Genomic DNA, 273,804 nt, shown 5'->3' on the forward strand with positions numbered 1-273,804 from the left:
ATAGTTATAACTAACGATATAGGGGTCTTACCCGACGAGTAGAGCTTTTCGAGTATATTAGACGGACAGAGTTTGTCATTACTTTTTCCGATATACTTCACTTCACGTTTGTTAAGCTTATACGAAGGAAACGTCAAATATACTAGCAGTAAACGGCAAACACAATCTTCACAGGCTGCTTTTCTTTCGAGAAAATTAGGTTTAATAGCAAGGGAAATTGTTCCCACGTTATTTTTCGTATCATAGGCGATACAGGGCGAAGCATAGCAGCATAGAATTATAGGATCCAAGCAATCAATAAGAACTTTCTTCGTGAAAATTTTTCCGCTTAGCGATCGCGGAGTGGTCATCCTATAAGTATACCGTGTTTCCAATCAAGTATAAACAAGATGCCTCCACGAACTAAGTATTCCTCCCTCGCAGGCTTCGAAATCGATAAAAACGGCCGTGGCTCGTGGAATAGATATCAAGAACAAGAGGAAGACAGAGGCAAGACTATATGAGCTTCTACGGTCGGGTCACACGTATGTATCCAATCCGAGGTCTCTCAAATAAGTAAGATCGGAGAGCCCTATAAAATCACAGGGATAACAGAACGAGCGGCGCGAACAGTAAAGAGCACACAGGTCTTCCGAATGGTGGTGGTGTAACGTCAATAGGAAGGATTCTCATAAAGGAGAAGAGAAAAGGGAAGTATAAGGGGAAGGAAATCTGGACACGGACCAGCATTAGGTTAGCAAGTAATAGGCGAAAGGCTAGGAGCAGTATACCACCCGGACCTAAGTTACCATCTTCTGGAGGCGTCCAATCCAAACCCGGCAGCCCCATAGACACTCCACTCCGGGGCGCCTACGAGAGACTTTGATCTCCACGAATCAGTATCGAGATCTGGAGCCCTTACGGCGCTAGTATCACGGTCAGTTCCATAAATGATCCGAAGTGGGCGGTAGTCGAACACTATAAGCATTATAATTAGTATTTCCTGGTTTTTCCTTACATACAGAGAAAAGCACACCGCCCAGTGTAACTCAGGCAGCACCGCCACTAGCTACACTTCGAAAAGTCCTAGGTTAGCAGAATTTTGTTCAGGGCTATATAGGATCGGCAGAGAGGTCCACAGTCTTCAGCAGAGGTTGACGGAGGCTTAGCCTCACTACGCAGGGAAGCAAAGGAGAGGAAACGATCATATTGGTGGACTGCGCGGAAAACAGAAGACAGGCATACCGAGAGAAAGAAGAGGAAGAAGGGAAAACCTACCCACGCAGGGGAAAACCTCCAAACCTCTCACCACACTAGACCAGACTAGGCAACAGCCTGACCACACAAACCACACTAGCTAGTCCTACACTCTAGGCACACCAGGATCCTCTATTAGAGGTGGGCCTCGCTATCCCGTTTCCCGCCCCGTCGGGGAGATTAGTAGACATTCTGACGACAGCTAGATGGTCTATATCTTATGTCCAGTGCTGGGCAACACTCTGGCTATTTAATACCAACTACTCAGTGCATAATTCTCGCAGGATCGATCGACATCAAGTCCGGTCGCCGCTTTATAGCTCGCTAACGGGAGACCGGTCGCCTCGAGGGCGTTCATCGGTGTTATATACCATATCATTATCACGACGAATCAAAGGATCCTCAGAAGCTGCTCTTTAGAGCAACAAAGCCCAACGCGTAATTAGTTAGTTCAAAAGCCTTAATTCTAAATATATAACCAGGAATGCCAAATACATTGAAAATAACCATGGCCTCAAAGCGTCCTTGAATGGGATTACTCGACGGCCTCGGGCTATCAGTTAATTAGCCAATCATTAACCCGGAGACCCAAAATCAGCTAACCTTTTCGTGTTATTTCACTAAGACGACTATAATAATCGCGTGAATCAAAGTGACTTCGGCATTTAATCCGAGCCAGAGAATAATTTGCTCCCTAACTAGTGAATTCTTAGGAGTTAAGTATAACGGCCCAGAGCCCGGTGATTAACCATATACCATGGTCTTCCGGATATCGTCTTAGCAGAAGGATTCCGAGCGAGATTCTAGTAGATTCTATCCGAGACGGGATCGACACTATTAAGTACCGCGACCGACTCCTATCTCTTCTTCCTTCTTTTCTCAATATTATTGTAAACAGTATATTAGCCTAGTACAATTAAATCAGTTCCGCTACAGCCCTTAACACTGAGAGTGTTTGTGGTGAGGCCTGCCATACTGCCTGGCACACATATAGGCTACGCCCTCACCACCTAGGACCACCAACCTCAGTAGTCTAGCTTAGCTTCCTTCTTCCTCCTCTCCCAAAAAAAACATTAAGTATTTTCACCTTCAAGGGTTTTCCTTCGTAAGATCCTCAGTCAAATATCCGGAAGGTTCTAGGCAATACTTCCTTACTATAGATTTAAATAGCACATTCTATAGTCGAGGCAACGCAGATAAATTCAATCAGCTTATATACCAATAATCGTAATCTCAATAATTGTGGCCCAAGCCAGAATCAATAAGACGCCTCGACGCAAAAGACTTCTCCCCTTTTACGCAGTATATAGCAAATCAGACCTTAGCGTAAGAAATACAACTATTACTTCCCATAGGTCCGATTATCCAAGGTTGATCTAGATCGTCATCAAAAGGGCTATAGGTCATCGCGAATATATCAAGAGGAAGGGTAGCCTAGAGCTGTTCTCCGGGAAAGGTTAGCCAGGAATACCTAATACCCAATGGACATCCGCAATCCGCCGTATAGCGATAAGCAATAGTAATCACGAAACAAAACAAATCGTACTATCAAGTCTTACCTACCAACTTAACCAGAGATAGACACTAAAGGTAGCATTAAACCCTCTGTAGTGAGGCAGCTAAGGGATAAGAGAGTGAGAGACCTACAACGGTCCAAAGGCACAGGAAGCAGCACGAGATCTGAACGGGTTAGGGAGAGAAGGAGAGGAAGAAGAGGAAACCTGCCCACGCAGGGGAAAACCTCCAAACCTCTCACCACACTAGACTAGGCAGCAGCCTAACCACGCAGACCACACAAGCTGGTCCTGGCCACGCAGACCACGCAGCACCGAGGGAGGAAACTCCATCAGAGAGGAAAGTTGCTGGATTGCTAACGGTCGCCGGTTTATTTAGTTTACATAGAACCTTCTAGTCGTCTCCTACCTACAGCGACTTATATCGGTATAAGTAGGGGTACAAAATCAGGTAACAGTACTACGTATAGTCATAACGCGTAATTTACGCGATTCCATATTAGGTTTATCCCATCACGTGTTTAGGGTTTGAAAGAGCATCTTATTATCTCTAGATATAGAAGGCAATAACGGGCGGCACTATAAACCAAACCTTCGAATTAGAGACACTTAATTTCCTGCCCTCTTCGACGTAATCTCAGTCAGCCAATCAGATCAATATAGAGATTCACAAGCGCCTATCTATACAGTAAGTTCGACTGGGGAACGAGGAGTATTTAAAGACTCATCATTAGCCTTCTGACGCCCAGAAAAGCTGTCCGTTGAGCTACAATCTCCTCGCTCTATACATAATATTTACCAGTATTCCACCGTTGCGTTATCGGCGCCGTAATTAAGATCGAGGAGGGGGCAAGGGTGTCTTGAAATTAAATTTTACTTCATTTTATTCCTATCATCCTCGCTAAATAAATCGCTTTACAATAACCTCGGACTCCACGGAAAGTACACAAATCGGTAGAGGGAATTAGTCGTTTTCACGTAATCTAGTCTCGGAACTTCGGAAGCGTAATATTTCAGGATAGGCCAGCCCCCTACCGCGCTATCTCATGAAATAGATTTTTATGAATTCAATCATAGCTAGTATTCAAAAATACTATAACCGAAGTCAGGCTTGTCTGATTTCGTCACTAAGCTAGCCCCGTCGACGTTCCAACAACGAAGAATGGTAGAGATAAGAAACCCCTTTCAGATTAATGTTAACCGTGGCGGGATTTGCTCAATTTAGACAGCGTCTCGTACGTCTCAACTTCAAGTGTACAATTAAATCTTTATCTAGTCCTCTGTCTTGGATTGGTTTCTGCGCCCTTTCGCCGATCGTTTCTGTCTAGAAAGCTATATCGATATGCTATCCGAACTTTTCTTTCCTATATCGCGCCACCTTGGTAAGTAAGGGCCAAGGAAACTAATTGGTAGTCTGCTCCTATTCAGCATTACTTTATATAGCCCCATAGTACCCAGCACTACAAATTATGATATAGGGGCTCCGTATCTCACCTATCCTTCCATTCACTTTCCGCTATACCAGCCTGCATGAATTCGACCAAGTCCATACCACCACTCCTGAAGCAGAAGCGGATGCTCAACCTCGATATAAAAAGCCTGTTATTCTAGATCAAGCAGGTCGCAAGGGCAGAAAGGACACATCCAGAGGGCTCCTGCCCTTTCTGGACACCGGAATAGACCATCGGGCTAACTATACAGCGTTGGCCTCGGGTCTACATCAATAGCGCGGTAGCAGTTAGAACACATCGTGAATCGTATGACTCTATGGTCGCTCGGTGTGATAGAAGTACGGGTTGAGGTGGATCTAGGAAACAGATTAACAGAAGATAACCGTCCGTTTATATAGCGTAGGATAAATCGTTTATATATCAGAAATGACCACTCGTCTTTAGGGCAATTCCTCACACGAGTCATAGTAACGGTAGCGCTAGCAGAGTGTGCGAGGGTATTCTGACAACCCCCCAGTCAGTAATTAATACAAATCAAAACCGTATCCACCCGCCACTACCTCAGCAGTCATCGAGCATTGTTATATAGTATTACGTCAGGTTTCGATAATTCTTATTCTTATTTAGTGATCCGTGGTCAATAGAAAATACTTTAAGAGCCTTCAAAGTAGAAGAGATCATATAGTTAGTACAGCATTCGGTGAGGTATAGTAATAAGGTATAGTAGTATAGTATTTAGAAAAGAGATATAATTCTTTAGATAGTACTCGGCAGTATAGACAAATTCTTTCACCCTTACCATCTAGAACCCATTACAAGCCGCCTATCTTCCTCTACCGCCAATCAACTTACATTTCAACCCCTTTTATTTTCAATATAGAGCTAAAGGTATTCTTTTGTGCCGTACAGTATATCAGTCCCTTCGATAAGCGTGCTCATCCCCCCTTCCTCTCTTTCCAAATTCGAATCCATTTATTTTTCTCCCAGTTCTTCTATACACTATAACGACTTTTTAGCTTCGAAATTCTGGAACGGGGTCTACCGTCTACCCAAGACCATTATTTAATATTCATTTTCGTACGAAGCCTCCCAGTACAAGCCCTTCCGTAACAATTTTCGTCCATCTAGGGTTTCAAAGATCGTTAGGGTCATAAGAGGTTCACATACGGTGCAGCATTAAGTTACTAACAATAGCACTTCGCATATAACGAAATATTTAAGTTCTCACCCTCACGGCCTACTAAAGTTACCCAATTCGAAGAAAAAGATCGCGGGTTATAAGCTTGCGTTGAGGATAAACAATGATAGTGGGTAACACATTTATTCGATTATACCAATTTTCGAGATAAATTTATAAATTAATGGCTACTTAATACGTTTTATTTGCTTGATAGCTTACATAGGTTTTATAGATATAACTTGAAAAATAAATCTGTCAATCTGTATTCCTATCCGCTACTGCAGGAGAAGAGAACGCTTCGAATATGCCAATTCGGTAGCGTTAAGCATTATTTAGAAGCAAAAATTATCACACGCTATCAGGTTACGTACATCCTCCTCAATCGTATACGTAGGAGATATAGGCCATCAAATATTACAGGGGTGACAGGATACTCGTCAGAAGAAGCATAGTAATCGTTGACCCGGGCATCACGCTAAAGCTCCGCTATATCTTCGGACGGCTTCTGGATGCTCCCAATAACATTTTCTGGGTTAAAAGGCCGAGGTATACTCTTTAACTGTCCTGAAAGAATATTTTAACGTGTAAAGCTTCATTACGAGCACGGCTATAGAATAATTAAAAGTCGTTTTCTAATACTACCAGCACATCCACGATTCAACGATTCCACCTAGTCAATATTCGGTTTTCAATAATAAGAACATAACACACCAACGTCACATATTCGGAGCCTATTAGAGGAATTATACGATAACGATAGCAGCCGATAGGAAAATCTCTTATTTTTCAAACAGAAATCTAATATCTCCATCGATTCATAATTACAAAATCCATCACTATAATAAGGCGTGGCTTGCTGCCGGCCTAAGCTATAGTCTACGGGTCAAACACGTATTTGATCCAATAGAAACTAATTGTACTATCAGTATAGCCAGATTTTGAGCAACTAAATTACCAGCCTAGAATCGGATAAATACTTTATACGCTACGATAGATAGTAGCGGGCCAGATAGATAATCACCGGGAATAGGATTCGGCCATCGGCTACAACACATTGAATGGAAATAATTACTTTCCGCTTCACTCTTACCCCTCTAGACCCACTACAGTCTTTACAAACCAAGACTTTTTTAGAATTCGGGCCACTTAGCATAACTACTGTCTCATCTCTCATCGATATTATCCACGTTAGCTAGGTCGATAGCGGGATAATAGAGTTTCGATCCTATTATAGACAACTATTCTTCAACTTTGCTGTGAATATTATAGTCGTATCGCTTCTAGTCGATAAGTTTAGATCTCCGATATTGAGAAATATACTCTTGCTTTCCTTCCCTATCTAGAGGAGTTATAGCTTTCTGTTCTCCGCCGCAGAGCACTTTACTGCAAGGAATAGTCTTTTCTGCGCCTGGAGAGCAACTTTCCAGATTAAAGCTCGTACCAGCTACAGAGCCAAATAACCGAGCAGGAAGTTGCTATAACCATACAGCAGATAAATATCTAGCTTTAATTTACAGGTAACAATTAGAAAGGACCGTAACAAATATAGTAGTTGATTTGGGTCATCAATAGGCATTTCCCTTATCGAAAAAGTGCTCGTTCAATATTCGTAAGACGTAATTTGCTACTTCATTCCACAGTATATTTTTGATACGGGCTAATAACTCTGGCTCTTTCTGGGCACCCACCTTCGCTCCCTCTAATCATAGTCCGCCGCATTTAGTTATATTTCAAATCAATTTAGTTAGATATTATCTTCGGAATACCATTCTTACTATATTTAGCACATAGGATAGTGTTTAAATAGATCATCGCTCACTTCCATATCGGTTAAGAGCAGCCGTAGTTATATCTTTATAAAACTACATTTCATCATCGACAGGCCGTAAGTCTCGCTTATAGGCTATACAAGACTCATTATTGTAGCTCCTCACCATACCCTTCCCATTGCGTTTTATTATCTCGCTATTTACATTCCCATTAAACCCAGGCATACGGGTCCTGTGTACGTCACTCGAACAAGACTTACACCTTTACGCGGTATTCGGGATAAGTAGCCTCCATAGCGAAACCAAGCAAGTCTCCCTAATATCATAGTACCGTTATCTTTACAACACTCATTAGCAAAGCTTTTCTACATTTTAGGTCTCGCACATCATCCAGCTTGAAACCCTGAGCACTTCCCTATAATATAGATCTTTTTTTTCTGATCGGGCATAATTGGGTAGAGACCACCTCCCCAGTCACACACACTTATAGATTAAATATACAGTAAGTCTGTCAACGAAGTTTGACCTACTAAAGAAATTCAAATTGATAGTAGGGACAAGGGACTTCAAGCTCTTCCGCAGTAATACCAAACAAATTAGCACCTAATCTCGGCCGATTTAGCGGCTAGGCCTCCAAAATCACGCCATAGCCCTTAATAATTTACGGTAATTACAACAGAAATCCAACTCAACAGGACCATATTATCCAGAAGTTCGTCAATTTCTCAACTTGACGGCTTATCAGTATCAGTCAAGGCTTGTAGGCTCTTTCAGTATCTCTAAGGCTCCAAAGTTAAAACCCCATACTGAACAAACAACGGCCAGAAGGCCCCCGGGAGAAAGATCATACGCAACCAAATTATAGGTCAGAGACTTAATATCTATCCTCGGGGTACCATCAAGGTCGTCTGTTACAGATTTTACTACGAGTAATTTAGCCGTATAAATCAATTTCGCCGGACCATCACCAAATATCTTAGAAGTATCAGATACAGATGCAGCATATTAAGACTTTGCTATCGTTTATACAAATATCAAAGACTTAGGAGATTAATAGACGAATCTAGTTCCCGCTTTCCAGCATATTGTCTAGGAGAGCCCGGGCCAAAGACAATTAACGTAGTTCCCAGCCGTTCCGTACACCCTCTCCAAATTCGCGTGTCCATATCACAGCGCGAGTCACATACGGTGACTCAAGACGATTCACGATCGAATCGACCCCGCGTCGCCTTAGGGTAATAACCCTCGAGACATCATGTGGGGTTATAGGGACTCAGTACACGGGAACCCCATGTATATATTGTGGGAACTAGTGGAGTCTACCCGGACTCCAAGATTCAGTCTTTGAAATCCGACCCCATAGACTTAGACTCTCTGCCTAGCCAACAGGTTCTCTGTCCTACAATACAGACCCCTTAACAGTCCATATCTACATATCAACTTCAACTACCTACCATGCCACCAAAACGCTCTGATTCCTGGTTAAAATCGGCCGATCAGGAGGGCAAGATCTCATTAGCACTTAACGATATCAAAAACGGCCGAATTCAATCTATACGCGCAGCCGCGAGGCTATATAATCTCCCTTATATAACCTTAGCCGATCGCGCGAAAGGCGTGCTTACACGCGTCGATAGACGCCTAACTAGCCATAAATTAACTCAACTAGAGGAGGATTCGCTAGTAGAATAGATCATCTCTCTAGATAAACGTAGACTAGCGCCTAGGCTAGCTAATATACAAGAGATAGCTAATATTCTACTAGCCGCCCGCGGTAGCCAGCCTCGACCTACTGTTAGTAAGAATTAGCTATCAACCTTTATTTATCGACGCGAAGAGATTCGATCGCGTTTCTCTAGGTAATAAGACTACTAAGGCACCCTAAACGAAGATCCAAATCGCTACGAGTATAGTTTACGACCGTATAACGCGTGATCGATAAGAACGGTATTTAACTGCGGGATATCTATAACTTCGATAAGACAGGGTTTATAACAGGCCTTATATTAACACAAAAGATTATTACGCGAGCTAAATACTACAGTCGGCGATCGATATTATAGCTAGGAAATCGCGAATAGATTACTACTATCGAAGTAATTTACGCCGATAGCTATTCGCTACCGCTATATATAATTTTTAAAGGCAAAGTTATAATCGCTAGTTAGTTTAATAATCTACCACAAGATTAGTGATTTAAGGTCTCGAATAATAGCTAGACTACCGATAAGATTAGCCTACGTTAGCTATAAAAGCTATTTATCCTCTTAATATATTCGCGTGTATAAGGTCGATTTCGACTACTAGTTCTTAATAGCTACGGTAGCTATCTTACGCCTTAATTCGATCGAACTTACGCCAAAAACGATATTATATTACTCTATATACCTACGTATTTATCGTATCTACTATAACTACTAGATATTAGCTATTTTATAGTATTAAAATACTCGTACGGTCGCTTTATAAGTAATCTTACGCGTAGGGGCTATAACTATATCGATAAGTTTGATTTCCTCGATAACTACTAATACGCGCGGCTCGAGGCTTTTTAACTAATAATTATCTAAACTAGCTTCGTAGCTAGTAGGCTAGTACTAATTAATACTAAAAGAGTACTTTAGAAGCTTAATATCTCTCTACGAACGCCTATACTACTAATTAGCCGACTAAGCAGTAGATCTAGCTAATTTACCTCGAAAATACCTAGAACGGTAATTTAGCTATAAAAGTAAGTATCGATACTTAAAGATCTACTAAAATAGCGGTCGAATAGCCCTACAACCCCATCGAAAACGATACTAGATCAGATTATTAAGGGCTACTATATCGCGTTATACTATACAGCGCTATTAGCGCAAGAAAACGCTAATCTACGCGCCGTAAATAAGAAGGTTATTAAGACACACAAACGATTAACTAGGCAGATACCCTACAATCAAGGTCTAACCGTTCAAGAGGGCCTATAACTAGCTCAGTAGGCAAATCAGCCAGTTAAGGTAGCTAAGGTAGTATCGTATACGCAGGGCGAAACGCCTAATCAGCCAGATCAGCCAACCACCAGGGCTCCGCCTAGGTATAGTAGGTATAGGGAGATTAGCCACAGGATTAATATATATAAAAATCGCAAGATCTAGTTAAATCAAAGGGTGTTAGTTAAGATGATTGATTTTGAAATTTCGTAATAGAAGTTAGTATACGGAACGGCCGGGAACTACGTTAGTCTATATATCAATTACATCATCACCGGTAACCAAAAGAATGATATACCTCCCCGGGCCCAATTCTTTAGCTATCTCCATCACCTTAATTACTGCATAACTGCAATTTAAGCCGGCTTTAACGTTCTCATAACCAGATAAGATACCTAATCCTCTGCGCGCATCTTCGTTTATTACGGTGTATATCTCGACTCGACCACTGATTTTCCAGTAGGCGACTTCTGGACCGACACAGAAATATTTAGATCGGGGGAAATACAATAAGAGTCGAGAATTTAGCCTTCGTCATTCTGTAGCGCTAGCGTTTTTGTACCACGAAGGATACCTACTTAGCCGTTAGTTAGTAATAATACTCCCGTATTTTCGACCCCGACCAGTCTTACTCCTGCGCTATCGATAAACGGTCGAAAGAGGCCGACAACACCAGTACCAGTACTAATCGCGGCCACCAGTACATCTAGCTGATTTTTTGACTTAGCTTAGAATTATTTCGTAACTTCTGCACCAAGACGCTATTAGAAAGTCGCCGTCATTCCAGGAATAGGATAGGGGCCTAAAGACCCCCCCCCCCTCTATCAAGTAGTACGCCGTATTATAGTACAGAGCCGTATACCGAAAAGGCCTAGCGATTACAGTGCGTAGCGTAGCAGCACTATATAGATATCGCGCCCTTAGGACTATAGCGCCGAGCTTTTCTATTTTATAAACGCCATTCTTCTGTTTTTCAGCGTCATCGGTACCCATAATCACAACGCACTTCAAATTAAGATACGGGCACATCACCGCGGTGAATTTCCCATATTTAGTCGAGGCACAGTCCGTCACGACTTCCTTACAGCCCATTCTCGTGGCGAGAGAGAGCTGCCCGATAATATTCCGGGCTTTATAGGAATCAAAATACTCCAGGTCTTCACGCTTCATCCACAGTATAGCCCTACCTATGTGATCCGTAAGTTTTTTAGCTTAATATACCGGGGAACTATAGGGAGAGATTAATCGTAACAGTTCGTTAATTTATTTCCAGAACACATTATCACTAATTACGCTCTCAAAAGCTATCGTGATCTTTTCCAAGAACCCAAAAATCAGTTCTAGTACAAAGCGACCGCCTAATAGAGGACTACCCAAAGATACATAATACATCAGGAGCACAGGTAACATATTTAGGTAAGGCTTCGTGAATTTAGTCCCGCATTTTTTATATCGCACGCTAGAGATAATCTTGCGTTACTACTTGTGAAACTGTCGTTCATGTTATATTTACTAACTTACACTATCTTAGTAAGGATAGCAGGACCATCGACAACCCGAAAAGGCATCTTTAACCGCGAAGCGCATATTATACCTATTCGAATATAGTAAGGGCTAGAGAGTGCCGTATATAGTTAAGAATCTTTCTATTTCATATAGCCTATAGAACCAAAACTTTCAAATATCATAATTTTAACGTTAGCGAGTAGACAGTTCGGAGAGCACAATTCTCTTTACCGCTATAACATACTTCTCATAGGTTAGGTCATATTCGCGGGCGGTGTATACTTCGCGAGGATCCGAGCAAACGTATTTCTAGGGCTGTTATCTTTTTAAGGGCTATAGTACAAAGCACAGGTATTACATCTGAATATCCTTAGTCCTCTCTTAGTTATTATTATACACAGTGATTCAAACACCAACCTATAACATCTATATCCCTACTCTTCACTAGACGAAGCGCGAATCGACTCTTACGTATCTAGTTCGAAGGGAGCGCCATATATCAAAAAATACGCTGGTTCTCTTACATAACACAAGAGCCTCTCAGCCGCTTTACGGGCCAACGAGATATCCTATAGGCCTAAGCGGTCCTTAGTAAGCCGATACTACAATTATAGGTATCGTCTGCGGTAGCCGCTTCTTAAATTCCAGAAGAGAAGACACAGTATATATTAGGAGGTCTATATCGCAGGACAGAGAACCTATTAGCTAGGCAGAGAGTCCAAGTCTATAGTTATAATTTTCAAAGACTAAATCTTAGGATATAGTAGACTTCACCAGTTCACACAATATATATATAGGGGTTCCGTATACCGAGTCCCCACAGCCCCACACAGAGCCTTTAGGGTTATTACCCTAAGGCGACGCGGGGTCGATTCGATCGTAAATCGTCCTAAGTCACCACGCATAACTACGCTATAATAACTATTACCCCCTTCTATACTAGTCGTCCCGACTAGGGATATTCTTATCTAGGGGATACTATAGTCCGGACTTTATCGTAGTACTAAGGGAAGGAATCGTAGGTATATTATATACAGAACGCTATATTCTTAAATTTAGGAGATATAGATATAAATAAAGGATTACTATATTATATAGCTATAACCTTCTACTACTATCGGCGATACTATTTAAAAGAAATCGCGGTAGGACGCTTAATCCCTATTTACCTAATTAACGTCGGTCGGGGAGCTAGGAATCTATCCGCGATAGGGTATTTCATTAACGATTTATCCCCGAAGATTTATAGAATCGATTTTCCCTATAGATAAGGAGATTTTTAATTTTAATCTACTTCCCTTATTTAAGCTTAGTTCTAGAATACCCTATCGTTATCGGAATTATCGTCGCTACAAGGCTACTAGCGGAATAGACTATATATCTCCTATACTAAACTTCGTAATCGTAAGCCCCGATTTTCTCTAGTATCTAAAGTATTTCGGTAGGGCTAAGGTAGAGTATAACTATCTAGTTATAATAGTCTCTTTCGCTATAGAGTATAAGTTTAATCGCTTAGGATCGGTACTCTATAATAGCTATAAGAATAACTATAATATATACGAGACTATAAGTTTTCTACTCTTTTCCGAAATACTTCCGAATTACTAATAGGTTATAAGACTCCTATATTAATAATCTAGGATATATAGGTATTTTATTTTCTTTTAAAGATTTACTAGGTAATCTTTAATAGTACCTAGGAGATTACTATAGCGCCTAGGCTATCGTATATTCCGGTTTAGCCGGTCGGTATTTATTCCGATCTATTCTAGATAAGTAAGAACCTTACTATAACTTTCTTAAGGATCGTATAGGCCTATAAGAAAGAGTATATATTTAAAGATCCGAAGTATATATAAAAGATATAGATCGCCTATAATTTCTTAATAATTCGTTCTAATAAATTCTCTTTATAGAGATACTATTATTTCTATTTAGAAAAGATAGCGTTACGTCGCTAGAACCTAATTATAGCTTTCGGTCCTCTCTTAATATATATAGACTAGTATCTCGGTTTTAAAGAAGAGGATACTAGATTTATATTATAGTAGACTAGACTAGTTAACTTTACCGAGTATTTAGAGACTATAATAACTACGAATAGTATACTTAGGATAGAAGTAACCGCGATAAAGAATATAGTATTAGAGTTTATAGAGTATTTCTAAGGTAAATTATAGTAGGTTCGGTCTAGTTTTATCTTATATATTTCTATATATTTTTAAACTTCGCGATAGATTATTTTATATTTTATATATTCTTTTTAGGTACCTATTTATTATATTTAGAGGGCTAGTCCTTCTATTTAACTAGGAAATAAAGTTATCTGTTAATCTTCGCCTTTCCTTTAACTTCTTTAACTTTATATTCTTAGTTATCTTCGATAAGATTAGGAAGTAGGAGTATTTTAGGAGCGCTTCGCGATAGATTATTATACTATTTTTCTAGAAGAGAGATATAGAAAACGTTATAGAGATATATATACTTTTAGGATAGTACTAGTCTATACGCCTAAGTTCCGATTACTTATAGGATTCGGAATAGGCTAATTCTTCTAGGAGTAAGCTTCCTAGACTCTTTAATTTATAAGTTTTACGTAGAAAATATTATAAGATTATTATACTTAAATATAATAGAGGTTCTTTTTATATTATAGTATTTTATTATTAATTCGTTAGTCTTTCGCTAGTAAGTCGTTAACTTCTTATATAAACTTTATAGTTTCTCGATCCTAGCTTATACTCCTAGTAGTCTTTCTTTTTCTATAGTAGCCTTATTATATATATAGAAGGATATATTATATCCGAATAGTACTTCGTAAGGACTAAATTTTATTATATTATTTTAGTATAGATTATAATAGAATTCTACTATTTATAGTAAATTTAGCTATATAGTTTATTCTTTCCCTATAAAGTATCTTAGGTAATATTCGAGGGTTTAGTTTATTCGTTCCGTTTAGCTATCGGTTTATAGATAAAATATAGTTAAAAACCTAAGCTTTATTTTTAAGATATTAAATAGCGAGAGCTAGAATTTACTAGTAAATACTAGACCCTAGTTAGATATAATTCCTTCTTATAGTCCGTAGACTAATTCGATCTTATTATAATATAGCTTAGCTAGTTATACGGTATTAATTATTATATATACTAGGAAAAATTTCACGAATTTAGTAAATCTATCTACGATAACTAGGATCGAGTCGACCTTATTTCCCTTATAAATCGTAGGTAGAAGGCCTATAATAAAGTCTATCGAGGTTTCTTACTATAGTCAGGTTAGAATTAGAAGAGGCTTTAATAAGCCGTACTTCTTATACCTCGGTAGTATAGCTCTTTAGTATATAGGATAGAACTTTACGTATTCGTCTACTCGTTCGTAGAGATTTTTCTAGTAGAATTTTCGACTAATCGATTTAATCGTTCGTAACTAGCTAAAATAGCCCCCTATTACTAGATTATTATAATATAGCTTTATTAGCTCTTACTTTAGTTTCTTATTAGTTAGAATATATAGTTATCCTTTAAACTATACTAATTTATTAGGATCGACTAACTAGTACCCTAATATCGGGATATTCTAGTTAATTAATAAACGAATCTTCCCTATATTAGGGTCGTCTCGCTAGGCCTTAAGGATTATACTTTATAGGTTACTAGTTATATTCGAGATATAGATATATTACCTAAGATAATAAGCTACTACTTTTTTATAGTAGGAGTAATAGATACGATCTAGCTCTTATCTCTAGGTATCTAAGATACTATCTAGCTCTTAAATCCCTAAATCCGGTAATAATTCCTTTTTAAATTAATATAGATCGGTTAGTACTAACTATACTACTATCTAGCTCTATTCTAGTATCTCTTCGGTTACTATTTAGGCCTATAATAGATTTAATAGAGTAGTATTTAAGATATCCCTCGAAGCTAGCTCTATTATCCTTAAGGATATATCCGCTAGGTTTTTCTTCCTTATATAGTATAAAATTATAAAATTAAATATAGAGAGGATTATATACTATTATACTTAATATCCTTATAATTATAGGTTTTATATAAAGGATCTTAAGTTATTATAGTCCGAAAAGACTTCGATTCGGTACTAAGACCCTTTAAGATAATACCGCTAAATCTTAAAACTATATATAATCGTATATAGCTCTTAATCTCTAGTAGTATAGTAGGATTCGGTATTAGAGAACTTATAAGACTAAAATATAACTAGATACTAGATTTCTTCGTCGTCGGATTAGGATAGTATCCTAGCTATTCCCTATTATAAGATATCTGTTTCTAGTCGGATAGTACGATCGGGATCGAAATATTATAGAATCGATACCGACTCGAAAGTATAGAGTAAATTATAAAAAGCCTAGGTTATATAGGTACTAAGTTTAATCCTACCTAGTTATTTTCCTTTTTCGAGGCCTTTCGTAAGATCTATAAGAGGTTTTACGATAGTCGAGTAGTTATAGATAAAGTAGCGGTAGAAGTTATAAAATCTAAGAAAGGATTAGATCTCCTTAATCGTAGATAGTAGTAGCTATTCTCGGATTAACTTAACCTATAAAGGATCTATCGATATTCTAGTAGTAGTAATAATATAGCTAAGGAATTCTATCTAGTCTTAGTAGAAGAAGTATTTATCGGGGTTAATATAGAGTTTATATTACCGGAGTCTTTCGAGGATAAGTCGAACGTATTTCGTATATAATTTAATATCCTCCGAGAAGATTAGAATATTATCTAGATAGGCTACGTAGAAAAGATCTAGGTATCCTTATAGTATAATATAGATATAGTTCTAGAATATAGCTAGGATATTAGTAAGACTAAAAGATATAACTATATACTTATAGTAGCTATATTACGTTCGGAATATAGTCTTCTATTTATTATCCTCCTTAATACCGATATAGTAATAAGCCTCTCGGATATTAATCTTAGAGAACTTCTTAGTATATAAAAGGCGATCGAGGATTTCGGAGATAAGTAGAAAAGGATAGCGATTCTTTACCGAAATATAATTAAGTCCTCGGTAGTCTATATAGAGTCGTAACCCGCTATCCTTTTTAGATATAAAAAGAATAGATATACCTATAGGACTCTTCGATAGATAGATTCGGCTATTCTCTATATTTACGCGAATATACTTCCTAAGTTCCTAAAGCTTAGTATAAGAGAGAGGATAGATAGGCCTATAGGATAGAGTAGTCCCTAGGATAAGATCGATTATATAATTAGTCTTCTTACGCTAGAATAAGATCCTTACCTTCTCTACTAAGTATAAATCTTCGAAGTTATAAAGTTCTTTAGACTAACTAGCGATTCCGGTATAATTCGTAGTCCTTTCGGGATTTCTTCGGATATTAGTAGATAGAAGCGAACTATCGAAGAGTAGATTATCGAGAATATTAAGATCTATTTCTAGATTAATCTAATAGGATACTACTATAAAGATATATATCTTATTATATATATATTTCGCGAATTAATAGGAGATAAGTAGATCGAGATTTCGATAGTTAACCCTAAAGTACTAATAATATATACCTATATTAATAATAATTCCTTATATATATAACCTAGGTATCCCTAGTAGTATAAGGGGTCCTATCTTCCGGTTAATAGTATAGTACTCTACTATCTAGATCTTTCTAATTCCTTATTAATTAGTTACTATAATTAGGATACAGAAAGTGTCCTTAGTATTACTATATTAATCCTAGAAATTATAGAGCTCGGGTATTTAGAGAGTAGCTTATTATAGTTTATAAGACCTTACGAGTTCGTAGTCGATAATACTTATACTTATATCTATATCTAGGCTAATTTTAATAGTAGTATTCTTAATATATATAACGGTTTTAATTATCGGAAGGATCTCTATAAGTAGCTACTAAGTCGGGGCTATAGAGTTTACTCCGACTCGCTAGTATTTCTCTATTCTTTTATAGCTTTATTATCGGCGATAATTTCGTTAATACACGTATTTAGGCGTCCTTAGCTAGGTCTTACCTAGGAATAGTCAGAAGTATAATATCCCTTTTTTCTATATATATAATAGATAACCGAAGATAGGTCCTTATTTCCGTAGAACTAATAATAGGATAAGATAGGAGTATTTCGATTAGGGTTCGTAGTCTCTTATCTATAGAAAGAGGATCGGTATTTCTTAGTATTTTCCTATTATCCCTTTTAGTCCTAGTCTTCCTAGTATCGCTTCTTCGGATTTATTCTAGATAGAGGGGGATTCCGATATCCTATATCTCGACTATCCTATATATAGATCGCGGCTAAAACTATATCGGTACGATTCTCCGGGAGGTTATTCTAGTATAGTACTTTAAGTTTATTTTTAAGGACTAGACGTAGTTTTACGTAGTAGCTAAGAGTACGCTCTTTCTCCTAAATATTTATATAGTTTTCGATAGATTAGAGGTAGTTATAAAATATACGTAGGTCTTAGTCCTCGAGCTAGTAAGCGCTATAGTATTTTTCCGTAATATTAGCCTTCGTAAATCGACTTCCTCGGATAAATTCGAGTATCTAGTTAATAAAATTATCCTAGATAGGCCGTTAGGCTATAAACTCGGTCTTTTTATAATTTATCTACTAGGCCCGTTAGGTCGGTTCTAATATAAAGAATCTAATAGGAATCTTATATAAATTACTTATATATTAGTTAGGACTAGCTTTAAAGATATATTCTAATTTATCGAGCTACTAGATATATTACTCTAGGATTAAGATAGAGCTTAAGTAGTATAAGATATTATTAATTTTAATCTCTACGTCTTAGGATCGATAGAGAAGAGGAGATATAGATTAAGGTTCGGAGATATCTTATTACCGAATTATAGCTTTATATTCGAGTTACTAGATCTATACTAGGAGGCGATCGAGGGTATTTTATTTATTTAACTCGGCCTATTCGGGAGATCGTATCTCGAAACTAGACCTATCTTCTAGGTTCCGAGGGGTTAGGCTAAATTTACTTAAGGGTTACCTAAGCCCCTTACTAACTCGTCGGGATCGTTCCGCTACCGTAAGATAGGCGGATCGTTAATAGGTCGTCGGTATAGATATTTCTTCTCTAGGTAGCTAAATAGGAAGATTTAGTAATTATTAGGGGGTCTATATCGTAGGACAGAGAACCTATTAGCTAGGCAGAGAGTCTAAGTCTATAGTTATAATTTTCAAAGACTAAATCTTAGGGTATAGTAGACTTCACTAGTTCACATAATATATACATAGGGGTTCCGTATACCGAGTCCCCACAGCCCCACACAGAGCCTTTAGGGTTATTACCCTAAGGCGACGCGGGGTCGATTCGATCGTGAATCGTCCTAAGTCACCACGTATAACTACGCCGTAACAGTATAAGCAGACGGAAAAGAGGAGATAGAAAGAGATAGCGAGATCGAGCACTACATATACAGACAGATAAGAGCTCTAACACTACCCTCGCTTATAGAAATTACTCTAGCCCGAAGACTACTATAGATAGGCTATAACGATAGGAGATATTAACTTACATAGTATTTATAGGGTATCGTTCAGTCACCCACCGCAGTCCACAGCCTAGTAAGGACCTCTCCTCCATAGCGATCCCACAGCTCGTCCCTCTCTCGCATCAGGTAACTACAACCGCCGTAGCTATATCTCATTACCAGGATACTTTAGATCACGATACAAGGGCAGTAGTAGCAATACCGAATCAACGCTCCGTAAGGCTTTACTAAGTAATACAGGTATTCCATATCGTGGCCTAGCCAATAATCTGAGTAATCCATATAATCAATATTATTATATCCCTAATACTTCCTTTCTCTTCCGAAGCTCATAAAAACCCATTAACTATCTTACTATTTTCATCGTCGATTTTCGTTTTTCTCTTTCTCCTACATTCAGCCATCTTCTCGTTCCCGACCGATATTATCAATTTACTATTACCTAGGTTCCGAGGCCATATTCTCCAAGCAGAGTCAACCGTGAGGTAAGTATACATCAGAGGCGAGGTCTTTCCTTCCTTTAGCTCACGATATCCAGAACGATAAGTCAAAGACATTCCTTATTACCTACCCTTCACGTATCAAACCGGATTCTTGCGGCATACCGGGAAACGGACTAACTATAATAAGTACTATTAGCTCCGTTCAAGTAGCAAACGTCGACAGCCACGGGCGGTAAGTAATGAGCCGTTATCGATAATTATTCAGGTACGGCCTAACATCGGTACTACAGAACAGCAAGCATCTCTTTCCTACAATATTAAATCACTCTGCGCATTCTGTTATATAACATACAGTATTATCAACGCTCAAGGTACACTCACATCTAAAGATTTTAATTAGATACAAGTACCTATTATCACACCTTTAACGTCGGAGACCTTAAAGGGGCTACGCAGAAGTCAAAGACACATTTTCCGGGCCCGACAACACAAGGGCCCTCGTCCTGTCTTGCAGTTCCCACCACAAGTTAGCAGAGACCGAAGATAGTGAGTTCCGAGGCTAAAACGCCAGAATATTAGATCTAATAGCTAATACTAGTTTTTTCCTTATTCGCTTTTTGTATATTTAAGAAAGACTAAATATAACTTAAGGGCTGGCTCGGTAGGTAACTACTCAAAACAGTAGAGTATAGGATTTACTACCCGTCGAGGTTACAGAATATATTAGCAAGGACAACAGAGACAATTAGATAATATAATTAAACGTAGCGGCGTAGGCACACTCCATCAACTTAGTCCACTAGAGATACTCGCCACGAATAACCTCACTCACATAACACTTTTGCTCTGTTCTCCAATTTTGATCATACTCAATCCTTCTACGATTTTACATCTAAAGTCAGTAAGCTATACCTATCCTAAGCCCAACCTATTTAGCTAGAATTTACAGCATTACTCTATCTAAATTACGAATAACGTTAGACATAGTTATATTCTCTAACATATACAGACTATATTTAACTATAGGATCTTACGAAGGAAAACTCTGGAAGGTAAAAAACACTCGACGTTAACTAGGAGAGGAGGAAGAAGGAAGCTAAGCTAGACTACTAAGGTTAGCAGTCCCAGGTAGTAAGGGCGTAGCCCAGGCAGTATAGCAGGCCTCACCATCAAACAGACTACAGCGAGCGCGGAGTAACCGTGCCAAACCAAAACATCAACGAAATACCTTAAACGGCATCTATCAAATATTAATCGCAAGTAGCTTTTGTCTGTAACTATTTAATTATAAGGCCTACTATACTACCTAGGCTACGCCCTCACCACCTAGGACCACCAACCTCAATAGTCTAGCTTAGCTTCCTTCTTCTTCCTCTCCTCTTCTTCTATCAACATCGAGTATTTTCACCTTTAAGGTTTTTCCTTCGTAAGATCCTACAGTCAAAAAGTCACAACTATATTAGGCATAGAGTTAATCATTCACACTCTATCAATTCGTAAGTTCTATAAGAAATACTCTTAATAAAAGGGATATAACGTCGACAGAACTTAGGCCGGTAAAACATTATCAAACACTAAATCGATTCTACATAAGTTATAGCCATCTCACCTTTCTATTCACTCTGTGAATAATAAGAATTAAGTTTGTCATAATTATCCCAGTCGTCCATTTACTCATTATCATACAAAGTATCCGGGAATATTCTTCCGATAAGTTCGCACTAATACTTCTTATAGTTTATATTGAGAGTGTGCAGAACGAGACATAACTTACAATATATTAATACTATACAATACAATCTAATACACAATTTCAAAATTTAGCGACATACTCCTATCTCGGAAATAAGATCACGTGAAATACGAAACTAAACGCATGATATCCCCTTTTCCCTTCCTCGCTTTAGGAAACCTCTTGACGTCTGGTATTAAGAACATAAGAGAGCTATAGACTTAGATTTCTTCTGCAGAAGAAATCAGCAGCGGAAGGAAGCGACCATGATCACGTGACCGAGTGCGGACTAGATTTCTCTACAGAAGAAATCAGTATCGGAGGAGAGATACCGTAAACCATACGCACCAAGCAAGATACCGTTAACCACGCGCACCACATTAAAAACCTAGGATATACTATAACTTCTTCTTCTTTCTCTTTTTCCCCTCCAGCTCTTAAGATCCTCGAATACCACACAGACAGTTAAATAAGAGTTTATAAGTCCTTCTAAAACTTTCCTAGCTAGCGTACAACATCTAGCATAGAACGCGCACGCGCTACTTCGACTTTTTTTACATACACTACCGTTCCAGAGTCAAACAGTCTCCTTTCTGACCCCGACACCACTTCTGCGCCTGAAAAGCATTTCCATATAGATCTTCGTCTGTCCGTCCATTTTATAGGAAGGAAAGATATTTTAATCAAGAAGGGCATTCTATTTATAGAAAATCGTCTTCGTCAAATCACCCACAATTTTCCCGCTTATGTTTCGTTTATCGACATCTATAACATATCTTGGGGTGACGCGAAGTGTCGAATTTTATTCCAGCTACGGGCAGATAACCATGATAAGATCGACATTATTAGAAGTTTTCTTAAAGTTTTACTAATCGATAACTCAATAAAATCATTTCAGATATAGATATTATCAATTATCTATACTACTTAGTGAATCGTGATTAGGAGAAAGAGTTCACCTAAATTATAAGCTTATATCATAGTAAAGGGTTAGTCAGGAACCAGGGAACCTTAGCACGATTTATTTTGCGGGAAATATTTCTAGGCGGAAGACTAACCAACAAGATCGTAAAAATACACAGCTATCCGCGGTTACCGATACTACCCAGAGTCCGGTATATATAGTATAATATCGCAATAGTACCTCGTTAATCGGCCACACCGTAACAATTTACCCCAGGCACCTTATTAAGGAAGAGAAGGCAATTTACGATAAATTCTGCCAACAAATCAACGTGACTCTATAAGAGTCGAACAATATATACTAGAGATCTTTAAAAAAAATTGACAATTAAGCTAAGTAGACTGACGCCAGTTATTCCATTATACTAGCGTTATCTATGACTCTCAGGCAGAATAGCTACTACCATCTCCACCAACTCGCCAGCCAACCCACCAGTTAACCACATCTCGCCAGTCGACCGACCAACTAGTCAGTGAACTCACCAGTTCACGGTGAATAACCAGTTAACTCTTCCACCCAACCTCCACGAACTAGTCAACAAACCCGCCAGTTAGCTATTAGCCTTTACCCATACGTCACATTATCTTCCAAGATGCCTTAATCTTGAGCGGGTCCGAGGGGACACGGTTACGGTAGGACGCACGTTATAGTAGTTCCCGCGGGTAGAGTAATACAAATACCCGCGGAATGATATGTACCATTATAGCCAATAGCTATTCCGTGCCACATTATAAGGACACGAGAGCAATATTAGAACTTTCACCTCGCCTCAGTCCATTCTCTCTTTTATAAGTATCTTCACCCCATTTTCTCACTAATTATCTAAAACTATCAGCCAATGACTCAATACTTACATCAATTTAAAACGCCGTTCTTAGATACAGTACGGGTTATGACCGCTATTGCAGCTTAAACTTAGGGCACAAGTAGCTCGTAGGGTCCCTATACTATTAATACACTACTCAATCACACTACCATTGAAATTTCAGACATTATCTATACAAATAGTATAAGATATAGCGCTCGCGGAAGTTGCGGGCAGTATTTTCGTGACTGTGAGTAATCCGCTCTGGGTTAGATCTTAGACAGCAAGTATACTTAGATAGCTAGCAGAAGAGATCGTCTTCTTAGTGACCGAAACTATAGATCTATTCATCGAGGATTTTAATAGGGACAGCAATAAGGCCATCTCGGTAAGCAGTTTCGTTAGAACCCGAAATTTAGTCGAGTATTAAATATACCTCATCTACACAAACCTTTTTTTTGTGTTGTATATCTAATTAACTACTTTCTGATGGACTATAAGTACATCTTTCGCAGCCATCAGTAACAAAGAGTTGATATTCAGACTCTTACCCATTTAGCGTAAGAACCACCCGCTTCCCATAATAGCGACATGGATCGGTCCGTATAAGTTCACGGTCGATAGCCACCCCAAGATTGGTTTTTAGTTAGTCTAAGGTAATAAGGTTGTACCCACCATATATAACACCGCCCTGATTTTGTCATTGGAATAATATATAACAGGCATCGATTGTCTTCACATCGTAATAGTAGCTAGCGAACCCCTCACAACTATATACTATATTATTAGCCGGAGAGTTAAATATCTAAGAGTAGCTAACCCCGGGTGTAAGATATAGAGACATCTTGTATTTTGTCTGCAATCTGATATATTATTGTTCAACAGCATAGCACGTTCGGAGCACGCGCCGCTCAGATATATATATATTTGTAATCTACATTAGTAGTGTTGAGAGGGATAATCAACATTAAAGTAATAAAGAATTCGAGCTTTTTAACAGGGTGTAAATCGGGCTCTTCGATCGCGGTAGACGAAAAACAGGGCACTTTGACATCATATTCTAACCGCGCTTAGAGTCAAGAACACGAATTCTAGATCTGAGCCACATTATATACTTAAAATGTCCAAATTCTTAGCTTCCGTGTATTAAAGGAATTATGTGATAAACTCTACGTCTATTCTTGTCATTCCTCTTACCTTTTTGGATCTATACGGTACTGAGAAGGTATTGGTGCAGTGTTCAAGTCAAAAACAGTACTTAAGGGACAATTATAGCTAACGCAGAGTAGCAAAGTGCGGTCTGGAGCGACAGTCTTTCGATGAACTCTGGATATATTGAAGTGGATATGAAAACAACAGAATCAAAATGTTCACTCACTCGATAACGCTTTAGTCTCATGTTTTTCTTTGTGTTCAGTCAAAAATCAAACTAATAGTCTACTGCCTACGGTATTCGGCCGAATTCCGAAGGTTCTGCAAACTCGACCTAGTTACTGAAGAGATACCTAGAGTAGCGGATTACTACGAAAGTAGCGTTATATCACAATTCTTAGCGTTAAAGCATCCGTGAGGCGTCGCGGTATTCAAGCACTATAGGCGGCCGTTACGGTATTCAGGTATCTTATAAGTTCTATTAAAATTATATATCGCTAGATTCTGCTGCTAGGTAAATTCTCATACAAGAAGTACTAAATAAAGATCAAATTTAATTCATATTTATATATAACTTTTTATTATCAGTAATTCTGTCAATTCGGACATTTCTAATAATATATTAATTCTTATCACTCACAATATCAGCTTACCAAAACAGGTGTAAAATTAAACAATATCAGACTACGTCGAGATCATAATATTGCATAACGATTAAAATATATAGCGATAGCAAAATAGAGAGCAGTATCGACTATCGAATTATGTAAGCTAATAAGCTTTTTGCCACAGAGGCTATACTAGCTCGCTATACGAAGGTAATAGACTAGCTAAATAGGAAAACCTAATATCCTTTATTACTTGACGGGGCTAGATAGCGTTACATATAACAAAATAGTACGGTAGGATATCAAAAAAGAAAGAACTAGATAGTAGTAGGTCCAGCTTAAAGATACGTAGGACAAGGGATCTCAATATCCTAATCAGGGCACGTGTCTCTTTACCGACGTTAAACCGCACACCGGGTCATATTATTTAATAGTATAGACGAACGCCCGAGAAGGCACATCGCTGTCTCCTTTTGAGTGTAAATACACCGAACGAGAATAGTAGTAAGGAAGGTTTCCCTCGAGACTCTCATCGAGCATAGAATATATAGTAGGTCAACACATACACAGATTTAGTTTAGCTTTGACTATGATACTATAATCAGATTTTATCGGCGCCATCAAATTTTTACACGACTTTAAACGCTGGTCCTACGTCAAGATATACAGTGAAGACTAGCGGTCTTGTAAAGCACTATAGAGTGTATCACAATCGAGAACCTTAGGCGATGCTTTGAAAGCCCGACAACGACTCTACAAGGCTCTACGACTAGCTATACGTTCTCAGAAAGACCGAGATAATAAAACGGTCTCCGAAGAGCTAGCATAGGCAATAAATAAAGTGGAATACTAGACTAGTACGAAGAGCTTACAAATTTGACACTTCTATTACTGACTATATATAGTATACAGATTCCTGGCCCCGTTACCTTTGTAAGGGGATAAGACTCGGCTGATATTAACAAACAATACGCTTTTTTATATATCCACTCATTCCTGTCTATAAGCACAAAGGAGAGAGTATTTTTATAAATTTCAGGAAATTTCACTTAAATATAGTAAAAGAGTCTTGTCATATAAACCTTACTACCTGGTTAGCCATAGAATTCAATAGCTAACAGGTTTTGTGTATGAAAACAGTGATAATCTATGTCTTTCGGGACATAATAGCAAATCAGCATAATATAATAAACTAGCTATAGCAATCAACATAGCAACTTATAGGAGTCACTAATACTATTAAAGTTAGCGGTAATAGAAGAGACATACGCGCCACTCAGTCCTATATATATCAGTCAAGTTTTGGCCACGACTCTAATCATAGAATCATAATAAAAGAGTCACAAATACATTCTAGATACGTAGAATTCTGAGTAAATATATAGTTTAGTTTCAATTCACCTCTCACAGACTCACAGACGAATACAATCACGACCCCAACCTACCTTATCAATTTATTAGGGCATATAAGGCTTATATACACTATAGTAGTCATCGTACAGATTAGTTCGATATTCTATGCTATACTAATATACTATATATAGAAAGCTTTTCTATAGGTGAATCATAATATCGCCGGTTTAACACTATAACCCATAGCCTTTAAAACTTTATATCAATTTCGGTTTACACTTCGGGAATTATACCTCTACCTTGGAGAAAATAGAGTAACCGCTCCCATTTAAGAACGAGTTAGTATTAAAATCACATCGACAATAAAAGCATATATCCGCCTAGGCAAAACTTTGACATCGGCGCGATAGTAGTCCGCCCTCTTCCACTAGCTTATCGAAATATTATTTTAATCGCTATATACCGGATAGTTCACCGAGTAAATCATAAGATACTGTAAGTTATCGCGATAATCACCCCTACTGATTGTCTGAGCTTGTGTTCCTACGACGAAGTGAATCGAGGCGGGACTAAAGGTATCATCGTTTAGGCAGCAAATACCTACGGTAAAGTATTATCCTTTATAAAGGAATCCTTCAGTAATCGACTCAAACCCGATAATAGTCAAAAATATTATATTGTTATTACAGACGTCAAAGAGCAGATTATCAAGACCCTCAGCCCTATTAAGTTATCGGTCTTTAAGGGTCGTAGTAAGCTACGGTTGCACAGAAACAATTCTCCATTGAATAAGCGTAGGCATCCTACAAGTATACCAGTGTTCTCTCGCAAGTACTAACTATAATCTCGATAGAGAGACTTTACGCCTATAGTGTACGTAGAAATTGTGCCGCCTAGGGTTCAATTAACCTTCCAAAACCTACTACTCCTCTCCTCCGTCGATCTGAGCGTCTTCGGGCTCAAGCTTTGCTACGCAGCCATTAAATATTTATTCTTCGCGTAGAGTCATCCCACGGATTAAAGGAATTAAGTAGCGCTACGGCTTCAAAAGAAAGTTTCGTGTAATTTATTCAGGCCGTTTAATTAAAATGTCCGGAGTCCTTTATAGTTCTATCCTTAGAATTTACCACCATTACAATTCTCAATAAGTATATAATTTACCTAAGTTTTTATGAAGTACCGGGGCTAAGGAATGAAGGGCATTATCATCTTAGATATTCTTAACCTATAAGCGCTAAAAGGTCGTTCTGGATATTCCACGGATTACTGTTTCCGTGGCTAATTAGCCCCGGAGAGTCCTTCAAGAGCTTCCTATATCGAAAGCCCCAATCCTGAATATTATACCGTACAACCGTTATTAAAAATAAATATTACGAAAGAGAATAAAATAACAAAAATTTTGACGAGTGCCATATTATAAGTAGGCATCCACAGCCGTAGGACAAATATAAGGCTCGGGGCAGCTAGGAACCAATACATTAACGGAAATTTCTCATCTCGTCGGTAGGCTAGAGTTTCCTTACATATCTTTGCGGATATTCAGGCGCCATTCAGGTTACTAGCTTTGCTACTTACTTGATTGCCGAAATACCGACGATAATTACTTTATCATTTTCGGGCAACATTTAACTAACGGTCGGAGATTAGGGGAACAACTTCCAGAGATCTCTATATACGTAGGTTTTCGATACGTGCGTCATAGATATTTTGTATCAAACATTAGGAAGGTAAGTATAAAAAACGAGCCATACAGGAGAAACCCTTCAACTATTAGTCGATACGCCGGAAGAGCCTCAAGGGGCGAGGGACCAGACGACAATCGAGGGTAAAATAAAAATTAAGTAAGGGAGATAACTCTTATCACTAGGGTATTACCTTAAAAACGTCATACTTCCACTACTACTTAACGACAGACTTTATCTCATAAAATAGGAGAACTTTGGACAACACTTCGCTATCATATTAGACGCCGACTCACTTAAAGTTCGTTAGCCGGATTTGAGGTTGTTTACATAAGTAAGCACCACAGATCCCTCGCGGGCAAGGTTTAGTAGTTATTTTTATCCCTATATAGTCTATACGTGTTATCGGCTCCTCTCAAAGTCAACTTAGGTTATAAACGTAGGTCTTATTATCCAAGATTAACCACATATAAATATCTGCAGCCAGGTTCGCCAGGAATAAATAAATAAAATACTCGAAAATACACACCGCCCCCCACTTCTTCAGGTTCATCGCCCAGGAAGTGCCCATTGAGGTTCTGATGCTCTAAACTAAAATATATTTCCGACGATTAGGCAATTTTTCTACGACAAAAAAGAGACCAAAAATACTTTATCCGCTCCTTAAACAACTACAGGACCTTCTAGAATCATCGATTTACCTATCGACCCCGAAGAGTCATTTTCATTTTATACGTCAACTTTATCTTATCTTACATAACGTGAATTTTCTCATTAGGCTTTACGAAAACGCTGAGAATCTCAGTCCCTCTTCTCTTTCCGTAATAATTCAAACCCAATCAGAGGGGAATAAATATAGTTCTAAGCGACACAAATCGTTAACGTCAAGATTTAATTTCCGGTTAGGCTAGTTCAACGTTCCGGCGATTATTAAGTATACGCTTGAATATAACCTAGGCGTATTATACCAACATCTTCAAACGGCGGAGCTAATAAAGGTAACTGATACATACTCCCATCAAGAATTTTTCAATACTACTCATAAAATCCCCTACCAATTAATATAGAAAAGCAACGGATACACTAGTGCGCAACCCCCGAAGTCATATCTATAGAACGCCTAGCTCTCGAATTTTACTAGAAATCCGGTCGTCTCTGCATTAGAGAGATATCTTCTAGTGAAAAATTACCAGTATTCAATCTTTGATATTATTTTCTGGGTTTAGTTTTCTAAATTTGTACAATTAATCAGGTATAATAAGAATTAATATAGATACCGTGCCGCTCTTTTCATTTTATTTAACATAGAGATTTCCGAGGTCCTATCAAATTCAAATTAGAACACATTTTCGTAATTCGTAAATTCGAAGGCGATCGTTTTACTATATAAAACAAGTTCTATTACCACAGCCTAATCGCTTTCCCATACAGTAAACGGATAATCGACATTTGAGGGAGGCTTCGCACTATACTAACGCGTAGCACTTTCTCGTTTAAGGCGAGGTATCGGACCTCCTTTACATTCCCCGTAATATATACGCTGCTACGTCGTGGTTGCTCGGCACTATACAAAGACATTAAATTATTTTTCAGTGTTTACGGAGATTACTCCCTCTTTTCATATTAGCTTAGCACCTATCATGTGAAAGAATAGAAGGGTATTTTCTGTGCCATATCCTGCACGATTCCTTCTTTCTCTTTCTTTGTATCTTCTGAATATAATTCTTTTCTATTATCTCGTCTCTCTCTGTCTCTCTCTCTCTCTCTCTCCCTCTCCCTCTTTTGCCTATACGAAGGCCTAGCCTCCTATCCCCCGCCGGTCAGAGTAAAGCCTTACATCAAGCTTTAATTCACCCTTGCTATCCATAAGCCAAAGAGCAGTAGACTGCTTATACACGTACTTCAAGATGTATAATCGTGCATATAGCTTTATTTCAACCTCCATCGTAAAGGCTCATTTATAATACTATATATTAATTCTCCCTATACATCGATCGACTAGGAATACCTTACACCTAAGATACAGGAAGGAATCAGTCGAATGGGCAGAACGATCAATGACCATGCCTCATATAAAAGTCTAGGTATTAGTCAGCCGATCACTAAGCTAGTGTTACCAAATCACTTATTAGTAGCATTAAGCGTAAATACATCAAGCAATTAGAAGGAAAAGATCATAACGATATAAATTAACATACCTACACAATTAACTACCTATATACATCCTACTAGGCAAAAGACATACACTTAGCCTACATTTCAACACAAGCAGATAGTAAGAGGGAAGGAAGAGGTTCCTGCTGACTCCCTACGCAGGGAAAACACCCTAGGCCTATATTAGTCATACGTTACAGGGATATATCGGGAGACAGGCTATATTACTATATAATAGATAACGTAATCCACAGCCGAGCGGATCACTTACCCTTTTCAAGGATTTTCAAAACAGGCTATCTCAACCAAAGCCTATCGATTCAACTAAATATAGCAGTTATTACATAAATTAATCCTATAGCCAATCTCCCTACACCCACTACACCTAGGCGGAGCCCTAGCAGCCGGTTAATCTGCCTAATTAGGCGTTTCGCTCTGCGTATACAATACTACCTTATCCACTTCAACTAGCTAATTCGACTGCTAAACAAGCTATAGGCCCTCTTGAACAGTCAATACCTTATCGCAGGGTATCTGCCTAGTTAACCGTTTACGTTTCTTAACAACCTTCTTATTTGCTACGCGTAGATCAGCGTTTTTTTGCGCTAGTATCGCGGCGTTATACATCGAGAGATAGGCACTCTTAATAATCTGATTAACAGCTATTTTTGATAGTAACGGAGGGCTATTCGACCGCTGTTTAAGTAGATCTTTAAGTATCGATACTTACTTTTATAGCTAGATCACTATTTTAGGTATTTTTAGTATAAACTAGCTATATCTACTACTTAGTTAGCTAGTTAGTAGTATAGGCGTTCGTAGAGAGATATTAAGCTTCGAAAGTACTCTTTCTATATCGATTAGTACTAGCCTACTAGCTACGAAGCTATTTTGAATAGTACTTGATTAGTAGGCTTCTTATCGCGCACGTTAATAGTTATACAGGAAATCAAACTTATCGATATGATTATAGCCCCTACGCGTAAGATCACTAATAAATCGACTATATACGCGTTTTAATACTATAAAATAGCTAATATCTAGTAGCTATAGTAGATACGATAAGTACGTAGGTATATAAAGTAGTATAATATCGTTTTTAGCGTAGATTCGGTCGAATTAAGGCGTAAGATAGCTACCGTGACTAACAAGGATCAGTAGCCGAAATCGGCTACGTACGCGCGAATTTATTAATAGGATAAATAGCTTTTGTAGCTATTATAGGCCAATCTTATCGGTAGTCTATCCGTTATTCGAGACCTCGAATCGCTAATCTTATAGTAGGTTATTTAAACTAACTAGCGATTGTAACCTTACCTTTAAAAATTATATATAGCGGTAGCGAATAGCTATCAGCGTAAATTGCTTCGATTATAGTAACCTATTCGCGATTTCTAGGTTATAATATCGATCGCCGACCGTAGTATTCAGCTCGCGTAACTACCTTCTATATAGAAATAAGACCTATTATAAATCCTATCTTATTAAAGTTATAGATATCCTTAGGTTTCATACCGTTCTTATCGATTACGCGTTATATAGTCGCGAACCACGCTCGTAGCGATTTTAGGTCTTCGTTTAGTACGTACTAATAATCGTAACGTCTCGAGAAATGTATACGAAGCTCACTTCGCCGTTCAACAAATATTAATGCCTAATTAATACTAACAGTTAATAGAGGGGTCGTTCCACGCGCTACGAGAAGGATATTAGCCATCTCTCGTACAGTAGAGGGCCGGGGGGCTACTCTACGTATATCTATAGATATAATCTATTCAGAGAGCGAATCCTCTTCGTATTAGGTCAATTTATAACCATTTAGGCGTATATCGCCGCGTGAGATTCGGCTATTAGCACGCGCATATAATATAGAGTAGGGTATATCATATAGCTTTGCTGCTACGCGAAGAGAGGCAATCCGGTTAGCTTTAATATCGGAAAGGGCTAATATTATCCTGCCCTCTTAGTTAACCGATTTCTTCGAGGATTCAGTGCGAATTAGTGGCATAGTAGGTGGTTGAATTAGGTATATTAGCTAGAGTACGCGATTTTAGATAGGGTGATCCGCTTAGCCGTGGATTACGTTAAGTATTATCTTGTTATGAAATCCAGAGTCCTATTATTATACTCATGATATTTCGGTACTTAGAAACAGGAGAAGGGGTGGTCACTATGCCAGCCCCACCAAGCGAACGCGGGTTAGAGCTTTCGATCTAGGGAAAAAGCGGTCGCCCTTGCATTACCGCCGCAGGCACACTTCGGGAACAGGACGTACTACAATAGTAACAAACCGTGTGTAGCATAACTAGCTCATACCAGCCCATATCAGCTTATACCTAGTTACTCATGCACTCGATCAAGCAAGAAGAAGTGATTATGAGAGTCGCCCCTTTCATACTCTCATCCTCAGAAACCCTCTGTAATTCAAAGGCGGGCTCATCCCTATAACCGAAGAATTAGGAATCTGAGAAAAGGTCTCGACCGATCGAAATTTAACGCCCCACCGGATAGGCGAAGAAAAGCAAATAATAACACAAATAAGACTGGGCGCTAAACCGCTTCAGGCGTATTTGGAAATAGGATTCTGGTCCGCGGACCGCGATAGACTAAAACTAAGAGATAATAGAGATCACTGTAGGATAGAAATTTCAGAATAATACCGTAGTACACAAGACTCACAGGACTTCGATACCAATAAAGTAGCATCACAACATCACCAGTCTCTCAAGTAGTATACTATTCATTGGGCGGATTCTGGGTTGTGATGACCGATCACTCTTATTAGATAATATACAGCAGTTTAGTGTCGAAGATGTGGAAATTATGTTGTAAAAAGGACTAGATTTGAAACTCTACGTGGTATAGCGGTATGACTACAGGCGTACGAACGTCAATATTACACTCCGACCTCCACCTAGGTCCCAGGTACACGCCCTAAAGCCGCCACCGTAGATAGTCATATCCGAGCCAGAAAAGATCCTAGTCACCTCTGCCCGTTATCGGTCTTTCGGCCATTACCGCTACCGAGTCATTCGGTCGATAGTCCGTATAGGGTTTAAGACTAGCGCCTCAAGCTACCAGTCGGATACTAAATGAATTGTGTCGATCCGACAGCTGCGTTTCGTAGAGTCAGGGTCACTAAAATCTCGCGAATACACTCTTGCGTCTATATACAATTTCAGACGACATTAAACGCCCGAAGCCGAGAACGCGGATTCGATTTTCGATTTGCTAGCATAGTGAGCTGGCTATGTCGACACGACTGCTAGCTGCTCGAAATTTGGGACCCCGTCAATTGAAAGCGATCAGGATCCGGGTTATCCATGATATGAAAAGTTGCGAGCATCCACCACAAAGCTTTCAGATTCAAATGCCATTATATATTGGACTACTACTTGGCTGAATCCTGGCTTGAGCGATAATTTGACATTCTCACCTATGCAATCACTCTTCCATTCGATATTTTTGCAGTAGTTTTGAGCATCTTTAGACAAATGACCAAGTTTCACGTATTGCTTTATACAATCGAGATATCACTACTACATTACGTAATGTCTAAATGAATCATCATACCATACTTCGGGGTGCATCCATAGAGATATGTTCTCGAACGAATGTAGTGTGATTACAAAGTATCACCTGATATTTAGTTAGGACGCAGACACTCAATAGACTAAGATATTCAAGAGCTTAGGATGTGTTTTTGGTTTCTTTCGCCCCTAACCGAAAGGAGGTCGACCGCCACCACATATATCTATGAACACTACTCCGAGTCGATAGTGCAGTCGAATATTCTCACCCATATGAATGTGCATGAATGTTCTCTGCTGCCAATCATGTACATTATACCAACGAAATTATCATCATTCAGGTTCATCACACCTACTGCACTGATGAATAGTTTTCTGATTTTGAGATTTGAGTAAGACTATACATGCTCAGTTTGAGCTTCCAAGATGTTCGTGAGTCTCAGCATCCCTCATCTCTCTTCATCTATATCCGCCCAGAACTACTTTGTTTCTTCGACGTATCTTGTTGCTTCAAGAAGCGGCTCCCACTCAGCGACATAGCTCTCTGCAATTTCCAGATAAGGCGATAATGTTTAATCCAAGTAATCGCTTAGAGTTCCTAGAAAATGTACCAGCAAGTCTCCGGGATGAACCTAGAGAGACTCCGGCGAATCTAGATTCGGCTATAGTCCGTCCGGTGGCCTCATATAAGCATTAAACCATCGGAGAGGGCAAAAGACTTTATGGTTTCTAAAATATTCGTGCTCATCAAGAAGCTTGCTAATAGCAGACTGATCTTGCCAAGGGAGTAGCTCGTCCGGTTTTAATACTAGGTACGATATCGTCGCAGAGAGCAGTCTCACCGACCACTCATTAACTCGAATAAAGAAGACACCATTATTAAGTCCGTTCCAATCTTTAGTAAGTAGAATATATATACTTTTCAGTCTTGGCGGAGGAAGAAAGACTTCGAGAGGCATATTTACATTCATTAGGACTAAATCGCTATCAAACCAGCTAGAATACGAGGAAAGGGTAGATTAGTCCATAGAAGGCAGAAGGTGATATAAATAGTAATAAGCACTCACAACAGCCATTCAAGCCTCAAACTCAAAGGTTTCTTCAATTCTTATAGGATTTCAGATAGCAGGAACGCACATTTACTATACATACCACTCATAAAAGATTCCCGAAGAACGGAAACCGGGTATCCAAATCAGCGACCGTACTCCTGATATATTCTCAACCCTCTCTCATATATTAAACGGTTTCCATACACCATAGTAACTTTGCCGACTGCAGGCGGCTAAATATATAGTCTGGGTACCATAGGCAATACTATAGCGAACTATCAGCTCTCGCTATCTCTCACATAAGGTTTACCGTAACACTTATAAGACGTACCAACGCTAGAGCAAAATATATAGAGACCCAGCACTCCGAACAGCCCCATAATAGTAGTTTAAACCATCCTCATTCTCATTTTATCTCGGGTTGACGTGTTTAAAGAGGGTATTATCAATTTCGAGAGGTAGTGATAAGGTATTTTGAGCGACTAAAGACAATCAAAGATTAGGAAACGAGGATCTTAAGGCACTTCACTTTATCACCCCTTCAGCTTAGATAGCTAGACTTGACAGACCTAGGACCAGATTTAGCGCCGCAGATAATACCTAGGCAGGTGACTAGTAACATCCATGTTAGAGCAGAGCTATTAGACGCGCCGTCTTAGTTAATCGAAGATAGGTAGTTAACTCCCGTCCTTCACTTTAGCCACATAGAAACCTTCAGGGCTGTCACTACTCCTAAAACTCGCCTTTCTATACTATATCGCGCCATTTGCCCATGATTTTGAGAATTCGTGTGAAGATACATAACCTGTGGGTCTCGACAGAATAATTGTCAAACATACATGCATGCAGCGATTTAACTCTGGAACCGGGTCGGGTCGCGCTGACTGGGCGAGGATCGGGAGTGATATTGTATAGTATGGGACTGAAATCATTCATCGTCCCTACGTACTCAATGTTTATTTTCGATACCCTACGTGAATAGCTTCGGACTTACTTAAAGTAGGAAAATAGAGATTGAGCTGTAATAAAACCTTTGCATCGCGCGATACTATTGAGTCTTGGCCAGAATGGGAGAAGGTAGGCTAGGCCATGGGTAGCTCTTCAAGACTAGGCTTCAGTTCCTCAGCGATATGATCAGAATTCACCACCATCGCCTAAATATACCATCAGACCTGTTCCTTTTCGAAGCCAAAGTAGCCGTAAATTTGGGTAATATCATTTCAGCAAATACATATTGGACTTTTTTGGGCGAGACCCGGCCCATCCGAGATTTACGTTCATATCGGAAATAATAGACAAATAATGAAGTCCTATCTCCAGTAGTCACGTCTATATATAGAGTATCGATTCTATTCTTGTACCAATTTTGTTCCAGTGTCCAAGCCAGGTCAGCGATAGAACTCCGGAAATTTTTGTATACAATAGCAAAATTACATCTCGGTCCGAGTGACAATAGCCGCCAGGTGAGTCCCCAAACTTGCTGGGTATTACCGCTAGTGCCATATTTGAGTGTTAAATAGAACAAGACTTATGGACAGGACTATCTACGAATTAACCTCTCCAAAAACTTCGGAATGACGAAACGCACGGGAATTACTTATATAAATCTAGACTACTTATCTAAAAGAGATACGGAAACTCTTTAGTATATATAGCGTCGAGCCTACTAACTTAACTTCGCCCTATTTAACGTCTGCGGTATCCGCTTTAGCTAGGGCAGTATTATTAGTATTATACTAATATACGTTAATTATCTACTACTTTCAAAATATATAAAAGAGAAAAATTAGTCTAATACCCGGACCTAATACTTATTAATAATCTTAGAATTAGTAATACTATTAACGCTATACTCGCGTTACTGCTTATTTAGAAATACGGGGATATCGACGAGGGACTCCCACGCACTCGACGTATAAAGATAGTGATGAATATGATTTTCGATTTCACCATTAGCTTAATACTGTTAATCGGCGATCTGGGAGATACGGTATTTAAATGTAATACTCGTAATATAGCCAGCTTAGAGCAATATCTATGCCAAAGGCCTTCGGGTCGCCAAGATAGGTTTCACCTTGATTCTTGTTGAAGAGTTACGAGGTAAACCAATACGTGTAAAATGTATACTCGGTCGCATCACATTAATGTCAACGTGAATACAATGAAGAAAGACTATGAACCTACAATAGGAATATTCACTCTCTCCTATATCACGTCCTGGGTCAAGGGAGCTATAAGTTAGACGGTAGATTATGCAAAATCATCTGTAGTAACCGCTTATAGGTAGTAGAGGAAATGCCTAAATCCCCATAGTGACTTTTTTCTCCCGGTGATACAAACTCATCGTCACCGTACTTAGCGACCAGATTCAATACTTTTTGCGTGGGAAGATGTCCAGACCGTTAAGCGGCACTGGTAGCAGACTTGTTTTATCAAATCCTTCGTCCATCATTTGAGGATAACTGTTACAGTAGTTTTCGAAATCAGTTAAAACCTCTCCCACTCTTGCGATTTCATTCCCGCAAATTGATTTCGAAACATACGAACCTATTCTGGTCCACCGCTCTATAATAATGGCAGAAGAGTACGCGTGATAGCAGTACAAAGACGGATGAGTCATCTTGATAATACCGTAATGTTTCGTAGCACTGCGTACGGAGTTCAATTCTCGAGTTCAGGCGATCTAGCATGATCGTCTGGCCTATCCACATCCCTTCCTGCCTGCCCCCGTTCGTTCTTCCCGTATCCGTCGCAGCCCACATTGACCACTTTTTGAAGCGGGATACGGTGCTTCTTAACACCAATAATATGGATCACAACCATGAAGCTCTTACACAGCGTCAGTGACTGGTCAAGCAAGACACATTCACTATCCATAATATCTTGTGACAGTCCTCGAAAAATTGATCAAGTTAAATAATTCAATAAGCTAAGGCTAATCGAGTTCTGATTACAATCACGTAGTTAAGATGACTAGGCGCGATGTCTCCATGACTTGCAGGGGTTTGGGCCTCTTCCTTCGCAGAGTGTGTATAGCGTGCGCCACAGATAAATGCCCGTAAATCTCTTTTTGATGCTCGATGAGGAAAATGACAGTCATCTGTTGGTCTCATTTAGCTAGCAGTGGTCGATTCAATCGATTTTACGCACAGGCATATCTCATTGCATTTGTTTCACCTCCAAGGCGCTTGGGATGCAAGATGTTGTAAGAATTGATGATAAAAATAGCAAGAGGTCTGCCGAGGCACCCTGTTGAGAGTATAAATATCCACCCAGAGAAGATTTGGAGTTACCAGTTCAAGTCCACGAGATCACTACAACTACTTCAGCCATGTCGTACAATGTCTATCGAGTTTCTTATGCCGGTCTTCCCCGGGATCATCATGCTATCTTCGTCGAGATGAACAAGGACCAGTCTGGTCATATATTTCAGGTCACTGGTGACATACAAAACGGCATGAGACATGACGACAAACCTGCCAAAAAGCCGGAGGAGTCAGGGACCTACCAAGGCAAAGCACACATTGGAAAGGTTGCCGCAGGGGATTTTGATAGCATCAAGCGAATTTGCGAAAGTATTCCTCCGCCCAAAAAACAATTTGAGGGACCTCGGAAAATATATCCAAATGAACCTCTTCGCCGCTGCCAGGAGTGGACGCAAGAAGCCATAAGTGCTTTGGTTACTAAAGGAATTCTCAAGAATTAAATAATTGATGCCGATCGCTTTTCGATATCAATTTCGGCGCTATTGTCTTGGAAAAGCTTCCTAGACGCTACTCAGCGGACAGTACATGTCGTGGAGAATGGACCCCTTCTACCCCTGCACTGACGTTTTCGCCGTGTGTCCACTTCTGTATGCTGTTTTGATGTTATTTTTGACACGAGGGGCACTCGGCCATTGTAACACCGGGTCTGCAAGTTTTTTGGCGAGGACAATTCAACTTGTCCTCGCAGAGTTCTAATATTACGATTCTTGATCAATGAATTCGTCGAGTTTGGTTGATTTCACCTGATACACCTGTCAGATTGAGTCCAGTAGAACGTTTTCACTACGTCTAGTAAATCCTATTGAAACCTATATTCGATGCACGTGGAGCCTTAGCGAAAGTCGTTTACTTCGGAAATTTTGGTGCTTCGTAGCTTTGCGTCAGTGAGGGTAATTTGACTGCTAGGCTACGCCATCATCCTGACTCAGATTTCAGCACTCAGGCAGGTGGTTCGAACTGACTTTATGGTGGCTCGACCCAAAAGTTTGGCACCGAGCTGAACGGTTCAGAATCGTTAGTTAGCATGCTAGGGTGCACTGCCATAAGCACTGGCTTTGATTGGTGGAGACCGCATATTCAAACAAGGGTCTCGCCACCATGCCCGTACGACGTTTCTTACCCTCTGAAATTTAACGTATCACGTGACTGCTACGGACTTCATAAGGGACTCGCTCGGCAATGATTACATTGCACCCGTCAGATTATCCCCCGACCGAACTTGAATCACTATGGAGACACCCTTCGAAATTCCATTCTATGCAGATGATTTGCCTTGCCCTCTTCCCAGTAGCGCCGAAATTGAGAATGCTCCGGATATCTCTCTGCAATATGGAGGGCGAAGAATCGTTGCAGTGGGTCAGAATTTCGTCGTGAAATTTGGACTAGGCGTCAATCTCATCGAGGGGGAGAACATGTTGTTTGTTCGGAAGAATACAAATGTTCCTGTCCCACGAGTATACGCTCTCTATTCGGACACAAATACCGGGAACAATTACATTGTCATGGAGCGGATTATCGGCCAATCGCTACTTTCCGCATGGCCACAGCTCACAACGCTGGAGAAAAAACGCATTCTGAGCGACCTACAAAGATCGTTTGAGGAGTTGCGCGACCTTTCATCTCCAGATTACTTTGGCAGCTTCGGCAATCGGCCACTTTTGGACGAGATATTTTGGACCCAAAAACCTGATCCGCTAGTGAATGGTCCCTTTGCCTCAGAAATGCACCTCAACGAGGCAATGATACGAAAGTACAAATACAATGGAGGGCCCCCATACAGAGCGGAATACCTTAGGAAATGTTTACCTCTCGTCTTTAAGGGCCACGAAGCGGTGTTCACTCACGGTGATCTTCAGCGGAAAAATATCATGGTCTGCGAGAAAAAGAATCAAGCCGGGGAAGAAGCAAGCTTGGTCATAATTGACTGGGAAAAGTCTGGGTGGTATCCGCGGTATTGGGAATACTGTTTGGCTGTTTGTGCTTTACGATGGGATGACGATTGGGCGCTCTGGGTTGATAGTATTTTGACGCCATTTGTCCATGAGTCTGCATGGTTACAAACACTTCGCCTGGAGCTGTGGTCATAGTCATGCAATACACGGCGATATTTGTGACCATATCGCGCCAAGGGCACGTAAATATTCCAATGCTATGGAGTGGTAGCCGAGACGTCAAGGGTTTCGCGACGGAATTTGTTCTTCCCACTATAATTGTGATCTATATGCTGCTTCGCGATGCTCCTGCTGATTTGAATTGTGTTTCATACGTTGCTTGTCTACTGTATAAACCGACATTATGGATTTTGAAAGATATTGCCGATGATTCCCAATTCCCGCAAAGGAATAATGCCGCATGCCAGTGTAAGTTTTTTTCAAAATCAAAAACACAGTACATGAAATATCTGGAATAAAGGAATAGTTTTGGCGAGTCGCTTCTTTGCGTCGTTCAACCCAAAGGTCGATGTCACGAACGAACCGCCGGGCGGCAACTACTTTTACGCCATGCTTGACAAAGAAACCTTGGTCTTGATCCTCGTCAATTTGCAATAGGTCCGGATAATTTTCCAAGGGTCACATCGCGTGCTTTGTTGATGTTCTCCGTGAAAGTCTCGTTGCTGACCCGCGATTGCTGCCATTGAGGTTTTTCCTTGACGGCGACATCCAGCAGGCCATCACCCAGATTGATCCAGTATAGCTGGGCCCAGTGGGTATGGTGTCATGAGGAGGATGTATCGGCTGCTGAGATGATCTTGCCGGGAGAATATTAGTATGGATTGGAGGGTATATTGAACATATCATAGCTGTTAGAGGGTCTGTATCGCAGGTCAGATAACCTGTTGGCTGGGCAGAGGGTCCAAGTCTATAGGGTCTGATTTCAAAGACCGAATCTTGAAGTCTAGTAGGGACTCCACTAGTTTCCACAATATATACATTTAGAATCCGCCTACCCAAGCCCCCACATCTCCACATGGTGCCCTTAGGGTTCTTGCCCTTGGACGACGCGGGGACGATTCGACCGTGCATCGTATCCCATCACCCTATATGGCTGGCGCCGTGACAATAGCGTCCTCCGCGGGTTCCACTTTTCTTATCTAGTCAGTACTTCTCCTCGGCCTCGGTATGGAGCTGCTCGCAAATACCGTTAGGGATATTGGCGTAGGTCTCGAGAACTCTACCTTGCTCTATTTATTTGATCAGGGCCTATAGATGGTGTATTTGTAACCGATAGCGCCCTTTTCTGTGATATTGTTCTTCGTGGCGATATAGTGATCCGGCATATTGTATAACACGGTATGTATCACGCTAAATGAAATGTTGGTCGGAGCTCTGCTGTCACGGCGCAATGTGTGTGATATGGCGGGACACAATTCATGGCCGAATCGCCCCGCGTCGTCTTAAGGGTAAGAAAAATCAGGGAGGGCACCGTGTGGAGTTATGGAGGCTCGGTAAGCGGAATCTTAATGTATATATTGTGGAAATTAGTGGAGTCTCTAAGACCCAAGATTCGGTTGTTGAAAATCAGACCCTATACAGAGTAGACTTAGACTCTCTGTCTAGCCAACGGTTATCTGACCAGCGATACAGACCCCATAACACATTGCCTCGGGTTGGGGCGCCTTGCGTGACTCATCAATTGGCCAAATTCTAAAATTAGATGCGCTTGTTATGGTACATGGCCGTTACATTCAGCTTGTAACATAATGATGACTTATAGACTTGAACTCATTAGCGAGGGAAATACTCGCAGGAAATGACAATGAACGAGGATAGAGTAATCCTTGCAAGCAGTAGAGAGGGAAGACGGTCAGCTTTTGACCCAAACTGTGTTCAGAGATACGAATTTGAGGAGATTCTGATGTCTTCATTCCGAATATCTGGGTTCGCTATGGACTATAGTTGAATAACAGAACTGCCACGGAAACCTTGATTCCGAGGAAAAGGGTTCCTATGGTGAGATATACCCAAAGCTTAAGGTACTTTCTGATCAAATGGGAATACATATATAGAACGAATATCGCTTAGTTTTGACGATTTCTCGGCGGCTTTTTGAGGCATGATCTCGAATTTTTCCTACGTGTTTCTCAAAGTATTCTAGATACAATCAGTGAGAGCGACAAGCGGTTGTGGACGAATGTACGTTGGGTCATCTTCCTGGCTTCAAATCTTATTTTCTTTCGGCGACTCTCCCCTCACAATAAGCTTATATCTGGGACGAGATGTATCTCAAACATTTCACTCTCAGCCACGCTGAGACACTGGGTAGCCGAGACCTACTACACGACTCCGTCATACATACCGTCCCTTCGATAAGGAATGTCTGGTCATACATCCCAGACTGGGTCCACGATAGCTGGAAACCTCCGCTTATCTCTGGTGTAAGAAATCCGCACAGTGCGTCCGACTCGGTCACGACTAAAATTTTGATCAAGCATTTTCTCGAGGTGAACGACGTCTATACATCTTATTTCGGAGCTTAGCGAGGCCCTGATTTGATACACGATTTGACTGATCTTTCGCAGATCATGAGGTATATCGGAAGAGGATTGAATATCATCAGGAGCACACAACTGGAAATCAAGGTCATTAGTTTCAACTCAGACCTATCTCCTATCTGGGTACTTTCCGAACGGTTTCAGGGCTCAGCATACCCCGTTGCAAAATACCATAAGCCTATTCAATTATTGCGCGAGCAAATTATTGAGCAGTATCGCAGTGACGGTATACCGTTCATTCAGATTCATTTTCGCATTTGCACCTATAAAGCATACTAAAGTGAACAGCTACCACGCCTAAGACTGCTCCAATCCTTTCTGGAGCTGACTCTATAGGAGACTAGCGAATATATAATGCGTTTACTCAGTAATCACCAAGCTAAGAGAGTGTCAGATGGAATACTCACGCTAATAATGGGAGATATCCATACGAAGGTTTTCGCACTTAACAATAGAGCCGATAGCGGACTAGGAAAGAAAACTTTCCTTTGGATACATCGGCTAAGCGCGTAACTCCCTACCCTGATTTTACCTTACAATATACAGTAGACTTAGATACCTAACCCAACAAGCCGGAATTCAGATACGTCCAAGTCTAGGTTGGATTCCTGTCATATTAGGAGTCTCCCATAAAGAGAAACTACACTTCCTGTATTCTTGACTATACAAGTTTTCAACCGACGTCCTAAACTTTCCTGATTCGACACCCTAGTCGATTGAGTCAACTAACCTATTCTATATTTCTAATATAAGAAGATTCAACCACGACATAGTAACTGTGAAGGGAATCGCTAGAAGCCCGAAAGACAGTTACGGAGGCTTAGCATTCCTAAGGGTCAGACCGCGCCCGGCTTTAAGCGGAAAGCTACCGTCAGAGTTCCCGTCTAAGTAAGAATCTTACAAAGTGCTGAAAATTTCACTTACTCGTTCATCACATCTACGTGAATGTCTGGCCAGGTCAAGGGCACCGCGCGTGATCATCGGAGGCAAGTGTCGCCCAAACGCTCTACAATCGGATACAGAACCATAATACTTTAACATAGTCACGCAGGCTTTTGGCATTCTCAGTGAAAAAAGATATTATCAAGTAAGACGGAGTAGGTCAAGTCATCTATACACTAAAAGACATTCTGTCGCGATCATCACTAATTAGCCTTCCGTATTCCAGCATCAGTCTCCACCAGACCAGTTTCATATCTTCATTACGCAGCACCCGGCGAGACCACTCGTAACTATTCTGAGCGACGCGTTTCCCCAAATCTTAACCTTCACGCTCTTGCGTCAGGTACCGTACAATCTCAGGAAAATCACGTAGATCCAGGCTGATCGGTATATAATAAACCCAAGGAATTAGCCAGTCGTTATACCACTCCTAGTTTAGCGTTTACTTAAGAACGGCCGATTTCGACATCAAGAGACGGTAAAAGCGACTACTAAGACCGTTACCGTCTAGATCGAGGCTATAGCGAAATTTGTATCCCTCGGAGATATCGTCTCTTTAGCCCTCTTTGATCTGAAATTCATTTACTTATTCTTCACATACGGTATCGTTATATTAGACGGCTGCTATTATTTGTATACGGGTAAAGTTAGACAGAGCCGCTATAGTTGACTTTATCTAGACCCAGTCGGAGTTATATAGGGTTATTCACTTATATCGACTTAGTAGGTTCACTAATAAGCTTTTATTCAAGGTTATAAGAACTAGACGTTAGCGCTAAAAGTCTCGCTAGTTATTAGAGTTAGATTAACCTCCTATATTAGATCTAGCCTAATAGACGATATTCTGTTTCTATTCCTAATCACCGTCTAGTTCTCCTTTATAATCCCCTATTCGTAATCGCTCGGTATAAAAAGGACTAGGGTAAAGCAGATTATTAAAACAAGATAGTTTAGATTACGAAAACACTAGAACTAGGGAGTATACGATAGTTATCGATACTAGATAGCAGAGCCCGGTATAAAGGTTATAGAGTTCGGGAAATTAACAGATATCCTTACTAAGTATAATATTTTCAAGGAATCCTATTTCTGTAAGGAACGGAGAACCTATAGCGGATAGAGAGAGATCCCGTACTAGCGTATTAGGGGCGTAAGACACAGAAAGTATATCCTAGGTATTTTATTTACTAATATCTAACAGATCGATATATTAAGCGAGACTAGGTCGGTCAGACAGTCGTAGCGGAGTAGTATATAGAGCCTAAGCTACGTGTAAGGTACAAGATAGTATATTATAGGGGGTAACAATCTTCGCTTTATCTATAGTATTTATCGCTAGTATTATATTCGGTAGGGTTTACAAAATCTCGGTATTAAGCTAGGAAGCAAAAGTAAAACTTATCTAATAGTTAGGATTAATATATAAAGCCTAATCGCTATAAGATATAGTCAAAGTAAATAGTTCGTTTCCCGGACTAATAGTAGCGAGATTCTTAACACGCGCTTAAATATCTAAGGGAGCTATACCCTATAGCGGCTACATAGCTATTATTATAGTATTAAACTTATCGATTAACAAGAGATTTTGTTTTTTTACCGTATAGAACTATTTATCATAATATATAGGCGGTTTCCGTCTGTATTTTCTCTCGTACTTCTTATAGCTAGCCTCCAAAGTTTAAGACTAGTCTTTAATTAACTAATTAAGATCATTCTCTGCTTTTCTAGTAAGATAATAAATTAGATAAGTAGAAGGCTCTAACTAGACTTACGGGTACGACTACAGTAACTCGCCCTCCTAGGTTTCTAGGGCTAACGACGAGGGAATAGCATTACTAAAGATTAAAAATTAGCCTAAGAGAGCGAAAGAGGGCAATAGGAGAAGACCTATCAGTTTTCGATATACCGCGGATAGGGATAAACCGTCGAATCCGATTTTCAATAATAAGGCTAAGACCAGCGGCGAGATAAGGCTCTTATACGATTTTTATTCTTTTAATAGCCTATACAGGACGGTCGCTAAGTAAGATTCGATAGTCAAGGCGGATAGAGTATTACTAGTTATAATCTATAGGAAGAGACTATTAGTTAATTAACTCAGACGATTTAGACTAGAAGCGTATCGTCCTCGTATATACTAGATAGATAGTACAGGCTAGCTTTCCGGTATTCACAAAAGCTATAAAAACTACCTACCACGGTATCACTATCGAGGGAGGCCATATACAGAGTACTATCATAAGGATAATTAGTACCCGGAGAATAAGGGTCTCTGCTACCTTAACATACAATAGCCGTTCGATCTAATCGCGGCATATATCGAGTAAGAAAAACCCCAAAGATTTCAACAGGGCAAAACTCGCCGGAAACGCTATATTAAAAGTATTAAAGTCTCCAGGAAGAAGAAAAATAGAGTATATCACTAACAAGCTCCAGACGACATTTTATATCGTCAATTAAAGTTTCGGGCAGGTTCGATATAGCCGTTAGTAACCGGCTAGGCCGGGGAGCGTAGGTAATATCCGTTCTCGATATAAAATTGCGCAGAAGCTAAACACTAAGGCCTAAGGCTATAAAGAAAATATAAATAAGCGTTCCGAGTTTCATTAGCTCCCTAAGCAGACGCGTCAAGACTCGATAGCTTACCGTAGCTATAGTACTAGTGTGATTAACGTTGATAAGCCGGCTAAATACTACCGAAAGCGAAGCTCCCTATAGATTTATATTAACCTCGGGAGGGATTTCCGTCGCCGAAGACTCCTCTTTAGTAACGTTAACTAGGGGTCTTAGCAGCGTCTTCTATCTCAGAGCGAAAAGTAAGACCGCCCAAGAAATACATTCGACGCGGATATCGTGATTCGTAGACTAAAACCTGTTCGTATATTCGTTATAAGCCGCGCTAACGGCAGACACGAGGTACGCGGTACTTCTATCTATACTGAGTATATGTTAGATTTGTGAAGATAAAGGGCCAGCAGAAAGAGACCACTCTGTCCTTAGGGAGAGGGTCCACGATAAAAGACCATTACTTCGTTAACGGTCTCGATCCTCCTCTGGACTACTTAAGCGGCCTGAAAATCGTTTAGAGGAGTTAATACACGCTGTTTGTATTGCGGACGAGTAATATGTCTTAGAATAGGAGAGGTGTCCTGATACCTGGAATTCCTGGGAGAAAGAATTACGAGGTCGCGGAGTAGTGGCTGTCACGATGGCCCCCGGCGTCTGTTAGCACGGGCTGACTTTCATGCCCTCTAGCGTGACTGTCGACTGTCTGTGGGTTCGTATGGACAAGAAATGCGAGACTGTGGGGGCGATGCAAGCGCCACGCATACTTATTTTGTCTATGGTGTTGGGGGTCCACGAGTGCAGAAGCAGATATATTTCAGGTCATATCCACCACTTTACATCAGTCAACGAGGGAGGTGCTCTTATGTGATTAAATTCAAACAACGATTACTCCCTGACAGTGTCTAGTATGGATAAATTGCTACTTAAGTATCTAACTCCCATAAAATAACTATGCAGTGATTCGGTTTAGTTCAATGATCATGATCAGCCCCTCCTGCGAGACTTGACCGCTTTCTCCTGATGTACTGAGACAATTGTGACTGCGTATATATAAGTCCAGCTAAGCAAATGTCAACCGGCGAACCGCTTCCTTGGTGGACAAGTATGTCTTTTCCTGAAAAATTTCATAGGTACATTGGTAGAAATTGAACAATAACAACCCAGCAAGTGGGCGAGCCAGCAACCTTTGAACAATTCAAGGCCCATCTCCTTGTCTCTGAAGATCAAACCTTGCATTTATCCATACCAGAATCATTCATACGGTACCTTGAAATCTAGTTCCCCATACTTCAGAGACTCTAAAATCGCGGTCTGTGAACGTGAAGAGTCAATTTTTGATCATAGTCCGAGGCTTCTAGAATAGTCTCTCCGAAGACCCATTCCACTTAGTTCAGTGTCTGGAGAAGCACTATGTTTTACTCACCGCAAAGATTACTCCTCAACAGATGCCCCCGAGAGGAGCGGTTCATCGAATATGCTCTTGTGATTACTTCCACGAGACTCTTGCATTTGAGCAACCTTGGACACCGCGGTGACTAGCTACCTCGGTCGGAACTGTGAAAGGTCTGGATTGATCTTCTCTACGGCACTTGTATTTCGACACACGTGCAATGTGAAAGGTCCAAGCTGCTGAATTTCAGTAATGGACGGCAAAACATAAAATGTGGCCCCGGCGCTTGGAGCATGACGTGATCAACGGTTTATACCGCGGCATTTGTCGCCTTTCACTTTGATTGTTCGCAAACCTCATTTTCGATATCGAATGCGGGGTACATGATATTGTGCCTCTGCTATGGGACTGCGGTAGATTTGATGTGATTCGAATCGTCAGGGACCGTAGTGGATACGGATATTTGACTTTTCGATCTGTAAATACTGCACTGATTTGCTCTATACTTTCCGGGGTCTCTTCAGAGTAATGTGGGATGGCAGGCCCCCTTGTGGTAGGTGCCAGCACCACCATATCTACTTCCCGACCTCCTCAGGATTGAAGTAATGTTTAGCGAGATAGACTCGGCCTCATGTGCTTAGATGCACATAACCTTGAACAACACGAGTTAAACTGCACATAAGAAGATGTTGAGTAGTCCTCTCTCCAAGTCACCAGACTGTCAGTTCGGAACGTCGAGTACGACAGCCCCTTCAAGTATATCAGACTCGTCTATATATCTCCACCGACCAACAATGCAACTTCTAGTATCACGAAGCTTATGATAAGGTCCATTAATCGCCGGAGAGACTGCGCACGATCTAACAATAGGTATTTGATATTTCGACCTGTCGGTATCTCTTCCCAAAACAGACACGTCTCAATGCTGATATGAAGCTTGCCAAAGTCAGGGATAGAATTCCATAGTGCGTGTTCCGAACTCGAAAAACTAAATTCCACATGTGCCTCTATAACCTTCACGCCGCCAATATCATTTCAGTCTCACAATATGCACGCGCTTCACGGAAGGCTAATAAAATCTCAATCATTGTCTCCTCGTACTGGCAAATGGGCGGAGATGGAAATAGCCGGGTAGTCAGGTGCGATAACATTTAAGATCTATTTATTGCAGGCCTGAGCGCAAATCGCGCAAGAGTCATAGATTTTGTTGTCTCTGCTCATTCTGATCTATAAGACCTCCTGTGAAAAAGCTTCGATAAGTGCCCCGAATCAATCAACTCAGCTGCAAACTCGCTTCGGCATGTACAAAGTGCTGGCCATTTTATCTTTGGCCGACCTAGTTGTCTGTCACGGTCACATCCCCAATATCGTAATCAATGGAGTGTTCTATCAGGGCTGGAATATTGGCTCGTTCCCGTACCTGTCCAACCTTCCACTTGTTGGTCCATAGGAAACCTCTAATATAGGCAACGGATTCATTAGTCCGTGTGGGTTGTGGTTCTTATTTCATAGATCCTCAGAATGGAGAAGCCATGACAATGCGGTTTCTTCTACTACCCGAGCACTATCCCACGCACATGCAACTGATGCTTTGTCTGCCACTATCGAAAGGTTTACCGGATATCATTTGCCACATGCATGTATACTACTATAAACGCCAAGGGCTATATTGTCGTTGCCTCCGCGGATAAAATCAACGTTCAGTAGACCACCTAGCCGGACACTCACCATGGATCTGTGATCACTTACCTCGCAGACTGCGGTGTTTTTCGTGGGACGGTCGACAGAACGATCTTGAAGTACTTCAATATCGACGCTATGGGTCTCGTTGACGACAGCACTCCTCCAGTTACCTGCGATGACGACCAGGTGACTGCCAACGGCAATAGTTGGAAGGTCGAGACCCCCCCCCCCCCAAAAGCTGGCACGTGGCAATTATGTCCTGCGTAAGGAGACCATCGCCCTACACAGTGCAAAAGGAGGACAGTGCTCAAAACTATCCCCAATGCATCAAATGCATCAAGTTGCAAGTCACTGGACCAGGGTTGGACAAGTCTGCGGGTATTTTGGCAATGTATCTGTATAGCCCAACGGACACCGGTAACATCTACCAGTCCCTGGCGAGCTACGCCATCCCCGGACTCGCTCCGTACACGGGTGCTGTCTTCACCGCTCGAGCAACCTCGGTCATCACAGCCTCTTGGAACCCCATTGCGGAAAGTGGTTGTGCCCTTACCACAACCACCGCTGGATCCGGACCATCGACTAAGAAGCCATCAACAACTACGCCGGTCACCAAGACAACCACGATCTTCGGCAACCCTACCGTTGACATGGCTATCTCTTTACTCGTCAAATCCTTTGTACAGTGTGAATGTGAAATTAAAATTAGATGAACTTTACCGACTAGACTAGATCCTCAGATAAAACGCTCCTGAACAAACCACCCCTTCTGCGTGCGACTAACTTTGTAGACCTAAAATTTACGGGAGCACCAGGGGGAACGTGGATGGAGTTTCCAAAAGAAAGTCAGGGCCCACAGTATCTTGAAACCCATCCAGTCCGAGCAAACGGCCCTGTCTGTCCTCTAGTGTTCGATCGTCAAAGTCTTTCCCATCAAGTAGACAATTCCATGATTTCAGGGCTTTTGTAGGACCATGTAGACTTCACAAATGGAACACTTTCAAGCCATCAGTGGCGGAGAATTTGAATCCCAATTTTTCACCCATCGAAGCCAAGATCGACCGCTAGTCGCACGGGGCCGGGCGTCAAGGCTCCTCCAATCCCGTCTATGTCCGCTACTGAGCTGGTATAGGCATTATCTGTGATTCTAGCATCCCAAGTCGTAGAAGAGCAAATTGTCTCCCTGACAACCGAGCAAATCTTCATTCCCTATATCTGGAGCTGTGCCCTTTGTGCTTGTATTACGGAGACATCAAAACCCGACCAGCCTCGATTTTTGGACGATCCAAAATCAAATTCACCCCAAGTAGAAGCGTAACCGCCGTACTGATCTTTTAGAATAGTGTTCGTGTTAGAAGCGGCCCAGCCACCTTGAGAGTCTGCCGCGAATGCTATATACTGGATTGCTCCCGGCGCCAGAGTGAAAGAATGACAAGCATTTCCATACCATCCAGTCAACTGTCCGTCCGGACCAATTTTGTTCCAAATTGCGACATACCAGGTCTTTGCAGAGGCCTAGCTGAATCTAACGACGTACTGATACTTGGAAACCTCTGTAGGGGAGACGGAAATGATGTTACTTCCATATGGGCGACCGACGTTCCCTATATAAGAAATACCAAAGCCACTTGACTGTGTCGGACTACCAAATCCTTCGTTAGAAAACACTGCATCCGCCGGGTAAGCAGACCATGGTTGTGGAGTATGGGAAGTCAAAGAGATGTCTCGAGGTTTGCTTATCGTAGATCCATATCCCCTAGCCCGAACGTTTGTTAAGTGAAGCAGACAACAGATCAAGCTTCGCAAGTCTATCATTATGAGTACCGCTCGATGTGCGAAATCCGCAACTGAGGTCAGAAACCGCCTCTTATCTTAAAACACCCAGGATTTCACCGCTTCGTTCCACTCGCATAAGTACTGGGAGGGATACTGTCGCGTTTCAGGGATTCATCAGCAGGTCCAGTGATCGAATTTGCAGGTTTGAGTGTCCCACAAAAGGAATTTTCATATTCAGAGTGAATTTCAGCATGACCAAAATAATGCAATATCAAGACCAGTAATACCCGGCAGTGAAATAGGTGGTCGCGGCCAGCAGGAGAACAAATGTTCGGGATGTGTCTCTTGAGACTTCCCTCTTTCACTGAAATGGGATTGTTTCCGCATAAGTTGGGCCATCCGAACGCTGGCCAAATCCATTCCCTTAATTAACTCGGGATCTAATTATATCAAATCTGGAGATTACTGCCGTGAATTTGGTAAATCTTCGAAGCTGTGGGAGGGTCTATAATCGGCTAATTGAGAAGACATAGCTTGCAGTGTGTGAGAATGGACCAAGAATTGATTTCCTGAATAACCATCGAAGAGAGAAACACACGAACTAACTTTGTCTTGACTTATGTCTCAAACAAGGCCTACCCTAGCCCCTCGAAATTGAAGTGCTCTCTTATTTCTCAATCTATGTGTGACAAACCCTGACCTCATCGCGCTATCAATCCAGTCGGCTAGGCTTATGACCGTCACCACGGAATACCTCCCAGATCAGATAAATTACTCCTAGGAGTTGTGTTCTGGCCATCGGAATGGCTTTTCAGACGCCTCGGTGTTAGCTCGTTCAAGTTCTTTGGGTGTACGGAGATTCGTACAAACTGGATGTTTCCAATTCAAGCAGTTTCTTCATGTTTTTGCTGACTTGGGAGAGTATGTTCATCATCTTCTTCATCTCATTTCGCAAATCTTCTATGTCCTTCTCCGTCTTTTCAACACAAAATGATAGTCTCTGTATCTCCTTCTTCGCCTTTGTAGGGTCGCTCACTGGTAACGCGGCCGCATCGGTCTCCTTTTGAGAATTTGCAGAACCTAAACCAGGCATATAATTCCAAGAAGGGTAAGAAGGGTAATCCGTCCCAGGTCTCTGTACCTGGCATTTCCACGATTTGGGGAGAGGGTATGTAGAGAAAGTAGTCATTTCAGGCATTGCTGGATATCAACTTTGAGTAGATTCTTCTTCTGGGCTATTTAACTAGGCAATCGGCGCAATACTTGAGCTAAAAATAGGTGTTGAAAAGTTTGGTTGAGTTAATTCTGGAAGGGTCGGCAACTCCTATTCATGATAGTATAACAAGTATCCAGCGATCATATAGATGAATCATTGGCGATGCACCTTTGACCATTTTCTGTCATAGTCTGCTGCTGGGTCGATTATCCTCTTACTGCGACGCTTTGTGTAATGCAATGAATAGCAATATCCTGATTATTCTTATTATTCTTATTATTCTTATTATTCTTATCATTCTGATGCTTGTCATTATTATTGTTGTTATTATTATATATCACACTCGGATCTGTCAGGTCTTGGATCCGATTTGCCGGAGGCCCGCTCTCCTTCCAACTCCTGCTTTCAGGGATCCCCCCGCGCTTATCCCATTTAGGTTTGCCAGAGTTTGGATCTTTACAGTATCATTTTATTTTTGAGGTCCTCAGGACACTGTCAAGCAGTCGCGGGACGGAGCTGCCGCGTAGTTCTCCGTGTGCCCGAGGAGCTTCGTGAGCTTCATAAATTCAACCGCCTTTACTGCATCGACTGCGTTCCAGGTAATGAACAGTATGGCCTATGTAAATGTACCATAGAAATGTCTGATTTCGGCCAGCATGAAGAAAGAATTTCAAACACACGAGGCTCAATTTGATGATGGTCGTATTCGGGCACAATGACCATTCTGTTTCAAACAGAAACACATAGCTTCTACTGGCAAGAATGGAGATCTGAAAACCTTCGGATTCCGAGCAAGGCTTGTCATGGTAAATCGAGCTTCTGTCGCGGACTGATGAAAACTCGAAAGCTACTATTGCGGCGAGGAGTCGATTTCCGTCACCCCGTTTTGGGACCAACACAGCAAGCTACTGGTCCACCATAAATCTCTTCGTGGAAATTCCAACGCAAGCATTACTGATTGTACTGCTCTCGTCATCGCGCCCCTTTTAAGCTCTTAGAGAACCCTCTATATACTGTGCGCCATTAGCATTTCTAGAAGTGACTTGTGAGCCTCAGACGTTTATCATAGCTGATATGACAAGAACGGTAAGAACAGTGCACCGCATAAGTTTGATGAAGAGACGGGGCAGTATGTCTATATTAGAAGCTGGAATATATCGAACCACACGTTATTATTGTACTACATATGACCTCAGCAATCGCCCGCGAATTAAAAAGCAAATTTCTCGAACTCGGTATCGACGATATTCGCGGCGGCAATCTGTGTATACACTTATACCGCCAGATATTCATGCACATTTACCGCCACAAACGCCGTCCCTTCGATCCCTCCTGGCCACCATCGTACGGCAGGCTGCTTTCATCGGACTTGGCCAGTTTCAAGAGACCATACGACGAGAGTTGCAAAGCACTCTTAACATTAGATCAATGAAAGGTATCGGAACGACTTTGGGACAAACTCACTAGGAGATTAAATTACTAAGCATTCATGAAAGATAAGTTATGTCCTTTGTCCCGGGTTTTGATAGAACCTTCTTCGGTAAAACGCGCCTGATGAATGTCTTGCACCGGCGACTATCCTCTGTCCTTCATCGCTAGTAAAAATTAAGTATGCCTTTCGAATACCCGTCTGATTACCCATTCCAAACCACCAGGGGACTGTCAAGAAAAATTTGCGCTGATACATCGTTATTCAGCTGACTCCGTATGCCCGAAGAATTATGTGCTACTTTCAATGCCGGCATCTCTAATCTACAGGAAGCTCTCATGATGGATATCCGCTCTGAATATTTCCTTTGTACTACCTTCGGCCGAAAGCTAGGATACCTAATCCGCTCTCTTCGTCCTCCGGTCATTTGAGCTTTAATGAAGGGTGGCATCCTTGTAAGTCATACCGACTTCGAGTACTTTCAACCTCGCTGCAGATAGATAGAACTTTGAAGAGCCGAAAATAGGTGTGGACATTGGTATTTTGAGAATGGTCAGTTGCGGGCAAGCTGAATTGTGCCTACTAATACCTCAATCAAATTAGCTTAGAGGAGAATCATCGAGACTGTCATGGAGTACTGTCGTGTTCACGAGGTCCCGAAACATTTGTGTCACAAATGAAGATTCGCCATACATAGCCTATCCTATGCTCTAACTTTTCCTTGAATGATATCTACTCTTTCGTCAATGAGACATGGAACTGATTAGCAGTAATTGCGCCAACCGCGGTTGACCCGACGGCGGCAATATATTCATTCCTCGCCCCAGCGCCGCAGAGGATCAGAATGTCTATTGCGGAGTCGATGTATGATTTAAAGTAAATTTTCGATTCTTACTACAAATGCTAATGTAGGTCCACTGAGTTCTGTGAGAATCTTGTCTATAAAATTCGGTTTTGGGTTCTTCATGCGACGGCGCTAGTAACAGGTCGTACGACAGTTTTCATTGACTAATTTCTATGTTAGATAACTAACTTTCAGAATGATTACCGGGTGGCAATCCCGTATCGCGAATATTCTCTAACTCCCATTCAAATTTAGGCTCCTACACTTCTCAAGTCACGGTGTGGTGTACACGGTTAGTCTTCACAAAGTAAATGTTTCTGTTAAGACCCCTTTTCTGTTACCATTTCATATCTGTTACGCTCTCACGTAAAAAAATACAATTGCAGGGTGGCAATGGCTGGAGCTGGGTCAAGATGTCTTATTTCAGCTATTGGCGTGTGTAGCTATGCACAGAGAACGTAACTTACTATAATGAGTATGCATTAGCTTACCCCGATATCAACTTGGGTCATTATCAATGACATCGCTGACGTCATCCCTTTTGTGATGCGATACACAATATGTTCCGCAAATTTGATAAACATCACGACTCCAACCAAAGAGCTCGTTAAGTGTCAGTCGGAGGGCGACGAGATAAGTTTAGTACTTATAGATGACTAGTCGGGATAATGATCATCGGCCCCTATTTAAAGCTTTGTCAAGTTTCTTATGGAAAAACCGAGACCCTCTAGCTAGAAGCTTGATTTATCGAAAACGTCAAAGCCTTATAGAATGCTACTCGATTGTGTCATGGATGTCTGTGCGACACTTCGGCACGTCCCCTGATTTCGGTCCCTCATATACCCCTCACTCAAGTGAATTTCAGGACTCGTGAATTTGTGTGCCTGAAGGATCAATGAACATTGTGCATACAATCAAGACTTTAAGGTATGAGGTGGGAGAACAAAGGAGAGGAAAGACGACTCGAATCGATCGATATCACAAGGAAGCAATGTTTCTCAATTTGAAGTCATTCCTTTTCTAATGGCGCGTGTCTTATCACTGAGATCACTCTTTCCATCGTGCTTCCTCTCAATTTCTCCCAAGTCTCCAATTTCTCCCCAGTCTCCAATACTTCAATATGCTCTCCCTGATGTTCTATCATAGTGGACCGATCAGACCTAGTATCATACAATGTTTGATTCTGACGACATTTGTGTCCATCGTATACATTAATCTAGTGAGTCAATACGACACTAGGTTCCCCGAAGAGAAGCCTTGACTCTGTGTATTGCACATTGAAGTTAAGTATACGCGCAATCGGAGTGGCCAGAATTTACATGAGACTGGTAAGTCCAGAAGGCCCCGGAAATCACTGAAAATAACATTAGATTCCTTTGAGCATGATCTGCCTGGACACATCGCAGATTTAGGTCGATACCCTAAGGCAAGCTCTTAATTCCACAAAAGAACGTTTTTTTAGTTTGTATGTCTTTTAGCTTTGAGGCTTGGTTTCCTTGAGGCGGTATTCTGAACTCCATATACCAACCCTGTCTTTAATCCCTAGATTTACATGATAAGAATGGGCCGTCACGGAGATATTTCATTGGCGAAAGAGACCGATTTCGGCAGCCTCTGAATAGCCGTTCTTACCTGCGAGTGGTTCCTACTATATCACTGATTCCTGATGAACTTATTGGATCGAGCGTGCCAGAACGCGTCAAATTGTGTTAAAATGATTGAATGTCAAAGTCTGTTCAAGGACACATCATTTTCAATCTACAGCGATGAATCCCTTCGAATCGCCAAAAATATGTGATCATGCGTATACTTCATCTGCGATGCAAGCAGTCCTTGATGTTCCTGTCAGCATAGAGTAGACCTTAGAGACTCAGGTCGTCATTCTACCGCCTCATTTGGAAGGTGGTGTCACAGGCCCCTCGCTTGGAGGATGTTCGCTGACTTCGCCGCATCGATGAGCCCGCTTCGTGAATCCTTGCGTATTTCGAGACAGCTCAGAGTCTGGCGGGAGGCCCTGTGGTGGTGCATTGGCAGTGTCTGTGACTGGCTGAGGTGAAGCTGGAGTTTCTGGTACAACCGAGAGTTTCGGCTCGAAAGAAGTTGGTTTTGTGTATGGCCAAAGCACGTCGTTCTTCCTGTATACCATGGTCACCGTCCGAGGAGAAAGGTGATCGACCGACCCTTGTGAAAACACAATATCTTGTCGCTTGGTATAGGGTGCTCCCTCAAATCATAGTGAAGGATATAAGAAGAAGAACAGTCTTGGGCAGCAGACTGCTTCCGGTCAGTCAGATGTAGGCGCATTTAAATCAGCATTGCCTGGATAGTGGGAGCAGATGCGACATAGCAGATACTCCTAATTTAGACCAGTTGCATAACTGTTGGTCAATACTGCGCATTCTCCAGCGGGGAATGACCTTTTATTTTCATATTTGAAAGTCTCAATTTCCTATTCGAGGTGTGGGACCCAATTGCGGTCTCATAGATCAAGCGTTGGGTATTTTATATATTCTTCATACTACACCCTCCTTCTGAGTTGCACAAACTTCTTAGCGCGTTGTTTGGTTTGGCTTGGTGTAGAAGAATAAATGTTACAAGGCCACTCACTGCCTAAATTTGACGTATTTGCATGGTTACCTTGAGGTCATGGAAATGCCACACCAAAGCACAGACAAAAATCGATCATCTCAAATACATTTTGATTTCACCGAGCTCCATCAAGTTAGGTTAGCTGGTCTTACGGGTATCTTGGACCATAGAACAAAAAACCACAAAAGACTTGATGACTGCTTCGCAGGAGCATCAAACCTTAAGGTGGTGTCAACCGAAGAATCTATGCACTATTTATAACTTCTCGATACGGGAATTATCATACGATCTCCTCTCACATATTTGATATACATCCTTCATTATTCCTATTTCAGGCACCGACAAAATTAAACTGCGCCCCTTACCTTCGACCAACCATGCATCGGGTTAAAAATCGACGAAGCTTCATACCGAGAGTCCCGAGAACAGAGCCTTCAATGTCAATCTAGAAACGAGCATCAAAAGGTCTCTCACCACCCAAGTGAGTTCCCCGATTCTAGTGGTGCACTGATTTTCTGTCTGGGATAAAGAGGTCTTGTACTACGACCAATCTCGGAATTAGGTGGTTTGATAGCGGTACCAAAGTTTCCCTCACCAGAAGTCAAAATGCCGTGCCTACGCAGCCTTCTTCTTCTGCGGTAATGGCGAGCGATCCAGAACATCCCGGCACCGTAGGCTATGGCGCCGACAACAACGCCAACACCGATGCCAGCAGAACTTCCATTGGCACCAGCAGTGTTTGCAGAACCATCTGTATTACCGAGACCGCCCGTGCCGTCAGGATGATCGTCATCCTTACTGTTTCCAGTAGAGGTACTGGGGTTTGCAGGGCTTTGGGATGTTGAGACTATGAATTTCGATACTGTAATCGTAGTGTATTTTCCAGACAGCATAGGTGATACAGTAGAAGCGGTGGCAGCGGGAAAGGACGAAGCAGTGTCGCTGGCGATTGTGGTGTGGGCGATGGGCACTGAATCTAAAACAGTGGACACGTGTGCCGTCTTCGAGGTTGGTGTGGCAATGTCCAAAGACAAGGAATCTGTTGATGTGAATCCACTTGTTGTAGTTATATTCGTGGCAGAGATATGCAACATCATGTTCCTAGAACCTGAAGTGGTCACTGGAGGTACAGAGGACGTTTTCTCGACACCTGTGGCGGCTAAGCTCGTAGGAATTGTCGCCGGACCTTCAATAGCTGACGGTCTGCTGCTGAGAACAGACGGCTTGGTAGCCGGTCTCCCTGTGGAGTTATGCATAGAGATCGTGGGAACGTGTTCTGATTCATAAGCTCCAATCACGAGTAATGAAGTAGCATCACCGACGCTGTTGGTGACTTCGTTGGTAGGAGTCAGAATTGCAATAAATACCGAGTAAGAGCTCTGTGTCGGGATTGTGCTAGCCAGTATAGCCGAGATGGGTGATTTGACGAAGGTAGTCATTGGATACTCGGATATTCTTGCAGTCGGGCTAAATGGTCTCGAAGTTCTGATAGTCGGCCTGAGCAAGATCCCTATAGCTTCTTCTTCTTTCTCTTTTTCCCCTCCAGCTCTTGAGATCCTCGAATACCGCGCAGACAGTTAAATAAGAGTTTATGAGTCCTTCTAAAACTTTCCTAACTGGCGTACAACATTTACGATAAAGTATACCCAAAGCTGAAGGTGATTGCCGTTCAAATGGGAATTACTAGCCATCCGAGGACCAACGTGGTCTTAGGACTGAAAAATTATCTCGTCAGAGGCCACAACAACATTGTAAATCCGATTCCTAACTTACCTATAATTACACCGAGCCAGCATTATAGCCAGATTTGCACCAGGTTTATACCAGATCCGCAGCCAGTATCGTAGCCAGATCCGCAGTCAGTATCGCAGCCAGATCCGCAGTCAGTATCGCAGCTAGTAACGCAGCCAGTAATATAGCCAGTAACGTAGCCAATGACGTAGCCGTCGTACCCAGGAACGCAGCCAGCGTCGCAGCTAATAAAGCAGTCAGATCCGCAGCCAGTATCGTGCTAGATCCGTCGAGTCTAGCTAATTACAGGCTAGCGTCACTGCCACAGAACCAAGGTTCGGTCTGTGGGTCACATGATTTGTACTTCGCAGACCGCTATGGCAGAACCCCTTCCCCTAGGGAAAAAAAAATACTATTTTATGCCCCCCCTCCTTTAAGCGTATATCCTAGAAGTAAAGAAGTTAGCCTAAACTATTGTTGTTATGTCTCTGAAGAGACACAATTAAATAAAACCTTAGCTTGACCGTTTTTGAGGAGCTTTTTGACGCATGATCTTGAATTTTCTCCCCCGTGTCTTCCAAAGTATCCTAAACACAAGCAGTGAGGGGCCTGAGGGCGGCAAGCTGTTGTGGACGGATGCACGTTAGGTCATCTTCGTGATTTGATTGCAAATTGGACGGATGCACGTTAGGTCATCTTCGTGATTTGATTGCAAATTGGAGCGGAATGAGAAATTGCTTTCCATGTAAGTGCCTGGAATTTGATTCCTGCGCTCTGATTAGCTGGCTGTGGCAGAATTGACCGCCCCTAAAGTTATATCACGTGATGTCTTCCAGATGTTTGCTTTGTGATTCTGTGATCAGTCTTAATCTCCTCTCGCATCACGTGGTCCTTATGTCTCGGCTCTCGGGTGACTTATCACGTGACTATTGTCTATATAATATCAACAGTTGATATCATATGTAGAGGTGGGAATACGGGCCCCCATCGGCAAAGCCGCAAAACGACCCTACCCATGGATACCCATGAATCTTCGGCACTTAGTTATAGTTACTTGATTACATGACTATTGGAGTTCAACCTTAGTTGAACCTGCGGGAAAGGGTTCAACTACTTCTTGATACAAAGATTACAGAGTGTAAGAGAGACGTTATATACCTCTATATAGCCGACGTGTTTGTATTAGAACTGTGAGATTTTTAACATTCAGAGTTAACTAATATACTGAAAGATTATAAGTAATTATACTAAGTTTCATAATTATACTAAGTTTCAGTGTGGTAACTTATTTCTTGAGTGTGGCGGTCGGCTGGTGGCAGTGGTGGACTAGAGGTATACATGTCTTTGCGATCGGAGTCAAAGTCTCTCAATGTACCCGAAAGTCTCTAGGTGATAGGGTAAGCGTGGATTTCAAGCTTCATCTTTAACACCTTCATAGAATTAGTATCTAGTTAATCTTATTCAATACATAGTATATATATACTATAACTAGATATAATTGCTATCTAAAACTAGATTTTACCTAGAGATATTAGAGGCGGTATGAGTCTATGACTAGATAACTAAATACCCCAAAAACACCTTCCGTTTTGGGAACTTGAGTTATTCTGTTATAGGAATCAGCCGGGCTTATTAACCAAACAAGCCGATATAGTTAGTTAACTAAGTATCGCGACGTCATGGCTTGCGGCTGGCTACGGCCCCGCACAGCCACCAAGCCCGCAATCCGTCGTAACATACGCATGGGCCCTATGGCAAAAATATAATACCCACAGGAATAACCGTAGGCGGTAGGCCCCATAGTCAAAACCTAAATTCTGACCCAAACCCAGGTACCCATATGGGCTCTATGGGTATTCCCGCAAGTTGATAATCGTCTTTACTTGCGTTATAGTCTTAAAGATTTATGATTTAATTTGCGTTAGCCGTTGGCCCGTTGATGGGGGTCTACGGGGGTCTCCCCCGTATATAGAGTTGAGAATGTTGATATAATCGGTAGATATCAGAGTACCCTACAACAATTTGCACTTCTTGCTCCTCGCATTCGAAGGGAGGGGCGGCACATTTATAATCTTATATTCTTTTAGCGACTCTGCCGCTCACGATAAGCTTATATCGGGGACGAGATGTATCTCAAAGATTTCACTACCAGCCACGCTATTACAAGGAGTAGCCGATACCTACTGCACGACTCCGCCATACATACCGTGCCTTCGACAAGGAATGTCTGGTCATACATCCCGGACTGGGTCCACGAGAGCTGGGAACCTCCTCTTGTTTCTGGTGTAAGAAGCCCGCCCAGTACGTCCGACTCGGTGACGACTAAAATTCTGATCAAGCATTTCCTCGAGGTGAACGACGTCTATACATCTTATTTCGGAGCTTGGCGAGGCCCTGATTTGATACACGATTCCACTGATCTTTCGCAGATCATGAGATATATCGGACGGCGGTTAAATGTCATATGCAGGACACAACTAGAGATCAAGGTCACTGCTTTCAACTCGGACCTCTCTCCAACCTGGGTACTTTCCGAACGGATTCAAGGCTCAGCATACCCCGTTGCAGTCTGCCATGAGCCAGTTCGGTTCTTGCGCGAGTAAGTTATTGAGAAATGTCGTGGAGACGGTTTACCGTTCATTCAGGTTGTTTTTTGTTTGCATGGCATGTGATTCTGCCACTCACAACAGTCTATAGCTTAGGTAGAATACACGTCTTCCACCCCTTCTTGTAGGCTGGTCCATCGCACCCTCATCGGCATTTGGTAGATATAAACTTGTGGGAAATGCAAGAACTTCTCAAGCTCGGTGAAGAGTAGTCTACAATACTATAGGAATTTGATACATCTCGCTACCTCTTTGGAATTGCGAGGCGTCGATTAAATTTCAATACGAAGGTGGTCGTATTCGCAAACGAGGGCGGGGTGTCCCGATCGGCGGATCACTGCTGACGCCTTCTGTGGCCAGCAGTATCTCAATTACCCCCTGTTGTTCTTCTGCCATAGCCCAAGCTAACGGTGTCATTTGTTTGTGGTGAGGCCCGCCATACTGCCTGGCACACACATGGGCTACGCCCTCAGCACCTGGGATCACCAACCTCAGTAGTCTAGCTTAGCTTCCTTATTCCTTCTCTCTTTCTCTCTTCAACGTCGAGTGTTTTCACCTTTTAGGTTTTCCTTCGTAGGATCCTGCAGTCAAATATCATTCCTTCAAGATCTTCAGAGTCTAGATGAACCCCTATCACCGCGAGTAGCAACTTGACCGTATCTGTAAATCCCCTCTCTGCTGCTAGCGATAATGCTGTTCGTCCATCACCATCCCTTGATTCTGGGTCAGACCCGTTCGTCAGCAGCAGCTTAACTACCGCCTCGTGGCCGTTGCCTGCGGCCCAGCATATTGGAGTTTCCCCTCGTGAGTTCTTGACATTCGGATCAATGCTCTCAAGGTCCAGTAATAGTTTGACCACGCGCTCTTGACCGTTCCCAGCCGCTAGTGACAGTGGTGTTTCTCCTGTGAGAGTCCTCGCGGATGGGTCAACGCCGGCAGTTGCGAGCAGCCGCTCAACTACATCCTCATGCCCTCTGTATGCTGCTAAACAAAGAGGTGTCTCTTCCCTTGAGGTTGGAGAGTCTGGGTTGATTCCCTTCGTTGTGAGAAGTAGCTTTACTATCTCATCATGGCCGTTCCATGCTGCCAGAGATAGCGGAGTCTTTCCATCTGAGGTTCGAGACTCTGGATCAATGCCAACCGTCGCGAGAAGCAACTCGACTGCCGTCTCGTGGCCGTTAAAAGCTGCCCATGAAATGGGTGTCCACTGAAGTTGAGATCGAATGTGGACATCGGCTCCTTCGGCTATGGATTTCTTGGCTGTTGCCTCTTGTCCATGTTTTGCAGCCCACAGAAGAGAGGAACTTCCATTTTGTCCCACATCGTACCTATAAAGATAGGTATTGAGAAGGTTGTACAGGCGAGCGTTGGTTTGAGCGAAAAAATTCAGGTCTCTTTGAAGTACCAAGTAACTGGTAACAAAGAGTAGCAGCTCGTCAGGTAAACGAAGAAGCGCCATTTGAATGTTGCAGTTTGCTTAAATATAAACAGAACGTTTATTTTATTGTACAAGAACAAAAATCAATTTAGAAGGAATCATGTAAGACAAATTGAGGAAGAATGACCTCCCAAGCTTCATGTACCAAATCACACTGGTTGCGTGGATCACCATACAGTCAAGTACGAATGCAGGAACATTGATGCTCCGGAGCTATTCCGTGTATGAACCGGCTAGACTTGGCATTCCGGATGAGGAAGCAACCGAAAGATGTAGACGATTATGCGAGGTCGTCATAGCTCCTGAAGCTTCCACGTAGTCCCAAGCGACATTACAGTATTACGGTGACTCATGTACGATGCAAAGCCTTTACTATCAATGTTTTGCCAGACATATAGAGCGGCAAGCTAAAGAAGATTAGCGTGTGTCGAATTTATTTTCCGGGAATGAAGTCGCAAGAGTGTGGAGGTATAACTGATTTCGAAAACCACTGTATCTGCCAACGGAGATTACTCCTCTTTGTGAGCCTTACAGTAATGTGATATAGTATAGGTCTTTCTCCTTACCGTCTTTTGTAGGTTATCCACTTTCTCTTTTTCTCTATGCGTGGAAAGTATCTGTCTTATCTACTCGCAGATCACTAATCTAAGCTTCCCCACTCTCTTTGATTTCTATACGTGGATCTAGCTTATCAATATACATCATAAGGCCGGGACCGCTGCTTTAGGACTAAGGTCAGTTAGTAACTATTCCTTACTTTTGAATGTATAGAGACTGTTGTACCACAGAAAAACAAACTAGGCATTCTTAATAGACACATAGAAAGGGAAAATCCTATACCCAGCCTTTTGCAATCCGCCACGCGAGAGGCATGTGTATCCTAAAATTTGATGACAATACCTCATACTCCGGGAAAAGTGAAGAGTTATTTTCATGATCCTCTTCTCGGCCAACTTGAGAGGATATAGGGTCGTCAGCGCGGCAACCTACGGTTATGTCCGCACGGAGTGACGCGAGCTTGGGTTGAGTGCCGTCAGTTCGTCGACGACATAATAATACTTGGCTTTGAGACCCACATTTTGGTCTACATGACTGCGTTAAGACAAGGTAACTCAGTGACGATAGCCTTGTCACGCCGAATATGCGGTTTGCTAGAAGATGGAAATCCTGTATGTCTGCATGGGTAGCCTCACGCGGCAGGCGAAGATCCAGTACACGAAGCGGGGATTCAGCCAATAATTCCATATACTAGGAATTCTGCACTATGTTAGAGAGAGATACGTACTTTGAAAATACAGTATCACTTACTAGAACAAAAGTTAACACATCTAGGGCTAATGCTTCGATTACCCCGTACGTCCAAAGTTCTTATAACTTAAACGGTATAGCGTGGAGTATATCTTCGCTTATATAGCCTATAGGATATAGGAAACCATCAACCATAGAATATAAGCAATCAATATAGGCGAGGAACGTTAGAGTCTGCGCATATTAGTAGATGCCTTTGAATAGGTCTTCAAAAATCTCCCCGGTAAAGCTCGCTAGCTAAATTTCCAGATATCGTAGTCCTTGAAAAGACACCAAAAATCGCCGCAGCAAGTCTGCTTACTGCCTTAAGTCTTAACGAGATTTTGAGCGTATACGATAAAGTTCAAATCCACTAAGTCTCCATTAATGCTTTTGCTTAGTCAAAGACTCCAGTAACGTCAACTCGGTCGAGCAACATCCCAGAGATAGATAACGAAGGGATTAAACCATTAAAATATAACAATCAGTCGGGTCGGCAAAGTATAGTCCGCTAATATTTTCATCCGTAGAAATTGTATTAAGAGGATCAAAACTATTCGCATTAGCAGACATCCGACAACGCTCTATGATAGTCAAGATCTTATCATAGATTAGCTAAGGAATTTCGCAATTTACCCTCCAGCTATAGGTCTATTAGCCAATAACCAACAGCTATAAAGTTCAACTACATTATAATAGCATACCTGATTAATCGGATTCTTGTGTCTCTGAGTCTCAGAAGAATTCCCAGGAGAGCTTCGACATGGCTTTTATCTAAGACACTAGATATAGCCACGACCTCTAGATATCTAAGTCGCCGAAGGTATTATACGAGGTATAGACTGCTCGAAAGCATTCGAAGGATAGCAGTATAATCCTTGCTGATATCTGCTATAATACTATCAAAGAGACAGGGAAACCCCATATAGCGTAACTGCATACAGGATCCCAGAAGTCTGATATGATCCCATGGTGGCAACTAGAAGTCCATCAGTAGAAATCTTCACATGATCGTACTTTCGGTTCGCATACACATTGACAAATATACTCGATCAACTCCAGAGGGAGAGCCAGGAGATACATCGCCAGTCGTCAAATAACGTAATATACTTCAACCCCGGCCTGTCACTGTTGATTGAACGCTTGTGAAAAAGAAGATAGCTAAAGTAACTTCACAAAGGCAAAATCAGATTCACTCTTATATAGCATTTCGCGTGATTTATAGCATTAATAGATAAAGTAAAACTGCGATTACAAGTGTTACGATATAATATCAACGGCAGCAAAGAATAGGCTCATAGTAACTAAGAGAGTAGATAGATATAGGAAACTAAGAGAAACATCATCTATCATTACGGTTATAAATCGCTTACATAGTATGAAAATTCTTGAACGTTCGTTTTTTCCTCCCTTACAGACGCCCCCTCAAGTAAGGATAGGGTACATTATATATTATATATTATATTGAATGGTTTTACCGAGCTATATACGGTTATCACTTACTTCAGTGTCTATACGCACAATATTAGTGTACTTATCCTTTTCCCGGGTGACCACTACATGGATATACTTTCCAGCGCCCGCAATAACCGCGGACGTTAGTTATGATAGCGAGGAGGAGTTAGCTTCTGGCGATTGGTAGTACTAAGAATTTGAGAGCAAGCGGAGGTTTGACTCATAGGTAATTAGCTAAAGATTCACGAAGTCATCCTCAATTCTTTACAGGAGGTCTAGGACCCTAGGATCAAGCGGAACATCACCGTCGAAGTACCAGTCCTATCGTAGCCCAATAAACCGGCCGAAGTAAGATCTTCTGGACTTGATGTTCTGAGATACACTATCACTATAGTCGAGCCATGTCGGTGCATAAACCATATAGGAAAATGTCTCGATAGTAGGTGGATAAACTTAGTAGAAATGGTATACAAGACTATTTAGTTAGTCGGAAGTGAGAAGACAGTAGCCGAGGATATTCGTAGGGAAGTCATCATGATACTTACCCGTATCGCAAGATACTAACGGATATAGCGGCGATCGAAGAAAGTGTAATAGGTAAACAAAGTCATTATAAACTTCCAGATGATTTAAAGCTAGTGAAGGACTTAGACGGATTAAACCCTCTGCTAAGGTCCCTCGTATCTGCTCAGGGCCTTAACTAACTCTACGTTATTACATAGCAAGACCTATACGAGATACTATTTTACCCTCGAAGGCTAAAGGCATAAAGTTAATATATTACCACAAGCTTAGCTAGAATACTGATTTTCGTTCCGTTCGATCGGTCGTGTTAATTCCAGAACAGGAAGCGTATACTACTTATAACTAGATAGAGTAGCGTTACGTATTTAGATACGCATAACTTTTAGTTAGCGCTCGCCTAACGGCTATTCGATTAAGGCTATATAGTTTATACAGCTAGATATAGTATTAATAAACTCCTTTAGTCTTTTTCTCTGTCTCTCACTCACATTCTCTACCATAATACAGCCTATTAAGACATACAGTCAATAGACTAATCTTACGCCTAACCCATACCTCTTGAACAATTATACTCGCATACTTTAGCACGAGAGTAAATACTAGACATTTCACCTTCTCTACTATATTACGCGACCTTCATAGACAAATCAAGCTAGAACGATAGACCAGGCTTCACGTATTTATCTCTTGCAAATTTAGTCCAAGTCTAAATTTAGCACAATCCTCATCTAAATTCAGGTATTAATAGTCCGTAATCCTCGACTTAACAGGGGCTAACATTAATCATAAAAAAAGGGAAACGCATCATTACTAAGATTAAAGACCCTCGCAAAAAAGAAATCACGTTTAAAAAAAGAGGGGACAGTCTTTATAAAAAATACTCGGAATTAGCCGTTCTCTGCGGCCAAGAGGTACATCTCTTTCTGCGAGACAGAGCAACCGGAAGACTACGGTCATTCTCGTCTTCAGGCAATAAGAGTTTTCAGCCAGATTAGGCAAAGATCAGACCGGAAGATCGGAAGAGTTACCGAGATATTAAACGTCACTATAGTAATTCAAATCCGATCAACCTAGATAGGAAATCCAAAGATCCAGCGGCAACGCAACCACAGACATATAGAAGGGAAATCACTTCGAAATCGATTCCTCACGATGACTCCTTGTCTCACCTGCCCTATCCGCCTAGCGCGGTCTTCTTCAAGCTTCTTCGCGATTCTATTACGCTAATAGATACATTAAAATCTCGTACCAAACCTCCCAGTTTCACAGAAGCGACCGTGAATCCCTTCGACCTAGAGCTAAGTCGATTTTGATCACAGAAACCAACAAGTAGATAGTGTACGTTTCACTGCAACCATATCCCTTCGAACCTGCTCACGCAAATTGTGCTAAGCTCCCATAGTCCCTAACCAACCGCTATTTACGTAAATCAACTCCAGAATTTAGTAGACATATCCCTCTGGTCCATATACCCAGAATTCATATACTCTATACACTATTCAAACTAGGAATGATGTCTTATTTTTGTTCTTGCGGAAAGCTCTGATGGTATTCTGTATGCTAATCAAAGATTTTCTCGTACCGCCTATTATATACTAAGCGTATCAAGGACGTAATATAAGATTCTACTCTAGAAATTCCTCACGGGGGCCTAGCTTGTAAGAAGAGAAATCAGTTAGATGCTGATGAGTGTTGAAGACCAAGTAGGGTTCGGACCGAGGCTTGGCAAGTTGCGGCAAGTGCCATGCGGAAGGAGTCACGTGGGCCTGAACGGCCGCGAGTCGAGAACGTCATGACTCAACGAAGGACTCGCAGATTCCCCAGAAGATAAATTACTAGGTGAAGCCGGCCTGGAGGGAATCAAGAGTCAGAGTTGTCATCCACGCACAGAAGTTCAAGTACTCTGTAACTCGTAGCTATCGTCTCTGTACCTTATTCCTATGGTTCCCTGATCGCTCCACTCCGAGTAACTTGCATACGACCCAGTCCCCCCTCGGGTCAAGTCCTATTTGGGATTTGTCCTTACATAGCTCGTAGGGTGGTCATAAACCGGATAAACTGGAATTTACCGGTTTCTCTTGATTTTAAAAGACCTCAAACCTCATAGGGTGGAGGTCATGCGGTGGCGAGATCGATTTAACTTGTTTACGATTGAAAAATACTTGACTAACTATACTATAACAGTTTAGTTCGGTACTTTCACCCTATGATCCGTAACCCTATAAAATCAATATAGAGATTGTATGAGGTGGTAAAGGTGGTATTAAGTTATATCAGGCTATAATAGGTTATATGATTCTAAGTTGTCGTATTACTTAAATTTAGTAGTAAGTGATTTAATACTTCTGAATTCGTTATAGGATCTACTAGATAATCTTAGTAGACTTCGGTGATTATTCTGAATTTTATTAAAGATTTATTAATTTATCATATTACGAATAATATAATAGAATTATAAGAAGAAAAATCAGTACCGTCTTATTAAGTATTGGGAGCTCGGGTAAGCTTGGTTGGGAGCTTGGAAAACGGGACCTAAGGATACCTAGGATGGGTCACGTGTTCCGCGGTAGCCGCAGCCGGCCGCAAATCAAGGACGTCACGACTGAACGAAGGACTCGCAGATTCCCAAAGGATCAAATATCGGACGAAGACAGTCTATAGGGTGTTGAACATAACAAGAGGACTTGGGTTGCGGTCTTGGATTTCTTCTGCAGAAGAAATCAGTCCCGGAGGGCAGGGGCACACCCACCACGTGTGCCACGCGTACTGTTACGAGTTGACGGGAGTTAGCGGACTTGGACTGCGAACTTGGATTTCTGCTACAGAAGAATTCAGTATCGGAGGGGAGATACCGTTACCCACGCGCACACCTTAAAAACCTGGGATGTACTGTAGCTTCTTCTTCTTTCTCTTTTTCCCCTCTAGCTCTTGAGATCCTTAACTATCACGCAGACAGTTCGAATGAAAGTTTATGAGTCCTTCTGAAGCTTTTCTTAAACTGGCGTACAACACCAGCCATAGCGACGTGAAGCGGTTGCGACGGCGGGGGATATACTTTACTCTCGCTTATGGTAGGTGGATCAGATGTCAGAGTAAAGCTAGGAGTATAAGTAAAATACGGTTCGAGTTACCTCTTACATATTTCTTCAATCTTTTCATGCGAACGAGGATCCCCAGACTCTAGAAGAACGGTCCTTTCATTCTTCTATTCTTAAATCCTCCCACTCGAGGCACAATTCTCTGATAACCATCAAGGAATTCCCTCGTTGATCAGTTATATGTTTCTTTAGAGATATATTCATATTTAAATACCTAAGAATATACGATGCGATAAGTCCTCTTTGATTACAGTTGAAATTCTGGCGTACTCACCTCGGCTTCGAAGTTATCCCTCAACCTTTTCAATACTGTCCATGTTTGAAGTATATACTCTGCGTCAATAGCGGAGAGACGCCGATTCTGTCTAAGTCGTCATATACCACCCCGTGTATTACCTTGCGAATGATTTCAAACATGCCTAGAACCAATGAAGCTGAAGTGATAGGGATGTGAAGCTATCATAAGTATGTAGAAAGTCTCACAAAAGCCCGAACTCTCGATTCACTCCGTAAAGGTCGAGATATTGATCATGCCAAAAGACGAGTACCTCCAGTCTGAATTCGTCGAAATCTAGTTCTTTAATAGAGCTAACAATAAAATTCTTTAGCACGAGGCAGCAATCGAGAGAACGGTCAAATTCACCGGGCCAAGCGAGATCTTCGGTAATAAGATATTTTAGTCGCTGGAAGAATGATGGACCTCGAAGGGGGTCAAGTCTTTGCTCGCGGTCAAACCCGAAAAATATTAACAGCAATCTGCTTTTCAATAACACTCTTATCCTCACTATTATATTAGACGGTCTCGTTTCTGTGAGGCCTATACTATCATCACCTTTAGTATTACTTTGAACAGCGACTGGTCGCCAGCACGGCACAGATAGCTACATAGTACTTAAGCCAAAACTGGGAGATAACAAAGGGGAAGTGTTAACGGCGTGCTTATTGAGGCTGAGCTCCAAACGTAATAGCCTATTCTTTCTTTCGTTATCTATAAACGGGCAAGGTAGCTATTGATTCAGCTCGGCCTCGCCGCCCTCGCGTATATTTAACTATAAGAATTCATTAGCTTTTTTGATATAGAGGTAATTAGGGCAGTAGCTTTTCGTTATATAGAACTCCATTAATGGCTATGTTTTTAACTTTCCGTGAGGCAAAGATTATTGTTAACTAAATAGCGCTCTGTGTAAAGAATCAACAAAATCAATATATCATAAGTAAACTAATAGGTCTGGAGCTCTTAGGCGTTGAATTTTCTAAATAAAGACATTAGCGAGAACGCTCCGAAATCACTACTCAACAACTGAAATAAAAGACCAATCCGACTCGTGTAGTACACCACCGACCGATATATCTTACAGAACTGCGGAAGAGCACTAATATAAACAGTGACGAAACAGCTCACGATAAGATAGAGGAAGAGACGCATTTCTACCAACGTCCAGAATATTCTAAGAGCGATAATAAAAGGATTAAGCACGACAGATCTCAGGATCTTACATATTTAAATTCTATAATCCTACTTTATTTACAAAAGCTCAGAGAGCTATAAATAGTATAAGCATATAGAGTGATACCGTATAGCCTTATTTCTATATAGCCCAGGCTAGTCTTCAAGAATCCTCTTATTAAAATAATAGAGGGTATTAGATTAACGTCTACAGTGTTCCTACGTACGCGTTCGAGTTATAGATTCCATCTAGGCACACATCTGAAATATCTCGCGAGGCTATACCGGACAAGATAACCCCTCCGTCACGTAAAACAGTAAAACGCTAACGACCTACGCCCATCGGGCATCTGTGGGCACTAATTCCTGATGGTACGCTAAGCGTGGTTGATCGCTCCCCTGATTGAACGATAATTTATGCGGGTGACTAAAGGAAAGTAACAATAAAGACCTCGTCTTTCAAAGTCTCGTAACCGGCTGGTACATTAATACTCAGTCCAGTAGATACGCTAGTCATAGCACATTCTGCGCTCTTTTTTGTAGTTCGATACCAGTAAACGATGCTATCCTTTTCAACTAAGTAATTAGGAATTTCTAAGGATCCAGCTTTATACGCGCTAATAAATGGCTTTATCATATTTAGCCACCCGTCGTGCGGCCTATCCTTTATCAGTTCGGGAAACCAGAATTATATTACAGCGGCGGAGCCTTACATACCTACAGTCCATCGCGAAGAACCGTCATCTGTATGAAGCGATGAAAGAGGTCCAATATAATACGATTCGCCATAGTCATTCCAGCTAATTATCTCGACAAACTGGGGCCGCAGGTGTAAAATCTCGACCCAGCGATCATACCACAAGAGATCGGACGGAAAAACCCAGTTCTTATTTAGGGGACTATCTGAAAACTAAGTAGAAAACCAAGGTGAAGCCGCTACGTTAAATCATTAGCAGTCGCACTACAAAGCTCTCTTAAATTAGCTTACGTACGATATATAGCTTCCCGTTCAACTCTTGATTATACATTGTGTCTCCTTCGCGAACGGTAATATTATAAGTAGGGGTTAGGGCTTAGTTATCACCATTACTAGGCCAGGCCATCCAATTAAATACACCGTCTATTATATTAAAATCTCCGACATCAGTATAGAAGTTTAGGGCGAAAAATATATCCAGACCTACGGCTAATCGAATAGACTCAACATTGACGCCATCACCTACAAAGGAAGACACGAAGACCTTCCCATCAAGTCGGAGCTATACAGGCTGATTAGCGTACTATCTTACCTTAGCACCTATTTCATTTCCTTGTCCTATCCCCCAGTAATTAAAATCGAACGATAAGAATAATTTCATCTCATTATTAGCAGCAGACTCATACGCAAATCCAAGTTGCTTATCAGTAAAAGAATCTGTGCCAATATTCATAGCGAATACATCTATACCTGCCTCTCTCGCTCGTCTCATATCGCCGTCGTAGTCACTAACGCTTTAGCGATTACTCGTGATCCCGGTCTCGTATATTTATGTCAGCATCATGCTACCGCCTAATCACTCCAACTCACCATAAAATAACAGAACACGAGCTTATCCATCACGCCTCCGCCACTAGCTATCGTTATTTCCTCGCGACTTATCAACATCGGGATATTGTGAGAGATTGCGTTCAGATACATAGGTTTCCTAGCTATTCGAATAACCCGCAGGCACGTTCTGTTATCGGCAAAGGGAAACTTAGTAAAATAAGTACTAGTCTACCAAGAAGAAAGAAATTTTTTTCAAAAATAGGAAATCTACCCCGACTCTATATCTGTTGGGTAGGAGTCCATCCAAAACGGGTAAACTACTTAATTAGCACTTCGTGTAAGAACCATAATCAGCACGCTCTAGATCGTGAAACAGCCTTTATCTAACAGCTTTTGGCCTCCTACCACTTATGTCAAAAATACCTATCAAGTCAGGAGAATACGATCATCTAAGATTCAATAGTTTCAAACACAGGAAGAGTTCAACCAAGGACGTCTTCTACAGATAACTAATAAATTACAATACCCTCGCTACGATAAATGTTTTGGGATTCTCTGGCCTTCGGACAGAGTAGCAGTACTCGATCGCCTGTGTTCGCGTGATATTTAGTAGTACTTCAGGTAAATTTTACAGTCTCGTTCTGGCCACTGTTATACGCTAGTTAGGAAAGTTTTAGAAGGACTCATAAACTCTTATTTAACTATCTACGTGGTAATCGAGAATCTTAAGAGCTAGAAGGGAAAAAAAGAAAGAAGAAGAAGCTACAGTACATTCAATATAGTACGCGTGGTTAACGGCATCTTCCTTGGTGCGCGTAGTTCACGGTATCTCCCCTCCGATACTAATTTCTTCTGCAGAAGAAATCCAAGTCCGTTACTCTCTCATATTCTCAACAGCCACAACATACGTACCGCCGCCACCATATATATCCCTTCGAACCCGCCCAAAATTGAGGTACTTTAGAAGACGACGCCAGCATAGTCGACCAGCAGCTCTCAGTTTTTTAATTTCAGTAAGAAGTAAAATTAATCAATCTCTAACTCTATACTATTTTCCCTCTACCCATGTTTATATAGTATATGATTCTGCCACTCACCACAGTCCATAGCTTAGGTAAAACCTCTCCCCCTCAGCAATCTCACTCCTCATCCATCTCACACATCAGTCCTGCTATACCTACATTAGCCGTATCTCATCATTATCCATATAACGCATAGTCAAAGCTAAATTACGAGTATACAAATTTACTTTAGCTAAGAATTATACCGATTATCCCCAAGTAAGTAGGTTACTATACCTCCATATCCAATATCTCGTTATTGTGAATCATTAAGCTCGGCAAGACTTTACTTAGTAATGATTTTGCTACAAATATCTCAACTTGTTATCAGTATATAGCACCTCTTGCATATATTATCCAGGGACTGCGGGTATACACGGAGAGGTAGGCGTTTAGCAAGACTTAGCACCACGTCGACTACATAAATATAAACACTGATATACTGTAATTTCTGCTCTACAAACAGCCTAACAATCTAGAGCTACTCTGTTCAATAATCGATATTAGAAGCCCGAACGCCGTAATGCTTCATCAACCCCAGTCAGCCATCATATTCCGCATTATAGTTTAGTCATCGAGCTGCAGATAGCCCAGGGATCAACCGGAGTAAAGGCGGGCCCAGCTTCGCGATAAGTCGTAATATAAGGTACGAGAATTAGGAGGGAGGTCCGCCCCCTCACAGCCACGCACTCGCGCTATCCGGCCGCACAGGATCATCGAACACGCTCCGATAGACACTTTCGATCTCACCAAGGTAGTCCCCCACGCTAAACTTCTTCAGCCCCTTACGCTATAGAAGAATCTCTTCCTCATCCGTAACATAAGTAGCGCCAAATTCTTCGGCTACCTTATCAATTTAAGCTAGCTCTTTACTAAATAGATAGTTATCCGCAAAAGGAACATCCTGTGAGGCACGGATAGTCGGGTCACTACACGGGGCTACTAATAGCGGGGGCGACATCCCGTACTACGAGCGCTAGCGAGCCAACTCTTGGTACGACCGCTTCGTATAAGACAAGGCCCGCTAAGAAATCAAAGGGGCGTCGTTAGACGAACGAGACTAGCTAGTTACGGTCGCGGAGCGCTTAGGGAAATAGGATCCAGCATTATTATTCACGGGGAAAGGGTTACTTAGCGACTCATCAGGAGTAGTGATCGAGGAGTAGCTCTAAGGGGATCCCGTGTCAAAATCGTCTCCCGATCACAGCGGGGAAGATAAGGAAGAGGTATAGGATAGGATATCGGGTACATCGTATACTAATATATCGGTCGTGGAGATCAGCTATATAGGGCCTAAGATATTACTACGCTTAATAGAGCCGGACTTAAACCGCATATACCCTTCCTTACGATAGGGCATAGGGGCGGACACCTCCGGTCGCTTACTCCGTTTAGTAGAGGCGCGAGTCAGAGTCGACACGTTAACACGTTAACTTAGGTCAATTAGTTAGTAAACATTTTAAATTAGTTCTAAATGGGGGCAAACAACTTGACGGCGACCCTATGACTTAACAGTTTACATCCTTTTAGGCTACCTACCTTATACTAAAGATCTAGTACCGCGGTTCGCGGGGGTATAGTACTAAGCCCACTTTGACTCGCGGAGTAACACCTACCTACCTTCCGCCAGGAACATAATATAACGGACATTCCTTCTACTGTTAAAATATCTCTCCTTCTACATACATTAAAGCTTCCCATTCTACCACAGCCAGCTAATTAGAGCATAGCAATAAAATTCCAAGCACTTATATAAGAAGCAACTTCTCGTTCTACTCGAATTTGCAATTACTTAAATAGCTTTAGTAGACTAAGAGGGATACCGATTAAGTCTTCACTAATTTACAAATACTAAGTTACTAGACTATCCAATATATCTATTAGTTATAATAGAATATCGGAACGCATACACTTATTCTTCGGATCCACGTCGGATCGGGAAAGAGTCTTATAAGGACCAACGCAACGACCACAGGGGGAAACTAAACAATAACCGCCCTCCTCGATACATTAGTATAAACGGTTCCTGGTGATAGATATCTTTGAAAATACGCTTACAGCAGTAGTATCGCGAAGAGACGACGGTATAAATAAAAGACTAGCATCCAGAGGGCTAATACTAGATACGGACTTTCGTAGTCAAGTCTGGGCTCCTCAGACTCTCGACTAACCTAACCGGTATTAAACACCCGTCAATACAGTAGTTAGCTCAGATCTTTAGTCCTACATAATATAAGGAGCCTAATACCTAGTAGGTAGAAAGATCCACCGGACTCCTCTCGGTTTAAGTAATACACTGAAACGCTCACCGTCAGGCATTATCAAGTCTCCCCTATCATTATATTATCTCTAAATCTTTTTTGCGAATTTAAACTAAATACCGAGTCAAAAATAACACTCATATTCATCTGGGAGGGTGCTAACGCAGGCCAAACTTTTGAGGTTAGAGTCTGGGTCAATCATTATAGAATATCAGGTCGCGATCATGATACACTGGTCCACATATATATCGAGCACCAGGTATAATATAGTACCACCATCACTTCTTGAAGGCTTTCATTGTACCCTCGAGTCAAATGGACGAGTAAGGTAATCCGTAAACGATATAAAGTAGAACACAAATCTATTCTCTTTTCTCGTGATCAGAGGGATACTTAACGCGAGGTTCAAATCTATCGTAAATTTCTTACTTTCAGGGGTTAATAGACCTTCATACCGGCACTATCGCGCGCGCTACGATATAGTTCTAGAAATACACTTTTGGTTTTTGCCGACGGTATAGCAAGACCTTAGCGTCTCATTCAGATATCCTCTTATTTTTAAGTCCTTTGTCTCACAGGAGAGAGGTTTTCGCTTAGACGACGCTACCTTAGTAAAATAACCCTCGTAGTAGCCACCCCTTCCGATATTAATTCTAAGAATTTACTAGTCGAAGCAAAAACTCTACTAAATTTTCAAAAAGGAACCTATAATCACATAATTTAATAAATTACTTATATATCTAGAATTATATAATTATACGAGTAACGAGAGAAAAGTTAGTAGCAGAGACCGCTTATATCTTAAAACTAACTAAGATCTATTCTAGTACTTATAAGCTCGGTTCGTAAGTACTACTATTTTATTATTACCGTATATAGTACTATATAGATTAAGTCACGCTTATAACACGATTATTATCCGGTATAAATAGTATACGCTTACCTAATACCTATATCTTCGCCTATATAGTAGGAATAACCTAGCTAGAGAGAGCGGTAAATTATCCTACGATAAGAATACTAGACTACCGTAAATACTATAGTATAAAGATTAAGTAAGTTCTATTAGCTAAGTTTCTCTAGCTATATAAACTAATAATTAAATAATAGTTTCTACTAAAAGTAATAATTAGATAATCCGAGGAGCTTATCGAACGTTACTTCCGCTATTATACTTACTCGGTCGTTTACTCCGCGAAGATCTAAGTTATTAGGAGGAAGTAGAAAAAATACAAAACCTCTACTACTATAAAGAGGATAATTTCTATATATTCGGTCTTAATAGTTTTAGTTATCCAAAAAACCGTAATACCGAGTTTCGCTTCTTAGTTAAGTTTATTAATAGAGTTAGAGTTATCGTCGAAAGAAGAAGCGTAAGATTTATATAGTAATAAGAATCGATTAAATACGTAGTCTAATAAGCCTAGATCTCCTATTATCTAGTTTAGACTTCCTTATCCGGATTTTAATAGATATAGTTCTCGTTATACCCTAGCTATCTATACTAGGAAGCGGTACTAAGGCTTATATAAGAAGTAAATAATTCCGCTTCCTAGTCTAGTAGACTTAAATTTTAAGTAAGCTTATTCTGAATATAAGAAACTATATTATTTTACCCGCCCTTTTAGCCCTTCGGCTTAGGTATAAATAAAAAAAGGTAAGCAGAGTCCTATATAAAGTAGTAACTCGAGTATAGTTAGATAGCTTTTACTACGCTCTACGAAATCTTATATCTATATAAGATAAATATAGCCTTACTATCCTAACCTAGCTCTTACCTTCCGTACCTATAAGCTAATAAGAACAGAAGATATCCGTGTACTATATAAGAATAAATCATAATTTTATACTTCGGTATATAATTATCTTTAAAGTAGCGTAGGGATATATATAACAGAGTACTCTATTTATATTAATAGAAAATTAAATAGTCTAGGGAAACTACCGATAGTCCTAAGGGACTTAGGCGTACCTAAGGTAGGTAAGCGAGACGCTAATATTCTATCTTATTAAGATCTTAAGTAGCCCTTCTAACTATAGATAACCCCTATATAATAAGATTTAAAAGTATTCTTTTCTTTTCTTCGTATAGATAGATATAATATTTTATAAACTACTAGAATAAGAAGGGACGAAGAGGATAAATTATCCTATAGGATTATTATTATATATAATATATAACGATTATATAGAGCTATACTAGATCTATAATCTAAAGATATATATACTTAGCGTCTTCTCTCTTTAATTTACTCTATTAGTACCTCTTAGTATCTCCTTTCCCTACCCTTTCTCTTAGTATCTTATACCGGAATTAGAGTTCAGTCTCTAATTTAATCTCTACTTTTTTTCTCTACTACTCTAAATATACTCTCTTAAAGATTTTATCCTCTTCTATATATTTTCTATCTTAAAAATAATACTTATATCGGGAATTCTCACCGGCTAAATATAACTATATCTCTCTTATCCTATATTTTATAACTTAATTAACTATTTAATAAATTATACTAATTTTAATATTATACTCGTAAGACTTGATTAACTATATAACTAGATAATAGATAAGTAGAGTCTATAGAGCTCTCTAAATATAAAGTATATACCTAGTATCGTTAGATAATAGGTCGCGTTTCTATTATATATAGTAAGAAAATAAGATATAGTAAGTACTTTATAGCCCGTATACCTTAAACTAACAGAATTAGTTATTAGGATATTTAGTAGTTCTAAGTTAGTCTAAAAAATCCTATAAGAGGCCGAAGCCTCGATTAGTATATCCGTAGGGAAAATCTTATATAGTTTATAGTAATATTCCTCGAGATCGATCTCCGTTAATCTTAACTATCTTAAGTCTATTAATAATATAGTTCCTTAACTATATATAGTAGGATATTCGGATAGAATTATAAAAGATAATTATATCCCGTTTAAGAAGAGTTTTTATACGGACTACCGCTCTATCGGTTAGGGCCTCCCCGTAATTAAAGCTAAAAAATATATAGAGTAGTTATCGCTCTTTAGATTTATTCGTATCGATAGCGATAGATAATCTACTTCGCTTTAAGGCTAAATAAGACTCTTCTAGTAACTTAAACTCTCTATAAGAAAGTCTTCGCAATATATAATCGTTTCTCTTCGAGATTCCCTATAATAATTTTAGTAGTAATAGTAGCTTCCTTAACCCCTAAGATAGCTTTCGAACCCGTAAAGGTTTAGGACCCGTACTTTCGCTTATTTTCGATTATCCCTTAATCAGAATCTAATATTATAGAGAAAATTATATTAGTCGTCCTTACTATATATATATAGTTCTCTAAACCCCCCATTTATCTTATTAATATTAAATTATAAATCATATTCTTTTTTCACTATTATTAGTATAACTACTTTTAGGATTACTAAAGTATATATAAAAAATAGAATATAGTAGTAATATACTTAGCGATACTAGATACTATATATCAAAAATAGGTAGATCTCCTATAACGTCGAGGGCCAATTCTACTTTCCAGATAACTACGCCCGCTATCTAGTAGTCTAAAGTACACACATATTAGTAGGGAAACCTATTTATTTAGATAATATTCGGGGTCTGACCTATTCCGCTATTAACCCACTCTTACCACTAAGGCTCTCCAGCCAGAGCTCTCTACTCGGCGTCTCCTTCGGATCTTTCTTTTAGCTTAGAATCGAGTCTATAAGCGCTACCGCCATTTATTTATCTCCCAAGATAGATAAAAGTACTAGTACAATATTTTATTCGAAAGGGTGCCCTATCAAGTACTACTGCTCATGCAGAATCACCTAGATATAGATATTCAGGTATTACGGGGAAAGTAGATAGGTAAAGATAATAGCAGACTTACTTAGGCTTTTATTTACTTATTCCTCTTCCTTTTTACTACATCAGCCGGTATAAAATCCTAGACACTTATTATATTTCCGAAGAAGTAGGCCCCCAGGGAACAGTAACAATTTCTATTTATCCTACTATTTATTGACTAATATACTATAAGCCGTTAGAGCACATAGAGTATAGTACTATAATAATTTACGGTATTTACCAGATAAAAGTAATATTTACCGAAAAAACATAGACACTGTGTTATATATATAATATATCTATAGCCCATACTTCTTTCTAGAATAGTCTTGAGTACGAAATTACCTAAATTTACATAGGCTATGATTATATATTAAAAGCTTTACCCTAAGAACCGGTAGTAATTAGTTTGAAATAAGCTATATCCGTCAAGATCAAATTTCAAATTCTCTAGAAGAAAGACTTTAGTTTATTTTAGCAACTATTTTACTTTGAATTTAATCATTTTATTATTTCAAGCTGATTTAGGCTCTTACAGATCCCCGGGAAGGTGATAGGGTGAAGGTCATGGAGTGAAAATTTCATATAGCTTAACTCAAGACGTATCCAGTCGTATCGAGTCGGCGCGAGTCGGCGCGAGTCGGCCGCCCCGTAACCTCCACCCCCTAAGTCCACCACCTCCGATATAACTAGGTTTAACTAGTACTAATCCAGTTCATCCGGGTTAGGACCACCCCGTCACCCCGTCACCCAGGGCCGGATTTTACGAAGCAGCGCACGCCCTTCCTCAATATTCCTATTCGGTATCAAATCTACTCAGAATAACAGAAACGTGGTATTATTCGTGCCGCGTACGTGATTGAATCCAGCTATTTTAGGTATTCTAACTATCCGTCTTTATATTCTTCTATAGACTATCCCTTTAATTAATTAAAACGATACAAATATAACCGAGCCTATAAACCCTCTTTCGTAAATAAGGAAAGGAGTCAAAAAAGACAAACTAAATCGGAAAACCTAACGTAGTATTGAAATTTATACACGTGAATACTATCAGACGCTGAGTAGGAGGTTACGGAAGGAAAGATTATCAGAGACGTTCCAACGCCGCCCCTAAGGTTGCTCGGGTCGATCTATAGATACTCCCACTAGGCTCGCCCTGTTCTTCAGTCATTCATTACCTAAGTTTAGATTCCCTCCTCACGCATAACACAAAGCAAGTACCGCCGTCGCCCAGTCCACAACCTCTAAACCATAAGCACATAATAGGTAAGAAGAGAAAAATTATAAAGCACTTAGATCCTTATATAAATAACTATTCTTTTATCGATAACATAAGCGCCTCGCCATACTAGCAGTCGAAATATCGCAGGGTATAGTGAGGAAAATACGAGCATTAACCCCCCGTATAAGTCGGTTATATTTGGATTCGCTCTGTAGTCTAAGAGGAGCTTAACAATCCTAGTATATCCACCCTGGATTACCTAAAATAAGGGCCCTATCTTCGCTCTGCACCCGGGCGGGGGATTCGGGCTTACATCCCAACTTTAGAAGGAATTATACAACTCGATTATAACCGTTTACGGCTACTCTGTATAAAGAAGCCACTCGTTTCGATAGCCATAATATAGCTTCATCTTCCGCGATCAAATCCACTGCGCATTCAATCATCCGGAGTCTTTGTATAAGGTCCTCCTGACCGTAAGTAGCAGCTATGGAAAGAAGTAATGCGCGGACCTTTCCGCATTCCACCTTCCCGAAGAAACATAGCCACTTGGTAATACATACCACTTACGGCCGCCTGTATCTGTGGCCTACGTAATCTTAGTACTTCGACCCACCTACACCTTTCAGTGTAGGTGGGCTACGCCCATTTTCTCTTTTTTACCCACTTTTCTTAAGCTTCCGAAATTCGCATCATCAACGAATCTACGGCACGGACAAAGACCTGCGTCGAGAGTGGAGCCGAGGGGGGAACAGACCAAGTGTAGAGTGGGAGGGGACGAAAGTGAGGGGGGGGGGAGGGGTAGAAGTGAAAAGTCATCACTAGTCGTGAATCATTCATGTCCAACTAGTCGGACTAGCAAGTAGGAAGTACGTGGCTGATGTGCTCAGGTCCTTCATCATCAATACCCGGGCGCCTGTGAAGTTCGACCTTGGGCCCGAGGAAATGCAAAGGGAATGAGGATTTGGAAGGAGGAGGGTTTGAGCCCTTGGCAATTTGATCATGACCATCATGATCATAAGTGACCTGGTTCATAGTCCTCCGATGCAGATTGGACAAGGTACATCCACCCCGTGCATTCATGCTTCACTGCCACCGCCTGAGGAGGGGAACCGGGAACCCACCAAGCCAGTGTCTTTCCTTGGCAACCAGTCCACCACGTCCGGACGCGTACCTCGGAGCCTCGGGGATTTCACGAGTGGACACAAGACACTGGCCCAACACCAGACTGAGACGGTTTTTCCAAAATCCCGCAGGAGCGGATCTAGATGGATCGCATTTAGGCAGCGATGTTGATCGGTCTATCGGTGTGATGGTGCATTCTTGGCATGGCCCGCTCGAATCGGCAGGTTCAAGCTCGGGAACTCGAAGAAGAGTCATGGCCTGAGGGAGGTCGGTTCAAGTTCACTCCAGGCATGAAGAAATCATACTTGATCCCGGTCCAGTTACTGGCTAGTAGCTACCCAGCCGCATCGACTCTGGGAGTGGACCCGCTCAGATCAAGTTGGCCCGGAAGGCATGGCATGAAGTCATGTGGAATTGATGTACAGACAGTACGGTACATATAATTCACTACTGAGTACGGATCAACCCGACGCTCTTTCGGGGAAGACCTTTCCATAGATCTTTCGGAGATTCTCGTAAGCTATTTGGGGTTTCAAGTAGGTCGACAAGTCAAGAACCTCCTGTCCCGCTACATCTCGCCCGACTGTGATACTGCCCAGGTACCTACATGCAGCGATTCAGTCAAGGCGGTCATGGGCAACTGCTTCCGAGTACTTACTACCTAGTACCTAGTCCTACTACCTACTAGGTACTACCTACTGCTTACCGAGTCATGTGCACAACCACCGCCAAGCACAATGCCCAGAAAGAATTCCGCTCAGACGGCGGAGGATCCCAGACGTGTCAGATCAGGTACATGTGATGGCCTTGATGGCCCATGCATATGATACCTTGCCTATTACCCGATGCCTAGGTGCCTTACTATTATCAAGGTACCAGGTAGCCAAGGTTGACAGATGCCCGGAAAACGGCCATACACACATCCAGTACAGGTGGCGAATGACTATCATCGAGATCCGGGCCGAGATCAATCGGAAATGCTCTGCTCTGCTACTACCACGAAGTCCCGAACGCCGGTGAGACCGCAATATCACATGCCATACGAACATCAACCGTGAAAGAGCCATGGAGTGGACGCTGCTACTATCCCAGTGAAACCTCAGCGAGAGTGGCTAATGTAGGCAGTCTCCCAAGTTTCATGGGACCTCGCCCTTTACATCAGTCTCATCATCGAGGCGACGAGGCCTATATCTGCTACCTCCGAAGTCGCATGCCCAGTCCTTTTTTTCTCGGTACGGTAACGTCCAACAGTCTAAAGCCTTTGTCTATGGCTTCTCCAGCTGCACATTATCATTTTCAATGGTCAGAATGAGAGAACCCGTTGTTTCTCGAGTGCGCCTTGACAGGATGATCTCGAGAGCAAAAGCTCAATAATTCCAACGCTTGCTTTAGCTAAGTATGGGGAACGAATTCGTAGAAGGAACGAAGCATCCAGCCTGGTGATCCAACTTCACACCCGCGTAGATATTGGATAGAGCTGGAGAGGTCGTTGCGTAGTGTCCTAGTCTTCTAGACAGCCGTACAGACTAGGCACTCATTGAAACAAGTATTGGGACAACCTGATCTTGTTGGAGCGGAGAACTTTGGGGCATGTAATTGCGTATAAGCCACCAAGGCTTTTGATAAATGGATGAGGTTCTAGATATAAGTGGTATAATGGATGGCTTTACATCTCCCGCATCTTTTTCAAAATGAAGAAGATTGAACCATACTATATACTCTAATAAGATTTCCAATGCGAGCGAGAACTGTCTAAAAAGATATTCTTCTAACAGCAGGGGTGAAGATAGAATGACCTCACTCCGCAGACATCCCTCATTTGAATGTGCCAAAAGGCGGGGCCATGACTGGTTGGCCCAGCCTGCTGGAGAAAGAATGGGAAGATCAAGGCATGAGTATTACTACTGGTGAAATGTCGAAGTTACCTAAAATTGACCTTGCCATGGCCTGCGCAGCTGCGCGGGTCCGGTAAAATAATTGCGGAGCGAAGCAGCGCTATCATGGCGCTATATTTCACTTTCACTTCCGTCGGGAATGCCACGATCTGATGGGCTGTGTTTTGTGTGATTATCTTCGGGTAATACCGTCTGATCTGGGTCGCGTGTCTCTTCTTTTAAAACGCCTCTTAACTATGTCCCCAGGGGCTAAATGTCACCTCCGGCTGGATCTTCGGCCGCTGATTGATTTCTTCCTTGGTAAAATCATGTGACTTTGGTAAAGCCATGTGATTTAGCCTACTCTCAGTCTCTATCCACTCGATTCTTTCCTGCTGCCCGCTATTGTTACAGTCGGCTAGCAGTCAACGAATTAATTAGAGCAGTGGTTTCACTTCGCAGTCTCTTCCCCAGGGGGAGCAAGTCTCGCCCTATGAATACTCGTATGCTCCTAGAAGGATGAAAGTCAAATCTCTAGTTCTTTTTGGGTCTATTTCCGATGCACATGTAATCATCCGCTATCCAAAATGATACATACTTTGTGTTAAGTAGCTATTTCGCGTCTGGCAAGGTACCCTTCTTACTTATCTATGCTCAGTGACCGAATTTCATGTGATCACGTTGGTGATTATTGAATCAAGGTCGATTGTATCGAGACCTATTCGACTGGAGACCGGAAGAGAATCTCGTTCAATGGACAAGATGAATAAATTGTGAGAGCATTTACCCGATAAAAGAATGCTGTTTGTTTCTCATTGCTTCTTGATCCTTTTACAGAAAGCAATGACGGCTCGAAGGAAATATACAATTTGCCCAGAGTTTTGTCCTAGTGACCTAGTCCTATACCGGCATCCAATGATCTCTCAAGGAATACTAGCTAGAGCCTTCAGGTTCTGGTATATTCCAGCTATCGTCGAATACTGAGTGTGATAAGGTATTCAGCTCGGTCCTCGCATTGATTCTCTTCTTTCCTCACAATTACCCTACCCGCAAACTCTATCCTCTTCTAATTCAATCACGAGAGAAATACAAATTCGTATTAGATGAGTGGGCGGCGAGGCGGCGAGATTGCCTACGGGACTTGAAAAAGCCGTATCAGGGGTTTTGAGAGAATTCAAGCAGATGAAGCTGTATGATAAGTCATCAATTGACGGACTTCTGACTTTTCCTTTTGTCTGGCTAAAACTCCTCAACTTCAAATTGGGCATTTCAGGTAAGTTCAGATGCTGTTCGCTCATACGTGTGGCGAGACTCGGTCGGGCTCTATACGGGTCGCATAGCCAATCTCTTGTTGAATTCAAAGCTTGTATTGATCTGACTTGCGTCTCAGCCGATGCCTCTTTTCAATCAAGTTCGCTGGGGTTAATCATAAGAGTTCACCCAATGTACTAAGTGCGTTAGATGAATGATTACAACAAAGTGGCCCTGACTTATTTACAGCACATGCCATCATCGATTTTTCTGGTGATCTCCCCACTGGTCTAGGCTTGAATATAGGGTGTGGATCGCAAAGCCTCGGCCCGGCATTTACCAGCCGTTTTAGAATTAAGATAATGCTTGGCATTCAATGTTGTCCGGCCCGGCGATTCAAAAAGTGGCAAGGCCAGTAGGCCATCACTCCGCTTTGTAAGGAAAGGTGCCCTTTGAAGGCAGGTTCAGAGGCAGGTTCATGACCCTGATCGACCTGCTGTGTGCTCTACAAGCCCCTGCGATGGATCGAAGAATCTAAAATTAGCATCGCACGTGCCCCGGACAAGCAAGCCAAATGGTTAGGTGAGCCGTGCAACGCGGGTTCTAGAACGTCACATGATCGGACCGAGCAAGCCACGCGAAGGATTGTTCTAGTTGGGCGCAAGAGCGAAGACGGGCACAAGCAACCAACCAAGGAGGTTCTCCGGCGTAACTGCTGAGATTTTCAAGTGCCGCGAATAGTCGCTCTCTATTTTTGGGAAAGTTACAAACTCTTCGCTCTGATCTAGGGCGTGAAATAACTTTGCTCGCGACATTTCCAGTGCGGTCCTTGCTGTGCTGCTAGATACGCGACTCCAGGGCAAAGCCTTGGCTGACACATATTGTTTGCTGGTAATGATTCCAAAGTGACTGGTCTGGATTGATAAAGTGCCAGATCATCTGCAGGCCTGACATCATGCTGATCGCGTACCAGATGTCGTCGGACAGCATTCTGATTGACCCATGTGGAGGGAGCGACATGGGGCGGTACGGGATGACGAAGTAGAATCATCATGATAATGGGAAAGGTCCGCACAACCAGTAGATCCTGTATGAACGCACTGACAGGTGCATTTATTGAGGATGAGTCCAGTGCGCGGCAAAAACGGATACCCTCGATCACTGAGAAAATCTGTATAAAGTTATGTTCCACGCCACATCATTTCTCCGCGGCGTAGATACTAAATAGTGCAGGACTAGCGTCACTTTGACGCCCAGCGATCAATTGACAGAAGCTTGTTTTTATCCAGAGTTCGTTGGATTTGCTGTTGTTGACAGTTTAACTTTTGGGACGCATAACCCAAGTCTTTCTCCGTGGCTTTACCAAGGACACGCATGACGTATCATGTCTACATACGACTGATTCCACCGATGTGCTCGTCCTTTTGGTATAATCCCACAAGGTGGTCGACCCGATGGCTTGGTGTCCCCTTGTTCCAATGCGCCTGTCCCAGTGGCACATCCAGTCTGGTCCGGGTGTATGTAGCCATAGGTTACTATCAGGCTAGTGGGACAACATTTCTAGATAGCTTGTCAACACGACTATGTCTTGAGTAACAGTCGGCTGCAAAAGACTGAAACGATCAGTGATACACACATCGCTCATTCTGAAAATGACTCGGATATCCAAGGCCGACAGGGTACCTCTACATACACTCTTCTCCTCCTCCTCTGACGCGGCCCAGACGTTCTCGGCTCGACGGCAACAAATCCCCCCGACATGACTCGTCGGGGCAATCCACCACGGCCCCTTCGAAATTCCCATTTTCCCCACACGTGGCCAGTCTGAGTGGACAATTTCAATAAATCCCACCCCACTTTCTTTCCTCTACAGGCCCTCTGTCGGCTATCCTCGTTACTTTGCTGCGTACTGTACATACAAAGAAAGCATCGGCTCCGCGTGGCTTTTGCTTCCCCTTTCTTTTTCCCTCCCCAGATTTTCCATCTTCGCCATCATTCTTGACCCTGGGCCTGCAACTTCTTCAAGCAGTCCTGCGCACATCTCTGCCTAATCACGGCCGATTCAACAGAGCCATCGCGGGTTCACCTCCCACTGATACACTCTCCTTTCATATCTCCGCTTGCTTCCGGCAGGATTTGGTTCCTGCCGCCACCGATTCAATCCGAATGTCATATTTTGATGAGAAGAACCCGGAGACGCCTAACCTTCGGTCCAGTCAAGGTTCAGGGTCTCAAACGCCAAGATTGGAGGAAGAGCACCACTCAGAGCATCACTCAGAGCCCAAGCCCAAGCCCGATGCAGGTCAACCAAAGAGTCCCCGTCCTGCCGCAACCGCCAACGCCGAGGACGATGTGATTGAAAAAGACAGCACCAAATCCGCTCCTGACCGGTGGAAGACAGTCAGTCAGCGTATTCGCGAACGGGCGGGCACAATAGCCCAGGCACTCGGTCGACCACATGAACGAGACTCGGACGACCTGGCGGCCAGCATGGGCCCAGAATACTATGGTGCCACCGACGATATCAAAAGCCACGAGGCGCGCATGGCGGCGGATGAAGAACAGCGGTTGATGGGTACTGACCACAACTCACAAGCGCAGCATTTGCTTCGACAATTAGGACTTCGGCATCATCGGCGACAGTCGAGCGGTGTTTTAGGTTCTGATACGGGCGAGGGGCAATCGGGTGCAACCACCCCAGGTGCGATGACGCCGGGCGAGAGCGGTGCATCCACGCCGCTCAATGGGGGCCTCTTGTCACATCTCCTCCGTGTGTATGCCAACAACATGGAATCGGCAAGTCGTATGAGTGTGGCCACCACGGCAGCCGCCTCGGACCCCGAGACGGAGACTCTCCCGTACAGACACTCAGGATCAGGGACGCCGGGCAATGCCACGCCCATGCCGGGCGTAGCTACATGGACGAATACCGGAACGAATACAGGGACTGCGACCCCCGCGGTTGGAACCCCGACGGGAAAGAAAGAAAAGGTCAAATGGTATAAGAGCGCCAACAATAGCAGGGAAAATGTGAGCCAGAAGCCTTCGGGACATCACTACACTTCATCCCTCATCTCAGCATCCATGGGTATGGGTCGAGTCGGCGTTCCAGCCGCTCATGGCCCTCCACCCATGACAGCGAAAGAGAGACGAAAGCGGAAACGCAAGAATGCACAGGAAGTCAAATTGACCGTCCACATTGCTGCCATGCTTGCCCGCCAGCAGTACATCATGCAGTTGTGCCGCGCATTGATGAAGTACGGTGCACCCACTCATCGTCTGGAGGAGTACATGGTGATGACGTCCAATGTTCTCGACGTCAACGCGCAATTCCTCTACATCCCAGGCTGCATGTTCATGTCATTCGACGATCCGTTAACTCGCACCGCCGAGGTGAAGATTATCCGTGTGGTGCAGGGTCTGGATCTTTCACGACTGGCCGAGACTCACAATGTCTACAAGAACGTCGTGCACGATGTGATCAGTGTTGACGAGGCTACCGGCCAACTGGACACAATCATGCAATGTAAACCTCGATACAACCGCTGGATTCTCATTCTTCTCACAGGCCTGGCCAGTGTAGCGGTGGGGCCCTACGCCTTCTCTGCCCGGCCTATCGACCTTCCCATCATCTTCATTCTTGGCTGTCTGGTCGGATTCATGCAACATGTCCTTGCGCCTTCATCTGCCACTTACACCAACGTCCTTGAAGTCTCCGCCGCAATCCTCACCTCCTTTCTCGCCCGCGCCGTTGGAAGTATCAGTCACAACGGCGAGCGAGTGTTTTGTTTCGCCGCCATGGCTCAATCCTCCATCGCTATGATTCTCCCCGGATTTGCCGTTCTTTCATCCTCTCTCGAACTGCAAAGCCACCAGATGAATGCCGGATCCATCCGCATGGTCTTCACCCTCATCTATTCTCTGTTCCTCGGCTACGGTGTCACCGTCGGTACCACCATCTACGGCCTCATGGACAACAACGCCACTGCCGACTCTACCTGCCCCAATCCCACCGGCCCATGGGGCAATGAATACATCCAGCATTTCCCCTTTGTCGCTCTCTTCTGCCTCTTCGCTGCACTCATCAATCAAGCCAAACCTAAACAACTCCCCGTCACCGTCATCATGGGTGTATGCGGATACGTTACAAATTACTTCTCCACCAAGAAGTTGGGCGCAAATCAAGTCGCAAACACCGTTGGTGCATTCACCATTGGCCTGCTGGCGAATCTCTATTCGCGCATCTGGCACGGTCACGCCGCGGCAGCAATCATTCCGGGTATTTTCACCCTCGTCCCATCTGGGCTGGCCAGCAGTGGATCGATCCTCAGTGGATTGCAATACTCCGAGGCTGTCAAGAGCGGCCATGTGAGCAACATCAACAGCAGCACCAGCGGCAGTAACCTACTGGGATTGGGTTACGGCATGATTCAAACGGCTATTGGTATCTCAGTGGGTCTGTTTGTCTCTGCGCTGATTGTGTATCCGCATGGAAAGAAGAGGAGCGGTATCTTCAGTTTATGATTCTGATGGTCATTTGATTGCGGTATCATGTGCTCCTTTCAATGTTCTCGAAAACAAAACATTTTTTTGCATATATTGGCGGACTTACCTGTACATTCATCATATCATTGCATTTGCGCATTTGCAGTCTTTTTCTTTTTCTTTTTCTTTTTCTTTTTTTTTTGGCCCTCGAGCGAGCTTTTCCCGGGGTGATCGTATTTCCGTTGTAACCGCTTCTACTTGTATCCGCATTATGTCTCTGTCATTGCTAAGCCCCGAACTTTGAATCAGCGCAGGTCGGGGCTCTCAAAAATCAGCGAATTTCTGTGTTTCTTGGCATTCTCATTCTCGCCGTCCCGGTGATTCTATCATATCTGAGCCTCGACTCCTCCATGTTTCCTCTTTTTGTCGGGTATTTCTCACTATTTGCGGTTCAACCTCTCACATCGATGCATTTCCAGACACGATAGATCATAAACAGAAATATCTTATGTCCACCACTCGGCTCTTGAAATAGCCTCAGATAGAAGTCAAGGACTTTGCCTCGTAGGTTTGAAGCCTGTCTGGAACGGAATCTCAACGAACACATGATGTGCAGACATGGGAGGAAGACCTTTATCGTAGATGCACTGTATGTGGGTGGAATCCGTGATTGATAGCAGGCTAGCAACTCTACGGACTCGATAGCATCCCGCCGTAAGCACCAAGCGAGTACATTGTACACTGTACATTCACCGGAATTTCAAGCATGCGTTCGATCCGTCCACCGGTCTGGCTTTTCCATCCTAAGAGCTCCCTCTGCCTTCAACCTTGAGCCTTCGGGACTTCAATCTTCCGTACTATCTGTGCTAGTGGAATTCACAAGCCCACCAGATGAATGTCCGCCATTGTCGGAAAATCTACTCACTGGCTGACCTATTCGCCCACCAGACCTGCACAGTGCACACTGCTGACTGCACGGCCCCAAGTCTCCACCTTCTCCAATTCCAAGTTGAAGATATTGTCTGTCCTCTGTACTCCGGACTTGTCGTAATTACAATCCCGCACCGTTGCACTAAAGCTCAACCAGCCTGATCGCCCGCACCGGACATTCACGGAGAATTCAGGTTCCGATCCAAGGAGCGTGTTCGACCTATGTAGATTACCCCGACATCGAGGCTCGTGGCGGCTCGGCTCAGCTCAGCTTGGCTGATTTTCATATTACAGCAGCAGCAGTGGCAGTAGTACTAGTACGGTAGTGTCGCGGGTCGCCAACACCCGTCCGCCATTCAGACTGCAGCACTGTAAGTAGTACGTAGGTAGTAGGTAGTAGGTAGTGTGGCTAATTCAAGGATGATAATGTGATATTTGTCCACTTGCCAAAGTGACGCGTTGATAATGCGGTGAATCACGATGGACTAACAGAGTCTCGAGGTAGCGTGTGAATGGCAAAAGGTGCACAATCACATGTTGAAGCCTGTTGTCTTTATGATTGTTGATTTGACTGCTAAGCTGCTTTCTGTTATGAAATGAATTATTCTGCTTACGGCGAGCGTGGGGTTCCTAGGTTTCCCGTGAGGTGATAAGGCTCAATTCAACTGTTTCCTTTTCTTAATACTGCAGTAGGGTAATGTGGGCCTCAACATCCGACTGATACCAAAGTGAGGCCAAGAACGGTCGGGGTGTGCACGTTTGGTCGGAAAGTGACTTGGTCGGGGTCTGCTTGATTATTCAGTACTCAGTAGGAATCACTAACTTACTCAGTACTCAGTTGAGCCAGTAGTAGTGGATGAAAGTGTCTGGAGGTTGCCATTTACTACTACTACTACTACTACTACTACTACTACTACTACTACTACTACTACTACTACTACTACTACTACTACTACTACTACTACTACTACTACTACTACTACTACTACTACTACTACTACTGTCAGATCGGCAGCATATTCCAGACGGAGACATGGAGCGGTTCCCGAGGTTAGGGTCTGGGGCAAGTGGTTCGGTTGTTTCTCAAACAACCAAGTACTGTAGTGCCTCGAAATTGATCAACGTCAAGACGTGACTAAAGCACGGTGCAATCAACAGTGTACATTCTTTCGCCATTACCATGTCTCATAGACAGTTGTTGTGGTGCAGGTGGCTGATGTTGCTTTTGGACGTTTACATCGCAAGCTACCGTTGCGTGAGGTATCAACATGGTTCTTTGTATTCTGTAATCTCGTCGTCGAACAATATACTAGGCGCCTTGGGCTCTTGTTGCAGCCCGCTTTTTTTCTTCTTCTTTCCCTACCCTTCGACTCTGGGGAATCCCCGCGACTCCGTATTTTTCTCTCACCCACAAAGACGGGGGAGAAGGAGGAAAAATCCAGTGTGGAGGAGGGGTCGGCGTTGGGTTTGACCATGTTGGAGCGGCCCACTCCAGCACAGCAAGTCAGTTACTATGGAATATATGGATCTCTCCACAAATCCACGGAGCCAGGCTCTCGTGGTCATTTTCAGTTGAAAGACCAATTTCACCAGAGTCAATGAAACTTCAAATCCAGTCTTACACTTGCGGCGTTCTCAAGCTGAGAACCAGCATCTCGAGAGCACCCCCGAGTCCGTCCTCCATAGTAAACCGATCTCGGCTTCTCGCCTCTCCAACCCGACGCCTGTTCAACCCCGAAATCGACTCGGGATTCCGAGCTTCTCCCCAAATTGGCCGCCCCCCCCTCCTCCTCACAACCATCCCAATCCCAGTCCATGCCCGACCCGGAACAAACGCCACCGTACTCACTCCGGCCAGAATACCAGATTCTTTCCCCCTCCCCTCCCTTCCAAACCGACCACCTGTTCCGCTTTCCGGCCCGTTCACACCCGTCACTCACCAATCGCACCCCGGGCCTCTCCCTTCGGGGCAGAGGCCATGCAGGCCAGAACCACGCTAGCTGCTAGCCGACAGGCAGACGATCACATTGGAGAATTGGACGGTCAGGGTAAAGTGGTAATAAAGTGAGCAAGTGGAGCGAGCGGATGCTCAGCGCCTGGTTCCTCCCAATTTTCCCGCCTATCCCCGAGCTGCAGATGCAGATGCAGATACAGGTGCAGAAGGGTTGGGCTGTGTTCGAAATGGGCTCGAAGGGGGAGAGGGTCGGGCAAAAGGTAAATTTCGGGGACTTCGTCCAAATGCGGTCTCGGGCCGAGATGGGCTAAGCCGTTCTTGGCGAGTTCAACGTCGGCTTGGTGGTCGCTTTAGGGCCAGTCGGGAATCCGGGCTGTCGATACTCGATAGACTCGTTACTTTGTAGGTGTCTTGTCGTACGGAGCTGGCGGGAAAGGACTTTGAATTTGGTTCTGTACAGTAAAAGTAGGAATTGAATCGTTGCCGAATATGCCGAATATGCTGATGTGATTAGTCCGACATTAGTGTGATTCACTTTCGTCACTGGGTTGATCGAGAAAACATGTGGCGCTTGTTTTCAGGTAGTTAGACGTAGACCTCGCTTGTCCTCTGCAGGTGGTTGTGCTGAATTGCAAGTACACTCCACGATCTTTGAGAGCAGGGAAACTGATAAAATGACATCTTCAGTCACATTTTAGTGGAATTACAGGCTACAGCTGCAAAAGATGGCACTTGGTCTCATGTCCATGACGAATCTCTCCATCGCCGGGTAAATGTGGACGATTAACCGCATGGTGGATTCGAGGAAACTCACAGAAAGAGGTGTTGCCTTGGAAGTCTGGGTGGGTCAAATGGTGGTGACTCGGGTGTGAACAAAATGCCCATGGCCCAATGCCATGGACTGCAGTCGTTTTCTCAGTGTAATCTATGTGCGCCGAGAGTGGTGGGTTTTTGTACTCTCGCGGTATACCGAAACTTGAGAACATTCGTACCCGAACTCAACCCTTGGCCAAGTGTTTGGCTTGGTCCAACGGTGTAGCAACTAGCAACAGATACTGTAGGTGTTGAGTTTTCAACGTACTGTCCTCAGTGTCCTGTCAATATGGTGGATAATCCCTCCGTTCACATGTCACATGGACTGTAATGAACGTAAGACATGTTATGATCATTTTATCTCCACAACTCTCTCTTCTCTCCTCCGCCATCTCAAAGTCGACTCTTATCTCGCTCTGGCCCACACAATCCCCGACTCCCCCGACTTTTGCTTCATTCCCACTTTTCCAACCTTTTTGCGCTTCCCCAGTCGAGGTCTCTCCCCGTGTTCTCTCCCCAGACCCGCTTCACAAGTGGAGATCATGTCCAGGTTCTCCAGTCTCCCCCAGGCTCTCGCCCGCCTTTGCGCAGTGAATGAGACATGATGGGCGGTTGCGTGACCAAGACGAGGGCAGCGTAGCATCGACCTCCGGCTGTATATAAAGACCACAGTACCACCTCGAGGGATCTTCTCTTGAACGACCATTTCTCGTCTTCCTCCATTTTCTTCCTTTTCATCTCATACCCACCACACACTTACGGGCGTGGATTCACTTCGTCCTCTTGTGCCTTGTCTACTAGATCCGGTGTTATAGTTTGTGGTGCCGAGGCTGCGCCTACGCCACCCAATCTCCTCGGCCACTGTTCACAATGTCCGTCTCAAGTCAAGAGACTTCCACGCCAATGGAGAAGCCAATGCATCATGAAGTGGAAAAGGTCGAGGTCGAGCAGACAGAAAAGGTGCTTGGCGATGGCGATTTGCTCAGCGAGGCCGCTGCGGCTGAGAATAAGGAACATGAGATGGGCGTGTGGGAGGCGGCAAAGAAGCATCCCTGGGCGTGTCTGTGGGCCTTTACCATGTGTTTTACAATCGTGAGTCCTTCCAGTGCCCTGCAGATTTTCCGTCGTTGTTGTCGATGCAGACGCGATGAACAGCCGATGTCCCTTCTTTGTGTATCTCGCAGGTGTCTTGCAGAGCAAAGCTATCAGATCTCAAGCTAATCTCCAACCTCTCCTCGATAGGTCATGGAATCCTTCGACATGTTTCTGAATGGAAACTTTGTGGCTCAAAGTGCCTTCCAGAAGAAATATGGTGTGCGCGTCGGTGACGGCTATGTCATTCCCACAAAATGGCAGACTGCCCTCTTCCAATCCGGTCAATGTGGTGCCTTTGTGGGTGTCTTCGTCGCCGGCCCTATCACCAACCGGATTGGTTATCGCTGGACTACCATCCTGGCTCTGATCATGATGAATGCTACAATCTTCATCTCTTTCTTTGTAAGTCCTCCATTGGCATTCGACTCATGGCACAATACAGTCAGCTGACAGGGTTATGTCGTCACGACAGGCGGACTCGCTTGCTCTCTTGGTCGTGGGTCAAGCCCTTGAAGGTGTGCCATGGGGCTTTTTCATCGCCAATGCACCCGCCTATGCTAGTGAAGTCGTTCCTCTTGCGCTGCGAGGTGCTTGCACAGCTACCCTGCAAATGTCCTGGTCCATTGGATCCATTATCGTGGCCGCTGCTACTTATAGCTACAACAAGCGCACGGATGAATGGGCCTGGCGGGCCCCTCTCGCTCTGCAGTGGCTGTTTCCTGTGAGTGTCGATCCAAGAAGTTTGACTTATAAAGTTGACTATCGATCAAACTCTCTGAAACTCATCATACTGACAAATATTGAAAAGACTCCCCTGCTGGTCCTTCTCTTCTTCGCTCCCGAATCCCCCTGGTGGCTCATCCGTCGTGGGCGCAAGGCAGAGGCCCTCCGCAGCATCGAGCGTCTGGGTGATGGAAATCCAGAGAATACGCAACAATCTCTGGCCATGATGGAGCGCACCGTCGAGATCGAGGCCCAAATGGGCGGATCTCCCAACCTTCTCGATCTTTTCAAAGGCGTCGATCTGCGTCGAACCACAATTACCTGTCTGGTGTACGCCTCGCAGAACTTTGCCGGTAACTTGATCGCGAATCAGGCCACTTTCTTCTTTGAGCGTACGTCTATCGTAAACACAACAAGATCCCCTCGATTCTCTCGATCCTCTTGCTTCCCCCTTCCGCTGCCCAAAATCATCATCTCTATCCTGGACTGAGTTCTAACAACCCTCACAGAAGCCGGCATCTCCCACGACATGTCCTTCCAACTCAATCTCGTCAACTCCTGCCTCCAATTCATCGCCAACGCCCTCTCCTGGTTCCTCACCCCTTACTTCGGCCGCCGCACCATCTACCTCTGGGGTACCGCCACCAACATCACCCTCCTCTTCATCCTCGGCATCGTCGCCTCCATCCCCCAAAACCCCGCCACAAACTACGTCCAAGCCGTCCTGGGCATCCTCATCTCCTTCGTCTTCGCCGGCTCCATCGGCCCCATCTCCTACACCATCATCTCCGAGACAAGTTCCGTGCGTCTGCGCGCTCTCAGCACTGGAGTCGGCCGCGCAGCATACTACGTCGCGGAGATCCCCATGATCTATCTCGCTTCGCAGATGCTCAACGCTACGGGCTGGGATCTGGCTGGCAAGTGTGGATATGTCTGGGGTGCAACAGCCGTCGTCTGCTGGGTGTCGGCGTACTTCTTCTTGCCGGAGCTGAAGGACCGGTCGTATCGGGAACTGGATATCTTGTTCAATCGCAAGACGCCGGCGAGAAAGTTCAGGAGTACTGTTATCGATGTTCGGGAGAATCATTAGATGGGATGCGTTTTTTGGGCGTTTGCGCGGTCTTTCTGGTCATGGCGTCTTGTGTCGAGAAGAATATTTGCTGGCCATTTTTTTTCTTCTTCCACTGAGGCTGATACCATTGGCGAATGTGGAGAGTCCCGTCTACTGCGCATGTGATGAGATTATGTATCTGTGATGTATTACGAGATCAAGCAAATCGAGAATAACCTTGACTTATTGAACGATTCGTAACGACTCGCAAATGCAGTAATTAACTTGTGCCTCTATTGGAGTTGCCCTACTCCCCCATCACTTTCGAAATACCACATCCTTCTTATTTCGTGCAAAGCACAATCCAAATCCAAATAACTAGGAAACACTGACATCTGCGCTGAAGCGAAACCCATCGCGCCTACATCAAGTCTTTCACAAGCCAAACTATTGAGGTTCCTCCTTAACCCTAATCTAGCAAGGGCTCGATACCAATCATTGAATACTTCACCCTGATTAACTCGGCAGTATTTCCCAGATTGGTTGAATGACCATATTCACGGTCACAGTTGAAGTCTTAACGGATCATGGCAAAATCCTTGACTGGAATGTAAACGAACAATGTCTGGTACTGTCGGATTCAAGGCACCGTCGCCACGACGCCAGGCTAGATACTTGTGGTATGATGGTATATATATTACTAGATTAGTAGATTTAAGATTCAAAGATTGGACCTTCGTGAATACGAGCGTCTGGACGCCAAGACCTTGAGAAGGCGCGATTGACAGACAAGTACCTAATGAGAGGTCTCTTGCTTCTTGAAGCGACTTTTCTCCTAATTGTTAACAAGTACAATATTGATATAGACAGCTCAAGCGTCGTGAAGATGGAATAGCTCGGCGCTTAAATTGAATCCTGATGGAACGTGGCTACAGTAGGTGCAGCACCACAATATAAGAGAGGGATGAGGGTGAGATTGTCTGGCGAGGTGAGATTCTACCTACAGGTATCTCGGCTACTTACTACGTAGTACGAACTACTTACTGCGATGATACGGCAGTATCACAAGCCATACGAACAGATCCAAGCTTAGTCCTGTTCCAACAGAAGTCTCAAGATAGAGACACAAACGCACGAGTTGTTTTGCATTAGACTTGATAGTCACCTTGAATCTTCTGGGCAGATCATCTTACACCTAGTGACTCTACCTCTCAAAAGCTCTATCAAGCGCACTGCACGGCAGTCAGATACCTTTGACGGCTGGGGGTCAATGATTAGTCTTCGAAGGCTCGTTACTGTAGTCGCAAATCGGATCCTTGCCGAAGCGGTGGAGAAACGATAGACAGGCTGCTTCGTGGGGCCGCGTTATGACGGCCAACTATACTGACCAGGAAGAGCATAGAGATGAGAGACACCCCATAACAAGCCGTGAATCGGCAGTGTTGGTGTGATAGTAGGCCACGCGCGAAACAGATACTAAGATCATAAACTTCCTTTCGAGGTGTTGGCTCAGAATTGTTCCTGGTGACATTATGGCAGTCTGTCCATACGCCCAGTTATTGCATTCTCTCATGCGCAAAAGTCGCCGATCGGCTCTAAATAGAATCCGCTGTCAATCGTGGCCTCGTCTTCGATGCTTGAGCCAGTTCTTATCACTCTCCTCGTGGTCGTTTGTAGGTGCTTTCCTCCCGCATTTGCTTCCCCGCCCAAGACCCACACTGCCAAGCCCTACAATTCAGTAAGCTTTGAAACGACGCTACACGTCGACAGTACATTCCTCCGACCAAGTCACTCGAGAGCTAGGTATAGGAGCGAACTCTACAGATACAGACATTTGAAGCTGTATATCCTCTAGTGAGAGTTCGTCAGAGACATAATAATTGGTGATACGTGTTCGAATCTTGGCTTGTGCTTCGAAGTCTCCGAGTCACTGTCGTTTGTTCGATAACTGGCTGCTCCCAATCATCTCATTTTCATGATGCACCATATCCAGTAGACCGCAAGCAACACCATAGGAAGTGTGTTCATGACTCGTACGACCAGTCAGCAAACCGTGTCAACCCTATGGCCCTTGCGCAATTGCTCATGACACAGACCTTAGTGATCGTACTTACCCCATTGGGTCCCCGACGTCGCAGTGCCTCAGTTTGGGGAGTCCCACCTCAGCCCCCTCCTGCAAGGCGCTAGCCAAGCCTCGCTTATATATCAGGTACCGGTTTCTCTACTGCATCTCACTTCTGCCTCCTATACCTGATTGTCCGTTCAGCCCATCGAGACAAACATCAACAATGGCCTCGTCAGAGTACTCGCAAACGCTGCAAAATATCACTGATGCAAAGCTCGAGGAGCTTTCCCTCAAGCGTCAGATATTCCTGGAGCGCAAAGCGTCTGCCATCGACGCGGCAGAATCGACAGCTTCGCCGATCGCAAAGATCCGTGCTCTCGCAGATGGCGTCAAGTCGTGCTTCAACATTCCTATTAAAGATGGCCGTGTGATAATCCGTTCGGGTAATCACAGACAACTTGAGATCGACCTTGCGAATCTTGACCGGTTCCTTCAACAAGCCGATTATGATCCAGCAATCTCGCCCGATATGATCGAGCGTTGGCATCGGACTTTGCTCCGCTACCTCGACATCCACACGCTCAAATACGAATACGCGACACTCTTCGCACAGCTCACTAAGGAGTGGTTATCGGTCAAGAAGAACCAGAGCTCACAGTCCCATGTCGGATCTCAAGGTGATTTTGAGAAAATCGCGAGTACGACCAAGATGGAAAGTCGACAGTCGTGGGAGGAGACCGTGTTCACTGCTGCAGGCCATGACGCTGAGGTGATCACTGCTTTTCTTACCGAGCTGTTCTCCGGACTTGGGCCCCCTGGACCGGAGGGAGAAACAGGCCAAGCACGAGGTGTGGACAAGACTTTACAAGAACTGCGGGCGAGAGTTGGAAATTGCGGATTACACGTCTCAGCGCCCCTTGTCAAGCCCACAACTCTCACGTGGGTCATTGACGGGCTGCTGAACTCAGATCTGATGTCGGGCAAGCAGCAGACGGCCCTGAGAGAGTTTACAAAGGACGATACCGTCTTGAGTGAGCTATGCGACGTGATCAACATGCGGCTGGCGAGGCTAGATGCGTGGACGTGGGGTCCTGCTGTCCACGTCGAGCAAAGACGCCAGATGAATGGAACATATCATATGCATATGCACGAGGACCTCATACAAGCAATATTCTTGCAATATATCGGCGTCATGTGGTCCAAGTCCTTCAAAACTGCGATTCGTGAATTCCGAGCGAAGCGCGATAACTGGAAATCCCGGCGATCCCAGATTCCGGCCACTGATAAAAAGCGTCTCGAATTCTTTTCCTATGGCAAGTACAATGAGATACCTAGCTTGCAAACCACCAAAGAAACCATTCATCGTGAAGCATACTTCGTATCGCAGCTGCCTGAGAGCGAATACGAAATCCGAAAGCACGACGAGGGTGAGCTGGAGGCTTCCTCTTGTGTTAAGGCGAACAGGCCCAGAGCAAAGCAGACTGCACCTAGACCACGACCGGGAACGAGAGCGATGGCGTATCGCAAGATTGCCCCCTCGGCTGCCGCTGCAGCCGAGGAGACAGAAGAGTCTGATGAAGACATGGGCTTCCGTCTGTACGACGACGACCCCTCTGACGAGCCCGATGCCAATTATACTGACATCTATGGCTCAAGCATGAAGTCACCCGCCAATCAGTCCAAGGCAAAGCAGAACCTTTTACTTCTCTTGAGCGCAGACACAATCATCAACAAACGGCTGCATGGCGAGATTACGTGCTTCCGGGCCCAGTATGAATCGCTCTACCCGAGCCTGCCGCACTCTACGATCCTTGCAGTCCTCCGGTTCTTCGGCGTGTCGGAAAAGTGGCTGAGCTTTTTTGAAAAGTTCTTGGCTGCGCCGCTGAAGTTCATGGATGAGCCCCAGGCCGAGCCGCGAATGCGCCGACGGGGAACACCAGGGTCGCACGCACTGAGTGAGCTCTTTGGCGAGACTACACTCTTCTGCCTTGACTTGATGATCAATAAGGAAACCGACGGCGAGATACTCTGGCGAGTCAACGATGATATGTGGTTCTGGTCCCGCGATCAGGAAACAAGTGTGGCGGCGTGGAAGGCCATTCAGCGCTTCAACGAGAAGATGGGCATTTCCATCGGTGAGGACACCTGTGGGGGTGCTCACATCACCACTGAGAAAAAGAAGCGGGACTCGACCATTCACCCGGTTCTACCCAAGGGCAAGATCAGATGGGGAATGCTGTACCTGAACCCCGAGTCTGGCAATTTCGAGATCGATCAAGATATGGTAGACGAGCATATCAAGGAGTTGCAGCGTCAGCTGGACGACAAGCAAGGAAGCATTTTTGGGTGGATTCAGGCCTGGAATTCATACGCATCCACCTTCTTCAGTTACAATTTCGGCGTGCCGGCGAACTGTTTAGGTCAACGACACGTCGACACGATGCTAAAGACCCACGAGCGGATCCAACGTGAAATATTCTCGTCAGGCCCCGGCGGAAGCCAAGGAGACAGTAGCGTGATCACCCATCTACGTGAGATGATCCAATCACGCTTTGGCACGGTGAATCTTCCCGATGGATACTTTTTCCTCCCGATCGATCTTGGAGGACTCGAGCTGTCAAGCCCATTCATCACTCTCGTCGCCCTCCGGGATTCAGTTGTGACTGACCCCGATTCTCTTCTTGACGATTTTCTTGAAGCAGAAAAGAGAGACTATGCCAACCACAAGCGATGGTTCGACGCAAAGGACAAACTTAGCGCCGAATTCCGAGAACGTTGGCGCCCCGAAGATGCAGACCAATTCATGTCATTCGAGGAATATACTCGTTACCGCGAGTATTTGAACTACCGTGGCCGAACGAACTTGGTGGAGGTCTACGACAAGCTCTTGAAGCTGCCGCAGCTGGAGGATATCAAACAAGATGTGTCCGGACCGGTTACTCTGGCTCTTGGTCAGCTACAGGGCCAGAATAATCTATCAGGAGTCCAGTCAGACTGGTACATGATGTCGTCCTACTGGAGATGGCTGGCGCAGCTGTACGGGCCGGAGATTGTGGAGCGGTTTGGCGGGTTCAATATCGTTGATCCGGGATTGTTGCCCATCGGGCTGGTGAGCCAGTTCCGCAGTGGCAGGGTCAGTTGGGCGGAGGAGTAAAGATGAATTGTGAGGAGGGTCTTGATGGTTTTTACTTTGCGCTTGCTTCCGTAGTCGAGACTGACAGCTCGCGTTGTCTGGAATGCGATGCTTATAGGCCGGTATCATCATGCGTATTTCGCAAAGACCCGTTTTCCCGCTGAAAACGTCGGCGATTGTCAGAAGACTTGGTGATGACCCAGCCTCATACTGAGAGTATCAGCAGATTATCTACTCTATTCGCTTTTATTTCTCTCCACGTCCACGCCGAGTCCATAAAAGAATGTGAAAAGGAATGCATCTTCACCAAAATAAATCCAGTAGCAAATCGAAACTAAAAGAGAACAACAAATGCGTCTGGAAAGCCATTTTCCAAAACCAGCTCAAAGGGCCGTGAAAAACAATCGAACAGTTCGTCTCCTCCGCTCTTCGGTAAAACGCTTTTAAAGTTCATAGGGCTGCTGCATCTATGTTTTGAAATGAGCGATTCAGCGGAGAAATGAATCTCATCCGTAAGTAGTATTAGCCCTGGCAGCATCTCACACGTCGGCCACTTGCAGCACCAACAACCGTTTCTTATTCCGAGTCCCTGACATCCTGAGCTCAGAAAAGCAGAATATTTCTCTCATGGGTCTTACCACGGGCAAAGAGGTAGGAGTGATTTGTATGTCCCTTGCATCGCTGAGTGTCATCGCTCGTGCTGTCTTGGCCCGATATGGAATCTCGTAGTGATCGCTGAGGTAGAAACTGGAGTACGTTCGTCGTTGTGGGTGTTTCGGATGGCTACCCTTCCTCCTGCCTGTCTGCCCTCAAGTCGTTCGTTCCGTGGCCAGTATGTCGCTAATGGAGACGTACACTTGCGCGACCGGTCCCCTACGCTGGGATTCTTGTATGGATAAGGTTGCGCCGGGTGTGGTCGACGGACCTCGACTCGGTACACGCTGGAGGAAGCACACCACGACAGAGAACGTCGTGGTTTGGTACTTTGTCGATGGGAATGTGGTAGGTCGAGAGGTCATCGTGCATTGTCCGTCGGTAGATGGATGCTGGTAGGGATGGTAGATCTTGATACCTGAGATTCAACAGCCTTTGTTTGGGGGCCGTCATACATGTTCCTCTAAGCCTCGGTGTGGTGGAGTAATCTACAAATTTATTATCAACTTCAGTGAGAAATATCAATCGGTCGATAAGGTTATTATACAGGCATTCAAGGAACACTTTGCTGAGCTCAAAGCCTCAACTGGGGGCTGTGTCGTCCCCTCAAACCCAGATCTCGTTCGAAATCGCGTCGAATCTCTGGCCATCTTCATGTTCACTTCGGTGCATCTGAGCCAAGTGCTCCCACAGCTCAGGATACGTCTTGCGAGCCCATTCTTCAACCTGGTCTTTCCAGTACTGGTATGGAATAGCGTTGTAGAAGAGTCCGATACTGTGAACAAAGTCAGTACTTGCAAAGTTTCATCTGGGAGGATGTCCATGTATCCATGAGATTTTTGAACTTCGGATCAATGGGCTTGAACTTACGTTGTACTTGTTGGGGGAACACCAATCTCAGATTGCATGTTATTGATCGCTTCTGTGACTCGGTCGAACTCACACTGTGCGGCCAAGGCTTCGATATACGAGGAGTAAAGTCGTCGATCGACTTCGATTTCCAACTTTTTCACTTTACTCATCATCTTGGTGGCCTCGTGCACACCATTGTGGTGTTTCTCGCAGACTTTAAAGAACAATGCAATCGTCTTGGTCGAGGGACCTTCATCCGACTGTAGGATTTGGCGGAAGATATTCATGCTCTTATCGGCCATTCCGCACGCTGCATACGCCAGCATCAGTCCGTTCAGAATGCGAGTGTTGAGTTCAACTTCAAGATCCAGCTTGAGCATGTTATGCACCAGCTCAAGATTGGTGGCGTCGGCATTTCGCGCAATACCTTGGAAGCATCGAGCGTAAGTGTCGGGCTTTGGACGACGCGAGAGATCGTCGGCCTGACGCATGTGCCCAAAGACCATAACTGCGAGATCGCTGCGTTTCCGCTCAAAGAAGGCACTCATGATCTCTGTCCGCACGCTGACGCCTGTATCAGGGAATGCAAGCTTGAACAGCTCGTATACGTCCCACGCATCCTCGTCTGTCTCTTGGAGGTCGAGGATGAAGTCAGTCACAGCTCTTCGAATTAATGTCTTGCCTTCGCTGTCAAAGTTGGCCAGTCGTGGACGGAGAAGTTCAGAGACTGCTTCGTTGTCGTGCCGGTAAAGCAGCATGCGGGTCAAGGCAGCGATTGTTGAAGCCTCAAGATACACTCCGTCTTGGAACAAGGGGTCCAGAAGAGAAGAGATCTTTTGGAATAGCTCGTCCTTCTCTTCCGACATGCAGAGCATTGTAACAAGCTGGTTGGCAATAGAAGGATCAGCCTTCGAGAGGGAATGAGGGTCCATTTGCTTTTCCAAGATGTGGAGGGAGGCTTCGACATCCGCAGCCTGAATAGCGGACTCCAGCTGTAGAAGATGGGTCTGCTCATCTGGAACGAGCCGCCATCGATTGACCAGGCTAGCAAAGGAGGTGGCCAAATTTGAGTCACCTTGAGCATTTGCATAGCGAAGAAGCATGTTAATATCAGAAATTGTGATTGCGTCCTGAACTCTAGGGTTTTTTGCATTCCACTCAGCAACCTGCTCCTCCAAGGCAGACGCATTGGCGCCCTGAGCTGCTTTCCATAGCAAGGCAGTGCCAATAGTCTCGGAATTCGGCGCCCCGCCTTGGATTAATGAATGGTAAATTGGTTGCGCCCACGCATTTTCACCGTTGAGCAATGCATAGCGAATGACCGCCTCTTTGGCCGCTAGCGAAGGTTCTGCTTTTCCAGCAACGGGACATTCATAGATTGTCTGTGCTGCTTTGAACAAACCCTGCGCGATGAGGATTTCAACTAACTCCTGATGAGAGGCTTGATCGAACGTGACACCGTGTTTGTCCAATTCCTGAACAATCTTGCGCATCTGCCGTTGATCGTCCTTCAAAGCAAAGCCCTTGAGAACAGTGAGCCAGGGAGAAGGCTTTGCTCCACGCAGTTGGCCTCCAAAATTGATAATCACTTGTCGCGCGTCCTCCGGATGACCATTCACAGCTAACAGATTGATATATACCAATAGTGCAGGTCTGCTGATTTTATTCGCTCCAAACCCGTGGTCCGCGCAAAGTTCCAGATACGCATATCGCGCCAGTCTCAGTATCGTTTCGCTAGCCTCGGGGAGACATTGCGCCTCGGAAAAGACAAACAAGACACGTTCCAAACTATCCACTGAAAACACCCTGTGCCAGTCATCGTCATCCAGTTCCTCTTGTCGGCTCTTGAGGTGCTTCCACGTCATGGACAGCAGCCGAGCCTGGAAAGAATTGATCACTCCGGGCGAATCGACTCGAGTCTCAAAGAATAATTTGAAAGCTTCGGCGAGTGTGTGGTCCGGAGGCGCTCTGCTCTTATCTTCCAGGGATCGTTTGAGATCGGTCATCGGCTTCAGACCTTTCTCGGAGGTCAAGGTGGCGGGCAGTACTTCACCCGAGACCTCTTTCGGGTCCAGGCTGAATGCAAAGAGACTGCGCGATTGTACATGCGAGATGCCAGCGATACTTGGCCGTGTTCGAGCTGGAGAGATGCTGTGTAGCAGTCGTGTACGTCGGCATCTTGAGAATGACAGCGGTTCGTTATTGATCAGGGCCCGGAAGACCCGTCGCGAGAGATGGGACTGCATGGCCCGGCGCAAATAAAGCTTCCGCGAAGAGAAAAGAAGCACTCGGTAATCGATTGACAGGGTGCACTACTTGCGCAATCTGCAATTAAAGCTGTAGTGACACAGAGCAATGGTCTTTGGAGATGTTGCGCGACGCGGAGAAGCCGTGGTTGGTGCAGGCGGAGGGCGGTCTTGGCATTTCGAAAAAAGATCCCCATGTTCGGCCGCCCGCGTTACTCCTCCGCTCGACGGTCTCTGCGACTCTGACGGTACAACATCCTAACACTTTCAGGTGCAGATCGTGACTTTCGAGTCTGCATACCCTCACACAATTCTGCAAAGATGTCACAAAGTCTATTCTCATCACCACTGCTTCGTAATGTCGCCAATGTGCTTCCCTCGGCCTGCCGCTGGAGTTCAAGTTCGACCGCAGCGATGAGCGCTTTCGCCTCCCAGCGCGCCTCCCCTTCCCACAATCAGAGTAAGTCGCGGTCAGAAAGACAGAGGGCACTCTCAGTCTTTATTTGGGAATTATTTTTGAGTTTATTGTTTGCTGACCATGTCGATAGCCCCTAGAGCCTCGATCCGACGTCGACTACCCAACCGCCTGCGATTCCTGGAGGAACAAAAAGCCCAGGGCGAGAGTCGAGCTCTTGAGAAGTTTCAGACTCGTGACTGGAAGGCTGGTGATGTCTATGCTCCTCACGATCTCAGCCCGGCCGAGATGAAGAAATGGGGCAAACGCAAGAGCCCTTCGCGTGATGCTTTTGATGCTTTGAACTTGAACCCATTGGAGCTGTACAGGGTGAGTGATTGCTGGATATCAGTTACGTCCGGGATTTGTGTCCATTTATTTGCGTGCGGCCTATGCCAAGCCCACAGTCATATCCCGAGCGTGATTCTGACCGGAGACAATTGAATACTAACAGCCCATTCTACCTGTTTAGAATTTCTCGATCATGTCCGAATACGTGTCTCCCCTCGGCCGGATCAAGTCCCGCGACCAGACTGGTTTACGACCAGTCAACCAGCGCAAGATTGCTAAGGCGATCCGTCGAGCCATGGGCCTCGGTCTCATGCCATCAGTCCACCGACACCCTGAAGTTCTTGCGGCAGACATGAAGGCCAGGTTGGACAACTCGTTCCGGTAGAGGATGCCGCGGGGTCCCGGAATTCCAATTTTACGAGTATTTCATATCGAGAAATGTTGGTTCAACGGTTTTGTGTGTTTGTACTTTGTACAGAGCATAGCCTTCGGCCTGGCTCGCACGGCCTGCTTTTATATGTATTTCTAGTCTGGATGACAAATTTCTATCGTGTTTTACAAGCGCATTGTCCCAGGCCATTGATTATTGAGCGAGATATCCTCACTGATAAAGATTTATCAAGTCATCAAGGCCTGGATACTTATGGGTCTGTGTCGGCCGTGGTCGCGATTCAGATGACTTGTAATCGTCTCTGATCACTCAATGGGAGGATCCTTGATGTTATGTCAAGTGCTATGTCATCCAAGGTTCAAGACGACAACACTTCCTTATTTACACTCTACAGAGCACTGGCGTTGAATGATTCACTGAGGAATATGGCTACGGGATCATGCTCAGTGTCTCCATCGAGCAGGTTATGCATGAGCAGTTTCCAGACCGGAGAATATACCACCCTTCACAGCACTCGCGTTTAGAAGTTTGCCTAGACTTAGGGACGGCTTTGATGAATTTAGACTATATATTCCGTTTGGGAGAATTACCTGGACTTAGTATGTACCTGTTTCCAACTCCGTATAATGGTTATCAGGTTGTGGGGTTGCTTGCAAGACACTTTTCAAGATACCGTTCAACTTGGGTACAGCCCACCTCTCAGTAAAGAAACGTGCCTCGAAGTCGATTAGCATGGCGGAAGAGGAATACTACGTAGTACGTAGTACGTCTCGATAGGCAAAAAAGCAACATCGCATGGCACGAAGTTACAAAAACAAAATGATCTCCGAATAGGGGAATCGAACCCCTGGCTGCCGTGTGAGAGACGGCGATGTTAGCCACTACACCAATTCGGAAAGATGTAGAGAAGATGTTTGGCGCTGCCCGGAATCGAACCGGGGCTGGCACGGCCACAACGTGACGTCATACCACTAGACCACAGCACCTTGATATGTTGAATACCTCCACAAAATATATTATGTACTAAATCGGAAGCTTATATGTCCGGACTACACGGCTGAGATTGCTTGGAACTTTGTAGGCATGCATCGGGTTGCGGACGAGTTGGATTTTGTTTCTTGTCTATCTAGCATGGATCAATTTTTTTGGCGAACTTGGCTCCACTCAACGTAAGATTAATAGATACCCTACTGTTATGTCTGATTTGTCCCTCGTAGGAGATTGAGTATCTGGTCATCGTCACTTTAGGTAGTATGTACTTTGTGAAAGCGCGACGAAGCCATATATCTTAAAGACTCACGGACATCATCAAGTCATTGCTCATTTTTGGATGACGGGCTTTATGTACTCTGATTATACTAATCATTATGTGTAAAGGACTGGTGGACTCATCGACATTCGGACGTAGTGAGGTTTTCCATGAAAATCCCTCCTTAAACACGCGCTGAGAGGTGTTGACTTACGTCTGCGTTCACGGTCAAGCAATCGATCTCAGGTTGTGCTATCTTTGATATTATGTTGGCACTCTATGGAGCTTTGTTGTCTTCTATAGTTCAAGGTACGAAATAGCCACCGTCGAGCTTTGAGGCAGGCGGCAAAGTCTGTTGATTTGTTTGTCTGCCGTGGCCAATGTTCTAAGCCGTCAGCCAAAACAATCAATGGGATATAGCAGCGGTAGCTCGACGTTGCGTGTCCTTGATTTTTGTCACTACTGGCTTCATATTCCAGGCTCACGCAAAGCAGACTGTCAGTCGTACTGCATAGTATATGCGATTGTACGATACTTGGATGCTTAAGAATTGAAGGACACGCTACAATCTGTAAGATGTACGTTATTGAACTCCAGAGGCTGATAAAGTTGGCTGCCTGAGAAAGTTGGACAAAAGGTTGATGTGCGGCTCAACCCGCTTGAGGGGTGCCTGGCCCGCATACGTCAGCCCGCCTCGTAAACAACTTACAACACCCACAGGCGACAGAGCTGTGCTCCCTTTCGATCACTCGCAATCCAAACCCCTCCACGTCCAGCACCAAGTTGACTTTTCCACATGGCAATTACAAACGGTAGGAAACCCCCTGAGATCATTGTTTTGTCCCAAGAGAATCAACATGCTGATCAGTCTCTCGTATTCTAGAATCCATCTGGGCGGCCAGCCCCTCCACAACCCGCGGTGCACCCACCCAGCTCTCCTCGGACGCCAAGGGTGAGCGACTTGCATATGCGGTGCGACCCCTCGAATCCTTGATGTGTGACTGTGGAATCATCCCAGAAGATCAAGCTCACTGACCAGTTGTTCGGTCTTTAGTCCGGTAAATCCATCTTCATTCGCTCGATCGACAACCCCGCAGTTGGCCGACAGTACACCGAGCACAAGGCTCAGACTACGGTCGCACGCTTCTCTCCCTCCGGATTCTATGTCGCAAGTGGTGATGCGACTGGGACTGTGAGAGTGTGGGATTGTGTCGGAGATGGCATCACCAAGGGTGACTACAGCATTGTCAACGGTCGCATCAACGACCTGGCCTGGGACGGAGACTCCCAGCGCATCATTGCCGTAGGTGACGGAAAGCAGCGATACGGCCATTGTATCACATGGGACAGTGGAAACACGGTTGGCGAGATCTACGGCCACACGCAACAGATCAACTCTGTCTCGATCCGACAGCAGAGACCCCTTCGGGCCGCAGCCGCCGGTGACGATAAGAAGCTGGTCTTCTACCATGGCGCCCCGTTCAAGTTCAACACGGGTATCGGTGACAAGCACACCAACTATATTTACGGCGTGGGCTTCAGTCCGGACGGCACGCACTTGGTCAGTGTCGGCGGGGATCGCAAGATCTGGCTGTACGACGGCAAGACCGGCGAGACCAAGGGTCAAATCGGTGAAGGGGAGCACAAGGGGAGCATCTTCAGTGTGTCATGGTCCAAGGACTCGCGAAAATTCGTCACTGCCAGCGCAGACCGGACGGTGAAGATTTGGGACGTCGAAGTGGGCAAGGCGACGCAGAGCTGGACTCTTGGGGAGGATGGTGCCAATGCCATTCGTGATCACCAGGTCGGTGTTGTGTGGCCCCACGGCCGAACAGATGACCTGATCATCAGTCTGTCGTTGAGTGGCGATCTGAACTATTTGACCGAGGGTACTGCCAAGCCCCGTCGGGTTATTCAAGGCCATCAGAAGAGCATCACCTCACTCGGTCAGTCCACTTTCGACGGCAAGGAAACCTTGTGGACGGGCAGCTTCGAGGGCCGTGTGTGCAGCTGGGATGTCGCATCGGGTTCCTCCGAAGAGATTGAGGGCGAGGGACACCCTGGATACATTGCTGGTCTGGCCCCGACTGCCGAGGGCTCTGGCCGCATTTATAGTGTCGGGTGGGACGACACGATCCGGTCCGTCGATGTGGCGGCCAAGACCTATACCGGCAGCGCAGCGAAGCTGACCGCACAACCCAAGGGGCTTGCATCTGCCGGTACCAGTGTTCTCGTTGGCGGTGCCGAGGCCGTCGAAATCTTCCAAGATGGCCAAAAGACCGATGACTACAAGACTAGCTTCCCGGTGACTACCGTGGCTGCGCATGGACAGATTGCGGCCATCGGCGGCGAGAATGGAGCCGTGCAGATATGCAAGGTTTCCGGTGCCAGCCTGTCAGCCCAGGCCGACATTCAAGCTTCACGCAACCAAATTTCTATGTTGGCCTTCTCTCCCGATGGCTCAATCCTGGCCGTGGGAGATCTGCGTGGTCGTGTCTTGGTCTACAAGGTTGCCGATGGCAGTCTTGTCACGGATCGCTGGACGGCACACACAGCGCGTGTCACTTCGCTCGCCTGGAGCCCGACTGGCACTCATCTGGTCAGTGGTTCGCTAGACACCAACATCTTTGTCTGGAGCTTGGCCAAGCCGGGTGACTGGTTGGAGGTCAAGAACGCGCATAAGGAGGGTGTCAATGGAGTCGCGTGGATCGAGGGCGGATCTAAGATTGCCTCTGTCGGGGCTGATGCTGCTGTGAAAGTGTGGAAAGTGGAAGGTCTATAATAAGGAAGTAGACCATCCCAATTTGAGCGACTTGCATTCATACTAGGCCTGTATTCTTCGAGTTATTTGAAAGCCCTCTTCTGCTTTTTGTCTGTATCTCGATTGATTGGACTTCCACCCGCTTGCCCCGGAACCATAATTTTGGCCCGGTACCATGACCCTGGGATATTCGTGAGATCAAGTTTTAGAGCACAGCCAGTCGCCGAATTCTTGCAGCCAGGAAAGGGTGTGTTCCGGCTGGGTGAGATGAGACCGGGATGTTGTTTTCTGCGGTGGCCGCAGGGCTGCGCGGCCGGTTCAAACGGAGTGGACCAAGTGGAGGTCTGAAGCCTTGTGAGTGGGCGTCATAGCTTCATTCTCCAATGCGCAATGGCTCTACCGAGCTTTCGTTTTCTGACGCACTTTTTCTCTCTGTTCCTCTCCCGTCTAATCAACATCAATTTCTCGATAAAAAATACTGTCATACACAATGGGATCTTGCCCATACTCAAATTAACTTTACCTCGCTTTTCGAGGGCGGGAGAGCCGCACTGAATGGCGCCGTCTGAATCTGGGGGAGCTCCCAGTAGCTCCCGCCGCTTATTGCGACCCAAGGTATGTATGTGCCCGATCGACGCTTTTTGAGCTCTGCAATCAGACAGCCCTGAAGCGCACCCAAAACGGCGCGCGAGGTGAGAAAAATGGCGAGCGAACATTTTCGGACAAACACTAAATGAACGGCTCAATCACAGCTGCGAAATGCAACATTCGTCCTCCCGCGAACCGGTCAGCGATTGAAAGGGCTCGTCAGCCTCCGCGATTCCGCTCATGGACCAAGCCCACCGGACAATCAGGGCGACTCGCGAGAAGAGCGGCGCGGTTTGCTCACGGGGGAAATCGAACCACATCATGATGGGTACGGGGAATGGCTGTCAAAGCAGGCGCAACAGCTGTGGGCTCGGCTGCTGAGCTTCATCACCTCCGAGCAGGGCATCGGGGTGCTAAAATGTAGCCTGGCCTATCTGCTCGGCTCCATGGCCACGTTTGTTCCGACTTTGTCGGCGTTCTTGGGCCACCAGCAGGGAAAGCATATGGTCGCAACGGTGACCGTGTACTTCCATCCGGCACGATCGCGAGGAAGCATGTATCGCGCATTGATCTGCGCAATGCTCGCCTTCTGGTATTCAGCTTTTTTGTCGATCACGAGCATGCTCGTGGAGAATTTCTTCCAGGATACGTTGGATCTCCCTGCGTTGGGACATGCAGTTGTTGTCATCGTCTTTTGCGGCGGCGGACTGGGGTTCGTCGGGTGGACGAAGCAGAGACTGGGGGACCCATTGGTAAATGTGGCATGCTCGCTCACTGCCCTGTCCACGATCACAGTGTTGACCAAGGAAGGTGCGGTGCAGAATGGAGACTTATCCTTGAATAAGATTATTCAGGTATTGAAAATGGTCATCATGGGGGTGGTCTTTGCGGGTGCCGTCTCGTTCACAATATTCCCTATCTCGGCGCGCAAAAAGCTCCGTGCAAATTTGATTACCACGACCGACACATTGGCTGTGATGCTAGCCTTGATCACCGAGAGCTTCCTTAGCGGATCTGAAGACGAGCTCAAATCAGCAGTGTTCATCGAGGCAGAGACGAAACACAAAAAGGCTTACAGCCAGCTTGACAAATTGATCCGCGAGGCAAAGCTCGAGCACTACTTTGCCGGTACAGAACGAGAGTACAGACTTGAAAAGAAGCTCGTTCGTTGGGTCCAGGATATAACCCATAACATGGGTGGCTTGCGCAGTGCGGCATTGCTTCAGTTCAGCTTGATTCGGGAAACATTTGATCGTGAAATGCAAAATTCGACCGGACAATCCGGTCCGCCCCATCCTACTTACTACACTTCCTTGGAACGCTCCTGGTCGTTCCCCGATGGAGCATTTCTCGAACCTATTGACGAGCAACCCGAGGAAGAATTTACTAATGGTGGCACCGCCGGTACGCCAGACTCGAATGGAGGAGTGAAGCCGACCAAGCAGCCTCTGCTCCCTGCGGAGGTGTTTACGCTCTTCATTTCCCACCTGGGACCAGCCATGGTATGTCTTGATCGCAAGCGTTTCCGCGAGTTGAGTGAAGTAATACTGACCTTTCCTTGAAAGCGGTCCCTCGCCTTCACTTTGAAGGAGATCTTCAATGAAATACCTATTGGGCCAGCACCCGAATATAAAGTCTCCGTTCACAGTCGGCTACTCACCAGCCTGGATTGTGCTCTCGATCTTTATCAAAAATCGCGCGAACGAACGCTCAATTCACTTTACCAGCAAATCGAGACGATCACGTTGAGAACGCCCGAAGCCCAAGCGGACTTGGAAGAAGTTTCTGCTAGCTGTGGTCACTTCAGCTCTTCGCTTCTCGAGTTCGGCGAGCAACTGCACGATCTACTCGAAATCTTGGATCAGCTCCAGCTTGAACTGGATGAACGACCCGGCGGCAGATCCTGGAACTGGCTCAAATTTTGGCGGAAAAAGAACGCTGGCATGAGCAATCCGCTGGAGATTCTGGAACCTCTCAGAGCCGATGCATCGATTCCCGCTCCAACGTCCATTCGACCGACTTCACCCTCTGAGAATACAGTGAAGCAACGACTTGGGTATCGCATTTGGAAATCATTTAGATGGCTGCGGCGCGATGACACTAGATTCGCTATCAAAGTTGGTGCGGGTGCGGCTCTTTATGCTTTGCCGGCATTCCTACCCTCCACCAGACCTTTCTACCAACACTGGCGTGGAGAATGGGGTCTTCTGTCATACATGCTGGTTTGTTCGATGTACGTCGGTGCATCCAACACTGTGGGATCCGCTCGATTCCTGGGAACTTGTTTGGGCGCAGTCTTGGCAATCCTGGCCTGGTACATTTCTCAAGGCAATGGAATTGTCCTTGCCATTTTCGGCTGGCTTATGGCTATCTGGATTTCCTACATCACCATTGTCCAGGGCAACGGCCCGCTGGGACGATTTATTATGCTCACATATAATCTCTCGGTTCTATATGCATATTCGCTCACCCAAGAGGTAGCAGACGGTGACAAGGACGAAGGCGGGCAACAGCCTGTCATTGGGGCGATTGCGCTTCATCGAGTTGTCGCTGTGCTTTCCGGCTGTCTCTGGGGTGTGATCATCACCCGGTTGATCTGGCCGATTCGAGCGCGCGACAGACTGAAGGACAGCCTCAGTATGCTGTGGCTTCGACTCAGCCTAATCTGGAGACGGAATCCCCTATCAGCTATGGTTGAAACGAGAAAGGCTGTCGCATACCTGACTGCGCGTGAGAGGCTAGACTTTGAGCGCTTCCTCACTCGCTTGGAGACTCTGCTCGCTTCAGCACGGTCAGAATTCGAGCTTCGCAGCGCGTTTCCAGCAAAGACATATACGAATATCATTCAACGCACCCGAAGTATGGTGAATGCGTTGAATGCGATGAACCTTGAACTAATGAAGACTGAGACTGCTACCGATGGTGAGATCAGTCTTCTTCGGTATACTGCGACAGAGAGGCATCAGCTCTCAGCTCGAATCAGTCATCTTCTCTCCGGTAGGTCTTTCATGCTTTTTATGTGAGCTGGTCCCTTGTGTTGTTCTAACCTCGCTCTTCCTTGCTTCTCGTTAGTTATGGCGTCTTCGATGAAACTAGAATACCCCCTCAACGATGTCTTGCCTAGTATAGACCATGCTCGAGACAGACTACTCGCGCGGATATATCGATATCGGCAAGACAATGATGTGTCACTGCTGACGACCGAGGAAGAAAGCTCGCTGCTGTATTCGTATAGTAAGTCCTATGCCAGTTTGGACCCTTTCCAGAGGGCTGTCGGAGAGGTGTCAGATCTTTCGCTGATCATTCTCTGATCATTCTCGATTTTAGTTCTCGTCACCGGACAATTTTCTGAAGAAATCCACCAAATATTGGCGGATATTGGACAGCTTTTTGGTTTTTGGAGTGAAGACATGCTGCAACTGGCTTAAATACCAACTGCTCACCATTTACCCCGGATTTCTTTTTCCTCATCAATTCCCCGTGTATATGTGAAAGAATCAACAAGTAATTGATTGTAAATCTTGCTAGAGCTCTCCACCATCGTGTTTGACCCAGGTAGCCCAGATTGAATCAAAACAAACAGTGTATCTCAATCGCAGTTGTTTGTACCTCGTCGTCTTTGGTCTGTTCGCGGAGCACGAGAGCGTCCGTTTCTGGCGGGGGCAGCTGCAACTTTCGGAAACCTCACTTCCAACCTCTCGTCCTCGCCCAACCCTCCTTTCATCAATTATCTACCATTCCCATCGTCGCTTCATCCATTTCACTCCCTCACTCGTTTCCTTTCCACGTTCACAACCTCCAAAATCAACATCGTTTCCTCCGAGCCCGTCTTCATGAATGCGTGATCCTCACGACCCAGCCGCCCTTCGGCCTCGCCTCGCCGCGCTCCTCCCCGTCCGCCCGCTATCATGCAAATCGATCCCGCGGCTCTGAGTCGCCCAGACTCATCTAATGCGACCAAGACCACCACGACAACTTCATCCACGACGGTGAAGTCATCACGAAGTCTCCCCTCGGTGCCGCGCCTTGACCTGGAACCGGCTTACACTGAACTAAAGGCCGCCATCGGCGACAAGTGGGCGGAATACAAGGATGCTACAGCCTCCTTCTTACTAGGTATGTTGGTGTTCAATTCAATCGTCGTATGTTCGCGAACAAAAAGACCACTATTACCTCATTGTGGCTCGGGGGTCCGTCTTGCGCGCGCGTGTGCGCGGAGAGCCTCCTTCGCAACGCTGTTCCCATTCTCCCACCAAGTCAACCCCAGACCTCCTGACCCTTTTATTCAATTTACAGGACACTGCAACCAACACGAGTACGCGTCGCGAGTCGATTACTTCCTGTGTGCCGACACAAAGATCGAACACCTACATAATAATTTCATATGCGCGATCTTTGCCAATCTCACACGCGACCTCCCCGACCATGGCGTCGCAAACTGGGTCTCGGCGAACGATAAGCCGTCCTTGGTGTCCAAGCCGGTGTCGGGAGATGCGGCCGAGCAGAGATTGAAGACGGAGGTGATGCAGCTGCCGCCGCGGGATCGGCGCAGAATCAAGGCCATTCCTGAGGTTTGTGTCTCACGAAGGGGTGGAAGAAGTGAAGGGTCACGAATATCACGATTGCTAATGAGACGATCTCTGGATTGCAGCGAGACCCCAACGACGTACCTGCGACGGAGTTGGAAATCTACCACCAGGCGAAACAGATCAAGCTCCCCAGTCAGGTTCCTGCGAGTGCTGGGGGTTTGAACAAAACGAGTAAGTGGTCACATGTTGTGGTCTCGGTGAGAGAAATCAGCGGTGGGTGAGGTGAGAATGCACATACTGATACGAGTGGCTGTCTTCAGATTGGGAGCTAGAGGTTCGCAAACGATATGCGCAACCGCTGGCTGCGGACACGGGCGAATTTCCCGATGCCGAGTCGATCTTCGCTCGAATGGTCCCAATGTGCTACGAAGAGTCCCTGCCAGGTGGCGCCAGTCTACCATGTGCAGAATTCATGGCGATCGCCACGGAGACCTTCGTCAAGGACGTCTTGTCTGCGGTGTTCTCGCGCACGCGCTGCAATGGCCCCTCGGGAACCATTAACGGTATGATGAAGCGCAATTACCGGCAGCAACTAGAGCGTGAAGAACTCGCATTCACGCGAGGTGAGATCGCCAAAGACACGGCGACCGGTCTACTCCCAGTTGAGGCGAAAGAAGCCGCGACACGTCGCTCGCTTGGTGTCAGAGATCTCCGGCTCACACTTGAGCTCAGCCGCGGCGTCCTCGGTCATATGCCCCTCGTGATCAACCAGGTCATGGGTGGGTACTTCGAAGACGAGCTCGATACGAGCAAACAAGATCGTCTTGGAAACGGCGCCAGTGCCTCTCACGAGCCCAAGCCTGAGAAGCCCGATGACGACGAAATGGACCTGGACGACGACGAAGATGACGAACTTTCCGACTGGGAAGGAGGCGCTGCTTGGGACCGCGAGCAATTGGGTAGCTTGCTCGACGATTGTTTGTCCATGGCTGCTTGATAAATTTCAGGAGAAAAGCACCCAGAATTGATACCCCCATACCCGTTCCATTACTGCTCCTTTGGCTTGCTCTAATTTTGCAAATTTCCTTCAACCTTCCAATCTTATTTGTATACCTAACTACAACGAAACCTTTATCATAGTCGGTAGAACCGTCACTCTGCCGGTTGATGGTCTTTATGCCTCCAGCTGGAGGAGGTCTCCCTGTCCACCAGGGCACTGCAATAGGGGATCGAACTATCGTCGATCACTTCCTTACTCATTCTTGTTTCGAGTGCTCAGTACGACCGATCTAGATATTTGAGGGTTCCTTGGTAAATGAGTGCCTCGGCATATTCAGAGCTCAGCACCTCAGTGAGTCAGTATTATGTATGTGAAGGCAAGTTCTTCCCTAGTCCTTGTACTATGTAGAGGCTCCTTCGTGGGCGCGCTGATTCGAGTACGCGGGGGCACAGAGAGAACAAGGCATAATGAATGTATTGGTGACTGGTGAAAAGGCAAACCAGAAGCAGAGAAGAATTGACAAGTATCGAAACAATACAGGAGGCAAGGTAGGGAGAAGAAAAGAAGCGATGGAAAGAAGAGGATTGTGGGAAAAAGAATAGCATGGAAAAATGGCGATAAATAGAAACAATCCTCGTAAACTAAGACGAGATTCACTAAGACGAGGTTCAACAGAGGGCGGTACACGCAAGGAGAGAAACTCTCATGTATCACATGATTCTTGGACCTGCAGGGTAGGTCCTTCGAAGTTCGAACAAGTCATGCAGGCAAGCATCTATCACAGACCTGGCAGGTCGTGGACAGGTGTTGACATTGCAACAACCGTTCCCTCTCATATCTCAGGTCAAATGGGCAGTGCGTCTCTTGAGCGACAAACGAAGTCGATTGGCACTGGCAATACTCTCTGGATGCTCGTGTTCTGGCACCTTCATTTGTTCTGATAGAGCTCGTCAGTGCATTGATTCTGCTTTCTTGCGTTTTCCTTTAACTCCGAAGTACAGATCCAAGGCCTGACGCTGGAAACTGGGTGTGGATGTTCGTCTCTAAGCACTCTCTGTCGCCCTAGTTGGGCTCGTCGATAAATCTATTCTGTTTCCTTAAAGAGCTCTTGTCTCAGAAGTACGCAGCCACTATTGCTTGTAGGCGTGAGCGCGTCCCGATGTTCATACCCAAGGTGATCGGCACTTATAAGTCTCTCTGGGTAGTCAGACCGAAGCAACATCACTTTTATATTGGAGAGTTTCAACTCAGGGGTGTCTTTGCGCCCTATCTTCAGATTATCAATCGATAAGGTCTTATTGTCAAAAATCTCCCGATCGCTCCGTATACGTGGTTGGGAATTTATTTCCAACCTAATCAGCTTTGAAGAGCGTGGGAAAGACCTGGCCCTGACGGGAAAGGTCATCCGTGTGGTCAGCATTCTGTCTTGAAAAGTCATTTGTAAGAAGAATTTGCCGCGAAATATGATTGCTCAGAACTGACTGGTCATTATACTTGGATCACCGCTAAGTATATCTATATGGAATGTAGCTTTCATAAAAGAAGTTCAAAGAGGTGCGAAGAGGTTGGTAGTTCTCATACTTTCAAATTGCCGTCTAGTATACCTCTAGCATGAGGTGGCTCCCTTAATGGAAGGCGGCAAACAGTGTCGCACCAACGCTGAAAACCTGTCACTGCTGTCTTTATAAAATTGACTGGCTTACTAAATTTCTGTGGAACTAGACCTCGCAGGTAGACGGGAGTATTTGGGTATCAGGGCGCGGTACGTTGTCAAGAACCGCCTCGATGTCATGACTTTGACTGGCAGACCTACTAGGCCTTCTACTGGATATGATGTCTCCAACATATGGTTTCAATTGTGAGTCATTCCTCGCTCGGGCAGTTCTTTATGAGTCATGGCAGATACAATTGGAAGTCAGAAGGATCTGAGTCGTAGTGAGAGTCAGATGATCGCTTGATCAACCGCCCGAGACCTAGGTATCGAGTATGAATGGATGACTCGCGAAGCATGTCACCCTTTTTCTTGGTGAATCACAGTGCAGCACAGCCTCATACTACAAAATGAGCACATTACGGCTCGACGCTGTGATTGATTGCTTATGTAGCAGCAGCAGCAGCAGCAGCAGAGTTGTGTTGGATCATCCAACTTACTCGGAATCTGCTGAAATATCTGAAGTACCCAATTCACAATAGTGAAGTGGCCAGGCAGGCTAGATGGGTGGGAAACTCAGTGAAGGGGGTCCTAGGACGGTTCAAACCGCGGACAATATTTTTCTTATTAGTTCGCACTTACATCATGCTGTTGAATACTCTTGATACTGGATACATGACGGTGACTTCTTCAATGACCAACGAAAGCCATGTGATGAATCAAGGGGTTGATGGTGTTTGCTGTTAGGATATCAATTCCAAGTATGCAAGTATCCTAAAGACACAATGACTTTTCTACGGTAGATCGAAGGTCGTTGGCTCGAATATAGGGACACACACGAGTCAGTATCCCAATATCAACACCATTCTGCGAGAAAATCCGGCTTGCTCGAGTAATCCGTACAAGAGTCTGATGCAACGCTGTGGATTGGGCGCCTTTGATATAAAGAGCAACTTTCGAGACCTCCCTGGCCTTTAGCCTTGCTGTCTTGAATTCAGAGTCGGGTTGATAAGCGCTTTCTCTTCCAAACCTCAAATTTTGAGCTTCATTCTCGTTGAGTGTCAGTAGACCTTTCTGCTTGGGTGTCGAAGAAATGGGCCCCAAGACTGACGACTTGACCTGATAGTACATACACGGGGCTACGCTGTGGTGCCCAGACACGGATATATTCTATACCTCGTGAAAGTCAGACTGTATTTTTAAGTCAAACTTCGAGTAGTACGCAATTTTTGCCATAGCTTGAAATCCGGTCGTGCGTTTCAAATCTCGCATAGCAAGATGGGGGACCGAAGCTCCGATTCGAGTTACGACGGCAACGTCGAGTAGGCCGAGGCTTTCGTGAGGATGAGGCCTAGAGACATTGCACAGCTTACTTCGTCTGGCGATACTGCGCGGAAGAATAAAAACAAAAAGGAGCTTCATGGTCACGAGAAAGCGATAGAGGTTTATGCAAAGAAAAACCACGGTGATACAAGCAAGAGCAGCACCTAGGGACAGATCACATAAAAGTTGTCAACAAGCCAGATACTATATACACAAATAGCCTCGGGCTTGAAATGCTTCGGGTAGAGAGACATCATATTGTTCCTTGTATCTCACCTTTTTCTCAATAAACGAATAGATATGGAATGTCCAGTAGGGCATTGCGAATTCCCAAAACGTTGGGTTGTCGTGGTGCGACTTAGTAAACCTCGGCTGGATATGGTCATAGAAAATGGAGAACATCGCTGATGGGGCTTCTGAGTGCAAGTGCACACCAATGTTCCTCTCTCCCATCCTTGTTGCAAGACAGAGTCGAAGCTGACTGGGTCATCGGACTTGCATTTGGATTCTTGCTCGGCAAATGCCTTCGTTAGCTCTGCTTGAATGCTTTCGTATTCTTCGAATTTAATGTCATCGGCGACCTGATCTGTCAGCCAGTACGGTGGCTGTATCATTTCTATCGGATGCGAGCAGGCCCATTCGAGATCAACAAGACATGTAATATTCCACTTGTCGTCCACAAATATGTTGCGGTGGCTCAAGTCCGTTAGGTTGAGAAAGAATGGCCCTCGAGAGAATTCTCGACGAAAGAGACAAGACCATATACATCTCATGACCGCCAATGCAGACGTTTAATAAGCACCATCTGGTATGTCAATGATTGCGTTAGGCTGACGCCTGAGTCGACTTTCGTGGAACGCAAGTCTGTCGCAAATATGGGCGTCAACAGACGCGTAGGTCAGGTTTCGCGGCAGACCAGCTGGGATGGGTTCATTCTCTAGTTGTTGAATCTGCATGGTAAGAAGACGATTGCTCAAGATCAGATATCCATCGCCATCGAGCGTAAATGAGCCAATCTTGGGCAATGGGGTTCGGGCCAGAGCCAAAATGACGCGTGACAAGCTATGGAAGAAATTGCTGCGAAGTTCGGTGTCATGGCGTCCTTCTTTCCAGGTTTCAGAGAGCGATTTGCCTCGTGATGGATCGATGTATTCGATCAATAAATACGGTTTTCCCAAAGGCTCAGCTTTGCGAGGATGCGGAACGTATTAAGAGGGCACTGGGTAGCCAGACATTGGTAGTACTGAGCGACGCAAACGCTCTTCAGCACGAATGAGCGTAGGTAAATTATCACGCAAGGTGAACTGGGACAATTGAGTTCAAGCACTGATCCCCCAACGATAGGCCATGAAGTGGTCACTCACTGTTCTTCCATTCGAAAGTCCGAGCCCACATAGCCGAGGTATAGGAACAGTTGCGCAATTTTGCTCAATCCATGCGTGTGTGCCAGCCTCACAGAGAACGTTTTCATCCGAGTTGCTTGAATGAGGGTCTTCTCCAATGCCATATGGTAAGGGAAACCGCATTACCAATCATTTCAGGGGACGTTCTTTGCGACCACCCGCATTGTGACCACCGATGTGAATCAAGATGCACACATTGAAGGATCCGTGGACCCAATCCTCCTGATCTGCGACGTAAATCTCTTCCGTTGACTCTAGGCCAGGGGGATGAGCAGTGAGATATTTTATGACATGAATGTGTTGTGACGGATGGTTGAAAAGTTTGACTCTTTGGGCATGATTGCTCAATTCATCGAGTATGTCCGTCTCTTTTTCCTTGGCTTCCTCCCAGGTGATTTCCCCGTGAAGCAATCAACGGGGTCTTAGCCCGTTCGGCGAATCCATCGAAGCTTTTCAATGTACGGCGCTGAGTGTTTTTCAGGATAAGCTATCACGTTGCAGAATTGCGAATCCACTGTGGGTTGAATTCGACATGACATACCCAGCATGATGGCACAGGGGGAAGTACGTAAATAACTTCCCAGCTACTAGTAGCCGCCAACCCACGTCGGCTCGGTCCAATTCTTCTCCCGGTGAAGCTCATGTGATCAACTTCATGATTCAGGTCGCATAACATTTCCAAAAATCGAAGTTAAGCGCCCATAGTCTTGAATACCGAATTGTCTGCCACAACAGACCTGTAGGCGCTCCGTTGCCTTCGAGTCCGGGGTACGGCTCGGGATCACAGTGTGGACTGTGGAGCATAGTATAGTTAAAACTTAAGCGTATCCACCTCTCGAGGACTACCTAATCCACACTTCAAATGCCACTAAGTTACTAATTGATCAATCCCAGTACCTTCTCTAGAACAATCTAGAACCGCCATGGGTATAAGCGCTCAATGGTGGAGTCTCACCCACCTCGATCAAATTGTACACCTTGTAAGATGATAGATCAAGCCATACATATTATGAAGCTCACGAGTCAGCCTCGTCCACTGGCACCGATAAGAAATACTGAGTGTTGGCAGACGAGAAGGAAGGATTCTTCTAAAGACTATGGACTGGAGAAGTCCTAAATTGACCTCAAAGGAGAGTCCCGTGCGTCTCACGTATCTTCCACGTCCGTTCCACGTCAAGAAAGGTATCGTTCTTTAATTGAGTCTGTATAATTCATATTCAAAACGCCATCCATGACCATAGAAATAACAAACAGACGCCTTCGTTGTGCATATAGACAAGATACTCCGTCGTAATACATTGTTTCAAAACTATCATCTCGTAATCTTAATTGACCGCTTCAGCAACAAGCTTCAGAATTTCTTCTGTTGGCTTAGATGCATTAGCCGGGTCTTTTGCGATGGATTGCCATGCTTCGCCGTGTTTGGGCTCTGTGATGACGCACTTTGAGATCACGTCTGCTCGTTTTTCCTGTGCAAAAATGAATAAATGTGAGCAATTGGCCAATCGAAAAGCAGCAGGGATTTCTGGGCTGCCTGAAATAAGATCAAAACATCCGAACCTACCTCCGTGCCATGCTGCAGCAAGAATTTGTAGTACCACGCCCATCCATCACCATAGTCGCTATCCGCAACGATAGCCTTCTCGAACCACGTCATGGCTTTTTTCGAGGCGGCGCTCACCCCAGAAAATTCGTGCAACCGTGATGAACAGGATCGGATCATTCTCAACCTTCTTGATGGCCTCCAGGCTACGTGCCTTGCGCGAGGCCCGCGGCTCAAGGTGCCAGATACTCTCGCTCCATAAAAGACCTGATGCAGGAACGTCTTGTAAGGCTCGGGCCATGAGAACCTTGGCCTGAGCAATGTTGTTAGCGCGTCGCTCGACGCGAACACTTTCAGTCCAGAGCTCGGGACTCTTAGGTACAGCGAGACGCGCTCGGTCAAGAACAGATCGAGCTCGAACCACTGCACCGGCTTTCTCTTCAAGTCGCGATGCTAGAAGCCAGAGAGGAACCGACTTGGGGCAGGCTCGTGTGCCGGTACCGTACGCTTCGCGTGCCTGAGGGAACTTGTTTTGTGACTCGTAGATTTGACCCTTCATCATCCAGAGCTTGTCAGCCTTGGGATATTGCTGTAATGCCTGGTTGACAAGGTCCAAAGCCTCGTCGATGTTGCCTAATTGCCGCTCGAAAGCGACACTCTTGATCCAGACACGGTCGGTACCAGCCTCACGACGAGCTGTCGAGAGTAGCTCGCGAGCTTGATCGGTCTGTTTGGCATCGGCTTCCAACTTGACAGCGGCAAGCCAAATATCCTCATTGTTGGGGTTCTGATTGAAAGCACGACCCAAGACTCGTCGCGCATCATCAATTTCACCTGACTGCCACTTCTCTTTGGCAAGATGGAGCCAAAGCTCTTCGCTCTGTGGGCAAGCTTCCACGGCCTTCTCGAGGACTTGCCAAAGAGCCTCCTTGTCGCCATGATTTCGCTCGAGGTCCGCGGCCGCAAGCCAGATCGAACGACGGTTGACAAAGACTCGCAGCGCATACGCGTAGATGGCGCGAGCGGTTTCGTACTTGCCGCGAGCAATGCTGGACTTGGCGTCATCCATCCAAATGTCTTTGCGATCATCATCTTCGTCCAATCCCCATCCGAGTGTTTCGCGGATGATGGCACCACAGGTGAGAATGGCTCCTTCCTCCTCACATCGCTCGGCTTCGGCGATCCATTCCTCGCGCTTGAGCATGGCGTTCTCCTTGGCAAGTGATTGCACAGCACGCTTCATTACGTTGACCTTGTCGAAAGTACCCATCTGTTCCTGCAGTCGAGCAGCGGCAATCCAAATTTCGTGACTGGTGGGAACTGCTTTACGCGCTGCGTTGAGAACCTTTTGGGCGTTCTCCGGCGTCTCCAAACGCGCCAAAGCAAGCCACAGCTCCACAGACAGAGGAATCATCTCAACGGCTTTGGCCAAAAGTAGGCGGGCGTCAGCCGGGTCATCCTCCAAATTGACAGCTTCTTTCCAGATCTGAACCGATTGAGGGATATGCAAAATGGCCTGCCGCAAGACGTTCTTCTTCGCACGCGTCTCAGTCTCCAACTTCATAGCCTCGATCCACAGTCGAGTCGAATGATCATTATTCTTGATGGCGTTGGCAGCAATGATTTTCGCGTTGTGGCCCTCGTTCAATCGAATGTTTTCCAGCCACAAGTCTTCGCTCTTGGGACAGAGCTCACAGCCCTTGGCTGCAGCGTGACGAGCCGCCACGATGCGGCCAGCGAGTTCCTCCAAACGCGAGAGAGCAATCCATCCTGGGGCGTGCTTAGGATTCGTCTTTGTGACTGATTCCAGGAGAGGTCGGACTCGCTTGATATCGCCAACTTCAACTTCACCGGCCTTCATCTCCGTTTGCGTCAGGCTAGTCAAGTAGCCTTTGGGGTCGATGCTGGTCGCACTTCCCGAAGAAGCCGCGGTGGCTGATGAGCCCTGCGCAGCCTGGTCTAATCGCACTTTGAGAACCTTGTCACGAGCGGCACCAATGTCTGCGAAATTTGTCATTGTTCCGTCGGCGTTTTCTCCTCCACCTTCCGTGCCGTCATCGGCGATTGTGGTGTCGAACTGCGCAGAATCTCGAGCACCTGCAATGACGCTGTCGGGAACAGCGTAGAATCGCTGACGAAGGTTCTGCTTGGCGCGACGGTTCTTGCCTGTAAGATCACCAACTTCCGGGAGGTTGGCCCAGTCCTCTTCTGAGACTGCCGCGAGCGACCTCTTCAAGTCGGCAAATTGTTGTTGAATTTTCGGGTTCTTGCGTTCGTAGTCTTCACGTTCTTGCTTCTCGCGGGCTTCCCTATAGGTGGCGAACGATGCAAAGTCGGTAATCTATCCATCAAACGGGGAACTAGACCCGATGAACAAATCGTCTTTGAAGACAATGGACATAGGGGACGATGACTCACCTTCGAGCTTTGCGACGACGATCCATCTTCTCATCGACTTCCTGGTAAATGCGATCCGCTTCGTCATCTTCCTGGTCGAACTGTCCGTATGCGAACAGGCCGACCTCATTGTCGGGATCCTGAAACCGTTCATCGTCCTCCTCTTCCTTCTCCTCCTTGCCACCCTTCTCGCGGGACTTTTCTCCATAAGCTGTAGGAGCTGCTGCACCAAGGAGCGCTGCTCGTTTCGTCAGCGCAGCTTGGATCTGTTCCGGCGTAGGACCTTCGCGCGCGGGTCCAAGATCAGATCGCGTGGTGAAACCAGTCGCACCACGACCGAGACCGGCCACATAATTCTCAGGCGCCTGCTGGCTGAGAAAGTCCTTGCGTCCAGACGCCATTGTGAGGCACAGGTATCAAGCCGTTGAGCTCGAATGCGATGCGATACTGAGAGCTATCAACGCCCGGAAGAGAGACGGAGGGCGGGCCCGTAGAAAAGTAGGCCCGACTGCCGATAAGAGTCTTATCGCAACCCAGGAAAAAAAAGTCGCCCACAGTTCATCGGGCAGTCCGCGGGGAATAACAAGTTGCGGGCTTTTTCATTGCCAGACGTTGCTGTCGTATATCTGATATCTGCTTCACTCGACCCGGCTCTTCCGACTATATATTTGAACATTGAACAATCAAGGCAACCAAAATGCCTAAAGTTCAAAAGGGAAAGCGCAACAATGCGCACGCAGACGCCGCCGCAAAGACCAAGGCTGCGCACAGTATCTTCAAGATGAACACAGACATCGGTCAGCACGTGTTGAAGAACCCCGGTATCGCTGAGCAGTGAGTGCGCTTTCGACTTGAGGAGTTCAGGTTGGGACAGATATTAATCCTTCTATTCAAGAATTGTGATCAAAGCCGATCTCAAGCAAAGCGATGTCAGCATCCCTCAATGCACCTTAATCAATAGAACTATGCTGACATGTCTGTCGATCAGATCGTTCTCGAAATCGGTCCCGGTACTGGTAACTTGACTGCGAAGATTTTGGAGAAGGCCAAGAAGGTGATCGCGGTCGAATTGGATCCTCGAATGGCTGCCGAAGTTACAAAGCGTTTCCAAGGAACTCCTCTGCAGAAGCGCTTGGAGGTCATTCTCGGCGACGTGATGAAGACAGAGCTGCCATACTTTGATGTCTGCATCAGTAACACTCCTTATCAGGTACGTTGCTCTCATCCGTGAACACGTCCTTGCACAGAGTCTACCAGATGGACAGCTGACCAGAACCTCAAAGATCTCTTCTCCTCTTACTTTCAAGCTACTTGCCACTACACCCGCTCCTCGGACCTGTGTTCTCATGTGCGTACGCCACTGAATGGCTCATATTCACCGTGTGCATATAATGAAATTAGATTGTGGTCATATGCTAACATTTTCATCTCGCGATACAGGTTTCAACGGGAATTTGCTCTGCGTCTATTCGCCAAGCCTGGCGACAAGCTCTACAGTCGACTGTCTGTAAATGCCCAGATGTGGGCCAAGATCGATCACATCATGAAAGTTGGGAAGAACAACTTCAAACCTCCACCCCTGGTCGAGTCCAGTGTGATTCGCATGGTGCCCAAGGTTCCCCGGCCACAGATCAATTACGAGGAGTGGGACGGTTTGCTGCGCATTGCCTTTGTGCGAAAGAACAAGACGCTTCGGGCCAGTTTCATCGGCACACCCAGCATCATGAACATGCTGGAGCAGAACTACCGCACGTGGTGTGCTCAAAACGACATCCCTGTGGAGGACGGCCCCGTGGAAGATGCGGAGGGTGATATGATGGATATGGGTGAAGAACAGGAACAGGAAGCTGACGAGGAGGTTGCCGACGAAGTCATGGAAATGGATGATGATGACGTGCCCGACTTCTTCAAGGAGGAGGCAAATGCACGTATTCAACAAGCTCTGAGCAAGCCTCAGCGCAAAAAGCGAGGAAAGGTCTCAGAGCTGGTCCGTGAGAAGGTGCGACAGGTGCTGGAAGACGAGACTGGCCTCGCCGACAAGCGCGCAAGAATGTGTGATGAGAACGAATTCTTGAAGTTGCTGTGGGCTTTCAACCAGAAGGGCATCCACTTTAACTGATCGAGAGACCCGGAAGATTGATCGAAAAAGAATTGTCCCCGCCCTTCTCGCTACTTTCAGATACCCACGGACAACCAAAATATGAAGTATGTCCGGCACAGAATGATGAATTAATGATTATTGTCAATAGAAGATACCGTTCTCAGGAGGTTCATTTCCTGTTGGCCGAAGATGAGCGCGTGAATCCTGGAATAAGCTTTGCCAGATGAAGGCCTCGCTCAAAAGGAGCTCAATATCCTTCTCGGTCCAGTCCTTTGTGGGTAGTGCCTGTAGAAACATCATAACCTCCTGTGCTTAATGGTCAGCCCTGGTACACCAGGCATCATCCATGTGGTTGCGGAAAGTCACATACCTGGAAGTCCATCTTGACAAGTTGGTCGGTCCACTTCACTAAAAAGGCAGCGCATACATACAAGTGGAATCGAGAGAAGCCCTGCTCCTCGGCCTGTGAAGACTGTTAGTTCTTCTGAAGATTTGAAACGCAAACAGAGACCCTCGTCGTACCATATACGTGTCCCACATCCTTATCGTGTTCCGAATGCTCATTTCCCGCATAAGCAAACAATTCATCCATCGGAAACTGAATTGCATGAATTCCACGCCTTCTTGTTCTAGATGGTTGGCTAGCGCGGAATCAATGCGCTTCGTGAGGTCACGTAGAGCTCTCACTTGGCGGTGAATGCCGGGCTGAGCGTAGATGTAGTTATCTTGAATGCCGTCGAGTAGTTTGGTCAGGCACCAGAAAGTGTCAGCCTCGACAGCATCCAAGACACTCCGCGGCAGTTGACCAGGATCCATGCCTGACTCGACGTTGAGATCAGTGATGTATACTCCTAGGAATACCTGCCAGAACGGGGTGACCAAATCATTGATACCCTGGACATAGCCACTTGCTGGATGGCGGATGGCCCATACATAGAGTATGCGTTCAAGGGACCGCTGCGTGGCCTCGTATCCATAGAGTGGGATATGCGGACTCGTACGCGGAACGTCAATGCTGATCTGGTGCCAGATGGCTTCGTCGAGACCTCGTCCACGTCCGGCGCCAGGAGTGGGCGGATTCGCAGCGGTTCCGCTGCCCCGTTCAAATGCCTGGCGCACTCCGTCGAGGTACTCCTTGCGCTTTCGCTCAAGGGTCGAGATACGACGTTCGCTGTTCGTGGGCAAGTATCCAAGCAGTAGCTGCCAAGTCATTGGACGCACTTCCTCAGGGACCCCAGACCATGCCAGATCGCGGAGCTCGGTGAGCGATACCGTACTCGCCTGTAGAATGCGCTTGAACTTATTAATGCGAGTTATGCGGCTAGAGTGAATCTCTCTATCCTTTGGAGAAGCATTGGTAGGTGGGGCTGAGTGGTTAATCAAGTTGAGCGCATTCGCAGGATCTAAAGGGGATTCAAAGGTCAATAACAGGACTTCAAATAAAAATACAGGGCCGATGTTTCTTGCGCCATACCTTGAAGAATATCTTTGTACTGTGGTCGCAAAATCTTGCCTTCCGTTTTTCGCGCAGTTGGGTACATTGGTGTTCCGCGTTCTTCAGCAATATCGGCGCTGTTGGCGCGCTGCCTTGACGCAGCCGCAAGTCCGTATCCCAAGGATGAAGGGTTTCCTTTCGTCGAAATGTCCAAGTCAATGTTTCCGGACTTCAAAGACGTGTTTTTCTTCCGTCTCATACTGGCAAGACTAGGCAATCCGAATTCGTCTTCGTCGTCATCATAAATTATTTCGTCATCGTCATCGTCGTCATCTTGATCGTCGTCGTCCACTGGATCACGGCCCCACTCATTCGAGCTATTCGCCTGTAATCCAGGATATGATTGTCGAGGTGGTGATGCGACCATGCTCGCCGAGCGGCTCGTTATGTAGGACCCAGCATGGTGGGTGCTTCCTGCCAACCGAGGCGGGGTTTTGGTTCTTTGGTGAGACAATGCGCTCCTGTATGGATCATGACTTGTCAGCAAGCGCGTGGTCATTGCTCGAATCCGCGAACTAGGTGCAGCACAAAGCTTTTCGGAGATTTCTCACTGGACGATGTCGGCATGGGAGTATGCAGCACCAACGACAGGGGTTGAGCCATATACTCTCGAGGAGCTTTGATTGAGTGATACACTGCGACCAGCCCAGAATGGAGATTCGGCACGCCTAAGAGAGCCGTTAGCTATCCACCGGTTGCGCTTTTAGGGGAGGTGTAAATGTGAGGTTAACAACATACTCGGAATTGCCTAGCAACGCAAGCTTGATATTAGCTTCGCGGGGCGAGACAATGCGGGGATAAAGAGTGTTAAGACGCACCGACCTGCACCATCTCCTAGAAAGTATGATTTAGCATCTTTCATGATGAGATTCTGGGAAGCATCAAGCGGTTGATACGTACCTGTTGGCCTTTTTTGTGTGCCATGCCTCTCTACCTTCTTAGCTACTCGACGTAACCTGGTCTCAGCGGCGACTGAATGCGGGGCGGCCGAGGAGTGGGTATGGTGATGCGTTCTCCAGCTAAGCCATAGATTAAATGTCCTGATCAAACACCCATTGCAGCTTTTGACAGCTGGCCAAATACACGATCTCAGGAGAGGTCAATGCAATTGGAGGTGGAGACCAAAGATAGGTTCAATGCTGGTTGTAGATGTCGCGGACTGGTCCGTCTGGCTACAGATTCGCACGCCACTTACTCCCCTGCTTGCAACTCATAGTGTTGACCGCCCTGTTCACCACCTTCCTAATGGGCCAGAAATGCATCTGATGGTCTATCACGTGCCCCAAAAGAGCAATATCTGGGGAGTCGAATTAGACGAAGAAGACAATCAAGGCTGAACAAATACCCTAAAAGCAAATGTTTTCAACTTGGAGTAAAATTAAGCTTCTAATGATGCTAACACGAATCGGTTAACTTACCAATGCCTACTGACTCTTGAGCAAGTTCGTTACGAGCGCGCTTATCCGGATCAGCAAACCTTCTTCCACTGCCACGGATGTATGTAAGTCCGTGACTCCGCCTTTCCTACCTTTCCAGTGGTCCATCACTCCTTCACTCACTTGCGCGTCGAAAAAAAAATCAACAACAGTCTGGCTCACTGCAAGAATCGCTTCCATTGACTCAGATCACTCGTAGTCCGCTGGCCTACTTCAACCAGCAATTCATCGTTGTCTCAGGGCACCTAGTTTGACTAATCTTCAGGAACAATGGCTGACTCCGGGGACATTGACGATGATCTTTTCGCGGACCTGTACGGTTTGCATCTCACCTCATATTGTAATCGGAAGCAAGCTAATATATGTTCTCCAGCTATGACGCCGATGATTCTACCAACCGTGCTACTTCTGCGGTAGAGGCTCCAAAGCCTGCTGCACAGCAAGTTCCAGACTCGGTCCCGGTGCAACCGCCTGCTCAAGAGACCGTCGCTCCCAGCTACAATACTTCGTCGATGGACGCACACCAGAATCACTCCGCCCCTCAGCAAGACTATTACTCTGGAGGTCACAATGGAGTGGACCACAACCAGTCTCATGGTCATCACCATGCCGGGACGCCTCACGCTGATCACGATGATCACAAGGTCGGAACAGGAATCAAAGAAGATGGGTAAGTGCGAGGAGTTTTCATACATCATATCTGCCTTTTTTTTGGTCCATCGTGGCCGATCGTCCATTGCCGAACGAGGGAGATGTGTCCTCGGCAGCACACAATGTACGGAATGTGATGGTGCTCGACTGGATTCTCGGAGGCATGGGCATAGCTTCGAGCTGCGGTGATGCTGGCCCGGTGTTTTGAAGGGGTGTAAAAAAAACCCAAGAGGGGCTTTCTGGGCATTGTCAAGTCAGAGAAGGAATACCTGAGCGGCAACATTTCAACGGGACCTGGGACCAAGGGCATGCGAAAATTGCGAGACATCAATTGGATAGCCCTGAGCACGCGACTCACATTTTCGATTGCGTCTATCGCCCATGTACCATCTTCGACTCCAAATGTTCTCGAGTGATTTCGGCTCAGGAAATATCTCGACATCATCAAGAGTTCAGCTCGAGGAAAATCCCACCTTGCCTCATGCATTCATGGAAAAAGTTTGGCGCTCCAGATCAGTCTCTGCACCCAGCAGTCATATAGTACGTTCGATACTATATAGCTTTGTCGATGAAGTTGATAGGGCAGAGCAAGAGGGCACACAGCCTTCACTTACTGTGGAAGCTTCTGTGCCTGCGCTCCAGATCTCAGGAATTTTCTCCTAAACGAGAACTTGCTGTTCCTATTTCGTGTCAGAGAAAGAAAATCAGGCAGAGCAGACAGACAGAGTTACCTGACAAATTCACTTTTTCGCCTGAACACATCAATCACTCGGACCCTACTGGTACATCCGATTCTCCCGCACGAGTCTTTGAACTCAAGAGAAATCCCGGGTTTTCGCGATCGATCCTGGATGATTAAAGCTCATGTAGTCCAGTGGGCGGGCCTGGTTACCGAGCTTGCAATTGATGGACCTTTGTGCATGACATGGTCATGTAACTGAAAGGACTTGCCTGGATAGCTTTGAGGTCTCGCCTTTTTTGGTTGATCCTGCCCTCGAAAGCCATCCTGGCACAAGAGGATGGGATTCTGGTCCGAGCCAGCTTCGGCTGTATTTGTGTTCAGCAGCATAGCGGCACCAACTCATGGTCAGCTCGATCGTGACCTTGGACAAGAAGGGAGAGACTTTGTCCTCATCATGTCACCATACATCGGACTCGTTGTGGCTTTTGAGTCACCACATTCACACGTTCTAGCTGTGGAGAACGCATGTCAGTGATAGATTATGATACTGATACGAATTTGGATAGGAAAATGTTCATCGGCGGCTTGAACTGGGAGACTACAGATCGTACGTATTGCGGAATCCAAGAAGCTCAATATGAGAAGTTTGAAACGATGAATTAGGTTCCTAACTCTACTTGATATATCATATAGAATCCCTGCGGGACTATTTCTCCCAGTTTGGTGAGGTTCAGGAATGTACTGTGATGCGTGACAGTGCTACTGGCCGCTCTCGTGGCTTTGGCTTCCTCACCTTCCGTGATCCCAAGACTGTCAACACTGTCATGGTCAAGGAGCACTACCTTGACGGCAAAATTGTAAGTTGAGCACTCCATCATGGAAAAGAAGCATTCTATCACAAGATCTCTTCACAGATGGACAGCGAAACACATCTGGCTAACTCATTCTCTTCTTTGACCAGATTGATCCCAAGCGCGCTATTCCCCGTGATGAGCAAGAAAAGACCAGCAAAATATTCGTTGGCGGCGTTAGTCAAGAGGCCACCGAGCAAGATTTCAAGCAATTCTTCACCCAATTCGGCCGTGTCATCGATGCTACTCTCATGATCGACAAGGATACTGGCCGACCTCGTGGATTCGGCTTCGTCACCTTTGACAGCGAGGCCGCAGTTGAGAACGCCCCCTCTCGCCCCCTTGAGATCCTCGGGAAACAGATTGAGGTCAAGAAGGCCCAGCCACGAGGCAATCTGCGCGACGAGAACCGCGGTGGCCGTGGTGGTCGTGACAACTTCCGCGACATGAACCAGGGTGGAGAATCTTCGAATGTCCAGCAGCAAGGCGGATCTCAGCAGGGCATGGCCGGTGGCATGACCCCCCAAATGATGGCCCAGTACTGGCAGCGCATGCAGCAGTACTTTGCCATGATGCAGCAGCAAATGGCGATGGGAGGTGGTCAGATGAACATGGGAGCCATGAACCCAGCCATGATGCAGCAGATGCAACAGATGCAGATGAAGCAGATGGCCGCGCAGATGGGTGGAGGTCCTCAACAGCAGCAGCAGGTTCAGCAGCAGCCTCAATCCCAGCAGCAACAGCAACCCGGCGGCATGAGCCCCAACCCGGCCTCGCCGGGATCCCAGCACGCCATGCCCAACATGATGAACGCGGCCATGATGCAGCAAATGCAGGGCCAGGGTCAGGTGTCCGGTGGTGGCCAGCAGCAGCAACAACAGCCCGGTGGACCTGGATACAACGCCCAGGAGCAGATTGCGTTTGAACAGCAAAAGTATGAGCAACAGCAGGCTCGTCGTGCTATGGATCCCAGCCGTGGCTATGCGCCTTATCAACAGGGCGGTCCGACCTCATGGGAGGGCATGTATGATGAGGTTCCTCAGCCGAATATCCCTACCGGACCTCAGGGTATGTCTCGTGGTGGTAGCATGGGTCGTGGTATGTTCAATGATTTTTCTTTTCCTTATGCCATGCTTTCCGGTCCTTTTCTCCTTCCACCTCTGTCGTCTCTCCAGATTGCCCTGCGTCGATGACCACGCTCGTCAACTAACATCTTTCTCTTCTTCTCCTCTCTCTATACTCAGGTTCCAGTGTCACTCCTCAGCCTCAGAGCGCCCCTGCAAATGCACCAACCGGTCCCCGCAACGCCGGCAAGCCCGGTGCTAACTACCGCGGCGGCGGTCGTGGTGGACACCGTGGATTCCACCCTTACTCTCGCTAATCGAGCATTCGACCGAGCTAAGTCATCAACTTCCAAGTCTGGGTCACAAAAGCGCAGAACAGCCAATATATCCATCATATCTTTTCTCATATCTCACATCATCCATTGATTTGGCGGAGGGTTCGATCATCGAGTGTTTGGGAACTGGTGCAAGAACAAGGTACTCAGGTCAAGATTGGCGAACTCAAAAATCAAAACAAAAGAACTGACCATTCGGGAGGCACATCTCGTCCTTTTTTTTTCTGCCTGTCACTTGCCCCGTCTTGTGTTTTCAATTCCTTTTGAACCCCTCTTTGGTTTATTTCTGGATGATTGGACTTTATTCCAGGTTACCCTCGAAACATGTATTACTTATTTTAACCGGGCCATTGGATATTGATATTCTATCACTTCACTTTTTTTTTGTATTGCACTCTCCTGGAATTATGGAATTACTTCTTCAGATCGCCGTATCATGCTACGCTACGTTTCCGATATTGCCAATGCCACACATACTTGGAGCCCCACATGATAGATGAGAGTTACCGACTCTCCTGATCTTTCTCGATATTGTCTTCTCTGAGAACTACATCGGCCCTGAATTTCTCCACATAATCGACAAGCCAGCGGAGACAATACTCCATCGAACAATATTGACGCAAATACGGTATTGATCGTTCGGAGATGCACCTTGCCCAATACCTACCACATGTCTCCATTCACTCCCCAGTCAATCCCGTCATTCTTCTCGAAATGAATCACACCCATTCCTTTTCAATCGATATCCATCTGCGAAGTAGCCGTGCATGACTGTGCACAGAACCTCGGAATCTGAGCCCCCTCAGACAGCCGAGCTTAAAGAAGGCTTCAATGGGACCCCGAAGTCAAAATATAGACAGGTTCTACCACAGCCCGAACCAGCCTACTACTCGTGTCTTGTAGTACTCACTGACTCGGTATATTTTCTGAATGGTCAATGTTGAGACCGGCATCCGCAACCCTAAGTATAATATAGTATTAACTATACTATGGTATGCAAATATTTGCATGGGCCTCTGCACTACCTGTGGTTCTGAACTTCTGGATTGTATAGCTGTGACAAATCGACGTTCACAGCCTCGTGGGTCTTGATATTCATCGGTATTCAAGATCGGCCTTGGATCCGTGCATGAAATTCGTACATGGAATTCGTGACATACCATTATGTAGTATGTACCTCGACCAACACCGAACTAGTACCCAGATCTGAGGTCTGCCATCGAAAAGAGCTCGATGTAAATGGTGTCTTTTAATTCTATCTTAGTAGACCAGCTACCTATTAGTTACTAGCTGGAGATTAGGGAGTCGACCCTGGAAGACTGACCCTTCTTCTACATCCTATATCTTATACCCTCCAATCCTCTAATCTGCAAATACCCAAAACAAAACCGAGGCCAATCCGCCACGCCCCCGGAACGAACCACCGAAAAAAGCACACGCGAGAAGCACCTGCACAGTACACACCGAGACTCGGAACAAACCATGCGGATACAGAGCCCAGTGGCCCACCGCATCACACACTGCTCAAGAGTCAAGTGCGCAGTGGAACTTCAGATGTCATTGCGACGAGTGCAGATTGCAGATTCTATTCAGGTCCAAGGACCTTGTGTTTCGACTTCGCGTTTCTTGAGGGTGTGTGCATGGCTGCATGGCGCATCCTGTGCTGATTGCGCAGGCCCGGTGGGAGGAGTTGTCGGATAGAACTTCGGGTTTGCGTTCGGATTCGGGGTTGGAAAGTGTCTCGAGGACGGGGGAATGGAGTCAATGGACAGCCCAGTATCACCGGGATGGTGGAGGAGGTAAGCTTAGCTGTCTACTGCCAGTGTACAATGGCTTCACACTTAGTCTAGTCGAAGTTGAGAGGGGAGGAAATTGAGCGAAAGAAGTGAGGAATGGCATAGTCCGACCTGGTTTGAGATTCCATATTTTGCACGCATGGCAATGGGTGCTGAATCGCTGATCATTCCAAACTCGATACAGCATCGCAGTCTACGTAGGCAGGAAGATCATCTCTCGAGGGCGAAAATCTTGGTTGAAATTGTATGAGATTCCAGATCTCAAATTCCAGATCCTCAGATCATCTATATATGAGAATGAAGCGTATGAGAAGCTTATAGCACCAATTCCACTGGAAAGAAAGATGAAAAAAACGAATAAAGTCAAAATTGAACAGTGAAAATTCTGGTATAAGCAAGGTCAAAATCAAGATGGAAAATGATGAAAAAAAGGCGAAAAGATAACCGCCGAGTTCTTAAATCAACGACGGGGCGGAGAAGCCAAGTTCAGCTCAACTGTCAACAGATGAATGAGTGGAGGAGGGAAAGCACAGGGGAGAAAAACAAATGTTCTCAACTGTACATTGTCCACGACTGGCGGGGCTTCTCCTCCATCCAGTGCCTGTATCACAGATGAGGTGCAGCTTGATACACCTTTTGACTCCGCCATGCGAGAGAAACGCTAAATCAAACCATTCAGGAAAGTAGGGATTTCACGCGGTGTTTTGGGTACAGAAGCATGCATCAGGTAGGAGAAAGGCAGGGGTGAGGAATACAATATTTGGAAGAAGGAGAAAAAGGGGAAGAGACTTGCAGAAGCTCAGGCATAGAGAGAGATATTTCAACAAAATAAAGTCAGGCAACATCGTGACATCAGTAGGCCATGCCATAACCGGGGGCAGTCGGCTTGCGACCTTCCATAGAGGAACGAGAATCCACAGCAGAGCTGTGACTGCGGTCGTAAGCGATACCACGGGTGACTCCATGGTCAGCGTTGACCAAGTGCTCGTGGCTTTCAGATCGGTGCATCGGTTGATCCCGGTATGGCTCGTAAGGGGTGGTAAAGTTGAACTTGCTCATCTCGGTAAAGTCGCGCTTGGGTGGGTGATCAATCAGAAGAGATTCGCGGGCATCAAGCGGTGTGAGATCATCGAGATCCTTGTTGGCTTTTTCTGTAGACCAGGAGAGTATAGAGTTAGTATTGGTGGATTCTTGGGGGGGGAACGAGGGCCATAGATGAAAAAAAGAAAAGAATGGAGAGGGTTTGAACGAACCGGCTTCGCGAAGTTTCTTGGCGTGGGGGTTCTCTCGCACGCAAAAGATGATAGCGTTGATGGCGATGAGAATGGCAAGAACACCCGTTAAAGTGGATTGCACGGCAATCAACACGATACCGGTCACGGTCTTGGTGGTTTGAGAGAGACCTAATTCCTCGACAAAGACGAGCACACAGATGACGGACAGGACACGGACAACTTGAATGGTCATGTTGATACCCATCGAAGACTTGGTAGCATAAGGACGGTTCCACAGAAGCAGAGCCAACATGCAGCACTCGACAACCAATTGACCGATGGTCTGGACCATGCCGTGGCCTTCAGCACCGGCAATGATACATCCCTTGGCGAGAGCGTAGACAATGACGGGGACGAAGATCCACCAGACATCCTTCTTGTAGCAATCGTAGAACAAACTGTACTTGCGCCAGGTCTCGCGGTCCTCGTACAGAGCAGCAGTATCACCTTCGGTCTTCTTGTACTTGCGCGCAAGGTAGATGATTCTCCATGCAAAGAAGGCGAGGACTGCCGTAAAGACGCCCAAAGTTACACCAGCGAGAACCCTGGCGGCCCAGGAATCACCGTTTCGCAATTGGTAGACACAGTATAAGACCCAGATACTGTAGAGGACCAGAATCATGTTGGTGATGGTTCGCGCCATGAGACCCCAGTAATCACGACGGAAGTTGGCCAGTTTCTGGGGGAAGTTGCCATACAGGGCCCAGAGTTCCAAAATTACCTTGAGCAACAGAATACCGACCACAATGACCGCAACAACAATAGCAAAGACCAAAAGGATCGTCATGAAGACGTTGGCGGAAGGAATCATTACCTCCTGAGCATAGCACTTGATGTTGGACACGACATCACCGCACGAGGTCAGACCACCAGACGAGCTGCTGGTGGCATTGGCAGTGCCGGTCCCGTTCGACCCGCTGTTTTCTGAGAAATCCAACGACCGAATGAACAGGTGGCGACTCTGGTAGACGAACTCTGCGCTACGCTTGGAGGCCGTGGAAGAAGCATTGGTGGTTTGTGTTGAAGTGGCCGTGTTCAGAGCCGAGAGATAAGTATAACTGTTGTGGGTCAAGTTGCCTCCAGTGGACTTGCGGAAGTTGTCGATCGAATTTTGCATGCTCGCCCAGGGAATCAGGCCTGTGCTCCAAGCAAAGTTTCTGGTGAAACTCTGGTAGACAGGCGGGTAGCTGACACTCAGCATGCCATTCATCGCCATAGAGCCAAACCATCCCATCACATCTCCGGCGGACGGGCTGGCGGAGGGGGCCCCACTGACTCCAGCGGTACTCAACGCAGAGACGCCACCCAAGGCCAGCGCACCGGCCGCGATCCCGGCCGACGCCCAAGAGACACCCTTTACACTGGCGGTCTTGCCGTTGGATAGATTGGACTGCACGCAGGCCACGTCGGTACTGTTTGACGTCAGGATGAGTTTGGCCTGACCGTCGAGATCGGGAATATTGAAGGCGATGGAGGGAATTTGACTGGCGTACTCGTCGGGGACGACAATGTCACCGCTGGCGGCGAAACCCTTTGCGGGGACTATATTACAGGGGGCGGTTCTGTTAGCATTGAACCTCATGCGAGAAATGGGGATTCGGGAATCACCACGGATCTCAGGTTTGGTCATTCCTGGTCCCCGTGAAGATCGTGAGGATCCGTCGCACGTTCATGGAGGATTTCTCTTACCGGGGCATAGTTGATCGACGTGAATATCCGTTCCACAGGGATCGAAGGTCCTTGTATAGATCTCATGACCGTAAGCCGTCACCACCAGAGAGGCAGTGACATATTGTTCCTTCGCACTGGAGCCCGCCACGTCGAAGACAACCTTTCTGGTTGATTTAGAGTAAGACACATCCAACTTTTGCACCGCAATATCCGAATCCTTCATGCAGAGACTGAATCCCTTGGTGCTGAGGGTGTCATCGGCGAGAGCTTGGGGCACCAACGCACCCAGTCCCAGGAGGGTCAAGATGATGGTGCGCATCTTTGACCGAGAAGGGCAATGGACCGAGTGCAACGAGTCGGAGGTTCGGGGTTCACAGGTAGGGTGAAAGAGAGGCTCGGAGTTCTGTGGAGTGGCACGATCTAGTTCAGGCGACAACGGTCGAATATGCCCACAGATTCATGAACGGAGGTCAACCCCCACGTGGTTGTCGAATAGGAAAAGCAGCGACAAGGGAGACGAAACGAGTGGACCGATAGCGAATGAGGCTCAGCAGGATCAACCCGCGAGAAGAAGGCGCTCCAAATGAACGATTGCAGCAATTGCTGTTGAGGATTGCCGCAGAATAGGGAGACAAGTCCAATTGTGAGAGGAGAATGAGTGGTTCGGACGGAGAGTGCGATCGGGATAAACAGAGAGCGTGCGTGTGGGACAGTCAGTACTACCACTCAGTAGTCGTTGCGAGTCTGGTCGAAAATTATACAACGCAATTGCCCCGTTCGAACAGGCGAATTAACAAGAGACGGTCGAGCACCGCGTGTGTTTGAGTAGAGCGAATGTCGGATTTCTGCTGGAACAGCGGTGGTGGTTGATTGTATGAAAGAAAGGGAGCACGACCACGGAGGATAACAATGGAGGGCGTCTGTGAGGGAGTGCCCGACCACATGCAGAGGATGGGTGGGGTATTCGAGACACCCCTGAAGCCGGGACTGATTGGCTCCAGCGTGTTTCAGCAGTTCAAGACCCGAACGAAAAATGAGAGAAATATACTGTAAGGCTGTAAGATTGTAAGTGGACGGTACTGCAGAGGCCGAGAATGGGCGATGATGAGAGAGCCAAAGAGAGATGCTATGTATTTTATTCTTCTCTCTCGCGCGCTCTGCGACACAAGAACCCGGACAATGCCAGAAGAGAATGCCCGGGCGGTGCTTCGTATAGGTTTGACCAGCTCCACTTGGCACCTGCAAGCTTCACCATATCCTGTTCTTCACATGACTGTTACACTCTCTACTGGAGACTCTCCAGTATGGCAATGACTCTAATCATTTTGCCAGGTCATTTTGTCATACGGCCAAGAGTATTGCTACCCCGTAATCCCATACTCTCATATACCACCCTCAGTTCCAACTTCCTGGTATCTCTTTCCCCTGAATCAGTGGAGTGGAAGCGGGCCGGTCTCGAGCGTCCACGGTTCTGTGCCATGTGACTGAGATCGTGACCCAGACAGACACCAAACTGGGGCCGCTAAGCGAATCCGAGGCGATCCAGACACCACCGAACAGGTACACCCGTCCATAATTTACACCGGCTTCCAATCATGACTCCCCAAATATAGACGGGAGGATCCTTTCGATTTTGGACGTTCGGATACATACATCACAGTACACCACAGTATTGTATGAGACCATCTCTGACAACGGTAAACATCAAGCGCATTCCAATCTACACCTGGATGACTGACTGGAGCGCCACCTTCAGCCACAGTCCCCTCCACGGCACGCCACTGTAACACCATCGATCACAACACTTTGTGCGTACCTTAGTAGGGTTGAGATCACATGATCCTGGAGAATTGGTGGGAGGGTATGACGCTCGAGCATACAGCATAGAAATAAATCAAGGTAATACTAGCAATTGGACTAACTCTGCGCAAAATTTGATTAGACGGCTCACATCATTCATCTCATATATAAATAGACATTTATGACCCTATATCGCCCGGCTGATCTGGGCTCATCGTCATTTGTACCGGGTATTATCCGTGATTCGACTATCCACTTCGAGTATCTGCAAGCTACTACATAGGGACCAAATAATCCCTGACTCAATAATACTGGAGTACTGTACCTCCAAGGCTCTTACAGCTTATCGGTGGTTCACTGGTTCCTGCATGGTACGCGGCACACGCAAGCCACCAACGGACTCACGGAGTACCGAGTGGCGGCACCACCAAGCCCTTACTTTTTCATTGTGCATCAGATCTATGCAGGTCTTGTACTCGAGGCAACATGCAGAATTCAGAGACATGGGTTTGCTTTCCGACAGTAGCTAAGAGCAGAGAACAACCAGAGTACAGACTACAGAGTACTCTCACTTCCATACATCCACATGTACAGTAGGACCCTTGTCAGCCCACCAAGAATGCACAAATGCTCGGCATTGGGCTGGACCGCAGTCTGGCCCACTAGGAAAGAATGCGATGCGTGTTCTTGTCGATCGGCATGGTTCTAGACCAGGGCAGCCGTCGTCTTGGAGCGGACTGTACTAATGTTGAGAGCGACAGTCGTACTGGGGTATTGTATCGCGCTGGATTAGCATACACGTACAGTACATTACAATGATTACATACTTGATCGGGTATAAAGCATCTTGAATTAAGCAGTGGATCACATCCTTTGAACACCTCCCGTCGGGCCATGGATGCCATAGTTACAGTACGACGACCTTACCACTAGCAGTCTGGCCCTATCTTACATACATACTTACTCCAAGATTGTCTTTCCTACAAATAAATGATCAACACAGAAATCGCTCTCTCCATCCCACCGCAACCCTTCAAAGCCCAGCCTGCAAAGAACCGCACCCTCTCGAACCACTTCCCCGTCCACGACTACGAAATGCAATTAGCCCCGCTCGTGTCCTCTCTCCGTCAACGACCCCATCCCCCTGCCTCAGTATCCTGCCACTGGTCTCCGTTGGCACAGTTCCCGCTCGGCGGTCTATCCCGGGCGCTATTAATCTGAGACACCAGTGCACCACTGGTCGTCGGTAATTTCATCTCCGGCGTGATAAGCCTTGAGATTGAGGGGGCCTTGTTCGAGTGCCCACGCACGTTCCTGCGCATGTCGAATGTGCTAATAGTAAGGTGGGCGGCTAGCTGATGGTATGGGAATATGAATAAGGATGTATTTAGCAGGTGTCGTGAAGAAAATACAATACGTCATTTCGAACAGGGCAGATGTTCTTGACTTAGACACCCTTGCCAAAGGGCCAAGATTCCTCGATTCTTCCCGCCTGGCGTCTTGTTGCGCAGGGACACACGGAATGATCATCGTGTGAATACTGAATGGAGACCTACAATAAGACCTCTAGTGGAGGCCTATACTTTCTGACGGAAAAAGTCTTTATTAGAACCCTCTCGTAGAGATCTTCTCAGACAATCACGGAATTGGTAGATGATTGGAAAGATCCCCAGAAGAACGGTGGCAAAAGCTATCTCTAGGGCTGAACTACCTGGGTTGACACAATATTGAAGATTCAAGTAGGTATCAGTGGCCGGCGTAATCTTAGTACTTCGGTTGTACAGGAATCAGGATAAGAGACACAACAACAATAGTTTAGGCTAACTTGTTTGGAATATACGCTTAGAATGGGGGCGGAGGGGGGTCCTCTCTATAATAGTTTTCTTCTTTTCCCTTAGGGGGAGAGGCGTTCTGCCATAGCGGTCTGCGAAGTACAAATCATGTGACCTGAAGACCCTAACCTGGGTATGAAATTTCTGAGAGTACACTGAGGTGATGTCAAATCAGAAGTGAGGTGAGAGGTATACTTACTATTCTGGATCCTGCACCTGAAACAGCTCAGTATCGTCGATGTCCTTGGAGCGATGGAGAAGTAGCCCAGTGATATCTCGCGCCTCCCGCCCTGTAAAGCCCGCTCTCTGCACCGCACAAGAGAGCAAGCTCATCTCTTCTGGGCCGAGTCGGCGCTGGTCGGACACACTCATCTGGAGGACCTCGATTCCCGGTTGCCCGAGCTGCTGGATCTCTTGTACGTATTGACCAAGGCGGGGTCTTTTCAGGATCTCCATCAGAAGATCAAAACCTTGATCCATAAATCTGGCACTTGGGAAGATTCGCACTCGGTGAAATCGCCCTCAAGTCTGCCTGTCGCACAGCTGGTGGAAGATTCGGCATGTTTGAGCGAGGGCGACAAGGTCAGTTGTTGAGTTCATGGTCACCTCAGATATTATGCGAGCCAAGAGCTCCGGAGGGAGTGTGAAGATAGTCATTGTGGTTTTGTAAAATCTCGTTGTAGTCACAGGCGCAGTGTAAGTGATAATGAGAAAGAGAATTTGCTCAAATCGAGTGGATTTCGAGTTTACGGAGTCCAGAATATGGAGCACCTTTTAAACAACAGGCATGTTTGTTTATTGCATCGTAATCTTCTGAAGACCGCGGTCTTGAAAGCAATTATTCTAAAGATACGCGGAAGTTGGTGGACGTAATTGTGGGATTAAAGGTATTCATCTCATTCAATGTTTTGGTAATTTCCATGTCAATAGCAGTTGGTTCTGCATGAATAGTAATATGAGGAGTCAATGAGTGTGCTCGATATTTGAAGTTGATGTATCGCTGCCCATGACTTAATACAAAGTGCTCCCCCGTCAACACGCTGATGAGAGATCCAAGTCCACGATCCATGCTGGTTGGATTGGTAGAGAATTCTCTCCTTCAATCGCAGCATTCACAAACAGGGTCTGCAAGCCCCTCTTGAGCGGGTTGAGATCAGAATGACAATGGCTGGTGAAAAAGGCCCCCGCGGGGCTCTGGACTAGCTTTTTCCGTTCGCTAGATAATCTCGCTATTGTAGTGGATCTCTCGTTGTCGATATCGGTCAAATGTGAAGGCTTAGCACTCCGTTTCTGGCGCCAGGTGATAAGTTTGGCCCCCCAGCCTTCATGGATCTGGCCGAAGCAGTGCATAAGAGGCCGAGCTCGAGCTATCGCTTCAAAAAGAAAAGGACACCCTGCTCGCTCAGCAGAGTAAGTCATATCCATCACCCCTTTTAGAGGACCGTGGGTAATAGCAACGTCGACATTGGGGATTGCAAAATCATGACCTTGATCAGGGTGGTATTGAAAACCCCAATCACCTAGCGACAGCGTGTATGGGCTAGCGTAGACTTTTAGCATCGCGCCGTTATTCAATCGGAATTCGTGGGTTCCTTCATCCAGAAAAGTAATGCCAATTTGTCTGTCGAATAGCTTCCTCGCCTCTCCTTCGTAGCCATACGTCTGTTTGACCAGGGTAGGGTTCAAAGGTGGTTTGGCGTCAGCCACTTTTCTTCGGAAGGCAGTAATGTCCATCGTGAAGTCATGATTTCCAGCTATTGCAATTTTCAACGGTGCGTTGATGGTATTCAAGAGACGAATAGAAGCTTTGAATTCTTCAAGTTTGGACTCCGTGGTCAGGTCTCCACAGTGGATGACGACGTCGATAGTATGTTTCGAGGTATCTTGGGCAAGCTTCTCGAGGCCATGTGTGTCGGAAAGCACGAGGAATCGTGTCTTGATAGGTCGCTGGCGATCGGTCATCTTGATGAAAAAGACTTGAATTCTTCGAGTGATGTGAAGCGATCTGAGTGATTCAGGAACATCAACGTACTCTCAGATAACTACAGCAGTTAGTCAATAGGGGTGACTTGAAGACAGGACGAGATGACCAGAACAGCACTCACTGGATGTTCCCAGCTCGCAACATAGATGTCTAAGTTGAGATCCGGGCATTACTTCATACGGCATCGGCACTCCGTTTAGGTACAAGTACCAGCCTCTGTATCTTCCCTAACAAAGAGATACGTCCCATGGAAATGCAGGAGCGGTAAAAACCTCCAGACTACCAGAGAGAAGAGGGCCGTGAGCAGGCGCAGAGATGAAACCGGTGACTAACCGAAAATAGTGGTACCATTTGTGATAATGCTCAGTTTAGTGGACTATTGAAATGGGAGAGATGAGCCAACCTGGGCCTAAGTTAAGTGACTGGTACGTCCTTGTCTGCAATGTAAGGATACTATTGTTCCGTCAAATATCTCCGAATGAAGCCGAGTAAACCTTACATGTGCACCAATAGCATTCACAATGAGTTTGAAGCCTTGGAAATTCAATCAGCGACTGCTATGCGACAGAATGCAACCTATTGTGTCGCCGTGAGGTGAGTAGTGTTTCCTCACACCGAAGACCATCCATCCTAAATTCACCCGGGCGGCAGCCACCCAATCATCTGCCTAAGGACACCCACACGCCGTTCAATTAGTAGATTGTGCTCCGTCAAAGCAGACTCTATCAGCGATTACTTACTGGTTACAGTGGTTACACTGATAAGTATGTGCGGGCATAGGTAACAGTAGTCGAGTTGAGCTTTAAGAGCAGTCGAATAACTTTCGGTTAAGTCCTCCGACCTTGGTTCTGCTCACTGCTTACTTGCTAGGATTCTCTCTGACGCATGGCTATCCAATTCCAAGACTTGCGATGGCCTACAAGCCAGCCTACCATCCATCTCTCTGTCATTCTGCTCTTCTGTCTTGCATCTAACTGATGTCCATAGTTCTTTTTGTAACTATCTCCAGTACATACGACCATAGGGTGTGGAAAATAGGGCTTCCCGTCCGCTCAGCCGTACTCAAGCCACACGCCGGTCAGTTAGTAGTATGGTGGGTGACCACATGCGAATCCTGACTGTTGTATGTTTTTAAATTTTTCCTTTCTGCGAGATATCTTGCTCGCTGCATCAGATCAGAATCAGAGCAACAATCACCTTACGAAGTAGCTGGGAGGCTGCGGGAGAGTGCTGCTACATTTGTGGGTTTGCCCATGACTCGTGTCTATATTAACAAGAACATAGCGACGCCGATACAGCTGCGAACAGTATTCCGCAAGATGAATTGTTCAGATGTTTCGAGCTTCAATCATGGTTTGAAACCTACAATTCACTTCATCGTCGGACGTCAGTATATAGGCTGTCGACAAGTTTGCAGTACATCTTCAGGGCTCAGCAACTGGCAAGAACTTGTCGAAATGGCCTATGTATGGACACGAAGGCCGTGGTCAAGCCTTAACTCGCTTCGGATAATGTCGGGGTTGAAGCCAGGAGTTGCTGGGGTCATATATCGCTAATACTGGCTGCTGCGTACGGATATAAAGCCATGGCCAAGCTTTTGCTCGCTTGAGATAATGTCCTGATTGACGCCAGGAACGTTCACGGTGATACAGCGCTGCATTTGGCTGCGAAGCAGGGGTCCAAGGAGATTGTCCGGCAGTTACTTGCTTGTAAAGGGTTCTAGTCAACGCAATTAATCTGAGTGGCCAAACTTCGCTGGATCTCGCTACTCAATATGGCCAAGCTGAAATCACTTATCTGACTTCGTTGTAATCATAGTCATCCACATGCTGCCGGCCGTTCCTCGTGGCGCCTTGTCCCTCATTTCATGTAGGACAGCCAAAGCACGTGATAAATTCAAAGTCAAGCCAGCCCTGATAAGATGTACGTCTTCAAAACCTTACTGAACTTTACGTGGGAAAATTCCGTTATGCCATGATGCTTGCATGTACAGTAGTCCTTTTTGATCGATTTTTCAAAAACATTCATATTGCTAAAATAGGATTGGTCTTGCATGAACCAGCTCGCTTAGCTCAGTTGGTAGAGCGCGTGACTAGTAATCACGAGGTCGCTAGTTCAAATCTGGCAGTGAGCAGAGCTTGTTTCTTTTTGCACTCTCCCTTTTTGCACTCTCCCTTTTTGCCCCACTGAATAAAGCGTCCCGTCAAGTACGGGTAACAACTAACTAACGTTTATTTACACCGCGGGTCTTCAGTAGAGATAGGAATGAGTAATTCGATGGTAAGGGACTAAGTGTTGGGAGGCTCGCTTTCTCTCCCGGCAATTGGTCATGGACACCAGTTCGGCTGGAAATTCTTGAACCTTGCGGGGACTTTTCTCGCATCATGTTTGCTGGATAATATCAAGTACGCACTCGTTGAAGTAAAAGTGCGAGTGAACAGTCATTGCAATTTGAAGCACTATCTACTCGCAAGATCAAAGACCTCGAAGGATCAACCTCCAGGTATAGCCTCCACTCTGATTTACTTTCGCGCAGCTTTTGCCTGGGATTCACGCATTGCTGCTCTCGCGCTGCGACTGCCTCCGAGCTTAGGGCCCTTTGGTGCCTCGGTCTTGCTAGCCGTCTTCGCCGTCTTCGCAGGGCGAGCCCTCCGACGTGTTTGAATGGCATCGTAAAAGTCTCGTCGGAATTGCTCGGCGATACGATCGTCTGCTGCCATATCGCCGTCTTGTGGTTCTTCCTCGGGTTCGTCGTAGACGTCCACTGCAGATAACAAGCATTAGCAAACGTAACAAAGCGAATTGCGATTCTTATCAGGACCACTAAAGACTTACATTTGCTCTCGCGTAGAATCTCTTCGACCAATCTGTCGCGCTCAATGTCTGCGCTAGTACGACGCTTTCGGTTTCGTCCTTGCTTCGTGGACGATCCTGCGCGGTCTATCGACTGATTGGGTTCATGTGTCTCGTCACCTGCTAGACGACGCGCGGCAGCCTCTGTCCTGGCAATGTTTTGCAGTTTCGTCTCCTGTCCTAGGTCGATTTCGTGAAGCTTGCCTAGTGAGGCTGGAAGTCGCTCATGTGGCTGTCCTGGGGCAGACGTAACCTCAGACACGGGTTTAGGTTCTGGTCGTTCTGTTGATGCGCTCTCCGTCGTTGGGCCTCGGCGGAAGCGCTTAGCCATTTCTGCGTCTATGTATGCCATCCTTATCACGTTAGTTGGGATTGCGCCAGTCGATCAGTGGGCCGGGGGACTGCCATAGAATGGTTCGTACATGTGTTTATCCACATCCTCTGCCTGGCCTGTGTATGTCTGGAAGCGATCGGCCATGGCTTGAATTGTTTCCTTCTCTTGCTCTTCGGTTGGGACGAGCGCAATTTGGGTGTCGCCAGTCTTGCTCGATGGTCGCGCCGTGGCGGAAAAGCCAATGCCTCCTTTGTGTAGAGCTTTTGGTCGCCGCATACGAACTACACCGGCAGTATGTGTGCCTTCATCTGATTCATTCCTTTGGTTGGGCTCGGGAGTTTGAGAAGTGTTTGCCTGGTTCTCAGAGGCCGGTTCAGTGGCAGTACCAGCAGGCGTTTCGTCGTCATCTTGGCGACGGCGGGCGAACTTGCGTCGCTTTGCGGATCGAAAGAGGTTTTGAGGGATGTTATCAACCTCTGTTTCCATAGTGTCAGAAAGCCGTATATGTGTAAATGCAGAGTTCTATGTTCCGTTGGGGGCGCAATGAGTAGTTGTGTCGACTCTGTCGAGAGATATAACGAGAGGCGGGCGCAACGTGAGGTCATCCGTCCAACGTGAGAGCATGTGTCTCTCCGCCCGCAACCAAAGCTTCTTGACTCTCCCGCACCGAAAAAGAAAACCCTCGCCCTTTAATCCTCCCTCACTATCCCACGTCTTGGAATTTTTTTTTCTGCGTGGTGCTGATTTAACTCGTTGGAATCCGGACACCCGTGCGATTTCCAATCACTCGCCCTCAACAGTACCGATTACCCCCTCGCAATGAACCCTTCGAACCCACCCCAAACGGCGGAGTACGGTGGAGGTATGTGCTTTTTCGCGCGATGCGACAAGAACCCCAGATGACCGCGTCTGCACACCATCGGGTTGAATGACCAGCACGCGTCCACTTGCTCCAGTGCTAATTCCCATACGCGTCCAGATGAGGTTTCCGCCATCGTTCTCGACCCCGGCTACTCAACCACTCGCGCCGGCTTTGCTGGTGAAGATGCTCCCAAGTCGCTGATCTCAACCTACTACGGCAAATACACCGCCGACGGTCAAGAACGACTTCTCTACGGGGATGATATCTATGTGAACCCTCACCCTGGATTCTCAGTACACAACCCTATGGGCAGAGATGGCATTGTCGAAGATTGGGACATGGCCGAGAAGGTCTGGGAATACTCGATCACCTCTCGACTCACCACTGCGAAGCCTGGCAATCCATTCCAAAACGGTCTGAATGATATACCTGCCGAAGAACTGCCCACAGAGATGGAAGTGGAAACGGATGAGAAGCCTCTCGCGGACAGCCCGCTCCTTATGACCGAATCCGCGTGGAACCCGGCCAAGGCTCGCGAGAAGACGATTGAAATTGCGATGGAAAAATGGGGGACACCTGCGTTTTATCTAGCGCGAAGTGGTGTGCTGGCTGCGTATGTTATAATGACTATATATTGTGAGAGACTGGGCTCGGGGCTAATCTGGACTCTTGTCATAGTTTCGCATCTGGAAAAGCGTCGGGTCTTGTTGTCGACATTGGTGCCTCAAATATCTCAATTACCCCTGTGCACGACGGCATGATTCTCAAGCGGGGCATTCAACATTCACCACTTGGCGGCGACTACGTCTCTTCTCAAATTCGCGCTTTGTTCAAGAAGAACTCTCCGCAACCCATTACCGTCACCCCTCACTACCTCGTCAACTCCAAATCCCCCGTTGAGGCCGGTCAACCACCCCAAGCCAAATACCGCACATTCCCCGCAGACAAGGCGCCTGACGCGTCCTGGCGAGCTCTGCTGGAGGAGCGCACCTTGTCTGAATTCAAAGAGTGCGTCGTCCAGGTCTGGCCCGGACCCAACAAGCTCTCTGCAGCGTCACCCACGGGTGCACCGAACGAGGAAGTGGCCCGCTCTTCACCAGGTCGTCCATTCGAATTCCCCGACGGATACAACCAAGTCTTTGGCGTCGATCGCTTCCGCGTGGTCGAGTCCCTCTTTGATGCAAAGGCTGCGATTGCGGACCCCGATTCGCCATTCCCTGCTCCCACACAAGCGCAGACTATCCCCGAGTTGATCAAGGCGTCTCTGGGTGGTGTTGATGTCGACATTCGTCCGCACTTGCTGAACAACGTGGTTGTCACTGGCGGATCGAGTCTGATGTACGGATTCACAGATCGTCTCAACCACGAGCTGCAGCAGCTCTACCCTGGCCCTCGGGTGCGTATCTCTGCGCCTGGAAATACTGCCGAGCGTCGCTTTGGATCTTGGATTGGTGGCAGTATCTTGGCCAGTCTGGGTACCTTCCACCAGATGTGGATCTCGAAGAAGGAGTATGAGGAGCACGGTGCGAACATTGTTGAAAAGCGGTGCAAGTAGACAGTCGTTGATTACTAGATGACTCGTTGAGGGACTCTTCTTTGTGCCGCCCGGTCAGAGTCGTGCATCAGTAATTTTCTATTCTATTTCTTTTTTGGCTGAAGTCTATCGTCGAAGCAGAGGGTTGAATTGGACTATCATCTTCTTTGCCATTCCAGAATCATGTTTGAGTTGGGCGTTGTTTCACGTTACGGCTACTTGTCCGAGTTTACCATACTCGATGTTCACTTTTCTTTTGTTGACTATCTCATATCATGAAATAAAACTCCGATGGACCTTGAATGACTCTCGAAACTCTTGTACCACGATCAAGATCTCGTCCATGGCACCGAAGATCACGTTGGCTGTATAAGACAGACCCACTTGGTTGATCTTAGTCCGGCTGTTTCTACCTAGTCACTCTGAGTACTCAATCCAGGCTCCCTTTGAGTCGCCAGACTTCTTCACCATTGCATCGTGGCATTCTACCGGTTGGATTTTGCAGTACGTTCAAGCCAACTGCCTCGCAATCGAATCTACAATGTCATTTACGAGGCACCGGAAGGGGCCATGGCAACGATGAGTGACCGGCGATCCGAGTCCATCGTCCTTACTCAGCCATGATATGGCCGTAGTCAGGTGACGGGTTCAGCATGATCCATGGGACCTTCTGTAGCAGTCCTCTGCAGAGGATCTTTCGTCATCAATTACCACACGCCGCAAGAAGAAAACCGCCCGAGGTTCCTGTGTGAACATCGACCTCGTAAGGTTATGGCCAGACAAACGAGTGAGCCCTGGATCTGCCGGCCGGCTGATAAACGTTCAACTCAAGATCAGGCTGAAACCGTAGGTTCAAACCTAATTTCTACAAAAAGGAAACGAAACGCAAACTTTGGTCGTACCGAATTTACCACAACCTTGGGACTGTTGATCATGCCACAGTCTCGCCATTCGGTCGTATTTGCTCTAATGGAAACCAGACTCGTCTTTTGAACGCGGGTTGTCACAACATGTCATGCGTAAGTGCTGTCGTAAGATCTCATTTACCATATTTGATCGCTGGGTAGCTGAGGTGCTTGTCTCATTCCATTTCGACTCCCGTGGAACTTCCGTTCACTTTCAGATGGTGTGGGGTTTCTATGAAAGATACTCTTTTTCTATATTAACCACTGCCGGGCCTCCCAGAGATCCTGCTTTGAATGCGACCGCGGATTCCCTTGTTTGACACAAGCTCCCAAAAGACCACTGCCCCCGTCGGACACAATATCTTTCGGTCTCTATTCACAAATCCCCAGAGTCAGACTCGTCAATATCAGAACCCATCATGGCCGAGCACACTCAGAATATTCCCGATTCTGTCTACCATGTCATGCTCACAATCTCCCAGTTAAAAGTGCCAATCGGACAGACTGAGAAGATCCGCGTGCTGGGCACTTACACGTCCATCAGCAAAGCCAAGGAGGCCGCGCATTGCGGTCTCTACAACGCCGGATACGAGCGGGAATGGTTCCCAACCTTCGAGACAAGCCCGGACGCCCTGGAACAGCTCGCAACAACAGAGGGGACGGGACTCGCGGTCTACGCAGTCGCGAACGACGGTACAAAGTTTCGGCTGCGTATCTCCACGTCTCCCAATTCACTCCAGTTGAGGACTGATGAGGAAGAAGATGTAGATGGACGCGTCAAACTTCCTCTTTTTTACGTCGTGCAGACAAATGTTCCCTATTGCAGTCACCAGCGCAAGCCTACGCACGACACTCATATCGAGGGTTTTTTCAAGTCCTATGCTGAAGCTAGGGCTCGCGCAAGGGCCGTGCTTCTCGCGGAAGAGGATGGGATCACGGCCTCGAGCTATCAGGACTACTGTGAAGCGGGCGAGAACGAAAATGATTGCGAGTTTGGGGAGAATGTCATAGTGCATGCGACGGGCGAGAACGGAGATAATTATTTCGTGAGTGTTGTGACGGGCCAGGCGCTGGAGAGTGTTAGAATCTGTGAAGCCTCTCTCCGGGTTTGATCGAACCATGCTGTCTCTGTGCTGAGTAGGCCTGGGTATCAGGTTCTAGCGAATGAAACCATGATTGAATAGTCCAGTTCTTGTACGAGACTTGTCTCCATATTGGGTGCCTATGTACTAAGTGGCATGTCCGACATGACATCGGTCTGTACTCAGTCTGTCAAGTTGTCACGTCGATCAGCAAGGAAGAAATCGCAGCCGAACGGAATGCAAAGGGAGCCGTTGGTTGGCTCCCGTCCCAAGCATATGATCCAGAACCTGTATGATATCGATTTAAAGCTTGGTATGTGTTGGTGGCAGCGGGGACTGAAATCATATAGTATGATTCGTTGTCTGATCATGAACTTAATGCGGACCATGGGCACCAGAGGGCAATGAGAGTAATCTCGCCGGACCTGCATGTCATCGATTTGCGTATCGAAGACCTGTGAATACAGTACCTGTCTGCTCAGTTAAGAGGCTCTTCCCAGAATGTGTTCAGTCAGGATCCAATCGAGACAGGAGCGTTTAGTCAAGATGGGCATCGTTGAGGAGCTACCGGGCGAGTACCATCTGCGAGTTGAGCTCGAAGACCAGATGAGGATGGATACACCTTCCTCACATTTGTTCTAATTACAAGATTATACTTTCAGAGCCATTACGCCACACCAAAAGTTTTTTGGTCAAGGAAATGAATCTGGGAGGAACACTGGTTCGCTAGCTTTAAATCTCCTCCGCGAAATGAAAAGCAACAAGGAAAGCAAGTCGATGATTGTAGACCAAATTGCCGGGTCCACTTGTTTAGAGTATCCAATGTACACAGTCGGATATGCCCACTTCGACAGTACGGAGTATTGCTCATGGCCATAACTGGATAACCATGATTGGAACTGGGCCCAGGTCGTACATACTTCCGAGCTCGTGTATGACGAACAAGAGTCGTCGGTTACGGTAGAGCCTGGGTGGTCCCCTTCAGCAGTGGCGTGGTTGCTGCGGTTGACAACTACCTAACCCTGTCCTGTCACCTGACTGTCACCGAGAATCTGGTCACATGCTAGACCCTATTCTGTGGCATGAATCATTGTATACATCATACAGTCTGTCTTGGAAGTGATCTGGCCATGATCATACGGTTTTATTAAATCATCGAGTGCTGGATGTGGAATGCTGAGACCGGCGCCCAGATGCCTTGGGTAGTAGCACTTGGTGGTATCGAAAAGTCTATATATTGATGAGGGAAGGGTTGCAATCTCATGATGAAAAGCATTTCCTTAGCACTTCTCTAGTCAAGGGCCTCTTTCAGCTGTATCAACAATGACCCTCAAACGTGATCCCCAGAGCGTACAGGCGTGGTTGATCGGTAGCGGTATTGCATCGCTCGCCGCCGCAGTACACTTGATCAAACAGGCCAAGGTCCCGGCTAATCAAGTCCACATCCTTGACGCCCATCATGCCTCCGGTGGAGCGATGGAGACGTCTGGCAATGCGGAAGATGGATACATCCTCCACACAGGTGCACTGCCGTATTTCTACGAGCAGTGTGTCAAAGACCTGCTTGCCATGGTCCCCAGTCGGGAAAGTCCAGATAAAAGTCTCTGGGAAGCCATCAGGGAGCAGGAGAACTCCAACCGACCATTGAATAGAGCCTCGACCCGCGCAGTCAGTCAGACTGAAGATGGCACGCGTAGAGTTGATACGCATCGGCTCCCGATCGGGGCGAAGTTTCGCATGGACTTGATCAAGTTCATCTTGGAGAGCGAGAGGGCTATGGAGTCCAAGAAGATTAGTGATGTGTTTGACGCGAACTTTTTCGAGTCCGAATTCTGGAAGTTATGGTCAACCACGTAAGAGCCTTGATCGCCTTCTGGGATTCTTGCGTTCTCAAGTCTCAGAGCTGATGCCTGTCTAGTTTTTTGCTTCAAGAGTGGCATAGTGCAGCGGAGTTCCATCGTCTTCTCAGTAAATGGCTGCCTGAGTTGCACACCCACAACGATGTGCGAGACATGGAACGAACCCCGTTCACTCTCTTCGAGTCTCTCATCACTCCCATCACTACATACCTGAAGGAGCAAGGGGTTGACTTCCGGTTCAACGTGATGGTGACCGACCTCAAATCATACCCGAGTAGTGACCCGACCACCATCTCGGAGCTGGTACTGCAGGAAAACGGCCATGAATATCTCATTACCATAGACCCTGTCGACATTGTCATCGTGACATTGGGATCAGTCGCTACCGGTACGCAGACCGGATCTAACACGGCCCCTCCACCACCCTTATCATCTCCGTCTGAGACCATCTTAAAAAGCGGAGAGTGGTCGCTTTGGCAGAAGCTCGAACACGAGTCCACCAAATTCGGCAATCCTGCCAACTTCTCCAACCGGCCGAGCGAGTCGCAGATCGAGACCTTCACCGTCACCCTGCACACCACGGACTTCATGCACCATTACGCTCATCTGACGCGAGACAAGCCGGGCACCGGCGCCCTGCTCACTATCACAGAATGTCCCTGGGACTTGACCATCAGTTTTCCTCACCAGCCAGTGTTCGCGACGCAGCCCAACCATGTCCACGTCGTTTGGGGCTACGCCTTACGTCCCGAACGGGTCGGTAAATACGTCAAGAAGCCAATGCTCCAATGCTCTGGCCAAGACATCTTGCGTGAACTTCTTTCTCACTTGGGATTTGCCTGTGATTCTCTCATTTCATCATCAATCACCATTCCCTGCCTCATGCCCTTGGGGACTTCGATGCTGTTGTCTCGTGCCCACCATGACCGTCCGGATGTGATCCCTCATGGCACAACAAATTTGGGTCTCATAGGTCAGTACGTGGAAGTTCCTGGTGATGCAGCTTGTAGCTTGGAATACAGTGTCCGTGGAGCGCAGATTGCAGTGGCTTCCTTGATGGAATTACCCGACCGACCTCCAAAGGTTGGGAAGAACAAGTTTTTGGAAGTACTAGGGCTGTTGTTGTGAACGTCAAGGCTTCAACTTTCTCTTCGAGTCTAGCAGATCGACTCTCGTAAAACTATTTGTGTTTGCGCTTTCTCGCTGAAAGAAAAAAAACAATAATGTCTCACACTTCTTTTTCCTTCTTGCAAAATGCTTTTCTTCAACGAATCCTCCACGAGTTCTACAAATTGACAGACTAACAAATACCATATCTTTTTCGCCCGCAATCAACCAGTCATTCTTGGAGTCGGCTCTCCCTTCCTTCTCAAACCCACCGCCATGAAATAAGCGCAATAAGCGCAGATAGGTAACCTATCGAGCTAACCGCTTGTCTAGTCCAAGCCATCAACAATCATCCATCTATGAAGATTGAAGACTATATAGAAAAGGCCCAGTAATAAACCTCGACCAAGACTCATAAGTCACTCACACTCCTTAAAGCTCTGGACGAGTGTTCATGTGTACACTGTACAAAGGAAGTGAGTACTTACCGAGTCCCTTTGATCAACTCACGGTGACGCCGTTTCTTCTCGTTAGCAAGAGTGGCACAGTAGCTCTTTTCTCATCATACACTCGGATGTCTCCAGTCTTGTAGTCTACCTAGTGACCTAACTCTAGACGGATCTTGTCCTATTTTATTTCTCCCGGGAGAAAAAGACACGAACAAAAACATACAACAGCCAGGATTCGCATGTGGTCACCCACCATACTACTAACTGGCCGGCGTGTGGCTTGAGTACGGCTGAGCGGACGGGAAGCCCTATTTTCCACACCCTATGGTCGTATGTGCTGAGTTGATAGATGAGAAAGATCAAGTCTTGTGAGCTCAGAGTTAGAAAAGGAGGAAATCTTCTTTGTAACGGTGGACTGTAGACATCCCAAATGACTAGTCGCTGATTAAGATTGAACTACGTTCTAATTCTGGTACTGGTAGTCAGATTTCGGAGTTTGTATATCGTAACCACTGTCCGAGTACTCATATACCCGAGTCGTAAAACCGAAACTCTGAGAAGAGGTTTTATCAAATAACAATTCTTTGTTACTCGTACATCAATAGACGGGCAGAGACCCTTGCAGGCTACCTTTTCCATATCGAAAAACAGACACAAAAACATACAACAGCCAGGATTCGCATGTGGTCACCCACCATACTACTAACTGGCCGGCGTGTGGCTTAAGTACGGCTGAGCGGACGGGAAGCCCTGTTCTCCACACCCTATGGTCGTATGTGCTGTACAATGACAAGAAAAAGGTATATGACCATCAGTATCACATTCAACAAGGAAGGTTTTTCCAGCGACGACACCACCGACCGAGTCCGAACCCTTTTTAATCGCCCAGTCGTGAGATTGAACCTTAAGAAGAGGGGTTATGCTATTGAGAATTGAAAATGCCTAGCTTGTAGTCATTGATAGGCGGAAAGAATATAACTGGCTGCCTTTGAATAGGGGAAATACTGTCGAAGAAACTTTTTTTTTACGTTAGTCAGGAGTAGGACTCGCATGTGATTATCCATCATGTGGCTTAGTATGTTCAGTTCAAGTAAGGATCGGGCCATCGGGTGGATGTCGTGTCGCCCGTGGGAGTTTAGGGAGAGCACTACGTTAGCGTGACGTGACTAGAGCCGAGTAGGGTGAGTGCGTAAGAGATCGGGTCCTAGCTACGTATTCTCCTTTCTGGAAAGTACTTTTGGACGAGACGACTTACCGGCAGGGTCTTCCCTCTACCGGTAGATATAAATATTGTTTCGTCTTTCGCTGCGTGATCTTGTATCATTTGTATGAGCATCAGAGGGCTTTGCACGGTGGTGACGGTCTTTTCGACAGCCCTAATAGCTGCAACTGGAATATATGGCTAGATGAGTGTGGTGCAAGAGTGTCCCGTCTGGATGCAGGAGCTGTAATGGCCCCAGGCCACTTCTTCGGCAAGACTGCATGATAGAAGCAAGTCGGCAAAGTCCAGACCTCTAATAACGGTAGTATATGAGTCTAATCCAGGTCTGTGGCCCATGGAGCCCAACTTCCAGAATGTTTGACAGATTTACTGGGTCTTGTACGTGACGGCAATCTCCTCCCTTCCTATTCAATCGAATTGGACAAACAAATCCTCATCTAGACGTGTTCGGCTTGTTCTTCAATGCCTCGAGATACCGATATAGCTCCACGAACGAAGTCAGCCATTCTTCTTCCTTATCATCAAAGGGCTCGCATCCGGCACATTCTCGTGGTCGATTCCATTGTTTCATTGTTCCCAATTTATGAGGTGCGAAGAACGGTCCTCGCACTGACTCATCCAAGATCAAGTCAAGTTGCTGAGACCAAGGTGTATTTCCTGTTCGGAACGTATCGCCCTTCTTATTCACGACTTGTGAATTTCTATATTGGCCCTGATCCTTGGGCCAAAAGTTGTGATGGTAGGCCATACCATCAATCACGACACGCGCAAGCCCATGAACCGCAGGGGCATGCTGCCATTTGCAAGCGGAGGAGCCATCTTTGTTGAGCAAGAGCTCACCTCCGCCGATGATATCAAAATGATCCATCATCTGAAGCAACTCTGCCAAAGAAGAGTCAAATGGACTCACTGGGAAAAACGTGTAGCGGTAGTACTCGGTGTGCACTGGGTCCTGCAAATTGCTCTGAGAAATCTTGTCGGCGACAAAGTTCATCCTGGCGACGATGTGCGCAGTATTCGGCCGCGGTTTCTGATCTGGATCCATGGTGCGTTTCAAGAGATCGGGGTTATTTTCCAGCAAGATACACGCCCGGCGTAATTGGCCCGAGGCTTTTTCGAGAAAGTGAGTTTTGGCCTCACGTATGGCTGTACAGCATTCTTCGAGCTGTGCAACAGATGAAGCAGATGTAACCGGCGGAATCCCCTTGGAGCTAACAGTAAACCGATTCATATTCACCACACTGGTCTGGTCCTTGATGTACTCCAATACGTGAGCGTGAAGGTCGTCGAGGATTGAAGGGAGGTGCTGCAATCCGGCACAGTTGACATTGAACGCAATGACAGATCTATACCAGAAGTTTATAGAGCCGCTACCAATCCGATTGGCCAGAGCCCAGTACTTTTTGATCAGTTCTTTCCTTTCGCAGAACGTGCCAGGGGCTGTGCCGAATACAGCTTGGCAGCCGCGGTGAGAAGAAATTGCAGCAGTGACTCTGGGATCGTCGCATACTAATAAGTTGAGCACGTCAAAAACACGAAGATCTTCGATGATCGCGTGGGCCATTTCTGTTGGCATCAGCGACAAACTTCGAACGATCTCCCCGAATGGCGGCGCGGTCATTTTGACGTTGTTTACGCAGTACTCTGCCTCTGTTTGCTTCGAACAAAAACTCTCAAGACGAAGACCTTCCGCCGGAGCCTGATAAGAAGGTATCAATTCATCAGAGACTGATGTCAGAGTAGAACTGACCTTGAACTGACCGTTGAGTCAGAGGTTGAGTCAAGCGGGTTCCACCTCCAGACGCTAGCGGCGCGGGGCCTATTTACGAACTCAACCCATAACCGCCAATTTCCAAGATCATCAGTGAGAACGAGGATAAAAGTCAATTCGCAGCTGGTAGCTAGAAGCTTGTCCTCGGACTTGAGACCCGCCGAGGATATTGTATCTCGTCTGGACCAGGATCAGAAACTCTGCCGTGATGAAAAGCCACCGAACAGTCTTGTCCTGAAGCTATCTAAAGAACCACCAGAGTTGTCAGCCGCCATCTCGTGGCATCTCACACCTCGCAACGGGCTATCTGAAAAAAAATTTGTATGTATCGATGCAACAGCTTCATTGGAGGGATCAAGGCCTGCTCGAATCAACTGGATAACCCTAATGCAGACGAGGCCGAAGCTATCGCTGCGCGTCTAAGAAGAAACCAACAGCTATGCCGAAAAAAGAAAGGTTCCTAGTACTCTCGCCTGTCGTTTGCCCGATGGACAGTCTTCTCCCTTTGAAGCAATTGCCTGACACCTCACGCCTCATGTGGACGTCGCCAAGGCTCTTTTTATTGAAACGATGCGAAAGCATCATCGAAGGGATCAAGGCGGTCAACTCGATCGTGTCGAAGGTGATGGTGATGACTCCTTGGTCAATGGGACTGCACATTTTCCCACAAACGAAGAGTTTGAGACAGCGCTCAAAGTCACGGATTGTCTTCAGGCAGATGAGTCGGTATCACCAGAAGTGCAGCATTCTCAACGTCCACAACTTGTATCCCTCGCTGTGCAGTCCCTGCGAGGGCCTTCAACCTGGCGTCTTCACAGACATCTCTGCCGGGCAAGTTGGATCTTACCTGAATGACTGCCCCTGTCACTGGTGGAAGAATCAATCCTGGGTACCATACGGCACTGAGACTGCTTCGCTGTGGTGCAAACGTGATTCTGTCCTCCCGTTATCCTGCCGACGCGGCAGATCAATATTCCAAGGAAACCCGATTTCACATAGTAGGTATCAAGACTGGAGATTGTTCATGCTGATTTTCGGGCCACACAGGATGCTTTTAGGCTCGTCCATGTGGTGAAGGAACTGTGGCGGTCCTGGAATAGAGAAGCCGGGTCTCCCAAGCAGAGAAACCTTGATCCTGATCAATAACGCGGCACAGATCTTGACGGACCCAGTGCAAGCGGAAATGATAGCCGTCCCACGGGGAGCCCAATTGAGAGATCTCTCTCGCCCATAGTCGAGCACTTGTTGGCAGACCATGCAAGCAATGTCTATCAGCCCAGAATCAAGGGCAGTGTTCAGGAGTCTTGGGTCTCGCGCATCGAGAGTGGAGGAGAGAAGTTGACGATCGCCCGTGCCAACAAGAAGGAAGAGAGTCCCATGACCCTAAAAAGGCAACCGTACGGGGAGCGGTCAGATTTCCAACAATTCGTCGTGGGTGCATTTTCCCCAAGAGATCCCGTACGAAGATCTCATCAATGTGCGTTTCGTCAACGCCTTCGTTCCATTGATTGTGTGTCGCGAACTTCTCCCGTGCATGGAAGCCGGGGTCACCATGCGAGGCACGGATGTCAGTGAAGCGAGAGCAACGAGGAAAACGCCAGGCTCTCTTGTTTGCCAATCTTTATTGATCCGAGTGCCTTTTTTACCTGGGCATCCTTCCCCTCTTACTTCTGCTGGTCATCAAGATCTGTTCCGCATAAAATGCTTTGGTATCTCTTCCTGTCATGAAAGGCACTGCTACTAAACTTAATGAAGCTATTAAAATAACTGAATTGGTGAAAGGGAAGAATTCTCTGAAAGCACCGTATTTTCGAAAATCTTGATTATCAGCTACAGCGTGTATTACTGAACCTGCACCTCAGAATAGTAATGCTTTATAGAAAGCGTGATTGACGAAGTGGAATAATGCTAAGTTATAACTTGATAAACCTATAGCTATTACCATCATACCTAATTGACTCATAGTAGAATAAGCAATAACTTTTTTACTATCTTGTTGGACTAAGCCTATCGAAGAACTGTCCAGCAGACCATACCGGTGAAGGTAATAACCAAGTGAACATTGAGGCTGCACCCGAATCCCATCGGAAGAGCCGGATCATCGATAACTCAAGAAGAGTAATTCCTAATAGGGAGGGTATCTCCTTGTAGACTTCCAAAGGGTCAACGTCCAGTGAGGCTCAGGGTGATATCCACCGTATCGAACGCGAACGACGCCCGGGTACATGAATGGGTCAATGTTGATACAAGGGACTCCAACTATATCGGGTCTCTTGATACAGAGTCGACCACTTACCCTTCCCGCACTTCTGAATGGAATCATACCACGAAGTCCTCTTCAGATCTTCGAGCCAACCTGAGTGGAAATGGCAGCCAGGCATCGAGATCGACGGGTAGGATTCACCCCTCCTGAAGATGAGATGGACGAGGACTCGGAACGATCTGGACTAGGGCTTCTGGAAGAAGAGAAAGAGAGGATTTCCGCTTGCAAAGGGCGAACCAGAACCAACCTCTCACCGAAGCGACAGCAGTCTTCCTCGGATAGATCGTCTTGTAAACCCACTGCATGTCAGGAAGCGGGTATGGCGAGAATGAGGGGGAATCAAGAAGACCTACCGACGACATTGAAGTCAATGACAGCCTCGGAACGACAAGCAGCGGAACTGAGTGACGTGGACCTGACAACATTGATGAAATTTGCCCCTGCCAGTCCGAAAACAGTTCAAATTGCGTTTCGATACGCTATCAGCGAAGAAAGAGATTGTCAACTGAGATCCTGTCACTGTTTCAAAAACTAGAGGAACTACGGAGACACCGTTCGGGATCTAAAGTGAGAAAATGATACTCTCCGCCAACAATCACAGAAGTCGCCGGGGGAGTCCGAGGAGCAGAGCAACACTATTCACGATGACGTCCAGAAATGGGGTCTCGCACTTGAGAAAGAACCACCAACTCCCTCGGCGCAAATCGTGAAAACACCGTCAACGGCATGGTATGAGGCTCATGAGGAAGGGCAGTGGAGGTCCAAGTCAGAATCGAAACACCAAGGGAGGAATCGAAAAGGGACGAAGCAATTTGACATCTTATATGGCCCGGTCCACATTCCTCTTGACTTCCTAGATCTTCCACCCATCCATTTCGTTTCCCATTCTCCTGTCCAAAGAGTTCCTCCCCTCGGACGTGATGTTTGCGTGGTCGGGACCAGCTACTCAGAGGGTTGGAGATTTTGCCCTTCTTCCTCTCCTCAACCCGTTCTCGATCTCTTGCTGCTTCCTGTGCCTGTAGGCTTGCAGGTCTGATACCTGTTCTCTGTCTTGTACTCTTCAGTTGTGTTGCTATGAAAATTCTCCATTTGGGTCATCTGTTTGATCAATGTAGTCCATGATTGACTTGCCTCGAGCGTACCTGCTGTTTTTCACAGCAAGCTCCTTCCAAGACTCTTACGGGGAGAGAGACAAAGTATCCTCACCGATTACAGTATGTAGTCACTTCCCCACTACCAACTGCTTTTGAAAATCAAGACCTTCGATCATGTCCTCAGTACCAGTGACTCCGACAAAAAGATTGACTCTGTGGGAGAGCCCTGAGCGCCCGCCCAAGAGGCCGACCCCAGATTGGGCCGCGGTCTCGAGGTTTCGGTTGCGGCCAGCAGCCATGGGAGTGAGTTACTACAACGTCAAACCCTTCCCAGTTTCATCACCGTGATTCTGATCTCGTGTTTTGACAATCTTACTAATTGATCGACTTGTGAAAAGAACCCACTTGACCCGCAAATTCGCGTTTTCTACCAGACTACGGTCAAGCCTGAAAGCGATTTTGTCCAGGCAGCTCGGGACAAAGCCAGGCGAGAGGCCACAACACTCCAGCACCACGCGAACATCAACGTCGTGGCAAATCAAGCCGGTCTCGACACAATGCAGGTGCTTTATGAGATGCGGGAGTCTCAGAAGCGCATCGAGGCCAAGAACACGCACTTGGAGGAAGAACTGAAGCGCTTCGAGGATGATAAGATTGCCATGAACAAGCGCTTCGAGGCCAAGAACAAGCACTTGGAGGAAGAACTGAAGCGCTTCGAGGCCAAGAACAAGCATTTGGAGGAAGGACTGAAGCGCTTCGAGGATGAACGACTTGCAATCAACAATCGCCTTGACTCGAATGTTTCGCGTATCGAGTCTTCCGAAACCGAAACCAAGAAGCAATTAAAAGCAGTCAAAGCAGAAAACGCGGAGCTCAAAGCAAGCGTCGCACCGCTTCAAAGATCCCATTTCGATGCGCGACAGCGAATTCTTGCGACCTTTGTCCGTGAGATCATGCTGCCACCGAGAGGTCCAGAACGACAGCAGTTCCTTCGAACCACGACGGACGACGACCTGAAACGGTGTTGTGAAACCATTGGACCACTCATTCATCAGGTTCACGGTGGTGATGTCCTCTTAGACGCCGACATGATCTGCCAACGATTTCACAGCGAGCAGTACGAGTACCGAGCCTTCGAAGAGATTTATGGAATGGCACCCGGGCGTGCGAAGAATCTCAGTAAGTTCGGATTCCATCTACGTGATGCAAGTTTCCTCAGCTAACTATCGGTAGTCGAGAACCGCACACTGAACTACAGTATCATGCTCTGGAATGCACTTGCCTGGGTTCGTCTTACAAACCCTCTTCAGGAAGCGAGACCTATTCACGTTGACGTCCGTGACTATCTGGTCGTTCTTCTGAAAGAGGAAAGATACGAAGAGGCAGAGGAGTTCGGAAAGACTCAGTTCCAAAGACTGTTCGCTTAAGATGTGCTGTCTTAAGGATCTGGGTTGACACCTGGCTTAGTTGCTTACTGTTTTATGATGATTATTATTATCAGCCATACTCGGATCTGTCAGGCCGAAGGCCCGATTTGCCGGAAGCGCGCTCTTGGGGCCGGGGCTTGCCCTCCTTCCTGGAGACTAAGTGTATAGCCTCCTCCCCCGTGCAAATATCCTTCTACTACCGTCGTTTACTACTGTATCATAGTATAGCTAGGAATTGAAAAACCGCTTCAAGAGAGAGGATAAGACCGAGATCTACGTGCTGGCAGACATAGCTATGGCATACAGTGGCGAATGGCCAGCTGAAGGAAGAAATCCCGTACCTGGACCGTTGAATGGAACAAGAGGAGTTTGCATTGTGTTAGTGAGATGCGATGAGCCACTTGTATCTTGCTCGCGGCCAAACAAAAAGAAGTATTGTAGTCATCTCAGTAGACATCATTTATACCCGTGTCGAAGTCGCAGGTCTGAGTTGTTAGGGAATCAAGGAGTCCAAACTGGCGTCGTTCACTTCAGCCATAAAGTTAAAGACACTGGCGCTGAGAATCATGAAACGAAGTGATTTGGGAATTATTTCTTCAGTAAAGACCGCATACTGAAAAGATGAGAATCGGGACTATAAGCTCGACAGATCCTAATTTGGAAAACAAACGAACAAAGCAAGAATGATAGAAGCACGTGCGAAAGGCTTGCTCAACAGTACACGTACCCTGCGACACAAAACCCTCATATTGACCTTGACCTCTTACAATTTGTCTCTCCACATATTAGACATCTCACCCTCACCCGAACTGATTCGCCAGCGCAGCAAGATTCGTAAATGACAACCGCCCGCCAATATCCGTGCTTCCGTCCCGCGCAAGATAATGAAGGGTCTCGCGTTCATACAGCTCCATCGTCTCCTCAATCGCCACGCCCTCCCCCGTCGCATGCAGAATATTCCCCAGAGCCGCATGCACCGCGAGAAGCTCGCGATTGGGGAATGGGTGCGGGCGGGAACTCGTCGAGTGGTTCGCGTCGTTGGCCTCAAATGTCACAGTCTTGGGCATGCGGCCGAGAAAAGTCCATTTTGTGAATCGCTCTGGGAAAATCACGACTTGGTAGCGTGGGCGGGATGGTGAAGACGAGGACTCTTCTTCAAGGATGAATGCGAAGCGGCTGAATTCGCAGCGGAGGGTGGTGTCGATTGTGAGGAGGTTGTCGAGACGGTTGACGTCGAACTCGGCCGACTGGATAGGGTTGTTTTTCTCTATCGATGCGGTACCAGCATGATCAGCTTCGGTATGTGCGGGGGAAGGAACATCACGGTGGAAAAAGCCCTCGATATTGGGAAAATACCGATACAAGCATTTCCACGTCTGTGCATTTCGTCGCCGGCCATCCTCGCGGAAATTGCCCAGTCCAAAGGGGATGATATGGACTGCGTCCAGAGACACACTGCCGCCGTGCTCAGACTGACTTGTGTCACTGAGCCCCCATTGCCGCGTAATCGTACAGCGATGCTGATCGCGTTGCAAACAGGCTTGCTTAGTGCTGAGCAGGTCTTTGTCCTGATGGGTTGCTGAGCCGAATTTGAGAACCGGGCCAGGCTGAGACGAGGTGGAGTGCTCTCTCTTCGGTGCTTTGCGTTTTTCACGTTCGTCTCGCTTGGCTTTTTGGAGGTCCAGGGGGGACACTGAAGATGAGGGTGATGTTGCCGTGACGCGGGGTGTTTGATCTGCCACGACGAGGAGAGGTCGAAGCAGGGCTGTCTTGATGTACTCGACGAAGTCTCGGAGCTGAGCGTCGGTCTGACAGTGTTCATGGTTGATGTCGTCGGCAAGGTGGACTTGTCCCCGAACAGGGAGGAACTTGAAGAAAGTTTTGAGGAACGAGATGGTTGAATCTTTTTTATCTGCGTCTTCATCCTCATCTTCATAGTCATAGTCATAGTCGTAGTCGTAGTCATCTTGAATCCCGTGTGATTGCGAGGACAATAGCCCAGACAAGGGTTGGTACCATTGAAGTCGAAGTAAGAATCTCTCGCGTGCTTCAAAATGGAGCTCAAACTCAGGTTCCTCAACAGGTGGTGTGAGACTTCCATCGCTAGACGAAGGAGAAGTCATGTTTAAAGCGCGGAAGGCCATGATCACGATTCTTGCAAGCAGTAGTTAGAATGATTCCAAGTGGAATTCAAGAACACGGTATTTCAGCGTAGGAAGAATCGCCCGCCACACGGTAAGAAGATAGAAGAACTTCTTCACTGTGCGTCAAAAATATCCTCAAAGGAGACAATCTTCTTCTTGGGTGATTTTATCACACGTGCTAGGAGGGGAGAGAGAGAAGAAATGGATGATTGCAAGATCGCTCTCTCGTGTTATGCGTTGTTTGTTGGCGCTGAGCGTTGCGTGTTGTGCGGTACCGTTGATACGTGAACTGGCTCGTTCTACAAAAGAAGAGATGAAAGCGCATGATCAGGTAGCGCAAACGAGAAAAGTCACGTTATACAAGCACGCGAGTTTCGTTGTGCTTTCATGCCAGATTCGAGGGGGAGATCGAGGTTTGCGATACTATCACAAGCCGTAGTCTGCATTTGTGTTATGCATTGTACACTTGTACAGTATACGCCGCCGCAAGGTTGGACCTCTTGGATGATTTTTGATCTAGACTTGCTGCTGTAGGAGATGGTATTACTCTGTAGAGTCTATATTCTAATAGAAGCAAAGGTATCAGGGTTGAGGAAGCTGACGGGATATCACGGTTCAGTTTGCTAGTAGACATTTATTCCCGTTCTTAAGAGCTACCTTATATGAGCTTGCTGATAGTCCAAATATTTCTTTCCTTATAGTGGAGCTGTCTTTGACATATTAACTCGTGAACGATGATGCTCTGTAACCAAGGCATGGCACTAGATCATTGGAGAGCGAAAGTAGAGTAATGTAGGGGAACTCCCAAAGATCAATATATCGAGAAAGAGAACCACACGGTAGTATATCCCGTCCAGATTCATTGTATATTCATCGAATCCAACTAAATATCCCATCCATCCATTTCTCTCACGCCACAACTGGAAAAACACTCCATCCCCCCGCCGAACCCCGTGCCGGACCCAACGGCATAGACGCATGTACAGGAATACGAGGCAAAGCCGTGATAATCGAGCCCGTCTCTGCATTAGATCCATGGTCACTCTGCAGCTCCTCGCTCCCCATCGTATGTGAGTTTATTTGGATTCGGGTTGTGAGATCTATGCTCTCGTTCGTGCTTGCGCTTGTAGTTGTGCCTGCGCTTGTGCTTGCATTTGCGGTTGTGCTTTCGCGGTTTCGGGCCTGAGATCGAGCGCGAGCGCGAGCTCGGCTCTGGCCATGAGTATAGGATTCTGTCTTGCTGTGGCTGTGGCTGTGGCTGTGACTCTGACTACTTGTTGTGAAGCTCTTTTCCAACTCTTCGTCAATGGCAATTGAGAGGACGTGGATTCGTGGCGATGTTGATGGTCTTTTTTTGAAGAAAAAGGTGTTCATATCCTCCGACTCTTGGGGGAACGGCACTTGTGAAGAGTCGGGCTTCACGGCTGTTGGTGTTGCGGTCGTGGTGGGATTCGTTGTCGGCGTCCTTGGTGTTGGAGCAGTCATGGCTCTACCGGCGCTTTTGCTTCGGGCTCTAGATGCGAATCTAGAGAGGGAACTTGATCGATGGTTACGTAGTGGAGTCTTTGTCTTTGTGCTGGTGGTTTCTGTGGGTGCAGTCTGTGGGGTTTGTGCGGACACTGGGCCATCTGCAGTGGATGATGCTTTGGCCCGGAAGACGCTGCTGGGCCATTGCTTGGTCTTTGCAATGGATGTACCGCAGCAATTAGCTGTCTTGGCGATGTTATCCCATGCTTCGACGACGCGGTCGGTTTTCAGGAAGTGGGTGATTTGTTCCTTTAAAGTGTCTTCAGATTCTACGATTTTCTCCTCGTGGCGAGGGTCTTGTGGGTCGGATGGAGGTGTTGTTGTGGAAGGGAAAGCTGATTGAGGCGGACGGCTTGATTGACGAGTTTGTGGTCTGTTGAGAGTCCATCGTGATTTGGGACGGTCCAAGGGGGGACCTTGGGATGCTGGGGCGGTAGAGGGTCTGTTGTCAGGATTGACGATGGTGTGGTGTTTGATGTTGGGACCGAGACTGTTTGGTTGGTCATCGTAGGCCCGCTTGGTGGAGGGGAATGGTCGTCCGAGAGAAAATGCCTTGGAGAGTCGAGATGCGGAGCGTGAAGGTGGACGGGGTGCATCCGGGGGATGATTGATGTCGCTCGCCAAAGCACTGCATGATTTGGCACGGTTGAGAACTTGGGGCATTGCGCTATTGGGCCTGGAAGACTGGCTCTGCTTCGCACCGGGACCAACGGCATCCAGCCTGGATGCTGGTCGAGTACCCAGCGTCTGGATCTCTAAAAATGGATCCCGAGGAAGGGGCTTTTCTGATGACCTTCGCCCCGGGGTCCCGGGACCGGAGCCTCGCGAGAAGAGCTTTCGACGAATCGATTTGGATCGAGCGGAAGTGGCTCCGGTATCATTACTCATGGAGCGCTTGCATTGTCACACTGGTCAGTGCTCCGTGCCTGGAACCCAATCACCTCTAGCATGAGCAAAAACTCACCACATCTTTTCGACTCGCTACCCCCACCCGTCTTTGCATTTCCATAATGGTAAAGGCGAGCTGGCCAAGAGCCTCCTGAAGACCTTGTCCTTGTCGACAGAGTTTCGTAAGCGCGCGCATCCAGCCATCCATATTCTCCATCATAGTCTGAGCAAAGGGTTGAAGACTCTCGGTTTGAAATCCTCCGTCGGCAACGGCTTGTTGCAAATGCTGCCAGAATATGACCACCGCTTCCTTGGCCTTTTGCAAGTCCTTGAGAGCATCGGTGATGGCCAGGGTGAATCGCTCGACGGCGTGTTCGATCTGGTCATTGTAAGAGACCAGCGAGAGTCGAAAGTGTCGGTCATTCAACATGTCATCAAAGACTGAGAGATTGCTGAGGGGCAAGCTCAGGTACTGGATCCGCGTGCGCACATCCAAGTGAATGATGAGAAAGTCCTCGGTCGTGCGTTGGATGAATTCGTCCACCTCATCGACGTGACCTTGCAGGATTTGCATGACGGTGACGGATGACTTGGCTTGTTGTTTTGCAAGCAAATGGACGCCAAAGACCATTTGGGAGACCAGCTTCCACAGTGGATGGTACCTAAGAGGGAGGGCAGGTCGATCAGCCAGCTCATTCCAGAGAACACCACAAGTCCGGGGAGGGATGGGGCGGTGCGAGAGATTCCAGTCGTGTCAAATCGGGTTGCTCACTTTTCTGATGCTCGCTGTCGCCATTTCCTGCCGCATAATCGTTCATATTCGTCATTTTCGAGCAAATCCCGCCGGCGGGTCTGCGCATCCACGTCGACGATCCATTGCGTGGCGGCGTCGAGGGCTGCCTCGGCAATGGACTCTTCGAACGGTCCTTGCAATTGTGGGATGGGATGAATGGGTGCGGGGGAGGTGACTGGGTGGAGTCATGAGTCTCTGGTATGGCTGTGCATGATGATGACGGGTGCTCAGGATGCTCCGGCCCGGCCTTGAGATGGGATGGAAAGGAGACCGCCGGGACGTTGACCACCGTCGCCGTCGGCATTCCGTCGTGATGGGTGCTCAGATTCGCAGATTCACCGTGAATGTCGAATCTGGGTATCTATTCTTCGGATGAGAAGGTGGGATCGGAATCTCAACGCACTGGAGTTGGCCGGGGGGTTATATTAATATAGCAAGGAGTATATTGTCTGAACGTCAAGTATCTCTTGCCGGCGGGAGGAAGAGGATAGAACAATCGTCCGGTAAGGGTCAACCCAAGCTCAGCACCAAACTAGCCCGCAACGGCATTCTTCTGGAAGAAACTGTGAGAGCGCCGAGATTCGGTGAGGATGTTGGATATAACAATACTATATGCGACGCTCAAGACCGAAAAGATCAAGGTCACGGCGATAATGAAGATCAAAGAAGGAAATTGGCCAATCCCGATCCAGCCGTGCCCGTGGCCGCTTGTATGTCGTTGCGGTACCAGCAATGATGTATGATGAATGCCGTCGGTGCTGGCTGTTCGATTTACTAGCTAGCCAGACCTGGAACGGTGGGAAATGAACGATCCACTGCCGCAGAGATCCAAGGACGTGAAACGTGCAGACGCCTGGATGCGTGTGTCGAGATCAATGCGCCCGGATGGCTGGAACCACAGGGGTCCCTGGATGGCCGGGCCAGAGATCCTGGACCGAGTCGCAGATGCCCCGAATCGGTGGCTGTGATGAGATTACCCCTGGCGAGGTTGATCCTGAAGGGGTGCGCATGAGATGGGGATGTTTGCCGAGGGAGAAGGTGAGGAGTGCTGGGTCCAGGACCTACCTGTCTTGTCTTTTGTTTTTCTTTTGTTATCGCGGGGTGTCCAAACGTCAGTCCGTCAGTCCGTCAGTCCGTCCGTGGGAATAGAATGTGTGGACGGGACAGAGGCAAGTATGATTCTGAGGCCAGTGTTTAATTGGAGTGGGCTGTGGGGGGGGGAAGAAGTGGATTCACTGGATTCACGCAGACACTCGACCTCGTAATTCTCGCGCGGGTTAGGGTTGTACTTTCAAGTGACAACACTTGATAATCTGATACACAGACACCACAACGTGACAACAGTACCCAGTCCTCACTACTCCGTACTGGAGTAGTGTAGTCGTGAGTCGTGACTGTAGTCCAAGTCTACTAGTCCGACTCTACAGAGGCTGGAATGTTCTTTTTCGTTCCTGGACAAGTGGAAAAGCGGGTACGGCCTTTGGTGGAGCAGACGAGGCGGACACGAGGACGAAAGCAGGGAGTCAAATTGGTCGGTGTGTCTCAGCCCGGTCGGCTGGTGATGGCGGAGAGGGGGAGGCTGGAGGATGGATGAGCTGGACAGTTGGCACTGGGAAATACTTCAGTGCAAGAGGGAAGAGTGGATGATCATTCATGGAGATTGATATTGTGCCCAGCAGGTGGGACCTTGAATTGCTCGATGGTCCATAGTAGAGTCAACAGACAACGGACGACCGTCTCAAGTTCGCGGGTGAGGGGGAGATCAACACATGGAAGAGTCAGACTTACGACCAACTGACTCGCGTTCAAAAGCCGGAATGGCTAATGACTGTACATTTTCGAGAAAAAAAAGGAAATCAAGAAAAAAAAAAGGAAAAAGGGGCCATTCTCGATACCGAGATGGAATTGATCCAGAGTCCAGACTGCAGCCTCAAGGCGCGTCTGACTGGAACAGGATAGGACAGGATCGGAGCACGAGCCTCGAGACGAGGCGGGCTGGAACGGGGTACGGTGCGCAAAGGATTGACAAGACAAATGAGTCCAGTAGCACCGTGATTCCCATCGGTGAGGGCACTGTTGACTCTTGCGTGATGACTGTAGATGTCTACAGATAGTCGGGTAGTGGAAGACTGGAGTATATAGAGCATTGAGGCGCATTCGGGTTGGGGGTTTATTTCTCAACCGTGCTGAGATCGGAAGATCGGATCAATTGAGATTCTGACTAGAGATGGATCCTACGGATATCGATCGTGACTGTCAAAGTTGAGTACTCTATATAAAGTACGTTAGTCCGGTGATGGACAATGGATGATTAGATGGTAGATTGTATACGTATTACCTAACATATCTGCTCGACGATGATCTACGGCTCACCACAGGCACACGACACACACCAAGTAACTAGGCACTTACACCATAAAATCCACAGTTGATGAGGTGTATACTACATTAGTACATACCATGAAATGGACTGTCGTGAAGATATGCTACAAAATAGCCATGAGAAATGGAACCCCCCCCCAACAGTCACCATCACTGCGAGAACGAGTCCATCAACTCGGTAAGTGATACATCCTTCAATGAATTCAGATCCAAAGACATCCCCATCAACCACATTGCAACGAGTGTATTGCCCTTAAATCCGACTCGACTCAAATCCGCGACTCAAATTCGTGCGCGTTCCGAGTCCCAGCGCGCTGGAACCGGTGGAGTCGCGTGGAAATTGAAATCCTTCGGGTTTGCAGTGATTTCACTGCCGGTGACTTGATCGGCTGCCGAAATCATACCGATGCACAAAGGTAACAAAGTTAAGAGTACAGGCTTGGGCGCACGTGGAAATGATTGCAATTTAAGCCAAATTAGTGGATGAGAAGATCATGACGGACCGCCAGCTCTTCAGAGAAGCCTTCGTCATCACCCTAGGACGGGAAAAGAAGATCATTCGGACATTATCCGTTCATGTACTCTTTGACCAAGGAGATGATGCTCAAGAGGACTCGAGCTGCAGTGGCGCTGTAGAGTGCACAGTGCAGAGTCAGATGACAGGTCCCGAGTTCCTTAGGTTCGTCATTACTGCATTGCATTGTTTCCCCGTCAACACTCCGAGTAAGTGGTATGGTACGTAATTACGTACTATGTAGTATCGAACCTCCGAGAAAGCAGTTCATGCCGAGGAAATACCACTGTCAGTAAGGCATGTACTGTAGCTCTGCGGTGGCCTAATACTCAATACGATAGTTCATTTGGACATCCATCCAGCAAATCGAATTTATCACGAAGCAGAAGGCAAAAAAAAAAAAAAAAAAAAAAAAAAAAACGCAAGGGGTATCGATACGTAGGGACTAGGTAGTCTCATACATCGAGTCAAGAGATTCGAGAATCGAGATCGAAAATGATATGATCCGATATGCGATTCACTTCAGACGCCGCAAGACTCCTCCTTTCGTTCTGGATGACAATCCACCACTGGACCGCCCTAGCTGGAAAGACTCGAGACTTGTAAACTGAAGTTTTTGCGCACCCTACCCATCCAACAAATCATCACCATCTCCATCTCCATCCCCATCCGTTGCAAAAATCGGATCCCAAAAATTGAAATTAGTCGGCATGGATAGATCCAGAAATTCGCCAAAGATCATGTCAATGTCGGTGAAGTGGTTGATTGGGTCGGTTGTAGCGGTATCCGCTGTCGCAGATGCTGCTGGGTCTGGCTCGAGCTGTTGTTGTTGTTCTTGTTGTTGCTGTTGCTGTTGTTCATGCTGGAGGTGTTGATGCGGATAAGAAAGTGATCGAGGGGAGAGAGGGAGAGGGAGATCATGGTTCTGGCTCTGGTTGTGGTTCGGCGTTGAAGTAGTAAGCAGGCTACCTCCATTTTCACCAGTAGCAGCAGCAGCAGCAGCCATGCCCTGTAGAAGTATGTCGTGTTCTCCCGGTATCTTTGTCGCCATCGTAACTGGCCCTGGCACCGGTACCGGCACCGGCGCGAGAGAAACCCTCGCCGTCACAGATTGACGATACCCAAGCTCTTGGTCCCGCGGTGACCTCGACCTTGCCCTCGACCTCGTCCCCGTCCATCTCCCCCGTGCATCAATTCCCCCTCCATCCCCAATCTGCACCAACGCCTTCCGTCCCAACCGCGCCATCGCCTCAGCAGCATACCACTGCTCGCTCAGATCCTCCAGCAACGCACAATTCGCCGCGAGGCTGGCTTTCGCCCGGTCCAGGTACGTGATCAGTTTACTGGAGCGCACTTGGCGGTAGGAGACGCCGAGGGCCAGGGAGATGGAGTAGGGGATTAGGGGGAGGGCAGGGAGGTTGGGGTTTGTGAGTCTTTTGCTGGTGCTGGTGCTGGTGCTGGTGCTGGTGCTGGTGCTGGCGCTACGCGTACTTTTTGCGGTGGTAGTGTTGGAGAGGGAATGTCTGGAGTGTGGTTCAGAGGTTGAGGTGGATGGTTTAGTCAGGGTCTGGGTTAGGGTCTGCGAGGATGTGAGGAGGGAATGGATGCGGAGGGCGGAGAGACCTTGACGGATGGAAGAGTGTTTGGAATTATCGAGCGGTTCGCGGGGTTTGTGGCGGCGAGAGAGAATGGCGACGGAGTGGTAGTATAGTTCGAGGAAGGCTGCTCTGGTCGTTAGGGCACGATATCTTTGGGTCTGGGAGTAGGGGACTCGGATGTATGTCCAAGGCAGAAAGACAGAAAGACAAAAGACCGAGGATCAGAGCACTGTGACAAAATACTTTGAAGTGTGATCGTGATTCTGATTGTCTTTTCTTTTCTTTTCTTTTCTTCGACCATGTACTTACACAGTGTGTTGTAATCCAAATCCCCCGGTCTCGTCTCCCCCACTATATCCTCAAATGCAGGAAATCCATCTTCCCATCCGCTCGACTCCCCAGCCCCAGGCCGATAGAAAGAGATGACCGTATCGAGTAATTCGGAAATTCCAAACCACACTCTAAATGGCTCCAGATGACGATCACAGCGTAGTGATCGACTCGGACCATTTCGGCCCTGACTTTGACTCTGCCCTGGACTCCGATGTTGACTCTGACTCTGCATGCTGCTCGCGTCCTCCCCACTCCCTCCCCACCAATTCCTCCACGGCCTCTCCAGCCCAATGTCCCTATCCGCCAACATCACCGCCCTGCCTCCCAAACAAGCATTCATCTTGTCCAACGTCCACAACGCCCAGAACACCAGCGACGACGCATCGTGCGCGTTCCGGCCCGGTCGCGCAAGATGCAGTCCCGCCGTCTGAGCCTGGTGGATCGCTTCGCACAGATGCAGCGATGCAGACTCTGCGCCTTCGTAACCCTCGCAGTGTAGAGACATCAGTGCGAGAATACGGATGCGGGTGTATCGGTCTGGTTCGAGACCGGCGTGCATGGCGGAGACGAGGCCTTTGTAGAGCTTGGTGCAGAAATGGCGGGTCGAGAGTGGGGGAGACGTGGTGGTGGTGAGGTGTAAGTGAGGGTGGGCAGAGGCGTCCTTGGCCGCGACGAGGCAGATTGCTCGTTCGAGGAGGGGGGAGGGTCTCGTTGCGGGTGACAGATGAGAGATGTGGTTTGTATTGATGTTGGAGTTGGAGTGTAACGGTGATGATTTTGTTGATGATGATGAGAACGAGACTGATGAAGGATCCAGTAGAGGAATAATTGGATTGATCTTGGACATGAACAGCGCCGTCAGTGGTTCCACCGTCGACAGAGGAAGTCGACTGCAAGCCTGCAAGGCGCACGTATATTGCTGGACGAGGGTGGCGGTGATAGTCGGATCTTGCTGGGCCGAAACCTCGGGGTGCAGGGTGTTCAGATTGAGTGACGTATGTACATGTGAGCTCGCAGTCCGCGTAGACTCTTCACGATCCCCCGGGTTAATCCAAACACCTACACGATCTCGAAGAGAGTTTGGCGTGGACTCGTCGAGCCGTTCGCGAATCACGGCCTCCGGATTGAGATCGCCGACGAAGCGCTCCATGGGCGACGACGGCGATACTGATGCTGATATTGATGTTGAGACCGTTGGTGAAATCGTGCGCCCCGTCGATGCAGAGCGAGAACAAGTCGAAGGTCGTGGTCTGATATCGTCTTGGATTTGGTCATTGGCACTGCCATCAGCCCCAATCTCATGACCGGACACGCTCTTTCGAGCCTGGTCTTGACCTCGAACACCCCTCGCCCGTTCATTTGAGCCCAATTGAGGATATGGCAGAAAGTGACGACATCGTTTCTATCACAAGAAATTAGCCCATTTCGTCTATACCGCAAACATCCATGAACCTATCTCATCCCATCCCTTCAGCCCCGGCTTGCGGACAACTAAGAAACCCCGATTTCTCACATCCACACCACACCGGCCCTAACCATAAAACGTAATCAGACTCCCGTACAAAACTCACCTTCCGCCGCTGACAATCCGCGCAGGCCTTTGGTGCGCGCACCCGATTCCGCGACTGCGGCGTATCAGCCAGCCATGTGATTTCCATAATGGGGCAGTGAAGCTAGCGAAGCGTATGAAACGCCCCCTGGAGGGTGCAGGAAACTCTCCCGTTGCGCACGAGTAGGCCTAGGCTTGAGTTGGGAGAATAGCACGTGCACGTGCTATCCTGGTACCGCGAGATTACAGTCGAGAGATGTGCGGCTCTGGGATGAATCTTGCTTAATCCGTGTTGGGGTCATTGAGTAATTTTGGGTTACTGGGTCACAATCAGATAAGCTTGAAGCTCGGGTCTCGGGTTGTGGATTTCTCGGCTTGGGGGGGTTGGAAGTGGAGTCTTGGGAAGTTTTCTGGGTGGGGGAGGTTAATGTCGAGTTCTCGATCATGATAGAGTGGAAACGGAAAAGATGATTTTATCAACGGCTGACTTTAGAATCCATCCATCGGATCGAATGGAATCGTGTTCAATTACCTATGCTATCATCACAAGGTAGCAAATGAGATTCTCAAATGGAACGCCCGAAAAGGTCATCTTCCGGGGCTGACAGATCTCCAATATTTGACTTTCTGAGTTGACAACAATCAAGATACCACCAGAATACAAGGGTGAAATTATACAACCTTCTTCGTGTTCTCCCCTTCCGCCTCCAATACATCCTCCTTTTCCGCTTCAACCAGAGCTTCCAGCGCATCCGCATCATCAAACTCATCGTCCTCAGCTCCGGCACTAGTGCTCAATTGACCCGCCTTCTCCACCTTCGCTGCTTCCACCGCCGATGCCGAATTAAGTGCATCGGTCAACGGCGTGGAGTTTTCTTTTCCTGCGCCTCCGACCGGAGTCGGTGCAGATGGCGGATGGCCAGCCGCCTTCTTGGTCGGCGTCAAGCTCCAATCGATGATTCCGTCTTCGCCGTATCGTTCCGCGAGCCAGTCGTTGCATTTCTTAAAGTGCCCGTTATCAAACTAGACGCGAAGTGTTAGCCCACGCATCGACAATGCCTGGATGGAGTCAGGCAGAAAGGAGACCAAAAAAGAAACAAAAAATTATCACAAAAAGTGCCGCGAGACTTACAAATCCACCATGCGCACTCAACGGACTCGGATGCACCGACTGCAAGACACAATGCTTCGCCTTGTTGACCTTGGCTACCCGCAACCCCGCAGGCTTTCCCCACGCCAAAAACACCACCCCATTACTCCGCACGCGCGCAACAAGATCAATTGCCTTTTGCGTGAACCGCTCCCACCCCTTACCAGCATGACTGTTTGCCTGGTGCGCGCGCACCGTCAGACATGTGTTCAGCATGAGGACACCGCGTTCAGCCCAGGGTGTGAGGAGACCGCCGTTGTTGGGTGGGGGCACAAAGTCGGGATAGTTCTTTTTGATACCCTTGTAGATGTTGACGAGGGACGGAGGGGCGCGGGTAGGTGGTCGGACGGAGAAACAGAGGCCGTGGGCTTGGTTGTCGTTGTGGTAGGGGTCTTGGCCGAGAATCACGGCTTTGACGGTGTGGAGGGGAGTATATCGGGACCTGATACGCGTGAGAAGAGAGGGTGGTTAGCTAGGAACGGAAGCGTTCGACATCAGGCTGCAGTTCTACACCATTGAAGGGGGGTTTTGCTGTACACACCATGAGTAAACATCCTCCTCTGGCGGAAAGATCTTCACCTTGCCTTCCTTCTCCTTCTTCAAGAACCGCTTCAGATTCAAAAACTCCGTCGTCACGACTTCATCCTTGAGATGCGCCAACCAACTCTCATCCAATGTGTCAATCTCCAACTGCAACAGATCTTTTTGCTCCGAGGTCAAGGATGCCACCCATTTCTCCTTGTTAAAGTTGGACGCGCGAGTCGTGGAAGACTCTAGCGCACTGGCGGTGCCGTTGGTCTGTGTGCCGAGGGCGTTGGGCTTGGGCTTGGGCTTGGGGACGCCGAAGAACGCGGTGATGCTGCCGCCCTTGGGCTTTTTGGGGTCCGTGGTGGTGGCCGGGGTGGAGAGGTGGTCGGCTTTGCGTTTTGCGGCAGGACTGATCATTTTGACGGAGCTGGTGGTAGTGGTAATGTATCGTGGGTGGGAGAGTGTTGCGAGGTGATCTCGTGTTTTTTGGCGGAGATTAAAAAGGAGACGACGACGCATGCAGGGGGGTCAGAGTAGAAAAAAGGTACGGTCTATCTGCGATCGTCGAGAGATCCAAATAGATTTTTTTTCTCTTGCAAAAGTTGACACGCAAAGATCAAGGTTGAGGGACTTTCCAGTTCAAGGATGTGATTCCTAGTAGCGATGCTTCGCGGACCTGTCACCAATTGATCGCGCGTGCGCGACAGGAGAAATGGACGCGTCGCGGATAAGATAAGCGGATGGTGTGCGGAGGCCGGGATGACGCAGGGTCGTCGGTCATTTCAGCGCCAACGGGATAACGTACTCGCATTCGACACGTCAAGGGCGCCCCGGCTGTTCTATCAAGTCGGAACAGAGCTCCTACGATGATGGAATCGAGATGAGCAAATATTCATGAGGTGTACTCGAAATCAACCCCCGCATGTTTGACGAAGTGGATTGGTGATCAGCCGGCTAGGCTCTATTAGGGAGTCGGGACTACTACCATTCAAGGGTCGAAGATATACCAGGGTACTGTACTATTAGGTACTCAGCGCTGTCCAAATGAACAATCTCAGGGCGACGCTGCAGTCTTGACATCACAACAGGTATTTCATTTCACTAGTGATGATACATGGGGAAAAAAATTGTAAAAAATTCGGAAACCCAGGAAAAGAAAAGACAAGAGACTTTTTTTTCTCTACTCTCGTAGGAAGAGTTTGACAGAAGAGAAAAAAGTCCCCGTTTACAGCTCATCGTGAACATCCATGTCCTCATCAACGGCCGGGGTCTCGACGACCTTGGTGGCAGTGGCCGAAGGGGCAGAGGTGACATCACCGCCCTCGGTAGCCTTCTTACCACCGGCCAGACCGTCAGCCTGGTACTTACCGTTCTCCTTGATGAACTTGACGAGATCCTCGACGGTGCGGTCACCGGCGTACTCGACGGCCTCCTCCTTCTTGCCAGCGGGGAAGAGCTTGATGGTGGGGAAGCCGGTGATGGAGTCGGGAACATCGTTGGCAGTGGCGTCAACCTTGGCGACAACGATCTTGTCCTTGAGCTCGTCGTTGTTGGCGTACAGGGCAGCGAGCTCCTCGTACTTGGGAGCCAGAGCCTTGCAGTGACCGCACCAAGGAGCATAGAACTCAACGAGAACATCCTTCTCGTCATCCATGACAACCTCCTGGTAGTTCTTGCCGACAATGATGGTCACGGAGCCGTCCTTGCCCTCGGGGATGGGCTCAGACTTGATGCTGGGCTCAATCTTGCCAGCCAAAACATCCTTGATGAACTTGCCAATCTCCTTGGCGTCGATCTTCTTGGTCTGATCATAGGGGTACTTAGCGTTCTTGTCGGTCTGCTGGATGGCAAAGGCGGGGAACTTCTCGGGCTCAAGGTTCAGGTTGCCGGCGTGGGCACCGAAAGCCTTGGCATCGAGAGTCACAATGTTGATCTCGCCACGGTGCTTCTCAGCGATGGGGCGGAACTCCTCAGCATACTTCTCACGCTCCTCGGCGGTCTCGGCGAAGATGTAAGCCAGGGGGATACCGGAGGCCATATACTTGGAGTAGGTCTCGGGACCCAGCTCACCAACGAGGGGAGTGCTGGCAACGGTGACCCAGGCGAGGATGGACTCGAGATCCTGCTTGCCCTCGTAGACGGCCTTCTTCTCGTCAAAGTCCTTGTAGAGGACAATGGAGGGCTGCTTGACACCCTCCGCCTTGGCGAGAGCGGCGTCGTTGGAGGCACCGAAGAGGTAGTTATCCCGTTGAGACTCGGCGAAGGTGGTGAAGCTCTTGTTGGTGGCCTTGTCATCGGCACCGAGGTAACCGACGATGACAATCTTGTCCATGGTCTTGAATTCCTCCAAGGTCTCCTCGGTCAACATGGAGATGGCGGGCATTGACTGCTTGGTCATGTAGGAGACGATGCTATTGTCGAGTTAGTCCACATTTTCCTATTGTCTGTATCTCGACCCACTTGTCTTGTGTTGTCAATTTGAAGGGAAGACAAAACAAAAACTTACGAGTCAGTCTGACGGGCGCCAGTGTAAGGCTTGTGAGAGTCAGGGCCACGGAAGACCTTGAGGGTGGGGTAACCATCCACCTCGTAGGTACGGCAGAGCTCCTCCTCAGTAGTACAGTCGACCTTGGCGAGAGGAATGTTCTTGCCCTTCAGCTCTGTGGCGGCCTCCTCGTACTTGGGGGCCAGAGCCTTGCAGTGACCACACCAGGGAGCGTAGAACTCGGCGAGAACCAGCTCGTGCTCCTTGACAAAGTCATTGAAGTTGTCCGCGGTCAAAACGTGGACGTTAGAGTCCGCAGCAGCCTCGGCGGCGGCAGCAGCAGCGGGCTCGGAGGCCGAGACGGCGGCAGAGGCGCCCAAGAGGCTCAGCAGAAGGGGGGTGAAGGACCGCATGATGATGGTTGTTGTATATGGAAAGCCGTAATCACCTATTCGTATCAATGATGAGTTAGCTGGCGTTACTCTCTCTCCATGCGGCTTTCATTTTTTTTTCTCCTCTGGATGTCTTTTCTCCTCTGGATGCCTTCGGAGCTTCGACAGGATCATGATCAACATAACAACGCCAGTTTCCTTCGGGAGGGAGCTTTGGGCAATACACCGAAAGAACCAATGTGCCATGTGTCATCCACCACAAGGCATTGATGAAGAGCCAAACTTACCCAGACGGCTGTAGTATACAAAGGCGGATGGAGGAAGGGAAAGGAAGGAGGCCAGCGGAGGGAGAAGCTGAACGTATTTATGATTAATCACCTTGTCCGGTCGTAGAGGACAGTTTGTTCTTTGCGGGCCGGAGTGCCAGTGGAGAGTTGGAGAGTGGAGAGCGCATCCACAGGAGCAAATCCGAGTGGAGCCTTTGGTTCCCCTCACGAAGTCGGTCGCTGAGCGGTCATTCGCCGCCAGAGTGTGGTACATGTGGTACCTGTGGTACAAGAGGTACCTGTGGTACAAGTGGTACAAGTGGTACGGGTGACTCTCTTACTGGGTCGGCGGTACCTCTGACTTCCCCAAGCCCACGCCCATCAGCCCTGGACCATCCATGATACACTGCAAGTATGCAGGGTGGTCCCCTTTCCGGGAGGGCAGTAAGGGGAGATTTCAGACTAGCTGTATTAGAGGACCAGCTGCAGAGATGTTTACTGCTGTCAGTGTCCAGGTGTCTGGTCTTGAAAATAACTGAAAACTTGAGAAAAAGATGCAGAAAGATATTCCAGTATTCTAGTGTGGTAGTACTGCATTGGGAGCTTCCGTTGATGGATGTCAACTGTCAACTGCCAACAGTGTCGGTCACTGTTGACAACCAAGGAACAGTGACATCTATGACCGAATAAGGTAGGATAGATTTGTAGCCTCCTGCACTATCTGTTAGGCTGTTACTATCAGCAGTAGAATTCAGGTATTGCTACTCCTAGCAAGACTATTAAAGTACCGAGTACCAAGGCTAACCATCTTTGAACCCAGAGTCAGACACGTACTACTTCATAATCCATTATGAAGGACCACGTCCATTGCGGGAATTCTCTCGTGGAGTTTCTTCAGCGGCTAAGTTTCCAGTCATGAAGAGGCGACCGACTTTGTTTGGACTTTGGAGTAGGAGGCGAGGAGCAAGCTCCAAGCTCCCAGCACTCCTGTCAGGAACAGCCGGTGGATCTCAGTGTCCACCGCCAGTGGCGTTCCGTGAGGAGCTCATGCAACCATGGCTGGGACACTACTCACTTAACTCAGTAGTGTGTTTCTATTTCCTTTCTCGGAACTACACAAGAATTGGTCATTAATGGTCCCATATAAGAAGTGGTGAAGTACTATACTGGTATACCCATTACCCGCCTGCAGTATTTCGTGTTTACCATTTACTAATGTGGAGAAGGACGACGATGATATAGTATGATTGTACTATATATGTAGTATAATTATTCAATATTGTCTCTTAGTAACCAAGGATCTACTCTCCAAAACTTTGACTTTTTTAATTTCATTTTAAGAAAAGGCTGGGGACTGTCTCGGCAGAAATTGTACTATTATTGTAGTGATAAATCCAGTAACTGATACCCCTGCTCTGTTGGGGAAATCGTGTTCTTTTCTGTAGCAGACCGAGTGTTCCACTAGCGCAAGAGTGCCACTTCCGACCTTGACCCAAGACGGTGTAGCGTGAGGAATCCAAAACTGGGGGAAATGGGGAGGATGGGGATGGGATGGGATGGGGAACCTTGTCACCACATGAAACAAGTATTAACTATTTACCACCAGTACCTACCATTACCTGACTTACCTCTTACTTCTAGTAACTTATTATATACATCATAACTCCCAGTGCGCACATTACTGTAGATACCGGGTAGTAGGTCCTTGGGTACTGTTTAAACAGGGAGAAGAGTGCGTCCAGACAGGTACAGTGACATGGTCTCGACTCTCGAGTCTGTGCAGGACTGCAGGGTACACCGGTACAGTGTTGAATGTACAGCCCTGACGGTCTGCATCTCAGGCCCGGCTCGGCGCGTCTACCGTGCTAAATGTGGAACGAGGATCTTCTTCCGTGCAGTTTCCTGAGAAATTGACTTTCATGCACAATTTTCAGACGAAGAGGCCACATTGCCGGATTTATACTAAATACTAAATAGTCAACGTGGCCACTATCTAGATGCTCGACTCCGCAAGTGTGAACATCTCTCTGTAATCGTTTCCCCCAAAGTCTCAGCAGATTGTCTTCTGCTCTCGTGGTCTATACTTCATTATGTCTTGTCAGAGACACAACAACAATAATTTAGGCTAACTTCTTCGGGATATACGTTTGGGGGGGGGGGGGGGGGGGGGGGGGGGGTCATATGATAGTATTCTTTTTTCTCCTAGGGGGAGAGGAGTTCTGCCATAGCGGTGTAGAAAACACAAAACACGTGACGTATAGACCCGCGCCTTAGTTTCATGGCATCAACCCTAGCCTATGATTGGCTAGACGTAACGGATCTGGCTACGATGCTGGCTCCGATGCTGGATGCGATGCTGGCTGTGTTACTCGTGTATAGGATTATAGGATTCAGAATGTTGTTGTGACCTCTGACGAGGCACATTGTCAGTCCTAAGACCACTTTCGTCCTGGGATAGCTAGTAGAAGAATCGGCAGTACAGTGCAGACGTGGACAGTAAAATGGTCACTGCCATTTTCGGAGAAAAAAAGAAGAGGGGGTGGGGGGAACACAGTTCGTTTCATATGTTCATATATGCGTATATTTACTGGGTATCTGCGACGAATGACGGGGCCAGAGAAAGAGAAAGAGAGAGAGAGAGAGAGAGAGAGAGAAAGAGAGAAAGTAAAATTAGAGTCAATGGGGAAAACAGCATACTTCAATGGGATATTTACAGAGGCGCGACAGGCTCAGTCTCACCGTAGACCGGGGCCTCGGTCAGATGGTCCAGCTCCGCACCAAGCTCCAGAGCATCTCGCTTGCCACGGTCAACATCAACGAGAAGCATGAGAGGCAGTGGCAGAAAGATGAGAACGGCTAGAAAGACGAACGCGGGTCGAATCTGACCATAGCGATCGGTGATCAACCCGACAATGACCGGACCAAAAATGCTTGATCCTTTGTCGGTGATCGCATACAATGCGTAGAAGGCAGCCTCGTATCCCGGGGGGATCAGCTCGGCGAAGAAGCTGCGGCAGTAGGACGACAGGCCGCCTATCACCAAACCATACACGGCCCCGAGCAGATACATCTCCCAGGGCTGTTGAAGACCGATGCCCGCTTGTTTGACCGCAGGAATAAATCCAACGATTCCATACAGCGGGATCAATTCAAAGAGGATGATGCAAGCAACGATAGTCTGTGAAGTGCGAAGTCCCAGAAACCCCGACACGAAGCTCCAGGAGAAAGCACCAAAGACCCCCGCCACCATGACAATCACATTGATCAACCCAAGCGCGGCAGGTTTCATATCCAGCTCGGTTTTGGCGAACAGAACCGCCGTCCCGCTGACAGTGGCAATGCCGTCACTGAGCAAGAACCAGGCCGACAGAAAGATGAGAATATCCTTCAAACGGCGGGCTCGCAGGGCGGTCTTCGCGAGGGACTTCCATGAGTATCGAAGATAAGCGCCCCAAGAGTCCAATGGCTTCCCATCATTGGCAAGCAATGGGGGACCCGGGCGAGTGCGAAGCCACAAGTTCGCGGGGATGGTGAAAATCATCCACCAGAGTCCAATCAAGAATAGCACCAGCCGCAAGGAGAATGTGGTTTGGTGAAAGACTACAACTACCATGATGGCAACCATCTGTAAGATCACTGCGCCAACATATCCTATGCCAATTCCATACGACGAGATCTTGGTGGACACGCGAAGCTCCATCGAAGTCATCACATCCAGCGGGTCCTGCAATTCCGCCGAGCCATCAGGAGGCAGGAGTGGTGTGGTGGCGTCAGGCGGCCGGAGCACATCACCCTCGATCACGCCAGAATTGTGCGCCCAGTGTCTAGCGGCATCAAGGGCGTCGGACACGGCCTGACTCTTCTCCAGCACAGCGGGATGGTGACGAACAAGGACCGGTAGATATGAATTGAGAAGGACAAAAGAAGCACCAAAGCAAGTGTTGGCGACGATCGCAAGAAGTGCGCCTATCAGGTATATGCGGGGTATCACGGCGAGGAATAGCATCGTAGCAGAAGCACCGATGAATGCAAAAGCGACCAGTAATTGTTTGCGATAGCTTCCGTGGTCGGCAGCCCCCGACATGGAGATGATGAGAATCGCTTGGACGAAGACACTGAGCGAAAAGGTATACATGGCAAAGCTTGCTGTATTAATCTCGGCCCCTAAGATATTGATGATACACTGCCCAGCATCGGGTCGTTGGATGTGATATCCATCACCGTGGGTGATCAGGTCCGTTTCAGATTTCCATGTCGGGGTGCATGGTGTAGTTCTGTCTGACAGAAGAACGCCGCGATCCCGCGCAAGCTGTTCGAGCGTAATCGGGAGGAATGATCCTATTCTTTGAGTCAGTATCAACTTGGCAAGCGCCAAGTACGTATTAATGTCGCGTTGTGCTGTCCATGCAGTAGCACATACCCATGGCACACACGGTAAAGACCTCGGCCGCCCAGCCATAACAATACCATCCTGCAAGCTCGCGCTTGCTTGTCGGTCGCGGGTCATCCCCGGGGTAATGAGGAAGAAGGCCAGAAGCCTCAACCTCCTCTGTATCTTCAACTTGATTGAGACTCATAGATTCTGAGGGGGCCTTTGGCCTCGATAAGGTGGAGCCTGGGTGCTCTTGAAGAGGGGAAACAACCCGCTTTCATAGTCGTTCCGGGATGGTGAGGTCATGGGATGATCATGGCATCAGCTGTTGCGTTTGAAGTTTACCAAAGTCAATACACCGTGACCCCTCGAGTCTGTGATTATGTAATATGGCGCATTGTCGAGGTACCTGTGATTTAGTGCAATTCAGCGCCATTCCTCCCGCAGTAAACTAGTACAGTACGCCTGTATCGCGCCCGCAATACAGTAATACACAAAGCAGAACGGCGGCTGCTGCGTACGGTAACACCCTCGAAGTCAATGCGGTACCTGAACAAGTTTGGTTGATCAAGGCACCAAGGCACCACGGCAGCAATCAGTCGGCCGCTACGCATCGCGCTTTCAGTCGATCGCTCTAAGTCTGGGCAGCTCTGAACTTCCCGCTGAGTTTCGAGATTCAATAACCCTGTGTATCTTCTTCAGCCCCAACTGCCGCCGTGGTGACTGTCTTTTCGCCGCCTCACCACTCCGCTCTCCTCACGTAATTCGCTTCAGCCAGCTTCGAGCGCGGGAATCTTCCAGCGCACCATTACGAGAAACGACTCTGAGATCGTGATCAGCAACCCTCGGCGCAAATCGCACGGCATCGTCGTCCCCTCACCCGAGGTCTCACTTGCCCACGCAGTTACCTCACGACGCAGCCCTCGCTCATTGGTAACTCTCTTCTCCAAGCTTCATCTCGACAACTCCTCGGGTCTGGACATTGGTCCCCCTCCGGCAACGTCCCCTTGATTATGCTCAGGCTCGTTGTTTGAGACGCCTTTCGATACGCATGGCTCTGGGTTGAATCGGTGGTCCCTGCCCTGGTCTCTGTGCCTCATTGTTCAGCTATTAGCATAGCACCGACATCGTTTGTGTTCTGGCGCCGGCGGCTCAGGCAAGTCGCTTGGTCGGTGCAGTGCGCCTGGTCGAAGAGAGGTCACCCCAGGGAATCAGATTCTGTCCGGACACAATCGCCCATTACACAACGTATCAGACATGCCCGGTGTCATAATGGAAAATGCAAACATGAATGGGTCCTCGCACAGGGCCGGTCCTAACGAGGCCGCAACTCATGGCGCATTGAGCGCGGCGGGTGGAAGCGAAAAATTGGGTTCTCGGACATCTTCAAATGGGTTAGCACATGTGAATGGCACAGGTCGCGATGCACAATCAGCCAAGCAACATTCGAAAGCACTCCAGCGTGCCCCCAATCCCTTCGACATTCCACATATCACACAAGGCTTCTTTCCTTTCGGAACGCTTGTCCATCGAGCGGTGCAAAATTGCTGGAATGAGCTCACGGAATTAATATCGGATCTGGCGACTGTTCAAGTGCCGCAAGACCATTCAAGCGCACCTGGCGCAAGCGGAAAATCTGCTGGGAATCAATCGGCACAAAACATGCACAAGAAGCTCAAGATCTTGGAATGGGGGCACGCCAGAAGGGCAGAGTTTATCAAGCTTCTTGTTCTCTCGGAATGGAGTCGTCATGCCGCCGACGTGAGCCGACTGATCGATATTCAAGGTTTCATTCGCACCCGTCATCAGGCCTATATGACTGCCATGCATTCGGTGGGGATGATGAAGCAAGACCTTGTTCGGGCTCAGGTGGCCAACCCGGACTTGAAGACTGCTCTTGAGGTCCTTGCCAAAGGCAGGGTTGCTTCTTTGCCAGACGTGAGTTCTACCGAATTATGTGTCCAAAATCCAGCAGCTTTGCTACTCAGCGTGCTAATAAGTTCAATTCTTCCAGTTTGGCTACAAGCCCCCCAAATCTTTGTCACCACGGACGACTCTGAAAAAGTTACACAAAATCAACCGAATCATCAGCGCGAGACTCATATTGCAAGATCAAGTCCCATATGCACTGCGAAATTATCGCATTCACGACGGCCGGGTTACATTCACCGTAGCCGGTGAATTTGAGCTTGACCTTTCAGTAGCGCAGGAGGCGAAGACGTCTCAATTTTTCTTCGTTGACATCCGATTTCTTTTCCAGCCTTCTTCGCCGATCCCTAAGGGTCGGATCCTCGACGAGCTTGAAGTGGAGATAAATCGAATTCTCTTCAGCGACGGGCTGCTCGCGTGCTTCAACTTCCTCCATCAACTAGTTCTAACGAATAAAGTCAACACTCTCTTCCGACAGGCTCATGAGCTTTCTCACGGCTTATGGTCTGGCCTCCTACATATCGAACTGCTGCATCGCACGCTTGTTGTGCAATACTGGACAGCGAGGGCAGGACCCAAAAGCTGGATCGAGATCGGCGTTCGACGAGGGAGCGGTGATCGAAATTCGGCCGTCCCGCAATTGCACCTTCGTTGGATGCGCGACGGTCAATCGACCAATAGCGCTGGTGTCAAATTCGATACCGACACACTGTCAATGGAACGAATCCTGCGTAGTGTGATTGCGCTCCACATTTCACATTTGCTTTCACTCGTCTACACTACCTTGAAGAAGAATCTTTTATTCGCAAATCACTTGCTCTCTCTGAGAGGCAAACTCTCTTCTTCAGAGCCCAGCGACTGCTATCTCACTTTGCACATGACTATCACCCGAAAGTTGCAAATCTCCATCGAGCCCCAGACCGGAAATCCCACACTCTCAGGCACCACAAGCGTGGTAGAACGACCGGAACCCGGTCCCCAGAAGCCAATTGTGGAAGAGGTGCTCGGCCGAATCACTCGCCTTCGCTGTGCCTCAGCTATGGACGAGATCGAGTCCGGCTCGAAAGGTCTGGGCTTAGAGCCTGTCAATCCGAGAGTCGTTGGAATGGACTTGCGCAAGCTTTTCCCGCCAAACACAGTGCGTTCCGCATTTTTCACCCATCATACCTGGGACAGCCGCTGGGTCGTTGCTGCCACGAGCAGCATGGATGGCGATAGCTGGTGGCTTGTACAACTTCGGCCAGAAGTTCGACGGTCAGCCACGCCGCTCGCAGTTCCCGACAAAGGTTCCAATCCAGCGCTGGCGCATGCTGTGAGCAACACGATGATGGGTCTTGGCCGGCGGACCGATCACACCGCTTGCGCCGAACTAGTTTACGGCTTGACCGGCATGTTGGCGATTTATGCCAACGCTTGTTCTTTGGCTGAACTGCCAGAAGCGCGCTTCCAGCCTTCTCTGGAAGAGTTTCAGTTTGAAGAAGAACTGGTGGTGCCCGATCTTTACATTGATTATCAGCCTTCGACGTTACCCAAATCTTTACAATTAGACTTGCCATCCACACGCATCCGAGATGGCTCATATCTCAACAGCACCATTCGCCTTTCTTACAAGGGTGTCGATCGTAATCAAAATCTTGCCGTCCTAGTGGCGCATGGCAACTTCAAGTGCCAGATCAAGTCTCTGCCCATGCTTGTCTCTCTCCTTGATCCGGAGATCGTCGTGCAGAACAAGGGAGGCGCCTTTGCTCTCCGCCTGGAGGTGCCAGCTGGTCAAACGGCCATTTTTAGTCTCTTTGAGCGTTTGCAACGACTCGACTGCGTCATCTATCTCCTTCAACGCCTGATTCGGAGCGGCATGGAGCCGCGATCAATGTCTTTGTCTCAGATTACCTTCCTCTACGGCACGCAGAAAGAGTTGCTCGCCACGTTCAGTGTTGGGGTTTCAGGGTCCACACTTGCGAATACGAATGATGTTTCTCGAGTCATTTCGCAATCTGGTCCCCTGCACAGGCTACGATTGAAAATTAGCTTTGACAGCCCAAGTCCCCATCGACGCATCCAAGAACCCCTCACCGTCGTACTCAACAAGTGCTTTGCTGAGGCGGGAATCGACCCTGTTCTCGCTTTGATGGCCAAGACGATGTCCCTTCTGCACAGCTTTGATGAAATTGTCAAGAAACCCCCTCAGTCGGAGACAAGTCTGGTGTACATCACCACGCGTGGCCCGACGACATACCATATGCACTTTCCCCGGTTACGGTATCGGTTCCGGTTGACAGCTCATTCGCGGCGGGGCAAGACCGAGTGGCTACTGGATGATGCCAGCCGAGAATCATCACCCGAGTTCCAAGTCGTCTCCGCCGTCGTTCAGGAGCAGATCTACAAGGCTAAGGGCGATGGTTGGCAAGGTCTCGGCGATGGTGCCAGAGCGTCCATCAGTCATATTGGCCACCTCCTTCATAAGCTGCACGACTGTCTCGGTACATGTGCGCCTGTGCCTGAACCTGTGAAGCAAGAGGGCAGCAACGCCATCAAAGTAGATCCCCAGGTCAAATTCGAGGTTCGGCCACCGCTGCAACCCCAGCAGAAGCCTGCGCCTCCATCAGCGGTCAAATCGAAACATGTGTCACCCAAGAAGAAGACTACGACAGGCGACAATGACGTTATAACCATTGATTGATCTGTCTTCTTTCTCGGATTTCTTGGAATGGCAACGAAAAATCGAGGATTGATGAAACAACCCATTCAGGGGGTTTAGTGCATTGCATATCACCACAAGTTTCGCCATTAACAATTGATTCATCATTCTTTGAAATTGCAATGGCCAAGGCCATAGACGACGATCTGATCGCCTTGAAGTTCAGGCCTATGTCATGTACTCATAGACACCGTGTTTAATCTTGTTCGCCCGTCCAGATACCTGTCGAAGACATTGTGGACCGGGCACTCACTGGGATGAAAGATAGTGTGGTTTATCATAGATGAATCAGATCGAGAGCATTATGGCCTTGATTTGAAAGATCAACCTTTTGAAGTCGACTTTGCTGGCTGACAGCCTTGTTACTCACCAAATGAATGGATCTGCCGCCTGGCACTGACTGAGTGTTGATTTCGCTTGTTTGTACGTTGTCGAGTGTGAATTGCCAAGTAGGAGACCTTGATTCACAATAGGATGATTGAATAAACTCTGTACCTTTTGATAATTGGCACTGTGAAGCCGTGATTCTTAGATCATTCAACCCGCACACACAAATATCGTATCCACGTGCGCTCGATTACTCATTTCATTACTTCCCTGAGGGCTTACGCCATGCGCGCTCGACATGGTCTTGTTCATGGACACAGGAAGCATTACTCTTGTCTACGTGGTAATGCGCACAGAGAGTCTGAGTGAGTACCCCCATCGACAGATCCCCTGAGTAGAGTAGCCTGAGACGATTGCTTGGAGGGCAGCGGGTATGACTGTATCGCGTTCGTTTCATTATTATATCTTTAAGGGTCACATTCCTGTCGTGTCGTGATGCAAAGTCTACCATATCTCGAGATTCACTCGGTGAATACATAGCTCTTCCAATTGAGCAAGGCGAAGCCGGGCCGAGTTGAGTCGAGCCACCTCTGCAAGTCGAGTCCAAGACAATATGGATTTATTTATTCGACGATTCAAGGCTAAAACCGCTCCTCCTTGACTCGTCCGCGATTCCGCAGGACGTCATACTCGATCCATTTGACGATCTGCGCATCACCTGGAGGCAGCAGGCGTCCTGGATTCATCACATGGCATCCTTCATAGGTCATGCAGAATGGAGCAGCTTCGGCGTCGGCCAATACCAAGGCCGTTGGAAGGGGATATAGTTGCACTGCCGAGGCATAGTCCCATAGGACGGGTCGGACGTGAACAGGGAAGGGGGACATTGTGCCTTGGTCGAGGATCGTTTTGACTAGTTTGCGAGCCGTGGCGGCGCTGTTTGTAGACGCGGTGGTTGAGGTTGATGTTGACGCGCCGCCGTTTATGACGGGTTTGGACCCGTTGGCCTCGTCAAGATCGACGGCGTTCTGGGAGGGAGATTGGGATGGTGCTTCTTGCATGATGTTATCTTCTGGCTCGTTGTCGTCCTCGGGGAGTCGTGTGGTAATTGCAGTGCGTCGGAGTCGACCGGATAGATCGTCACGGAATACGGCGATGTCGTGAAGGGGTCCAAACCAGGACAAACGCGTTGGATTGGAAGTCCAGATCGCTTCGCCTGGGGGCTCGGTGGAGTGGGATTTGTCAATCTCGTTGTTTGCTGTCGCAAAGGCACGACGGATGCGAGAGGTGAAGAGTTCTGGAATGCGTTGTCGAGGGATAGTGCTTGCTGCGCCGGCTGAGAAGGACGATGCCCAGGGATCATTGTCGCCGGGAACGAAGACGAAGGAAGAGTGCTGGAGAAGAGTAGGAAAGTCGGAAAGCACCAGAGCGAGGGAGTCAAAGAATTCCTTGTATTCGATACTTCCAGCTCGTCCCCCTCCGTTGATGATCGGCGTCTGAACAAAATTGCCGATCAAGACAAATGCTTCCGGTCGATCGCAGAGTGCGAGATCACTGTACGTGCTGAAGACCTTGCGAAGTGCGTCAAGCGTCTTCATATTGTCAAGATTGACTTCGCCCAAAATGGCAACCTTCAGCCGCGCGGGAGAGGAGGACTCGATGGATTCATTAGAAGATACAGCTGTTGCTGCTGCTTCCCGAATACATTTCTCCTGGATTCGTCTCATACGCGCGCCCTGTGCACGCTCGCTGCCAGTTCCAAGGAAATCGACCCAGCCGAATCCACCACTAGAACTGACATCTCCGGCACCTTGACGGGTACCGGTTCCAAGAGAGATATCTCTGCGCTCGCAGGGCGGACCACATATGGACACACCTACAAAATGACCTCCAATGGCTCCTCCGACACCATGGTTGCCGCCGAGCATGGATCCTTGAACCATCTCCTCCTCCTCGTAGATGCCATCGACAAGCACAATCATGCCCGGGGCAAACCAGGCGCCATCCTCGGGAATCATTCGCGCATGACTGAGGTCTAGGGTCACGGTCCCTGTCAAATCCACTAGGGAGAGATCTCCAGTAGGCGAGATGGACAACAAGCCCAGAATCAAATGTGATGTGCCGCTGCGTCCAAGCAAGTTGGCAATTGGGGTCAATTTGTAAGATTGCTGCATGCCCAGATTTGACGACGACCTCTGCAAAGACGGCATGCCGGCCACACCTAGCGAGCTTTGAAAAGACTCATTGCGTAGAAGTCGCTGGTACACCAGGTTGTACCGATCCCGGAACAGCGCTATTTTGCGAGAAGGAGGCGGGAACAACGTCGGCTTCGACTTGTGCGCCTCAAAGTACTTTTTATCAACGTTATAGGCAAGGCGCGGAAGGTCCGTTGCGTCGACAACTTTAAGCCAATGCCGAGGATGAAGGGGTAGCTTTGAATCATCTTCTTCCGTCTCACCAGCTCGTGTCGAAAGTGACGACTCATTGTTGGCATCGGTCATCCTTCCAGTAGCGTCCACGACCAGAGCGGATAGTCTCCCAGTGCCGTCTTGCGCATTTCCCTTCCCAGCAACCACTCGACCTCCACTCATACTGCTCTCGAGAGTCTGCAGAATCAGTTTCAATGAGGCGCCTTTGCCCTCATCCACAATGACGCCGCCTCCAGCTCGTTTCCACGCCTTGGCCACCTCGTCCAGGGCCTTCTCGGCCAGACCTTCTTCGCGCCATCCCGAGCCACAATTCTTGCCCACAAAAACCGCAAGAGTTTGCAGCGCCGCAGAAGATATCGTCAGATTGTGCTTCCGAGTGAAGGTCCGGAACGCCACTGGGCGGAGAGTCGCGGGAGGAAGAAGAATGGGTAGAATGGAGGTCTTTGTAGGCGGCGCATTTACTCTTGCCAATCGCAATGGGCGCGCAGGTGTGCCGAATCCTGGCGACGATGATGGAACTGGGTCCGAAGCATCCGGGCCCATCTTGAAGCGATTGGGATGCCCTGGTGTGGTAGTAGGATCCATTCTGGGCGTGTGTTGACGTCCCCTCGTTGAGGTTGATGTATGAGGCTCCGGTGGTGTCGAAAGGAGTTGAGAGAGGTGCTAACGGAGAGGGCAACCAAGACGATGAGCCAGGAAGCAACTTGGCAAACTATAAAATGGGCAGGAAATCTCTTCCCGTATCATAACTTCTCTTCCTCACAAATCCCCAACGAAGTCGCTGCTGGCTACTGCTAGACTGTCACGAAGATCAAACAGGCAAGTTGGAAAAAGACGCGTTGAACGTTCAACGCGCCGCGCCCGCCCCACGCGCCCTCTGAAGAGCTTATCGCTCCTATCGCTTCCACCTCTTTTTGCGCTTCACAATATCTTGATCAACAAACACCCTGCAAACTCTCGACATTCTGTCTGACCTCTGAAGCTCAGTGAAAATCTTTGGTTTTCCAATATCTCTCACTTATCACTCTGAACTCACACACCTACGACTTCCCGCTCCTACGCTTCCTTCGAAAGCTATTGAAATCATCGCAATGGCTGAATCAGAGCAATCTCAAACAACAAGCGCTCAGCTCGAGAACCCCACAAGGACAGACAAGCACCAAGAATTGAACGAGTTGATCACCCGCGCAGCCGCAAAAGATGCGGCCAAAGACCACAATGCCGCCTCGGAGCTCTACTCCCAAGCCACCGAGCTCCAAGCTGAATTGAACGGTGAAATGTCTCCCGAGAACGCCGACCTCCTCTACGCCTACGGAAAATCTCTCTACAATGTTGCTGTGAGCAAGAGTGATGTGCTGGGATCCAAGGTTGCCGGGGAGCAGCCTCAGTCGTCTGGTGGTGCTGCGACGGCCAAGTCATCTTCTTCTGGGTCTGGGGCTGCTGCTACGGGTGGAAGCCTGGTCAAGGATGCGATTTCGAGCTCTATGGCCGAGGGCCCCGCCTCTTCCTCGTCCAAGGGAAAGTTGGGCAGTGAAACGGATAGTGCGCCCACGAAACCGTTCTTCCAATTCACCGGCGACGAGAACTTTGTTGACTCTGACGATGAAGACGCCGAAGAGGTGGAGGGTGAAGGGGACGAGGAAGAAGAGGAAGATGACTTTGCCAACGCGTTCGAAGTGCTCGACCTGGCTCGAGTCCTCTACATGAAGAGATTGGAGGCCGCGGAGGAAAGCAGCACGGACAAAGGAAAAGGGAAGACCGCAGACACGCAACTCCCTGCAGATCTCAAGCACATCAAGGAACGCCTTGCAGATACATATGACCTGCAGGCTGAGATCTCACTGGAGGGAGAGAGGTTTTCCGATGCGGTGGCCGACTTGCGCACGGCACTCGATCTGCGCAACACACTGTTTCCCTTTGAGGATCCGTCCGTGGCCGAGTGCCATTACAAGCTCTCTCTGGCGCTAGAATTCGCTTCACAGCAGCAGCAGCAGCAGCAGCAGCAGCAGCAGGGAGAAGGAGAAGATGAGGAACAGGACGGGCAGGAAAAGACAGTGGACAAAGAGATGCGCAAAGAAGCCGCCGAGCACATGGAACGGGCCATTGAGAGCTGCAAGGCACGGATGGCCTCCGAGCAGCAAAAGCTCGACCGTGGAGACCTTGACGAGGACAAGAAGATTGCGACCAAGAGGCGAATCTCCAATAGCAAGGAGATCATCGCCGATATGGAGCAACGGGTAAGTTTCAGTTTCCTATGCCTCGCCCCTGCTCTGGGGTGATAGATCATTGAGCGCGGACATTCTTTTTTCAGCTTGCTAACTCGTACCTTCTGAAATCTACAGCTCATCGATCTTCGACGGGCGCCTGTCACCGTTCAGCAGAGGGAACAAGAGAACGAGGCCATGCTCAAGGGTATCCTCGGCCAGATCGTCGGGCAGTCCGTGCCTGATCAGCAAGCCCGTCTCGACGCCGTCAGTAAAGACGCGAACGATCTGTCCTCGCTCGTTCGACGAAAGCCCGCTGCTGCACAGTCCTCGGGGTCATCTTCGTCCAAGCGACCCGCCGAGGATACATCTGCAGATAGCGAGTCGAAGCGCGCGCGAGTGGAGGATGCGTGAACGGGCTTGTTTTGTTCAAAAAAAAAAAAATGAAAAAAAAAAAAATAAGAAAATGAGGGAGCGAGAGAACGAGAGAACGAGGGAGACAGTTTTCTAGGCTCTGTTTTTGTTCGGATCTGTGATTTTCGCACTTTTCGATGGTTCCTTTCTTATCTTTTTATTCCCTATCCTGGTTGTCGCTCAGATGTCCATTGCGAGCTTTTTACTGCAGCTTTAGTACTTTGATCTTTCTTTATTTCTTGCTGATCTCTCTTCCATTGCTGGTCATCTTCGTCGTGTATAATGACAATCTGAGCTGAAAAGCCGGGATTTATCGAGCAATGCTGCAGAAACACGTTAATCACGTGCAGTGCGTCAATTTTGGACAAATTTGATTTGATTATTATCGTCATTAGCAATCGTGTCTCGTCTCCTCGGCACCAGCGAGGATTTATAGAATACTTAAACAGGTCGTCGGACTCTGTTGTACTAAGAGGCATTCGCAATGGGCGAGTGAAGAACCCACTTCGACAGCATTTCCAATCATCCCAGATGAGGCATGGTTGTGGTATCACCGCCTAAGAGGCGCTCGTAATTATAGATTCTTCCGTGTCCCGTAATTCATGTCTCATCTTTGAGAATTCCACTTCTTCCGTATGCAGGAACAGACGATGCCTTCCACTTCATAGTTCATACACGGATCCTCTCCATCGTTTGAAGGTTCGTTCTCACGAGAATCCAAACATCGTCGCCGCCATCGAGCCAGGCTTTCTCTCCAGCTTCCGACTCCGTCTGCGGTTGGCCAGGCCAGGACTCCAAATGCCCGCAAAGAGATCCTCGCATTCATCTTCGTCCTGGCTGTCAAATTCAATCTCGTCCGCCGGGTCTTCTATCCGCGTGTTTTGCTTATCGTACCCACGCTCATTTCCGCGGCCGCAGAAATAGTCCTGCTCATGCTCATGCTCATGCTCGTGCTCGTGCTCGTGATCTTGCCCGTGCTCGTGCTCGTGCTTATGAACAGACCCATCTTCAACTCCCTCTCCCTCATTGATCACCGACTGCCTCGATCCGCGCCGCCCACTTCCACCAGATTCTTCCCTTCTTGTACGCAAGTCCCGGTCATCTTCGCCCTCCCAAACCGTCGCCGAGATGATCTTCTTCGTCTCCAGAATGAATTTCCCCACTTTATACCGCTGCGACTCCTCTTCCGCCTCGACGTATTTCCATCCGAGCACGGTCCCGCATTGCAAGCAGCTTATATCGCTGACGGTGTGGGCACCCGTGACGAGTTGGCGGCTGACAGGGCGGTGGACGTGTGTGTTTGGTAGAGTCTGGGCCTGGGGTTGATTCTGGAGGGTGGATGCCGATGGTGATGTCGATGTCGATGAGGATGAGGATCTGCGGAGGAATTGTTCATGGAGATCGGGCGATGTGCTTTGGGCAGAGACGAGGTAGGCGCGGCCGTGGCGGCCGGTGAAGCCCTTACTGATGATTTGGGAGGTGAAGCAGAGGTGGGCGCCGCAGGTGATGCAGCGGATGTAGGAGGTGCGGTTGGTGAGGGATTTGGAGGGTGGGACGGGGTTGGGTTGGGCGTGGAGTTGTTTGTTCTTGGCTTTGGACGATGGAGATGGGGATGGTGGTACGGGTGGCTGTGGTTGTTGTTGGATGGAGTTGCGAGTTCTGGTGGAGTTGGGGAGAAACGATGGAATGAGATATTGGGGGAAGAGGAGCGAACGGAAAGAGTAGTCCTGCGACGAGAGCATTTTGGGATGGACTGGTTCTCGTTACGAGCTCTCTGCTACGTTACGGGGTTTGGGGGAATAGAAAGTGAAGCTGGAGAGGAAGATGGCAGTCGATGAGAGCTCAAGAGACAAGTATGAAGATGGAAAAGAGAAGGAAGATCGTGATCGTGATCGTGCAAGGGGAGTGTCAGTACAGTTACTGCGCCGCATTTCCAGATCACCGACCAGAGATGGCAGGACGAGACATGATCATCTGACAGCAAGTCGGAGTAGCAGCTGGCGGACCACAAACGGAGGTCACTCATGCAAACTGGGAATCCAGACATGTGATCGACTCGACTGGACTCGTTTCACCCGGTTACCCAAAACGGTTCTCTGCATGAATCAAGTAGACGGAGGTTGCCTCTTCAAAGGGTGGGTGTCACAGCACTTGGTCAGAAACTATGTAGCTCTCTCATCTTGTCTGGTTCTCTCTAGTGCTCAATAAATCCTGACTTTGTTCACCTCGCTAGGGGAACACATCTACTCTTCGTGGAGCTTGACTCGTAGATCCTAGATAGCTAGATAGTGCAGTGGAAGTGTTGATGTCATCAACCAGGTTGGAGCACTTTCAAGTCCTTTCGGGACTAGTTGTACGGGTGATCGGCACCGATTGACCTGCTTATCTGCGGGGAAGCTGGAATCTCTGGGACGGGGCAGCAACAGCCCAGATGTCGCCATACAGTTGAAGGGGTATACACTATACAGTATACACTCATGGGATGTGGCGATGGAGTCTATGCTTGCCACGCCTGGTGATTGTACTTGTGGCCCAATCTCTCGTGCCCGACTGATTGGGAACCCTTGTTTGACTCCTCCAAGCTGGACTACATCCTTCTAGTTCCTGGAGGTAGACACGACTAGCGACACTGAGACAGTGTACCTATCTATCTCGGGCTATCGAAAGGGATCATTTCTGGTATCAGTCATCATCGAATCATCTGTCCGGAACAGATCCATCAAAAAGATGACCAGATACATGAAACCTGAGCATGTGTCCCAAACATCCAGCAACTATAGAACAACAGACAAGATCTCATGTTTTGATCAGGTAGATCACGATTCATACAAACGGACATTCCACAATCAACCCATCGATCGAGCCAACAGATCGAAAGGCCCGTTTTCCAGTTGAATGGTGGGGCTGGGGACAGGCCACTTTGATCGGATTCCCCACAGTCCAGCAATCCACTGCAGTTGACTGCCGACAACCGAGGACGCCAATCAGCGAGGCTCATCTCATCTCCTCTCGTCATACATTTCCCGGCTTTGCTGAGGAGAGACTGGGTTCAAGGTTGACCTTGGGGTAAGAAGTTACAGTACTAGGGTTCAGATTCTTCCATCGGTGGAACATGCAAGTGCAAAGTTTTGATACATTGGGTACCACAGTTGGGTACCACAGTTGGACACCACAGCTGGGTACCACTGGTGGAAGACATTGAAGTAATGCAAGACAGTTGAATTGGTCAAAGTCATACCGTCCTCAGTCGAGTACCGAGGCCGAAGTCAATTAAAGAAAGAAAGAAACCGATCATTCAGCGCCGTTGCTGAGCTTGGAGATGAGAAATAGGAGCAATTTAAGTGATGATCAAAACACCAGAACCAAGTATAATCCGTCATCCACGACCATCCACTTGGGAAAGGATTAATGGAATAATAGAGGGTGTAGAACAAGAATAAGCAAAAAAAGATGTCTAGGACTCGAGCCTTGTCAAAGCACAACAAGGTGAGAGGCCAAACAGTTTGAAGGGATCGTGTTTTTTTTTTCTTGCCTTTGCCAATCCCACTCAAGACTGCTTACACTTCGGCCACCAAGAATAGCCATTTCGTACTGACCGCTGGACCTGCCGCACCCGATGTTCCCTGAATCCAAGGATCCAGGGTGGTCAGGTTGAATCCGCACCATCCAAGGCTACGGACAAGTTCCATTTCGTCGGTATGTTGAGACCGGTTGACGCAGGCGACGATCTGGGTGCAATCAAAGGCGTCGGATCCGGCCAATTCAAAGAGTGCGATGAGTCTGCAATTCAGAACAGAAAAAAGTAGGGGGTCAGTCATGACCATTCATGTTCCATTTGGAAGGGAAAAAAAAGCCGCAATGAAGAGATGAACTTTGGGATTGCGAAACATACCCAGATTTCAATCCCTGACCAATGGTCCCATCCTCGAGAAAGACAAACAGCGTACGCTCGTCTCCCTCGCCCGTGACGAAGCCGCGATAGATGGCATCGCCACTGTAATCCCAGACTTCGATCCATTTCTCAATCGACCGATGAGACGGTCGTTGACGATAATAAGATGCGGGACGATGATGTTGACTGGCTTGAGTCTGTTGAAACGTACCCATCCCCAGTGACTCCTGTCCGACGTCGATCCTCTCACCAAGGAAAGTCGTGGCCAGTGTGTCACAGAAGAGCCTCTCACACTCTTCCGGGATGGTGTACGCCGCCTCCCCTTTGGCGTGAGACTCGGGCCCGTTGGTCCCGGTCCAGCTGAGTGCGCCGCTGGAAGCGGCGTACTCCAGGGGAGGTCTTGGGGTGGAGATTTTAGATCCCGAAGGGACCTCAGGGATACCACTGTGCTCCTGTGAGAAAGACAAAGATACGGGTCAGTATAAGCCGGGCACGGAGAAGGAGTCACGAGAGTGTTCTGGCATACCGGCGCCCAGAGTAGAGCAGTAGTGGAAACCGTAAACGTTGCCACTGGAAGAGTTGACGGTGTAGCAGCTGGCAGTGACCGTCGACTGCTGGGCGAGAAACCGGGGCATTTGATTGTAATTACTACTGTGATTACTCATGTACGTCGCCATGGCTATCGATCTTGAGATGGATTGGAATGGTGGAAAATGTTCGGAGGGTGGACAGGAGAAGCTGCGACGTGGGTAGTAGCGTGGTGGTAGAGTGTGGAAGTGATTTCAAGAGTCGATGTGAGCGCAAGCGTGAGTGCGGAGTGGACCATATGTTCGAGTCAAGAATCGAGAGGGTGGAGAAATCGCAGAAGGGAATCGAATTGAGTCGGGGGGGGGGGGGGGAGGGATTTCCACCGAGTCACCTGATCTTTAGGCTTGGCCTTCACCGGTTCTTGCCCGTGACTAAACCCCGTTGGGCACTAGGGCAGTCCAAACTTCATGCACGATCTGGATTACCGGGCAGTGATTGGCCTGCGCTGAGACTGGTGAACCTTGGCTCATGTCGAGTTTTGGGTTGCGGTAACTATTTGATACTCCAAACGATGTGATCATAACGACATTCGTGATTCTACACACTTCCACAGTACACTACTGCACTCAATGTTGTAAGACCAACGTCCTAGTAAAGTATCATTTTGAAGGTAGCCACGATATTATGTGTTTTACATTAAGCATACTGGTGTCAGACATAGATTGAATCTGTATAAAGTAAAAACTATAGTTTCCAGTTGTGTACTGCGTAGTGTATACGGTATTAGTAGTCCTTTATCATGAGCGTCATGCTAGCTGCGACTTCGAATATTAACTGCAGCTACCGAGTAAAAACAGGTTGGAGGGAGATATTGTATTGCTACCGACTAAACGCTACGGTTCCACCTAATCAGGCCGAAGCAAAGCAACCACGAGAAATTGCAAGACTCATTCGCCCAAACGATGCATCATGCAACCATAGGAGACCAGAAAGCATTGGGCTAGTGCATCGCAAGAGAATGGTGCCAAACCTCAAAAGACAAAAAAACGCCGAACAGACAAGTCGCCCACGGGAAGCATCTGCGCAGAAAGAGAAAAAGTTGAGGAAGAACGACAGCAAATCCTTATAACCACAGCCGTCCCAAAACGCCAGGGGTATCACCACTTTCAATGGAAAAAAAGAAAATATTGGCCTTGAGATAGCCCCTACAACTCGCGATAGTCGCTTGGTCGAACACGTCGATTCCGCGCCTGGTGTCGTTGCGGGTTCACGGGTTGTCGGAAATAGGGAGAGTCTTCTTCACGAGAGTATGGCCCGCTGAATGCTGTACGCTGTTGGTTGGCGAAGTTGTTCATCGGTTGGTTCGAGAAGCCGTTGTTCTGATTCGGCATGCCTCCACCCATGTTGCCCATGTTGGCCATGTTGCCCATGTTGCCCATGTTGCCCATGTTGCCCATGCCGCCCATCCCGAAGATCATTGAGGGATCACCATTGAACATGGGGGGGAAGCCTGCGTTCTGGTTTCCAAACATGTTGCCCTGCATAGGCGGGAAAGGCATATTCATAGGATTCCACCCAGGGCCCATCTGGTTGGGGAAGCCGTTTGGCATGCCCATGGGATTCATGAAGGGCATTCCATTGGGGTCAAAGCCGCCATTGGGGAAACCAGGCATCATGTTGTTGAAATCGCCAAAGGGCATCTGCGGGTTGAACGGCATGTTTGGGTTGGGGGTGGAGCCATTGTTCTCCTTTGAGACTCCGTTCGAGGTTGAAGGAATAGCGGCGGCGGTGGTGGTAGCACTGGTGGTCCTGGGAGTGGCCGTGTCCGAGTGGTCGTCACTTTTCTGCTTCTTGGATACATTGCCGGGGCTATGCGTCTGATGACGAACAGGCTCGTCCTCGGCAGATCTCTTCTGGCCCTGCTTAGGAGTGGAATCTCCGGGCTGCTGAGATGGAGATCGCTCTTTCACGAGAGATAGCTTTGGTGAGTCGTGTCCATTGGCAGTCACGCCGTTCGCGGTAGAACCGTTCGGCGACGCGGGCATGTTGGCCTGCTTTTCCTTCTCCTTCTTAGCCTCGGTCTTTTCAGCTTCATAAGCTTTAATTTTGGCAACCGCATCGTCATCGGGAGTCAAGTTATCCAGCAAAACTCCTTCAGTTGAACATCCGGGACAGACAAAGTCACTTTCAATCAGAGCATTGGAGATACAATCATTGCAATATGTTCTTTGACAACAGGGGGTCTTGGTAGGCTCTAAGAACATCCTCTTGTCGATCGGGCATTCTAGACCGCGAGCTTGCAACTCCTTGCTCTCTTCGGCCGCAGCGGCTTCAGCAGCTGCCGCTGCCGAGGCCTTGGCTTTCTCTTGATACAACTCCCACGCAGCCTTGTCGGGGCGTGCCACGACAAAGTCTCCATCGGCGTTTACCATGACGCCGGTGTTGCGCGAGTCGTCGCCAGTTCCGTCGGATGCCATAGAATCAGGCTTGTCGACCTTGGTTTGCAATGACCGGGGAATGCCTGTTGACCTTTTGACCCGATATTTGCCATCAAACTTGGGGTCGTTATTGGTCGGACATGCTTGAATCCAGTGACCTGAAGACGAAGAGATCAGCATTGTGTCTTTGGGGAAAAAAGGGAAAAGGGAGCTTTCGCTACAAGCACATAGCTTGAAACATACCTTTTTCACGACAGCGGTAGCAAAGATACCCAGGAGGCGGAGGGTGGTCAGGGACGTTGACAGGCTTGCCTCGGCCTCGTCCGAAGGGCACAGGAGTGGCACTGAATCGATGTTGGTCAGTTTACGGTCACGCCCCAGATGTTCCTCAAAAGGATCACTTACTTGGCCATTTCTTGCTGCTGCTCCTTCCATTGACTGGCCTGCAAGTTGAAAAGGGCATTGATCTTCTCATCCTCAGTCTGCGCATTGTTGAGCTCCAACACGTTGTTGGTCACCGATCCACCAAGACCCGGCGCAGCCCGGGTCAACGAAGGTTCGATTCGCGAGGCATTACGCGCATTCACGGGCATCTTGCCAGACACATAGCGAGCTGCGCCACCTTTTCCCGGTCGTGCGGCCGGCAGTCGGCGTGCAATCACCGAGGTAGATCGTGGGATTATGGTTGTGTCATCGTCGTATGCTGCGGAAATCAACTGTGAACATTCAAACCCTGGCACGGCCAAGCCAACTGGACTTGGTACAAAGCGGACTGAACCCCTCCTACCTTCTCCAGTGTCCTCCGCGTAGACTTCCAACTCGAAATCAGATCCATCTCCCAATTTACTCTGGTTGATGATTTCCCGCTTGAGCTCAAAGACCGAAATACCAGTGCCATCAAAGGTAACCCGGGAGGGCTCTTTCTGCGATTTGAACTTGAAATGAACAGAGGACGACATTGTATTTGTTTTCTGTGTGTGAACGAGCAAGGAGATGGGAGAAGAAATGAGGGAGCGAGTAGCAGATGAAAACTCAGGTTCAGACTGATCCTGCAATCTTCGAAAACAAGATCTTCCGGAATAGGCAAACAACAGGCTTGGTGAAACACAGGAAGCAAAAGGGCGAGGGAAGAAAGACTGTGAAAAGTACGAGGGAGATGAAGCGTGTCAGAGATGACAATGACAGCTGGAGGTGGGAAGCAAATCAGTCAGCGGTAGGCAGACACCACAGTCCTCAGTGGTGAGTGGGATCCTCGATAGGCCTGAAAACAAAGAGTGTTTGTCACCAAGCTAAGATTCTTGTTTTGGGTTTCTTTATGGTCAGGAAGTGGACGAATGAGAGGTCCTGATCTATCGGGTGCTTCTCGAAGATAGAGTGAGAATGAATCTTTCTCTTTGGATGCTGAAAGGTGAGCGGTCACACTGCATACAAATGAGGATCGAAAACAGCTCGTTACAAATTGCCGAAGATAAAGAGTGAGGTAGGAAAAGAAAAGAAACACTGTTGGGAAGCAGGGACACTAAAAGAAAACAACACGTTTCAATTCCTTCGTGCTCGCTCTCTCTAGAACAGCCACTTTTCTGTTTCTTGGATGTGAGAGTTGCTCAATTCACAGCGGTAGAACTCGATGCGCGTCCGAGATGTTCAGAGATTGTTCGCGGCGTCTCGTGAGGGTCAGAATCGATCAATAGGCGGCACAAGGTTTCCCCTTGGTTGTATTAGTTCTCCAGAAATAGGCACACTTAATCCGTCCAGCGCCTTTACGCAAGACCGACGATTGAGGAGCGATGCGACACTGAGGAGAGGGGATTGGAGAGGTCGTGGGCGTTGTGACTGAGGAAAGGGAACGACGTGAGGTGGCGACCGGAAAAGTCCACCTCCCGCCGCCTGCCTGACCGCTTTTGCTTACACAATCTTCGGGCTCTGCACGCCCCTCAGTCACGTGCTGGAAGGGTTCTGGAAGCTGCGGGCCATCTCCGGCTGAAAGTGTTGAATTAGGAATGCCATTGACAGCTGTCATGACATGCGCTCGAATTTAAACCTGATGGACCTACGTGTCAAAGTTTTTTTTTTTTTGGAAATTTTAAATGTAAGATTTGAGTCATCTCTAAACAAGTCTATAATTTTTTTCGAATCATCACAGGAAGTATCTACATAGAAGAGAAGACGGACAACGTTACCGTTTCATCAACGTGGTGAAAGGAGAAGCCTCAAAGTATAGCACTCGATCACAGGTCCGCCTCAAACTGACGGACGAGGAATCCCTCGGTCTGCAGGTGATCCTTGACCTGGGAAACGGTATATTCACCGCGGTGGAACTAGAAAATACAAATCAACAAGCGTTAGTGACGGCCTCTCTCTCGTTTGATGGTAGGGATCAATCAAGTCCAAGATACTCACCATGCCAGCACCCAGAGCAGCATCGGTTGTGGTCTTGCTAAAGACCTCGGCAAAGTGGTCCGGTACACCTGCGCCACTGGAGGCAATGACGGGGATTTTGATGGCCGCCTTTACATCATTGATCAATTCCAGGTCAAAGCCAGAGTTGCTGCCGTCCTTGTCAATGCAGTTCAAAAGAATTTCGCCAGCTCCCATGGCCTCCACCGCCTGGACAAGCTGGCGCACATCCAGGTTACGAGTCTCTCGACCTCCCTTGACGGTGCACTGGTACCAGCAATAGCCTTGGCCAGCAGCATTGGGATATGCCGTCTTCAATGTGTGGTGAGGGGTGTCTTCAGGTCGGTCGACATAGACGCGCTTCGGGTCGACACTGACCACCACGGCTTGTTTGCCGTAGGCGTTGGAGATGGTCTCGATGGCAGTCTTTCCGCTGAGACCGGACTCGTAATAATCCTCAGCGGCAAAAACAGCGTCGGAGCCAATGCTGACCTTGTCAGCGCCGGACTTGAAGTACATGGTCGCGACGTCCAGCGCCGGGATGGCAGTACCATCAGTGTCCACGGTGTCTCTGATACCTCCACCGATAGTCAAAGGCACGAAGACCGTCTCGGAGGTTCTTCGCAAAATCTCCAGCATGGGTGTGTCTGCTACGGGGCAGTTGCGGAAGGATGTGATGTTCAAGAATGTGACTTCGTCGGCTCCTTGTTCATAGTATTTCTTGGCCATATCGACCGGTTTACCAAGGTTGCGGACTTGACCACCGGCGTCCACGCCACTCTTCTCTCGCACGTCGTATTGGTCGCCCTTGGTGACCACAAGATCGCCATTGTCGTTGGCGCGCACATCCAGACAGGCAATGACACGACGAGTCAATCCGTCCACCTTAGCAGCGACCATCTCCTGGGGCAGGGACTGGAATTGGTCACCATTCAGAAATGCTCGAAGCACGCGAAGTCCAGCCACACCACTCTTTTCGGGATGGAACTGTGCCCCAAAGACATTCCCTCGGCTGACCGCACCAATGAACTCCTCTTCGCCATAGGTAGCCGTCGCAACTGACCATCCGTCTGCTTCTAGAACGCCCGGTTTGTAAAGTGCAGCATATGAGTGGACGTAGTAGTACTTGCTCGTCGGTCTTAAGCCATAGAAGCTCTGCTTCTTGGCCTCAATCTGGGTGTTCATCGCGGAGTTCCAACCGATGTGAGGCACACTCTTAGAGGTGTCATTGAACTTCTCAATGCGCATAGGAATGACTCCCAAACCCGGAACATTGGGGTCCTCTTCTGAGCCTTCAAATAGAGCCTGCACACCGACACAAATTCCCATAAAAGGCTTGCCAGATCTGATGTGCTCCCGAATCGGACCCAGAAAACCACCTTGTTCTAGTTGCGAGAGGCAATGGCCAAAGTGACCGACACCGGGAAGGATCAATTTCTGCAATTGAAACGATTCATGTCAGCAAAACCATTCTAAACTGCGCAGCTGGTATGCTGTTTGAGAAATTGAAGCAATTTCACATTCTCGGCCACATACATCGGCATTCTTGACGTCTTCGGGTGTCTTGACCCATTCCACCTCGTATCCAACCTGGTTGATCGCATTGACCAACGAGCGGATATTGCCCGCCACGTAGTCAAGGAGGTGAACAGTAGGCATTTTGTGAAATAATCGCGTTATAGCAACAATCACAGCCTGTAGAACAATCGTGTCTCGACTCTTTTCAAGAACTGTGGGGTGTTCGTGAGTCACGAAAGTAGCCCCTCCAAATTTCCAGACACCGGGGAGCTGACTCAGACAATCTTATCTATTCGGGGTACCTGCGATCACTAGTTCTCGCCGGTGCAACATTTGTACTTTTTTTTTGCCCGGCAGAAAATGAAGGACGTGGGGAAAAGTAGGGACAGCCAAGAATGTACTTCCCGAAACGGTTAGTTTGAAAGATCGCGACGCGGTCGTATCTCGTGCTAGTACCACTACTTTATGTGCCATGTGGTATTTAACGTACTGTCTACCTACTGTTAACTGTACTAGTCGTCTACACTCTACAGATCTGACTGTATGTATATTCCCTATTCTTACGGTGCATCTGGAGTATTCTTAGAAATCCTACTGTTGAGTTTTCGCTGCGCAGGACGGCTGCTACCCACGCGATCTTGGAGCATGCAATTGCGAGTGGCTCTGTCTATTAGTACCATCATCACCTTCTGTTGAACAGAGGTGCGAGTCAATTCCGATTCACTTCGTTTCGTCAGTGGCGGTATGCTATGGGCCCAGTTTGAACATTTAGTGAGACAATGTATTGTACAATGTCATTCTGACTGATCAAGTAGTGTGCAGGCCTGCCTGCCTGCCTGCCCAGATGTACCTGAGATAAACAGATAAAGATCTGTAGCGCTCGTCTTCGTGGTAATCATGCAATCTTTTGGGTTGGGTGCTTGGATCGTTCTTGTCGGGCCTCGGCTCAATCGGAGCCTTGCAGATAAATTAGTCCATTTGAGGGCTGGAGAAGGTGTCAGAAAGCTTGCTGAGATACGGAAAATACCACAAACGGCTTCTCACCGGACTGAATTGTCGCAATTTCACACCTGCTGCCTCGAGAATCGCCGCGCTCTGGAATCATTCGGTTTAGTACTCATCAAAGCTGCAATTTTCCATCCACCTGAGGGTGGGAAAGACTCACATCTTTATCCATATTATAGCCCTGCGAGTACACAACTTCAGAGATCCCAACTTGGGTGATCTTGACCGTGCAGGTCAGGCAAGGACACCTACCCGCAAACGTTAGCACAGTACCATGACTCGCAGATAGATGCGTCGGGCGATCAGCTTACGTATCGCAATAGAGAATTGCACCTTCTCGAATGCGCTCCCTACCCGCTTCAAGTAGAGCATTCTCCTCGGCATGGAGGCACAAGCAGGTAGAAAGTCCGACTCCGCCACCATCACCCCGGTTGCAACGGGGACCTACGGAAGGGTTAACGAAGCTCTCATTACTGACACGAAATGAAGACAGGAGAAGTCAGTGCGTCTGGAAAGGCAGATATTTCTTACATCCACCCTCGTTGCAGTTGGGCAAGTGCCGAGGCGTTCCGTTGTAGCCCGTACTGATAACTCGACGCTCTCTGACAAGAACACATCCCACGCGTCGTTTCATGCAGTTACTCCGCTGCGCGGCGAGAGACGCGAGCTGCATAAAGTATTGATCCCAATTCGGGCGCAGGCGTTGCTCATCCGCCAGATTCAGGGTCTCAAGAGACCGGTGGAGCTCTTCCAAGGACGAGGAGGAGTTGAAAAGGCGTACTTGGGCCCGGTCGGTGAGATAGACTCGACCAAGGTCTTTGTCGTAGAGATGACAATCATTCCACAGCACGAACTTTTCCAAGTCGGGTGGACTCAACTGGCGCTGTTGACACCTGTGTCATGCACCAACGTGAGCTTCTCTACACAGACCACACTCATGCCTCGCCGAGAATCTTGGGAAAGTAGAAGTGATCTTAATGTAACATACCGTTCTGAGAATCGCTTCCAACGAAGACTAACGGGAGCGTCCACGCTCACTAAGAGGAAAAATGGTCGAAGCGAGAAGCGGTCAAGTGTCACGCCGTCGGCGATATCAGTAGTCACCCATTTCTCTTGCCATCGCTTAGTGACAAAATCCATCAAAGCCTCTGCCGATGGGAAGACGAATTCGGACCGGGCGTCTGGGGCTCTAAAGACACGCTCTCTGTCGGGAGCAGAAGCCTGAAGCAGGAGCTGGTGATCGCTGGGCTCATCCGTGATTGGTGTATGGGCTTTGTTGGCAACTTCAAGGAGCTGAAAGCCCTGATGCTGAATCAAATACTCAGCAATAGCATGCTTGCCAGCGCAGATACCTAAAATGCAGGGTCAATATCAGCGTATTCATGGCAGCCACGAATGCGTTCTTTGTTCCTGACCTCCACACAACCCGATAAGCATTCTGAAGACGGCAAGGAAGGTGTAGAAGAGAAATGCGAACTGGTCAGGGTAAAGGTCGAGTCAGCAGTCACCGGAGGTGAGAGACACGGAGGTTCGATTGGGCGAGATACCCAAAGTATGGCCGAAGCGGCTGAATAGCGAGGCTTGATCAGTTGTCACGGGGAAGTGTCACACCGGATGTATTTTTGAGTACCTGATGAATGATCACTCTTCGATCTATTTTCCCTTTTTCTTTTTTTTTTCTCTGCTTATCGCGCTCCTTTTTGGGACGCGCGACGATTATTACATCAACCCCACTTTCCCCCTCTTCCACACCTCCACTCGGTGCGGTTTCCAATTTGTATACTCCGCATCAGCTGCCTCATAGAAGGTCACACAAAGTCGCAAAGAAGCCCACCTCAAGGGAGGCAAAGAGGACTCGAGTCTCGATCTCGCGAATACGCGCATCTCATAAAGATGCAGTACGCCCCGTATGCGTCCGACATCGAGCTGCCATTCTACACGGCGCTCGCCTCACACAAGATCAACCATGATAAACTAGATGATTCCGCCCGCCAGGTGCTGGGTTTGTACGAGATTCGCTCTACCGATGCAGACAACGCAAGCTGTCGCGTTCAGATTCATGGTAACGCTCTTGTGAATACCGAGTACGTTAGGTGCAACGGCTGTCAGAGCTACAGCGGACTGAAGGCTAACGAGAGTTATGGTGGTTCAGAGCTCCGGCAGGCTACTACCGCGCGGAAGGCATGATCAGAAACGTGAACACAATTGAAGATTACCGAAATATGGATAAGTCTCAGATGCTGAATCAAGCTGGGAAGACGGTACAATTTCATCCTTCTCTTTACGTCCCTTAAACGGAGGGGTCGCAATTCTGGATGGTTCTGAGCTGATCTTTTGTTTCGCCATCGTCTGAAAAGATCTGGGACGCGATTCGTGACGGCACGATCTTCTCTTGTCCATCTCTACTATCTTCCTTCATCATCCTGTCCTTTGCCGACCTCAAAAAATACAGGTTTTATTACTGGTTCGCTTTCCCCGCCATTCACTCTGATCCATCGTGGGTACCCGCTGGGTCACAAGCTGGAGAACTCGATGGCGCTGGCACATCCTTAGGCAAACACTTGTCTATTGAAGACAGCACTAGTCTCGTTGAAACTGTGCAGACATGGAGTTACGGGGTCGACAGTCGACAGAGGGGATTTTTTCTTGCCTGCAAAGTACGTTCAGACACGGGCACCTCTGGCGACGTGTCCTGGCGCGTGGCTGCGCTGGCCGAGTACGAAAACGGATTCTTCAAGGACGCACCTTTGGACGATCAATATGTGTGCTTTGCCGATCCTTCAAATTATGAAAACGCCCCTGGATGGATGCTCCGCAATCTCTTGGTTCTCGTAAAGCAGCGTTGGGGACTCAACCGCGTGCAGATCCTACGATATCGTGATGTTCATTCAAAGCGTGATCAGGGTCGAAGCATGGTGTTTTGCCTAGAGACGAAGGCTGAAGATTCAGCGAGCTCAAATTATCCGTCCAGGCAACAACAGGTGCAGATGCCCAAGATCACAGGATGGGAACGTAATCCGGCTGGGAAATTGGCAGGAAGAATAGTCAATCTGAACGAATATATGGATCCCGCAAGGTTAGTGCTGCTCTTCGCTCCGGCTAACAACAGTCAGGTATTCTGGACACTGACACGTCCATCCACGTAACCTACAGGTTAGCAGATCAATCAGTCGATCTCAATCTCAAACTCATGAAATGGCGCATCAGCCCATCACTGAACCTTGAGAAGATCAAGTATACCAAATGCTTATTGCTCGGCGCTGGGACATTGGGCAGCTACGTTGCCCGGAACTTGCTGGTACGTTCTCGCCACGATCTGCGATGATACCGCACGAGCTGGATTAATGAGGCTCACGTTTCCCGTGACGATGAATTCAGGGCTGGGGCGTGAGGAAGATTACTTTCGTAGACAAGGGCACAGTATCATTTTCCAACCCGGTTCGCCAACCCCTGTTCACATTCAATGACTGCCTCAATGGAGGTGCGCCAAAAGCACTCCGAGCATCAGAAGCCTTGAAGGAAATCTACCCCGGCGTCGACACATCCGGCCATCAGCTTTCGATTCCCATGGCGGGTCATCCGATCATAGATGAGGAGGTGACGCGTTCCGAATTTGAAGCACTACAAAAATTGATTGACGAACACGATGCAATCTTCTTGTTGATGGATACCCGGGAATCACGATGGCTTCCTACAGTCATGGGCAAAGCGGCGGGAAAGGTTGTGATGAATGCGGCTTTAGGCTTCGATTCATTCGTTGTGATGCGTCATGGAGTTTCTGAATCGGCGAATGCAGATGCAGGTTTAGGGTGCTACTTCTGTAATGATGTCGTAGCACCTGCCAACGTATGTTGCGGTTCTGTCTGAATTGCTTTCACAACCGTGCCGATGTCCAAGCTAACAACCAGACCAGTCTATCAAAGATCAAACGCTGGACCAACAATGTACAGTGACTCGCCCCGGAGTCGCCGCAATCGCGTCCGCGCTCTTGGTTGAATTGCTCGTCTCGATTCTTCAACATCCCCAAGGTGCTGCAGCGCCGGCTCCCGCGACTCGAAGCGGTGACCGCGGTGACCATCCATTGGGACTCATACCGCATCAAATCCGAGGATACCTCGCCAGCTTCGAAAATCTCACCGTGACGGGTAAGAATTATTCATGCTGCAGCGCGTGCTCGGACAAGGTGGTCGACACTTATCGCGAGCTTGGCTGGGACATGGTGAAGAGAGCTCTTAATGAGCGCGGCTATGTGGAAGAGCTGAGCGGGCTGCGAGAGGTATGAATATCTCCGGTGCGATACATTGGTAGGGCGCCATTTTGTGCGTTGAAATCTGACCTTGATCTACAGGTTCAAGAGAAAGCCGAAGCGGCGTTGGCCGATGTAGAGTGGGACGAAGGATCGGAGAACGACGATGCTGAATTTGTGTAGTGAGCACGACTCGAGTTGTATATATTTATCGTGTAAGGCGTTCTGAAGGACTCGGGATGTTGGCTGGTGTCATGTTTTGCGATCAAGGCCAACGAAGAACGCCTCTTTAGATTCCTTTTCGCGCCTGCCTGTTAGTCATAATTGGAGAGAGTTGGCTGGAAGATATATCGCTTACGCTGCGTGATGATTCTGGCTTTAGTCGGTGCACTTTCTGAAACATTTCTTTGAGCTGTTTCTCTAAGTCTTTGTCCTCTGCGCCTTGGTAGAATTTGCACACAAAATGCCCACCCGCCTTGAGGACCTTTGAGCTGAATTGCAAGGCGGCGTTGCATAGGTCCTGGGACGAAAGGATAACGAGCATGTCAGCCTCCAATGATCGGACAAATGAAGACCTGCGTCTGAACTCACCATACTCCCCGCGTGATCTCGAAAGTTGTTTCCGCTGGTGTTCATCATCCTGTGATAAGGGTTACTTAGACTTCGTTTCCAAAAACCGGATGTCTGGTACCAGGGAGCAGACATATCGCTGAGCACCACATCCACTGTCCTCCACTGCCTGGTGTCAGGAGACTCCGATCCATCCTCAGCTTGACTCTGCGTCTCATTTGCTTCGAGTAGGCTCGAAGTACTGTCGCTGTCGATGTTGTCAAGTTGTCGAGGCCGACCTCGGTTTGGATTACGCAGAAATTCCTCAATGTATTCCTGAATCTCCGGCGAAAGAAAATTTCCTTGAATTGTAGAAACACCCTTCGGTGGCTGCGCAGGGATAATGTCGACGCCGAGGACTCGGCCGTTCGGCTGTGTTCGGTTCACGGCTACCTGTGGGCGATCGCGTCAGGAGATCGTCCTCCGTGGATTCAAAGCATGCGATTTATTCTTGAAGTAAGACAGGCATACCTGCGACCACGATCCTGGTGCGTATCCCTGTGAGATATTATTAGCCTGTCGGTTATGGCCAAGTTCGTTGAGCCTTGGATTTGAGATTGACTTCGTACCAGATCTACGACTGTCTGACCTCGCTGAAATAGCCGATACTTATCATCAATCTAGTTTTTGCGATCCTTAGCTTCAATTGGTTACGCGACACCCGAGCATGTATTCATTGTCCAATTCTATACCTGCAGTAGCTTGAAAGCAGCTCGGCTTTTGAGTCCTTGCACTGCCGCCTCCCTTGTGAATTGGTCTCTCTGTTGGCGCGCTTGCCACCGTTTCGATGATGCTTGTCGTATTTGCCTGACTAGTCCTGCGAAGCCAGCGGCATGTGGCCGAGAACATGGGAAGGCAAACATGACGCTGTTTGTGGTCGATGATCTCATGAAGTTGTCCGCGGATGATGCGTGTCGAAAGTATTCTGCCGGCATAAAGTTGGGTGCATCATTCAGAGTAGAGGCGGTGTACCTTTGCAAATTGGAGTGGAACGAGAAGTTGCTTCTCATGTAAGTGCTTGGAATTTTATTCCTGTGCTCTGATTGGCTAGCTGTGGCAGAATCGACCGTCCCCAAAGCTACATCACGTGATGTCTCTCAGATGTTTGCTTCTGTCTCCATCACATGATCAGTCTTGATCTCCACGCGTGTTACGTGGTCCTACTGTCTCGTGACTATCGTCTCTCGGGTGACTTATAAGTTATCACGTAACTCGCGTCTATGTAATATTAACTTACGTTATAGATATATGATTTGACTTGCGTTGATGGGGGTCTACGGGGGTCTCCCCCGTACATAGAATTGAGAATATTAATATAATCTTAGACATCATTTTACATATATGATATACTACTTCAATTTGCACTTCTCGCCCCACGAATTAGAAGGGAGGGGCAGCACACTTGTATATACTTAGCCCGATTACGTACACATTGTCATATACTAACTAACGAGTATTACAGAACCGTCAATCGTCGACAGCATCAGGCATAGCATGAGTGTTGAGACTCAAATACTAGTATGCTAGGAATTCTGGTGCATGCTGCGCTTCGATTTCGTAAATCCAAACACGGAAGTCCGTAGTAAGCTCGTTGTGCAATCGCAGTATTGCGTTGGTCAAAGCAGTAGTTGTGGCCAACCCATAGAGAACGTGGACATTATATACGGCTAGTACCCCAATCAATTATATTGGCCTTGTCTCTCGCGACAGACTGCTTTAAAGCGCGTGATAGTTCTCTTGAATGTCACTCAAGAAACATGTTATCATGACACCAGGAGTGCATGGGCACATGGCGAGCATCAATCTCAAGCCCGTCAATTTCTCCAATCAAAGTAGCATGGGACAAAAAACTCAACTTCCCAGACGAAGACTCCAAGCCGTATTCTCATCGCGTACGGTCTCTTTTCAAAGGAGAAAAGGCCCTTGAGGCTCCAAAACCTCCACCTCGAGAGAGCCCAACTGAGAGAGGCGCTGCAAGCACTGATTGTCGGCCACCTCCCAGTAACGGTTTCCTCGGCTTGCCAAGCAACTCTTCATCCTCTTCGTCATCTTCGAAGAGACTGCGGTCTCGCTGGGCAAGCTTTCTCCTCTTGACCTTCGTTTGGCCCTGTTCGACGGAGCCGTCGTTTAAGGAGTCTTCCAATGTCTCACCTGCACCTTTACTCACAGCACGATTGGGCTCTGGATTCTTGTCGCGGTCGGCATTTGCAGCGGTGGGTTTCGCTCCACGCCCCTTTGCCTTTGCCTTTGCCTTTGCCGTCGTAGCTTTCGGCTTGCCTGCTGGTTTGATGAACTCTGGCTGTTCGTCTACCGAAGCCTGCCCGTCTTCTGACTTGCGTGCGACACCCGGTTTACTCCCAGGGTACGCGGAATCGTCCAGTACTTGCCGAACTTCCTCTTCATCAATATCGGAGCTAATGGGAGCCTCGCTCGGAGTAGACCCAGTACGATTCAAGAACGGAGTCATGGAGAACGACGACTTGTCGCCCGGCAATGCCGACGGTTTCTTTGTTTTGTCTTCCACGCGAACTGCCCCAGGCGTCGCAATGACTATCCCAGCCTCATGGAAGTCCGAGCTTGGGCCTCCATTCTGCAGAGGGATTTTCTGCGGTTCTGGTCCAGCATTGTCTGATTCCGCATTGCGAACGATGCTGCGGCGCTGTTGCAGATCGTTTCGCGCCTCTTGAAGCTTGTCTTTGGCCGATCGAAGTTGCTTTTTGAGTGTCTCAATCTTCGCCTCCATGACGGACCGCTCTTTCTCCCATCCACCGTTTTGCTGCTGGTCCTTCCTTTCCCGCTGTTGATTCGCTCTTTGTTCTCGCGCGAGCTCGTTCTGGAGCTCGTCCACCATCGACAGTAGCTTGGTCATTTGAGATGCCTGTTCCGCACCTTTGACCCGAGTGCGCTCGTGTGAGTGCTTTTCATTCTCGAGATGAAGCTCGAGCATGTTGAGATGTCGCTCCAGCGCCTGCTTCTCAGATACTACCGCTTGATGAGCGGTATCTTGCGTCTCCAGCCTCTCGAGCTTGGATTTGGCATGAGCTAACTCCCGCGAGAGCTGCACTTTCTCAGCAAGCAAGCCGCTATTGTTTGTCGAGGTAGTGTTCAGTGCCGAGAGTTCCTCCTAATGCGTGTAAGACTCGTAATTCGAGAGGTATTAGAGCCGGTGTGCACTTACCTTGAGCTTCTGATTCTCGCTTTTTGCGGTGTTGACAACCTGGCTTAAGCTGTCGACTACAGAAATTGCCTCTTCCAAATAATGACGCGTCTCAGACTCAGACTCTTTCAGGAATGCGACCTGCTCATGTGCTTGTTCAAGCGTGGCTCGGAGAGCATCGCGGTCGATCTGGAGCAGCAAATACTCCATCCGCCTCACACGGTCGCGTTCTGCATCGAGAAGACGTGCAGAATCTGCGATAGTCTTCTCATATTCTCTTTCAAGACGCAAGGTCTTGATTGACATATCGTACTATAATGCTTTATGAGTGACCGTAAACAGAAAAATCATAACATCGTGATGGGACATACATCGGCCGAAGCGGATTCATCAATATGCGCCATCTTTCGGGCAAGTCTGCAATTAAATCCTTTATAAATCCGACCCAGTTGCAGCTTTCGTCTGGTCTCGATACCCAAGTGTTGAGATCTCAAGTCTATCAGTCTCAGCCATCTCCACCAATGTAGCGGCCTACGCGTCGTCGGCTCGGAGGCGTGTTTGCTTTGTCCGGGCAGCCACGAATCTTACATAATCCTGCGGGATCGGGACACCTTTCATGTCCGCCAAGCATGGAGTGGAGATGAGCTACGTCGACTCCTTCCGAGCTGCGCTTCAACTTCATATCCATTTCATTGTCATGCCAAAATGAAGTTCTGGTCTACGCTTCTTCTTTCGTTGTCGGCCGTCTCCGGCGTTCTCGCCGCAAGTTCCGCCAAGGGTACATACCAGAAGTATCAGTCTCTCTCACGCTCGGGACCTGTTTCACTCGACAGTGCCGCTTTTGAGGAGCTCACCAAAGCTCCACGCGACTACTATGCAGCGGTCATTTTGACGGCGATGGATGTCCGCTACGGGTGTGATATGTGCCGTCAATTTGACCCCGAATGGAATCTCATTGGAAAGAGCTGGAATAAGGGCGAGAAGCCGGATGACCTGAAGGTCATCTTTGGAACTCTTGACTTTGACAAGGGCAAGACAGTCTTCCAGAAGGTGAGCAGGCCTGATTGCAGATTATTTTCTCTATGGAATACGAGTCGGTGACAAGCTAACAAATCCGGATAAGCTTATGCTTCAATCCGCTCCCATCATGCTTCTTTTCCCTCCCACTGCCGGACCCTACGCCAAAGTGAAAGCGGACCCCGTCAGATATGACTTTACTGGGTGAGTTCGACTTCTTCTTTCCGGCCTTCATCATGAGCTCGTTGACCGCTAACGGAATCTTCCGTTGTAGACCAATGAGTGCCGATCAGATGTACACATGGCTTAAGCGCCATCTGCCTGAGAGACAATTGCCTGCCTTGAATCGACCCGTGAACTACATGCGTATCGTCTCGACCGTGACAGTGCTGATGGGTGCCATCACGCTATTCACGGTACTCTCACCTTGGATTCTGCCCTTAATTCAGAACCGCAATCTTTGGGCGGCCATTAGTTTGATCGCGATCCTGCTTTTCACTAGTGGGCAAATGTTCAACCACATCCGCAAGGTCCCCTATGTGACTGGGGATGGCAAGGGCGGAGTCAGCTACTTTGCCAGTGGCTTCCAAAACCAGTTCGGTCTCGAGACCCAGGTTGTAGCTGCGACCTGTACGTTGAATCTTCCTGTTCTGAGTGTGGTTTACAAGCTGTCTGTTTCTTTACATTCTAACCATTACTATTTGCTAGACGCTGTCCTCTCCTTCGTCACTATTGCCCTGGCCTTGAAGGTGCCTCGCATGCAAGATGTGAATGGTCAACAACTGGCTGTCTTCATCTGGGCCGGTGTCCTTTTCGGAACCTACAGCTTCCTGATCAGTGTGTTCAAGATTAAGAATGGCGGCTATCCATTCTGGCTTCCTCCTTTCTAGCCATCTTCTGTCAGGAGCGAAGGGTTGCTACAAAAACAACAGTAGGATGGTTCAACGCCAAGCTTCTTAGCGGCTCCGTTTGGCCAGTCGGCAGACTCGGCACACACTTGTATAGCGAAAGTCTACCCTCGGATTTGACTACTAGTTGAATGGAGCTGTGATGTCACTCATGCTTTGAGGGGTTTTTCTTGTCGCCGGCGACAACAAATGTATTAAAAACTGCATATTCTAGATTAACAAGCGCAATGGAAATGGCTTGCTCCTTGTCAACGAAATTTTTTGTTCATCTTTGCGAATTCAATCCAGGCCAATGCAAGGAGAGCAACATCCAGATCAGATTCCAAGAGAGCTTCTCAAAAATCGACATACAGAAGAACAAGCACAGGTGGTGATCGCTGTTGTGGCTCTGGTCTTTTTTAACTCCTAGACCTGAGATCGTCGCACAGACCGTCCATTTATTGAGAAGCAACCGCGTTGCTTCCAAAACCAGCTGTCAACAATAATCCGTAGAGAGACGCGGTGTAAGCTACTTATAAGCTTGTGGTGTAAAGGTGACGACCCCAGATTAAAGCTCCGCTACACTTTCCAAAACCACGTGTTTGATAGAACAAGTAGGCCGAATCTGACCGCCCGCAGACATCTAGCCACATAGCTCCTCCACTCCTGGTTCAATATGCCTGCGAATGTATAGTTGTCGGAAACAAATTCAGAGAAAAACCGGTATCTCATGTGGCTCGGCCGCCTTGATATACTCTTAAATACTAGGCCGACGAAAGCTGGGCCTTGAGCAGATCGACAAGGATGGCTCAATCATCCGAAGCCCGTACAGGCACCATGCTGGCCTCGTCTGCCACTGGGACGCCATTTCTGATATTGATTCAGCTATCCTCGAGAATATTCACGTTCATATCCAATCAGCTGATTTTAAGTGCAATGTCTCCGGTCATTCTTGGGATCGCGGCTCAATTGGAGTTGTTCCAAGTGACAATATTATACTTCTCTCGAGAGAGTATCCGCATGGCAATCCAGAGACAGCCTCTTCAGCCCATGTCGAGCAACAATTTACCAAAGTCCCAAGCGGATCCAGCTGAGAAAGAACGAGTCACGTCTTCTCAGAGTCACCTGGCAGTCGCATCTCAATCAGTGGTCAATCTGTCTTATTTGAGTCTCGGCCTCGGCGTCCTGTTGACTATGGCGATCACTTCGTTATACCGGTATTATGCGCCAGTCCAGGCTGCATTCACCCCCTATTTCCAACACAGTGTGGTGATCACAGGGTTTGCGTCTTTACTCGAGCTGGCTATTGAGCCCTTTTTCGCGGTCATCCAGCAGCGTATGTGGTATGAGAAGAGAGCTGCTGTGGAAATGCCTGCAGCATTTCTTCGTAGTCTTACCACGTGCTCGACCTTCATTTACGCTTCTCGCGCAAATGTCCCCATTGGTGCCCTTCCATTTGCATTGGGCCATCTCAGCTATTCGCTTGCCTTGCTCTGTGGTTACTGTTGGACCATGGTGGGAAGAGGCAGTGACAATAGGCCGTTCACATATCGTCTTGCCAAGATCAAAACTAGGTAAGACATCTGCGTCTATTTCTGGAATCCCTCACTTGCTGTTTCAAAAGCACTTACTTTTTCTCCTAGCTCCTCCGAATACATTTTCGGTCGATTCCCACGGCCTCTCATGTCCATTGCAGCCAGCGTCTTCCTCCAATCAGTCGTGAAGCATCTTCTGACCCAAGGCGATGCCATGATGCTCGCTGCGCTGTCTACCTTGGAAGATCAAGGAATTTATTCCTTGGCAGCAAATTACGGCGGACTCGTCGCCCGTATCGTTTTTCAGCCGCTGGAAGAAAGCAGCCGCAACCTCTTCTCGAGTCTCCTCAGCTCCGACGAGACAGGCAAATGCGACAAGTCCCAAGTTCATGCGGCCAAGAAGCACCTAATTGGATTGCTTCGCGCGTATCAATTACTATCTCTAGCCATCTTCCCGCTTGGCCCACTGGCGATCCCGTATGTGCTTCGTGCATTGGGTGGCTCCCAGTGGGCGTCGACGAAAGTGGGAGATCTGCTCTCGCTCTACTGCTATTATATTCCATTCCTGGCGTTCAATGGCATCACCGAAGCTTTTGTCTCATCGGCTGCAGACTCGAGTCAGATCCGCAACCAAACAGTCTGGATGGGCGCGTTCTCTGCTTGTTATGCTCTGGCGGCGTTCCTGTTCCTGGAAGTAGGCTCTATGGGGGCGTATGGACTAGTTTTGGCCAATATTGTCAATATGGCCGTGCGTACTCTGTGGAGTTGTAACTTCATTCGCAAATACTTTGCCCAGCAAGGTGACGAAATTGATGCTACTGAGATCTCAATGCAGCCGATAAGCTATGCTGCGGGAGTCGCAGCCACGACTTTTGTGGCGAGACAGGGCTTTGAACAATCAAATCGGGGTATCATCCAGGCAATTCTATTCAGTGGTGTCTATGGACTTTTGGTGTAAGTTTCAGCCTCCCCTGTCGCCTGGTCTTGTGACGGACGGTCACACGAATATGAAAACACTTCTAACAACTTGACAGGCTTTTCCTGGAGAGGCGATATGTAATGCAACAAATCACGGAGCTGCGACAAGCTCTTTCCGCACGCTCAAAAAGGACAAAATCAGACTGAATCCTAAGATTAGATTCTGTGTACATCTCACATCTCTTCACCCTAATCAAATGTGATTTTTGTGGCCTTCTTGTCGGTGCCAATATCCTTGTAGAAGGCACCGTAGGCGTCGTGCTGCTTCTTCTTAACAGTAGTACCGAACTTGAGCAAAGCCTCGGGGACCTCTTGCTTCGCAGCCTTTAGGACGTTGATCAGACTGATTTTACATAATTAGCACATAATCACATTGGCGCCACAAATTGAAAAAAAGAAAAATACTCACCCGCCAGAAAGTGCCTTGTCTTGTTCAGTGAAAAGGGTAACAGCGTGACCCTCTGCACCAGCTCGGCCAGTTCGGCCGATTCGGTGAACGTAGTCTTCCACCGTGAGAGGGAAAGTAACGTTAATGACCAACTTCACGGCGGGGATATCAAGACCTCTAGCAGCCACATCGGTGGCAACCAAAACGGTCGCGGATCCGCTCTTGAACGCCTCAAGGTTGCGGAATCGGTCCGACTGGTTCAGGTCGCCGTGAATTCCGGCAACACGGAATCCCTTCCTCTTGATAAGACCCTCAATGCGCATAGCCTCTTTCTTGTAGAGACAGAAGACCAGAACCTTCTCGGGGCTTTGACCTCTTTGTGATCGGTTCAGCAGCTGAATGAGACGGTTCTCCTTCTCGCGACCGTCGAGGACCTCGACCTCTTGCTTGATGCGAGTGTTGGCACGAGGATCTGCAGAAGGGTCACCACCAATTGTCACGGTCACGGGAGAGTTCATGAAGGTAGCAGCAAGTTCACGGACCGACTTGGGCCAAGTGGCTGTGAACATGACTGTCTGTCTCTCGGAGACTGGCATAGGCGCGATGATGTCCTTGATATCCTGCTCAAATCCCTTATCCAGCATACGATCAGCCTCGTCCAAGACAAGGTAGTTGACCTTGCTCAGATCGACAGACTCGTCATTCTGAAGATCCTTCAGACGGCCAGGAGTGGCGACCACAATTGCAGCCGTCCTCAGTGCCACCCGCTGTTCATCCTTGCCCACACCACCGAAGATGCACGTTACATCAGCGTTGGCAACATCAGAGAACTTGACGAGCTGGTCGTAAATTTGCATAGCAAGCTCACGCGTTGGAGAAATGATCACAGCGGCTGGTTGGTACGGCGCGCGGCTACGCTTGGAGTCCAGCAGTTTCTTTAGACACGGAAGGCCGAAACCCAAGGTTTTACCACTGCCGGTCTCTGCAATACCAATGACATCGCGACCGGACAAGAGCAGCGGCCAGGTAGCGGCCTGAATAGGCGAGGGAGCAGGGAATGCTTTCAAGGGCGCGTAAAGGTTGTTCCCACAAGGGGGAAGGTAGTCGAAGGAAATGATTGGGCGAAGTTGAGGAGGTGCATCTGTGGCTGAATCTGTGATCTTGATGACCTTTTCCTCCAGGAACTGATCGATCTGGGACTGAGGCAGATCAGTCAGGGCCGAAGCCTGCATGTAACCCTTTACTTCCAAAGGGGAAGTTGCGATCACTCTGTCCTCGTCGTTCTCCTTTTCCTTCCTTTTCTCCTTCTCCTCCTTCTTTTCGCTCTTCTCCTTCTTTTCGCTCTTCTCCTTCTTTTCCTTCTTCTCTTGCTTCTCCTTCTTCTCCTTCTTTTCTTTCTTCTCCTTCTTGTCCTTCTTGTCTCTCTTCTCCTTCTTGATTGAGGACTCCTCGTCTGACTTGGACTTCTTTGAGGGCCGCAGCTCTGTTAGGTCGGCGCTTCTCTTAGCCATGATGTATAATTCCCGACACGAAAATTGCAGGCTCCAACTCCGATGTCGTTTATCCAAAATCAAGATCAGGCGCGGCGAAAAAAATTCACTAGAGAAAAAAAAAGAACTGCCCCTGCACACCGCCAGATAGTCTCCACTTCCTTATCGGCCATCTCCGCAGATTCGCGCACGATAAGGTAGGGTCCCCAGCAAAGGTGGGCCGCAACGTATCGATAAGTCTGATACGGAACAGGGACCATTACGGCGTAGAACGAGAAGCGGTCGACCTAGGTAGGTAACTACGTAACTATTGCTAGAATGGCAACTTCGCGCTACGTACAAGGAGCGCGAAATAAAGTCTGTATATGCCAATTAGATTGGCATAATTCTGCGCCCTGAGAGCACAACACAGACCAGATTCATTTCAAGTGCGTGGTGGACAAGGTGAACGAAGAGACGCCGAGTCGAACGGGTGCCAAGCTTGGCATTGGAGGAAAATTCTACTTTCTTCAAACAGCGAAACTGAAATTGAATAGAGGTCCCAATCAGTCTCGTGATAGTACTAGTAGTAGCATACTTTGACAAGTTTCCGTCCAAACCGCATACATTCATCCATGACAAAAAAAAGGCCCAGAACCAAGCCGTACATGACATAGTTAACCCAACCAATATGCGAGAGCGTTTAGTCTAGTTCAGACTATAAGAGTTGATGATCTCTGCCAAGCGTGTGGCCTCTTCGGAGTAGTTGATAGCCTTGGCGGAGGAGACTTGGTATCGGACACTACAATTGTGTTAGCAAATTGGAATGGGTTGGACCGCACCTGGTGTTTACTTACCGTTGTTGTTCACCGAAATTGTCAATCTTGGCGCGACAACGGAAACTCCAAGTGCGACAGTTCGCTTCATGGAAAACCGCCTGGAACGCTTCATTATCGTCCTCACACAATTGCATCAAATTGTCAGCAGACATGCCCATAATCAGGCGTCCTGTGTCATCGAAGCAGCTGAGCCAGAGTTGACCGGTGTGATCGCTGACACTGATCGGCATGATGTAGCGATATTCAGGGCGGGGGTGCGTCTTGTCGCACATCTCACATCGCCATTGACCCTCATCAAGTTGTGTCACCTTCTTGTTACAACCTTCAGAGAGACAGGCGGGGTAGCACCATGTTGACTCCTGGCGAATGAAGACAACCGTGGCTTTCAAAGAAAAGTAATCAACCTGATCTGACATACCCAGCTGTTCATCGCGGACCTGCGCAATGGTCTTGAAGGAATCGGCTTTCATGTTAGAGTTGGTGGCGCCCGACAGGGATGCATGAGAGGTGAAGTTCTCTGTCCTGCCCTGCGCGTCGTACCAGCCCTTCAATCGATGAGCCTCCGCGATGTCGGGATCAACTGTCATTGATCCTGAACTCAGCAAGCTCAAACTGCGTCCGCCAAAGTCAGACACTTTAACTCCCTTGAAAGCAACCACGGACTCTGGCGCTACATTGAAGTTGACTGCACCGGCACCCCATACGGTGAGACGAACAGAGTATCCCGTGTTGTCGACGAGACTGATTTCTCGCTTGTCGTAGGGCTTCCCAGTTCCCTTTGATACGATCTGAGAGGTTTCGCCAATATCTTTGAGGATACCAATGACGTCGGTTGTAGTATCTTTCTCGACGGATTGCAAGTCACCAATTGTGGTAAAATTGAATCGAATCTGCGGCACATCACTTTGGTCCTCAGCCTGTGTGGAATGATTAGCGACAGTCTTGCTTATTGGTGGGAGGGACTTTACCTTCTCTACCAACGTGTCCCTCTCAAACGTGAGTTCATAGTCATTGTTGAGGTTCGAAAACTGCTTCTTTGCGATTTGAACACGGCAAGGGCTGGAAATGTAGTACACTCCGCCTTCCTGGAACAGATCGTAGAGCATGTCGCACTGGTCATTGAAGCCGGTGGCGCGAATCTCGCCGCTGTCATCGAGGAGGTTGACACTGAACAATTTGCCTTCCCCGTTTTTGTTGTGCCAAGTCTTGATACTTGACTTGCTTGTGCAACGTGCCTTGATTGTCCATTTGTTTGAGTAAGGAGAGATTGCTTCAATAGGATAGATCGTCGCGTGAGCAGAGGATGTAGGCCCACGGGCGGGTTGGGCGCGACTCTGTTGTTGCGACGGCGCACCAGTCGGCTTTGACCCGTAGAAACCACTGCTTGAAATTGTCGTGGCTTGGGGTTTCTCCTCTTCCTCCGCCTTGACCTCCAAGGGCTTTGGCTCTCCAATTTTTTCGGATTCACCCAACTCTTTCAAAACCTCAAGTTCCATGATAATGAGAATTCTAGAATCAGGCTCAAGCCATTAGTCATCTGTCTCGATCATATAGAACACCGAATCTTACCTCTTGCCCTTGACGGAGTTCGCTTGGAAAGACTTCAGACGCACGAAACATCCTTTTCGAAGGCTTCCTTCCGTGACTAGATGGTTGGCTTCTAGGCGTTACTTGTCAGCAAGACACTTCGATCTCTCCGGGTCTTGAGTTTAGAAAATTGAAACTCACGTGTGGCAAGCATAGTCTGGACATAGTTGGCAATGTCGCTGAAGACGGCTCGATAGCGTTCGGGATGGGTGGCCTGTGGTGGGAGAGGCTTCACTTGTACACATTGAACGATCGGCTCGCGAACCTGCGGCTTGGTATCGTCAAAGATCGCGCTGCCAGAAAATCATTATCAGTTTATGACCAATGCAACAATCTTTACGTTGACCAAGAAGCATTGATCAGTATACGAACCTAAGAGCCCCCACCGTGATCTGTGACGCTGCGTCAGAAGCCATCGTGTTGCAATTGTGCCGGTGCCGTGCTGAGCTGAGTAGATGCTCTAGAGAGGCCTCGGAATAGGATGAGTCAATGGATCGTTCTTGTTGCTCGATCGATAAACAACTTGAGCAGCCTGGAACTCTGACCACTCTGGCACACTGTGTTGAGAAGCAGTGGGCGTAAAGTGGTTGATGCGCGACGCGTGCCGAACAAAGCCAAAAAATAACGCGTTAAGTGGGTGGTCACCTGACTCCATTGCTGCCTGGCGTTCTGTCCCGCGCCTCAAGGTTGACTTCGGAAGCTGGCTGCTTGTCAGTCAAGAGAGCCTTGGCGCCTGAGGATCGGCATTTCTAGAAGGCAGGAGAGGCAGCCTCGCCGGGACACCCCACGTCATTGTCAATTATGTAAGTCTATGCCCCACGCCTGGCGGGCAGCCGATGCTAAGCTGTTGCTGATCATTTATCTTGCCAGCGCTTAGCTCTGGAAATTTCAAATTTCTCATAAACTTCTGGCTAGTCAGAAGCTTGCGATCGTGACCAAGGCCAATTTCACGCCTATTTACAGTCAACAGCTACTGTCTCCTAGATCACAGATTCCTCGAGAGACTAGGCTGTCCTGATCGTTGATCTTAGACATGGCCTGTGTTCATGCCGGAGCTACAGGTTGGTGAGGAGGGAGAGTGCGAGACTTTGCTCGCATGCAGTCTGCTAATTGCAGGGTACAGACTTGAGACCTCCTGGTCCTACTCAAGACGTCTACCGCGAAGATTGCACTCAGTGCTTCGACTCTATTGTACGCCATCACGTGGTCGAGGGCAATAGTTGCAATAAATTGGCTAACGTTGGTCATATTCTTAGGATGATGAGGCTGGTCTGAATGTGTGCCTTCATTGCTTCAATGGAGGCTGCGCTGGAGACAGAAACCATGGTCTGCTCCACTTTCAGCGCTACGGCCATGCGCTGGCTTTGAATATTCGACGGACTCCGAAGAAAGTACAAGTACAGGACCCCATATTCTCATTTTCCTCCTCGTCCTGCATGTGTGAAGAGTTGTTGTCGACTAACGCCCGCCTTGATGTAGCGTGACGAGCCCCCCCAAAAAGTGTCCAAGCTCGCCATTGCCGCCGAAACAGATGAAGATCGATACAACGTTGCGACGTCTGTCATTTGCTACGCATGTCCTAGCGAGAACGTCGATAAGAATACGGGAAATATTCCTGTCGTAATTGACGGAGTCATGAATGCAATGTCTTTCACCAAGCGGGAGGAAGTCAAGGCGTGGGAGCAAGAATTTGTGCCCTGTGAGCATACATTATGCCTTGTCCAAGCAGACATGGGCGATGCAGGAACCAAAGGTACCACTGTCCAAACCTGATTTTGGTCATTGCAGGAAGGTGCAGTACTGATCTATCTGGAATCTCAGACTTGAATCAATGCTCAGCATGCGATCTGAAGGAAAATCTGTGGATCTGCCTCGAATGTGGAAACATTGCGTGTGGACGTACTCAACACGGAGGGGCAAGAGGGAATTCGCATGCTCTGGCTCACGCTGACTCTACATCCCATGCTGTTGCTGTCAAGCTAGGATCGATCTCCGCGGAAGGGACGGCCGACATCTATTGTTACAGATGTAATGAGGAACGTACAGATCCCGAGCTGGCCAATCACCTTGCTCATTGGGGCATTCACTTGGCTGGACGCACCAAGACAGAGAAAAGCCTAATGGAAATGCAGGTCGAGCATAATATGCAATGGGAGTTCTCCATGACCTCCGAAGATGGGCGTGAGCTATTACCAATCTACGGGCCGGGCTTGACTGGATTGGCCAATCTTGGAAATAGCTGCTATCTTTCCAGTGTGATGCAGTGTATTTTTTCCACGCCAGCCTTCCAGAGTCGTTACTACGACCCCAACGGACAATCACCGCATTGCCAGACGCCAGCGCAGGATCTTGAAACTCAAATGAGAAAGCTCGCGGATGGCCTACTCTCGGGGCGTTATTCCCGACCAGACTCACGGGTCGCCATGTCCATGGCGTCGTCAGAAGCGAGCTCACCCATCCATCAGAAGGGACTTTTACCAGCTATGTTCAAGCATCTTATTGGACAAGGACATCCGGAGTTCAAGACAATGCGGCAACAAGATGCATTCGAGTTTCTGCTGCATCTTTTTAAAAACGTCAGTCTTTCGAAGCACCTTGATGGCCGAGCCAATCCCGTCGAGAAGTTCCGATTCCAGGTTGAACAGCGCCTGCAGTGCCTTGTTTGCGAGAAAGTTCGATACAAGGTCGATGTTCAGGACAATATTTCAATTGCAGTCCCCGCTCGCCGCATTGCCGAAGTGGAGGGCAAGTTTGAGGCAGTACAATTCTCCGAGTGTTTGGACATCTTCACTGCCAAAGAAGTCGTTGAGCTTACGTGTCCAGCGTGCCAAAGCGCTGCAGGTTTCTCGAAACAGACCAAGTTCAAAACTCTTCCCCAAGAGCTGGCTGTCAATGCGCGGCGCTTCGAGTTGGTGAATTGGGTACCAACGAAGCTTGACATTCCGGTTATTGTCAGTGATGATCCAATTGATATGGCCTCGTATCTGGCCGGGAAACATGATCCAAATGAGGAGCTTCTGCCAGAAGTTCAGGAAGTCGTTTCCTTTTCGCCGAATTCAGAGGCCTTGAACCAGCTGCTGGCAATGGGATTCCCTGTAACTCGGTGTGAGAAGGCCTTGCACGCAACCGGCAACTCTGATGCAGAAGCTGCGATGACTTGGCTGTTCTCTCATATGGAGGATTCGGACATTGACGAGCCAATGGTGCTTGACCAAAAGTCTGGCTCGCATCGCTCTGCCGGTCAGGACGAGTCTAAGATCGCTCAGCTTGGCGAGATGGGTATTGAACCATCTCGTGCGCAGAAAGCCCTTGCTGCAACAAACGGGGATGTTGAGCGAGCCGTCGACTGGGTGTTCACTCATCCTGATGACGGGGATGAGGCCATTGGAAACGATGGAAATGCCGAGGTAGCGCAGACCTCTGAGCCTGTCGGCTACGGCACTGTGCCTGCTAGGTATCAACTTCGGTCGATCGTGTGCCACAAAGGTACCTCTGTTCACGCTGGGTAAGTTTCCCCCTAATTTAGTTTCTTTTCTGGAGTCTTCAATTTCTGACCTTCCTAGTCACTATGTGGCGTTCATTCGTAAGACAAGGGCAAGCGGCCAGTCCCCGTCGTGGGTACTTTTCAACGATGAGAAGGTGGTGGAGTGCGACAAGGTTGATGACATGAAACAGACTGCCTATCTGTACTTTTTGACTCGGGTCTAAGTAGGAAGGACGAGAGATCTCACAGTTATTACGGCAGGACTCTTTTAGCAATTCCGTCTGTTCGTGGGATTTGCGTTGACTTCCAGCATCCATAGAGTATTACTACACTGTCATGCCTCTAAGAAGGTTATGCTATCCTAAGGGCACACAACTCGGAGTTCCTTCATTTTGTGAATGATTGGAAGACATGATTTTAGTCGATGGCCATGCTGCTGTCTTTGTGCTGTAGCTTGACTCACGTCCTTTTGCCATGACAAAAGGCTTGAAGCTACATCATCCTGTGCAACCCAGTAGGCCAGAGGTGGCCGATAGAAGTCCTGGGAACCGAACACCGCTTCAACAGACCACCAGGAGTGGCCATGACTTTGCCAAAAGAATCACACCCAGAGGACTGGAGCTTTTGCGTACGGTCTCTCTCCATTTGTACTACATGTCAAGTCACTTTCATATATGTAAGGACCGGTATCAGACATGGCAGCATGATCCATGAGGTATCGTTAGGTAAGGTAACTTTCGACCTACTGAAACCCTCCCAGCCAGACAGATATTATTGGATGACGTGAGGCAAAAGAGAGATTCATTTAAGGCTACGGTAGTCTAAGAGCTAATAAATACTAGCTAATGGGGGTTACGTACGAGATCACGTATGCCTCGAGCCTCACGCATTCCGCGTTAGTGCGCCTTAGAGGTGGGAATATAGCCCCCATGGCGGAAAAGGCCCTACCTATAGGTACCCATTTGTGAATTTTCGTACCCATGAAAATTTCTATACCTAATGAGGAATACCGACGTAGGTATAAAATACCTAAAATTTTGTAGTATATTCTTAGAATATACTACTGTTTGTATGGTATGTGATACTGCCGCACCACCGCAGTCCATAGCTTAGGTAGAATCTCTCACCGTCAGCAATCTCACTCCTCATCCCTCTCACACATCGATACTACTGCCCCTACAGTAGCTATATCCTATTAGGTTATAAGCCCTGTTTAGCGTATAAAGAGTAAGGTTTTAATACTTCCTATACTACCTAAGCACTAAATTACAAAATAACCGATTTAATATACTATATACGTAGCTTCGGCGTATAGCTAACCCTATAACGTATAGGCGAAAGTGAATAGTTAACTAGTAGGTTAGTTAACTAGTTCGCAGACGAACTTAGAGAGTAGAGCTATATAGAGGAGTTAACTAGTTAGCTATAGTAAACTAGTAAGTTTACTAACTAGTTAGTCGGTAGACTAGTAAGTTAGGGTTAACTAGTAAATCGGTTAGCTAGTTAACGGAGATAGACTTAGAGGATCGAGGAGGAGATTATATAACCGATATTTACGTTTATAAGATCGGATAGATATCTACGCGTTATTAATAGTTAGAGTCTTATATATATATACGCTAGAGCCTAAGGATTATTTATCTTTCTATTAACTTCTATAAGGGAATCTCCTATCTAGGACTTTCTATAAAGATTCTACCGCTTTCCTATAGTCCGCCTATATCGAGTATTTAAGATAGTACTTTATCCTTCTTATTTCTTCCTTTCCTTTTTCCCTTTTATCTTAGTTTCTTTATTATATAGGATATAGTTACTTTACCTTCTTCCTTCTATATATAGATTTATATAGCTATACTACCTAGGAGTTATATAAAACTAAGATCTACTATATTCTCTTATCTATATATAATAGACTAATACTTATTATAAGTTATTAAGTCTTTATATATTATCTCTCTTTATTTTTTCTTTATCCTTTAAATAATAGATATAGTAGTATCTATTAATATAGTATATCTAGGTATTAATAAAGAATCTACTTAGGGAGAGTTATATAGAGTATATCGATAGAGCTCTCTAGCTAGATCTAATAATCTTCCCTATAAGAACTATAATATATATTTTATTTAGATTATATCTTAACCGGATAATATACTAGAGTATTTACGCGATAGAAAATTTAGCTATAAGGATTTTATCGACTTAGTATAGGATAAATCTAGGTTTATATTTAATTTAATATAGGATATATAGTAAGTAATAGTCGATTATCTATATTATCTCGATAATAAGATCGAGGAATAACGCGGATAGCTTAGCGTAGCTACTACCGAGATAGTTAAACTAATAAACTAGAAGATAACGAATAAGGCCCTACTCCGTAAGTCCGAAGAGCGTACTAATCTTAACGCTACTACTATTAAGCTTTTATAGGCTACTTTCTAGTAGAATCCTACCCTCTCCGACTAAATCGTAATAAACTATCCTATATCTCCTACTAATTAATATAAATAGCGTAAAGCTACTATAGATACTACTATAATAGACCGTTCTGATTCTATATATACTATATATAAATTTAAGATCCCCGATCTACTCCTATTTACTAATAGAAAGGAAATAACTTAGGAAAACTAGAAGATCGTAATAGAGCGTAAGTTATATAGTATAGGACTAGATCTTACTAATCTCTTAGTCTTAGACTATACTTATACTTAATATAAAGATATAGCTAAATAAAATATTAATTAGTATATAATAGATATAGTCTCTAAGTAATACTAGGACTATAATAATCTCTTTAAGTATCTCGGATCTATCTTCGGTAACTATAATAAAGCTATATATTCTAAACAAGATTTCTAGAAGTTAGAGATATAGGATAGATAGTTATTTAGCGACTTCCTATCTTAGTTCTCTTACCTTTTTAATACTAGTAAACTAGTTATAGGTAAATACTAGAAGAAGTATATCCTCTAGAACTATTTAACTCCCTAACTCCGAGAGATTATTAATATCGACTTAATTAATAAGTCTCTTATATCTTTTACCGAGTTTAGCTATAAAGTTAGGAAGAAGTATAATATCCTCTACTTAAGTAGTTAGATCTCTACTTAGCGATATAGTTAGACTACTAATAATAAAAGTACTAACTAGACTAGATTATCTAAGATATACTTCTCTAAGAAGTCTAATAATAAGACTATCTCTATAACTCTAGTAATATTAGGTACTATATCCCGCGAGATAAAGGTAATTCTAGTATCTAATACTAAAAGTCTAGATAATAAGACCCGGATCTACTATATAAAAGAAGACTAATACTTTAGATATAGATAGACTAGATATATATCTTTAAAGTATCCTAGTAAGAAGTATACTATATTAGTAGCGGAGGTATTAGTTCCTATCCCTAGCTATATAGAAGAGATCTCTAAATCCTCTAAGATAGGAAAAGCCTAAGTCTAGAATAAATCTCTCTTCTAGATATAAGTATTACGAAAGTAGTTATATCTTTAGATTTATATATAGTATTAGGAAATAATAAATAATTTACTTTTCTAATTATACTTATATCTAATAGTTAGTTAACTTATATAACTACTTTACTTAATACTAAAGTAATATCCTATATAGCTATTAATAAAGGATTAGCCTATACTATCCGAGATATTTAGAATATTCTATAGATATCCTTATCCTAGTTAGTAAAAATAGAAGGATATAATAGGAAAGGAGGGGAAAGCTATTACTTATATAATTATTCTAACTCTCTAAATCGACGGATAACGATTTTATTAAATACCGTTCCTTATTACTAACTTAGGATATTACTATATAATTATTAGGCGAGCCTAGTTCGCGCGTTACTAAGTATTACTAGACTATATAAATTATAAAATCTAGTAGCCTACTAAAGTTATACTAATAGATAAGATAGCCGGGAAACTAACCCTTAAGATTCCTTTATCTATATTAATATATCCGTAAGTAGTAGATTAGAAATACTAAGCTTATACTAAAGCCTATAATCAGAAGATAGAGTAACTAATCGAGTAGGAATAGATTAATAGATCTCGGATTATTTTAACTATATATAATACCGAATAGAAATATCCTAGGAAACCTATAGAGGACTATATATAGGCCTCCGAAGTATTAAGCCTAGTAACTACTATAAATAAAGAATAGATAGTTCTACTCTCTTAACTATCTCGCGAAGATCTAAATATTATATTCCTTAGTCCCGCTCGAGCTTTTATTAGTCGAGTAGGATTTAAACGCTATATATAGGCTAAGGATACCGAAGTATTTATTACTACTCTTAATAAGATTAACGTAATAATTACGGAACTAGCTCTAGAGGATAAAGTAGTTATAGAGAAGGAGTCTATTTAATAGTAAATTCCTAAGATCTACTATAACTTATAGGAGTTCTTCTTATAATAGAAGTCTAATATCCTACTACTATATTAGAATCTATTTAACTATAAGATCCTTCTTAATAGAGAATAAAGACCGGGCTACTACTCTCTTTATAAAATAAACTAGGAGGAGCTTAAGATAGTTCGAAAGTACCTATTTAAGAACTTATAGAAGGACTTTATTATTCCTTCTAGATATCCTTTCGTATCCCTAATCCTAATAGTAAAGAAAATAGATAGTAGACTATATTTCTATATAGATTACCGATAGCTAAATATAGTTATAGAGAAGGATATCTATCCTTTACTACTTATTAATAAGATAATAGACTAATTAAGTTATATAAGATACTTTACTAAACTTAATATATAATAGGGATTCTATTAACTCTAAATAGTAACAGACTTAGAGGATCTAATAATATTTATAATCCGATATAGGACTTTTAAGTATAAGATTATACTATTCGGATTATATAGAAGACCTACCTCCTTCTAGTATTATATTAACTAGGTACTTAGGGATCTCTTAGATATAGTTATTATTATATTTATAGATAATATCTTAATCTTTAGCGAGGACCCTAAGAAGTATATTAAATATATTCGCGCTATAATCTATTAATTATAAGTAGCTAGGCTCTAAGTAGCTATCTATAAATATAAGTTTAACCGAACCGAGACTAAATTCTTAGTTTATATTTTAGGAGTAGATAGAGTAAGAATAGATCCTAAGAAGATTAGGGCTATTTATAAATAGTAAACTCCTATAACTATTAGAGGAGTTTAATCCTTTCTTAGGTTCTATAACTTCTATTACTATTTTATTATAGCTTATAGTTATATTATAAAACTACTATACTAGCTTACTAAGAAGGATTATCTATTTAACGTAATTCTCGCTTAACCGGGACACCCGGTTAAGCGGGACACCTATCACCATCAAAAAATTTCAAAATCAATTATCTCAACTAACACCCCTTGATTTAACTATATCTAGCGATTTTTATATATATTAATCCTGTAGCCAACTTACCTACACCTACTATACTTAGGCGGAGCCCTAGTAGTTAGCCGATCTGGCTGATTAGGCGTTTCGCCCTACGTATACGATACTACCTTACCTACTTTAACTAGCTGATTTACCTACTAAGCTAGTTATAGGCCCTCTTAAACGGTTAGACCCTTATTATAAGATATCTGCCTAGTTAACTGTTTACGCTTCTTAATAACCTTCTCGTTTACTACGTATAGATTAGCGATTTCTTACGATAGTATCGCGGCGTTATATATCGAGAGATAGATACTCTTGATAATCTAATCTATAGCGGTTTTTTATAGCGACAGAGAGCTATTTAACCGCTATTTTAATAGATTCTTAAGTAAGGTAGCCTATTTCTATAGCTAAACCATAGTTCTAGGTATTTTTAGTATAGATTAGCTAGATCGGCTAGTTAGTCAGCTAGTTAGCCGGCTAGTTAGTGGTATAGGCGTTCGTAGAGAGATATTAAGCTTCGAAAGTACCCTTTCTATATTAATCGGTACTAGCCTACTAGCTACGAAGCTATTTTAAATAGTAACTAGTTAAAAGGCCTCTAGCCGCGCGCGTTAATAGTTATCGAGGAAATCAAATTTATCGATATAATTATAGCCCCTACGCGTAAGATTACTTATAAAGCGACCGTATAAGCGTTTTAATACTACAAAACAGCTAATATCTAGTAGCTATAATAGATACGATAAATATATAGGTATATAGAGTAGTATAATATCGTTTTCGGCGTAGATTCGATCGAATTAAGGCGTAAGATAGCTACCGTAGCTATCAAGAATTAGTAGTCGAAATCGGCCTCGTACGCGCGAATTTATTAACAGGATAAATAGCTTTTGTAGCTAACGTAGGCTAATCTCATCGGTAGTCTAGCTATTATTTAAGACCTTAAATCGCTAATCTTATAGTAGGTTATTAAACTAACTAGCGATTACAACCTTACCTTTGAAAATCATATATAGTAGTAGCGAATAGCTATTAGCGCAAATTACTTCGATTATAGTAACCTATTCGCGGTTACCTAGCTATAGTAACGATCGCCGACCGTAGTAATCAGCTCGCGTAATAACCTTTTATATTAATATAAGGCCTATTATAAACCCTATCTCATCGAAGTTATGATTATCCTGCGGTTAAATACCGTTCTTATCGATCACGCGTTATATAGTCGTAAACTACGCTCGTAGCGATTTTAGATCTTCGTTTAGGGCACGTTAATAGTTATATCGCCTAGAGAAACGCGATCGAATCTCTTCGCGTCGATTAATAAAGGTTGATAACCAATTCTTACTAACAGTAGGTAGTAGCTAGCTACCGCGGGTAGCTAGTAGGATATTAGCCATCTCTCGTATAGTAGCTAGCCTAGGGGCTACTCCACGCGTATCTATAGAGATAATCTAATCGACTAGGGATTCCTCCTCTGTTTCGGTCAATTTAAACCGATATAGGCGCTTATCAACGCGTGAAACACACCCATCGCAACGCGTATATAGTATTAATTTCGGTATTACGTATAGGGTAGCTACGGCGCGAATAGATTAAATTCGGCCGTTTTTGATATCGTTAAGGGCTAATAAGATCCTGCCCTCCTAATCGGCCGATTTTAGCTAGGAATCAGATCGTTTTGGTGGCATAGTAGGTAGTTAAATTAGGTAGGTAGGAAGGAAGAAGCGATTTTGGATAATACCCGGTTAAGCGGGAATTACGTTATATAGAATAAGGACTATATAAGAGCCTTCTAGTAACTAAAAGCTACTCTTTTATTAGCGCCTGTCTTATTATACTACTATCTAGAGTAGGAGATAAGACTAGAAATAGATACCTCGAAGGATATAATCGTAGGAGTATTATCCTAGAAGTATAATAGGATATAGTACCCTATTAGATTCTTCTTAAAGACTATATTACTAGAGGAGTAGAAATAGGATATCTACGACCGAGAGATACTAGCTATTATAGAAAGTATAGATAACTAGCGGACTAAGCTATCGGGACTATAATATAAGGAAAGATTCGAGGTCCTAATAGATTATCGGGTATTAGAGTACTTTATATTATTAAAACTCCTAAATACTTATTAAGTATATTAGGAGCTAAAGCTTTTCTAGTACTATTTTATAATCCGCTACTAATCTAGTTAATAGAATACTCTTATAGATATATTATCTTGCTTCTAGGTTAAGGAATAAGATAAACCGGAGAGTTAGATACTACTACCTAATTTATACTTAGATTCTTAGATTATAAATAAGCGTAAGGAGACTACTTAAATCTACTAACTCTATATTAGTAGTAACTTAATCGAATAGTTACTTCTCGTAAACTAGGATAATCTAGAGCTAGAAGTATAGTATTAGGAGGTAGACTAAAAGAACTCCTTAAGTAAATTCGATCTATAAGAAGAAGTACTAATCTATAATAAGAAGCTTATAGTCCCTATATATAGATAGCTATAAATCTAGTTAATCTCTAGAGCTTATAATTAACTATTATTAATATACCTAAGCGCTAAGAAACTTTAGAAGTTCCTAGCTAGCTATTTTTAGTAGAAGACTCTCTATTAGGATATTATTTAGTTTTTAGATAACTATATAACTTATAAGTATACTAAAATCTAGCGAATAAAGACTCCGGGACTTCTAAACTTACTACTAATACTAGATAGGCCCTAGTAGTATATCTCTATAGACTTTATATATCTACCGAAAGACTAATATAGATATAATAATATCTTAATAGTAGTCTATAGATTAACGAAGTAGATAGTTTATATATCTTCTTTTAAGAATACTATAGTAAGAGATCTAGTAAAACTTTAGTTAATATACTATTACCGATAGATAGGACTTCTAGACTTAATTATATCGGATAAGAGACTATAGTTTATTATAGTATTCTAGAAGATCCTATATAAACTAATAGAGATTAAGCAGAAGTTATCTACTCTATATTATCCTTAGATAGATAGATAGTTAGAGAATATAATCTAGTTATTATCTTAATAACTATAGGCCTTTATAGATAAGTTCGCTAATAACTAGTCTAGTTTACTACTAATAATAGACTTTATCTAAGTAATTCTATCTTATAAATTGACGGGGATTTTACTATACTATACTAAATAAGAATATAAGCTAAGAATAATAGTTAATTAGTAACTTAGTAGTAGCGGATAGGACCTCTATAGACTAGATCGAGAGATAGCTTAAGACTAGATAGATAAGATTTATTAGATTTATAAGTTTATATAGGATAGTATAGCTAAAGCTTAGGAATATTAGCGTAACTAGGTAAATTAATACTATAGGAAGCTAAACTTTAATATTAGAGATCTTATTATAGTTATAATAAAGGATAATTAGTAGATTATAGAGGGGCTATTAGATAAACTCTATCCGAAGATAGAGGGGCCTTTCCGGATCCTTAAGTAAGTCGGATATACTTTTCGACTATAGCTACTAGAGGGATTATTATAATATAATATCTTTAATCTAGAGAAGTTACGTCGAGCGATAAGTATAGAACTACTCCCGGGATAACTAGCGCCTAAACTAGCTATATAAGTTATACTAGAACTAGAATATAATATAGAGATAATTCTTAGTTCGCGGATATACCGGTCGAAGCTTTAATACTAAGTAAAATAGATTAGGTTCGAGAATAATAAAATATAGTATAATACTAGTAACTTCCGGTCTATAGTGTTAAAACTCCGAGAATATTATATAGTCTATCTATCCTATCCTAGACCCCCGGTAAATCTTAACTATTAGTTAGAGTATAAAGCTTTTAATAAGGAACTACTAGCGTATATAGATAATAATATACTATAATATCGCTATATCTAAAGATAGTTATAAGTCTAAATAGGGAGTAATATAATATATAGGCGAAAGTTAATAGTTAACTAGTATATTAGTTAACTAGTTTATAGACGAACTTAGAGAGTAGAGCTATATAGAAGAGTTAACTAGTTAGCTATAGTAAACTAGGAAATTTACTAACTAGTTAGTCGGTAGACTAGTAAGTTAGGATTAATTAGTAACTTAGTTAGCTAGTTAATAGAGATAGACTTAGAGGATCGAGGAGGAGATTATATAACTAATATTTATATTTATAAGATTAGATAGGTATCTATATATTATTAATAGTTAGAGCCTTACGCGTATATATACTAGAGCCTAAGGATTATTTATCTTTCTATTAACTTCTATAGGGGAACCTCCTATCTAGGACTTTCTATAAGGATTCTACTACTTCTCTATAGTCCGCTTATATTAAGTATTTAAGGTAGTACTTTATCCTCCTTATTTCTTCCTTTCCTTTTTCCCCTTTATCTTAGTTTCTTTATTATATAGGATATAGTTACTTTACCTTCTTTCTTCTATATATAGGTTTATATAGCTATACTACCTAGGAGTTATACTAGTATAATCTTATACTACCTAAACTTCTTCTAAAGTATTCCCTTAGCGAAGTCGAGGTTAAATATATTACTACTAATTAAGCTTTTTTAGCGTTTTCTAGTCGAATAATACTCTAGGTTCATAACCTCTTTTAGTATTAAATAGTAAAATACTAGTAGTGTTTTATAGTAGTACTATAGCTACGAAGTCTACTATTAAGAGATATTTAGACTAGTTATCTTAATAATAATTTATAAAAGGTTATAGATATTAAGCTATATATTAGTTCGTAATCTTACTCTAGTTATTAGTTTATAGGTAATATACTATTAATAGCTTCTTTTTAATATTAAGGATTTTATAGAATTCTATCTAAAATTTAGATATAAACTAGCCTCTATGGTCTAAGATAATCGAATCTAGTATTCTTATCTAATAATAAATATAGTTAATAAAGATTTATACTATTTTCTTTATATTAATATCCTTAAAGTAAGAAATTAAAATTAGCTATTAAGTAAGTCTATTAATAAAGACTATAACTATATTATAGTTATACTTATCTTTCGGGAAGGAACGATAATCTATAGTAATATATTACTATAGTCGGCTAAGGATAGGAAGTAGTTTTAACTTACCGGATATCTTATCCTTCTATACTTTAGTTTATTTATATAATTAGTAGTTATTAATATATCTTCTTATATCTTAATACAGCTCTAGCTAGTAGTATCGTAAAGTAGTTATTCGATATATTTTATCTTAGCTAGAATAGATAGTTATTAGCTACTAGTAAATTTTATCGAGGAGCCTTACTCGTAAATTACTATTATTAGGAACTATTAGTTAAGTTCCTTCCTAGAGAAGAAGATTATAACTAAATAACTACTTACTTAAGTTATCCTACGTAACTACTTTCTTATAATATTATTTAAGACACTTATAACTCTTATTTACTTATAAGATTTACTTAATAATATTTAAGGGTTCGACTTAACTAATCGATATAATTCGATTAGAAGTTTCTAGATAGACTCTCTCTTCTAGCTTATCTCTTAGAATTATAATCTATTTAGACTAGTCCTTCCTTTTTAGTATCTTTTCTTTTCTTAATAGCGTATCCGTAACTATATTACTCCTACTATTATAATATTTAATAATAAAATAATATCGCGATAGTATCTTAGCCTAACGTACTTAGCGAATATTAAGCTTCTTATCTATTATAAAGTATTATAAGAAGTAATAATCTATCTAGATTTCGAAAGGTTAAGTTCGTTATAGACCTTCTAGTTTAGCTTACTACTCCTTAAGTACTTTAATAATAGCTAGTATTTCTTTATTATATATATCGTATTTCTATTAATCTTAATCTATAGTCTTTAAAAAGAAAGCTACTAGATACTATCTCCTATTAGTTTCCTAGGATAGTACTATATCTAAGTAACTATCGGAAGTATCTATCTCTAGATATATTAGTACGCTCGGATTATAGTAATTTAGTACTAGTATAGAGCTTAAGTTCGCTTTTAATACTTTAAATATAGATTAGTAGTCCTAATTCTATATAAATAGCGTTTCCCTTTTTATAAGATAGTAGAGTAATCTTATAATATAACTATAATTCCTAATAAACCTCTAGTAGAAGTTATATATACCTAAGAAGGATTATACTTCTCTAATAGTCTTAGGTAGTATCTATACTTAGATTATATCTATTTTTACTAGATTAACTCTAATCTCCTATACGCTAATAATAAAGCTAAGGAATTTAGTATTTTATATATAAAATTTATATTTATATAGCGCTACTTATAGGCCTACTTTCCTTAGTTATTATAATACTATCTTTATATATACTTAGTATTACTCTAAGTTATCCTCGGTATAGATTAAGATATTATCTATAAATATAGTATAGAAGTTATTAATATAGTTACCTAATATATAGTTAATATAATATTAGAAGGTAGCTAGTCTATTAGTTAATCTAAATAGTAGAACTTTATATTTATATAATCTATATCTTAACTTAAAGATTATAAGATCTTCTAAGTCTAGATATATATAAATCCTATAGAATCCTTATTAAATATCTAGTTTAGTAAACTATTTAGTCTTACTTATCTATTAGAGTAGTTTATTAATTAATAGTAGGGGATATTAATCCTTTTTTATTTAAGTATTTAGCTTATAGTAATTAACGTAGAATCTTAGACCGCTACCTAGCTTAACTACTATTAAAATTAGTAATATATATAGTATAGAAGATAGTACTATAAAACCTTTTACTAGATTCTGTTATAAGTATAGTAGGACTAACTTAGGATAAGGATAGGATATAGGAGGATAGAGGGCGTAAGCTACGTCTACTACGTATACTACGTGTACTATCTTAAAACTTAGGATAGACTATAGCCTCTTCCCTTTTCTTTTTCTCCTCTTTAGCCTTTAAGATTCTCGATACTATATAGTTAAGTTAAATAAATAGTTTATAAGTCCTTCTAAAACTTTTCTTAAACTAGCGTATAATATTATCTTAAAGGCTCTCCTCTTCTTTTATAACCTTTTTTCTTTTTAAAGTATTAGTCGGGTAGCGAGGTACTATATCCTCTAGCTATCCTAATAACTTTACTAATACCGAACCGATATAACTAGTACCGAAGCTATAATAGTATAATTACGCGAGCGAACCTCCTCTATAGAACGAACTTCTTATAGAACCTCTTTAAATTTTAGCTACGAAGACGCTAAATATAAACTCGAAACCCCGGAATAGCTACTTAAGTAGATTTCTAGTAATACTTAAGTAGTCTTTTAAGCCTTAAAGTAGGAGGCGGAAAAGAACGAATATCTTACTAAGTAGATCGAATAGTTAACCGAGGAAAATAAGATATTAAAGTCTCTAAATACTATAGAATAGACTCCGGAAATCTAGTATATAGAAGAAGCTTATACTAGTCTTCGCGCTAACTATAATAAGACTACTAAAGAACGCGATATACTAGTAACCGCGATATAATTTATATAGGTAGATTATAATACTAGTAGAGGAATTAGTTTAAGTTATACTATATCTAAGACTAAAGAACTCTACCGTAAATTAACTAAGATCTCTAATCCTCTAATACTTAGTAATAGTAAGGAAGTTAAGTTTAAAGATTAGGAATTAAATATCCTTAAAAAACTTAAACTAAATTACGATTACTATCTAACTAAGAAGTACTATATTATATATACTAAGAGTCAATATAAAGGAAAAATACTAATATATATTAATCTTTATATATATATAGATACTACTAACTAGTATAAGAAGCTTAAAGAGATACTAAAGTATCTAGGAAGCGTCTTTAATAACCCGGATTATAAGAGACTTATATATAATAAGTATATAAATCTAAAGATAGATATTAAGACTAATTTTACCGATTTCCTAGCGGACTTTAACCGGCTAGTAGAAGAGGCTAGTTAATCTATAGATCTATAAAAATAGGATCTATATTAGAAGATCCTACTACTAATATAAAACTAAGTAATAATAGATATAGATAATAACAGAGTATCTCTCGATTAATTCGTATACCGATACTAAAAAGCTACCGGAAGAATCTCGTAGTAGATTATAACTTATAGCCTATATAAGTTACGCCTAAGTATAGATTCGCGTAATAGTTATACTTAGAGTAATACTATAGCTCGAAATACTACCTTAAACTCGAATATAACTAGAGCTCCTTCGATCTTTATTAGAGATCTAGCTAAGAAAGTATAACTTATAAAGGAAGGAAAGTACTTTATCTATAAGGAAAAAGGTTATCTCTCCCGTAACTATCCTAAGAAGAAATTAGCTACCGTCGTAGTAACTACTACTAGATTATTAGTTAAGAAAGCCGATAAAGTAAATCTTATCGAACTTAAGGGATCTAACTCCGACTCGAATACGGGAAAAGCCTAATCCTAGGAAAAGTCTCTATCCCGGGGGATATATCTAAGCTAAACTTATATAAATTACTATCGCCTATAAGTAGTATAACTATTAACGCTTAGATAGCTATTAATAGAAGAACGGTTTAAATTAAATATTTAGCGGATACTAGAGTAGATAGATACCTCTATATTTATTTAAATATAGTTAGACTACTAGTACTTCTTAGGGTAAAGATCCTTAAGCTTCTAACTACTTATCCGGTTATAGATTACGATAGCGGATTAAGAGAACCTATTATCTATATAACTAAGTTAATCCTTATAATCGACGGCTATATATAGCTTAAGTAACTAATATTAATTACTAAGCTTAGTAGAAATAATATAATCTTAGGAAGAGTATAGTTTATAGAGTATAATATCCTACTAGACTATAAGAATTAGAGGTTAGTATAGCTAGATTAGTCTACCCTAAGAGAGGAAGTTTAATAAGCTATATAGAAGAAGATCCCTTATATTATCCTATAGAGACCGAAGATTATAGATATCTTATAATATTAGAAGGATATAGAATAGAGAGATTAATACTTTAAGAAATAGGAAGAAAAGACTAAGAAGGATTTAAGTTACGAATCTTAAATTAATAAATATAAGAAGAAAATAGAGCAGAAAACTTCGGACTTTAGTCTTAATATCGCTACTATTAGCAGACTAGGATTCTACTACTATATATAATTAGTAGGAATATAATCCTTTATTATATTACTAGCTTAAATCGATAAGATTATTAACTCTAAAGTAACAGAAGTAACTATATCTAAGATACTAGATATAAAGAAAATTATACCGAAGGAATACTACGAGTTTATAGATATATTCTCTAAGATTATCTCGGATACACTACTACTATTAAGAGGAATACCGGACTACCGGATCGAGCTTAAAAATAATTCCTTTAAGTAGCTTAACTATCTACTTTATAAAATAACAGAAGAGGAGCTATACTTCGTAAAATAGTATATACTATAGAATCTAGTAAAAGGTTTTATCGTACCCTCTTTAGTACTATATATATTACTAATTTTAATAGTAGTTAAGCCCGGTAGTAGACTAAGATTCTACGTTAATTACCGTAAGTTAAATACTTTAACGAAGAAGGACCGATATCTCTTATCTTTAATCGATAAACTACTTTAATAGATTAGTAAGACTAAGTAATTTACTAAACTTAATATCTAATAAGGATTTTATAGGATTTATATATATCTAGACTTAGAGGATCTTATAATCTTTAAGTTAAGATATAGGTTATATAAATATAAGATCTTACTATTTAGATTAACTAATAGACCGGTTACGTTCTAATATTATATTAACTAGGCTTTAGGAGATTATCTTAACAATTTCTATACTATATTTATAGATAATATTCTAATCTATACCGAGAGCGACTTAAGATAGTACTAAGTATATATAAAGATAGTATTATAATAGTTACGAAAAGTAGGCTTATAAGTAGTACTATATAAATACGAATTTTATATATAAGAGACTAAATTCCTTAGCTTTATTATTAGTATATAGGGGATTAGAGTTAATCTAGTAAAGATAGATATAATTATAGTATAGATAGCTCCGGAGACTATTAGAGGAGTATAATCTTTCTTAGGTATATATAACTTCTACCGGAGATTTATCAGAGATTATAGCTATATCGCGAAACTACTCTACTATCTTACTAGGAAGGAAATATCTTTTATATAGAACTAGGACTACTAATCTACGTTCGAAACGTTAAAAATAAGTTTAAGTTCTACTCTAGTATTAAACTACTATAATCCGAATATACCTATATACCTAGAGATAGATACTTCCGATAGTTACCTAGATATAGTACTATCCTAGGAAACTAATAGGATATAGTATCTAGTAGCTTTCTTTTCGAAGACTATAGATTAAGATTAACGAAAATATAATATATATAATAAGGAAATATTAGCTATTATTAAAGTACTTAAGGAATAGTAGGCTAAACTAGAGGGTCTATAATAAGTTTAATCCTTCGAAATCTAGATAGATTATTACTCCTTATAATACTTTATAATAGGTAAGAAGCTTAATACTTATTAAGTATATTAGACCGAGATACTATCGCGGTACTATTTTATTATTAAATACTATAATAGTAAAAGTAATATTATTACCGATATACTATTAAAAAAAGAGAAGATACTAAAGATAAAGGACTAGCCTAAATAGATTATAATCCTAAGGAAGAAACCCGAGAAAGGAGTCTACCCTATAGTCTTATTAGTTAATATAGCTTAAAACGATATTATCGAGTAAATCCTATAAGTAAATAAGAATTATAAGAGTCTTAAATAATATTAAAAGGAAGTAAATAATAATTTAAGTAAGTAGTTATTAAGATAAGATTATCTCCTCTAGGAGGGAACTCGACTTATAGTTCCCGATAATAGTAATTTACGGATAAGACTCCTCGATAAGATTTACCGTTAACTATTAATAGCTTATCTAGGATAAGATAAGATATATCGAATAGCTACTTTATAATACTATTAGCCGGAGCTCTATTAGGATATAAGACGATATATTAATAACTATTAATTATATAAGTAAACTAAAGTATAGAAGGATAAGATATCCGGCGAGTTAAAACTACTTCCGATCCCTAGCCGGCTATAGTAGTATATTACTATAGATTACCGCTCCTTCCCTCGAGATAAGTATAGCTATAATATAGTCGTAGTCTTTATTAATTAACTAATAAAGCGACTAATCTCTATCCCCTACTATAAGGATATCGATATAAAAAGGACTATATAGATCTTTATTAACTATATTTATCGCTAGACTAGGATACTAGATTCGATTATCTTAGACCGCGGAGATTAGTTCGTATCTAAATTTTAGACAGAATTCTATAGAATCCTCGATATTAAGAAAAAACTATTAATAGTATATTATCTATAAACTAATAGTTAAAGTAAGATTACGAATTAATATATAGCTTAATATCTATAGCCCTTTATAAGTTATTATTAAAATAACTAGTCCGACTATCTTATAATAATAGATTTCGCTACTATAGTACTACTATAGGGGATAACTAGTATCTCGTTCTTTTATATAGAAAGAGATTATAAACCTAGAGTATTATTCGACTAGGAAACGCTAAAGGAGCTTAATTAGTAGTAATATATTCGATCTCGACTTTATTAAGGAGATCCTTTAGAGGAAATTTAAGTAGCGTAAGACTATATAAGTAACCTAAAAGAGATTTAGGAGCGAGTCTAATAATAAGTAACTATAGCTTAGGAACGCTATAAGGAATATACTAATTAATATTATAGACCTAAGGATTTCGGTATCGGAGATATAGTCTATATAACTTCGAAAAATTAGAAAACTCCTTAACCTAGCTGTAAATTAGCTTACTAGGCGTACGGACCCTTTAAGATTCTCGAAAAAGTAGGAAATATATATAAGGTCGAACTACCGAACTCTATAAAGATATATCCGATATTCTTACTAGATAAGCTACGAAAAGCATCGAAATCGGAACCGCTATAAGGCTAACTACCGGATCCGGGACTATCGCTTAAGATTATAGATAGCGAGTAGGAATAGGAAGTCGAGAAGATCCTCGCGGTAAGGTTACGATATCGAAAGTTATAGTATTAAGTAAAGTAGAAAGGGTATAAATATAATAATAACTAGTATCCTGTAAGGAACTTTAAGAATTTACTAGAGAGAGTTATAGAATTCTATAGGGAATACCCTAATTAGCTAGGATTACCGAGAAGACTATAAAATTAGGCTAAAGTAGTACTAAAAGATAAAGTTAATAACGACTATAAGGATAACGATAAGCCGGTTACTTAAGAACGATACTAACGCTACTAGTACTAGAATTTAAAGACCTAGAGGGCTAGGTCCTTTAAAGGAGGGGGTAATATTATAAGTATAGTAGGACTAACTTAGGATAAGGATAGGATATAGGAGGATAGAGGGCGTAAGCCACGCCTACTATATATACTACGTGTACTATCTTAAAACTTAGGATAGACTATAGCCTCTTCCCTTTTCTTTTTCTCCTCTTTAGCCTTTGAGATTCTCGATACTATACAGTTAAGTTGAATGAATAGTTTATAAGTCCTTCTAAAACTTTTCTTAAACTAGTATATAACAGATTCTATAGTATATACTACTTTATAAAGCGTAACTCTTCTTCTGTTATCTTATAAAGTAGATAGTTAAGCTACTTAAAGGAGTTATTTTTAAGTTTAATCCGATAGTCTAGTACTTCTCTTAACGGTAGTAGTATATCTAAGGCGATCTTAGAGAATATTTCTATAAACTCGTAGTATTTCTTTAGTATAATTCTTTTAATATCTAGTTCTTTAGATATAGTCGCTTCTGTTACTTTAGAGTTAATAATCTTATCGATTTACGCTAGTAATATAATAAAGGATTATATTCCTAGTAGTTATATATAATAGTAAAATCTAAGTCTACCGATCGTAGCGATATTAAGACTTAAAATTTTCTGCTCCTTGGTCTTATCTTTCTATTCTTCGAAGCGTTAATCTCGCTATTCTATATCCTTCTAATATTATAAAGAATCTACTATCTTAAGTCTCTAAAGGATTATACGAGGGATTCCTTTTAATACTAATTATTAGACCTCTTCCTTTAGACTATATTAACTAGGCTATACTAAATATTAATTCCTATAGTCCGGTAGTATACTATATTCGGCGAACTACGCTCTTCCGAGAATTATATTATTTCTCCCTAGTTCTATTACTAATATAGATTACTTAAGTTATAACGTAATCCATAAGCGGGCTGTATATATAAGCGAGCTGTATACCCCATCCGAAATCGCGCCTTCCTACCTACCTACCTACTTCAACTACCTACTATGCCGCTAGTTCGCTCTGAATCTCGGCAGAAATCAGTTAATTAAGAGGGTAAGATTATATTAGCCCTTAATGATATTAAAAATTGCCGCGCTAAATCTATTCGTGTAGTAGCAAAGCTATACGAAATACCCTATATAACCCTAGCTACTCGCGTGAATAGGATAAAAGCACGCGTCGATATACGCGTAAATTCGCGTAAATTGACCGATCTCGAAGAGGATTCCCTTGTTAAATAGATCTTCTCTATAGATTCTCGTGGAGCCGCGCCTAGGCCTGCTACTATAGGAGAAATAGCTAATATTCTTCTTGCTATACGAGGAATAAACCCTTCGCCTACTGTTAGTATTAATTAGCTATTAAATTTCATTAAACGCCGTAATAAGCTTCGTATATACTTCTCGAGACGTTACGACTACTAGCGCGCCCTAAACGAAGACCCGAAATCGCTACGAGCGTGGTTTGCGATAGTATAGCGCGTTATCGATGAGCACGGTATTTAACCGGAGGATATCTATATTAGAGGCTACTGTAAAATGTAGTAGACCTAAAAGAGGGGAGAAAGGAATGGTGAGATTGTATCTAGTAAGAGGTACCTATCTAAGCTACGAAGGTAGTATACGTGGGCGTATACTACGCTAGTAAGACGCGCTAAACTACTAAGCTATCTTAATACCCCCTAGACCTCGATCTACTAATCTTACTTAAAACACAAAAAATATAAAAAGTGATTATATAAATATATTAATAACGCCTTAATATAGCTTTTTAAGCTTAAAAAGGTATTTAAACCCTTAGAATTAAGCTCGCTATAAAGGCTATTAAAAAACTGTTAAATAGCTATTAAATCAGAGCTTTTTTATGCCTAAAAGGTATAGAAACCTCTCGAATTAGACTCGCTATAGCGGCTTAGTAAAGCTATCTACGATCTACTCTATAGTAGAGATTTTAACGAATTTATATATCTCCCTAGAGACTTAGTCTCTAATATAATAGTATTTAACGTTAATATACTTCGTTTATTAGTATAAATTATAGCTTTTAGTAAGGTAAATAGCGCCTTAGTTATCCTTATAGATTATAGTAGGAAGTTATAAAAGGGACTCTATATTAAGTTCCTTAAGGAAAAGCTATAGCTATAATACCTCTTATATAGCTAAAGATATAGCTATATACTTACTTTCTGTAGAGGAAAGAGTAACGTATATTTACTTTTTATAAGCCTAAGTAATTATACTATTCGTAAGCTTAAAAAGGAAGCCGGAGATTAATATACTACTATCCGTATATTTACCGGCCTAATCTATATTAATAAATCTAAAGAGGAGGTCTAGTAAGTAGGAATACGCGATAGTAAGCGTTTTAGAACCCTTAAGATATCGAAAGATACGCTTTAATACTATTATATACTTCGCGGAGGGATTATACGTATATCTTATAAGCTTTATAACTACGAATATAATATCTAGTCGTGTATTAACTATTAGCTAAATAAGTAAGCCTACTATCTTATAGTAAGCTTTAACTTCCGCCGAAGTAGTAGTATCCTTACGCGGTTATAGGATCTCCTTATTATAAAATAGCGTAGGGACTACGTATATATCTTATAGGTTAAATTTCGCGAGGACTTTACGAATATAGGCAAGCTAAGAAAGTATAACTTTACTATCTATAGATTAAATAATATTAATCGTAAGGAATCGCGTAACGGTACTATTATTAGTAATATCGAAGGATTTACGAATATAGTCCTTAAGCTATATAAGAGATATATCCGAAGACGTAATAATTAGTATATTATTAATATATATAAGAAGGTAAAGCTTACGCTTTATATATATAAAGACCGAATGATTAGCTTATAAATAACTAAACCTAAGAGCTATAAGAGTCCTATAAATAGTATTATACTATTCGCGAGGACTCTATTTTAGGCTATATAAGGTTTTTAAAAGGAGGCTATATTTTCTAGGCTCTTTAAAACTATTAGGAAGTTAAATATAGATTTCTTTAAGAAGCTCTACGTTAAGGAATACCGTAACGAAGTTAATATAATATATCTACTAGCCGAAATATATAGCGATTATATAGAATATTTTAAAGCTTAAAGCTTTAGCTATACTTATATAAATATTAAGATAATCGATTCCTTCGCGCTACTTAAACCCTTTTATAATAAGACGCGCTTTATAGGTCCTATTATCCTTAATACGAAAGACCTATCGAAGCGGAAGAAGTATCTTTTTAGTACCTTTAGTAGGAAGATTATATACGCGCTAAGTACCGTTTTTTAGCTACTTCTATATTTCCTTATCTATAGCTTTAATCTATTTAGTCTATTTATCCTTACTATAGTTTTATATTATATCCTACTAGCTATCTAGTTTATATAGTATTAACTAAGCTAAAGCTTAATATAAAAGCTTTAGAAGTAGTTATAAGTCTACGGTTATACTACGAATTAAAAAAGTAGTATATTTAATATAATTAGCTAGAGCTATATATAAATACTTAAGAAAACGTAAATATTCCTCTAACTCTATAGCCGCTTAAGTCTTCTTACGGACTCGTAAGGAACACCGAAGACCTATCTTAGGTATAATTTAAGAACTACTCTCGATAGTTTTAGGATTTACCTCGATAGTTTTAGAACTACCCTCTATAGCTTAAAGATTATCGTCGATATTTCTAGGACTACCCTTAATAGTTTCGGAACTATCCTCTATAGTTTAAGGGCTATCGTTAATATATTTATTCTATTTATAGGCGAATCTCCGCTTAATCTATTTACGAAGCTTTTTAAGTTAGACTTCGCGTTTAAATAAAGAAAGTAGTATATTAGACTGCTTAGATAATAGTAGGTCTTCTATTAGAATATAAGGAGATAGAGTTACTAGCTATACTAGCTTATTAGGGCTATTAGCTAAATCTAGCTAAATTAGTTAATCGCTATTAGCCGGTAGGAAATCCGATAGTATATAATAGCGTTAATTAGCTATAGATTACGTAGGAACTAATTTTAGCTCTATATCGAGATCGTAAGCTAGCTTAGGTAGATCCTTTATTATATTTTTATTAAAGACTATATTACGAGAGACTACGATCTTCTTTAAATAAATATTATAGAGGCGATACCTATTAGTACTATAGCCTACTAGTCTTACTTCGGCTATATATAGTAATAGCTTATCTACCCTACGTTCCTTTAGAATTAGATACTAAGCTTAGTAGCTAAGTATATATAGATTTAAAATATCTAGCTTTTTACCGTAGAAAGCTTTATATAGAGTTATATTAATAGTAGATTACTAGAGACGGTTTATAGTATAATTAATACCTAAAAATAGCTCGTCCTATAGATATTTAGGAAGCTAATTTTTAGCTAATATAGCGATTAGCGGCTTAATAAGCTAACGATTCCTAATCTCCGTAATACTATTAAGCTAAGATATATAGGGGGGAATAGGGTCCTAAATAATACCGTTTTCTTCGTAAAAAGTAGCGATTTTAATATATTCTTACGTATTATCGCCTAAAATTACCTTAACTTTATAGTTAAATTATATTAAAAAATAGGTTACTAATATATAAATTTTATTAGTAATTTTGCTCTTCGCCTTTAATAGGAAAACCTAACAGAAGCGAGTAGTATTATCGGTAACTATTATAAAATAACGATTATCTCTAACGCCTACGATAGAGATAGGACCCTAAATATTAATATAAAGCTTCTATACTAGTATAGTCTTAATACGCTTACTTCGTCTAAAAGGTAAGATATAGTCTTTACTAAGAATATAAGGAGGATAAGGGTACTTAATACTAGTTCCCTTTTTAATATTAATTCCTTTAGTATATTTAGGTATATACTTTATCTTCTACTCGCCTACGTAATAGGCTCTATAATAAGCTAGATCTATTAAAATAGATTAAATCTTACCGATTTAAGAAGCTATAGCTAAATCTATAGCGGGTACGTAGCTATTACTAAATACGTAGGATAGTTAAATAGATAGAGCTCTAAGTATATTAATAAGGCTATTACTATTATAGATACGAACCTAATATTAACCGTTCTCCTACTTTACCGTAATAATAAGCTCTTCCCCCCTATATAGGGAGCCGTATATCTTATTAAATCGAGTCTTAATACTAGAATCCTTTATAAGTTACTATAAGGAAATAAGGTTTATATTAAAAAAAGGAATATACTAGACTCTAAGTAGCTTAAGCTTAGAAATATTATTTCTATTTAAAAAGTTTAGGATAATATTACTATATCCTTTAGTCTGTACTTAATAACCGTTTAGAAGCTTTATATTAGTAATAAGTAGCGTAAAATTAATAAAATTTATATAATAAGGTATTATACACGCTAATACGCTAGAGTCTACTATCTAAGTATACTATTTATTATTATCTATTAATATAGCTATAATATTAACGGCTAATAAGCTTATTTTAGCGAAGCTTGTTAAAATCTTATTTTTGGATTTCTCCTTCGAATTTAAGTCCTTTTTTAAATTAGAAGTATTAGCTATAGCTATATTAACTCTACCTTAAGAGATACCCTTAGATTTAGGATTAAAGAAGTACTACTTACTAGTATAAGCTACTAAATACTTATAGTAGATATAATAATACGATAGCTAATTATTATTATCCTAGTTATTTTAACTTTAGCTACGATCTCGTCCGGAGCCTCTACCGTAGCCTCTATCTCCTCGGCCTCTACCTCTACCTCTACCTCGATCGTTATTTTATATAGATTTTGTATCTTTTAAGATAGAAATAGCTATAATTACTATATTTATAGACTTTTTATTCGACTTATATTTAATAAATTTACCGAAAATATAGTTAAGTATACTATCCGGATTAGTTAGAGGTTTATATATATTTAAGAAACCTTTTATACTTTAGTAGCTATTAATTATAAGCTTAAAATAAGCTAGAGCCTATTTAGGTAGTAATAGGGTATTTAGAATAGCTAAATTCGTAAGATCTAAAGTAGCTTACTATTTAGTAACGAAATTATACGGATTATTACTAGTATATATAAGCTTAATTAAAGATAATAGTCTATAGCTTAAAGTAGTATAGTTACTAATACTATATATATTACTAATACGAAGGAAGATTTTATAAGAATCTTTATAATCACGTATAAAGCTACGAGCTAAATTACTAAGTATATAATAGATAAGGTATTTCGTAAGTATATATTTCCGGCGAAACTAGTAAAATCGGTTATTTAGTTAAGTTATATTCTTATTAATCTACTTATTAAATTCCTCTTCGGTAGGTTCTTATCTAAGTTAAGCGAAAAGGATGTTTTAGATAGCTTCCTCTATAGGAGTATTATAAGGCTCTTAAATAGGATATATTAGTTTACCTATAATAATAGACTATAGATCTTTATCTAGGCTATCTATAATAAATTAAAGCCCCTATTTCTATTTCTCGAAGTTAGCTCTTCCCTTAAATATAGGGACTAATTCGGCGAAGGTTTTAGCCGCCTTATAAACCTCGAGATCGGAAACTATATTAAATATATATAAATATATTAATCCTAATACGACGAAGTACCGCTATATAGGTAATATCTACTATAGCGATATACCGCTACGTAGGTAATACCTACTATAGCGATATACCGCTATATAGGTAAGGAGCGTAAGAGCTAGAAGGTATAAGGTCTACGATAATAAAGGTATATTATATAGTAAGCCTACTATAGCGAAGTGCCGCTACGTAGATGTATCTACTACGGCGATATACCGCTATATAGGTAAAGAGTATTAGAGCTCTAAAAATAGCGTAGAAGCCGGAAGGAGAGACTTTAGTAATAATTCGATACAATAGCTTCGGTAGCCGTATTCGATATATAGGGATCGTTAAGTTATAAAGAGGTACAAAGTCTATACTCTATAGAAGACGTAAAATACGCCGAAAAATAATAGAAAAAGAGGTTATTATATAAGTTATACCTAGGTAGTAAGAAAATATAAATAACCTTACTTTTTATACGCTAAGTAGGGCTTATAACCTATTAGAGGCTACTATAAAATATAGTAGACCTAAAAGAGGGGAGAAAGGAATAGTAAGATTATATCTAGTAAGAGGTACCTATCTAAGCTATAAAGGTAGTATATATAGATATATACCACGCTAGTAAGACGCGCTAAACTACTAAGCTATCTTAATAATCTATAACTTCGATAAGATAGGATTCGCGATAGGCCTTATTTCGGCGTAGAAGGTAGTTATAAGAGTAGAATACTATAGTCGGCGATCTATCCTATAGCTAGGAAATCGCGAATAGGTTACTACTATTAAAGTAATCTGCGCAGATAGCTATTCGCTACCGCTATATATGATCTTTAAAGGTAAAGTTACTATTACGGGTTAGTTTGATAACCTACTAAAAGATTAGCGGTTTAAGGTCTCGAATAATAGCTAGACTACCGATAAGATTAGCCTTCGCTAGCTATAAAAGTACTTTATCCTATATACGAATTCGCGTGTACGAGGCCGGTTTTAGCTATTAATTCTTAACGGCTATAGAAGCTATCTTATACCCTAATTCGACTGGATCTACGTAGAAAATAATATTATTCCTCTTTATATACCTTCGTATTTATTATATCTACTATAACTACTTAATATTAGATACTTTATAGTACTTAAGCGCGCGTACGGTCGCTTTATAAGCGATCTTATATATAGAGGATATAACTATATCGATAAGTTCGATTTCTTAGATAACTATTAACGCGCGCGGCTAGAGGCCTTCTAGCGGCTAGCTATTATTTAAAATAGCTTTGTAGCTAGTAGCCTAGTACTAGTTAATATAGAAAGAGTACTCTCGAAGCTTAATATCTCTCTACGAACGCCTATACTACTAAGTAGCCGGCTAAGTAGTAGATCTAGCTAATTTATACTAAAAATACCTAGGACCGTAATTTAGCTATAGAAGTAAGCTTTAATACTTAAAGACCTACTAAAGTAGCGGTCGAATAGCCTACCGAGCCTATTAAAAACTATACTAGACTAGATTATTAAGGACTACTATATAGCGCTATATAATACCGTATTACTAGCGTAAGAAGTCACGAATCTACGCGTAGCGAATAAGAAGATAGTAAAGAAGCGTACTTAGTCGACTAAGTATATCCCCTACGAAGAGGGTTTAACCGTCGAAGAGGGCTAATAGCTAGTTACGTAGCTTAAGTTACTAGCAGAAGTACCTACGGTAGATTCTAATATATAGGGCGAATTACCTACTTAGGCAGACTAACTAGCGAAGAGGGCTCCGCCTAGATATAGTAGGTATAGGGAGATTAGCCACAGAATCAATTTATATAAAAATCGCTATATTTAGCTAAATTAATAGGTATTAGTTAAAATATCCTACTTCAAAAATTCGTAATAGAGGTAGGTGTATAGCTCGCTTATATATATAGCTCGCTTATATGTATAGCCCGCTTATGGATTACGTTATATAGCTATCGATTATAAAGATTTATTTAATAGTATATATAATCGGTTCCCTTAAAATATAATTATAATCTATAATAGATATTAAGAATATAAGAGAGCTGCGGACTTAGATTTCTTCTATAGAAGAAATTAGTAGCGGAAGGAGCGACTGTAATTATATAACCGAATATAGACTTAGATTTCTTCTATAGAAGAAATTAGTATTAGAGGGGAGATACTGTGAACCACGCGTATTATATTAAAAACCTAGGATTTACTATAGTTTCTTCTTCTTTCTCTTTTTCTCCTCTAGCTCTTAAGATCCTTAAATACTATATAGATAGTTAATAAAGAGTTTATAAGTCCTTCTAAACCTTCCTAACTAGTATATAATAATAGGATAGGTAATCGGAAGTCTAATAGTCTTTATACTAAGAGCTACTAGTAATCTAACTATATTTAAATAAATATAGAGATATCTATCTACTCTAGTATCCGCTAAATATTTAATTTAAACTATTCTTCTCTTAATAGCTATTTAGGTATTAATAACTATACTTATAGATAATAATAATTTATATAAGTTTAGCTTTAATACTCCTTCTAGGACGGAGACTTTTCCTAGGATTAGACTTTTCCTAGGATTAAACTTTTCCTATATTATTCGAATCGGAGTTAGATCCTTCTAGGTTAATAAGATTTACTGTACTAGTTTCCTTAGTTAAGGATCCGGTTATAGTTACTATAACTATAGATAATTTCTTTTTAGGATAGTTATAGGAGAGATAATCATTTTCCTTATAGATAAAGTACTTTCCTTCCTTTATAAGTTATAATTTCTTAGCCGGATCCTTAATAAAGGTTAAAAAAGGAGTTATATTTAAATTTATAGTATTATTTTAAGTTATAGTATTATCCTAAGTATAGCTACTATATAAAGCTATAATTAGGCGTAACTCGTATAGCCTATAAGCTATAATCTACTATAAGATTCTTCTAGTAGCTTTCTAATATCGGTATATAAATTAATTAAGAGATATCTTATCGTTATTAATATCTATTATAACTTAGTTTTATATTAGCGATAGAATCTTCTAATATAAATCCTATTTTTATAGATCTATAGGTTAACTAGCTTCCTCTACTAGCTAGTTAAAATCTACTAGGAAATCGGTAAAATGTTAGGACTACCCGTCTAGTCCTACGGAGGTTCGGATCAGAGTGAAGGTCCTAGGGTAACCCCTAGTATATAATCAGACTAATCGCTAAGGAACTAAGGTAGCTACTCCTATAAGAAGTAGTTAGGACCCGCGGGTACGGCGGGATATAACTATATCTTACGCGAAAGTACTACGGCGGCCTATAGGCCCTATATACGTAGTATAGCTAGGTCGTAATATTATCCTCCTCCTTAGAGGACTATGTCCCTATAGCCTATTATACTCCTCTTAGTAGCTCCTCTTAGTAATACCTTTTTATCCTCCTATATATTCTCCCGTCGTATAGTTTATACTTTTATCTTAGGGAATATAAATATAGGAGTATATATTTTATCTACGTATATCTTCCTCGTCTTTATCTTATATATACGAGTACGGGAGTAAGCGTTTTACTTCTTTAATATATTACTCTTTAATCTAGATATTACTATTTTCGTAGTTATAGCTCTTTCTTTAAGTGTTCCTCTCTCCCTATTCCGCGATATCGTTAGATATTATCGTAGAGGTATAAGAGCGCTATATTTCCTCTATATCTTACTCTCTATCTCGATTAGAGTCCCTCGTAATACCTTCGAACTTTATACCTTAGAATATCCCCGGGAATCCCGTAGGGATATAGTATATTCGCTATCTTAAGTAATTACGCTATAATCCCTAATACTAATATATAATATCTACTAGCCGGCGTATCTACTTATATTATTCTACTAGACGCTACTCTTATTATTTAGTAAGTTCTCTTCGTCTTCTATAGGAGTTTATCTAACTTATATATCTATATAGATCGATCTATATACTAGTACTCCCGCGAATATAGTTCTAAACGCTCTTCCGACTAGTAGTACTACTCTTACTACTACTCTTCGTGAGTTTCGAGGTACCTATCTATATCTAGTAGCTACGATTTAGAGGGGTAAAGTCCCTATAGACCCTAATATATCCCTTCCTCCTCTACCTCCGCCTCCTCCCTTATATAATATATCTCCTTCCTTATATAATAATTCTACGTTATAGTTATTTATCTCTATTATACTTACGACTAGGTAGGAGATACTTTAGTTAGCGGATATAGTATTATTTAGCTATTTAGAGTAGTAGTTTACCGAGATATAGTAGCTTCTAATATTATAGATAGTATATCTATTCGTTATCAGAGTCGTGAGTCTTACTATCGCGTATCTTCTATTATAGTATAATAAGACTAGGATATAGGTTAGTAGTTCTAGGCTATTATATTAGCTTAGTATACCTACTTCTTATAGTATCCCTTTCTTATAGTAGATTACTATTCTGTTTAGGATTCTTAAGCCGCCTATATAGGGTATTCCTATATATCTTTTATATATCTTACGCGAGCTAGTCCTTTCCGTAAGTAGACTTATCCTATCGCGCTTCTTTTTATTACTATTTAATATCCTTCTTACGGGGGACTAGCGTTTTCTACGCGTTTATATCGGTCGTTATACTATTTTATCTACGTTCTCTACCTATTTCCGCGCTCTTTTTAATATAAACTTGTCGAATACTATAGTTTCTTCGATATATATAAGTAGTTCCTATATATTCTCTTTATCTCCGTAGTCTACCTATTTAATATAGTAGTACTTCTTATCCTTTAATTCTTATAAGATATACTCTATAAGCTATTCGTTAGTATTACTAACTTATATTAGACCTAGTCGCTAGTTCGCCTTATATAGGTTACTATAGTATAGCTCGAGTAGGGAGATATAGACTATAGGATAGATTATATAGTATTATAGTATTAGGATTAGTTAGTATACTTATTATCCGACCTTTTCTGCGATTTAAAATAGTTCTATATAATAGTAGTCGATCTTTCTTACTAGACGCTTCTACGTAATATTCTTATTCCTTAGTAGGACCTAGTCGCTTACTCGGAAGCTTTTATCTATATACTTCTTATCTACGTTACGCTTTATAATTTCCTTCGTACGTTATAGGTATATACGTAACTATTCTCGTATTATAACTATCTCGTTTATATATATAGCTATATCTCCCGCTTCCTATTCCTACTCCTATATCTAGACCGAAAGTCGTAGATCTAGCCTTATATCTATAAGTATATATATAGATATAGTTATATACGCGCTATATATAGAGTTATTATAGACTATTTATACGAGTAGGAGCTATCTCGCCTAGTTATCCTACTCCTAGTTAATATAGCTCCGGAGGTAATATTCTAGGGTCTAGTTTTATCTCTCTATTTAGCTATCTATCTATAGGTAGAAAGCGGTAGATAGACGTCTTCTTACTCCTAGTAGATAGTAGAAGCGGGACTAGAATTCGCTTATAAATATACTTCCGCGGTCGCTTATAATATTCTCTAGTATTCCGAAGTATAGGATTATATAGTCGTAGAACTTTTCTACGAGTCCTTCTACGTCTATATCTTTTATATATAGGATATAGAGTAAGTACTTTATAAATAGGTTAATAGCTACTATAATAGAGTTATAGACCCTTCTATCCTAGTAGGACGGGGATAGGCCTATAATAAAGTCGATACTTATCTATTCTATCGGCTTCTATAATACTAGTAGTAGTTCTAGGAGCCTATATAGCCGGTATTACTTAATAGCAGCTTTTTAATAGATATAGTACTCGCTAATATATTCTACGATTATCTCGCGTATATTTATCTACTAGAAACGTAACTTAATTAATTCCCTAGTATATCTTATAGTATAGTATCCTACTATAGTATCGTTATAGTATATATATAACTTCCGCGATTAGCGCTAGCTTATTCGGGATATATACTTTCCCGCTCTTCCGGAGTAGATTATCCTCCGGGGAGATACTCTATAGGTCTTCTATTATCTAGTCTCTCCTTTCGAGCTCTTACCTCTTCTTAACCGACTCCGTATCCTATATTTAGGCTAGGTAGATTAGTTCGGCGAGAGATATAGAGAGTATCTATATTATAGATAATTCTCCTATAGCTTCTATAGTTATAGCTTATTAGCTAATTATTACCCTATATACTTTTATCTCTATCCTCCCTTTAAATAGTATATTTAGCGTAAACGTTTCTATAGGGAGATCCTATATTTCTCTTTCTTATAGGATATATTACTCTAATCGCGCTATAAGATCTCCGAGGCGGTCTTCGCTATATATATCCTCCGTATTCTCTTATTTATAGTCTAGTCTTCTACTTAGTATATCCGCTAGGTTTTACGATCCTACGCGGAAGACGATAATAAAGTTATACTGTACTAAGTATTCTACCTAGTATACTTATCTTTAGGAGAGCTCTTTAGTACTTATAAATTTCATAAGATTTATATAGTCTATTTTTACTATAATTTAATATACGCTATCCTCTAAATAGTATTACTATTCCTTAAAGTATTCTATAATAGCTAGTATTTCCTAATTATCTACTTTATAGTTTATTTATATAGGGATTATCTTCTTAGAGTAGAATATAATCGGCTTCTATACTCCTAAGTCTTACTTTTATAAGTAGATCCCTCTATATACGTATCCTAATACGTCTAACTTAATTATACTTTAGAGACTAGGATCGAAGTAGATAAGTATCGGTACGTAAAGGAAACGCGCCTTAACTTTCTTAAATACCTCTCGTACGCTTCTAGTTAGTTTAAAGTCTTACTTTCGCTTATTCCTTCCCTTCTACTATATATCTAGCCCCTAGACTAGATCCGTAAGGGGTTTAGTAATCCTTAAGTATAATTCGATAAACTAGTAGTAGAAGTTTACGAATCCTAGGAACTATTAGATATCGAAGATATACTCTAGTTCTAGCTAGTCGCGGATAGTAGTAACTCTTATATTATCTATCGCGACTCCCTTATTACTTATAATAAACCCGAGGAATTCGATCTACGTAGTATAAAAGATATACTTCTCTAGTCCGGTATATAGGTTCTATTCTCGTAGACGTTATAGTACTATATATATATCTCGAATATAGCCTTCTATATCCTACGAGAAGATTAGGATATCGTCGAGGTATACTACGAGGTATATATCGATTAGACCTATAAGCGTCTTATTAATATAGGACTAGAATATCGCTAGGGTATTTACTAGGCCGAAAGATATTACGCGGTACTTAAAATATCTATAGTATATACGAAATACGGTCTTCTATTTATCTCTCTTTCTAATATAAATATAGTAGTATACGTCTTATAGATCTAGTTTAGTATAAATTCTTACGCTAGCGAGTCGCGCGAGCGACTTACTAATTAGGGGAAGTACGTATCGATTTTTTATAGTAATCGCGTTAAGGCGCCTATAGTCTATATATAGATAGAGCTTTCTATTTTTCTTTAGTATAAAAAGTACTAGCGCTCCTCCCTTACTCTTACTATATTATATCTATCCCTTCGCTAGACTATCTATAATATAGTCCTTTAGAACTTCTAATTCTATAATTAATAGTAGATAGAGAGGCTTAAATAGTACTACTTCCCTAGGGATTAGATCGATCGCGTAATTATACTTCGAGTATTCTACGAGTATTAACGTCTTTTTTATATTAAATATATCCGCGTATTTCTTATAGTCTAGAGATATTACTAGATCTAGGGATTCCGTTATCGCTTCTAGTATAAGAATATATCCCTCCCCTATCTTTCCGGCTATAGCTATATCTATATCCTACGGTATAAACCGTAATTCGCTATATATTAAGCTCGGCTACTATAGCCTTTCTTCGAACTCTTCTGCGGTAATAACTTCTAATTCTAATAGTATCTCGTTCTTATAGGACTACCTATACTACGCCTAGTTAATATCCGGGTTAACTATCTAAAGCTAGTTATATCCTAGGATTATATCGTATCTAGATATATTAACTAACTCGTACTACTACTTTAGCCTTATATAAGTCCTAGTACTATCTATAAGTCGTAGGAGTATCTCTCGGCTACTATATAACTAAATCTTATACCTATCGACTACTTCGACTTTATAGGGTACTTCCTATATATCTTATAGATACTACTTCGCCTAAATCTAGCTAATAAAGCTTCTACTTACTCCGCTATCGATTAGTACCTATACTACTCCTATCGGAGTATCTTCTATATCTAATATAAGTATCTTATATACTAGTATAGTCCGGAGGGTCTCTTAGCTACTCCCCTTCTTAAGTATTATACCTAATACTATAAGGACTTATAGTAGAGGATCGTCTATTTTTTTAAACTCGCTCTTTACCTTTATCTAGTAATCTCTTACGATATATCCGCGTTTCTTATAAAAGTAATATACTATAGGATTACTTTCCTCGAACTTACGCTTCTCTACTCTACCTATCTAGTTAGACGTTCTACTATTAGCGTTCCTACTTCTAGTATACTATAGTCTCTATATATTACTATTCTATTTATACTTCTCTTCCTATAATCTCTATAGATAAAGTTTTACGATTAGTTCTCTCTTTCCGTTATCGCGTTTCTTATTCCTAAGTATTACTTATCTTATTAGTATTTATTACTCTACTATATTATAGTATTTTACCTAGTTATCCTAGATATCTATTATAGGTTCGGGAAACCTACGGCCTTCTAATTTAATCTCTCGTAGGATCCCTATATATAGGTACTATACCCGCTCCTATCTTATAGGCCGGTTCTTAAGGGTATTATAGAGGGATATTATATAGTTCGTATAATTATTTATACTCTATATCTCCTTCTAGGTATAACGCTACTAGTTACTTATTATATCCCGCTAGAGCTTCGTAGGATCTACGACCTATAAGAGCGCCTATTCTTTAAATAGCGCCTATATTACGTCGAGAGTCGGGTTATTCTTACGATACTATATCTAGTTATTATTTTTTACTCCTAATAGGAACTCCGAGACTCGTATTACTCTTACGTAATCTATTAAGTACTATTCGGGATAGCGGTCCTAGAACGCTTCGTTCGCTATCTTAAATACGTTCTATTCGTTAGTACTACAGCCCTTATATAGCTTAATATTCGATAGGGCTCTTAGCTCTTACTTACCTCTCGTAAGTTCTTAAAGTCGAAGCTATATATCTATAAGCTCCCGGGGGGAGAATCTTCGCTAGTACTACTACTTACGATAGTAGATATATAAGTAGGTAGTACTACTAAGTTCTCTCTTAGTATATCTAGCGTCCCTAGTTCTATAGCTTATATCTCTACCTCTAGGATTACTATAGTATAATTATAGTTATATAGCTTCTATAGTAGCTCTACCTTTTTTCTTACGAAATTGATCCGCCGCTCTAGGATTTCTAGCTCGTTCTTCTTCTTATTTAGGATTTTTATCTACTTCCTTAGTATTAGGAGGGGGTCGTAGGAGATCTATTATAGGGGTTCCTATTATATTCCCTATTAGTTCTACAGTCTCCTATATTTCTATATATAGTCCTAATTCTAGGTCTTACGGGAGGCAGCTAGTTAAGCTACGGGTATTTAGGGATATCTTTTCTGGTTCCTACGGTCCGATCCGGTAATTTTAAAGCGATTAGAATATTAGGACTATCCGTCTAGTCCTACGGAGGTTCGGATCAGAGTAAAGGTCCTAGGGTAACCCCTAGTATATAATCAGACTAATCGCTAAGGAACTAAGGTAGCTACTCCTATAAGAAGTAGTTAGGACCCGCGGGTACGGCAGGACATAACTATATCTTACGCGAAAGTACTACGGCGGCCTATAGGCCCTATATACGTAGTATAGCTGGGTCGTAACATAAAATTAGCCTTAATATCTATTTTTAGATTTATATACTTATTATAAGTAAGTCTCTTACGATCCGGGTTATTAAAGATACTTCTAAGATATTTTAATACTTCGTTAAGCTTCTTATACTAGTTTATAGTATCTATATAAGTATAGGGATTAATATATATTAAAGCTTTTCCTTTATATTAGCTCTTAGTATATATAATATAGTACTTCTTAGTTAGATAGTAGTCCTAATTTAATTTAAGCTTTTTAAGAATATTTAATTCCTAATCTTTAAATTTAACTTTCTTACTATTACTAAGTATTAGAGGATTAAGGATCTTAATTAATTTACGGTAAAGTCCTTCGGCCTTAGATATAGTATAAGTAGAGCTAATTCCTTCCTTATTTCTATAACTAATCTATATAAATCGTATTACTATAGTAAGTATATTATACTCCTTAATAGCTTTATTATATTCGACGCGAAGACTAGTATAAGCTTCCTCTATATACTAGATTTCTAGGGTTTATTCTATAGCGTTTAGTAACTGATGGAGTTTCCTCCCTCGATGCTATGTGGTATACGTGGCTAGGACTAGCTGTTGCCTAGTGTTGAGAGGTTTGGAGGTTTTCCCCTGCGTAGGCAGGTTTTCCCTTCTTCCTCTCTCCAACCCGTTCAGATCTCGTGCTACTTCCTATGCCTTTAGACCGTTGTAGGTCTCTTAGGTTATAAGCCCGATCGTCTCAGTACTAGAGGTTATTTGTTTCTTGATTTGATTTAATTTGACTTGATTTAATACCCTTTATTCCTTCGAGCGGGAATATTATAGCTTATAACGCTCTGAAGTTACTAGTTCTGCTTGAGACTTAATATTCTTGAGGCAAAAGTGCCTACTTGGATACCTAGCAGAATTATATAAACGGTTATATAATCACGTAGTTATATACGATCTAAATTGTTTGCTTTACTATACTATATAAACCCTTATTAATAAGGGCTTAAGATACTAACACACAAAACACAAAAGATACTAAAATACTAATATACTAAGATACTAATATACTAAAATATACTAAAACACTAAGATACTAAAAATACTAATATACTAAAAATACTAAAAATACTAAAAATACTAAAAATACTAAAAATACTAATACTAAATACTAAAATATTATTTTAATATCCTAAATTTCTAAAAACTATAGCTATAAGGGTTAACTATAGTAACTTTATTAATCCTACTAGTATCCCTTAAAATAGTATTATAACCTAAGTAACCGATATACTAAGAGAGTTTATACTTAATAACTTAAATCTCTTAATAAATAGCGAAGAGTTTAACGAATAGATTATAACTATAACTACTATCCTCCGATAAATACGATTATATAGATTCCTTAATATAATAATTCTAAGACTAGAAATCACCGATTCCTATACAAAGAAATAGGTCGATTATTCACACAAAATTTAAGGATAGCTATAGTAGGGTCTCTTATAAGATATCTAATACTAAGTAGCTATAACCGGTATAAAGTACGAATTTGCCGATAAGTTTATCGTTATTTTAAAAACGATCCTTTATACTGTAGACTTTATAACTTACAATAAAAAGATTCTTAAAGTTATTTAAACAGACCGTTCTTAATTCTTAACTAGACTTAACTTTACCGAGGAGTTACGACGATCTTATACCAGATTAACTCGCAAATATCCTATCCTACCTAGAATTATCCTAGCTATATTATTAAAGGGTATTATAGCGGATATACCTATCCTTATTACGAACAAAAACAATAATCTTACTAGAAAATATTCTAATCCTATTAAAGTTATAAATACGGATTTATTAAATATTTTTAATAATATAATTAGTGATTTAAAGAACTTACCTACTATAGGTATTATTAATTCGGCTATTTTAAAGAAGGATAAGAAAAATAGGGAATCTAATTTCCTTCCTCTTAAAAACGCTCTACTAAAAGGGAAATTACCTTAAGAATAGATACAAGAATAGATTAATAGTCTAACCTAAATTTTACTAAATAGATATTATCTATTTTACGGAACCTATAGTTATTTTATAAAAAAATACCTATATCTAGTTATTTCTGAAAGACCTATAAATTAGGAACCTATAAAGGGTATTTAGATTAACTTCCTATAGAGAAACAGAGATAATCCTGATACTATACGACCTAACGATTTTTAGTATACCTATAATAATAAAATTCGTAAGGATAAATAATTAATACTAAAGACTCCTATTATTTCCGATATAACCTTAAATACTATAATAACTACTACGGTTAATTCTTCGGAATATTATTATAGTACTCTTATAATTAAACCCGTCGAAGATATAGAGTATAATTTCTCTATTCGGCCGGTTATATAACCTACCCGCTAAATTCTACCGGTCGCAAAAACTTTAAACTAATAAAACTAATAAGTTAAATACTAACTTTTATAAATTATACTAAGTTTATCACTAATATAAAGTAATAAAATTATTTTAATATAACTTAAAGAAAAAGATCCTAAGACTCTATAATATAGATATTTTCAAAATAAGGAAAAAGTGAATTTAAGGGAAAATATAAATTATTTTACGGATAAAAATAATTCAAAATCACTAAATAATATAAATCGGTAATTTGATATATTTAGTAATAGTCCTAAAATGAATCTGTACCTATAATAAATTCAACTTAAATACTCTAAGCCTATAAAAATTCTAAGTAAAAGGTATTCTGATAAGTCCTTAACTTTATTTAACGTATTTAAAATTTGTTAAGATATAACTTTATAAACCTCGAATATTAGTGCTTTTAAATACGAGATTTCAACTTCGACTAAGAAAATAAATCCTCGACTACGCCGTTCACTAAGTCAAGTCCTATAACGGAGTTTGAATTCGATTAAAGGGATTTTAAAGAAAAAGAAAAATAGTTAAATAGTTTGATTTAATTCTTTTAATTTAGGCGTTTCTGAATTTTTATATTACTTACGAGGATATACACTTAAAATTAGTTTATTATATAGCTGGTCCTAGGGGGGTGTAATAGAGTTTCCTCCCTCGATGCTGCGTGGTGTACGTGGCCAGGACTAGCTGTTACCTAGTGTTGAGAGGTTTGGAGGTTTTCCCCTGCGTGGGCAGGTTTTCCCTTCTTCCTCTCTCTAACCCGTTCAGATCTCGTGCTGCTTCCTGTGCCTTTGGACCGTTGTAGGTCTCTCAGTAACTTTAGTACTTCGTTTTCTTCGCTTAACTATTTATTCTTCTTCTTTTCCTACCTTAGGACTCTTAGTATATTACTTCTCTTATAGATCTACTATCTTAGTAGCTAAGCGGTTTTAGTATTCTCTAGATTTTCTTCTATCTATTAAAGGATTTATTCTAGTTAGTTATCTCCCCAGTTATTAAGAGAGATATCTTCTTTAATACTCTTTTTAGAGAGAGTATCGTCTATACCTACTATAACTATAGGTCTTTATTAGTTCTTTAGTTTATATTAAGTATAAAGATATTAGGATAGCTAGAGGGTATAGTAACCTACTACCTAGCTAATACTTTAAAAAGGAATATATAGAAGAGTATTAGAGCTCTTAAGATAATATTATACGCTAGTTAGGAAGGTTTAGAAGGACTTATAAACTCTTTATTAACTATCTATATAGTATTCGAGGATCTTAAGAGCTAGAGGAGAAAAAGAGAAAGAAGAAGAAAATATAGTAGATTCTAGGTTTTTAATATAGTACGTATAGTTTACGGTATCTTCTCTCTAATACTAATTTCTTCTATAGAAGAAATCTAAGTCTATACTCGGTTATATAATTATAGTTACTCCTTACGCTACTAATTTCTTCTGCAGAAGAAATCTTAGTCCGTAGCTCTCTTATATTCTTAATAGAAGAAACCTATAGCTAATTATTTAGTTAGCGTTCCTATTCGCGATTACGGATTTCTTCTATAGAAGAAATTCGGGAAGAGATTACTCCTACGTCCGCTATTATATTATTATTATTAACTATTACTAGATAATATCTACTAGGTTATATACTACTACTTTTATATAATTTCTAGTCGGATTCGGGTATTTACGACCGGCTAGTTAACTATTAATAGCGAAAATCTCTCCTCTATAGACTTCGTCTTTACTTCCTTCTAGTTCTTTAAAATTTATATCTTTTCCTAGTAATATATCTATAAAGTCTACCGGCGTAGTATAGATTTATAGTATATAGTAGGAATAGATATTAGAAGGGATTTAAGATAGGATCATAGCCGAGACTATATTAATATTCGTACGTTAGTTCTTCTACTATTAGTATTAGTCTAGAACTATATCTTTCTAAAATTAGTTACCTCTTTTACGCGCGTCTAGACCGTTTTTACTAGTCCTACTAATTTTTACTCGATTTATCTTATTTCGATAATATAAACCTTTACTTTATATACTTAGGAAGATAGGATATCCTTAGACTCGGTAGCCTCTATTCCTATACTAGAAATATCTATTAGGTAACTATCTAGTAGGTATATAAGAGGAGTTATTCTAGCTATTATTCTTCGTAAGAAGATACTAAATAAGAGCTCGCTATTTATTAGTAGTTTTCCGCTAGTCCTTTATAACTTTTAGTATATTTACCGAAAGACTATTAAAAGTATTCGTTAAACTTTCTAAATCCTATCTTCCTTAGAGACTTATATTTCTAACTATAAGATTACTAATTTACGGAGTATTTATTATTATTTACTTTTTAGAAGATCTTTCTCTAGAATTAGAACTTATATTAGTATTAGTATAGACCTAAATTCCTTTATTAGATATAATATATCCTATTATAAGATTATAATCCTTTTAGTCCTAGTTAAGATCTCTTACTATCTTTTCGATCTAGCCGAAAGAGATCTATCTCTTACTTTTCGAAGGATAATTAATATTAATCTTCTCTTTCTTAATTAACTTCGACTATAGCTTCTCCGGTAGTCCTTTAATAAACTAATTATACCGCTCTAGTTCGCTAATATCTCTCCTTTTTATAAGATATAAAGATATAGATAAAAATATAGTTAAATATATATAGAAATTGTTCTACTTAATATAGTTCCTATAGAACCTTTATAGCTAAGTCTAGGTATAGATAGCCTAAAGACTATCTATATCTTAGTACTAATCTTTAAAATCCTTAAAAATTCCTTTCTTATCCTTTATCTAGTAGTTAAGATTCTCCTTAACCTAGATATATTAAAGCTATCTATAGTAATCTAGAAGGATATCTAAGATCTAGAGGGTAGATAGGATATAGTTCTTCTAAGTATAGTAACGGACGTAACTATATATATATAGAGGACTAAGGGTCCTTATATAACCGACCGGAGCTATATAGTAAGGTTATAGCTTATCTAGCTCTTATAATCCTAGAAGGTATAGCTATATTAAAACGCGGGTACGGGATTATCTAACTATATATACCGTTATATAGCGAACCATTCTATCGAATAGTTTAGTATAGACCTTTTAGTCTAATAGTAATACTATATAAGTAACGGTATAGGTAATTCTATTAAACTATTCGATAACCGAGCTCGTGAGGTTATAGGTTCGAATCGCGGTATATACGCTTTTCGAATTCCTCTTATCTTATCGTACCGCTAGATCGATAAGATAAGATACTCTGTATACTCGGTAACGTAATTCCCGGCTAAGCGAGACACCCGGCTAGGCGAGATACCTATCCAAAATCGCGTCTTTCTATATATATACTAACTTTAACTACCTACTATGCTACTGATTCGCTCTGAATCTTAATAGAAATCGGCTAATTAGGAGGGCAAGATCTTATTAGCTCTTGATGATATTAAAAATAGCCGTATTAAATCTCTCCGCGCAGTAGCGAAGCTATACGAGATACCGCCTACTATACTATACTACCGCGCCCGAGGACGCCTTCTACGCGTCGATTAACGTCCCCCTAGCTATAAATTAACCGATTTAGAAGAGAATTCGCTTACTAAGTAGATTATCTCTATAGATATACGTAGAGTAGCGCTAAGACCTACTACTATAGCAGAAATAGCTAATATCCTCCTTACTACGCGTAGAACTAACCCTTCGCCTACTATAGGTAAGAATTAGCTATTAGCTTTTGTTAACCGATATAATAAGCTTTATATATACTTCTCGAGACGTTATAATTACTAGTATACCCTAAATAAAGACCCGAAATCGCTACGAGCGTAGTTTATAATTGTATAGCGTATTATCGATAAGAACGGTATATAAGCGGAGGATATCTATAATTTTAATAAGATAGGATTTATAATAGGCCTTATTTTAGTATAGAAGGTAGTTATATAAGTAGAATACTATAGTTAGTAGTCTATTCTATAGCTAGGAAACCGCGAATAGATTACTACTATCGAAGCTATCTACGCTAATAGCTACTCGCTTCTGCTATATATAATCTTTAAGGATAAAGTTACTATTACGGGTTAGTTTAAGAACCTACTAAAAGACTAGCGGATTAAGGTCTTAAATAATAGCTAGACTACTAATAATATAGGCCTTCGCTAGCTATAAAAGTACTTTATCCTATATACGAATTCGCGTATATAAGACCGGTTTTAGCTATTAATTCTTAATAGCTATAAGAGCTATCTTATACTATAATTCGACTAAATCTATATAGAAAATAATATTATTCCTCTTTATATACCTTTATATTCTTTATATCTACTATAACCGCTTAATATTAGGTACTTTATAGTCCTTAAGCGTATATATAGTCGCTTTATAAGCGATCTTATATATAGAGGATATAACTATATCGATAAGTTTAATTTCTTAGATAATTACTAACACGCGTAGCTAGAGATCTTCTAATAGCTAGCTATTATTTAGAATAGCTTTATAGCTAGTAGCCTAGTACTAATCGATATAGAAAGAGTACTTTCGAAGCTTAATATCTCTCTACGAATATCTATACTACTAAGTAGCTAGCTAATAAGTAGATCTAGCTAATTTATACTAAAAATATCTAGAACCGTGATTTAGCTATAAAAGTAAGCTTCGATACTTAAAGATCTACTAAAGTAGCGATCGAATAGCCCTCCGAGCCTATTAAAGACTATACTAGATTAGATTATTAAGGACTACTATATAGCGCTATATAATACTATACTACTAGCGTAAGAAAACGCGAATCTATATATAGCGAATAAGAAGGTAGTAAAGAAGCGTAATCGTTTAACTAGATATATATCTTATAAAGAGGATTTAACTATCGAAGAGGGCCTATAGCTAGTTATATAGCTAGATTTACTAGTAGAAGTACCTATAGTAGAATTATATAGATAGGGCGAATTACCTATTTAGGTAGACTAACTAGCGAAGAGAGCCCCGCCTAGGTATAGTAGATATAGAGAGATTAGTTATAGGATTAATTTATATAAAAATTACTATATTTAGCTAGATTAATAGGTATTAGTTAAGAGAATCGATTTTAAAATTTTCTAATAAGTTTAGGTATCTTACCTAGCCGGGTATCTCGCTTAGCCGGGAATTATATTAAGGAATATATTACTAAGCTAATACTAATATAATTCCTAGCTAAGCGAGATACCCGGCTAGGCGAGATACCTATCCAAAATCGCGTCTTTCTATATATATACTAACTTTAACTATCTACTATACTACTAATTCACTCTGAATCTTAATAGAAATCGGCTAATTAGGAGGGTAAGATCTTATTAGCTCTTAATAATATTAAAAATAGCTATATTAAATCTCTCCGTATAGTAGTAAAGCTATATAAGATACCGCCTACTATACTATACTACTATACCCGAGGACGCCTTCTACGTATCGATTAATATCCCCCTAGCTATAAATTAACCGATTTAGAAGAGAATTCGCTTACTAAGTAGATTATCTCGATAGATATATATAGAGTAGCGCTAAGACCTACTACTATAGCAGAAATAGCTAATATCCTTCTTACTACGTATAGAACTAACCCTTCGTCTACTATAGATAAGAATTAGCTATTAGCTTTTATTAACCGATATAATAAGCTTTATATATACTTCTCGAGACGTTATAATTACTAGTATACCCTAAATAAAGACCCGAAATCGCTATAAGCGTAGTTTACGACTATATAGCGCGTTATCGATAAGAACGATATATAAGCAGAGGATATCTAAAACTTTAATAAGATAGGATTTATAATAGGCCTTATTTTAGCGTAGAAGGTAGTTACGTAAGTAGAATACTATAGTCGGCGATCTATTCTATAGCTAGGAAACCGCGAATAGATTACTACTATCGAAGCTATCTACACTAATAGCTACTTACTTCTGCTATATATAATCTTTAAGGATAAAGTTACTATTACGGGTTAGTTTAAGAACCTACTAAAAGACTAGCGGATTAAGGTCTTAAATAATAGCTAGACTACCGATAATATAGGCCTTCGCTAGCTATAAAAGTACTTTATCCTATATACAAATTCGCGTATATAAGACCGGTTTTAGCTATTAATTCTTAATAGCTATAGGAGCTATCTTATACTATAATTTAACTAAATCTATATAGAAAATAATATTATTCCTCTTTATATACCTTTATATTCTTTATATCTACTATAACTACTTAATATTAGATACTTTATAGTCCTTAAGCGTGTATATAGTCGCTTTATAAGCGATCTTACGCGTAGAGGATATAACTATATCGATAAGTTTAATTTCTTAGATAATTACTAACGCGTATAGCTAGAGATCTTCTAATAGCTAGCTATTATTTAGAATAGCTTTATAGCTAGTAGCCTAGTACTAGTCGATATAGAAAGAGTACTTTTAAAGCTTAATATCTCTCTACAAACGCCTATATTACTAAGTAGCCGGCTAATAAGTAGATCTAGCTAATTTATACTAAAAATACCTAGAACTATAATTTAGCTATAAAAGTAAGCTTCGATACTTAAAGATCTACTAAAGTAGTAGTTAAATAGCCCTCCGAGCCTATTAAAGACTATACTAGATTAGATTATTAAGGGCTACTATATAGTACTATATAATACCATACTACTAGCGTAAGAAAATATAAATCTACGCGTAGCGAATAAGAAGGTAGTAAAGAAGCGTAATTATTTAACTAGATATATACCTTACGAAGAGGGTTTAACTATCGAAGAGGGCCTATAGCTAGTTACGTAGCTAGATTTACTAGCAGAAGTACCTATAGTAGAATCGTATAGGTAGGGCGAATTACCTATTTAGGTAGACTAACTAGCGAAGAGAGCCCCGCCTAGGTATAGTAGATATAGAGAGATTAGCTATAGGATTAATTCATATAAAAATCGCTATATTTAGCTAGATTAATAGGTATTAGTTAAGAGAATCGATTTTAAAATTTTCTAATAAGTTTAGGTATCTCGCCTAGCCGGGTATCTCGCTTAGCCGGGAATTACGTTAGCTACTATTATACCTTAAGTTACCTATTTCCGACTTAGATATATTAGATAACTAACTATTAAAATTAACTAGACTCGTATTAGTAATAATATCTATAGTAATAAAACCTTTAATTATAAATTATATAGATTAGTAAAATCTAAAAGAATCGTATCCTATATTATCTAGGTTAAATCAGAAATTCCTTAGGAATTTTTATGTTAGGGGGTCTGTATCGCAGGACAGAGAACCTGTTGGCTAGGCAGAGAGTCCAAGTCTATGGTTATGATTTTCAAAGACTGAATCTTGGGGTGTGGTAGACTTCACCAGTTCACACAATATATACATGGGGGTTCCGTGTACCGAGTCCCCACAGCCCCACACAGAGCCTTTGGGGTTGTTACCCTAAGGCGACGCGGGGTCGATTCGATCGTGAATCGTCCTAAGTCACCACGCATGACTACGCCGTGACATTTTATATATCGATATATAATCCTACTCCTCTATTAGTATTAGAAATTTAATAAATATCTTAATTATAGTCGATAATACTACTAGATTTAGATAGAGCTTACTATTAAAAATAAAAGTATAAGTATCTAATAAGTTTATTAAATTTTATATAACTATTTTTAATAAATTTAGTATTTAGCTATTAGAAGTCTGAATAGATAGTAACTAGAGCTTCTATAAATCTTAGTCCTAGACTAAATAAAAAGAAATAATATTTTAAGTTAGTATATCCTATATATATAAATAAAATACAGTCTCTAAAAACTCTGATTATATTATTATATAGGATATATAAACTTTAATAGTTATAATACTAAATACTCCTATATTCTTATAGCCCGAAGTAGTCCTAATAACTAGCTATATTTTAGATAGAATTAAAAGACCGAATAAATTAAAATTATCTTTAGAAAAGTAGAATAATTTTTAGTATAAAAAGAATAGAATAAGATAGATTAAACTAATTAATTTAGGCTTTCTTAGGGTTTAGTATTCTAAAGCCTATATTTATATTCTAAAAGAAAAAAGAATCTAAAGCTAGAAGATAGTCCTAAGAGTATAGGTTAGTTTTCTTATAGATTATAAAGGGAAAAACAGCTATTAGTTTAGAATCTATAACCCGAAAACGCGTTAAGTTTCTACTTATCGAGATATTATATTTTAGGAAGAGCTATTAATAGATTATTATTTTCTAAAATAAAATATTAATATTATCTAGAATATTAAGTTAAATATTTTATAAAAAGAAATTAATAATTTACAGATTATTAATTAAAGCTTATAACTTTATAATATAGGAATATTTTAGGATAAACTTATCTAAAATACTCGGTCTATCCGTAGACGCTAAATATCTCCGGTCGTAAATATTTAAAACCTCCTAAATCTATAAGTCTAACTAATATAATACTAAATTTTATAAAATATACTAATTTTACTACTAAACTAAAGTAATAAAATTATTCCGATCTAACTAAGAAAAGGAGATTTAGATACTCTATAATATAAATAACTTTAAAATATAGAAAATATAAATATAACTAAGAAAATAATTTATTTTATAAATCGGAATAATCGAAATAACTAAAATATTATAAGTTAACAATTTAATAATCTTAGGGATATCTCTTAGATTAACTTTTACTTTTAGTTAACCTAAGATAAGCGCTAACGTAATCCATAGTCACCCTAGATATACGGTCACCCTAGATATCTACCCCTATTAGAAAATTTCAAAATCGATTATCTTAACTAACACCTATTAATTTAACTAAATAACACGATTTTTATATAAAGTAATCCTATAGCTAACTTAGCTATATCTACTATAGGTAGACGGAGCCCTCCTAACCGGTTATATTAGCTGATTAGGTAAATCGGGCCCTTTATACGATACTATCTTATTAGCTTCTACTAGCTAAATTAGCTACTAGACTAGCTATAGGCCCTCTTCGATTATTAGGCCTCCCTCGTATATAATCTACCTAGTTAATCGAGTACGCTTTTAACGTTTCTTTTTATTCGCTATATATAGGTTAGTATTATCCTACGCTAGTAATATACCGCTATATAATAAGAGATAGGCGTTCTTAATAATCTAATTAAGTATAAGTTTTAATAGCGTAGGCGGGCTATTCGATCGCTATTTAAGAAGCTCTTTAAGTATAGAAGCTTACTTCTCTAGCTATATTACTATCCTAGGCGTTTTTAGGGTAAATTAGCTAGATCTACTACTTAGTTAGCTTAATAGTAGTATAGGTATATAAAGTAATATATTAAGTTTCGAAAGTACTCTATCGGTAGCTACTAGTACGATACTAGTAGCCGCGAAGCTACTTTAAATAGTATTCGGTTAAAAAGCTTCTATCCTCGCGCGAGAATAATTAGTAAGAAAATTAAGCTTATCGATATAATTATAGCCTATTCGGGCTAAGTCGCTTACGAAGTAACTATATATACGCTTTAGTACTATAAAGTACCTAATATTAAGCGGCTATAATAAGTAAGACGAATATAAAGGTATATAAAGTAGTATAATATTATTTTCGGTATATATTCGATCGAATTAAGGTATAAGATAGCTACTATAGCTATTAAGGATTAATAGCCGAAATCGCTCTCGTATATACGAAGTAGTATATAGAATAAAGAGCTTTTAAAGCTAGCGAAGGCTAATCTTATCGGTAGTCTAGCCGTTATTCGATACTTTAATTCGCTAATCCTTAGGAAGATTTAATTTAAACTAACTAGCGATATAAACCTAGGCTTTAAATATAATATAGGGTAGTAGCGAGAAGCTATTAGCGTATATTACTTCGATCGTAGTAACCTATTCGCGATTACTAGGCTATAAGATTAATCGCTAGCTATAGTATTCTACCCGCGTAATAACTTTCTATAATAATATAAGACCTATCGTAAAGCCTATCTTATTAAAGTTATAGATATTCTTCGGTTATATCCCGTTCTCCTTAATTACTCTTTATATAATCACAAACTAGGCTTATAGGGCTTTCGGGTCTTCGTTTAATACGTATTAGTAGTTATATCGCTTAGAGTAGCGCGATTAAAGCTTATCGCGCCGTTTAACGAATATTAATATCTAATTAACGCTAATAGTTAAGGGAGGGATAGTTCTATACGCTATAAGAAGGATATTAGCTATCTCTCGAATAGTAGAGGGCCTAGGCGCTACCCCCCGCGAATCTATAGAGAGTATCTATATAGTAAGCGAATCCTCTTCTAACTAGGTTAATTTCTAGTTAGGGTTACGTCTCTTATTAATAGAGACTATACTATATATATACGTATATAGGATACTATACAGAATTTCGTATAGCTTCGCTACTATATAAATAGACTTAACGCGGCTATCTTTAATATCGGAGAGGGCTAATAGGATCTTACCCTCTTAACTAGCTAATTTATACGAGGATTTAGCACGAATTAGTGGTATAGTAGTTAGTTAAATTTAGTAGGTTAGTAGATTAACACGTTTTCTGGTAGGGTATCTAGGGTAACTGTGTATCTAGGGTAACCGTGGATTATATTATAAATTACTAAAAATTTAATATAAGAGGGGCTCGACTAACTTAATAATATTAATTAATATATTTAAGAGACCTCGATAAATATATTAGGGGGTCTATATCGTAGGACAGAGGACCTATTAGCTAGGTAGAGAGTCTAAGTCTATAGTTATAATTTTCAAAGACTGAATCTTAGGGTATAGTAGACTTTACTAGTTTATATAATATATATATAGGGGTTCCGTATACCGAGTCCCTATAGCCCTATATAGAGTCTTTAGGGTTATTACCCTAAGGCGACGCGGGGTCGATTCGATCGTGAATCGTCCTAAGTTACTATATATAAGTACGCTATAATAACTATTACCCCCTTCTATACTAGTTATCCTAACTAGGGATATTCTTATCTAGGGAATACTATAGTCCGGACTTTATTATAGTACTAAGGAAAGGAATCGTAGGTATATTATATACGGAACGCTATATTCTTAAATTTAGGAGATATAGATATAAATAAAGGATTACTATATTATATAGCTATAATCTCCTACTACTATTAGCGATACTGTTTAAAAGAAATCGTGGTAGGGCGCTTAATCCCTATTTACCTAATTAATATCGGTCGGAGAGCTAGGAATCTATCCGCGATAGGGTATTTCGTTAACGATTCGTTCCCGAAGATTTATAGAATCGATTTTCCCTATAGATAAGGAGATTTTTAATTTTAATCTACTTCCCTTATTTAAGCTTAGTTCCAGAATACCCCGTCGTTATCGGAATCGTCGTCGCTATAAGGCTACTAGCGGAATAGGCTATACGCCTCCTACGCTAAACTTCGTAACTATAAGCCCTGATTTTCTCTAGTATCTAAAGTATTTTAGTAGGGCTAAGATAGAGTATAACTATCTAATTATAATAGTCCCTTTTACTATAGAGTATAAGTTTAATCGCTTAGGGTCGGTACTCTATAATAGCTATAAGGGTAACTATAATATATATAAGACTATAAGTTTTCTACTCTTTTCCGAAATACTTCCGAATTACTAATAGGTCGTAAGACTTCTATATTAATAATCTAGGATATATAGGTATTCTATTTTCTTTTAAAGATTTACTAGGTAATCTTTAATAGTATCTAGGAGATTACTATAGCGCCTAGGCTATTATATATTCCGGTTTAGCCGGTCGGTATTTATTCTAATCTGTTCTAGATAAGTAAGGACCTTACTATAACTTTCTTAGGGGTTATATAGGCCTATAAGAAAGAGTATATATTCGAAGGTCCGAAGTATATATAAAAGATACGGATCGCCCGTGATTCTTTAACGATTCGTTCTAATAAATTCTCTTTATAGAGGTACTATTATTTCTATTTAGAAAAGATAGTATTACGTCGCTAGAATCTAATTACGGCTTTCGGTCCTCCCTTAATATATATAGACTAGTATCTCGGTCTTAAAGAAGGGGATACTAGGTTTATATTATAGTAAACTAGGCTAGTTAACTTTACCGAGCGCTTAGAGACTATAATAACTATGAATAGTATACTTAGGATAGAAGCGACCGCGATAAAAAATATAGTATTAGAGTTTATAGAGTATTTCTAAGGTAAATTATAGCGGATTCGGTCTAGTTTTATCTTATATATTTCTATATATTTTTAAACTTCGCGATAGATTATTTTATATTTTATATATTCTCTTTAGGTACCTATTCGTTATATTTAGAGGGCTAGTCCTTTTATTTAACTAGGAAATAAAGTTATCTATTAATCTTCGCCTTTCCTTTAACTTCTTCGACTTTATATTCTTAGTCATCTTCGATAAGATTAGGAAGTAGGAGTATTCTAGGAGTACTTCGCGATA

The 273,804-nt window shown here is 44.3% G+C and overlaps 58 protein-coding genes across 58 annotated transcripts; 27 read left to right on the plus strand and 31 right to left on the minus strand.

Annotated features, from left to right (window-relative positions):
- Positions 1–10,422: 10,422 nt before the first annotated feature.
- Positions 10,423–10,828, minus strand: N7539_008065 (uncharacterized protein; the record flags this gene model as incomplete). The annotated part of the gene is made up of 2 exons (XM_056937665.1): positions 10,423–10,651; positions 10,755–10,828. Coding segments are annotated over 2 exons (303 nt in total), but the record flags the coding sequence as incomplete, so codon positions are not given.
- A 27,125-nt stretch (positions 10,829–37,953) lies between these two features.
- Positions 37,954–38,328, plus strand: N7539_008066 (uncharacterized protein; the record flags this gene model as incomplete). The annotated part of the gene is made up of 1 exon (XM_056937666.1): positions 37,954–38,328. One exon carries the CDS (start codon positions 37,954–37,956, stop codon positions 38,326–38,328), a length of 375 nt encoding a protein of 124 aa, XP_056786758.1.
- Positions 38,329–39,117: 789 nt separating this feature from the next.
- Positions 39,118–39,975, plus strand: N7539_008067 (aminoglycoside phosphotransferase family protein; the record flags this gene model as incomplete). Its single annotated transcript, XM_056937667.1, has 1 exon — positions 39,118–39,975. One exon carries the CDS (start codon positions 39,118–39,120, stop codon positions 39,973–39,975), a length of 858 nt encoding a protein of 285 aa, XP_056786759.1.
- Positions 39,976–48,580: 8,605 nt separating this feature from the next.
- On the plus strand, positions 48,581–48,987 carry N7539_008068 (Endoglucanase-4; the record flags this gene model as incomplete). Its single annotated transcript, XM_056937668.1, has 2 exons — positions 48,581–48,718; positions 48,892–48,987. 2 exons carry the CDS (start codon positions 48,581–48,583, stop codon positions 48,985–48,987), a joined length of 234 nt encoding a protein of 77 aa, XP_056786760.1.
- Positions 48,988–49,098: 111 nt separating this feature from the next.
- On the plus strand, positions 49,099–49,676 carry N7539_008069 (Endoglucanase-4; the record flags this gene model as incomplete). The annotated part of the gene is made up of 2 exons (XM_056937669.1): positions 49,099–49,226; positions 49,367–49,676. 2 exons carry the CDS (start codon positions 49,099–49,101, stop codon positions 49,674–49,676), a joined length of 438 nt encoding a protein of 145 aa, XP_056786761.1.
- A 7,611-nt stretch (positions 49,677–57,287) lies between these two features.
- On the minus strand, positions 57,288–58,256 carry N7539_008070 (uncharacterized protein; the record flags this gene model as incomplete). Its single annotated transcript, XM_056937670.1, has 1 exon — positions 57,288–58,256. One exon carries the CDS (start codon positions 58,254–58,256, stop codon positions 57,288–57,290), a length of 969 nt encoding a protein of 322 aa, XP_056786762.1.
- Positions 58,257–61,835: 3,579 nt separating this feature from the next.
- N7539_008071 (ankyrin repeat domain-containing protein) lies at positions 61,836–62,613 on the minus strand (the record flags this gene model as incomplete). The annotated part of the gene is made up of 2 exons (XM_056937671.1): positions 61,836–61,874; positions 61,912–62,613. 2 exons carry the CDS (start codon positions 62,611–62,613, stop codon positions 61,836–61,838), a joined length of 741 nt encoding a protein of 246 aa, XP_056786763.1.
- Positions 62,614–70,737: 8,124 nt separating this feature from the next.
- Positions 70,738–71,432, minus strand: N7539_008072 (uncharacterized protein; the record flags this gene model as incomplete). Its single annotated transcript, XM_056937672.1, has 4 exons — positions 70,738–70,831; positions 70,982–70,998; positions 71,126–71,314; positions 71,397–71,432. 4 exons carry the CDS (start codon positions 71,430–71,432, stop codon positions 70,738–70,740), a joined length of 336 nt encoding a protein of 111 aa, XP_056786764.1.
- A 45-nt stretch (positions 71,433–71,477) lies between these two features.
- N7539_008073 (Glucan endo-1-3-alpha-glucosidase agn1) lies at positions 71,478–71,895 on the minus strand (the record flags this gene model as incomplete). The annotated part of the gene is made up of 2 exons (XM_056937673.1): positions 71,694–71,895; positions 71,478–71,663 (listed from the first exon to the last, which is right to left on the minus strand). The coding sequence occupies exons 1-2, from the start codon at positions 71,871–71,873 to the stop codon at positions 71,478–71,480; spliced, it is 366 nt and encodes a 121-aa protein (XP_056786765.1). The 5' UTR covers positions 71,874–71,895.
- A 14,826-nt stretch (positions 71,896–86,721) lies between these two features.
- On the plus strand, positions 86,722–89,079 carry N7539_008074 (threonine/serine exporter family protein; the record flags this gene model as incomplete). The annotated part of the gene is made up of 1 exon (XM_056937674.1): positions 86,722–89,079. One exon carries the CDS (start codon positions 86,722–86,724, stop codon positions 89,077–89,079), a length of 2,358 nt encoding a protein of 785 aa, XP_056786766.1.
- Positions 89,080–90,566: 1,487 nt separating this feature from the next.
- On the plus strand, positions 90,567–91,025 carry N7539_008075 (uncharacterized protein; the record flags this gene model as incomplete). Its single annotated transcript, XM_056937675.1, has 2 exons — positions 90,567–90,611; positions 90,843–91,025. The coding sequence occupies 2 exons, from the start codon at positions 90,567–90,569 to the stop codon at positions 91,023–91,025; spliced, it is 228 nt and encodes a 75-aa protein (XP_056786767.1).
- Positions 91,026–93,607: 2,582 nt separating this feature from the next.
- On the plus strand, positions 93,608–95,645 carry N7539_008076 (uncharacterized protein; the record flags this gene model as incomplete). Its single annotated transcript, XM_056937676.1, has 4 exons — positions 93,608–93,829; positions 93,980–94,234; positions 94,305–94,947; positions 95,065–95,645. 4 exons carry the CDS (start codon positions 93,608–93,610, stop codon positions 95,643–95,645), a joined length of 1,701 nt encoding a protein of 566 aa, XP_056786768.1.
- A 2,249-nt stretch (positions 95,646–97,894) lies between these two features.
- N7539_008077 (uncharacterized protein) lies at positions 97,895–100,825 on the plus strand (the record flags this gene model as incomplete). Its single annotated transcript, XM_056937677.1, has 1 exon — positions 97,895–100,825. The coding sequence occupies one exon, from the start codon at positions 97,895–97,897 to the stop codon at positions 100,823–100,825; it is 2,931 nt and encodes a 976-aa protein (XP_056786769.1).
- Positions 100,826–102,064: 1,239 nt separating this feature from the next.
- N7539_008078 (uncharacterized protein) lies at positions 102,065–104,556 on the minus strand (the record flags this gene model as incomplete). Its single annotated transcript, XM_056937678.1, has 2 exons — positions 102,065–102,233; positions 102,329–104,556. The coding sequence occupies 2 exons, from the start codon at positions 104,554–104,556 to the stop codon at positions 102,065–102,067; spliced, it is 2,397 nt and encodes a 798-aa protein (XP_056786770.1).
- Positions 104,557–104,877: 321 nt separating this feature from the next.
- On the plus strand, positions 104,878–105,686 carry N7539_008079 (mitochondrial 37S ribosomal protein bS18m; the record flags this gene model as incomplete). The annotated part of the gene is made up of 3 exons (XM_056937679.1): positions 104,878–105,016; positions 105,105–105,340; positions 105,483–105,686. The coding sequence occupies 3 exons, from the start codon at positions 104,878–104,880 to the stop codon at positions 105,684–105,686; spliced, it is 579 nt and encodes a 192-aa protein (XP_056786771.1).
- A 2,051-nt stretch (positions 105,687–107,737) lies between these two features.
- On the plus strand, positions 107,738–109,723 carry N7539_008080 (WD40 repeat domain-containing protein; the record flags this gene model as incomplete). Its single annotated transcript, XM_056937680.1, has 3 exons — positions 107,738–107,753; positions 107,825–107,913; positions 107,996–109,723. The coding sequence occupies 3 exons, from the start codon at positions 107,738–107,740 to the stop codon at positions 109,721–109,723; spliced, it is 1,833 nt and encodes a 610-aa protein (XP_056786772.1).
- A 534-nt stretch (positions 109,724–110,257) lies between these two features.
- Positions 110,258–113,718, plus strand: N7539_008081 (FUSC family protein; the record flags this gene model as incomplete). Its single annotated transcript, XM_056937681.1, has 5 exons — positions 110,258–110,317; positions 110,455–111,792; positions 111,856–113,287; positions 113,363–113,524; positions 113,618–113,718. 5 exons carry the CDS (start codon positions 110,258–110,260, stop codon positions 113,716–113,718), a joined length of 3,093 nt encoding a protein of 1,030 aa, XP_056786773.1.
- Positions 113,719–114,198: 480 nt separating this feature from the next.
- On the plus strand, positions 114,199–115,816 carry N7539_008082 (TADA1 family protein; the record flags this gene model as incomplete). Its single annotated transcript, XM_056937682.1, has 4 exons — positions 114,199–114,406; positions 114,587–114,861; positions 114,942–115,050; positions 115,140–115,816. 4 exons carry the CDS (start codon positions 114,199–114,201, stop codon positions 115,814–115,816), a joined length of 1,269 nt encoding a protein of 422 aa, XP_056786774.1.
- A 3,768-nt stretch (positions 115,817–119,584) lies between these two features.
- N7539_008083 (uncharacterized protein) lies at positions 119,585–120,319 on the minus strand (the record flags this gene model as incomplete). Its single annotated transcript, XM_056937683.1, has 3 exons — positions 119,585–119,974; positions 120,014–120,097; positions 120,158–120,319. The coding sequence occupies 3 exons, from the start codon at positions 120,317–120,319 to the stop codon at positions 119,585–119,587; spliced, it is 636 nt and encodes a 211-aa protein (XP_056786775.1).
- Positions 120,320–120,325: 6 nt separating this feature from the next.
- Positions 120,326–120,744, minus strand: N7539_008084 (uncharacterized protein; the record flags this gene model as incomplete). The annotated part of the gene is made up of 2 exons (XM_056937684.1): positions 120,326–120,576; positions 120,738–120,744. The coding sequence occupies 2 exons, from the start codon at positions 120,742–120,744 to the stop codon at positions 120,326–120,328; spliced, it is 258 nt and encodes an 85-aa protein (XP_056786776.1).
- Positions 120,745–121,521: 777 nt separating this feature from the next.
- N7539_008085 (U4/U6-U5 snRNP complex subunit PRP6) lies at positions 121,522–124,537 on the minus strand (the record flags this gene model as incomplete). The annotated part of the gene is made up of 4 exons (XM_056937685.1): positions 121,522–121,665; positions 121,761–121,838; positions 121,897–124,048; positions 124,158–124,537. The coding sequence occupies 4 exons, from the start codon at positions 124,535–124,537 to the stop codon at positions 121,522–121,524; spliced, it is 2,754 nt and encodes a 917-aa protein (XP_056786777.1).
- Positions 124,538–124,833: 296 nt separating this feature from the next.
- On the plus strand, positions 124,834–126,255 carry N7539_008086 (dimethyladenosine transferase; the record flags this gene model as incomplete). The annotated part of the gene is made up of 5 exons (XM_056937686.1): positions 124,834–124,970; positions 125,032–125,065; positions 125,125–125,346; positions 125,420–125,484; positions 125,577–126,255. The coding sequence occupies 5 exons, from the start codon at positions 124,834–124,836 to the stop codon at positions 126,253–126,255; spliced, it is 1,137 nt and encodes a 378-aa protein (XP_056786778.1).
- Positions 126,256–126,378: 123 nt separating this feature from the next.
- N7539_008087 (GTPase-activating protein GYP1) lies at positions 126,379–128,594 on the minus strand (the record flags this gene model as incomplete). The annotated part of the gene is made up of 7 exons (XM_056937687.1): positions 126,379–126,543; positions 126,608–126,700; positions 126,760–127,640; positions 127,712–128,193; positions 128,284–128,432; positions 128,471–128,480; positions 128,551–128,594. 7 exons carry the CDS (start codon positions 128,592–128,594, stop codon positions 126,379–126,381), a joined length of 1,824 nt encoding a protein of 607 aa, XP_056786779.1.
- An 844-nt stretch (positions 128,595–129,438) lies between these two features.
- On the plus strand, positions 129,439–129,842 carry N7539_008088 (RNA-binding protein; the record flags this gene model as incomplete). Its single annotated transcript, XM_056937688.1, has 2 exons — positions 129,439–129,482; positions 129,542–129,842. The coding sequence occupies 2 exons, from the start codon at positions 129,439–129,441 to the stop codon at positions 129,840–129,842; spliced, it is 345 nt and encodes a 114-aa protein (XP_056786780.1).
- A 1,229-nt stretch (positions 129,843–131,071) lies between these two features.
- Positions 131,072–132,733, plus strand: N7539_008089 (RNA-binding protein; the record flags this gene model as incomplete). Its single annotated transcript, XM_056937689.1, has 4 exons — positions 131,072–131,108; positions 131,195–131,358; positions 131,463–132,450; positions 132,597–132,733. The coding sequence occupies 4 exons, from the start codon at positions 131,072–131,074 to the stop codon at positions 132,731–132,733; spliced, it is 1,326 nt and encodes a 441-aa protein (XP_056786781.1).
- A 2,666-nt stretch (positions 132,734–135,399) lies between these two features.
- N7539_008090 (transient receptor potential ion channel family protein) lies at positions 135,400–137,811 on the minus strand (the record flags this gene model as incomplete). Its single annotated transcript, XM_056937690.1, has 3 exons — positions 135,400–135,698; positions 135,801–137,363; positions 137,511–137,811. The coding sequence occupies 3 exons, from the start codon at positions 137,809–137,811 to the stop codon at positions 135,400–135,402; spliced, it is 2,163 nt and encodes a 720-aa protein (XP_056786782.1).
- A 3,511-nt stretch (positions 137,812–141,322) lies between these two features.
- Positions 141,323–141,781, minus strand: N7539_008091 (uncharacterized protein; the record flags this gene model as incomplete). The annotated part of the gene is made up of 2 exons (XM_056937691.1): positions 141,323–141,608; positions 141,666–141,781. 2 exons carry the CDS (start codon positions 141,779–141,781, stop codon positions 141,323–141,325), a joined length of 402 nt encoding a protein of 133 aa, XP_056786783.1.
- Positions 141,782–142,156: 375 nt separating this feature from the next.
- Positions 142,157–143,086, minus strand: N7539_008092 (metallophosphatase domain-containing protein; the record flags this gene model as incomplete). Its single annotated transcript, XM_056937692.1, has 1 exon — positions 142,157–143,086. The coding sequence occupies one exon, from the start codon at positions 143,084–143,086 to the stop codon at positions 142,157–142,159; it is 930 nt and encodes a 309-aa protein (XP_056786784.1).
- A 2,544-nt stretch (positions 143,087–145,630) lies between these two features.
- On the minus strand, positions 145,631–146,781 carry N7539_008093 (telomere length and silencing 1 family protein; the record flags this gene model as incomplete). The annotated part of the gene is made up of 3 exons (XM_056937693.1): positions 145,631–145,872; positions 145,944–146,314; positions 146,384–146,781. 3 exons carry the CDS (start codon positions 146,779–146,781, stop codon positions 145,631–145,633), a joined length of 1,011 nt encoding a protein of 336 aa, XP_056786785.1.
- Positions 146,782–147,114: 333 nt separating this feature from the next.
- N7539_008094 (actin family protein) lies at positions 147,115–148,712 on the plus strand (the record flags this gene model as incomplete). The annotated part of the gene is made up of 3 exons (XM_056937694.1): positions 147,115–147,157; positions 147,275–147,770; positions 147,836–148,712. The coding sequence occupies 3 exons, from the start codon at positions 147,115–147,117 to the stop codon at positions 148,710–148,712; spliced, it is 1,416 nt and encodes a 471-aa protein (XP_056786786.1).
- Positions 148,713–150,015: 1,303 nt separating this feature from the next.
- On the plus strand, positions 150,016–150,708 carry N7539_008095 (uncharacterized protein; the record flags this gene model as incomplete). Its single annotated transcript, XM_056937695.1, has 1 exon — positions 150,016–150,708. One exon carries the CDS (start codon positions 150,016–150,018, stop codon positions 150,706–150,708), a length of 693 nt encoding a protein of 230 aa, XP_056786787.1.
- A 1,293-nt stretch (positions 150,709–152,001) lies between these two features.
- On the plus strand, positions 152,002–153,665 carry N7539_008096 (oleate hydratase; the record flags this gene model as incomplete). The annotated part of the gene is made up of 2 exons (XM_056937696.1): positions 152,002–152,531; positions 152,597–153,665. 2 exons carry the CDS (start codon positions 152,002–152,004, stop codon positions 153,663–153,665), a joined length of 1,599 nt encoding a protein of 532 aa, XP_056786788.1.
- A 2,083-nt stretch (positions 153,666–155,748) lies between these two features.
- On the minus strand, positions 155,749–156,936 carry N7539_008097 (uncharacterized protein; the record flags this gene model as incomplete). Its single annotated transcript, XM_056937697.1, has 1 exon — positions 155,749–156,936. The coding sequence occupies one exon, from the start codon at positions 156,934–156,936 to the stop codon at positions 155,749–155,751; it is 1,188 nt and encodes a 395-aa protein (XP_056786789.1).
- A 153-nt stretch (positions 156,937–157,089) lies between these two features.
- Positions 157,090–157,509, plus strand: N7539_008098 (uncharacterized protein; the record flags this gene model as incomplete). The annotated part of the gene is made up of 2 exons (XM_056937698.1): positions 157,090–157,407; positions 157,480–157,509. Coding segments are annotated over 2 exons (348 nt in total), but the record flags the coding sequence as incomplete, so codon positions are not given.
- Positions 157,510–157,525: 16 nt separating this feature from the next.
- On the plus strand, positions 157,526–158,830 carry N7539_008099 (uncharacterized protein; the record flags this gene model as incomplete). The annotated part of the gene is given in 3 exon segments (XM_056937699.1): positions 157,526–158,084; positions 158,243–158,483; positions 158,494–158,830. The coding sequence occupies 3 exon segments, from the start codon at positions 157,526–157,528 to the stop codon at positions 158,828–158,830; spliced, it is 1,137 nt and encodes a 378-aa protein (XP_056786791.1).
- Positions 158,831–160,617: 1,787 nt separating this feature from the next.
- N7539_008100 (uncharacterized protein) lies at positions 160,618–161,666 on the plus strand (the record flags this gene model as incomplete). The annotated part of the gene is made up of 2 exons (XM_056937700.1): positions 160,618–160,746; positions 160,878–161,666. 2 exons carry the CDS (start codon positions 160,618–160,620, stop codon positions 161,664–161,666), a joined length of 918 nt encoding a protein of 305 aa, XP_056786792.1.
- A 1,004-nt stretch (positions 161,667–162,670) lies between these two features.
- N7539_008101 (uncharacterized protein) lies at positions 162,671–163,993 on the minus strand (the record flags this gene model as incomplete). Its single annotated transcript, XM_056937701.1, has 1 exon — positions 162,671–163,993. The coding sequence occupies one exon, from the start codon at positions 163,991–163,993 to the stop codon at positions 162,671–162,673; it is 1,323 nt and encodes a 440-aa protein (XP_056786793.1).
- Positions 163,994–164,923: 930 nt separating this feature from the next.
- On the minus strand, positions 164,924–167,060 carry N7539_008102 (uncharacterized protein; the record flags this gene model as incomplete). The annotated part of the gene is made up of 2 exons (XM_056937702.1): positions 164,924–166,435; positions 166,506–167,060. 2 exons carry the CDS (start codon positions 167,058–167,060, stop codon positions 164,924–164,926), a joined length of 2,067 nt encoding a protein of 688 aa, XP_056786794.1.
- Positions 167,061–170,743: 3,683 nt separating this feature from the next.
- On the minus strand, positions 170,744–173,707 carry N7539_008103 (transcription factor domain-containing protein; the record flags this gene model as incomplete). Its single annotated transcript, XM_056937703.1, has 3 exons — positions 170,744–171,845; positions 172,028–173,451; positions 173,621–173,707. The coding sequence occupies 3 exons, from the start codon at positions 173,705–173,707 to the stop codon at positions 170,744–170,746; spliced, it is 2,613 nt and encodes an 870-aa protein (XP_056786795.1).
- Positions 173,708–174,270: 563 nt separating this feature from the next.
- On the minus strand, positions 174,271–175,693 carry N7539_008104 (uracil-DNA glycosylase; the record flags this gene model as incomplete). Its single annotated transcript, XM_056937704.1, has 3 exons — positions 174,271–174,621; positions 174,731–175,190; positions 175,290–175,693. The coding sequence occupies 3 exons, from the start codon at positions 175,691–175,693 to the stop codon at positions 174,271–174,273; spliced, it is 1,215 nt and encodes a 404-aa protein (XP_056786796.1).
- Positions 175,694–176,501: 808 nt separating this feature from the next.
- pdiA (protein disulfide isomerase PDI1) lies at positions 176,502–178,174 on the minus strand (the record flags this gene model as incomplete). Its single annotated transcript, XM_056937705.1, has 2 exons — positions 176,502–177,687; positions 177,783–178,174. 2 exons carry the CDS (start codon positions 178,172–178,174, stop codon positions 176,502–176,504), a joined length of 1,578 nt encoding a protein of 525 aa, XP_056786797.1.
- A 2,955-nt stretch (positions 178,175–181,129) lies between these two features.
- On the minus strand, positions 181,130–182,996 carry atg22-1 (putative autophagy protein Atg22; the record flags this gene model as incomplete). The annotated part of the gene is made up of 2 exons (XM_056937706.1): positions 181,130–182,757; positions 182,840–182,996. 2 exons carry the CDS (start codon positions 182,994–182,996, stop codon positions 181,130–181,132), a joined length of 1,785 nt encoding a protein of 594 aa, XP_056786798.1.
- A 1,067-nt stretch (positions 182,997–184,063) lies between these two features.
- N7539_008107 (mediator of RNA polymerase II transcription subunit 14) lies at positions 184,064–187,400 on the plus strand (the record flags this gene model as incomplete). The annotated part of the gene is made up of 2 exons (XM_056937707.1): positions 184,064–184,729; positions 184,806–187,400. 2 exons carry the CDS (start codon positions 184,064–184,066, stop codon positions 187,398–187,400), a joined length of 3,261 nt encoding a protein of 1,086 aa, XP_056786799.1.
- Positions 187,401–188,386: 986 nt separating this feature from the next.
- N7539_008108 (DNA polymerase epsilon noncatalytic subunit) lies at positions 188,387–190,759 on the minus strand (the record flags this gene model as incomplete). Its single annotated transcript, XM_056937708.1, has 1 exon — positions 188,387–190,759. One exon carries the CDS (start codon positions 190,757–190,759, stop codon positions 188,387–188,389), a length of 2,373 nt encoding a protein of 790 aa, XP_056786800.1.
- A 506-nt stretch (positions 190,760–191,265) lies between these two features.
- N7539_008109 (SHNi-TPR domain-containing protein) lies at positions 191,266–192,792 on the plus strand (the record flags this gene model as incomplete). The annotated part of the gene is made up of 2 exons (XM_056937709.1): positions 191,266–192,411; positions 192,517–192,792. The coding sequence occupies 2 exons, from the start codon at positions 191,266–191,268 to the stop codon at positions 192,790–192,792; spliced, it is 1,422 nt and encodes a 473-aa protein (XP_056786801.1).
- A 707-nt stretch (positions 192,793–193,499) lies between these two features.
- N7539_008110 (yippee/mis18 family protein) lies at positions 193,500–194,534 on the minus strand (the record flags this gene model as incomplete). The annotated part of the gene is made up of 1 exon (XM_056937710.1): positions 193,500–194,534. One exon carries the CDS (start codon positions 194,532–194,534, stop codon positions 193,500–193,502), a length of 1,035 nt encoding a protein of 344 aa, XP_056786802.1.
- Positions 194,535–196,349: 1,815 nt separating this feature from the next.
- On the minus strand, positions 196,350–197,319 carry N7539_008111 (ornithine decarboxylase antizyme; the record flags this gene model as incomplete). Its single annotated transcript, XM_056937711.1, has 3 exons — positions 196,350–196,572; positions 196,685–197,136; positions 197,179–197,319. The coding sequence occupies 3 exons, from the start codon at positions 197,317–197,319 to the stop codon at positions 196,350–196,352; spliced, it is 816 nt and encodes a 271-aa protein (XP_056786803.1).
- A 1,098-nt stretch (positions 197,320–198,417) lies between these two features.
- N7539_008112 (cleavage polyadenylation factor subunit MPE1) lies at positions 198,418–200,609 on the minus strand (the record flags this gene model as incomplete). The annotated part of the gene is made up of 4 exons (XM_056937712.1): positions 198,418–199,867; positions 199,923–199,994; positions 200,056–200,353; positions 200,438–200,609. The coding sequence occupies 4 exons, from the start codon at positions 200,607–200,609 to the stop codon at positions 198,418–198,420; spliced, it is 1,992 nt and encodes a 663-aa protein (XP_056786804.1).
- Positions 200,610–201,878: 1,269 nt separating this feature from the next.
- On the minus strand, positions 201,879–203,706 carry N7539_008113 (imidazoleglycerol-phosphate synthase; the record flags this gene model as incomplete). The annotated part of the gene is made up of 3 exons (XM_056937713.1): positions 201,879–201,968; positions 202,051–203,484; positions 203,584–203,706. 3 exons carry the CDS (start codon positions 203,704–203,706, stop codon positions 201,879–201,881), a joined length of 1,647 nt encoding a protein of 548 aa, XP_056786805.1.
- An 805-nt stretch (positions 203,707–204,511) lies between these two features.
- On the minus strand, positions 204,512–206,007 carry N7539_008114 (deoxycytidine monophosphate deaminase; the record flags this gene model as incomplete). The annotated part of the gene is made up of 7 exons (XM_056937714.1): positions 204,512–204,550; positions 204,610–204,660; positions 204,731–204,818; positions 204,882–205,014; positions 205,102–205,463; positions 205,559–205,922; positions 205,986–206,007. 7 exons carry the CDS (start codon positions 206,005–206,007, stop codon positions 204,512–204,514), a joined length of 1,059 nt encoding a protein of 352 aa, XP_056786806.1.
- A 456-nt stretch (positions 206,008–206,463) lies between these two features.
- On the plus strand, positions 206,464–208,999 carry N7539_008115 (putative autophagy ubiquitin-activating enzyme ApgG; the record flags this gene model as incomplete). The annotated part of the gene is made up of 7 exons (XM_056937715.1): positions 206,464–206,654; positions 206,723–206,831; positions 206,928–207,646; positions 207,724–207,868; positions 207,949–208,416; positions 208,484–208,846; positions 208,919–208,999. The coding sequence occupies 7 exons, from the start codon at positions 206,464–206,466 to the stop codon at positions 208,997–208,999; spliced, it is 2,076 nt and encodes a 691-aa protein (XP_056786807.1).
- Positions 209,000–209,105: 106 nt separating this feature from the next.
- On the minus strand, positions 209,106–210,435 carry N7539_008116 (RlmE family RNA methyltransferase; the record flags this gene model as incomplete). The annotated part of the gene is made up of 5 exons (XM_056937716.1): positions 209,106–209,336; positions 209,408–209,818; positions 209,897–209,923; positions 209,995–210,045; positions 210,118–210,435. The coding sequence occupies 5 exons, from the start codon at positions 210,433–210,435 to the stop codon at positions 209,106–209,108; spliced, it is 1,038 nt and encodes a 345-aa protein (XP_056786808.1).
- An 875-nt stretch (positions 210,436–211,310) lies between these two features.
- N7539_008117 (uncharacterized protein) lies at positions 211,311–212,888 on the minus strand (the record flags this gene model as incomplete). The annotated part of the gene is made up of 2 exons (XM_056937717.1): positions 211,311–212,546; positions 212,604–212,888. The coding sequence occupies 2 exons, from the start codon at positions 212,886–212,888 to the stop codon at positions 211,311–211,313; spliced, it is 1,521 nt and encodes a 506-aa protein (XP_056786809.1).
- Positions 212,889–213,287: 399 nt separating this feature from the next.
- N7539_008118 (OST3/OST6 family protein) lies at positions 213,288–214,489 on the plus strand (the record flags this gene model as incomplete). The annotated part of the gene is made up of 4 exons (XM_056937718.1): positions 213,288–213,632; positions 213,706–213,803; positions 213,874–214,229; positions 214,308–214,489. 4 exons carry the CDS (start codon positions 213,288–213,290, stop codon positions 214,487–214,489), a joined length of 981 nt encoding a protein of 326 aa, XP_056786810.1.
- A 933-nt stretch (positions 214,490–215,422) lies between these two features.
- N7539_008119 (uncharacterized protein) lies at positions 215,423–217,146 on the plus strand (the record flags this gene model as incomplete). The annotated part of the gene is made up of 3 exons (XM_056937719.1): positions 215,423–216,060; positions 216,130–216,975; positions 217,056–217,146. 3 exons carry the CDS (start codon positions 215,423–215,425, stop codon positions 217,144–217,146), a joined length of 1,575 nt encoding a protein of 524 aa, XP_056786811.1.
- Positions 217,147–217,188: 42 nt separating this feature from the next.
- Positions 217,189–218,898, minus strand: dbp3 (RNA-dependent ATPase DBP3; the record flags this gene model as incomplete). The annotated part of the gene is made up of 2 exons (XM_056937720.1): positions 217,189–217,342; positions 217,409–218,898. 2 exons carry the CDS (start codon positions 218,896–218,898, stop codon positions 217,189–217,191), a joined length of 1,644 nt encoding a protein of 547 aa, XP_056786812.1.
- A 666-nt stretch (positions 218,899–219,564) lies between these two features.
- On the minus strand, positions 219,565–221,698 carry N7539_008121 (replication factor A subunit protein RFA1; the record flags this gene model as incomplete). Its single annotated transcript, XM_056937721.1, has 6 exons — positions 219,565–219,658; positions 219,714–220,612; positions 220,664–221,204; positions 221,265–221,355; positions 221,424–221,575; positions 221,655–221,698. 6 exons carry the CDS (start codon positions 221,696–221,698, stop codon positions 219,565–219,567), a joined length of 1,821 nt encoding a protein of 606 aa, XP_056786813.1.
- A 617-nt stretch (positions 221,699–222,315) lies between these two features.
- N7539_008122 (ubiquitin-specific protease UBP14) lies at positions 222,316–224,990 on the plus strand (the record flags this gene model as incomplete). The annotated part of the gene is made up of 6 exons (XM_056937722.1): positions 222,316–222,343; positions 222,406–222,473; positions 222,539–222,673; positions 222,762–223,035; positions 223,104–224,787; positions 224,846–224,990. 6 exons carry the CDS (start codon positions 222,316–222,318, stop codon positions 224,988–224,990), a joined length of 2,334 nt encoding a protein of 777 aa, XP_056786814.1.
- Between the last annotated feature and the right edge of the window lie 48,814 nt (positions 224,991–273,804).

This window comes from Penicillium diatomitis (assembly GCF_028827545.1).
Source record: "Penicillium diatomitis strain IBT 30728 chromosome Unknown utg000012l_segment0_segment0, whole genome shotgun sequence".
In the NCBI taxonomy this organism is placed as follows: domain Eukaryota; kingdom Fungi; phylum Ascomycota; class Eurotiomycetes; order Eurotiales; family Aspergillaceae; genus Penicillium; species Penicillium diatomitis.